This window comes from Prionailurus bengalensis, chromosome E2 (genome assembly GCF_016509475.1).
Source record: "Prionailurus bengalensis isolate Pbe53 chromosome E2, Fcat_Pben_1.1_paternal_pri, whole genome shotgun sequence".
Taxonomy (NCBI): Eukaryota; Metazoa; Chordata; class Mammalia; order Carnivora; family Felidae; genus Prionailurus; species Prionailurus bengalensis.
Window position 1 is genome coordinate 12,891,770 of NC_057352.1, and position 243,793 is coordinate 13,135,562.

The following is a 243,793-nucleotide window of genomic DNA, read 5'->3' on the forward strand; positions in this document are numbered from 1 at the left end:
CCAGGCATCTAGTTCCCCCCACCTGGTCCCTAGCCCCATCCAGGACCCAACACTCAAGGCCTTGGCCTTCACCTCCTCATGAGATATGGCTCCTCCCACACTCAGGGACTCGGGCTGCCAGCCCCCAGCCCTGATGTTGTCCCAGAAAGGACATGCTGCATCTCCAAGCCCTGGGCCCACTGGTGATGGATGGGGTGATAGTTAAGTGTGATCCCCTCCCCAGGGGTGAGTCTTTGGGACCAGCAAAGAGGGGTAGAGGTTCAACCAAGGGAACACTCCCAAAAGGTCAGGAACCCTCAGGGCTGCCTGGGACCTCCTCCCTCATTCGACACAAGGAGAAACCTTGGTCAAGGAGAGACCTAGAAAGATCAGGCAATTTGCACTAGAGCTCACAGCCCAACTCCTGGCTGAGAGGTTCCCCAGCATAATGGAATAATCATAGCCAACTTTACTGAGCACATACTCTGTGCCAGTCTCTGCTCTGAACACTTTCCAGGTGTTAACTTAAGGAATCCACAGGGTCATACTGTGAGGGCGTGCCTATTTCACAGGAAGAAAGTGAGACACTGAGAGATCAAGGAACATGCTCAGAGCTGGGCTTTGAACACAAGCAGTCGGGGAACCGATGTTTGCAACAAGTAAATTGTTCAGAGGTTTTGTGAGCTGAGATACAGCTTGGGGAAGAGGAAGGCTCCAGAAGAAAATTTATTGTAAGGAAGCGCAGCAGGTGCCACTGAGCAGCTGATGGGTCAGAGGCCTTGGGAGAAGGGAGAAGCTTACGGACCAAAGCGGTCAGGCAGCTGAGGCACAATGAGGCCAGGCTGAGTTGTCTGGAGGCAAAGCCTAGAACTTGGAAGGCTCTGAAAGCCAGGCTAAGAAGTTTGGGGCAGGGGGAGCCTAGATTAGGGTAAGGGGGCAGGGTCATAATTGTTAGATCTCCCTGAGGTCAAGGTCAGGAGAGGGGAGGCTGGAGATGGTCCAGGAGGGAAGGGACGTGGCCAGGAGTGGGCAGGAGCTACAGGGGTTGGAGGAGGTTGAGGGATAACCTCAGTGATCTGATTGCCAACTGGGTGAGAGCAATGGGGAGGCAGTGGTGGGGACTGCCCCTCGCCCAGAATCTCTCCTTCTCCAATCACGCCCTTAACGAAAGAGGATGTTCTGGTGGTATGAATGCTACACATGAGTGGGACTCAGACATGTGACTTGTGATCCTAGCTCTATCCCTCACAGCTGTGGAACTGTGGTTCTCCCTGGGCCTGCTCGTCTGTCAACTAGGGGTGGCCTTGCCTGCCTTCTGTGGCTGTTGTGAGGGTTCAAGGAGAGAGTTTGGTGGCACAGGAGCCCCAGAGGCCTCCTGTCATCGCGTCTGCTGTGCCCACAGGGGGTCTGCTGCACAGCCCTGCTGGTGGCCGTGGTGGCCCGGAAGCTGGAGTTTAATAAAGCAGAGAAGCACGTGCACAACTTCATGATGGACATCCAATATGCCAAAGAGGTGAGGATGGGCACATGGCACCCACAGCACACGCCTCCCTCAGACCCAGGAGTCCCCACCCATCCCCTCCTGCCCCAGCCTCCAACCCTCCCTTCCCTCAGACCAGGGAGTCCAGGCCCCAGCCCCTTTCCCAGAGCCCTAGGGGTGTCTCTGCTGACACTGTGCCCACCCTCAGATGAAGGAATCAGCTGCCCGAGTGCTGCAAGAGGCCTGGATGTTCTATAAACACACACGGAGGAAGGAGCGTGGAGCTGCCCGAAGGCACCAGCGCAGGCTGCTGGCTGCCATCAACAGGTGAGGGCCTCTCTGTGCACATCTCCTCCATTCTGCATAGTGTGTGTGAGCGAGCGTGAGTGCGTGCCCGGGTCAGGACACCCATGTGCGGTCTCACCGAACAGATGTCCACCTAGACCTCACAGTGACTCTGATGATTCATCTTGCACGTCTCAGTGTCTGTGGGTCCGTGCCACTCCACGTGTGGGGCAGGATACCTGGGTCTGTACCTGGAAGATGGGCTCACGGGTGCAGCTCTCTGGAAACCCTTCCCCACTGCTCCGTGTCTCTGTGAGTCTCTTCGCCCCTTATCCATCCCTGAGCAAGGGTCACTTCTAACCTCGCACCTCTTCCCACAGGTTCCGCCAGGTGCGGCTGAAACACAGAAAGCTCCGGGAGCAAGTGAACTCCATGGTGGACATCTCCAAGGTACCGGGGCCCGGTGGGAGGGGTCTGGAAGAAAAGGGAGTTCGGGGCCACGGCACTGGTAGGGAAATCTGGTCCCGGCATACAGAACACTGGCAGGGGTCTGGCACACACACGCACTTGACAAAGGTTTGTGGTTGAATGAATGATTCAGTAGTTTCTTAAACTCATGTAGGGGACAGATCCCTTTTAAACTTAAATCGTGTAAGAACTCCAGCATTTAGTTTTAAATCATTTTTATTGTCGTGTTACATGTGGACAGATAACATTCCTTCTAACTCTCTTAGACAACAATAAAACCAAAGCAAACATACGAGCCAAATTCAAACATAAATGGCAAAACCAATAAAATGCAAATTAACACGGACACAGACCGATGCCATCATTCCAAGGAAGTCAGTCTCTGCTGTGATTGTAAAGAGGGGCCCAGGGCCACGGGTGCTTCTGCCCTGGGCACGCTGGCCTGGCCAAGGCAGACTCCACTTGCCATTCTTCTGCTGGGGCCACTTGATTCGGCCAGTGATTGGGGTGGTGATGTCACATCCCTTGGCTTGGCTCACAGCGCCTTTTGCTTATCCGGTGGCCTTTGCTTTTTCTCATTAGCCCGAGACAATTCAAACAGTGACCCTTGGTGCCAATGCCATGGTAAACACAGTCACAGATGCAGGCCCCTAAACTGCATGGCAGGTCTCAGGGAGGAGGTGGTGGCCTAGATCTACCAGAATTGGCAGGTCATAATTTCTGAAGACTATCCAGCCAAAAAACATAGAATTCAAGAATTCTCATAGAAAGTTCACACACCCTCAAGGATGAAGCTGTGAATCCTCATCTGAGAAGGTAATGAAAGGGCTACGTGCATTCTGAAGCCATTCATCAATTCCACAAATGTTTAGTGAGCACCTACCTTCTACGTACTAAGCCTTATTCTAGGTGCTGCCTTGGGCATGTCATTTTAACTACTCTAGGCCTGTTTACATAGCTGTAAAAATGGGAACAGAATTCACACTCCTCGCGTTTTTTTTTTTTTTTTAAACGTTTATTTATTTTTGAGACAGAGAGAGACAGAGCATGAACGGGGGAGGGTCACAGAGAGAGGGAGACACAGAATCTGAAACAGGCTCCAGGCTCTGAGCTGTCAGCACAGAGCCCGATGCGGGGCTCCAACTCACGGACTGCGAGATCATGACCTGAGCTGAAGTCGGATGCTTAACCGACCAAGCCACCCAGGCACCCCTCCTCGCGCTTTTAAGGAGCGTTTTAAACCATGTAGGGAAAGCACTGAGCCAAGCAGCTGGGATAAGGGGAAGTCTACCTCACCCACTGATACCTCTGACCCGCTCTGCCCAGATGCACATGATCCTGTGTGACCTGCAGCTGGGTCTGAGCAGCTCCCATCAGGCCCTGGAGAAGCGGATGGATGCACTGGCCCGGAAGCTGGACACCCTGACCGAGCTGCTTAGCAATGCCCTGGGGCCGCAGCAGCTTCCAGAACCAAGCCAGGAGGCCACGTAGCTGGTGAGAGGGCTGGACTCAGGCAGAACATCCTGGAGAAATGGTGCCTGTGGATAGCGCCCCATGGGGCTAAGGGGCAGGGGATGGTCTTGGGGACAAGGCTACCCTTTCTCTTCTGCTGTTTGGAAGACAGGACTCAAGTTTGGGGCTGGACTAGCAGGAAAGGAAGGAGATAGCCCTTCTCTTTGCTGACCCTCAATATCTTCTCCCTCTTTCTTTGCTTGGTCTGCCTGCCTGTCTCTGGGCATGCTCTCAGTCTCTGTGCAAATGCCCAGTCTCTTGGTGGCAGGTACACCCACCCTCTTCCTTCCTCCTCTGTCCACTGGTTTCTGTCTCCACCTCAGTGTCCCTGCTGTTGCTCTCCCTCTGGCTTCTGGCCTGCCTGTCTAGCCATGTCTCTATTTGTCTCCCCAGGACCCATGGAGGAAGAACCAAGCTACTTTCCCCAGGATTGAGGTCAAGGACATTGTCCCTGCTACTCCTGACCCAGCCCTACGAATAAAGCACCTCAAGTGCAAGGACCGAAGGGGGCTCCACCTTTGGATGGGCTCACTCACAGATGGCTGCTGGAGGAGACACTGGCTCAAGGAGAAGGGCCGTGGCCACACACACACACGCCCACTCCCTGCCCCCGACGGGAAAATGGTCACTACTACCCTACATACCCTCGATAAAACATCCTCACTATGCTGCTACGGGTGACCTCCAGCTTTCAGTTAGAAGGGGAGGTGCCTGGGGGGGTGAGACTTCTGGGTCCCAGAGGAGGAGGGGACCAGGGGTGGGGGGGGGCCCAGAGTCCAGGATCCTGGGATGCCTCAGTTACCGCTGGATAAGGGAGCTGAAGGAACCAGGCCTGAGGCTGAGAAGAAGCAGCGCCCTCTGGCGGGAGAGCAAGGAGAACACAGTTTTCCAGAGCTGCAGAGTATCTGGTGGGGAGAAGGCGGGTGGGGGGCACAACTCACCAGTCTCTGCTCTTAACTTTGTAATAAATGTTAAAGCCAGACGAAGTTGCTGTTTCTTTCTGAACATATGTACATTCCCAACAGGCAGATCATCCAGTGGAAGGCCCGTCTGGCCTGAACCTTAGTTTCCCTGTCTATACAACAGACCCCTCCTCTAAGTGCCCTCCCAGGTCTGTGGGTCCTCAATAACCCCCACCCCCACAGATCTGAGGCTAAGAGCAAAGGCTTCAATTCCAGGATTTGGTTCAGGGTCCAAAGCCTAGCTCTGCCATCCACTACCTGTGTGACTTTGGGCAAGTGGCTTCACCTCTCTGAACATTTTACCTCACTTCTAGAATGGGTCCACCTTCCCACGGAACTGCTGTGAAGATGAAAACAGGGACTGGCACAGACGGGCAGGCATTTAGTAAGAACCAGATACACGAGAGACAGTTCATCATTTTTATTTTCGCTATTGATTTTCAGATGTGGTGCATGGCTGCTCTTTTTCTTTCTCCTGCCGCCCTCCCTCCCCTACTCATCTCGCCAGGACCTAGATGACGACTCACCCGTCAGGAGACTAACAAGAACCCCAAACTATCCCAACATACTCATTTCATTATCTGCTTAAGACTCAGACAGGAAAGGGGGAGGGGCTAGCAGTTCTGGAGGCCCTACTGTGTGCTTCCCTCCTGTAAATCACCTCGACCAAACCCTTCCCACCCCGTTGTAGAGATACAGAAACTGAGGTTGCAGGAAGGGCCACGTCTAGAGGCTGGAGGTCTGGCCGCAGGGCCTAGATTCACACCCAGTTTGCCCTGCCCTGTGGCTGAGCCCTCCCTCTGCCCTGCCTGAGGTGAGTCAGAGGCCGAGTGGCCTTGGACCTCTTGGAGGTTTCACTTCCCATCACTTCCCTCAACGGCTCCATTCCACTTTGAGAGGCTGATTCACCCTCGCTTCCTTCACTCTGCGGGGAAGCCCGGCTGGGAGTCATACTTCTCTGCTGAGCTATCTTCGGATTTCCCTGCAAAGCCATGGTTAGCCTCATCCCTCGGCTCCGGGAGCTAAACTGGGGCTTGCACCACCCACTGCCACGAATTGCCCTTCCTCTGGACGCCAGCCCACTTGGCAGTATAGGAGACAGGAACTGGATGAAGACATCTCCAACACCCTCCCCTGCAGGAAGCCCTCCTTGCAGTGTTACAGCCAGATCCCCTGCCAAACGACCGCACAAAATCTCTAAAAAGGAGGCAAAGTGGGTATTGTGTGGTCCTGTTTTACATAAAAAGTAACTGAGGCAGAGAGAGATTTAAGAAACCTGCCCAAAGCCACAGTAGAGAAGGGGGAGCTGGGCTCTGACCCAGGGAGCCTGGCTCCAGAGCCCCAGCACTTAGCCAACGGGCCCATTGAGAAGCCCAGGGATGATTAATACCGTATTTTCATTTCTGTTCTCTACTGTGTCTTCAATGTCAAGGGCTGGCACATGCAGGGCCTCAGTGAGTATCACTGAATGAAAACCCTGAATGCCTGGGGGGCCCAAATTCCTCACCTCCAGCTAAGGTGGTTTTCACTGTGACAAGGCAGGAACTGGTTAGAAGTGGCTTTTCACTAAGAAACCAAGAGGACACGTGAGCGATCCCGTTCTCAAGTATCTTGGATTTGCCCCGCTACTTTCACCCATTTCCCAATGTGGGGCATGGGTCCTGAGACCCCCCTTCCGGCAGCTTCTGCACTCCCCCTCACAAAATCTGCACTTCTATCAAGGGCTAGTAGGGCCGCAGGCACGAATCAGATGTCTGTCCCCAGAGAGCTCAGTCTCACATGCTCTGGACTTCTCTCCTGTTTTACCTCCACTCCCATGAGAGGCCTGGTTGGGGAAAAGAGGGCCCAGAGAGGGGTGGCAGTTAGAAAGCCAGTCAGGAGCTGAGGCTGAGGCAGATTCTGGCCTCTCTCCTTCCATGCATCCCGGGACCCTGAGGACTCTCCCAACATTCACACATCCCTGGACCTAGCCCTGGCTCAAACTTCTGTGGCTCCCACCTGCCCTTCTGTCAAAGTCTAGCTTTTTGGCTCGGCTCATTTCTTCTTTTATGGAAATCCATTTTACGTAAATCACACATATTTTATTTTATTTTTTTAAAACACACACATTTTAAATGCAGTCTCATTGAATTTTTACCAATTTATTCACCGGAGCAGCCACCACTCAGATCAAGCTAGAAGTTTCCAGCCCTCTAAAGGTTCTCATATTCCTCCCGGCCAATACCCAACTCCATCCCCAGTAACCACTGTCCTGACCTCTTTTGCCCAACTTTGAAAGCAGCCCTGCTCTACATGCTAGTGTGGACCGATTTCTTAGAGTCTGCACGGTGGCTATGAGATCCATCCATGCCGCTCACTCTTTTTCATTGCAGAATAGTGTTCCACTGTGTTAATACACCCACAGGCCTCACCTTGGGGGCTCTTCAGGCTCCACAACCCCCTTCAGCCTCCTCCCACCCCACCCTGGCTGCTAATGACCCCACACCCAATTCCAGTCTGTGGGTTCCCCCCCACCCCCACCAAGCAATTCTCAGACACCAGCTGGATGTCCTATATTTCAACTCAATTCTGACACTGTCTTCCTGGAGACAGCATCAGATTCCAGAGATTAAGAGCTCAGTCCTACAAGACCGCACCCCCCACCCCCGCAAAACCTTCAGAAGCCAGTGGCAAGTCCAGGTTATCATCTGTTCTTCTGGACCAATCAGCTACAGAGCACAGGTTCCAACAAACACCCCCTTGAGTTCAAGTCATCTGCTATAGCAGCTCACAGAACTCCAAGAAAAACATTTTACTTACTGGATTCCCGGTTATTGTAAATCAGTAATTATTATAAACCAGAATAACACTCAGGAACAGGAAGATGGATGAGACACACAGGCAAGGTATGGGGAAGGGTGGGAGCTACCATGCCTTCTCCAGGAGCCCCACTCTCCCCAAATCTTCACATGCCCTAAAACCTGGAAGTTCTCTCAACCCTGTCCTTTTGGGTTTTGGTTTTTGGGTTTTTGGGGTTTTTTTTTTTTTTGGTCCTTTTGGGTTTTGATGGAGGCTTCATTACAAAGTCAGTACTGATTAAATCATTGGCCACTGGCGATTGATTCAAGCTCCAACCACCCCTTCTCCCTTTCCAGAAGGCTAAGGGTCAGACCGACTATTTCAACCTCTACAAGGTTGGGGCCCTGGCAACAAGCCCCCAGCTTTAGGTTACCTAGGTGTTTTCCAAAAGCCACCTCGTTAACATAACAAAAGACACCTCTGCTCTCACCGCACAAAATGCCAAGGGTTTTAGGTGCTATGAGCCAGAAAAGGAGCAAAGACCACATAGATTATTATAAATCGCAGTGTCACAGCTGCTCCTGCCAGGGGGCTCCCCATCCTTCCCCAGCATCCCTTGCTGTAACTGCCCACCACCGTCCTCTCCCTCTGGCCCCAGCCACTTAGAACAAACATCACGACCATCTGTCCAGTTCTTCATTATGGTTCGTAAAGGAAGCCCTACCATTTACATCAATGCCAGACTGCAGTCCAAAGACCTTGTTTGAGCTTTTATGCTGTGCACAGTAACTGCCAACACAGAAGGAACAAGAGCGGTTTTCACAATCCAGAGGGAATGTCAGATGGTATGACTTTCTTTTACCAGGAAGAGCTGGCCCCTCTTTGATTCAAGACCAATCCGTCTCTCCCCTGTACACTGTCAGCACCACCCCCATTACCTGCTTGAGGACAGGTTCCTAAGTCTCCATGTCCATTTTCCCTCTAGCGCTCCTGATGGCAAACAAACCTGCCAGAGTTTCTCCCACCTTAAAAACGCCCGAGGGGCACCTGGGTGACTCAGGCAGTTAAGCGTTTGACTTCCGCTCAGGTCAGATCTCATGGTTCATGAGTTTGAGCCCCACAGAGTCAGGCTCTGTGCTGACAGCTCGGAGCCTCCTCCAGTTTCTGTGTCTCCCTCTCTCTCTGCCCACTCCCCCCACTCACTCTCTCTCTCTCTCTCAAATAATAAAACATTTTAAAAAATTGAAAATAAATAAAATAAAATTTCACAATGAAAAGTCAGGAAAAAATTTTCAGTCTACAACCCTGGCTTCTCTCCTAACTGCCGGCCCTTACTCGATGTCCAGCGAGCATCTCAGAGTCAGCAGGTTCAAAGCTTGTCGATTTCCCACGAAGAGGACTCCTCCACATCTTCGTGAAAAAGCATCACCCTTCATCCAGTTGGTCAAGCCCAAAACCTTTAGGGTAACTTTTTTTTTATAAATTTTTTTTTTTTTAACGTTTATTTATTTTTGAGACAGAGAGAGACAGAGCATGAACGGGGGAGGGTCAGAGAGAGGGAGACACAGAATCGGAAACAGGCTCCAGGATCCGAGCTGTCAGCACAGAGCCCGACGCGGGGCTTGAACTCACGGACCGCTAGATCATGGCCTGAGCCGAAGTCGGCCGCTTAACCGACTGAGCCACCCAGGCGCCCCTAGGATAACTTTTAAGTCATCCCTGATTCATGGTTCCTCTCACACAACCCTCTTTCTGAGTCACCATCATCTCCCATCCAGGCAGGGACATGGGCTTCCTCATCACCTGTGTCCACGCCTGCCCAGCTGCAGGCCATTCTCTTCACAGCAACTGGCGCTGCTTTAATACTTTAACTTTTCTGTGCACAGACAACAGTCACATTGCTCAAAAAAGCAGAAGTCTTCAACACTCGTCCTCACAGCTCTGTTCCGTATCTGTCTAGAACCTTCACCCCCACAAGCAACCACAGTCATAAATTCAGGGTGTTCACCATAGAGATGTTTATAAAACACACATCTCAACATGCCGGTCCTTGCTCACAGCTCTCCAACGGCTTCCGGTTACACCCGGCAAGTAACTTCCAAAGCCCTTCCCGTGGCCTACAAGACCCTACGTAACCTGGCCCCTCTCGATAGCTTCATTCCTAAATAATGCTTTCTCTCTTCCCCTCGCTCTGCTCCAGCCACTCTGGTCACCTTGACAGTCTTCGAACACCAGCTCCACTCCGGTTCTTCCTCAGGTCTTTCCACGGCTTTTCAGCATCTTCATACAGTTCAGTTCCTTAACTTTGTTCAGGCCTCTGCTCAAATGTCATCTCCTCAGAGAGCCTTCCCTGACCACCTCTGACCTCCGTCACTCAAAATCTCCTTATCTTGACTTATCCTTCCACTCATCTTTTACCTGACATCATCTGCTTCACTGGAATATCTGCTCCTAGAGGGCAAGTGCTCTGGCCTATTTCCCTGTAGGATCTCCAGCCTACAGCCATGCCTGGCAGCTGACTAGAGTTCCAGAATTCAGTCAACGTATGAATGAATACAATGAACCCCGAAGCCAACGGAGAAATGAATACATCAAGCGGCCATGGCTCTCAACATTCCCAAGCGTGGACCCTTTGACCCTGCAATTCCACTTCAAACAAGATATCACTGATAATCCAATCACACACATGCAATCAGATGTACAAGGTTAGTAACCGCAGCAAATGCTTGTAAGAGCCAAAGTTCAGTAACAGCCTAAATGTTTATCAATACGGAAATGGTTAGGGCATGGCACATCCACACAATCATGCCACTAAGGAGAAAAGGCAGGTTTCTGGGTGCTTGTCTGCACCACTGACTCACCACCAGGCAGGCTGCCCGCCGCCAGAGGAAAAAAATGTGGGCTTGCTCTAGGGTGAGACAGGCTTGCGTTTCAATCCAGGCCCTGCTGCTTCCTGGCTAGGGGACTTGAGTGAGGACGTTCTCTTTCAGGCTGTTATTTTCTGCATCTGTTAAATGGAGAAGGGGAAAAGTTATGGTGACATATATAAAACAGCCTGGTACACAGTGGGCCCAGTGTCAGTGCCAGGCCCCTTCTTTCCCCTTTTAAAGTCATTTCCACCTGATGGTTGCTCAGAGTTGTAAAACTGGCATGGAGGGGGACCTGGGATTGAAAATTTTAGTTGCGAAAAATGGGTATGACTGGAGATGACGCCGCTAAACAGGAACACGGACAGACACAAAGAGGCATGGTCTATCATGCGTGTCTCTGCTTAACACTCACAGCCTTTGGAGAATCCATCAACAGGACTCTCAACTGAGTCTGTGGACCGGTGTTTTCACTGCGCCTGTGGCAGTCTGTTGAAACAGTTCCACCTGGCACGGGTGCTGAGGAAATGGCAGCAGGGATGAGGCTTGGGGGGGGGGGGGTGAGCGCAGCACAAAATAATGACAACACATAGTGCTACTACGCACCAAGCACTATTCTGGGTACGTTCATCCATTTAACTCTGCCAGGAACATTATAAGGTGCCGCCAATCTCCATTTTAGAAACGGGGGGGGGGGGGGGGGCGGGTAGAGAGGGTTGAGGAACGTGGCCAAGGTCAGCTGACATTTATGTGAACCCAGGCTCAAGCTCTTATCTTCAGTGCTTTGCTTAAACAGTCATTCCAGAAGGAAACTGGGAGCCAGTGCTTCAGGAATAGAATATGAGAACCAGAGTAGACTTTGTGCACCCTAGTGGCTGCCTGAATTTTGTCAGAAAGTACATGTATCCCCTGTTCAGTTATAAATTACAAAGGTTTTTTTTTAGTAATATTGCAAATGAAAAATGGTAAATTCCCCCATTGACCGATATACATATGAATGTACGTTTGTACACACGCCCCTTCTCCCTCCTCCCCGGAGTTATTTCCCTCCCAGTGGTAACCGCGGGCTCTAGCTAAACCGCTGCGCGCATGCGCTCTCCTCGGGCCGGGCATCCCCCCCCCCCCCCCCCCCCCCCCCCCCCCCCCCCCGGTGCGCACAAGGCTGCGCCACTGGCTTCTTGAATTTTCGACCCCTATCCCTGGGTTCCTCCCCCACCGCGGCGGGCGAGAGACTGAACAATCCTATCCCACCAGTCTCCGTCTCCCAGGCCTTCAGGATCTGACCAGCCCGTCTCTGCGGCCTCACCTCCCACCCAGAGGGAATTCTGAGTCCAAAACAGTCTGGACCTTTCCCTCCACCTGGAGTACCCTTTCCCGCCCTTCAAGGTCAAACCGGACCTGGGCCCTTTCCTTCAGTGATTTGCTCTAGTTGTCTCCCTCCACAGAGCGTTATGTCTTACAGCGCACACACTAGGTCTAATTCATTCCCGTGTTCTCAGCACTTACTCGGCCCAGGACCCTGAAATTCCTCCCTGCCGCGCCGCCCCACCCCACCGAATCCCGCCAACGCCACTGAAGAGGCGGGACTCGAACCTGCCATCTCCGGTGCCGCCCTCTCTCCCTCCTCGCTACACTCCCACATGGGCCTCAAAGCAGCGCGCGCACACTAAGGCGGAACCGTAGCGTCCGCCCTCCTCCCCTCCGTCATCCGCATGCGTGCTAAAGCCAACCACCTCCATCAACGCATGCTCAGCCCGGCTCTGACGCTCCGTTCTGGCGCGCCCAGCCCTCGGCGCATGCGCAAGGCCAGCACCCCACGGGTGCTGATCTCCGCTCCGCCCCGTGCTACCTTCTCCTCTTCCTCTTTCGGGCCGGCGTTCTTTGGGTGCCGCTTCCGGGGTGCCTAGACCGGTTCCGGAGTGGCCGGTGCCTGCTTTCTCTCTCTCCCTCCCCAACGCTCCTCGTCCCCTAGACGCCATTTACAGGCCCGTGGCTTAGAGTGGAACCTCCCCCCACCAGCCCCGTCACGGAAAGCGCGCGTAGCGCTGCGCCCCAAGAGCCAATCAGCAGCCGCCTTAGGTAAGGGGCCCGCAAGCCCGCGCGAGGCTCGTGCACCGGCAGGGGGCGGGGCGCTGGGCGCGTTTCGGGGCCCCGCCCCCTTCTCTACCGTTAAACGGTTGCTCGGACGTCCGGCAGGTGTGCGTAACAGACTAGGCGTTCAAGGGCGACCCTTAAAATACCGGGTTGGCGGGCGCGGGGTGGGGAGGAGATAAATAAGGTGTAGATAGGAACTTCAGTTCTGGGAGGGCCTAATAGGGCCTTTAGAACTGGCCGTCAAGTATTGCAAACGTCCTAACGACAGCGTGTAAAGAGAAGTCTTGGGAACACGCTCGCAGAGGGTCTACAGACAGACCCTGTATACCCGGGAGGTCCTCCGAATCCTATGTAAATAGAAACCTAAATCGTAGGGTTCCCCATAGGAGGCTTGTAAGCAGGTGTCTAATTATTGGGGATGTTACCTGAGTAATAGAGACTCATTGGTTTTAGGGGATGCCCCATATACAAACTTGTAAATGTATATTTACAAGTGTTAGAGAGTCCTTAAAAAAATAGTGTAAATAGACTCTGAAGTTCTTGGGGGTGGTGGTGTGTAAATACAGAGTTGGGAATTAGAGAAGTCTCCCCTCAGAGTTTGCAAATAGACACTTAGGTTCTGGAAGAGTCCCCAAAGGGGGCATATGAAGAGATGCTTAAACACTGAAGAAACTCCCCCAAAGAATGACTAGTTAGATTCTTAACATCTGGGAGGTCACTGTAAGAGCCCTGTAAATAAACACAAATAGACTGGCTTTATACATTTTGGGAGACTCCCCAGAGGAGCCTGGAAACATGGGGGGGGGTCCCCAAACTGTATGTAGGTGGACTCATTCTGGGGGGCTCCCCCATAGAGCTGTTCAATAGACCCAAATACTGTGGAAGTTTCCAGAAAAAAAAAAAAACAAACATGCAAACGGACACTTGCTGCATGAGAAGGGGCTTCTCTTGATGTGTAAACGGACTGGAGTGCTGGGGCAGAGTCCCTGTGGAGGAATGAAAAGAGACACTGAAGCACTGGGGGGTGGGGCTGTCTCGAGAATAATGTGCAAAGTGACCCTTAACTGCAAGGAAGGGAGGATTCCCAGTTTCTGAGGGGAATCTCTGCCAGAGACTGTAAACAGTCACTTAAGTGCTGAGTGGATCATTTTCCATGAGCATGTGTAAACAGGCCCTGCCCTCCTGTCTCAGAAGGCAGTCTTCAGCTGGGTTTGTGACGGGGGGGGGGGGGGAAGAGGTCACTTGTAGCAATGGGAGAGACGCTGGACAAGCCCCTACTCCTATATCCTGTTAACAGATACTGCTGTTTCTGGAGAGTGAATCTCTCACAGGGATCTGTGACTGTGTACTTGGGTAGGAGGTGGGGGATTCATAGAACCATTTCACAGGTGGGGGCACCTGGCTGTCTCCGTCGGTGGAGAGTGCAACTCTCGATCTTGGGGTTGTGAGTTCGAGCCCCATATTGGGCACAGAGCTTACCTAAAAATTTTTTAAAAATAAAAATGATTTATTTCATAGGCACTTAAGAGCTAAGCAAGGATCAGCAAACTTTTTCTGTAAAGGGACAGAGAGGAATTGTTTGAGATCCTGCAGGTCGTACTGTCTCTGTCTCAACCACTCAACTCTGCCATTGGATCAAGAAGGCAGCCATAGACAACTTTTAAGTTGATGGAGGTGGCTGTATTCCTATAAAACTTCATTTACAAACACAGAAGGCAGCCCTGATTTGGTCCGTAGCCTACAGTTTGCCAACTTGACCTCTGAGCTATAAAGGAAATGGCCTCTCCTGCAAACAGACTGTTAAGTATTCAGAGATTTCTCTGGAATGAAGTGTAAACAGCTGGGGAAAGTCCCTAGAGGGACCTATAAAGCGAGTCAAATGGTAGGGAGTAGACCATATAGGTGGCAGTTCATTTTATAACATCTTAGATTAACCACGGGGGAGACTTGGGAGTGTGAGGGATGGCGGGCCATCAGAAACCTAAGGTAGACAGACTGAGATGTAGAGGGACACCAGATAAGATAGGGCCTTGAGTGCAGGAGCCCCACCCCCACACATGCCAGTATTAGGTAATCAAAGCAGTAGTTGTCGCACTGAGGATCATGTTACTGGTTTGTAAGGAAATGCTTTGCCACAGTTTGGGAAAGAATAGGTCCCATTTTTATGTGACCCCCTCCCCCTATGAGATACAGGTTGAGGCCAAGTGACTAATAGTTGGGAGTAGTTTTGGCTACAAGTAAGAGAAGTGTAGCTGTTTCCCACTGCATCTAGAAGGAAATAACGCCGGGTGAACAGGAGACCGCCGATTTTTTTTCTGCCACACCAGCCTTCCCTCGTTCCTTCCTTCCAGTCCAGGGTGGCTGCTTGAGCTCCAGCCTGCACACCATATTCCTCCCAGCCAGGAGGAGGAAAGGGCAAAAGGCATGTGCCAGCATCTGTGAAGGAAAGTTTCTGAAAGCTGCTAGAACACACTTCTGGTGTCATACCATTGGCCAGAAAGAACTTAGTCCCATGGCCACCTAACTGCAAATGGTGCTGAGAGGTGTGTTCTGGACAGCCATGTGCCCAGCTCAGAACTGAAGGTTTTTTTTTTTTTTTTTAATTTTTTTTTTCAACGTTTTTTATTTATTTTTGGGACAGAGAGAGACAGAGCATGAACGGGGGAGGGGCAGAGAGAGAGGGAGACACAGAATCGGAAACAGGCTCCAGGCTCCGAGCCATCAGCCCAGAGCCTGACGCGGGGCTCGAACTCACGGACCGCGAGATCGTGACCTGGCTGAAGTCGGACGCTTAACTGACTGCGCCACCCAGGCGCCCCAGAACTGAGGGTTTTATTTTATTTTATTTTTTTTTGGAAGAAGAGAACAGATCTTGAGAGCCAGCTAGCAGTCACTGCCACAGCCACAGAGCTCTCTTGAAAGGAAGTGCCTTCTTACAGTCCAGAGTGAACCAAATAGATTGAAAAGAGTCTGTCCTCACTCTGAAATCCACCTCTCTCTCCCTCTCTCTCTCTGTCTCTCTCTCTCTCTCTCTGTCTCTCTCTCTCTCTCTCTCTCTGTAGGCAACCATGTCTGAGTCTGGCCATAGTCAGCCTGGGCTCTATGGGATAGAGAGGCGGCGACGCTGGAAAGAGCCTGGCCCCGGTGGCCCCCAGAACCTCTCCGGGCCTGGTGGTCGGGAGAGGGACTACATTGCCCCATGGGAGAGAGAGAGACGGGTGAGTGAGCGGGCCCAAGGGCAGCATCCACATATCCACTCGCTCCACAAATGTTTTTAAGCACCTGCCATGTGCCAGGCACTAATCTAGATGCTGGGGATCAATCTGTGAACAAAAGCCTTATGAAGTAAGAGTAGAGAGTGGCAAAGGGGTCTGTCCTAGATGAAGTGGACAGAGAGGGCCTCCCTGAAGGGGTGGGTTTGGAGCAGAGACCTGAAGGAGGTGAGGGAATACGCCATGACAAAATCTGAGTGAAGAGCATTCTAGACAGATCAACAAATGGGAAGGCCCTGAGCCCTATATCTGGTGTATTCAAGGAGTAGCCAGGAGGCCAGTGTGGCTGCAGTGGCCAGAGAAGAAGGGAAGGTAATAGAAGATGATGTCGGAGAGGTAACTCAGGCCAGATCACGTAGGACCTGATAGGCCTGAGAAAGGACTTTGGATTTTGTTGAATGAAATTGGCACTGGAGGGTTTGAGCTGAGAGGCGCCATAAACTCATGTTTCAAAGAGTCCTGTAATAACCGCAGCTGTTCCTAGGTGTTGAGCAGCGTGCACGTGCAAGGTGCTTTAACGTCTTTCGGGTCTTTCTGCACTCTTCTAGCCACCTCATGAAGTAGAACCTAGGACAGATCTGATTTTCACTAATGAAGAGAGTGAGTCTCAGGGGAGAAAGGACTTAACCCAGAGTCACAAAATCAGTGAGCTTTGGGGCCAGAACCCAAACCCAAATCCAGCTGAGCCCAAGCACAGCACTGGTCTGCTGGCCGTAGTGTCCTGGACTGGAAACCAGGAGCCTCGGCGTGGGCCCCGGTCCTGCCTTGTCTTCTCTCCTGTGCTGAGGTGACTCGCTGTCAGAACCTGCCCCCTGCTCCTGTCCTTTCTCTAGGGCCCTGCCCACCTCTGAGAGAGCTCTGGGGGGGAAGAAGAAAGTAACAGCTGGAACTGTTTTCTGAGCCATAAAATGGTAGACATGAATAATAATTGATTTCACAGTGAGCTCGGCTCTTATTCCTTTCCTTGGGTTACAGCATAAGTGAGAACACAGGGTCTCTTTCTTCCTGCCACACGTACCCTGGACAATGTCGCCATCATCGTGCACTTTCAGCTTTAGTCCTGGATCAGCCTCTCCGAAGCCTCTTGTCTTTGCCTCTGACTTTGCCACTGATCCCTGGCAGCCTCCTAAGTGGCCAGTGGACTCCTCACGTCCTCCATGTCCCCTGCCGACTTCGGCATCTTCCTCCCATTTTTCCTAGTATCCATGACAGCCCACTGGGCCTCATCCTGGACACCCCCTTCCCCACGTCAGTCACCCTGTACGTTGTGCCTCCTGAATACATCTCCTGTCCTCTGTCTGTCCTCACAGCCTCGTCCCAGGTATCATCCTCTCCTCCCCCGACCTTCTCCCCGTCTCCCTCCCTGGCCTTCTGAAAGCCCGCAGCCTCTCCTGTGGTTCTGTCACAGCTCTTCTTCCCAAATACTTTCATGCCCTTTGTTTGTTCTTCACCATCGGCCAGTGAAGTGAGCAGAATTGAAGTAAGTATCCCCAGTGTATGGTGAAGAAATAGACCCACTGAAGGGTCATGGCTCTCCTGAGGTTCCTCGGGGAACAAGGCTCAAAAGCTGATCTCTCCCCTTTCTCGAGCAGATTGGGGGTGAGTCAAAATAAGCATGAAGGCAAGGTGTGGGATCAGCCCCCTGGCTACTGGCAAGCGTGAGTGGAGCTGAGGAGTGATGAGGAACGATCAGGGTAGCAGGGCTCTCGGGATAGCAGCTGTCAGATAGTGAGCGCCTGCCATGCGTCAAACGCCACATGGACAGTTTTCAAGTTCCAGCTACGCTCAGCCTGTAGTAGTCCTGTGAAGAAACTCCTATCCCTGCTGGCCAGATGAGGAAACAGGCTGAAGCGAGGCCTTAGCCAAGGCGGGGCCGAGTTTGAACCCAGGGCTAGCTCCAGAGCCCTAGCTCCTTCCACCTGGGTTTGTCTTCTGGCAGAAGCAGCCGAATGCAGTTGTGGAGCCAGGCTGCCAGGGTTCAAAGCCTGGCTCCATTCTTTGTTGGCCACGTGACCTTGGGCAAGCCAGTTAACCTCAGTATCTTCATTTGTAAAATGGGAATGATAGTGTCTATCTCACGGGGTTGCTGGTGGAATTAATACGTGAAGGCATTTAGAATTGTACCTGGCACCCAAAGGCCCTGGGGAGTGTCTCTGAGAGGCGAGGGAGCCATGCCCGAGTAACTGCCCTCCCTCACCACAGGATGGCAGCGAAGAGACCAGCACGGCGGTCATGCAGAAAACCCCCATCATCCTCTCGAAACCTCCAGCAGAGCGGGTGAGCAGGGAAGAATCTTCTGAAGGGGAGGCTGGGAGCAGTTAGGGCAAAGATCTCTCCTGCTGACTGGAACCTTCTCACTCCCATAGTCTAAGCAGCCACCACCCCCAACAGCCCCGGCTGCCCCACCTGCCCCAGCCCCTCTCGAGAAGCCTATCGTCCTCATGAAACCACGGGAAGAGGGGAAAGGGCCTGCGGCTGCGACAACCACCTCCACCCCCGAGGGCGCTGCCCCAGCACCCCCTGCAGCCCCCGCACCGCCCAAGGGAGAGAAGGAGGGACAGAGACCCACGCAGCCTGTGTACCAGATCCAGAACCGAGGCATGGGCACTGCCGCACCCGCAGCCATGGACCGTGAGTTGGGGCCTGGGCGGGAGCCTGTTGAGGACGGTTAGGAGCTGGACCGCCCTCACACAGACCCTCACCACATCCCATCTCCTGCTTTCTCCTGTCTCCAGCTGTCGTGGGCCAGGCCAAACTACTGCCCCCAGAACGCATGAAGCACAGCATCAAGTTGGTAGATGACCAGATGAATTGGTGTGACAGCGCCATTGAGGTACTGAGTGGGGAGCATGGGTCTCCCTGCTTGAGCTTCCCCAGGTCCCACGTCTCACTGCCTCCACCCCACCTCCCCACCGCCACCCTCTTGACAGGTGATACTGGACTAGACAGCTTTCAGGCAACTGCAGCAATGAGAGAGAAGGAATCTGAAAGTTCTCACCTAGCCAGGGCTGAGTTGCAGTGGCTTGCAGTACATGGGCTGTGCTGGTTGTTAAAATACTGAACAACCGTGATACCAGTTGGCAAAGAGGGACTCCCACTACCACCCAGATGCCCTGGGACCTCCTTTACCGTCTCCTGCCCCCTCAGGTCAGCCTCCTAGACCCTGCTCCAGTTCCCCTTCTGATTGATCGAAACAACCCATGCAGTACCAGTGTTAACTGGTTTGAATGTCACTCCCAGAGGCTCCCTTTTCCATCTCAGTGGCCCCTGCTGTAGTTCAGACCTCACATCCCTGGACTGGCATGCCTACCTCCAGATTCTCGGGCTTCATTTCTCCTCTCCTGCTGCTTTTTCCCCCTAGACCCGTCACATCACGTTGCTGCCCAGATTCTCCCAGATGTGTCCCTTCTCCTTCTCCAACAGCTTGGACTTACTAGGACAGCATGCCGGGTCTGTATTTTACCCGGCCTCCTTCCTTTCTATGTCCGCTGTCCTACTGATATCAACTGGAGGGCCTTAAAACAAAACAAAAGCCAGTGTCCAGGCCTACCCTTCACTGTCAGATTAGAACGCCCTGCAGTGGTGACAATGTTCTGTATTTACACTATCTAGTATGGTAGCCACTATCCTTATAAGTGGCTATTGAGCACTTATCCACATATCCCCATATGTGGCTAATATAACTGAGGAACTGAAGTTTTAGTTTTGTTTCATTTTAATGAACTTAAAAAATTTTGCTTTAATGTTTACTTTTGAGAGAGACAAAGCACGAGAATGGGGAAGGGCAGAGAGAGGGAGACACAGAATGTAAAGCAGGCTCCAGGTTCTGAGCTGTCAGCGCAGAGCCCGACATGGGGCTCGAGCTCAACGGACCACAAGATCATAACCTGAGGCAGAGTTGGACACTTAACCAACTGAGCCACCCAGGCGCCCCTAATTTTAATGAACTTAAATTTAAATGGCCACATGTGGTCAGTGTCCAGCTTATTGAACAGGGCTAGCGCTAGGTGTTCTTTCTGCTTTAATGTGTCTAGGGTTAGAGCCAAGATTGGCTTCCTTTTTTAAAAAAAAAGGATTAATTTTTAAGGAGCCTGTTGAGGACGGCTCTCTTTTTTTTTAAAGCGTGTCTCTCGCACCCCCTAGTGGTGAAAGGCATCAGAGCTCGTGGCCCAGAGGTGAAGGTCTCAGGACTCTTAAATCCCAGACAGGATCCAGGACAGACTGACCTCCCCTTCCTCACTCTTGTCCCTTTTTCATGCTGCTGCGTGTTTTCCTGACTTGCCAGAAGCCGAAAGTCCTCCAGGAGTCTGCCGCAGTAGCCCTCGGATACCACATCCTGTCCTTCCACCTGTTCTTCATTCCTGTGCCTTTCTTCTACTCTTCCCCAAAGTCAGGTTTCCCTTTTTGCCCACTGTGTTCCAGCGGCACTGACTTTCCATTAGCTTCTTGACCATGCCAGGCTCTTCTCCACTTGGGAGCCCTCACAAATGTTCTTCTCTGTGCCACCGCATACGTACAGGGGCCCTTTGCCCAACTGAGGGGATCGGAGGCATCAGAGTTTTGCTTCCACATCCGACAAGGCAGGCGGGCCAGTCTCTGCCCCCCCACCCCACCCTAGTCTCACTCCCACTCCAGCAGCTGACAGATTTACGAGGCTCACATTCCTTCATCTTCCCACAGTACCTGTTGGATCAGACCGATGTGTTGGTGGTTGGTGTCCTGGGCCTTCAGGGGACAGGCAAATCCATGGTCATGTCATTGTTGTCAGCGAACACTCCTGAGGAGGACCAGAGGTAAGGGGTGTGGAAGACCAGGAGGGAGGTGGACACCTACCTGGAGGACAGGGAAGGGTGGGCCTGGGTATTGCAAGTGGTATTACCAAAGGACTTTGGGAAAATGTTTCACCTCCCTTGGCCTCAATGTCTTTGTCAGATTAGGGTGATTAGAGCCTGGATTAAATCTTTGTGTGGCTCCAAGATAACCAGTCCTGTTTCTCCCTCCCTTCCTGCCTCACCCCAGGGAATGGTACAGAGCCCGGCTTTGGATTTAGGTTGACTTCAGTCTCAGCCCTGCCATTCACCAGCTAGTTGACCTTGGGAATGTCACTTCACTTCCCAGTATCTCACCTCGTCACGTGTAAAGTGGGTTTTTGGAGGATAAGATGAGGAAGGCAAAGTTAACAAGAACCTGACACAGAGCAAATGCTCATAGGATACTGGTTGCTAAGACCTGGTAAATAGAACAGGGAAAGAGACTCGAATGTAGGGCATGGGTTCTAGACCAGCCTCGGTCCTGCATTCTTGAGTAAGGATGGGGATGATTGTGAAAATAAAAATATGAAGTCACAGGAGAGGATCTGGGGAAAGAGAGAGCTTAGGAACTAGGGACCAGAACTGAGGGCAGGGAAGGAAATGGAGAAAGGCAGGGACTAGGGAGGAGAGACATAACCGGTCTGATTAAGGAAGACTCAAACTGGAGAATGAGAAAGGGATTGTCTAGAAAATGTAGGGGTTTGGTTTTTGGGTGTTTTTTTTTTTCCATAAAGCAGGTGATACTATCTTGCATTGCGTGGATGGATATCAGGGGGTCCATGAACCTCCTCCTAACAGTATATGAGGGATTTTACATCTATCTGCAGTTAGGCTTTCCTTCTAGGAAATGGGTCTGTAGTTTCCCCCAGATCTTAGAGGGTCCGATGGAGACCCAGAGCAGGTTAAGAACCACTATTGTGAGACTGTACATCCACTAGAACCAGAGCTGTGGGGCTGCCCTTCCTCCCAGGTCCATCTCCTCTCTTGTCAACTTGTAACTTAAGCTCACCTTGGCTCCACTTGGGAACAGCTCCAGCTCTCTCAGCATTCTTTCCGTCTCAGCTTCCACCCCCAACTAGCAAATTTCTCCTCCCCTACCCCCGGCTTTGAGTTCAGATTCCTGAGCTAGAGAGAATTCTACTGGCCTGGCATATCTTTTGTGTTTTTTTTATTGTTTAGTTTATTTTGAGAGATAATGTGAGTGGGGGAGGGGCAGAGAGAGAAGGAGACAGAGAATCCAAAGCAGGCTCCACACTGTTAGCGCAGAGCCAAACATGGGGCTCGAACTCCCAAACCATGAGATCACGACCTAAACTGAAGTCAGACACTTAACTGCCTGAACCACCGAGGTGCCCTCTGCTTATTTTTTTGAGCCACGTCAGCCCGTGGTGTGGCGGACTGTGGTGCCAACTCTTGCCATCAGGCCCCCTTTACGTTAAGAATTCATCTGCTTCTCCCTTCCTTCATTCCTGTCTCCTGGCCCAAGCCTCCGACATCTCCCCTACTGAATGTCAAGAATCTCCTCACTGATCTCCCTGCTTTAGTTCAATTCAGCTAACATCTATTGAGTGCTTACAGCGTGCCAGGCACTGTTCCGGGCACTGGGGATACAACAGTCAACAGAACTGGCAAGAACCTTTGTCCTGGTGAGCCTTCATTCTAATCAGGGTGAAGGCAAACAAACTACGTTATTTGACATGTGAGAAGGTGATACCCAAACGGGAAGGGATTATAGGGAAGCTGTGTTGGTGCTGGATTACAGTCCTAAACAGAGTGGTCAGGGAAGGCCTTGCAAAGAGGGACACTGAGCACAAGCAGACTGGGAGGAGGGAGAGCTTTCTAATCAGATGGAATGACAGGAGCCTATGTCTGAGGCAACAGAGTTTGCCTGGTGTGTGTGCAGAATGGCATGAAGGCCCTGGAGCTGGCGCGGAGTGAGCAAGAAGGGAAGGCCTAGGCGGTCAAAGAGGATCAGAGAGGTCAGAGAGGATAAGGGAGGCTACGGCTCACCACATAGCACAAGGGGAGCCTTTCAAAACCCACCTCCAGTCCTGTCACTTCCCTACTTAAATGTCTTCAGGGCTACTCCAGGCTCGTGGGCCAAAGCCCCAGCTCCTTACCAGGCCCCACAGAGGCCTGTGCTCCCTCTTGTTGCTCCCAGTCCCCCTGTTCTCCGCTTTCCCCTCTCCCCACACTGGTCTTTTGATTCCCCACACACGCCACCTGCCGTCCACCTGGGACAGTCTTTGCTTCCATCCTCCACCCCCTGTGCCTCCCCTTTAACTTAATTAAAGTTGCTCAATAAACTCTTCTCTCTCTCACTCTCAGTGTGGTCATCTGTCTCTTGTACGGCAGCCCTTCCCAGCCCTCCCAACTGAGCTATCCCCATCCTGAGCGCCACACACCCCTTCTTCCTACCGCTCACAGTTACTGATCTCTGTTGATCTGTAAGCTAGAGCAGGAGCTGCTTGGAAGCAGAGACGGTCCTTGTTCGCTGTCGCATCCCGGTATCTGGTACATCAGAGGCCTTCAGTACGGTGTTGTTAAGTGGGTGTCGGACAGCGTAACACGCCTCTCAGGGAGGTGGGGATTACCTTTTGAGACAGAAATACCATTACCCTGATTTTACAGATTGAAAGAGAAAATCACTTTGTCCAGGTCGCAGAATGTGACCTAGTTGAGCTCCATGGTCTAGGGCAAGGCTCAGCTGTGCCTGCTTTGGCGTCATCTCCCGGTCCGACGCAGATAGAACCGAGGGAGACTCTCTTCCCAGGGGAAGAACTGGGAACGGAGTTCTACAACCACCCAGCCTCTCACTGTGAGGGTGGAGAGCATTCAGTGCTATATCTCCGGGGCCCGGCCCGTGGCAAGTGCACTGGGTAATTCACAGCTAACGATTACGTATCGCCGCCTAGCGGGCATTTTCCTAAGGGCTTTACGGCAGTTAGCCTCATAGCAGCCCTAAGAGTTTTGAGACTGCTGTTATCCCCATTTACAGACGAGGAGGCCAAGGAGAAAGAAATTAAGGACTTGCCCAAAGCCACAGAGCCAGGAAGAGGCAGAACTGGGATTTGAATCCCAGCGGTCCAACAAAGTCCTGACTCTTAAACACCTCACTCTACTGACTTCATTAGATGGGTTAATAGATCTCCTTATGGGTAAAGGTGAAGTCATGTGGAATAAAATGTGGTTCTCCAGACAACAGGGGCCACAGGTGGAAGGCTTTGTAGGGGGCTTTGAGAGTAGGGAACCACGCTCACTTTACATGGTTACACTCTGGAGGCATCAGAGGCTGAGAAGCGCACCTCTAATGCACCCCACCCGCTTCTCTCCACAGGGCGTACGTTTTCCGGGCCCAGAGTGCCGAGATGAAGGAACGAGGGGGCAACCAGACCAGTGGCATTGACTTCTTTATTACCCAAGAGCGGATTGTTTTCCTGGACACACAGGTGCTGACCTCCACGTGCCCGCCCTCCTGCATGCCACCTTCACATCCATCCCTGAATGTTGTTAAGCCAGAACCCTGCTTGGATTCCATGTGGTCCCAGCCCGCCCATGGGCACGCTAGGTGCTTATGGACAAGTTGTGTCTTTTCTTGGCCTTTAGCACGTTTTCAGATTTTGCCTCCCTCCCCTCCCATCCATCGTATACACAGTAGCCTAGAGAATCTTCTAGCGTAGTGGCTAAATGTGTGGGCCCTCGAGGCCGGTCTGTGTATGTCCAGGTTCTGCCTTTAATTCTTACCATTTGGGTGATGTGAAGCAAGTGTTTACCCCCCCCCCTCAAACCTCAGTGTCTTCGTCTGTAAGTGGGGACGATAATCGTACTCAGCCTCACAGGTTCATTGCAAGGCTTCAGTGGAACGGTCCGGGCAGAGCGGTTGGCACAGGACCTGGCATGTAGTTAGCGTTCAGGCCCATCGCTATCATCAGAACTGACCTGTGTGTTTCTGGCGGCTTTCCTCATCCTCTCTCTTGCCCCCAGGCAGAGTCCCCATTCTTCAGCGTGGTGTTCAGGGCTCGTGGGGCTCACCTCCTTCAGACTCCAGCCTCCCCTCTCTGGTGTAGTCTCTAGCTCCACCAGATGCACCACAGGGCCTCGCCTTGATCCCCCTCCCACCCTGGGCCGTCCACATCCTGTTCCCTTTATCCGAAACTACCCTTTATCTGAAACTGCCTGTTCCTCAGTTTTCCTAAGTGGGAAAAACATCATTGCCTACCTTGTAGGGTTGTTGTGAGGCTTCGGTGAGTTAATACAAGTAGAGCCCTAATGGCAGCGCCTGCCATGAAGTAGGTACTTCATACTTTGCTGTCAGTATCATGAGCATGAGAACACTCTCTCTCCCCTTGCCATTTTGCCTGGCTGATGCCTTCTCCTCCGAGAAGACTCTGCCGGGGCATCGCCTCCTCCCAGAAGCCTTCCCCTGCTCTGAGCCCCCACTGGTGCCGTGTGCGCCTTCCATCGTGGCACTGACGTATCACAGCCTCTTCCCACGGTGTACTGCTCCCACTCCCCACCTGCCTGGAGCGCTTTAGGGAGGAGCTCTGTTGGTCAGGGCCTGGCCCCTACGTGGTTCTCCCTGAATGTTGATGGAGCGGAGTTCTAGTCACCATAGGTGTGGATGGCACGGACAGTGAAAGCCCACAGATGTGATCTGTGAGTCAGGCCCTGTGCAGGGGCCCCTGGGGGACCTGGAGACAAGCTGAACTGCCATGAGCTGGGTCCAAGGCCCATGTGGAGCAGAACGGAAGTTAAAACAGGACAGAATAGAGCATGCAGCTCTATTGGGAGTTTTAGAAAGCCAGCAATTGGGAAACTGTCTTCTTTAAGGAATTCCACTCACTGCAGCAAGAAGGCAGTAAGACCACCAAACTGATTGCGTTCTTGTGGCTTTTAAATGGAATGTTCCTTGAAGAAAAGGTGATGAACTCACCATGGATTCTTTTACACCCACTGATGCAGTTTTTAAATCCTCACCAATTTTCACACTAAACATCGTTTTTTGACCAAAGTAATTATCTTAGCAAAGTTTTGAAAGCATTTGAAACAACTAAGAAAAGGAAAGTGTCTTGAAGGGACATGACTCATGCAAGCCAATATTACATTTATTAGCACTAGGAGAGTTCTCTTTGAGCACGAGGCACTTGAGAGGGGTGATAATTCATAAAGGAGCTGGGGGAAGTGTATCTGCTTTGAAACATTCTTCTTTCACCCCCTCTTGCTGACTAGCTCTTACTCATCAGAAACCGCCTGTGTTTCTGACCTTATTTTGCCCCGAGAGAGGCAAGGTATTGGCCTTCAACTTGAGGAACTTGGGTGGCTGTGACACTTAGGGTTCTGGCCTCCAGCCCCCGTTCCCGACTCCCTCTCTTCCTTGCCGCAGCCCATCCTGAGCCCCTCCATCTTGGACCACCTTATCAACAATGACCGCAAGCTGCCTCCAGAGTACAACCTGCCCCACACCTACGTTGAGATGCAGGTGAGGGGACCAAGCCGGACCTAGGGGCGAGGTCTCCCCCTTCCCCCTCGAGATTCGCGATGGGGAGTTGGATATGGGTTGACCTCGTTTCTGCTTCATAAAGAGCCCTGGGTGCCCCAAGAGCTGTAGGAAAGAATAGCATTGAGAGTCCTGTCAGGCTCACCTCCTGGCTGTGCTCCTCAGAAAAGTCATTTCCTGCCCCCTCCCCCTTCAGGCCTCGTTATCTGCCTGTGTGAGATGGGAGTGATCATTCCCATCTTGCCCAATTTAGGGATGGCCTGTGAAGGAAGTGCCAGCGGAGTCTGGGCACACAGTAGGTGCTTAACGGCTCTGAGGCTCTCACCCTGCTGCCCCTTCAGCTAAGTCCTGGGAGCAGGGACCCCAGTCTGGGTAGGGGGGGACCTCCAGCTCGGTCACCCCTTCCTGCCCTCTCTCAGTCGCTCCAGATCGCGGCCTTCCTCTTCACGGTCTGCCACGTGGTGATCGTTGTCCAAGACTGGTTCACAGACCTCAGTTTATACAGGTGAGCAGGTGGCGGGGAGGGGTGGGGGGGTGGGGGCAGGGAGCGAAGGCAAGAGATGGGGATCAGAGACTCGGCCACTTGCCTGGGTCTCATACGTTCCACACAGTATCCATAGGGACCCCTTTAAAGTCTGAGTTGGGGACGCATGGGTGGCTCAGTCAGTTAAGTGTCCGACTCTTGATATGGGGTCAGGTCACGATCTTGCGGTTGGCGAGATGGAGCCTCGAGTAGGGCTCTGTGCTGACAGCGTGGATCCTGCTTGGGATTTTCTCACTCTTGTTCTTGCTCTCTCTCTTTCTCTCTCTCTGCCTCTCTGCCACTCCCCAGTCGTGCATGCTCACACGTGCATGCATGTTCTCTCTCTCAAAAATAAACTTAAAATAAAATGTGAGTCGGAGTGGGTCACCACCACCTAGCAGACATACACATGCTTACGACTCCCCACTGGCTTTATACATCACTCAGAACAAAATCCAAAGTCCTTCTCATGGCCTACAAGGTCCTCCACGGGACAGTCCTAGTCTCCTCATTGACCTTCTGTCCCACCACTTTCCCTCGCTCCCCGATTAAAGCCCTAGTGGCCCCATGGCTACTCCTCGTGCAGCTTAGGACCTCTGTGCTGCATCCCTCAGCCAGAACACTCTTCCTACAGACCTCAGACTCCCTCCCTCACGTCATCCCACCTCAGGCCTTCCCCGATCTTATAACATAGAACCACCCCCCACCACCACCCCATTCTTACGCTACTGTGTTTTCCTTCATTGCATTTATCACTCCCTAACAGGACATTGCAGGTCTCTTTAGGGTCTGTCTCTCCCAGTCTGAGTCCCTGGCGCCTCACACAGTGCCTGGCACAAGGTGGTTAATACACGTTTGTAGAATGAATAGCATAATCAGGAGCGGGCTTGTCCCTCTTGTCCATCTCCAGGCACATGTACCGTACCCAGGCAGGCAGGAAGGGGGAAGGAGTCAGGATCTGGCCGGAGTCCTGCCTGAAGCAGCTGGAGCTTTTAGAAATGCCCCCTGGACAGAACTGGCTCAGAACCTAAGGCGTAAGGGTTCCTCTTGGCCTCAGGCCCCACGGGATAGCTGTGCGGAGGCCAGCCGCCTTGGGCACAGAGCCCAGCCAGAAGGAAGGAACAGGAGCTCATGGGGAGGGGAGAGCTGAGCCAAGGGAAGCAGATGTCTCCAAAGTAAGGCAGCCCAGGATTTGAACCCCAGCTCTTAGTAGGTGAGTGGCCTCTTTTTCCTTAGCTCCTCATAGGCAAATTGTTTTATGCGGATTAAATGAGTTTAAAGAACTTACAGCATTCGGTGGTAAATGGGAATGTAATGTTTATGTTAGTAACCCTGGGGGTTGGGGTGAACTGTGGGTCTGGTCTGGCCAGCAGTAAAAATGACTTTCTGGGAAAACCAGCCCTTGTGACCAGATCCAAATGTCTTTCTTTTTTTTTTTTTTTTTTTTTTTAATGTATTTTTGAGAGTGAGAGTGAGGGAGGGGCAGAGAGACAGAGGATCTGAAGTGGGCTCTGCGCTGACAGAGAGCCCGATGTGGGGCTCCAGCTCACCAACTCACCAACTCTGATGACCTGAGCCCAAGCCGTACATTTCATCAGCTGAGCCGCTCAGGCGCCCCTAAGTGTCTTATTTCTGAAACACCCGCGCTGTTACCATCACCATAGTCTATTTGAATTCGTTCACGTGAGAGGAGTGTATTGACCATTTATGGATGCCATTCCCCGTTCGGGGCACTGGGGACACAGGTGTGAATTTACCAGACTGCCCTGTGGAGTTTGCATTCTGATTGGGGTATGGACTCAGCCCGGCACGTGGCAGAACCTTGCTTTTAATCCAGAGCCTGAGGTGGGCTTCTCAGCAGGGAAACCCCACGAAACTGTGGACAACACGTTTGTATGTGTGTTCGTGTGAGGAGAATGTCCGTGCTTTTTATCGGATTCCCATGAGCCCTTCCTTCAGATAGCAAGCAGGTTTATTTTATTTACATGTCTGGAAATTTTATTTTAAAATGGCATAAACTGAAACTTAGGTCCATGCAGAAACTTGCACATGGATGTTTATAACGCAGTTTTATTCGTAATTGCCAAAACGAGGAAGTGATCAAGGTATATTTCAGTAGGTAAATTGATAAACTATGGTACATGCGCACAAGGGAATGTTACTGGACATGCGTTATCACGCCGTGAAAAGGAGGAAGGTACACACTCTTGAGTGCGTATTACTAAGTGAGAGAAGCCATTACTAAGTGACGCCGCTCGCTGTGATGCTGTGTGGCGGGCACATGTCCCTTTTGTCAAAACGCGCAGAGTAGACAACACCGGCAGGGAAGCCTAGTGTGTAGCATAGCCTTTGGGTGATGATAACGTGTCACAGGCTCATCGGAATGTTGACAGCGGGGGAGGCTATGTGTGGGAGTGGGGCGGGACATTCATGGGAATCCCTGTACTTTCCACTCGGTTTTGTGGTGATCTTACCAATGCTTTAAAAAATGAAGTATTTTTTTAATAGCATAGACTCATTTAAAAACGCATGCAGTTGACATGGGTCCATGGATTGGTGTCTGAGAGAGTTGTCTCTGAACTCCCTAAAATCCCCTAAAATCGGTGTAGCTGTAGCTTTTATCAGATCCGCAAAGGGGGCCCCCTCCCCAGGCTGTGGGACAGGGGGTGCCCATGCCAGAGCACCAACCTCTCGCCCTGAACCCCAGGTTCCTCCAGACAGCAGAGATGGTGAAGCCCTCTACCCCATCCCCCAGCCACGAGTCCAGCACTTCCTCAGGCTCTGACGAAGGCACTGAGTACTACCCCCACCTGGGTGAGGGACTTGACTGGGGCGGGGGGGGGGGGGGGGGGAAGGGGGGAGGCAGGGGGACGGGGGAGGGGCGAAAACCAGGAGCGCTGGGGAAGTGGGGAGCTGGGAGGAAGCAAGTCAGCAGATTAGCTGCTCCTTCCTCCAAGGTTCCCACCTGGCCACCAAGGGCACGACCCTGAGTCTGGGTCCAGCTCCTTGATCAGAAGGGGAGCCTTTTATATACAGGATCCACATCAGCCCATTTCTCTGTCCCCTGCACCTCCAGCACAGACTGGGGGCGAAGAGAGTGCTGAAGTAACCCGAGTGGCCCCAGGTGCCCTGCTTGCCCTGCGGCCTCACACCATCTGCTCGCTCTGCTCTACTGTCACACTGCCCTTCTGCAAACATCTCGTTCGTTTATGACACCCCAGGCAGGGTCTTCCCTACTTCCTCTGCCTCACCAAGTCCCTGGTGCCTTTCTGTCTTACTCCTGATTGTGTGGCTATTTTCCTCTTCGGTCTTCTCCATCAGACTGGGGGTTCCTTGGGGACAGAAACCAGATCTCACGTCTGGGTCCCCTGCATCACCCAGCACAGGGTCTGGTGCTAAAGCAAAGTAACGTGTAACATGAATATTTACAAGAGCTCTGAGCCCAGGGGTAACGGCAGATCTTTGGTACGAGTGGGGAAGGCCACACAGCCCAGCCCCAGCTGCCTCACGCGACTACATCTCTCTTCCCACCCCTCCAGTCTTCCTGCAGAACAAAGCTCGCCGAGAGGACTTCTGTCCTCGAAAGCTGCGCCAGATGCACCTGATGATTGACCAGCTCATGGCTCACTCCCACTTGCGTTACAAGGGTAAGGGTCCCTGAGTCACCCCCCAGGCTGACCAGTGGCTCTTGACTCCTGCTCTGGCCCGTGGCCCAGACGTCCAGACTGGCCTCCTGATTCTAGCTTGACCATCATATGGGTACCTCCCCTGCCCCTCACCATAGTATCTGTAGGCTGATAGGTTCTCTCCTGCAGGTACTCTGTCCATGTTACAGTGCAACGTCTTCCCTGGGCTCCCACCTGACTTCCTGGACTCTGAGGTCAATTTGTTCCTGGTGCCCTTCATGGACAGCGAAGCAGAGAGTGAAAACCCACCTCGGGCAGGTATGGTTGAGTCTGGTCCACAGGGATACCAGTTCTTCCCTGGTCTGGTGGGAGATACAGGTTTCCCTGGCCTGGGGTGATAGGGACCCACACTGGTCTGAGGGGAGACTCGTGGCTTGTCCTTAAGGTGCTTGGACCCTTTCTTAGGAGTGTGTTTCCAAGATGTTGGAGTACGGGAAGAGCTGGGCCGGGGCTGGACGTGGAGGTACTCCTGGTATTCCAGCCCAGGATACTGGGTGCCTGGGAAAAAGGAAAGGCCCTCTGACAGGCTGTCCCCCCCCCCACCCCCTTATCCTCCCCACCTCAACTCTCCAGGACCCGGTTCCAGCCCGCTCTTCTCCCTGCTCCCTGGGTACCGTGGCCACCCCAGTTTCCAGTCCCTGGTGAGCAAGCTCCGGAGCCAAGTGATGTCCATGGCCCGGCCACAGCTGTCACACACCATCCTCACGGAGAAGAACTGGTAAGAGCTCCAGGCAGGGTGGTCAGTGTGGGGGCCCCCACCCTGGTGCAGACTAGAGGAAGTTCTCAGTGATCTCTCCACATCTCGGTTCCCTTTTCTGGGATGCTGATGACTGCTTCCACTCTGGACAGCATGCTGTCTCTTAAGTCCTCCTGAGTAGCCAGTAGGGTGTAGGTCTTGTCACCAGTTTTACTAGTGGGGAAATTGAGGCTCAGAGAAAGGAATTGTCACATAGTGATGTTACATACCAGTAGCTAGGTGCCATTTGATGGCGAGGAGTAGGACCAGTGAGCCCAGTCAAGCTCAAGCGTTTATTCTGAGGCCCTGAGTGCGGAAAGCGTGGCCTCACAGGAGGGGACGCTGAAATGTCCCCACAGGAGCTGCATTCTCCAGCTCTCACTGGATGGCACTGTCTCCCTGCGCCCCCCCACCTTCCCTCCTCCTGTGCCACCTGGCTCTCCCCACTCTGCTTTCACAGAGCCCCGACCTCCCCCAGCCCCAGCCCCAGCCCCAGCCCCAGCCCCACATGACCCTCTGTGTCTCGAGCCCACAGCAGGTCTGCAACATTGAATTTCCAGGAGACACGGAAGTTGGAGAGAAAGAGCTTGGCTGGGTGCAGCCTCTAGCACGGCTCCCCCGGGGTCTGTGGCTGGCCGTGGCCGGAAGGGGCAGGGAACGCACACAGCAGCAAAGCCAGTGAGCCGTGCGGGCGAGGGGGCTCGGGGCTCTACCCTCCCACGGTCTGTAGCAGGGCCCAGCCGGGTAGAGGGTCATGCAGCTGTCAGACGTTTCTGATCGCCACAAGACTCTGGAGGGAGATAGAGGTAGAATCCTGACCCTCAAGTTGGGGCTTGAGGCCTTCATTCCAGACCAGGCGCCTTCTGCTTTGCTCACCCCAGGGGAGGCGTCAGAACCCGGGCCACTCCCATCAGCACTGTCATCTTCCCCACATCCCGGTCCAGGAGCCTCTGGGGTCAGGTCATGCAGGTCGTACGCAGGACCTGTTTTTGCACCTGGCCCGGGTCAGCGCAAGCCTGGCGGGCCACAGCCAGGGCTGCTGACCACTCACCTCCTCCCCCAGGTTCCACTACGCTGCCCGGATCTGGGACGGCGTAAAGAAGTCCTCTGCCCTGGCGGAGTACAGCCGCCTGCTGGCCTGAGGCCGAGGGAGGAACGTCATGCAGAGAACCCCCCTCTGGGTCCTCACGGATGGTGAGGGAGCACACGCGTCCTACCCCCCTGGTGGGGTGGAAAGTGGCGGCAGGTCTGATGGACGAGGGACCACGACATCCTCGCCCAGAGACGTGAGGCGTCCAGGGCCAGGCCTCCCATCCTCAACGGAGTGTTGTTCAGGGGCAACTCTGAGATCCCACCCCCAACCTGGGCCAGGGCGGCCCATCTCAGTCCCCTGCAGGGACAGGCAGTGGGAGTAGTCTGGTCACGGAGAATCCCAGGTTCCATCTTGACCTCCCTCGGCAGGGACAGGAGCAACAGGGTCCCTCCTCCCTGACTCTGAGCCCTTTCCCATAAGGTGCGGCAGGGTCTGGGGAGCTCTTCGTTGGGGCAGGTCTGGTGGTTCGAATAAAGAGTCATGCAAGCCTGTTCTGGTGCTTCCCTTCTTCCCGTCTCCCCAGCATGCTGTCCTGGGGAGCAGGGCAGATTTGGGTCCTGGCCTTTAGGGGGCAGATTACCTGCAGCCACCATTGGAGCCTGAGTGAACTTGCCATGGGGACACTTTCACTGCAGGTCATAGAATTGTCAGGAGCTGAGGAAGACCAGTCTGCTAAGGAGGAAGCCCCTAGAAAAAGGGGTATTCTGTTTCCTGCGGTGACATCAAGTCCCATCTCTGTGCCATGGATAGGAAAAGACAGTGCCCTCCTTTGGCTAAATGCAGTGACTACCTCCGTGTCGTCTGCTCTCAGTTGAAGACAGTGCCTGCCTTTGGTGAAATGCCTCGTTAAATGCAATGCCTGATTCAGTATATGCTTAAAAAATAGTGTGTGTCTTAGTTAAATACAGTGAAATACAGGGCTTACCCTGAGCTGAAACAAGTTCTACCCTTATCCAAATGCTCGTACGTTACCCTTAACACACAGCACCCACAGTTGGTGAAGTATGGTGGCTTCCTTTGCCTACAGAGCTCGTCTACTCTTGCTTGAAAGTAGTCTCTGCCTTGTAAGTCCAGAACCTACCCTCAGTTAAGTACGCCATTCACTTCAATATGGTACCTACCTCACCTACCCGGTTTAAATTCACTACCTCCTAGCTTAGTGTTTCCCCAAGTGCGTCTCCAAGTGGGTCTGGCCACCGCACCCATCCCAAATTAGTCCCGACATTCGAATCACGCCACCTCACCCTTCCCCAACGCGGTTGGTTCCGTCACCAGCCAAGTCTGGCTGCCCACTACCCCATGCCCCTTTGGCCTCCTTGCCTTCCTCCTGCCCTTGGACGTACCCATACAGTCCTGGCGTCCTTGTTGTGGGAATCCTGGGGGCGGGCCGGGGGGTGGTGAAGAAAACACCCAAGAGGCCAGGAGTGGGGTCCCTGTAGATCTCTAAAGACCGAGGGGCTGAGGTCTGGGAGGCATGACACCCAGGTCTTGCTGACCGAGAAGACCTCAGGCAAGAAACTCCCTTAACGATCTTCAAGGCCGTTCAGAACGGAGACATTCACTTGCCCTCTCTGAACCCCTCGCCCCACTCCCCTGACTACACAAACACCTTCCTAAGTGCCCTCTCAGCTAGGCAACTGAGATCCTCCCCACCTTGTCAGACTTTATGTGTCCCATGTCCCGCCCCCTCCCTCTGCTTCCCAGGGGGACTGCTGGTTGATTTGAGCGTCCAGGGCAGGGAAGGTGGGGGCAACGGCCAGAGAGGGCCTAAGATCCGGGGCTCAAAAGTACAAGACCGCACACAGTGCAGGAGGGTTGGAGCTTGAGTTTCTTTCCATTCCTCAACACCATCCAGCCTGGGGACAGATGGAACCTGTGTCCTCCCACTCTTAACACTGCCACCTCCAGCTGGCCTAAGCTCAGGGCTGGGATTATTGATTGCATTTATCTGGGAGCTCATGGTCAGAGTCGTCGAGGAAGGCCTGGGTCAGCACTCTCTGGGCATCCTTGACCACCTCGTCTAGAGCTGTGCGGAGCATCTGGTAGATGGTGGCGAAGCTGATGCCGCAGGTGGCCAGGGCGCCTAGGATGGGCACGCCGAGGAGCTCCTGGGTGAAAGCAGAGGCGTCCCTGGAGGCCTGGCCCAGTAGTTCCACCACCAGTGCCTCAGTGACCTTGGTCTTCCAGCCCTGTACCGCCTCCAGGATCTTGTGCAGGGGCTGGCCTGTCTGCTCAGCCAGCCTGACGAGGGAGTCCTCGTCGAGGCCGAGGCTGCGGCGGTAGCCCTCCAGGGAGCTGATGAGCACATACAGGTCACATGCCACATCCCGTACGCCTGGCACGGGGCTCGGGTTGACGCCACAGGCCACCGTGGCCACCAGCCAGATATGCTGCCGCAGCGAGGCTGCCTTCTTCTCTAGGATGGGCTTTGAGACGTTGGGCACGGCCAGCAGAAACGCGTGCTGCTTGTGGCTCTCCAGTTCCTTCACCATCAGCTCCTCCAGCAGGTAGAAGTCGTACTTGCCCAACTCAAACATGGAGAGCAGGAAGACCTTGGGGTCCTTCAGGCCCTCCGCTGCAGAAGACAAGAGCACTGCTCTGTTCCTGCGCTGGAGCAGGCCATGGCGTGCTGACCGCCGCGGAGGCACAAGCACTTGCTGTGAGTGCACAGCACGTGGCTCGCGAGAGTTGGCCCTGGAGCCAGGCTGCCTGAGTTCGGACCCCATCCTTGCTACCCACCACCCGTGTGGCCTTGGGCAAGTTACCAAACCAAACAAGGGGATAACTGTACCTGCCTCATAGGGATGTTGTGAAGGGAGCGCATGAAAACGGTGCCTGGCCTGCGATAAGCCCTTAACAAATGTCAGCTGCCCTCGGCCACAGGTGCCAACATCCCGTGGGCGCAGAGCTTTTGCACCGCTCTAACTTGGCAAACACACACGCCAGAACGTGCCCTGTTTCCTTAATGCAGGTGATTGGTCTCTGTCACCTGTGACCGGGAAGAGCCAACTCTCAGGAAGTGAATGGCAGCTGTAAGCATTATTTCACCGCGGGGCCCGGATCAGTCACGCAGCGCGACATTGGATGACCCCTTCTCCCACTGTGGGCCTCAGCTGGGAGAGGAAGGGGAGGGGGCCGGCAAACCCTCCAGAATCCACCCACCTCCAGAGCCTGAACCTCACCCCTCAGCCGCCGCCCACAGTCTTCCCGGATCTGGCGGAGCACTCTCTCCTCGGAGAAGGTGCTGGGGCGCCGGCTCCGCGAGGCGGCAATGTCCACGTCCACCTTGGAGCGGACGAGGTAGAAGCGTTTGCCCCGCTGCAGGATCTCGCAGGCCAGCTGGGCATGGTGGGTGGTGAAGCTGTCTGAGGTGATGATGACGAAGAAGTCGTAACGTTCCAGCAGCACCCGCTGGAGGTATCTACCAGTCCGGAAGCGGGACGTGCCTATGCCCGGCAGGTCCCAGATGACGATGTTGGGGTACTTAGGGTGTGGGTATGGCGTGGGGTCCACCGTCATTTCCACCACGCCCGTGCAGGCTGAGTTGGGGTCCTCGTCTCCCAGCCCCCTGATGGCATTGACAAAGGTCGACTTGCCGGAGCCTGTGCCCCCAGTGATGCCAATGTCCAGCCTGGCATTCTCCAGCGAATGAAGTGTGGCCTGCAGCCTGGCGGCCACTGCGGGCAGACCCCCCGCCTCAAAGGCTCCCATCAGAGCACTGGTGTCCCTCCATAGCTCCAGTATCTTGGACTGGCTGAGGCTTGACTGGAAGACTCTGCCCGCCATGGGCTACCTGACGTCCAGGCCTTCAGGATCGATGACCTTTGGCAGGGCAGGGAAGGGAATATTTTCACTCGGGGCCGCCCTCTCTTCTCTACACCCCCCAGCACGCCCAATATGTCAGGCCCCGTGCTAAGTGCTTTATTTCAGTTAACACGTATTCATCACTGCCAGGTTCTCCTCCTGGAGCATCTCATAAAATCCTCATAACAGCCGGAAGAGGAGATTCCCTTACTATCCACATTTGGCACCCAGTGGAGAAATCGTTTGCCCAAGGCCTCCAGCTAGTGCATGGAGTGTTGGGACTAGGAATCGGTCCCTCTGGTCCTAGAATTTAAATTCTTTTTTTTCTTCAAGGTCGTTATTTTGTTAAGATTTTAGTTTCGAGTAATCTCTACACCCAACGTGGGGCTCGAACTCACAACCCTAAGATCAAGAGCCGCACGCTCCACCGACCTAGCCAGCCAGGTGCTCCTAGAATTCAAATTCTTAAATGACTTTTTGTGGCATTTACCATGCACCGGGCACTACAACCAACCATATAAGGCGGTAATTAAGCGCTGGAACCCTCATCGTCGCTGGTAGCAGTTAGTGTTCATTTAACGTTTGCCCGGGGCCAGCCACTGTCCTAACCACATGCGTAATTTCACTAAGTCCCCATTTTACAGAGAGGGAAACCGAGGCTCAGGGAGGTAAAAGTCACTAGATTGTCCAGCCTGCACCAGAGCCAGGACATGGACCGGCTCCCTCTGATCCTTCTGCCATACAGCCTCCCCACCCTATGCTCACACGGCCAGGGAGTCCCGTGTTCAGGGTGGTGTGTGAGGGTGCCCAGGTACCGGGATGTGGGCTGTGTTTTGAGAATAGGTTTGGAATGGACCATCTATCCTTGTATCTGAGAGTCTGGGATTTCCCTACCGTAACCACTCACACCCTCTTTGGCGCAGAAAAGTCCAGGTGAACCCAAAAGTAGTCCCGGCACAGCCAGTGGGAAGGCGTCCCAGGAAGAGAAGAATCCTTTGGTTAACCCTCCGGGGGAAAGCTGCCCGTCTTAGTCCGGAATGGTTTTCTAGGTTTAAGGTAATTTGAGGCCCCAAATGAGGCTAGAATCATCACCACCAGATCTGGGAATACCCACAGGCAGTATTTGTGAGCACCTAGGGGTGAGGCCACCTCCCCGCAGGACAGTCCCCGCTTCGCCGCCGGCCTTATACACAGCCTCCGGGGTCTTCTTGTGAATTCCTGGAAACTCGCCTTTCTCTGCACCTAAATCCGACCCCATCCGTGACCCTTGTTCGAGCCCACAGAAAGCCTAGGGGCAGCCCTTGTCCTGTCCAAAGCCCCTAACCAGGTAGCGTGCAAATCTTTTAAACACATGTGACCCTTGACTCGGCATGTGAGGTTAGGCTTGTGCGAGGGTGTCAGATTCACTTTTGCATTCCTACCGAAGAGCCAACAGGGAGTAAGGGAGTGCCCGGGGGTTTGGTTTCACAGGGTCCCCTGGGCAGATACAGATGCCCTCACCCCATCCACGTGTTGCACATGCCCTGTGTCACCCGCAGCCCATGCAGCTCTCAGGAATCCTACCGCCATCGCCCCCTCATCAGTTCCATGGCCTTTCAGGACAACCCCAGCATCCGTGCACCCACACACCCACGCGGAGACAGCAGGTAACCCCAGTCAGCAGGCTGTTCACAACCTCGGACCCACAGTGTCACACCCCCGGAGACTTACCAAGGCCCCTCCCAATCACACACACACACACCAGAAAGCTCGTCACCACACACGTTCCCACAAGCCTCGGAAACGACTCGTTCGCGGTGGCGGGATTCGCCCTCTGCCCCCCTCCCTGCTTTGGCGGGCAGAGAAAGAGCCCACCAGCTTTACCACCCCAGGCTCCACGCGGAGGCCAGCCCGAGGCCGTGGGACCTCCCTCCCCCCCGCCACCGACACCCACCATCACTCACTGGCAGCAGGGCTGGCTGGGGATGCTCTGAGCCCCCCACCCTGTTTAGCTGGGTTGCTAGGCACCATTGTACCCAACCTGGGCACTGATTGGCTGCCCCACCACCCCCCCTCCAGAGGCGGCCTTTGGGACACTGGGCTTACTCTGAAAGGGACAGGAATGGCAACAAAAATAAGTACCATAGCCAGTCCCAGTCCCCACTAAGTCACCCGCACAGGCTGACAGTTGACACCGGTCTTGGGTCCAGGCCGGGACGTCCGGTTGCCCCACAGATCTCCCTTGGCTACCAGGGGACCAGGGAGAGAGATCCCAGCAAGGGGCCCTTGGCCCGCCATCCGGATCTTGAAGCTCTCCCCACCCAGCTCCATTCCCCCCCTTCCAGGTCAGCGTATCCCTCTTGGCCTTGGGCGCCCAGGCCTCCTCGGGCCCCTCCAAACCGCCCCTCCCCCGCCCTCCCAAGATGGCAAGCTCTGGCCCCCTCCACGCCCGCCCCTCAGCGACCACAGCGCTCAATTTCACTACAGCAGCTTCGGTTGGTTGGTTGGTTTTTGTCAAGGCTTGGTTTGTGGGTGAGGCGAGGGGACAGGGGCTGCGCGGTCACTTGTCTTCCAACAAGTCTCGCCTCTTCCAGCTGTCGAGGATATACTTGAGGAGCAGGCCGAGCTTCCGGCGGGTGGAGAGCGGGGCCTCCTCGCAGGTTCCCTCCCCGGACACCCGCTTTTCCACGCCGTTGTCACCCGCCGCCTCTAGGCTGACCGAAGGCCGGGGCTCGTCCTCCTCCAGGGCCTTGATGCGGACCCGCTGGGCGTCCTCGGCCATCTCATTGAGGCAGCCCTGGAGCATGGTGTAGACGGCGCCGAAGCTGATGCCCCCGGCCACCAGCGTCCCGAACACGGGGATGCCCCTCTCGAAGGCACGGGCCACCCGCATGGCGCCGTCGGATGACTGCGTGTAGAGCCGCAGGACAGTTTCCTGCGAGACCTCGTTGGCCAGCGGGGACCGGATGACGGAGCGGAGGTCGCCCGCCTGCTTGCCCACCTGCTCGGCCAGCTTGGCCAGAGAGTCGTCATCCAGGCCGAAGCTGCGGTGGTAGCCGCGCAGCGAGCGGAGAAGCAGAGCGTCGTCGTAGGCGGCCGCCAGCCCCGGCACGGGCAGGGCCTGGATGACGCCCGACACCAGGGCCGTCTTGAGCACCTGCTCCTGGAGCATGTCTTTCTTCTTCTGCAGCGCCTCCAGCGAGATGTCCGGCAGCGACAGCAGGCCGGCGTGGCGCCGGTGGGCCGGCAAGTCGTGCTCCCAGGTGGACACGAGCAGCGGGAAGTCGTAGCGGGCCGGCGAGAGGTTGGACACGAGGAAGATGCGGGGGTCGGCGACGCCGGCCGCCCGCAGCCGCTCGGCACAGTGGTCGCGGATCTCCTGCAGGACGGTCGCCTCGCTGAAGCCCGAGGGCCGCTGGGCGCGCGTGGCCGCCAGGTCCTCGTCCACCTTGGTGCGCACGAAGTAGAACTTCTTGCCCTGGCGCAGGATCTCGGAGGCCAGGCGGGTCTCCACGGCCCCGCAGCGGCGGGCGGAGACCAGCAGGAAGAAGTCATAGTGGCAGAAGTCCACCTGCTTCAGGTACCTGTCAGCCGGGCAGCCCGGAGAGCCGGCCCCCGGCAGGTCCCACAGGGTCACGTCGGGCAACTGTGGGTGCGGGTAGGGCGAAGGCTGCACGGTGGTCTCCACGACGCCGGTGAGGGCCGCGCCGGGGTCCTCGGCCCCCAGGCCACGGAGGGCGTTGATGAGGGACGACTTGCCGGCGCCCGACTCGCCCGTGACGCCCACCTCCAGGCGAGTGCTATCGGAGGAGGCCAGCAGCTCCCGGAGGCGAGAGGCCGCCTGGGGGATGTCGCCCGACTCGAAGGCGGTGCGCAGGGCCTCCAGCTCTTCCTTGGCCATGAGGATGGTGGTCTCCTCCTCCCCGGGCACCGCGGGCAACCTCGAAGTCGCCATGGTGACCAGCGGCTCAGAGGGCGCGGGGATGGGGGGAGAGTCACGGGGGCGCGTGGTCCTCGGTGTCTGCGGGGGTACAAGGGAGCACTTGGCTTCTCCTGGGCCTTGGCACAGGGCAGGGAGAGAGAGAGAGAGAGACACGAAGGTATAAGGGAAGTCCCTCTGGCACCTCACAGCCCTCCCCTTCTCAAAAACCTGGGGTACGTTTTTGACACGAGGCAGGGCGGTCTGGAGTCTCACGGGCCCAGGCTCACATCCCATCCCTGCCACTAACTTGCTGTGTGACCTGGGGCAGGATAAGGTGGCTCTCTGAGTCTGCTTCTCCGCGTAAAGGGCACAGTGACTGACCTACCTCCTGAGGTGCTCAGGACCCTTCAAGGATAACCTAAGAGCAGCAACAGTGTGACAGCAGCTCGGGACCCACGCGGCCACATGGGGCCCCAGGCTTAGAAGGCCCAGCCAGCTCTTGGCTTAATACTCTGCTGACACTGACCGAGATTAATGATATTTGAACCAGGGGCCCTGTGTTTTCATTTTGCACCGGGCCCCGCAAATTTTGCGGGGCTGAAACCCAGCACCCGGGCCCGGGCAGGGAGCGCTGTTGGGAGCAGCCGGAAGGGGTGGTGAAGGGGACCCAGACCCTGGAGCCAGACCTGGAGTCAAATCCTGGGTCCCCACATACGCGCTGAGTGACGCGGGGCAGGTGACTTGAAACTGCCTGCCTTACTCCCCTCATCCGTAAGAGGAGGCTGTAACTATGATAATAGCAAACCACCTCCTTGGGTTGTTGAGAATTAAGCGAGTTGATACATATAAAGCCCTTGAAATACTGTCTGGCACAGAGCAGACAGTCTGTTATCAGCAGCAACTCCATGATTATCATGATTAATATTCCTAGCTGTGTGACGTTGAGCAATACCCTGCCCTCTCTGAGCCTCAGGGGGCAGCAACCGCACCATGGAAGATAACCTTGCCACCTCACGGGGCTGCTGTGACGATCGATCGATCGTGAGCCCATGTACCTAGCCCTGGGCCAGCGTTCTTGGGTTCAGCTGGTGGGAGAAGCCTGCCGTGGGCGAATGCCCAGACGCTGGGAGTCCTTCTCGTCGAACACCCCGCCCCGCCCTGGTTGCTAAGCTAAGTTCACGCTAGGGATCGCCGTCCCCATCAGACAGAGAGGGACCGAGGCTCGGACTACACAAGTGATGTCCCCAGCCGGGACTCAAACCCAGGTCCCTGGGCTCCCTCATGCCTCCGAAGGGCCCCTCTGTCTTCAGCCACACGTCTTTGCCTCCCTGCCTGTGTTCTGGGCTGTCCCTGTCCCCCCACACTGTTCCCACCAGGTCCTACCCACCCCCCTGCCACCCGGTGTAGGCATTTCCCCCACGCTATGCCCGCTGCCCCTGCACCCTATCCCCCTCAGTAAGGGACAGGAGAGCAAATGCTGGGGCAGGTCCCAGTGGCCAGGACCAGACAGGAGGGTGGCCCCTGGGGTGGGACTAGGGCTGACAGAGCTGGTGTTGGGCCTGGAAACCCCTTCCTCCCTTCCCCCACAGAGTCCAGCCAGAGAGCCCTGCCCTCAGGGGACTCACCTGCCCTGCAGGCTCTCCCTGTCCCCTCACACTCTCCCCACTGGTGGGGTCTCCTCCCCTGTTAGCCCAAGGTCAGACCTGTTGCTAGGACCCATTATAATAGCAAGCAGCAGCTCATTGGCCAGCCAGCCCTAGTGCAATAATGCGGCGACAGTGATGTCAGAGGGCGGGGTCCCCATCCCCTGGCTGCTGCTGGGGCCCCCTTCTCGGTCACACTGGGCCCTCAGTCCCCCACAAAGGACGCAGAGAGCTCTCTCTAACACCAACAGGTTCACAGCCCATCCGCTGTCTCCATCACCCTCAGCACAAGGTCCAGCTCCGCAGCCTGAGCCCGTTCACCGCCCGCCCTCTGTTTCTTCTCCTTCCGGGGGGCTGTTTCCCAAACGTGTCATTCATCATTCGTGTGCCCTTCTCGGCACCATCTAGTCACCTGCCACCCTGAGATGTGTCGCACACGCTCTGAGGGTGCTGGTTTAGCTTCGCCAGCGCTGGCTGCGGGGAGAGGCCAGGTCTGAAACCACCCACACGGTCACGGTCACGGTCACGGCCACGGCCACGGCCACGGCCACGGTCACGGCACGCCTCTGCCTGGCCCTGGCCGGGTCTGGTGCCCACAAGCTGCGGTGCAGTGCCACACCCCCATTCGGCATCTGGTATTCAGGCCCCTGGGCTCGGCCTCTACCTCCCCAGAGCTTTACTGTCCTCTCCTGTGCCCAGCACAGCCCATCCTTCAAATCCCAGCTCAATGCCAACTCCGTGTGAGGCCGTGGTCCTCTCTGCCCTCTCCCTCCCCTGCTTCCTCACGACCACCCACCGCCCAAGATGGCAGCAGTGTGACAAACCAGGAGGCCAAAGTGGGGAGTGATGTGAATGAGAAGAGAGGCTGAGGCAAAGGCCCCCGAGACGGGGAGAGTTGGGGTGTGGAAGGAGACCCCCCCAGGAAAAAATCGGAGGGAAAGTCGGGCAAGAAGACAGAAGGGAGGAGACACCACGTCAGAGAGAACCAAGGAAAGACAGGTTACAGAGAGGAGGAAACAGACACAGGGAAGGGGCTGAAGGTCTAGAGACCAAGACGCCCTGAACCCCAGCCACCGGGGGACACCCCGCTCCCCCAAACTCCAGCCTCCATCTCCGCAACATCCAAGTGTGTGTGCGCGCGCACACACACACACACACACACACACCCAGCTCTCAAGTCCTTGTAGGACCATGTCCACCCCATCCACCCCCCAAGCCTCTTCTCTGCCCAGGCCTAGTTCCACGGACCCTCCCCTCCCCCATTTCCTGGGGTGTCCCCAGAGGCCCCTCCTACCCAAGGATGGATCTGAAGGTCAGTTCTGGAAAGGAACCTGGGGGAACAACTTCAGGAGGAGACGGATGTCCGGTAAGGGACTAGACCAGCTCAAGGCCACACCAAGAGTCAAGGAGAGAATGGTCTGGAGCACCTGGGGGGCTCAGTCAGTTAAGCTTCCAACTTTAGCTCAGGTCATGATCTCACGGTTCATGAATTCGAGCCCCGCATTGGGCCCTCTGCTGACAGCTTAGCGCCTGGAGCCTGCTTCGGATTCTGTGTTTCCCTCTCTCTCTGCTCCTCACCCGCTCACTCTCTCTCTCTCAAGAATAAATAAACATTGGGGTGCCAGGGTGGCTCAGATGGTTAAATGCCCGACTTCGGCTCAGGTCATGATACCACAGTTTGTGGGTTCAAGCCCCACGTTGGGCTCTGTGCTGACAGCTCGGAGCCTGGAGCCTGCTTCGGATTCTGTGTCTCCCTCTCTCTCTGCCCCTACCCCACCCATGCTCGCTCGCTCTCTCTCTCTCTCTCTCTCAAAAATAAGTAAACATTTAAAAAATTATTTAGAAAAAAGGAAAGAATGGTTTGCCAACCACACGGTCCAGAATTCTTCAGCCACAGAGAGAAAGAGAAACGCAGACCACTGGCTGATGGACTCACTCACACACTCGGTGACTGACAGAAGTACCCAGAGACCCGGAGATTAAAAAGTATTTTCGGACAAGGGAGCCTGGGTGGCTCAGTCAGTTAAGCATCTGACTCTTGACCTCGGCTCAGGTCATGATCTCATAGTTCGTGAGTTCGAGCCCTGCGTCCGGCTCTGTGTTGACAGTGCGGATCCTGCTTGGGATTCTCTCTCTCCTTCTCTCTGCCCACTCCCCCCCCCTCCAGATAAATGAGCAAACTTCAAAAAATATATCTTTTCAGACATTCCCAGACACCAGACACACAGACCTGGACCCCTCCCCTAGAGTCACAGACCTGCACCCCCGGCCTAAGAAGGAAAGCAGAGACACAGACTCTCAAATTACGGAAAAGCTAAACTCCGGCAAATACAAGGTTCAGCCGACTCACGTTCAGGCACATACAGACCCGCAGACCGGGAGAGACTCAACTGCACGCAGACCACGCACACAGGTCGTGTCCCCGAAGCCCACCTCACTATCCATGACCCTCATTCATGCGGCCCCTGCTCCTGATCTGGGGAGCCCAGCCAGAAGTGTGGCAGACCCAGGCTCTACCCTCAGGGGCTCACAGGCCCATGCGGGAGTCACATCCACCCACAGACAGTGAGGACCCAGACCCAGGATGGGGGACCCTGGAGGGCCATGGGAACACAAAGGGGATACCTGACCCAGCCTGGGAGTCAGGGAGGGCTTCCTGGAAGAGAGGGCACCTGAGCTGAGAGGTGGGAGCCTGATAGCCTGCTAGGAAGTTGCATCCCAGGCCACAGGACCGGCCCTGTGCAAGGACCCTGAATTGACAGAGGGCTCTCATTCACCCAGGAATTCACGCAGTCTGTTACTTGGTCATTCCGCGACCATTTGCTTAGACCTGACCCTCGGCCAGTCCCGGGACTGGTCCACAGGTGTGAAGGACACTTCACAGGCTGTTGGAGGAGGCCGACGTGATCACACACAAGGCAGAGGGTTCCCTTAGTGTTTACAAAGTGGCAGGCGCTGTGTGAAACCCGTCGGATGAAGCAGCTCATTTAACTGGGACCAGTATTCTGTTCTCCCACCCCCCCCCACACCCCCCGGCCACATCCTCTGACAGACATAAACCCCAGGAGCTGAGGTTGGAGGAGAGAGGAAGACACACACAAACGAGATGAACACATTCATGCATTCGCTCTTTCCACGGGTCCCCTAGATGATCAGACCTAAGGTGCCCCTGGTTGTCACAGGCACCATTTTCTGTCCCACCGACGAGGGGAAAATTTGCTGCCGATACAAGCATCACACGGGATTTCCGTAGGTCTTAAAATGTTTATTCCACGCTTACTCTTTGTAGGCATACTTAGAAAATACAGATCTTTGTACCGTGTGTCCCTCGCGTGCATCGCTCGTGCGTGAGAAACAGAGTGGCTAAGCTGTCCTCCTAACCGCAGAGTCTGACCCCGGGATGGCTGACAGTGACGGTAAGGTGCCATCCGCGACTCTCCCGGGTGTCAACATTGCTAAAACATGGGGGCGGGGGGGAGTACCTCTGAGAATCAGTGAAGGGGGTTCCTGAGTGTCCATTCTGTGCCTGCCAGGCTGGGAACACAGCAATGACAGACACAGTCCTTTCCTACGGGGAGGCATATGCCTACTGTGTGCCAAGGACCCAGTAGGTTCGATGTTCAGAACGCAGCAGTGACCGAAGACAGCTCCGGCCTTGTCCCCATGGGACTCAGAATCCATGAGGGACACAGACCCCTCTCCTGACGGTGTCGAGTAGGGATGGAGTTGCCCAGACAAGTGTGAGAGCCAAGGGGGTGACTGACCCAGCTCGAGGTGGGGAGGTGTCAGGGAAGGCTTCCTGGGGAAAGTTCACTCACTATGCACACACACTTCCTGAACACCTGAAGCACTTCCCGAGGGATGTCTACACATGTGGCCTTCACCTTCTCTCCATTCGCCACGAACCCGAGGAAACCTGAAGTTAGTCCCTAGGGATTCATTCATTCATTCAAATACACACTGGCTAGATACAGCGGTAGGAACTGACACACAGATGGCCCTTGCCCTCATGGAGCTTATATCTTGTGAGAGATGAAAGATAATAAACGAAAATAAGATCGTGTCAAATAGTATGAAGGAAAAAAAAAATAAAAACAAGAAAGCGAGTTGTAAGGTTGGTGGATTGCCTGTCGCGGTGGCCACCAACAATTTCTCCCGTCCCTGGAGGCACATGCCCCTCTTCCCACCAAGAGCGGGAGTCTCTGTCCTCTCCCCTTGAACCTGGGCTGGCCTCATGACTTGCTCTGATCAATGGTATGTAGCACAAGGGACATTCTAGAACTTCCAAGCTCAGGCCTTAAGAGGGGGCAACTTCTGCTTTCTCCTTCTCAGAGCCCGAGCTACCATGGTGAGGTCCTGCTGGAGAGACCCCCGTGGAGATGAGCCTGAAGCCACCTTAGGACCTTCAAGCCCTAACTGACCTCCAGCTGACTGCAGCCACGACAGCGACCCCAGCTACATGGGAGCGGAAGAAACAGCTGAGCTCAGCCAGCGCACGGACCTGTGGGAAATAATAAAGCATTGTGGTTTTTTTTTTAATATTTTTTAATATTTTGAGAGACAGACGGACGGAGAGCAAGCAGGGGAGGGGCAGAGAGAAGGGGGGAGGCACAGAATCCCAAGCTGAGCAGTCAGCACAGAGTCCGGGGCAGGGCTCGAACTCACAAGCCATGAGAGCCTGACCTGAGCCGAAGGCGGAGGCTTAACCAACTGAGCCACCCAGGCGCCCCGATTAAAGCTTATTTAACATCATCATTTGGTCAAGAGAAACTGTCAAGCATGAAAATTCTCTCAGCTGAAAAGGCGATAGGCCGAGACGCAGGTTTTGAAAATATTGTTCATGGGTTCCTTTCCGTCAAAGCCAGGGGGGCCTGTTTTGCCTTTTGCTTCAGGCACCAACATGGCTCAGCACAGGTGCTGGTCTTTATTTAAAATGTCGGTATCTTGTTCATCGAAATAGCATGGATTTTTTGCTATGTCTTGAAAAAAGTATTACATTACAGTATCGTTTATCTCGCTAATTGAGTTTTTTGACACTCCCTTCAATTTTGCACCCAAGGCCAGTGTCTCACTTGTTGGCTGTAGTCCTGGCCCTAGTTCTGACCAAACTGTGTCACTGAGTGCAGAAGGATGCCTGCCTCATCCCTGGCCTCCTCTCATGACCCTCCCCAGAAGGCCTTTGACGCCCTCCCGGGTAATGGGTGTGTACATCCTCACTGTGGTCTATCATGAGATCTGGGGCCTGACTGCCTCACAGACCTCATCTCCTAGAACTCTCTCCTTGCTCACTCTGCTCCGGCCACACCAGCCACCGTGATTCTCCCTCAGACACATTAGACTCAGTTCTGCCTCAGGACCTTTGCACTTCCATGCCCTCTTCCCCGTGATGTCTCCATGGTTTGTTTCCTTACTTCACTCAGACCTCTGCTCAAATACAATGTCACTTTCTCAGACAGGCCTTACCAGACCACTCTATCAAAAATAGCACACTCCCTCCCCCAAATCACTTGGCCATTTAGTGGCCTAAAACATGGCTTTATGGGGCACCTGGGTGACTCAGTCGGTTAAGCGTCCGACTTCGGCTCAGGTCAGGATCTTGCCGTCTGTGAGTTCAAGCCCTGCATCAGGCTCTGGGCTGACAGCTCAGAGCCTGGAGCCTGCTCCGGATTCTGAGTCTCTCTCTCTCTCTCTCTCTCTTTCCCTCCCCCACTGGTGCTCTGTCTCTCTGTGTCTCGCAAAAATAAATAAATGTTAAAAAAATTTTTTTAATAAATAAGTTTTAATTGACTTACAGTGAAATAAAATTATGTTAAATTCTGTCTTGGTAGAAATACATTAACTAAAAATATCATGAGTTTTAATATACTCCGTTTATATTGTTTCAATATTTTTTTCAACTACTTTAGTGTTCTGGAAAAGTAATGACCATTAAAAAAGAACCCAAAGCAAGTATACAGGGCCTTTTTCATCAGGCTCTGCTATGGCTCAGCACAGCATTGGTCGGAAGCCGAGAGATAGGGAAGGGCTGTTTCTTGAAGGTGGTAGGCAAAGGGGGAGGGCTGGGAAGTCAAGGTCTGGTTGCAGGAGAGAATCAGGTGGCCCTCATGAGGTCAGGCTAAAGAAGAAACACTTGAGGCCAGGCTGGCAACACCCATTAATGAATTAAATACATTCGTTCCCTCCGGCCCACATCCCTTCTCCTGAAAATCTATCTCCTAGACGTTTGAGGGCTGAAGTGATTTAACTGACCGCTTCCTGGAGTCTGTCGGGGAGAAGGGGTGTCCAGGAGACTTCACCTGGGTAAATGTGACACCAAGAAAGGCAGGGGAAGATGCTCCTTGAATTCCCACCCCTCCCCTATTCACTGTGTCTTTTCATTTTTAACTTTCTATTCCATTTCATTATATATTTTAGAATTGTCTTTCAATGCATTGAAGGGATAAATCATGCAAACTTTTAAAATGCATCTGACATTTTTTAGGGGCACCTGGGTGGCTCAATCTGTTAAGTGTCCACCTCTTGGTTTCAGCTGAGGTCATGATCTCATGGTTCATGAGTTCCAGCCCCACATCAGGCTCTCTGCTGTCAGCACAGAACCCGCTTCAGATCCTCTGTCCTCCTCTCTCTCTCTGCCTGCCCCCCCCACCGCCACTCTCTTTCTTTTGTGGAGAGGAAGGGCAGAGACAGAAAATCCCAAGCGGACTCTACACTGCCTGCCAGAGCAGAGCCCAACCCAGGGCTCGAACCCACAAACCATGAGATCATGACCTGAGCCAAAACCAAGAGTCAGACTCAACCAACTGAGCTACCCAGGCGCCCCAAATAATAGCCTTTAACTATTATCACTGGGGAGGGGGAGCGGCCTTTGGGTCACACAGCGCGGATGTGTGTTTGGCCCCAAAAGCTCCTTTCTTCCTGCTACCCAGTACGGTCTCCTGTCTAGAGGATGTCTGCTCTAAGGTGCAGATGCAGAGAAACGTGGGGTGGAGGCGGAGGGGGGGAGGCGAGGAAGGAAGACGATGTTTCTGTGAGATTGGAGGCCCAGGGGATGGGGCCAGGATATGACCCACCTCGGCTGAACTGGGAGCCTGCAGAGGTGCTCAGGAAATGCTTATCTGATGACCATGAGCCTGGAGTCGGTGGGGAGGGTGGGTGGGGGTGGGGGAGGGGTGGCTAGCCAGGCCGAGAGTTTAATTCCATTGTACATTCCTGATTTCCTCTAAATCCTGAGTATATTATTCAAGTTTTTTTTTTAATGTGTTACAAATTACTTAGAACATACAAAAACAAATAGAGTATAAGTAACATCTCAGTGCTCAGTGGACAAAAAGCATCAAAACAGCTACAATCCCCAGCGGCCCCTTCCCTGACCACACGCCTTTCACCCGTCTTTCCTCTCCTGAGACAAGCGCTACCTTGAACGCGGTACTTGCTTTTTCCTTTAAAAAAAAATTTTTTTTTTTAATGTTTATTTATTTTTGAGAGAGACAGAGCATGAGTGGTGGAGGGCAGAGAGAGAGGGAGACACAGACTCCGAAGCGGGCTCCAGGCTCTGTGCCGACAGCTCAGCCCCCGACACAGGGCTCGAACTCACAAGCCGAACTCACAAACCGTGAGATCATGACCTGAGCCGAAGTTAGACACTTACCCGACTGAGCCACCCCGGCGTCCCAGAACATGATACCTGTAATATTCCTACAAATGTCCATGCTTTGAAATTTTTCCCTTTTCCTTTTCTCTGTTCTCCCCCTTTCTTCCCCGTAGACTCTCCCCACAGACCTCCCCCTTCCCTGGGATTTCATGGTAAGAGCCTCACGGAGCTCCTTCTGTTATTCCCCAAAGTCAAATATTCCCATATAGACATTCTATACATAAATACATACAAATACATACATATGCACACGTTGATATCAGATATCAGTGTATGTGTAGATACATACACACACGTCCATGCGTATTGTGGTATACAAGGGGGTTTTTTGACATGGGAGGGAGGGGTGGCTGGAGGGCTCAGTCGGTTAAGCACCTGACTCTTGGTTTTGGCTTCGGTCATGATCTCACAGTTTCGCGAGTTCAAGCCCCAGGCCGGGCTCTGTGCTGACCCTGCAAGCCTGCTTGGGATTCTTTCTCTCTCTCTCTCTCTCTCTCTCTCTCTCTGCCCCTCCCGCCCCCTCTCAAAATAAATACACATTTTTTTTAAAGGCTATTATTTACTTGTATTGAACTCTGACTTCTGTGCACGTATGGTCATCACCCAAGGTCACAAAACTAGTAGCCGGCAAAGCCGGTGTTTGAACCCGGACAGACTGGTACCAGAGTCCACACTCTTGACCGCCGTCCCTCTCTTTGCTGTGACTCTCGTCTGCACATGGAAGGAGGCACTTCTGATATGATTTTTCTGTGAGGACTTGAGAAGAATACCACAGCCCCGCGGGGGCGAGGGGGGATCTCCCCTGGAGGCCGAGGACATTCCGGGGTCCTTTGCTAATGGATGGAGGCAGGTCAGGGAAGCTCTCGGCTGCTCTATTCTAGTCCATTCGCTCTCCCAGGAAGGACACGTAATGCAGAGGTTATGCGTGCAGGCTCTGAGGCCCGCTGAAGTATTTCTGGGTGAAATGTGATGTCTGGGATTTGTTTTAGAACTAGTCAGCACAAAGCAGAAGGAAGGGAGGAGGGGGGAGGAGGAAGGAAGGGGGGGAGGAAGAGAAGACAGATGGAGGGAAGAGGAGGAAAGGAAGATATGGAGGAGAGGAGGGAGGGAGGGAAGGAGGAAGAGGAAGGGAAAGAAGAGATAATTGGCAGAATGTGGATAATTTTTGACACAGGGGCTGTGGAGGCAGGGGGGTAGACACTTGAAGGTTCATTGCACTATTTCCTCTACTTTTGCACGTGTGTTGACATTTCCTCAGTGTTTAACGGGGGAAAAGTTCATCCTCTAGAGTCAGGCAGATGTGGGTTCAAATCCCACAGCTGCCACTTACTAGCCGTCCTTCCTTTCTCCTGCGAGCCTCAGTTTCCTCTTTTACACAATATGGGCAAATAACAGGACAGCTGTCACGATGATTAACACCCTGGGAGACGACTGCTTCCAGCTTTTGAAAGTTTAGGACATGCCAAGCCTTATGCTTTGCACACCTTATGACAATGGGAGGTCAAACTATTTCTTTTCAGTTTATTTATGCATTTTGATTTTTTGTGTGTTTATCTATTTTGGAGAGAGAGAGAGAGAGAGAGAGAGAGAGAGAGGGCACGAGTGGGGGAGGGGCAGAGAGAGAGAAAGACATAGAATCTGAAGCAGGCTCCAGGCTCTGAGCTGTTGGCACAGAGACCGATGTGGGGCTTGAACCCACAAACTGTGAGATCATGACCTGAGCCGAAGTGGGAAGCTTAACCAACTGAGTCACCCAGTTGCACCTATTTATTCATTTAGAGAGAGAGAGAGAGAGAGAATGAATGCGGGAGAGGCAGAGAGAGAGAGAGAGAGAGAGAATCCCAAGCAGGCTGGGAGCCCCATGTGGGGCTCGAACCCACGATTCATGAGATCATGACCTAAGCCGAAACCAAGAGTCAGAAGCTTAAGTGACTTAGCCATCCAGGCACCCCGGAAGGTCAACCTACTAATATCTCCCTGTGCCAAATGGGAACATGAAGCTCAGAGACGTTACGAGACTTTTCCAAGGTCGCACCACAGAGAACTTGCAAAGTCACCCTACGAACCCGGGTCTGAGTCCAGAGATCTTAACCACTGCCCCCTCTAGGGCAGCGGTTTGGGTTCCCTAGACGTGGGAACTCTGGCCCCACGTGGGGCCTTCAGTTCCCTTTGTGATCTCTATACTAATCAGAATGGGCCAGATGATGCCACAGCAACAAACAGCCCGACCTCTTGGTGGCTTGCGACAGCAACACAGTTTACTTCCCGTTCTCGCGGCATGTCACCTGCGCGTAGGGCTGATGGATTCTGTCTGGCACCTTGCAGACATCATGGCGGACAGAACAGACTTCCGCCCAGAACCGACTCATGATGCTGCTTCTGCCCTCACCTTCAGAGTCCCTACAAGGACGTCCCCATCCTGCAACACTGGGCCTGGTGACACTTCAGTCCACGGGAATCATGAGTCAGTAGCCACAGATGAGTCCAGCTTCTTGATGCGGGACCTGGAGGTTGGAGACTCAGAGGTCTCTGTCCCTCATCTGCAGAAGGACCGTCTATAATGCCTACATCATAGGGTATTAAATAAGATAAATGATATGAAACACCCAACATGGTCTCACTACAAACAGTACTTCCTTTTTCCTCCCAACACTGTTAGCCACTGAATGTTTGTGTCCCCGCCCCTCCGCCACCCGAATTCATATGGTGACGCCCTAGCCCCACAACGTGATGGTATTTGGAAGTGGAGCCTCGGAGATAATTAGTGTCCTTGCAGGAAAGGAGGAAAGACCAGAACGGGCTCCCTGTCTCTGCCATGCGAGGACAAAGTGAGAAAAGGGTGGGTCTGGAAACCAGGAGGAGGGGGCCTCACCGAAGCCCAACCACACTGACCCCCTGCCCTCCAGAATTGTGAGCAGATGTGTGTTGTGTAAGCCGCCGAGTCTGTGGTGTTTGGTTACGGCAGCCTAAGCTAAGCTAAGCAGCATTTTAACAACTCCCATTCGCCGAACGCTTATTATCTGCTGAGTACTATCTGTAGACATTCCCTTTTCCAGGAGCATTGACTACTCCCATTTTACAGATGAAGAAACTGGGGCTGAGACAGAGGAAGGGACCTGCCCAACGTCACTGTTATTTGCCTGGGGCCCCTTAGCGTCCCTCAGTGTCCACCCCTCTCTGCCCTGTAATGCTGAGGCTGGGAGTTTGAAAACTACATTTCCCAGGCTCCTTTGCCACCTGACTTCTGCAAACGGGAAGCACTCCAGGTCAGGGGGTAAAACAGGCCTTCCCCCACCCCTGCTTCTGGCAGCATCCATGGATCTGGCTGTGATGCCTCCTGTGTGGCCCCAGCCCTGGCCACACAGCAACCCCCCCCCCCCCCCATCCGTGGTTCCGGGACAAGCCGCCCGCAGTACAGCAGCAAGGGGGCTCCTCACTTGTGCTAAGACCACCTGCTCCCTTTGGCTTCCCCAGCCCTGGACGTGGGAGCTGCTTCCTGCATTTGCTAGTCTCTGGGGCGCTTCCTATGGAAATTGCAATTCTCAAAAAAAAAAAAAAAAAAAAAAAGACCACGCCAGTATCTATATGCTCTTTCAGAACCTTGTGACTGTCACTTGCCGTGGAACCTTGTGACTGTCACTCGCCATCAAGAGTGGACGCTGTCTCCTCTTCCCTTGAACCTGGACGAATACAGCATAGCTGAAGGGGTGCTTTTCGACCTCCGAGCCCAGGTCATAGTGGGCAGCACGGTTTCTCTCTCATGGGATGCTCACCCAGGGGCATCTATGGCTGAGTAACAAATCACCCCAGATTGATCCACTTAAAATAGTGCCTGTTAAGAATCTCACAGTTCTGGAGGTCAAAAGTAGGGGTGGGCTCAGCTGGGTTCTCTGCTTAGGACCTCGCGAGGCTGAAAGCAAGGTCTTGGCTGGGCTGGGCTCTTATCTGGGGCTTGGGATCCTCTTTCGGGCTCACTCGGTTCTTGGCAGAATCCAGTTCCTTGTGTTCGTAGGACCGAGGTCCCCATGTTCTTGCTGGCTCTCGGCTGGGGGTCACTCTTGGCCCCTGGGGGCTGCTGCTCCTGGGTCCTTTCCACATAACCCCCTCCAACTTTAAACCAGCAATGCCACATCATCCTCTTCGTGCTTCAAATCTGACTTCTGCTACCAGCCAGCGAAAACTCTCTGCTTTTCAAGGGCTTATGTGAGTAGATGAAGCACCACCCCCCCATCACCTCTTTGATGATCTCAAAATCAACTCATCTGCAAATCTAATTACATCTGCAAATCCCTTTTGGCATATCACATATTGTCACACGTGTTGAATCTCATCACCTTCACGGTCCCAGGGATTAGGGTGGAAATTGGTGGGGGCGGGGGGGGGGGGCTTAGAATTCTACCTCCCACAAGCCAAGACCGCATGTTGTGAGCAAGTCCAAGCCATGCAGTGAAGCCCCCTGGAGGTGTCCAGCTATATATAGCCCCCCAAAGGTCTCAGGCAGCAGCCCGCATCAACCGTCAAAGTTGTGAGTGGATGCGCCTCCAGACGGCCTCAAACCACCCCAGCTAATGCACATCATGCAGCAGACACAGGCCATCCCCAAACTCCTACTCCTGAGTTGTTTTATGCCGGTTGGTGTTGGAGTGATTTGTGCCTGGAATATCTCCCTTTCTTCCTCACTGCTCTCCAGCTCCCCTTCCTTCCCTCTTTTGCTCTCCTGGTCCTTCCAGCATTATGTACTCAACCCCCCTTATTGAGCCCCTGTTGAAACACCTAGGTTGCTTTTCTTTTCCTCGCTGACCCCTGTTCGTCTATCCCCCGATTCTTCTTTGCTAACAGAACCCTAGTTTGTGCAGAAGCTGGGGGCAGCCATGTACCTAATGAGGGGGCTGGGGGCTCTGTCAACCTCAGAGACTGACTCTGGATTAGACAAAGGCAACTGGGATTGCCATCACCTTGACAGGGATTGGCTGGCTCCATTCTGGACAACGGACACGGGGAAAGTCTGCCAGGGGACGGGGTTTCTGGGAAGACCAGAACGGAGGCCACCTCTTCCAGCTTTGGATATGGTTGCATGAGGGCATGATGCTGCAGCTACAGCCATCATCGTGCAGACACCCACATACTGAGGGCGGCAGGGCAGCAAGATGGGTCTTCAGTGGCTCCTCTGACCTGTGGAATGAATGACCCCTGGGTACCCCTACCTCCATTCTCTCTGTCCAGTTGTCTATTAGGTATTCCTTAGTGCTCCTTCCTCGGGGCCTCCGCCCCTACAGCTCCCTCTGCCTGGGGTGCCCCCATCCACACCCCACACATCCGCATGGCCCTCTGCTCAGATGTCGCCTTCCTGAGACCTCTCAAAAAACAAACAAACAAACAAACAAAACCACACCCCTTCTACAGCCCTCCCATTTCTCTTCCCTGCACTGTGTTTATTATCTGTCTCTGCCACTGAAACATAAGCCCTCCTGAGAGCAGAGAGCTTTCTTTACTATGCACCCTCAGTGTCTAGAACTGGGCTTCATGTGTGTCGCCTGTGATCGGTAAATATTTGTCCAATTCGTGCCATGCGAATGCTTTGAGTTCTTTTTGTTGGACTTTGTATTACGTTCAGCCAAAAGCAAATGGTTCCTGCCCTCCCCCCCACCCCCATCTTCACCTCACAGCTAAATCCTTTGGGTCCAATGCTTGCTCTAAAATGACACTCACGGGGCACCTGGGGGGGCTCAGTCAGTTAAGCCTCCCACTTCTGCTCAGGTCATGACCTTGCAGTTCACAAGTTCAAGCCCCGAGTTGGACTCCGGGCTGACAGCCCAGAGCCTGGAGCCTGCTTCGGATTCTGTGTCTGCTTCTCTCTCTGCTCCTCCTCTACTCACACTCTCTCTCTCAAAAAGAAATAAACATTAAAAAAGAAAGAAATGCAGATTCTCAGGTCCTACTCCAGATTACATTTAGATAAATGTAAAATAAAAAATAAAATAAAATAAAATAAAATAAAAACACTCACTCCAGACTGAGCATTTGCTCTCACGCCCACCTTGGCTGCTAGACACGGTCAACTGCAGGACCCCTCAGGTCCCAGAATCCCCAGAGGAGAGAGAGTAGACCACATCAAGGCCCTGTTTGAGGCTTCGGAAGTCAGAAGAAGGAAACCCAAGCCACTTGGTATTGTGGGATGTGGTTCATTCAGATTTGGTTACAGAGGGGAGGCTGAACCCAGATAGAAGAGGGCCCCTGGTGGGAATAGAATGGGCTGCTCTACAAGCCTGGGAAGGGGGTGTATTTGGTCCTTAAGCCCCATCCTGGCTGCCCAGGACTTTGCTAAACCCTAAAGAGGAAGACAGAAGGGGCTGTTTCCCAATGTTCAGGAAAACAGACACAGCCCTAGTCTAAGGGAATGGCCAGGTGTTGGAGACCCCCTAGTTTGAGGAAAGAGGCTTAGTCCTTGCACCCCCCCCCCCCATATGAAGATTGTGTGTCCGCAGAGGCCTCTCTAGTCTGAGGTCTGAGAAGTACAGCCTAGTAGGAGGGAGGAGCTACATCCTTCGCGACCCTGGTGTTAAGAAAGAGGACTTGCCTTGGGGAAGCCCTTAGTCTGAGGGAGGAGGCTCAGTCCTGACTTTTCTCACCAGAAGCTTCCAGGCCTAGAAACGTGGAAGGGGGCGGGGAGCCAGGGCGCCCTCTAGCGAGGTGGGAAGCAAGCGGGGTTGAGTGGCTGCGGGGCGAGGGTGGTGGAGGGTTAGGGTGGAGGCGGGACTGCTCAGGAGAGGGCCAGGAAGCCCAGGGCCACCAGCAGCACGGACCGGGCGAGGCGGAGGCCAGGCGGCGCGCCAGAGGGGCACTCGGATTCCAGGATGGCACGCCGGGTGGTGCTGCAGTGGGGCTGGTGGGCCAGCCGGTGGCCGGGGAACGTCAGCAGCGCCTTGGCGGTGGCGGCGGAGACCCCGCACAGGTTTTGGGAGCCGCAGCCGCGCAGGGTCACGTTCTGGCTGCCTGCGGGGACGCGGGTGAGGACGCAGGTGAGGATGAGCGGGCAGGTGTCCTTCGTGCCCACGTGCGCCTGCCACCGCGAGCCACCCCGGCCACCCCCCTCCCGTCCCCGTGCCCGGGCTTCCGGGCTCCCAGAATAAGCCCACTTCCCGGCAACTCCCTCCAGCCCCGTGGGATCTGCCTGTGTCGCCAGGGTTTCCTAAAAGACCAGACTGTCACATCCGACAGGACACATGGCAGCGGGCCAGTCCTGAGGGATGACAGACCCTCGGATCCATGTCTTTGGGGAAAACTCACCGGAAATGTTGGGATCCTCAACCTGGGGTCTGGTCACGGCTGTGCCTTTCATTGTTTTTTGCTTTTTGTTTTTTCATTTTTAAAAATTATTTTAAGTTTATTTATTTATTTCGAGAGAGAAAGAGAGAGAGAGCGAGTGGGCATGCAGGCAGAGAGAGAGAGAGGAAGAGAGAGAGTCCCAAGCAGGCTCTGCACTGTCAGCACAGAGCCAGATGCGGGGCTGGAACCCACAAACTGTGAGATCATGACCTGAGCGGAAATCAAGGGTCCGCCGCTCAACTGACTGAGCCCCCCAGGGGCCCCATTAAGTCTTTCTCTTTTATTATTTTTTTTTTAATTTTTTTCAACGTTTTTTATTTATTTTTGGGACAGAGAGAGACAGAGCATGAACGGGGGAGGGGCAGAGAGAGAGGGAGACACAGAATCGGAAACAGGCTCCAGGCTCGAGCCATCAGCCCAGAGCCCGACGCGGGGCTCGAACTCCCGGACCGCGAGATCGTGACCTGGCTGAAGTCGGACGCTTAACCGACTGCGCCACCCAGGCGCCCCAAGTCTTTCTCTTTTAACCAATTTTTTTTTTTTAACGTTTATTTATTTTTGAGACAGAGAGAGACAGAGCATGAACGGGGGAGGGGCAGAGAGAGAGGAAGACACAGAATCAGAAACAGGCTCCAGGCTCTGAGCCATCAGCCCAGAGCCCGACGCGGGGCTCGAACTCACGGACCGCGAGATCGTGACCTGAGCTGAAGTCGGACGCTTAACCGACTGCGCCACCCAGGCGCCCCAGTCTTTCTCTTTTAAAGAAATGTCTGGAGGGGCGCCCGGGTGGCTCGGTGGGTTGAGCATGGGACTTCGGCTCAGGTCATGAGCTCACGGTTCAGTGCGTGAGTGACACGTTAGCCTCCCAGCACAGTCTGTATTTTGTCTCAGGGTGCCCTGAACTGGAGTATATTTCCTCACAGAGAGCCATGATGGTCTTAGATTCACTGAAATGCCGTATATAGCGCTTACTATCTCGAATTTTCAATCCAGTAGCCACTAGCCCCATATGGCTGTTGGGCGCTAGACATGTGGCCGGTTTGAACCGAAACGTGCTGTGAATATAAAATCCACACCAGATTCCAAAGGCTTAGTAGCCAAAAAAAAAAGAATGTAACCTGTCTCATTTATAATTTCTTACATCGATCGCATCGCGTGTTGCAATGACAGCTGTTGCATACGGTGGGGTGCACAAAAAAATATTACCAAATTAATGTCATCTCCGACTCGTTACTTTTTAATGTGGCTACTCGGAAAATTTAAATGCTACACATGGCTTACCCTGTATTCCTTTTGGACAGCACTCATCCAGAAGTCTCATGGATTATCTTATTTAATTCCCCCAACAGTCTTCTTTAAAAGTTTATTTATTTTTGAGAGAGAGAGCTCGTACGTGCGGCCCGGAGGATCCCAAGCAGGCTCCCGCTGACAGCAGCGAGCCCGAGGCGGGGCTCCCACCCACGAGCTGAGCCGTGAGAGCATGAGCCGAGCCACCCAGGCGCCCCTAATTCCCACAGCCGTCCTATAAGTTAGAGACCCCAAACCCAAGCCATGCCCGAATCCAAAACCTGTGCGCTCAGGCTTACTCACGGGCACACGCATGCACGTACACACGTGTATATTACCTTCTATAGACAGCAGGTCCAGCTGGACACATTCAGTCTCCCCAACGGGACACTGCACGTAGAAGGAGGAATTGCAGGGCCCCGGGTGGCCGTTAGGACATGTAGGACACAGGAACCCGCTCAGGGGGTGTGAGGCTGGCACCCCTTCTGTAAAGGGGAGGCTGACAGTCAGGACCTCTCAGGACCTCCAGGACCCTCTGTGCACTTAGGCTCTCCCGCAGGGGAATGACCTTATTGACATTTGCCCAACTAGCTGGGGTCAGGGTGACTTCAGGCAGCCCGGCTGCGGAACTGGGCAGGTGGCGGGGGGGGGGGGGGGGCTCCCGCCTGCCTGCCTTCCTCGACTCAGGACAAACTCTCCTCCAGAGCACCCCACCACTTCCGTGGCCACCCCCTGACTGCTTTCCGGTGGCGGCGGCATACCGGGAGGAGTGAGTGCTTGGCAGTTGCCTTGGCAACAGGTGGAATTGATCTGGAAGCCGAAGTCCACGCTGGAGGTGAAGGCAGAGACAGAGCTGCCAAATAGGCAGTCCCTGAGGGCCACACAGGAGCCGCTTCTCCAGACGACAGAGTCACCTTTCCCTAAGGCTGAGAGATGTGGGGGGCAGGCTTACGGGAAAGGCAACCATAAGCCACCCGCTCACTGGAAGCTCCCAAATCCCTCTGGGTGCCATTGTTGGCATTCACTTCGCCTGACGGTCCGCCCTAATACACTCAAAGCCTGTCACCGGTCATCAAGACACACAGCTCAAAAGCCTTCCTTCCTCCGCCTTGTCCAGTTAGGGCTCCAATGAACAGGACGTCTCTGTACCTGTGATGTCTCCCAACCTGTCTATGAGAACCTCGCAGGCTTAGCCAGAAAGTTCTCAAGGATCCTAGAACTGTTCACATGGTACTCTACCCTTACCAACCCCACTTACGTAGTTAAAAGACAGAGAAAAGCAGGTTTCCAGTTCAACGCCCCTTCCCAATGACCGAAGGGTCTAGTTTTTTCCCTTTATGGGGCAGACGGACAGGGGCCTTCTCAGGCTCCTTGCCCAGAATGTTGACGTAGAAACCAAGATGGCTGCAACGGTCTCTCCCACCCCACATGCATCTCTGTATCTTCACTTCCACTCCCACATCAAGAGGTGGAATCCGTTTCCTCACCCCCTTAACCCGGAGCTGGCCTTGTGACTCGCTCTGATCAATAGACCCGTGGCAGGAGCGACGCTGTGTCAGTTCTGGGCTCCTCTCTTACGAAGCCCGTGGCTTCTACCTCTTCCTTCTCGGAAGCCAGCCACCATATTGGAAAGAGGCTCAGCAAGGCTACTGACTGGTGATAGACCACACGGACAGAGGCCCCGGAAAGCAGGAGGCCGTACTGAACATTCCAGCCCCAGCCGGGTTCCCAGCGGAATGCAGCCACAGGGGGAACCTCACCCCTTGGAGGAGGAGACCTGCCCAGCTGGGCCGTGTCAACCCACAGAATAGTGAGAAGTAATAAATCATGGGGTTTTTTAGCCACAACGCGGTTTTTTTTTTTCATTGCACCCTCCCCACACCCCCCAAAAAAAACCCACATAATAAAAAATGTACCCTCCTAGGCCTTATGAGTGGTATTAACTATATTTACATTGTTAGGTAACAGGTCTCTAGAACGCTTTCATTTTGCAATCCTAAATTACTTAAAAATTTTTATTAATGTGTATGTATTTTTGAGACAGAGAGACAGGGACAGAGCATGAGCAGGGAAGAGACAGAGAGAGACAGAGACACAGAATCCAAAGCAGTCTCCAGGTTCTGAGCTGGAAGCACAGAGCCTGACGCAGGGCTCGAACTCACGGAGCGTGAGATCATGACCTGAGCTGAAGTCGGACGCTTGACCCCCTGAGCCACCCAGGCCCCCCCCGTGTGACATCACATCTTAAATTCACATACTCTGCTGCAACCAGCCTCTGTCCTCCACCGCCGGGAAAAGGCCGCCATGGCCGGAGTCAGGGCGGCGAACACGGAGGGCAAGGAGAGATCTTGGTGAGCCGCGTTTCTGCCACCCCCACCCAATCCTGTCTCCGGGGACACTCACCTAGGATGCCAGCTGTCTGAAGGCAGTAGTTCCGATCTGCTGGGCAGCGGACAGTGTCACAACTATTGAGTCCTGAGCAGGTGACACAGACAGTGACCCTATCCGTGGTCAGAGACGTGTTTGCAGGGGGACCTAGGGAGAAAGGAAGATGAGCAGGCTGGAGAGCAACCTGTGCGTGTGTGTGTGTGCGCGCGCGCGTGTGTGTGTATTTCTGGGCACATCAGCGTATGTGCACCCCTACAGTGATGTAGTTTGTGTGCCCAAGCCTGTTTCCCTGTGTACACACGGGGCTGTGTGTGCCTGTGTTGAACTCTGTTTTGGAACCGTCGGCAGAGGGTGGGGGCGTTTGTGTGTGGCCTCCCTGTGTGAGAAGGTGTCTACATCTCTGCGTGAACAGAGCACATGTTTATGTGTATATATAAAAGGCTGATTTTGTGGGTCTGGGTATGTCTGTGTTCCCAGCAAGGTTTAGGGTGCTTGGATATATATCTGGAGTACAGATGTGAATGTCTGTGAATGTTAGGGTGTTTCGGCACGTCTGTGTATATTTTGTACTTTCGTATACTTGTGTGTTGGTGCCTGTCCACACACACGGATCTGACAACTGACGAGCCCCCCTGCGTGGATCTGTTACACGTCCAGAGGGACTGTATATGCAAAAATTCCATGTCTTGTGTTCCAGTTGTTGGCTAGCCTACTTAGTCCTTTCTCCTTCCATATTGTTTTAAAGTTTATTTATTTTTGAGAGAGAGAGAGAGAGAGATAGAAACAGAGCACAAGCAAGGGAGGGGCAGAGATAGAGGGGGACACAGAATCTGAGGCAGGCTCCAGGCTCTGAGCTGTCAGCACAGAGCCCAACGATGCGGGGCTCGAACTCAGGAACCGTGAGATCATGACCTGAGCTGAAGTCGGATGCTCAACCGACTGAGCCACCCAGGCACCCCTCTCCTTCCATATTGTAAATTTTGAGCTCCTGGGTCTTTTTCTTTTCTCTATTGTGATCATTCATTGAACCCACTGTTTAATTTTTTAAAGTAAAACTCCCCCAGGGGCGCCTGGGTGGCTCAGTCAGTTCAGTGCCCGACTCTCGTTTCGGCTCAGGTCATGATCTCACGGTTGGTGCGAATGAGCCCTTCGTCGAGCTCCACACTGAGCATGGAACCTGCTTAAGATTGAGGCTTCCATATCCCTGGAGCCGAGGGAAGGCCGCTCTACCCACATTTGAAAATTGCCTCTCTCCCCTCTGAAACGTCTGTGATTCTGTTCTGTTGTCTCGCTTAAAAAAAGCTGTTGCCCTGGTCAGTGCTATCTCAATTAGCATCTCTCTTTTCTGGAAGACAAAACTTATTGTCCTTGTTCTTTGTTAGGCCAGAAGAAGACTTTGGGCAAACCTGTCTTCTTACACAAGCAAGGAAGTGAAGGAAAGAAAGAAAGAGACTTCTTATTTCAACAGAGTTTGTATCTCTAATCTCATTTACATGACAGGATGCTTGTGTTTAGAAATGTGTGCTCCTCTGTACGTGTGTTTGGGGTGCTGGGATACAGATGGGGATGGTTGTGGATGTGTGGGTGTGTGCCAGTTGGATTTTCTGCTTCTAGGAGTGTTAACTGATGTGTGGGTGTGCATGCGCGCATGTGCACACACGTGCGTCTGTGAGCTTATAAGGGTAACTGCATTCCCTGAGAGCATATTGGGAGGGGGAGGGGATACCCTGGAAACACATAGGATTGGGAAGGGCATGTGGGATCTAGGAAGGGCAGAGAAAGTAGAATCTCAGGAAGTCAGAGTTCAAAGTACCTGGCAGGGTGGGTGTAACCACATAGTTGCATTCAGGCTGGCTGACGAGACGAAATCCAGACGCTTCTGGGCCCAGGGTGGTGTTCACTTGCAGGTGGCAGACATTTGGGGTAGCACAGCCCTTCAGGATTTGGGGACCCCCTGCAGAAACAGGGGGAAGCGGCAGGGGGAGACTCAAAGCCAGAGGCTTCCCACCTTTCTGACTCTGTCTAGGTCTGAAAGTTCCCTTCTCTGTTGACAGTTCTATATGATTCATTGTCAAATCTGCTTGGTCATTTCGTACAACCTTTTGATGCCTGCTCATTTTTGTGATTCTAATTTTATTCTTTCAGATATACCACATATGGTTACGTTCTGTAGCTGATCATTACAATAGCTCCTCGTGAGTCTAATCTCGTGTTTGTTGCTTTTGCTCTCACTTATGGTAGCTTGTTCCCTTGTGCATTTTGTAAGCTCTGATTGTGAGCTCATATTTGGTTGATGTTGATCTTGGGGGGGGGTATCCTGAGGGCTTTTCGGGTGGAAAGGATTTGCCTTTGCTTGTACTGAAAACTAGGAGGTACTGCCAACCTGGGATCATTTCAGTCTCCTTCCGAGGTTTCCCGCTTATGTGGAGCTCTAAGAGTCAGCTCCCCAGCCGTGCCACGGACCCAAGACCTAGTCACCCAAAGCAGGGTGTCATCAGCATTTGCTCTCAGGGCCACTCTGCCTTTTATGTTTGCTTACTGCTCTTGTTCTGAATTCCGCTCACATTTTGATTTTGTTTGGGGATCCTTGGAAATTTCCCTAACTTCCTATAAGCCCCCCAAAGCATGGAGAAATAATTTTGTACACCTAGTTCGTCTGTAAATAATGGCATACCAAGAGGGATGATAACGGGAACAGGCTATAAGGGGTGTATTGTCCATAGAATATTTATTTATTTATTTATTTATTTATTTATAATTATTGATTTTTGAGAAGGAGAGAGAGAGTGCAAGCAGGAGACAGGCAGAGAGAGAGAGGGAGACACAGAATCCAAAGCAGGCTCCAGGCTCTGAGCTGTCAGCACAGAGCCCGACGCCGGGCTCGAACCCACGAACCGCGAGATCATGACCTGAGCTGAAGTTGGATGCTGGGTTGGATGCAGGAGCCCCTCTGTAGAGCACTTACAAACAATAATAAAACTGACTAGGGGAGCCTGGCCGGCTCAGTCTGTAGAGCATGGGACTCTTGATATTGGGGAGCTGAATTTAACCTCCACGGTAGGCGTAGAGCTTACTTAAAAAAAATGGGGCACCTGGGTGGCTCGGTTGGTTAAGCATCCGACTCGTGATTTCAACTCAGGTCCTGATCTCACAGTTTGTGCGATCAAGCCTTGTGTTGGGCTCTGCACTGACAGTGCAGAGCCTGCTTGGAATTCTCTCTCCCTCTCTTTCTGCCCCTCCCTCGCTCAAGCTCTCTCTCTCTCAAAATAAATAAATAAGCATTTAAAATAATAATAATAATTATTATTATTATTATAAAAAAACCTGACTAAACATCAATCTGTTTCTTTTTATCACCCTATTCCAACATTTCCAAACAATGGCAGTGATAAAGTACCCCTCCCCCCAGGGCGGACCACTCCCACCACTCACGTCCCCCCTCCCTTACCTCACACCTTCCCAGTATGCCACTGTTAGTAGCAGGAAGACCTTTCAGAGGTCCAGTCTACCAGGAGCAGGAGCCCGGACCGTTCCTTCCTGTCGCTTTGTTTGCCTAATAGTTAGACTATGTTCTATTCTAAGCCTTTTGCTCAAAAAGCCTCTGCTCCAACCGTTTGCAAACGCATAGGGGTGATTTTAAAATACACCTGCAAATTCTTTGACACATCAAGAAGTGAGGGTACTAGGCTTCCTCCTCTTGAAACTGATGAGGGAAACAAAGGCAAGAGAAATGTAGCTTAAATTAAATCTCCTCACAGCTTGTAGCCCACTGATAGACACCTGAAACATGCCATGTGACTTTCCTCAAGGAACTCATGGCTGCCTTAGTGCCTTCATGTTTATATTTTATTAAAAGTAACCTTATCTTGGGGCGCCTGGGTTGCTCAGTCGGTTGAGCACTGACTTCGGCTCAGGTCATGATCTCACAGTTCATGAGTTCAAGCCTGGCATCGGGCTGTGTGCTGACAGCTCGGAGCCTGGAGCCTGCCTCAGATTCTGTATCTCCCTCTCTCTCTGCTCCTCCCCTGCTCGTGCTCTGTCTCTCTGTCTCTCTCTGTCTCAAAAATAAATAAACATAAACATAAAAAAAAAAAGTAACCTTAACTTAATAGCAGCTAGCCCCTCAAGGTCCTGGAAGCCATGCTTCCAAATTCCTTAGAGACTTACTTTTCTTCTATACCCCTCCCTTCACAAACATAAAAATATAAAATCAGTCACCCCAGTGCAGCTCTTCCTGCCCACGGGTCCTGTCCCCGTGCTTTAATAAAATCACCTTTTTGCACCAAAGACGTCTTAAGGATTCTTTCTTAGCCGTTTGCTCAAGAACCACATCAAAACCAGATGGACTTTTGTGATCGTTTGAACCAACAAAGCATGGTAAAATGACATCATGTGACCTCCAAGGGTAGCTCATGTAAAAGTGGGCAGCTGCCATTTTGTTTGCTGGAATACTCGCCCTTAAAGTCTTCAGTCACCATGCAAAGGTGGTGGCAGCCATGATGTGGGGAAGCCCAATCTGACCAACGTGAAGCAACAACATAGACAGGCCCTAAGATTACGTGAAGAGAGAGAGAGAGATGCCTAACTAGCCCCGGCCCCTGCCCTGTTTGCTGAGCTAGTCAGTACTGAGATCTTCAGCCAGCATATAATGAGCCCTAAGGCGGCCATGCTGTGAGGAAGCCGAGTCGAACCAAGGTGGAAAACCCACCCTGGAGAGGCCCAGAGTCTACGTGTGTGAGATGCTCAGCAAACCCCCAGTTGCCCGGTTCCAGCTCCGGCCACACTCTGACTGTGATCCCGTGAGAGACTCAGAACCATCCGGGTGGGCCTTCCACAATTCCCAACCCACAGAAACTGTAAGAGTTAACAAAATGGGGCACCTGGGTGGCTCAGTGGGTTAAGCATCTGGCTTCGGCTCAGGTCATGATGATCTCATGGCTCGTGAGTTCAAGCCCCATGTCGGGCTCTATGCTGTCACAGTTGAGCCTGCTTCAAATTCTCTGTCCCCAACCGCCCCCCCCCCCCGCCCCTCCCCTGCTCTCTCTGTCTCTCTCAAAAATAAACATTAAAAAAAAGAGTTAATAAAATGATGGCTATTATTTTAAGCTGCCACATTTGTGAGCGATTTGCTAATAGCAACCAGTGACCAGAACACCACGCAAATGAACCTCAACACTTGTTTGTGCGTGTCGGAGGCAGGCCCACCACACAAGCGCCTCCAGAAGGGAAGGAACCCTTACCTCCATTCCACGTCCCGCTGAGGGTGAGACACATAGTCTGGTCGCCTGTGCAGTTCATGACCGAAAGGGAGTCACAGGAGGCCGACTTGTCCCCAGAACAGTAGGGACATTGCACTCCGTTGAGCTGGGCTTCGGACCCTGCCTCTGGGAGGAGTGGGTGTGGTTGGTGTGGGGTGAAGGCTGAGAAACACGCCCCCCCCCCACCCTCCTTCCCCCACCAGCCCTCTGCATTTCCTCCAAAGTGGGACCAGCCTGGTCTCAGCCACCTCCTTCCAAACCGTGAAGATATACTCTGAAGAGCAGCAGACAGAGCCGAAGGTGGGGCCACCCCACACCGGTGCTTCGTCCTAAAACCTTCGGGCTAGATCCTGTGGGTTCCTTTACCCATTCCACAAACATTTCTTGAGCACCCACTGTGCCAGGCCCCGTTCTGGAGACCCAGTCCTGACCGCACGGAGAAAAGCCCTCCCTTGAACCCATTTAATTCCAAAAGTGATTAAAAAGTAACCCTGAGGGGCGCCTGGGTGGCTCAGTCGGTCAGCTGTCTGACTCTGGCCCAGGTCATGATCTCACAGTTTGTGAGTTCAAGCCCCGCATGGGGTCCTGTGCTGACAGCTCAGAGCCGGGAGCCTGTTTCAGATCCCGTGTCTCCCTCTCTCTCTCTCTTCTTCTCCCCCACTCATTCTCTCTCCCCTTCTCTCTCTCTCTCAAAATTAAAATAAACTTAAAAAAAAACTAATCCTGAAAAAAAGATTAATCCTGTTGTTTTAGGCTTTAAGATACTGTGTTCTAGCCTCCGGGCTCTTTACCATTTGATCAATTTCAGAGCTTTCTTAGAGGTCTGAAACATTTAAGAGGAAGCTGCTTAAGCAGATTTTTTTTTCCTGAGTCAAAGCTAAGCCATGACTCGTTCTAAATGTGATTTATGTTGCACTATTGGCAAATACTGAAAAGTAGACCAAAGAAAACATGACCACAGAACTGTGTTGGCTAATACGTGGCCCCTGTGCACCTGTAGCTGTTGAGCTCTTGAAATGTGGCCAGTTCCCCTCGTCCGCTGTTGGTGGGAACATAAACTGGGGCAGCCACTGTGGAAAACAGTATGGAGGTTCCTCAAAAAAATTAAAAGTAGAAATACCATGTGATCCAGCAATTTGACTACTGGGTATTTACCCAAAGAAAGCAAAAACGCTAATTTGAAAAGATAGTGGTACCCCTATGTTTATTGCAGCATTATTTACAAAGGTCAAGATACGGAGACAAGCCAAGTATCCATCCATAGATGAATGGATAAAGAGGGTGTGGCATATATATATGGTTAACAAAGGGGAAGTGGGGGTGCCTGGGTGGCTCAGTCAGTTGGGCAACCGACTCTTGATCTTGGCTCAGGTCATGATCACAGGGTCATGGGATCAAGGCCCACATTGGGCTGTGTGCTAAGCCCGGAGCCTGCTTGGGATTCTCTCTCTCTCTCTCTCTCTCTCTCCATCTTCCCCTCTCCCCAGCTTGTGCTCTCTCTCTCCCTCTCTAAAACAAAAAATATATAAATAAATAATAAATAAATTTTTAAAAGGGGGGGTGGGTGGAGGGTGGGCAAAATGGGTGAAGGGGAGTGGGAGATTAAAAAAAAAAGAAACGGGGGCTCCTGGGTGGCTCAGTCGGTTGAGCGTCCGGCTTCGGCTCAGGTCATGATCTCTTGGTTTGTGGGTTCATGCCCCGTGTCAGACTCTGTACTGACAGCTCAGAGCCTGCAGCTTGCTTCAGATTCTGTCTCCCTCTCTCGGCCCCTCCCCTATTCGCACTCTGTCTCTCTCTCTCTCGAAAATAAACGTTAAACAAAAATGTGGTAGGTTCCCTTTGAGATGTGCTGTGAGTATAAAATAACCCTAGATTTCAGAAGCTTAGTTTGAAAAAATAAAATACCTCATCAATAATTTTATATTGATTATGTAAAATCAATATGCTTTTTAAATTTTTATTTATTTTTGAGAGAGAGAGCAAGCCGGGAAGAGAGAGAGAGAGAGAGAGAGAGACAGAATCCGAAGCCAGCTCCAGGCTCCGAGCTGTCCGCACAGAGCCCGACGCGGGGCTCGAACTCATGAACCATGAGCTCATGACCTGAGCCAAAGTCAGATGCTTAACTGACTGAGCCACCCAGGCCCCCCATGATTTTTAAAATTCAAAAATCGTTACATGTCGAAATAATATTTTAGACATGTTACCTTAAATGAGATACATGATTAGAATTAATTTCGCCTGGTTCCTTGCACTTTTTCACGTGGCTCCTAGCAAAGCTTTCATTCCATCTGTGGTTCCCATTACATTTCTCCTGGGGCTGCTATAGATTGCCCACCAGCAGACAATTACTCCAAGTATTTCAAGACAGTCCCTTTGATCTTTCTCTACACACAGGAATGTTTGTTTAACACAGTTATAATCATAATTGGCATGTACAGGCTGAATGGCGTGCCCACCTCTCAGCTTGGGACGGGCTGTTTTATTTGGGGAGAAGTAACAATTTTTAGGAGGAGTCAAACCCCAGTGGTTTGAAAGTCTGGCTCGTAGCCCCCGAGGTGGAGCTGTCCGGGGTCTCCCCGTGGCTACACCTGCCAAATACAAATTCCTTCTTTGGAAAAATAACCAAGCAACAAAGTGATCTTTATCACTGCTCAGAGCCAGGTCTGGAGGAAGGCCAGCGAGGAGGCGCTCAGTCTCAAGGGCGCACAAGTGCAGAGTCAGCGCCCGGAAGTAAATGCCTCCTTAAAATTCGCACCCTGGGGCCTCGCTGGCCTCACCCTAGAACCGGGCCCATCACTACCTGTACATTTCTTGCTCTGCTTGGCTAACCCTCAAGGGGAGCTTCTCTCCTAAGGAGAAATAAAATTCTGGGGCTCCTCTCCAGCCGCCCGATAACTCAGTGAATACAACTACAATTTCCGTAGTGCCTGCTATCTGCCAGCCTTGTGCTCCAAAGCACCCCCTGCAAAGCCTCTTTCACACCCATTTTTCCGGAGGAGAATACTGAGGTCAGCCAGGCAGAGCTGGCAAGCAAGGCCAAGTCCCCACAACACCCCACCTGGCGGCCCGACCCCCAAGTGCTGCCAACAAACCTTGTCGGGCGGCCCTGCCGCAGCCGTTTACACAGCAGTCTGTGCTGACCCAGAGGCTCGAGTGGGGGCCGTAGGTCAGGGTGTAGACACCTTCTCGGCATTCCGAGACTACACACGACCCGTTCCTGATGAGGGTCCCATTTTCTAGGGATAGACGTTGAGGAGGGGGAGATTAGGGACTCTCACCGCCCTCCCCGGACCTCTGTCCCCTCTGTAGCAATCCCCAGAGGTCAGGCTGGGACCTCAGCTGGGATTGAAGCCACCCCACCCCTCTTCCCCAGCAGCACCGAGCTGAGCGAGTCAAAACTTTGCGACCTTCAGTCCCAGGGTGGTTCGTCCACGCCCCTCTCCCCCCACCCCGTGCCCACCCGCTTTGTTGGGCCTCCGCCCAGCCCCCGTCTGGTCCCCCACCCAGCTGCATCTGGCCAAACACGCAGGCTTCCTTGGTGGGAGGACAGGTCATCTCGGTGCAGTTTCCCAGCAAAGAGCAGACTGGACACGTCTTGGAGGTCCCTGCGGGGAGAGAGGAGTGATCAGACCCTGTAATTTGAGGAGAGAACACAGGCGTGTGCACACACACAGGGTTCACGAATAGAATTAAGTGGGGGGGTGGGGGCACCTGGGTGGTTCAGCCGGCTAAGCGTCCGACTCTGGATTTCAGCTCAGGTCGTGACCTCGCGGCTCATGCGTTCGAGCCCCATGCCGGGCTCCGTGCTGACCGTGCAAAGCCTGCTTGCAATTCTCTCTCCCCTCTCTCTCTGCCGCTTGCTCACTCTCTCTCTCTCTCTCTCTCTCTCTCTCTTAAAACTAAATAAACTTTCGGGGCGCCTGGGTGGCGCAGTCGATTAAGCGTCCGACTTCAGCCAGGTCACGATCTCGTGGTCCGTGAGTTCAAGCCCCGCGTCGGGCTCTGTGCTGACAGCTCAGAGCCTGGAGCCTGTTCCAGATTCTGTGTCTCCCTCTCTCTCTGCCCTTCCCCTGTTCATGCTCTGTCTCTCTCTGTCTCAAAAATAAATAAACGTTAAAAAAAATTATTAAAAAAAAAACAACTAAATAAACTTTCAAAAAATTGGATTAAGGGCTGGGGGGCGGGGCGCAGGGAACGGCTGTTGGGAGATCAAGGAACATTTTCCCGGAGGGTGTGTAACTGGCGTTCAGGGCGGCAAAACGGCAAAAAGTTTGGAGGCAGAAATCAGCATCTCCAAGCTGAAGATGCTATTGATCCCCATCTGATCTACCAGTTCTCGCCAGGCAAGTCTCTCCAAACACCTCCATCGGGAGCCCACAGTTGAGCGTATAAAAGTAGAATGTCCCATAGGGCGCCTGGGTGGCTCCGTCGGTTAAGCATCCAACTGGTTTCGGCTCAGGTCGTGATCTCACGGTTCGTGGGTTCAAGCCTCGCATCAGGCTCCACACTGATAGTGTGGACTTGGGATTCTCTCTCTCCCTCTCTCTCTCTCTGCCCTTCCCCACTCATTTTCTCTCTCTCTCTCACTCTCAAAATAAATAAATAAACTTTAAAGAAAAAAATTTTTTTTTAATGGAATGTCCCTTCTTAGTGTAGGCTGGGGAGAATTGTATCCGTCCAGGAAGCTGTCGTTGTCTTCTTCTTCTTCTTCTTTTTTAATGTTTATTTATTCTTGAAAGAGAGAGAGACAGAGCACGAGCAGGGGAGGGGCACAGAGAAGGAGACACAGAATCCGAAGCAGGTTCCAGACTCCGAGCTGTCAGCACACAGCCCGACTCGGGGCTCAGACTCAGGAACTTCAAGATCTTGACCTGAGCCGAAGTCGGACACTTAACCGACTGAGTCACCCAGGTGCCCCATGGCAGCCTTCTTCTTCACCTGCAGAGGGGCACCTGGGGCTCTTCCGAGAATCCACAGGCTCGAAGTAGCCCGGTCTGAAGACTGCAAACCGTGCCTCATACCTGCCTCTTATACATGAACAGGAGAGGAGACAGAACACAGATGGGTTTAGAGTCTCACTCGAGGTCACACAGTGCGATCCTGGCTAAGTGCTGGGCCACTTAATCCCCAACCTGAGCCCAAGGCGCAGGTTTAGAACCAAAGAGGAGACAGGCAGGCAAGATAAAGGAATAATAACTGCTCCTGGGGCGCCTGGGCGGCTCAGGAGGTTGAGTATCTGACTCTTGGTTTCCACCCAGGTCATGATCTCACAGTTTGTGGTTTCGAGTCCCACGTCAGGCTCTGCGCTGACAGTGTGGAGCCTGCTTGGGATTCTCTCCCTCTCTCTCTGCCCCTCCCCATTCTCAAAATAAAGAAAAAAAGAAAAAAAAAAAGAAAAAAGAGAATTAAGGTCACAAAGCTAAGAACGGGCAGAGCCAAGATGTGAACCCTGGCAGGCTGGCTCCAGAACTATGTTCTCAAACACAGTTCAGCTGCCTCTGCTAGACAAAAAGCTGAGGGAGAGAGGGAGCCGGACCCCAGATTCTGAAGCTGGATTCCCACCCCGCATGTGAACACGGACTGTCTCTCTCGCTCTTTCTTTCGTTCCTGCTCTCAGGGACCACCCGTAAAGTGCCTACCTGCTGGGGTGGCCAGCGCTCCCAAGAGCGCCAGACTGGTGAGGAGCTGGAGCATGATCCAGGCTGGAGGGGAGGAAGCAGGACACAGGTGACCTGGCCTTTTATGCAAGGGCTAGACTGGCAGACCTAGAAGAGAGAGAGCAAACAGGTGAGGGAGATAGCGGCCCCACCCTCCATCCTGGCCACTGGGACACCTGGCAGTGGGGGGGGGGGGGCAGGCAGGGGCGTTAGGGAGGAGCATGGAGATGGGGAAACTGAGTCCTGAGAGGCAAGAGGGAGAAAGAGTCATGAGGCCAAAGAAAGAAGGGCATGCTGGCATTACCATTGCTCTTATGAACGCGTTCCTGATCATTCCATAGAGACGTAGGCTCACTGAATCCCTACCATAGTCTACAAGCCCTTACCCTTAATCCTAGAAGGGATACAGTATTCCGATATTTGACCGTAAGCCTCTGTGACAGTAACCACGAGGCCTGCTGGCCTCCACAGACCTGGTGTTGCTAGAACATGGGGGTGCGCGGGAGGACCCGGGCATGCCACAGGGGCGCTCGGGGTCTCAGGACAGCTAGCAGATTTCTACCAACCAAATCTGGAAGTATTTCCATAGTTTGACGGCTGGTACAGTTTAAATGAGCCCCGAATTTCCCGCATTTTATAGGGAAAGCAACTAAGTCTCCTTCTCCAGAGCCACCAAGCGAGGACATTGGCACAACCAGGATCTGAACACAGGCCTCTCTGACCTGACTGCTGAGCCTCACGGAGAGGGAAGAGGGAAGACAGCCCCCCACCCTCACCTAGAAAATGGCCTGCCTCAGCCGGATGAGGCCTGCATTTCTCTTCTGCCCCTGCCTCTGACTGGGCAGCCTTGATTTGCACATCTGTTTAATGGGAATAAGGTCGATCTCAAGGACCCCACAAGAGGCCCGCAGCCCCAGTGCTTGGTCTCCGTCAGAGTCACCTCCTCATTGCTTCGCCTCCCCACCTGCCTCTCCTTTGACTTATATCTCTGGGGATATCCCGTCCTTGGTTTCAGTCCTCAGTGCGTCCGTCCACTAAATTGGCACACTCCACCCTCTCCTGCTGACGCTGGGCACATGGTGGCCGTGTTCCCCGTTGGGAGGATTCCGCTAGCGATGTTCCGGCTCTAAGGAAAGCACACACGCTTCCAGAAGAGCATGAGCACTTTGGATCCAGATGGCCTGGGTTCAAGTTCCCGTCCTGCCGCTTCAAGCTCAGTGGCCCCGGGCAAGTCACGTCACCTGCCAGGGCCTCAGTTCCCCTTTTGTCAGATGAGGACAGGAGAGGGGCACTTGGGTGGCTCAGTCCCAACTCTTGATCTCGGCTCAGGTCATGATCTCATTGTTTGTGGGATCGAGCCCCAGGTCAAGCTCTGCGCTGACAGCTCGGAGCCTGTTTGGGATTCTCTCTCTCTCCCTCTCTCTCTGCTCCTCCCCTGCTCACACTCTCTCTCTCTTTCAAAATAAATAAATAAATATTTAAAAAAAAAAAAAAGGAGAGGAGGGGGACCTATGTCAAGGCCTGCCGTGAGGGATTAAATGAGTCAATGTACGCAGAACACTGAGGACAGTAGGCACTGTGTATTGTCATCATCATTTAGCAGTGTGCCCTACAAGGCTGGGGCTGGCCTCTCCCCTTGGCTCAGAGGAGAGATCCCAAACAAGAAAAAGAGCCAGTCCAAGGTCAGCCGCAGGCCTGTTGGGCTCCCCAGAGTCCAGGCGGGGCCCTCAATCAGCGGGTATAATCGAGGAGCTTGAGGGGCACCTGGGTGGCTCAGTCGGTTCAGCGTCCGACTTTGACTCAGGTCATGAAGTCACGGTTCGTGAGTTTGAGCCCCAAGTCGGGCTGTGTGCCGACAGCTCGGAGCCTGGAGCCTGCTTCGGATTCTGTGACTCCCTCTCTCTCTCTGCCCCTCTCCCACTCGCACTCTGTCTCTCCCTCAAAGATAAATAAACATTAAAAAATTAAAAAAAAAAAAAAGCAGCTTGGGCCTAAGGGAGGAGGGAGCCTGACGGGGTGCTGTGGCAGGGAGAAGCTTCTGGAGGAGGTCTACGCTTTCTCAGTGGACCGAGAACCCTTTGGTCCAGGAGAAGTGGGAAGAAGGGAGAACAGGTGCCCCAGTCTGGAGTCTGGAGTCTGGATTCTGGAGTCCGGGGGGGAGGGACTTTTGTCCCTCTGGTGCTTTGTGACTACAAACCTATCTCCTATCTCCTCAAAGGTTAGCTGATAACTCAGGCTCCGCAAACGGGCCTGGAGTTGCACAAACACGAGGTAAAGTGTATGAAGGACAGGCAGGCAGGCAAAGGACATGTTCTTGCCCTCACTTTGAAACCTGGAGGTGAGAGGCACCTGGGGGGCTCAGTCAGTTGAGCACCCGACTCTTGATTTCGGCTCAGGCCATGATCTCACGGTTCGTGGGGTGGACCCCCACATCGGGCTCTGCGTTGGCAATGCGGAGCCTGCTTAGGATTCTCTCTCTCTCCCCCCCTCGCTCTCTGCCCCTCCCCCACTCACACACGCACTCTCTCTCTATATATATAAATAAATAAACTTTAAAAATATATATATATATATATATATTCAAAAAAAATGAAACCCAGAGGCGAGGGGACATAGGAGGAATTATGTAATGTCCACACAAGCCTGTGGACCCACGCACACCCCCCTTCAATGCTCAAACCACAGAGTAAACTGAAGCACCGTCCCGTCCCTAAAATTCTCCACCTGGAAATAATGTAACCAGAGTTACAGCTTCTTCTTTCCTTCTTTTCTTCCATTCGATAAGTGGACCTTCCTACAGGTCTGTATTTTCCCTCAGTTTGGGATTACAAACTCTGTTGCAGCAAAGAACTTTGCACCACGATCGTTTCACACACGCGCCAAGTTCCCCCAAGCGGTAAGTGGTTTGTGTCAAAAGGTTTATCTCCATTTGTCATTTTGAGAACAATTGCAAAATCACCCTTCCTGGGATTGTACCAATTTATGCTCACACCAGCTGCGTCAGGGAGTGTCGGCTTCCACACAGATTCACCGACTCTGTGTATCATCACTCAGTTTTATTTTTGCCAGCGTGTAGGGGAAAGGGCCGTGGCAGGAGGGAAATGGCCATGAACTCTGAGTCTACCTGGGCGGCTCCGTCGGTTAAGCGTCTGACGTCGGCTCAGGTCACGATCTCGCAGTTTGTGAGTTCGAGCCCTACGTCGGGCTCTGTGGTGACAGTTCAGAGCCCGGAGCCTGCTTCGGAGTCTGTGTCTCCCTCTTCGTCTCTCTCTCAAAAATAAATAAACATTAAAAAAAAGAGAGAGAGAGAGAGAGATGGAGTCTATCTCCCTCTCGTCCACTCTGAGCCAATCTCGGAACTTGCTTTGACCATAGAAGGTGGCGGAAGCCATGTTGCATGAGTTGAGTCTTGGCCTCGGGAGAGTTTGCAGCTTCTGTTGTCAGCGTCTTGCTGCTGCGACCCCTTTGCCACTGTACCAAAGAGCTCCCCTCCTGCAAGGGCGGAGACCACTCAGAGGAAGGCTCCGGGCCTCCCAGCCCGCCCAGCGAGGACCTACGAGTGAGGCCATCCAAGACCAGTCAGGCCCGGCCGAGCCAGCCCAGACCAGCTGGGCCCCGCCAACCCGCAGAACTTTCGAGTATAATATGTGCTGTTTTAAGCCGCCACATTTTGGGGTGGTGCAACCCAGCAAAAGCAAACAGATGCTAATTGCATCATAGTATCGCTTTCATGCTTCCTCTCCGGTCCTCTGCTAATTTTCTGTCGGTTCTTGGGAGCCCTGTTAGTTTCCTGAGGCTGCCGCAACCAGGAGCCTCGGACAGGAGGACTCAGAATCACAGAAGTGCCCTGCCGACCCTGCATCGGGCTCCGCACGGAGCCTGCTTGGGATTCTCTCTCCTTCTGTCTCTCTACCCCTCCCCCACTCGCTCTCTATCTCTCTTCCCCCCGCCAAAAAAAGAATTAAAAAAAAAAAAAAAGTGCCAGGGCTAGCTGCTGTAGCCCTAGAGGGCATTACTCTTAATTCAGGAAAACAAAAACAAAAACAAAAAAAACAACAAAAAAAACCAAATGCACAAAAGAACAACAGAAATGTGCTGTCTCACAATTCTGGAGGCTGGAAACTGAAATTGGAAACCCAAAAGCAAGGTGTCAGCAGGCCTGCTTACTCTGAAACCCTCTTGGGTGAGTCCTTCCTGCCTCTTGCCAGCTTCTATTGGTTTGCTGGCAATCTTTGGTATTCCTTGGTTTGCAGCTCCCTGACTCCAGTCTCTGCTCCCTTTATCCCATGGCCTTCTCCCTGTGTCTCTGTCTTCTTGCGACGATCTTCCCATGAAGACACCAGCCGCTTTGGATTAGGGGCCCCGCCTCCTCCCCTATGACACCATCTTCACAAATTACATCAACAACAGCCCTATTTCCAAATAAGGTCACATTCTGAGTACTAGAAGTTAGGATTTCAATAGATCTCTTTCTTTCTTTATGGGGGGAGGGGGACTGGAGAGGCCAAGGAAGGAAGACACAGCCAACCCTCAATCAGGGCTCTTTATCTATTAGCAACATTAGCCCTTGAAGTACAATGCTTATTTCTGCGGTTGCAACTTAGTGGTGTTACTTGAGCTGCAAGGTGCTAGACAAGGGGAAATTGTCTTTGTTGCACTAACTCAGCAGATCTTTTCTCCCCTCCCCAAGTCAGCCCTGCCCCAGAAGCCAGGGGAAGGCGCGGCCAAGAACACCAGTGGAGGACCGATGGAAAGAGGCTGGGGGCTTCTGGCTCCTGGTTCTTGTCCCCTCCCAGAGCGGCAACGTTCACCGTGATGGTTTTGCACGTGGGCCCTGGAGCCAGGCAGCTTGGGTCCAAATCCTGACTCTGTGCCCACAGGCCGTTACAGGCAAGTGACAGCCTCTGGTATTAGTTTCCTGTGGGCTCTGTGACAAATTAGCATCAATTTAGCAGCTTAAAACAACAGAAATGTACTCTCTTACAGCCCTGGAGATCTGAAATCTAAAACCAGTCTTAAAGGGACAAAATCAAGCCCGTTGAGTGTCTGACTCTTGATTTCAGCTCAGGTCATGATCTTGTGGGTTCGTGAGATCGATCCCCGTGTGGGGCTCTGTGTTGATGGTGCAGGGCCTGCTTGGGATTCTCTCTCTCCCTCTCCCTCTGCCTCTCCCCTGCTCATGCTCTCTAAATAAATGAATGAATGAATGAATGAATGAATAAATAAATACCAGCAGCAAAGTGTCTTTTCTCTCTGACCCTGCTTTCCTCCCCCTCTGTGTATAGTCAAATGTCCATGTGCCTCCCTCTGTAAGGACACTTGTGATTACATCAAGGGCCACGAGGGTCATCTAGATAATGTTTCCATCTTGAGATCCTTAACTTAATCACGTCTGCAAAGACCCCTTTTACGCAGACGGTAACACTCACAGATTCCAGGGTTTAGGACCTGGAGATTTGTGGCTGCCATTATTCAGCCAATCACACCTTTTTATTTATTTATTTATTTATTTATTTATTTATTTATTAAAAATAATTTTTTTAACATGTATTTATTTTTTAGAGACAGAGAGAGACAGAGCATGAGCAGGGGAGGGGCAGGGAGAGAGGGAGACACACAGAATCCGAAGCTCGAGGCTCCAGGCTCCGAGGCATCAGCACAGAGCCTGACGCAGGGCTCGAACTCTCGAACCACGAGATCGTGACTTGAGCCGAAGTCGGACGCTTAAGGGACTGAGCCACCCAGGCGCCCCCAATCATGCCTTTTTAAACTTTAGTTCCCCCAACTACAAAACAGGATCCTGTGAGGATTCACCAAGTTATAAAGATAAAGCCCTCAGTGGGGCTCCTGGGTGGCTCGGTCGGTTAAGCGTCCAACTTCGGCTCACGTCATGATCTTGCAGTTTGTGGGTTCGAGCCCGCATCGGGCTCTGTGCTGGAAGCTCGGAGCCTGGAGCCTGCTTCGGATTCTGTGTCTCCCTCCTTCTCTCTGTCCCTCCCCTGCTCACACTCTGTCTCTCTCTCAAAAATAAACATTAAAATTTCTTTTAAATAAATAAAAAATAAATAAACATTAGAACGATTTTTTAAATTTTTTTTTCAACGTTTTTTTATTTATTTTTGGGACAGAGAGAGACAGAGCATGAACGGGGGAGGGGCAGAGAGAGAGGGAGACACAGAATCGGAAACAGGCTCCAGGCTCCGAGCCATCAGCCCAGAGCCCGACGCGGGGCTCGAACCCACGGACCGCGAGATCGTGACCTGGCTGAAGTCGGACGCTTAACCGACTGCGCCACCCAGGCGCCCCTAGAACGATTTTTTAAATAAATAAAGTCTCTCCTTTATGCCTCAGTTTCTCTGCCTGGAAAATGGGGAAAGAGGGGTGTGGAGTTCAGGAGTTTCCCAGCTCTTTCACTTCCTGGGGTAGGTGGGTGGGTGGGTGGGGTTCCTCTCTCATTCCCCATTTTTGCAGAGGGAGGCCCTGACAGGTGATGTCACCACATCTGGGAGGTGGCCAGGCCGGGATGGGAAAGCCACATTAGTGTCCCCTGGAGCCACAGCCGTGCCCCCACTGACAGCCAGGTCAGGGGCTTCGGGCTGGTGGCAAGAAGTGAGGGGGTCGTGGGTGTGCACTCACACATGCGGTCTCTGTGTCTCCCCTTGCTCTGTCTGAAGGAACTGGGTGTCGTTCTCTCCAACTCCCTCTGCTTCTGCCTCTGTGTCTGCCTCTCTCTGTCTCCGTGCGTCCATTTCTCTCCGTCTCTGTCCTCTCAGGTGAAGAGATCTCTCTCCCTGTCTGGCCGCCCCTGAATCAGTCTGTCCACGGCGCCTCTCCTCTCCTCCCCGCCATCTGTCCCTCTGTCTCTCTCACCGTCTCTCCCTCTCTGTGTCTCTGTCTCTCACGGTCTTTCTCCCTGACTCTGCATGAGAGTCTCCTCTCCTCAGCTGGGGGAAGCCCCCGAAACCTGCAGGCCCCCCTCAGGGCCCAGCAGTCAGGGAGGAGAGGGGCGAGGCCCCGGTGAGTCAGGAGGAGGAAGGAGCTGACATTCCTGGAGCTCCTCTGGGATTGTACGTGGACCCAGCCTCCCGCCCGCCCCCTCTCATGACACGTCACTGGACCTCACAGGTGTGTGTCACTTGAGAACGAGTCACAGAGAGAAAGAGGCCGAGAGATAGAAAGAAAGGCAGGCATGGAGGGGCGCCTGGGTGGCTCAGCAGGACCAGTCCCTGACTTCGGCTCAGGTCACGATCTCGCGGTTTGTGAGTTCAAGCCCCGCGTCGGGCTCTGTGCTGACAGCTCAGAGCCTGGAGCCTCCTTCGGATTCTGTGCCCCCCCTCTCTCTCTGCCCCTCCCCCACGTGTACTCTGTCTCACCCCGTCTCTCAAAAATAAATAAATGTGAAAAAAACAAACACTAGGCTCTACTGCCTCTTAGAAGATAGGATTTTGGGGTGACTCTTCTTACTTTACCTTAAAATTATTACCTTAAGGCTTCAATGAATTAGTAAGAATAACAATGCGATACCTGTTATTAGAGCGGTAGAGGGAGTCCTACTTACCCATTGCCTACTCCTCTTCCCCTCCCTTATTCTGTTCCAGCCACACTGGCCACTCTCCTGTTCTTGATCCCACCAGGACACTCCCACCTCAGGACCTTTGCACTGCCTGCGGCCCCTCCCTGGAACTCTTCCCGGACCATCTACCCAGCTTCTGCCTTCACCCCATTCAGCCTCTGCTCACAGGCCACCTGCTCAGGGAAGCTCTTCCGCATCACCCCACTTGAACTAACCATGCCTCACTTGTACCCTTGCACTTCCTTCACCAAGGTTCGCTTTCCACCTTCCTTATCACTGCCCGACAACCGTAGATTAAACAACCCATGTTTACTCCCCATTGGCAAGGGTAGGGACTTTGCTTTGTTTCCTGCTGTGTCCCCAGTTCCCAGACCAGTGCCTGGTACAAAGCAGGTCCTTGGTAAATGTTGAAGGAATTTGTTGAGCCTTCCTTGGGGACCAGCAACTACTTCAGACATTCCACCTGCATTAAATTGCTCTGATTGGTCGGTCAGAAGGACCCCCAGATGGAGACACTAGACTGTTTCATCTTTTACATGTGATTTTATTAAAAAAACATTTTTTTTAACATTTAATTATTATTGAGAGAGAGAGAGAGAGAGAGACAGCATGAGCATGGGAGAGGCAGAGAGGAGACCCAGAATCCAAAGCAAGCTCCAGGCTCTGAGCTGTCAGCACAGAGTCCGACGTGGGGCTCGAACCCACGAACTGGGAGATCATGACCTGAGCCGAAGTCGGACGCCCAACCAACTGAGCCACCCAGGCACCCCTATTTTGCTCTTTAAAAAATCTATTAGGGACCATTACAAACACACAGAAAAGGAGACAGAATGGCAAGTCAGTTACCCTGGTTACCCTGATATAATTGATACAAGTATTCTGCCTTTCTTGTTTCCTACAGCATTTTAAAGTAAACTCAGACATCAATGACATTCACCTCTAAATATTTAAGTCAGCGTCTCTAAAAACTAAGAACGATTTCTCGCATAACCGCAAACCCATTTTCATAACAGCAAGATCTACTTTTTTGGATCAAGTGCTTTAAGGCGAATTAGAGACATTACATTATTCCACCTCCAAATATTCCCGCGTGCATCTCTAATGATAACGACATTGCCCCACATAACCACAACACCATTATCCCTTCTCACAAAACGAACAGAAATCGTTAACGATAACTGATGATCAAATGTCCCATCAGGAGTTTTAAGCGGCCCGCTGAGGTCCTTCGCCCGAGGCCCCATAGCAGGAAGCAGGAGAATTGGAATTTGCACCTCGGCTGACTGGAGACGGCCCGTGACCACTACACATGAGTCAGAGCAGAGCCAGCCCCCCTACTCCTGGCCGGCCGCGCCCTGGCAAAGGAAGTTTTTGAGGAGGAGGGGTGTGGGGGGAGGAGAGGGAGTCACCCACGCATCTGCGGCTGACTCGCTCTTTCGCAAAATCTCTGGGAGGAGCCCCGGGGCCACAAAACTGTCTCCTTCCCCAGGCCAGACTGAGAGGTGCAGGGAGGCCGCCGACAGGACCTGCTGCCACCAGACATGGGCCGCCCGCTGCTGCTGTCACTGCTGCTGCTGCTGTTTCAGACCTGCATTCCAGGTAGGGACTGGATGCCGGAACCTCTGAGCGGGGAGCTGGGTCTTGAACTTAGAGGAGAGGGTGGGGGAGGGGGGTGGGCTCAGAGTTCGACGGGTTGGAGGGCGAGGGCTCAGTCTCCAGCACCCCCCCCCCCGACACACACACACTCAAATAATAATCCTTCTGCTGTCTGCAGCCGCACACAGCACCGTACCTGGCCCACAGTAGGTGCTCAGGCAATTATTAGTCGAGCGAAGGCGTGTAGTTAACCACAGCCACCGTCGAGTGAGTGCGTTCTTTATTCCGGCCGCTCTTCTAAGCGCTTTCCTTGCAATTTCAAACTGGACGGGCTGGACGAGTCTTAGCCCTGCTTCAGAGAAGGCAACCGGCACAAAGAGGTTAAGTAACCGGTCCGAGGTCACACAGCCAGCCCTTGAGTAAGTGGGATTCTGACCCCGCAGCAGGAACGTTGCGCAGACTTCTCCACGCTGTCGGATCTCCCCCCACCGACCAGCCGCTTGAAAGACAGGGAGGACGGCGCTTCATTTTACAAGAGGTCTAGAGAGGCCGAACGTCGCGGAGGCAGGGGCTTGGGATCCAGGGCTTGTCCCTCGAGCCTCGAGGACCTTTGCTTTCACTGTCCCCTGGCCGACGCTAACCTCTCTACTCTTTTCCCCCGGAAATGTACCGGAGAGGGTTGAAAAACGAGAGGAAATTGAGAAGGAACTGAGTCAAGGCGGGGCGGGAACGCGGGTTGCGGGGTGGTTCGACACTGAATAACCCGAAAAGCTCTCCGGGATCATTCGTGGCCAAGAATGAGTAATGACTCCAGGCGAGTGCGAATTTGGGGTGGGGAAGGGACCCCCTGCAGGGGAGGCCTGGTAGGCGGGGATAGGAACTGGGGCGGAGCTAGTGGGCGGAGTTATAACCACAGGACGTGCCAGCGGGCTGGGGCTAGAACCTCGGGAGGAACTGGAGGGCGGGGAGAGAGCTTCGTAGGAGGAGCCTGTGGGCGGGGAGAGAGTTTTGGGGGAGGAGCCTGTGGGCGGGGAGAGAGCTTCGGGGAAGGAGCCGGTGGGCGGGGAGAGAGCTTTGGGGGAGGAGCCTGTGGGCGGGGAGAGAGCTTCGGGGAAGGGGCCGGTGGGCGGGGAGAGAACTTCGGGGAAGGGGCCGGTGGGCAGGGAGAGAGCTTCGTGGGAGGAGCCGGTGGGCGGGGAGAGAGTTTCGGGGGAGGAGCCTGTGGGCGGGGAGAGAGCTTCGGGGAAGGGGCCGGTGGGCAGGGAGAGAGCTTCGTGGGAGGAGCCGGTGGGCGGGGAGAGAGCTTTGGGGGAGGAGCCGGTGGGCGGGGAGAGAGCTTTGGGGGAGGAGCCTGTGGGCGGGGAGAGAGCTTCGGGGAAGGGGCCGGTGGGCGGGGAGAGAACTTCGGGGAAGGGGCCGGCGGGCAGGGAGAGAGCATCGTGGGAGGAGCCGGTGGGCGGGGAGAGAGTTTCGGGGAAGGGGAGAGAGCTTTGGGGGAGGAGCCTGTGGGCGGGGAGAGCGCTTCCGGGGAGGAGCTCACGGTGAGCCCGGAGAGAACTTAGACCGAGGCTACAGTAGTGGGGGTTAGAACCTCCAGAGGTCTGGTGGGCGGAGTTAGAACTTAGGCTTGGGCTGATGGTCGGGGAGAGAACTTTGGGAAAAGAGTAGAGTTTGGGGTCGTTAACGGGGGGATAGTTGGTGGAAGGCACGGGGAAGTGGGGTAGAACAAAGATCAGCTGCAGTAGGGTGAGCGTAGACCGCCCCTCGGAGGGCTTGAGAGGCAGAATAGACAGAGGCCCGGTGTGGTGGGGGAAAGCACCTAAACTGCAGTTAGGCTAGACGGTCCAGATGGACAGAGGGTGAGGACTGGACTTTCAGGATTGGCCCCGCGTGGGTACCGAATTCAAGGGAAAATGAGCCAGGGCGGGACTTTAGAGAGGTATTGTGGGCGGGGATAGAACTTTAGGGTAGGGGGACGTAGGTACCACGTGGGGCTAGAGATAGACTGGAAGCAGCTGGCCTGAACCCAGGGTTGGAACTAAAGGTCGGGCCGAACGCGGAGCATAAACTTGAGTGCACAGGGCCTGGAGACTTGGTCCCGGTATTGGGGCATGAAGGGGCAAGGGGGGACCCTGGCACGGAGCTATAACAACCTTTCCTCTCCTCTTTCTTCCCCCAGCCTCCTGGGGCCTGCAGTGCATGCTGTGTGGGAGGACCGGGAAGTGCCAGGTGGAAGAGTGTGCCCCGGGCCAGGACCTCTGCAGGACCACCTTCATGCGCATGTGGGAAGGTGAGATTCCCGCACTTGGTTCCTGCAGGGAACTTGAGTGGCCACGAACCCTCATTTCACCAGTAATCAGGGATAGTGCAAAGGAAAAAGACAAGGAGACCCCATTTCACACCCACCAGATTGACAAGCATTCGAAACACTGACAAAGCAAAGAATGGATGAGAATGTGAGGCTGCAGACCCTGTTAATAGCGGGGGTAAATTGGCGCATCCCCCGCAAAGACCAATTTGGCAATATCTCGTACAGGTGAAGATTAGCATACCCCACAGCCAGCAGTTCAACTCCTAGGAATATAGAAAGCCCGAAGAACCTTGGACACACGTGCCCAGAGACACGTGTATAAGAAGGTTCTCAGCAGTGACGTCTGTGATACAGATTAGTCATCAGCAGAGGAGAAACATAGCATAAGCACACAATGGAATGCTGCAGGCAGTTTAAATGAAGGAACTAGAGCTATAGGCATTAAAGTGGATACATCTCAAAAACATAAGGTTGAGAGAGAAAAAGCACATTGCAGAGTATGATACCTTTTAATATAAATAGTATGTAACAATATACAATAAACACTATCCAAATAAACAACAGTATGTTAGGCACACCTAGTGTGAGAATTGTCTGTATCAGTAGTTGCTTCTGGGCAGGGCATAAGGGCAGTGGATGTGGGGGAGTGATCAGGAGACTTTAAATGTATCTTTAAAAAAATTTTTTTTAATGTTTTTATTTATTTTGGAAACAGAGAGAGACAGAGCATGAGCAGGGGCGGGGCAGAGAGAGAGGGAGACACAGAGTCCAAAGCAGGCTCCAGGCTCTGAGCTGTCAGCACAGAGCCCGACGCGGGGTTCGAACTCACAGGCTGAGACCATGACCTGAGCTGAAGTCGGACGCTTAACCGACTGAGCCACCCAGGCGCCCCTAAATGTATCTTTTAAATTTAAGTTCCTTTTCAAAAATATCTGAAACAAAATACAGCAAAATGCTAATACTTTATAAAGTTTGGTGACAGATACACAATATTTATTATATCACTGTCTTATACTATTTGGCAAGCTTGTAACATTTTCCTTTAAAAATTCCTATTAGAGAGGAGCCTGGGTGGCTCAGTTGGTGGAGCATTTGACTCTTGATCTCAGCATCGTGAGTTCAAGCCCAGCGCTGGGCATGCAGCCTGCTTAAAAAAAAAAAAAAAAAAAAAAATCCTATTAGAGGCATCTCACTGCTAAGCTGGGCAGGAGGGGTAGATGGATCCAGAAGTTCTCCACAACAGTGTTGTCCCTAAGACAGAGTAGGTTCTCTGTGCTGGGAGGGGGAGAGGGGAGACGGCTGGCCCCAAGAGAAGAGGTCAGCCCCAGAAGTGGGTGACCATATGACCAGGAGTATCAGAGGCCGGTTGGGCCCAGTGGAGCCTTTGGGGTGACAGAGACGCATTCCTCACAGTAGGTGACGAGCTGGAGGTGGTGGAGAGAGGCTGTGCTCACCCAGAGAAAAGCAACAGGACCATGAGCTATCGGACAGGCATGAAGATCATCACTCTTACGGAGGCCGTGTGTGGGTCTGACTTGTGCAACCGACCCAGAGCTGGTGAGTTAGGCAGCCCTTGCCATCCCCGACCCCCGCACCGTCTCTCTGACTCAAACTTGTCGTTCTCCTGATCCTGTCCCCACCAGCCCCCACGCAAATGCCCGTCTAACAAAAAGGCTTAGAAAGGCTCAGGTTCCCACAGGAGAGGGTAGAAAGCAACGGATCCATGTTGCTTGGTCATGCATGCCGATTCCTCTTTCTGGACCCGGTGAGGAAGGAAATTGGCTAAGTCCAGACCAGTCACAATGACGTCAGTTAAGCAGAGCACCTGCGTTTGCACTGTTTCTTGTTCATCCATCCTGACCTCAAACTTCCATCTGTTGGCGGGGACTGAATCAGATGTTTATTTTCAGGGAAGGGACACTAGCATCATCTTGCTGTTAGATTTGCACAAGGAAAGCACTAATAATGGAGTAGACTCAATTAATTCTAATTGCAGATAATATTCAAAATATTTAACAATATCAGTCGATGGCACTGACCAGTCAGAACAGCCTCCTGGAGCACCCCCCTCCCACCTTAGCTGATGAATCTTGGGAACATAGGGTTCTAAAGAGAGAGTTGGGGGGGGGTGCCTGGGTGGTTCAGTCAGTTAAGCATCTGAGCATTCAGCTCAGGTCATGATCTCACGGTTCGTGGGTTCAAGCCCCACGTCAGGCTCTGTGCTGACAATTCAGAGCCTAGAGCCTGCTTCGGATTCTGTGTCTCCCTCTGTCTCTGCTCCTTCCCCATTCATGCTCTCTCTCTCTCGCTCTCTCTCTCTCTCTCTCTCCCTCTCTCAAAAATAAATAAACATTACAAAAAAGATTTTTTTTTTAAATTTTTTTTTTCAACGTTTATTTATTTTGGGGACAGAGAGAGACAGAGCATGAACAGGGGAGGGGCAGAGAGAGAGGGAGACACAGAATCGGAAACAGGCTCCAGGCTCTGAGCCATCAGCCCAGAGCCTGACGCGGGGCTCGAACTCACGGACCACGAGATCGTGACCTGGCTGAAGTTGGACGCTTAACCGACTGCGCCACCCAGGCGCCCTACAAAAAAGATTTTTTAAGGAAATAAATAAAGAGAGAGTTGGGAGTGGCCAGGGGTCCACCAGCAAGCTTGGGGCAGCAGCTGTCAATTCAGTAATTTAGTAAGTAGTCAAACTATACCAGCCCCATTTCTAAGGCCATTTTATCCTGCGGGTGGTGAATGGAATAGTTGGTTAAACCCCATCCTGTACTTATGTGATACTGGGGATACAGAGGTGACCGGGATAGCTTTGGGCCTTACCACTGGGCTTACAGTCCGGTGGGGTGGGAGTGGGGGTGACAGACCCATCACCAGACAGTGACTGCTAAGATTAGTCAGCGCCAGGATGGGGAAACAGATCAGAGGGGTCAGAGCTGTAATGGGGAAGCATAGTCCAGAACTTTCAGGGCTGAGATAAAGGAAACAGACACCAGAGTGATCGGGGCTGGGAGGAATGAAGCGTTGGGGCTGTGGGACCTTTGGGGGAGATACTGGACTCAGGTCAGGGAAGTCTTCCTACAGGAAGCAATGACTAGTCTGGATCTTGAGGGATGAGTAGGAGTCAGATTATTAAAAAGACAGTGGGGGGGCGCCTGGGTGGCTCAGTCGGTTAAGCGGCCAACTTCAGCTCAGGTCATGATCTCACGTCCGTGAGTTCGAGCCCCGCGTCGGGCTCTGTGCTGACAGCTCAGAGCCTGGAGCCTGTTTCAGATTCTGTGTCTCCCTCTCTCTGACCCTCCCCTGTTCATGCTCTGTCTCTCCCTGTCTCAAAAATAAATAAAACGTTAAAAAAAAAAATTAAAAAAAAAAAAAAGACAGTGGGAAGGGTTTTCTGGGGAGAGCGACAGACACAAAGGTGGATGAAAGTAGCATGGCTTCGGGGGGGAAAAAACCGGCAAGAGGAGCTTGTGCACCTGACAGGGTCATATTACACAGGGCCTTCTAGGCTGTGGTGAGGAACATAGACCATCTGGGGAACAGTGGGAGGTCATGGAAGGGTTTTAAGCAGAGAGTGTCACCATCAGATTTGGATTGTTAAACAAATTATTCTGACCTCAGAGGGAAGCAACGATGGAGGGAGGGTAGATGAGGAGAGTCCAACTTGGAGTTGGCTGAGGCTGTCCAGATGAGGAAGAGGGCGACTGGATTAGAATGTCAGCCATGCAGCTGGAGAGAAGGGGGGTGGATTTAAGAACTGTTTAGCAGAGTGGGCGCCCAGGTGACTCCATCGGTTGAGTATCTGACTCTTGGTTTCAGCTCAGGTCATGATCTCGAGGTTTGTGAGTTCGAGCCCCACATCAGGGTCTGTGCTGACAGCGTGGAGCCTGCTTGGGATTCTCTCTCTCCCTCTGTCTCTCTGTTCCTTCCTCACTCATGCTGTCTGTCTCTAAATAAATTAATTAATAAATAATAAATAAACATTAAAACGTTTTTTTAATTTTTATTCATTTTTGAGAGAAAGAGAGACAGAGCATGAATGAGGAAGGGAGAGAGAGAGGGAGGGAGACACAGAATCCGAAGCAGGCTCCAGGCTCTGAGCTGTCAGCACGGAGCCTGACTCAGGGCCCGAACTCACGAACCGAGAGATCATGACCCGAGCTGAAGTCGGCTGCTCAACCAACTGAGGCACCCAGGTGCTCCATAAATAAATATCCTTTAAAAAAGAACTATTTAGCAGGTAGATGAGCAGGACTTAGTGATGGATTAGACATGGAGGTTGGTTTGCAGTTCTGGTCATGATGGGATCACATGTATTGGACTAATCTGCCAGTCACAGCCAGAAAAGCTGGGCAAATTATAAATAATTATTTGAGGTCACTGGAGAGCAGCAAATGAAGAGAGGAAGTTGAGATGCTACGATCCTTGAAATAAGGGAAGCACAGAAGTTGAGTTATGCAGACGAGCTGGGTGTTTCCTTGGGTGCACTTTCCAACTCACTGTTGAGGAGAGGAAATAGAACCCAAATAAGGGAGATCATCACTAGGCTGAGAAGACAAGGGTCAGAGTCTAGGGCTGCCAGAGTGTCTAGAAAATGAGAGGTAAAATCCTGGAACACATGGAACCACAGAAAAGGGAGTCCCCAGATTTGCAAACTTCTTTTAAGTCATTGGCAGGCTGTATGTGCATAGGGTGAAACTCCAAGAAACTCAGCAGAAAATAGTATCTGGGAAGTTACAGAACTGAGCAAAGATTCCAGCAGGCATATGATGCTGGAAAGACCAAAGTTGCCAAGTTGGAGAGAGAGAGGCCTTGGTAACCACCCCACGCTTTCCTCTCAGTCCACACCCGAGGCGTAAGGGCAAAACTGAAATAGACCAGCCCTAAAAATGCCTCCATCTGATCGTCAGCAGGAAGAAACCCTACCCCCCTTGGGAAGAAAATAACATTATTTAGAGCCTTTACAAATTTGCATTGTGATGTCTGGCATCTAATCAAAACTTACAAGGTACCCCGAAGAAAATAAAAAGGACCAATTAACAGGAAACCAAGAGAAAAATCCAACAGTAGAAACAGACCCGTAACGAGTCAGATAGTAGAGTTATTAGACAGGGAAATTTTTTTTTTTAATTTTTTTTTTATGTTTATTTATTTTTGAGACAGAGAGAGACAGAGCATGAATGGGGGACGGTCAGAGAGGGAGACACAGAATCTGAAACAGGCTCCAGGCTCTGAGCGGTCAGCACAGAGCCCGACGCAGGGCTCGAACTCATGGACCGCGAGATCATGACCTGAGCCGAAGTCGGACGCTTAACCGACTGAGCCACCCAGGGGCCCCGACAGGGAAATTTAAAATAGCCATAATCAGGGCCCCTGGGTGGCTCAGTCAGTTAAGCGTCCAACTTCGGCTCAGGTCTGATCTCGCCGTTTGTGAGTTCGAGCCCCCGTGTCGGGCTCTGTGCTGACAGCTCGGACCCTGGAGCCTGCTCCGGGTTCTATGTCTCCCTCTCTCTCTGACCCTCCCCCACTCGCACTCTGTGTGTCTCTCTCTCAAAAACAAACATTAAAAAAATTTTTTTAATAAATGAATAAGCCATGCCCAACAGAGTCCAAAAAATAGAGAATCGGATAAATTTTAGCAGAAAGGTGGTGTCCGTTTTTTAAGAGTCAAACAGGAAATACAGAATAGTGACCGAAATTAACAGCTCAATAGATGTGCTTAAAAGATGTGTGCAGTGCGGCAAAAGGATTAAAGAACCAGAAGACAGGGCAACTAGAGGTATCCAAATTGATGCTAGATGCAGAGGATCAAGGAACCTGCCGGATTTCTGCCCTGGGGGACTGAAGAACTGGGCCACCTCAGAGATGTGGAATTCAGGAGCGAAGGACCAGTTTAGAGAAGATGGAGAGCTTCCCTTGGGGCACGTAGCGATTCAGGTGTTTGAGGGATGGTCAGGGGGCCTCCAGGAAGCAGTTGGGTGTACAGATGTGGAGCTCAGAGAGAAGTCCTGCCTGGAGTGAGTTCCCAGCAGACACATGGAAATGAAGTCAGGTCGATGGATAGCATCCCCATGGGAGAGTGCGTACCGTGAGAAATGAAAACTGCCCAAGACAGAGCCCTTGGGGATCACCCACATTTAGAAGAACGAGATAGAAAAGGTCACCAGGGGACCCTAGAGTGGTATGGGCGTGGTGACGGCAGCCAAACCCAGTGGTGTTTGTTGTTGTTGTTGTTTTCATGGAAGTTCATGTTGGAATTTTAGTTATTTAGGGTTGGGGACGATTTGGCTTTGGATGTAAATGATTCACCTGATTCCAGCAGCTGGCCTGCCAGTTGAGAGAGGGGCCGAGACCATCCTCTCTCTTATGTAAGACTTGGCCCCAACTCAACTTGGATATTTGGGGTCAGGAAGGGGAGGGCATGCCAGGCTCAGGAATGGTGTGGGCCAAGGCCTGGGCAGAGGAAATGGCTATGGTGTTTCCAGGGAAAAATAATTCATCCTCTTGGCCTGGACCAGAAGGGGTGAGAGGCCGAGTTTTCACAGATCGATCAAGTGAGGCTTGGATCCCTGACACAACTGGGGAGTGTACTAATTATCTGTGGCCGCATTGCAGATTGTCCCAAAACTCGAAACAAAATTAAGCGTGTATTCTTTCACAAAGTTTCTGAAGGTCAAGAATCTGGAAGTAACGTACACAGATGATTCTAGATCTTTCATGCAGGTGTAGTCAAGGTGACTGCTGGCTCCAAAGGGAGCTTCACTCTCACGGACGATGTGATCCCGTGACTTGGGCAAGGCCTCAGTTCCTCGCCATGTAGACGAGTACGCGGAGTATTTGAGTGTCCTAACAACGTGATAGCTGGATCCCCTCCAGACCAAGGAATCCAAGAGAGAGCCAGGGAGGAGTTGCAGTGCCTTTTACGATCTTGCACAAGAGTTATACACCATCATTTCTGCAATATTCCTCTTAGTTATACAGGTCAGCCCCTCTAAGGGCACGCATGCCAGGAGCGAGGGGTCATGGGGGCTCGGACACTGGCTACCACAGGGAACGATAGCAGAGTTTTGATCAATTGTTGATTCATTCATTTAGCAAATATTTATTGAATATCCTCTCTGGCCCTGGCCCTGTGCTGGGTGGTGTTGGGACAAGATAGTGATGGAGACAGCCCCCCCCCACCCCCGGACCTAGCCGCTGGGGCTCCCAGGGAGGACCTAAAGTGGGCGTGGCTGGAAGGGGAGCCCAGAGGGGCACCTGATCCGGCCTGGGAGGTGGGGGAGGACTTCTTAGAGGAGGTGAAATTTGAGATGATGCCTGAAAAATGAGTAGGAGGAGACAGGGAGAGTAGGGAACAAGGAAGCGTGTTCTGCCTGTACACTCAGGGGCTGTGGGAAGTTGTGGAGGGGTAGAGCCTGAGGGGCTAGTGGAGGGCAATGAGGCAGGAGAGGTGGCCAGGACCCAGACTTTGATGGGCCTTGAATGCCGTGCTGAGTAGCTTGGATTTTATTCTGAGGGCACCGGGGAGCCATGGAGGGGTTTTGCGCAGAGCAGAGGCAGGGTCGGATTCAAGTATTAGAGGCATCCTTCCAAGCTCTGTGCTGAGAGCTCAGATTCTGTGTCTCCTTCTCTCTCTGCCCCTACCCTGCTCGTGCTCTGTCTCTCTCTGTCTCTCAAAATTGAATAAATGTTAAAAAAAAAAAAATTAGAAGCATCCTTCTAGGGCTGTGTGGGGATGCACTTGGTGGGGTTGGGGGGCAAGGATGGAAACCAGAAGGCCAAAGACAAACCTGGTGTTGAAGGCGGTCTGACCTGGTCATGGGGCTGGAAAGGAGGGGATGGATGCTAGAAAGATTCAGGAGGTGGGATGGGCAGGGCTTTGATGATTGGCTGAAGGGTGAGATGAAGAGGAATTGACACTAAAGCGAGTCTTCAAGGGAACTAGATCTCCGGGACTCTCCCAGGGGGTCTCACCCTCCCGCCCCTCCCCAAACAGGTCGGCCTCCCACCTTTCCCCGAACCCGAAGCCGTTACCTTGAATGTGTTTCCTGCGCCTCATCAGACCTGAGCTGTGAGAGAGGCTGGGTCCAGAGCCTGCAATGCCGCAGCCCTGGAGAACAGTGCCTGGAGGTGGTGACCCACCGGACCCTGGAAGGTGAGCCCCAACCTACCAGCAGCTCCTCCTCCCTGCTTTGTCCCGTCCCAAGGCTGCACTGAACAACCACCCCAGAATAACAAGCGTTTAAGCAAGGCAGAAAGTTAATTCTGTCACACAAAAGTCTAGTGATCCGAAGTCCTAGGCCACTAGGACAGTTCTACAGTCACCAGGAACCCAGATGCCTTCTCTTCTCTGCTTCCATTCTCAAGATTGCCTCATAGTCCAAGATGGCTGCCAGAGCTCCAGACCTCATGTCCAAGTTCTAGGAAGAAGAATGAGAAAAAGGGACCAAAAAATAGGCACTTTTCCTTTCGTGAGGGTTCTCCTTTCTGGAAGTCCCATAAAATCTTTCTATTTATATCACATTGGCCAGAACTCAGTCACATGACTACACCTGTGGCGGGTGGAAAATGTGTCTTTTGGCTAGATAATGGCTGCCCCAAATAAAATGAGGGTCCTGTAATGAACCACGAAGCAGGAACCCGGCAGATGACTGCTGCCGTGGGCAAACCCAGTCTCAGCCCCGGGCCAGTAGCCTGATCTCTCTCCTCTGCCCCCTACAGGCAGTCCAAGGGATGAGCACCACACCCGCGGCTGTGGCAACCTTCCTGGCTGCCCGGGCCCCACCGGCTTCCACAACAACCACACCTTCCATTTCCTGCAGTGCTGTAACACCACCAAATGCAACGGGGGTCCAGGTGAGGGGCAAGGGACGCGCGCCACGCGAGGCCTGGGGTCGGGGCAGGGAGGTGTACCCAGGCTGCTGCCACTCACTCGCAGGCCACCCCTCCTCTCTAGGTCTCTCCGTCCTCAAAGATGGGTTGTGTGGGAATTCGATGAGCCCGTCAAACCTTTGCCAAGACCCATGCTTTATGCTTCCTAGAATCTTTCCACTGCTCACCTCCCTGGTCTGAGCCACCTGGAGCCCTTGCCTACATTGTTACAGTAACCTTGCTGGCCCCCCTGCTTCCACTCCTGCACCCTACAGTCAGTGCCCAGCACAGCAGCAAGAGTGATTTCTTAAAAATGTAAACCAGAGCAAGCATGGGCCCCTCCTTCCTCAAGTCGCTGCGGCGACTTCCCCTTGCTCTCAGAATAAAATCCAAAGGCCGTCCTATGCCCTATGTGATCAGCACCTGTCTGCCTCACAGTCTGCACTGATCCAAACTCCATCCTGCCTCATGGCCTTTGCACATGCAGTGCCCTCTCCTCCAGGAACACGTCTCGCCCACGGGAGTTTGCCTAGCTGGCTACTTCTCATTTGTTAGGTCTCTGCTTTGAAGTATGGTCCTCGGGGAAACGTGTCCCTGTCCCTCCCCTCCAGTGTAATCCAGCTCCTTCGTGTTATAAACCAGTACTGTCCAACAGAACTTCTCACAGTGGTGGAAATGTTCTATATCCGTGCCTTCCAATATGGTAGCCACTGCCTCATCTGGCCATTGAGCACTTGAAACGTGAACTGAACTTTGAATTGTAGTTAATACGAGCTAACTTCAGTGCCCATGTAAACAACCACACTTGGCTAGTGGCCACCATACTGGACAGGGTAGCTGGACTCTTTGGTCTTCCACAGCTGCTTGCCCAGTGCCTGGCCAGATGGGGGCTCAGGAGGAGCCGGGAGGTGGGATTTCTCTCAAAGGTTCTATAAAGAACCCGCCAGAAGAGAGTGCCGTTCAAATGCCTGACCACAAGGTGGCTCCAAGACATCTCAGGCTGCGAGGTGACAGTTCTAGGGAGGTAATACGTGGAGGGACACCCCTCCACCCCACCTGCCCAGACCCCCATGCTAATTTCCTTGGTTTCTGTGTCCTTGTCTGCTTCCAAGTTGTGGAGCTTCAAAACCTGCCTCTGAATGGCCTCCAGTGTTACAGCTGTGAGGGGAACAGCACCCATGGATGTTCCTCCGAAGAGACTTCCCTGACTGCCTGCCGTGGCCCCATGAGTCAATGTCTGGAAGCCACTGGCAGTAATGGTGAGCCCCTCTAGGAGGCTGGGAAAGGAGAGTTGTGGGTGGGAGGCTGTGGGCTAGAGGTCGCCTTGACAGAGATGGGTCTTCCTGTGGAAAAGGTAGGAGTTCCTTTGGGAGGGTGCAAAGTGTAGTCGGGAATTAGGGCTTCCATCAGGAAATGGGTGTTTCAGCAACAGAAATGTGGGCTTCTCTGGGGGCGGGGCTTCCTACGGACATCACGGGCTCCTGTCCTGTGCCATCCTGGACCAGTCTCTCTATTCCAATGGTTCTCCACGTTTTTCATCTCAAAATTCCCTCATTCTCTTAAGAACTATTACTCGTGTCCATGATCTCTATAGATATTTACGGCATTAGAAGTGAGAAGTGAGATGTATTTATTAATTTATTGTATTATTATTTTTTTAAATTTTTTTTCAACGTTTTTTATTTATTTTTGGGACAGAGAGAGACAGAGCATGAACGGGGGAGGGGCAGAGAGAGAGGGAGACACAGAATCGGAAACTGGCTCCAGGCTCCGAGCCATCAGCCCAGAGCCCGCCGTGGGGCTCGAACTCACGGACCGCAAGATCGTGACCTGGCTGAAGTCGGACGCTTAACCGACTGCGCCACCCAGGCGCCCCTATTAATTTATTTTAAAATAAAACTTCATCCCATCTGAACATATTTTTTATTTAAAAAAAAAATTTTAATGCCACTCTCCACAACGAAAACATTTAATGAGAAGACCGGCATTGGCCTACCGTTTTGCAAATATCTTTAATGCCTGGCTTAACAGAAGACAGCTGGATCCTCCTATGTTTTTTTTTTTTTTCACGTTTTTTTTAACTTTTATTTATTTTTGAGAGACAGAGAGAGACAGAGCACGAGCGGGGGAGGGGGAGGGGCAGAGAGAGAAGAAAACACAGAATCCAAAGCAGGCTCCAGGCTCCGAGCTGTCAGCACAGAGCCCGACGTGGAGCTGGAACTCACGAACGGTGAGATCATGACCTGAGCCAAAGTCGGACGCTTAACCGACTGAGCCACCCAGGCGCCCCAGGAGCCTCCTATCTGCTTCTGTATTCGGTCGGCTGCAAGATCACATATCCCAGGGTTTCTGGAAGACCCCACTGCACGCATAAAAGAGCGGAAGAGCCAAATGCTGTTTTAGCATTATTATGAGAATAATTTTGACTTCACACTTCCCCTGGAAGGGCCCGAAGGACCACATTTAAAACTGCCGCTTTAGGGGCGCCTGGGTGGCGCAGTCGGTTAAGCGTCTGACTTCAGCCAGGTCACGATCTCGCGGTCCGTGAGTTCAAGCCCCGCGTCAGGCTCAGGGCTGATGGCTCAGAGCCTGGAGCCTGTTTCTGATCCTGTGTCTCCCTCTCTCTCTGCCCCTCCCCCGTTCATGCTCTGTCTCTCTCTGTCCCAAAAATAAATAAACGTTGAAAAAAAAAATTTATAAAACTGCCGCTTTCGGGGCGCCTGGGTGGCGCAGTCGGTTGAGCGTCCGACTTCAGCCGGGTCACGATCTCGCAGTCCGTGAGTTCGAGCCCTGCGTCAGGCTCTGGGCTGATGGCTCGGAGCCTGGAGCCTGTTTCCGATTCTGTGTCTCCCTCTCTCTCTGCCCCTCCCCGGTTCATGCTCTGTCTCTCTCTGTCCCAAAAATAAATAAATGTTGAAAAAAAATTTTTTTTTTTTAATAAAAAAAAAATAATAAAACTGCCGCTTTCTTCGGGTGGCGCCCACCACAAGGTGGCATGTCACCTGGGGAGAATTCCAGGCCTAGCCCCAGGAGCTCACACAGCCTTCTCTCTCCTCAGGCCTGGGCAACCCAAGCTACACAGTGAGAGGCTGTGCAACCCCCTCATGGTGCCAAAGTCTCCACGTGGCTGAAGCCTTCAGCCTGACCCATCTCAACGTCTCCTGCTGTTCTGGAAACGGCTGTAACCATCCAGTCCTGGATCGCCAGCCACGCACGGGGGGTGCCCCCCGGCGTGGTCCCGCCCACCTCAGCCTCACAGTCACCCTGCTTATAAGTGCCAGACTGTGGGGGGGCACTCTCCTCTGGACCTGAAGCCCACGCTCCCCCTGCCCTGGCTGGATCCAGGGGAACCCTTTGCCCTTCCCTCGGCTTCCAGCGCTGCAGATTTGCTGTGTGACCTCAGGCCAGTGTGCCGCCCTCTGTGGGTCTCAGCCATCCCAGCTGTCAAGACACCTGTCTCACAGAGTCGCAGAACCAGAGGAGAAAAGCTGGAGATAGGCTGCAGGCCAGCAGGAGAGGTCTTGTCATAGTAGTATCGTTGCACCATCGTTGTTATTATTAATTAATATTTGTTTTATTTAATATTTTATACTGAAATAAAGATTTTTATACCAGTGAACAAGGCCCGATCTTCCCGTCTCTGTAGCATCTATCTTTGGGAGGAGGAAGGCGGGGCGGGGGCACCTTTCCTGGAATCGGGGGTCACACTGCAGGACCGAGGCATTTGAGGCCCTAGCCTTGGGAACGATCCCATGTAGACTCCCACCCAAAGCCACCTCCACATCGATTTGTGGGCTCCAACTCGCTCACCCAAGCACTCACCTTCCAGTCTCTTCTCCCGAGCTCCAAAAGGTCAAGACTACTTTGTTGTTCTAAGGAGCAGCATCTGCCTCTCCCAGGGGGCTCTGAGACAGGAGATGAATGGGAGGGTTACTCTGATGGCCGGAGCTCCCTGGAGGCACTGCAGTGAGGAATAAGGACAGGATTACATCTCCACTGATGCCCTGGTGGCAGGAGATAGAGGCTGGGCTATATTTCCTAGGATGCCTTCGGACTGACCGAGAAAAAGACAACAACTCTCATCTCAATGGCACTCTGGGGGCACAACACTGAAGAATCCCATGTTTGCTGAGGCAAACCCGTAGAGACAAAATTACATTCCCCAGCACCCTATGGCTAACGAACAAAAGGAGAAGACATCTTCCAAGGTATCTGGGGCAGGTAAGGGACAGGGTTTCCTTTTAGGACCTCCTCTAATCACACATCACTGATGGTCATTGTGGTGGCTTAACGAGGTGGGGTGGCATCTCCAGCTCTTGAACGTGAGTGGCTCTGTGACTGCTTCGGCCAACAGAAGGTGGTCTGGAAGCTATGTCATGTCGTGTTCTGGGCCCAGGCTTAAGAAACTGGCTCTGGGGAAGCCAGCTGCCATGTGAAAGTCCTCCTACACCGAGACTGCCATGCTCCGGGGACACCCACGCTATTCATAACATGGATGCCATATGGGGAGAGAGCCCCAGATGTTCCAGCCAGCTCAGCCCAGACACCAGACAAGTGGGCAAGGGAGCGACCCCGGACATCGCGACCCCAGCTGACGGCATGTGCAGGAGAATCAGGACGCCCAGCTGTTTTCATTTCCTAGGACTGCCGGACTAACTACAAACTTTCGAAGCAGGTGGCTTCCAGCAACAGAAATGTAGTCTCTGAGAGTTCTGGATACTAGAAGTTGGAAATCAAGGTATTGGCAGCAGATGTGCTCCTTCTAAAGTCGCTGGTGAAGAATCCTTCCTGGCCTCATCCTAGCTTCTGGGGGTTGCTGACAATCCTGGGCGTTCCTGGGCTTGGAGCCACACTACTCCAGTCCCTGCCTCTGTCATCACATGGCCTTCCTCTCAGTGAATGTGGCCGTGTGGCTCCAAATCCCTCTCGCTCCCTATAAGGACACCGGGTCATTGGATTTAGGGGCCCACCCTAATCCAGTGTGACCTCATCTTAATCACATCTGCAAAGTCCCTATTGGGGCGCCTGGGTGGCGCAGTCGGTTAAGCGTCCGACTTCAGCCAGGTCACGATCTCGCGGTCCGTGAGTTCGAGCCCCGCGTCAGGCTCTGGGCTGATGGCTCAGAGCCTGGAGCCTGTTTCCGATTCTGTGTCTCCCTCTCTCTCTGCCCCTTCCCCGTTCATGCTCTGTCTCTCTCTGTCCCAAAAATAAAGTAAACGTTGAAAGTCCCTATTTCCAAACAAGGTCACATTCGTACCTCGTAGGGGTTAGAACTTCAACGTATTTCTCAGTGGGGACGGGGACACGATTCGATCCACACCACCAGCCAGCAGCGAGAGCCAAGGTTTGAGATATACGGCCCCAAATGAACCATCCCACCCCCCTACAGCTGTTTAAGCCAGCCCATTTGGGCCCCAGTTCATTGTGGGGCAAGACATGCACTGATCCTGCTGTGCCTTGCTCAAATTCCTGCCCCGCAGAATCATAAAATAAAAAGGTGAGGGTTTTCCACCACTGAGTTTTAGGGCATTTTGTTATGCTGCAGTGGTTCACAGGAACAGTCACTGGTTTGGGTTTTTGCTAACTCTCCCCACTATAACCTCCAAAACGGGCAAGACCTTTATCGGCTCACTGCTGCTGTCTTCGCAGTATCTAGAAGAATAATGCCTGGAACGTGGCAGGTAATTAAGAAAGAAAGTAGGGAAGGAAGGAAGGAAGGAAAGATCACATCTTCTAGGGTATCGTGCAACAAAAACTGAGCTAGGGCTAGGTCCTCTCCTGATTCCCAATAGCAGAGACAAGGCCAAGGTAACATTTTCTGAGACGCTCTAGAATGAAAACTGAGGGTAGTTTCACCTTTCCCATGATTCCCTACCACAGAGGTGGGAGGCAAGAAATACACCCACCATGATGCCCTACAGCAGAGATTGGAGGGGAAGGAATACATTTCCCATGATGCCTTACAGCAGGAATGGAGGCTAGGACTGCATCTCCCATGAGACCGTGGGGCAGAGGTTGGAGGCTAGGATTACACCTCCTGGCATGCCCTCCAGTAAGGATCAGAGGTTTGAAATACTCGTCCCACAATGACCAACAGCAGATATTGAGGCTCGGGGATACATTTCTCATAATGTTCTACACCGGAGCCTGTGATCAGGACCTCATCGTTAATGGCTCCCAGGTTTTTGTGGAGGGATTTCGGTTGCAAGAAATAAAACCTGTTTCAGCTGACTTAAGCAAAACGACAACGTTATTGGAAGTTCAGAATCCAAGCAAGAGCTAGTCTCTGGGCCTCACCAGGGACAAGAAACAGAATTGAAACGCTGCGCGAAATCACAAGGCTGTCTCCCTTTTGCAGAATCTCTCTGTCTCTCTGTCTCTCTCCGACTGTGTGGTTTCCCTCGTGGGCTTCCGCTTTATTTTTCTGTCTCTCCACAGACCACCTTCTTCTGCTTCACACAGAGGAGCCAAATATGCCGTTGAAATGTCAAGCACCAAGAACTCCTCGTGTGCCGGTTCCAAACTGTTAGCTAGCAGACAGGTTCTGATGGGGTCTAGTTTGGGCCAGGCCTCTGCCTCTGACCCTCTCTGCTACACCCAGGGAAGTTCCTATCTAAGTCACTGCGTACAGTTGTTCAGGCTGTGAACAGGCATCCACTGCTCCTATGGTCCTACTATGCAGCCCACTCGGCCAGAGTGGGGAAAGTGACCCCTAGGAGAGAGATCCGACCACCAGGTTGGGGGAACAACTGAAAAAGAAAACTATCACTTTAATCGTTAAGCTTTAATGCTTTAATCTGTAAGCAGGGCTGCCTCCATACATTCTGTACGAATCAGAGGCAACATGGAGGCCAGGGATGTGTGTGATAGGGCACCCAACTCAGAATGGTTGAAACAAAGACGAAATTGATTATCTTACATAACAAGCGATCATGAGTCAGGGCAGTGCCTGAGTTGACTAATTCTGCCATGTCCTGAAAGATCTATTCAGGCTTGTCCACCTCATGGCCTCAAGATGGCCGCGGCAATTCCAGACATCACACCCACATTCAGAGGCAACAACAAAAGGCCATCTCTTCGTAGGCCTCTTTTTTGAAACAAAGAAAGCTTAACCCAAAACTCCCCAGCCGACTTGCCCTCACATTGTGCTTGCCTGACTTGTTTCATACACCTATGCCTACAACAACCACTGGAAGAGGCCGTGGAACCACAATATCAGGCAAAAGTATATTTAGACCGCACTCCTGAGGCTTCCCTCACATCATCTGGCTATTAAAGAAAGGTGGATGCCTGAACAAAATCAGGATTCTCTTAAAAAGGAAAAAGAGGGGGCGCCTGGGTGGCTCAGTCGGTTGAGCGTCCGACTTCGGCTCAGGTCACGATCTCACGGTCCGTGAGTTCGAGCCCCGCATCAGGCTCTGGGCTGATGGCTCGGAGCCCGGAGCCTGCTTCCGATTCCGTGTCTCCCTCTCTCTCTGCCCCTCCCCCGTTCATGCTCATGCTCTGTCTCTCTCTGTCCCAAAAATAAATAAACGTTAAAAAAAATTTTTTTTAAAAAAAAAGAGGAAAAAGAGGGAGGGAATGTGTAAGGAAAAAAAAAAAAAAAAACCACCCAGTTCTTCCTACTGTGTCTTTCTCCTGTGTGCCTCCTGTCCCTTCACTGCCACACTGCCGCTGCCACGCTCACAACACTTCTGTTCACCAAATGTGGGGGAGTTTTCCCCGCAGCAAGCGGTTCTCTGTGACCTGGGCCGGGTGTCCTACAACGTCACCCAACGTTGACACAATCGGCCTGGAGATCGCGTCAGATCCCACAGGTTAAGGGCTCAGTCCCACAAACACACTCTCCACCTCAGATGCCAGTCACAAGGGCAGGTGGTCACCTGTGCTTCCGACCTACCGGTTAAAACCCAGAGGTTCCCATGACCCCCTCTTAGGGGTGGGTTAATTTGCTACAGCGGCTCATAGAATTGAGGGAAATAGTTTACTTACATTTACCAGTAGGTTGTAAAAGGATATGACAAAGGATACGGATGAACATCCTGATGGAAGTGACTCATAGGACAAGGTTTATGGGAAGGGGCACGAAGCTTCTCCAGGAGCACCACTAGCCCAGCACCTTCTGGTGCTCGCCAACCTGGAGGACCCCCCCATCACATAGGCGTGATCGTTCTCTAACTCCATTTTTCACTCTCTCCCTTCTTGGGGGGGTGGGGGGGTGGGGCAGGACGGAAAATTCCAAGCTTCCCATCTCATCATGGCTTGCTTGCTCTATCCCAGGAACCAACTCTCACCTGGGAGCCATCCAGAAACCCACCCAGAGTCACCTCATTAAAACAAAAGACATTCCGGGGCGCCTGGGTGGCTCAGTCGGTTAAGCATCCGACTTTGGTTCAGGTCACGCTATCACGGTCGGTGGGTTCGAGCCCCGCTTCGGGCTGTGTGCTGACAGCTCAGAGCTTTGGATTCTGTCTCCCTCTCTCTGCCCCTCCCCCACTCACACTCTGTGTCTCTCACAAATAAATAAACATTAAAAAAATTGGAAAAAAAAAAAAAAAGACATTCCTATCGCCCAGGAAATTACAAGGCTTTCGGGAGCTCTGCATCAGGAGCCAGGGGCAAAGACGATATACATACATATATTTCTATTATCTCACAGAATGATATCGAGTAAACAATTAACATCCAGTCTGCACCATCCCAACATTTCCAAAAATTTACAATGAAACCCAGTGAAAGGTTTTCTAGGAGCTTCTGGGGAAAAGTATTTCCCCACTCTGCTGAAGAAGCTTAAACCTCTTCTCCCCCCCTCTCTCTCTCTTCCCCTCCCCTCAGTCTCTTTCAGTCTGGCTCTCTCCATCTCCTTGTGTCTTGCTTTTTCCTCTCTCCAGATGAGAAGGAAAGGTGTGGTTGCCAGTCATCTTGCAACATGAGGGGAGCCACTTACCCTTAGGACAGAGAGACAGACGGGCCATGCTGAAGCCAGCTGTACCCGACACTTTTTTCTATGTGGCCCAGTTCTCTTTCTCTGAAGCCACTTGGGTCGGATTTGCTGTCACCTGAATGAAAACCCTAATGGATAAAGTACCCTGATGTGCCGCAGGGTGTGGACAGGACCACCACTCTCCTGATATCCTTGGAAGGGAAGAATGGCGGGGCCCAAAGAAGAGAGACGAGAACCAAACCGACATCTACTGGGGTGTCCTTCAGCTGAAGCAGGAGACGTTGGTCATGGAGCAGGAGCCATGGGCAAGGGGACCTTTCTCGGGGCAAAGACAACAGTTAGCGACCTACCTCCCAACCCAGATTCCCACCTCCAGGTCAGACATCTCTCTTCCACCCGTCCTAAGACGGAGAATGCGAGGCCTCTTCCCCCAGTTTATAGAAAGGTGAACTGAGAATGGAAAAGGAGAGGGGTTGCTTAGAAGGGTGATCCTGCGGACGCAGAGCTTGATGGGAGTCTGGGTCCCGAAGACAGAGAGGATGCTGGGAGCTGGACACCGAGGACAGAAAGGGTATCTGGAGCTGAAGTCCCCTGGTGGGCCTGAATGTAGAACACTCCGGTAGCGATGGAGGTAAAGAGCAAGGGTTTTCAAAGTTGGGATGTCTCCGTTTATCTGACTGTCACACGGGCCTGGGAGAGGTCGCGGTCTCCTACCTTCCGTCGTTTCTCACTCTTCCCGGGTTCTAAGGGTGATAAACTTGCACCGGGTCTACAAGGTCCCACAGAAGTGGGCTCAGGGAGACCACTCCCCAGGAGGGAGAAGGGACCCGAATCTGGAGGGGTGAGTCAGCAACAATGATGGGAGAGAGTGGGAAGCGCGGGTGGAAAGTCAGGGACACAAAAGAGACTGGGGCAGGAAGAGCGGGGGGAAGCAGGGGTGGGGAAGCTAGACGCTAGGGCGTGGGAGCCTCTCCCTCTCTGGGGCTCAGGACTTAGGCTTCCTTCCAGCTGGTTCCCTTTCAGGGGCCCCTTTCAGGAGAGTGATGCATGATGTGGAAACACTGGATTCCGGAGTCTGGACGGTAGGAAGGGTGGGACCTGACCCCCGCCCCGCCCAGCCCTGCCTGGGAGATCCAGGACCTGCCCAGACACCCCTGTGCCGCCCTCCCGGAGCTCGGGGTGGCTAAGGTCACAATCCGTCATGTGACACCTTCACCTGCACTCACTTGTCCACAGAACACCTCTCACACTCACCTTTCCCACAGAACACTCCTCCCTCCCTCGATGCTCACACGCTCACGCAACACTCCCCTCCACACACACCCAAGCCTTCACACACACCACTCACCTCCTTCCCCTCACGCAACACCTGCACCCTCGCACACGCTTCCACCAACACACTCACACTCACCCCTTCGCACAGCACCCGCAACCTCTGCCCTCACGCAGCACCCTCCCGTTCTCCCGCATCCCCCGCACGCCCCCGCCCGCAACTGCCCGGCTCTTGGGGGGCCCGCACCCCCACCATCCCCCCACCCCCACCGTCTCTCGGCCCCCTGGGTCTCCCACCCCCTACCCCCGGTCCCGGCCTGGGCCCCGCCCCGGCCCCGGCCCCGCCCCGGCCACAGCGCCCCGCCCCCGGGCGGGCAGGGGGCGGGGCTCGGGGGCGGGGCGGGCGGCGCGGGCGGTGCAGGTGCGGGGCCGGGAGCGAGCGGCGGCGGCGGCGGCGGCGGCGGCGGCGGCGGCGGCACCATGGGCCGGGCCCGGCGCTTCCAGTGGCCGCTGCTGCTGCTGTGGGCGGCCGCGGCGGGGCCAGGTAGGGTCGGGGGCCGGGGTCGGCCGGCCGGGCCGGGGCGGGGGGCGCGCTGCGGTGACAGCCCGGCTGCCGCGGGGCCGCAGAGGCCGAACAATGCGCGCGGGGCCGGGCCGGGCCCCCTCCCCGGGACAAAGCGCAGCGCGGGCCGGGAGCCGGGAGCTGAGAGCCGCGAGCGGGGGGAGGGGGACGCGGGCCCCGGCCGCTGTGCCGCAGCCCCCCCCCCCCACCCCGCACAGGCCCGGATCCCGGCGGGGACAAAGGGACCGAGACCACCATTACCCCCCCCCCCCACCCCTTCCGCAAGCCCGCCTTCTCTGGGCCGGTCCCGCTGTCCTTCTGTTCGGTCTCTGCGTCCCTCTGTCCGCCTGTCTGTGAGTCCCTCAGTCTCTCTCCTTGTCCCCCTACCCTTGTCCTCTGTCCCTCGGTCTGGAAGTCCTGTCCCCCCTGTCTGTCCCCCTTTCTCCTTGCCGCCCTGTCCCCCTCCTCTCCATCCTGTCTTTGTCCCCCACCTCTGTCCCTTGGTCTCTGCCCCTTTTTACTGGGTCACTCTGTCCCCCCATCATCCTCTCTATTCTCCTTCTCTGTCCCTCTATATTTCTGCTGTCCCTCTCTGCCCCCATTCTCCCTCTCTGTCCCTGTCTCACTGTCACCCTTGTTTCTCTGTCCCTTTCCCTCTGTCCCCCATCTGTCCCATCCCCTTGTCTCTATCCCCTATCTTTCCTGCCCGTTTCTCTAGCCCCCTCTGTCACCTCTCTTCTTCATTCCCCCCACTATCCATCCCCGCCTCTCTGTCCCAGTGTCCCCCTGTCCCCCATCTCTCTGCTCCCCCCTTTACCCTTACAACCTCCCTGACCCCATCCTTAATTCCTGCACCCCTTCATCCCTCTGTGCCCTGGAGAGGAATTGAGTCAGACAGGGCATCCTGAAGGGCCTTGGAGGGAAGTGTGTGTGTGTGTGTGTGTGCGCGCGTGTGTGCGTGTTGGGAAGTGTGTGAGGAACCTTGGCATGTGGGCACACACGTGGATTCAGCGAATGCCTCGCAAATGCTGCCCCCCCCCCATTCACACACCCAGACCATAACTTACAGAGAAGCCCCCCTCCAGGACATCTAGGGAGCCATCCACATAGCCACATCACACACTGTGAAAAGCCGGACACCTCCACGATAGGGTGACCCTGAGGCTGGGGACAAGGTCAGGAAACGTCACCTACACACTCACACTCTCACACTGCGTGTGCCTCAAACCTGCCACAGGTCACCCCCTCCCCAGCGGGTGAGGCCGCTCTTAGGAGGAATGGATGGCTGGGAGGTGGCTGGGCAGAAGTGGAGGGAGAGATTGGGGAGAGGTGTGTAGCCAGATGGCACAGGGCTGGGGGCCAGGGTTTATTTACATCCTGCCTCCTGCCACTTGCCCCAGCAGCCGACCTCAAGCCCCCTCCTCTCTCTGGGCCTCAGTTCCCCTTTCTGTAAAGTGTTGAACCCAGTGACCTGAAAGGGAACTCCAGCTCGGACCTCCCAAGGGGTTTCTGGCGAACCGGGTGTGGTTACACATCCCGCACCGCAGGGTTTGGGGCACAGCCTCCCTCTCCTCAGGACAAGGCCAGAGGGGCAAAGCCGACCTCTCACGCTGCACCTTGCTTTCTTCTAAAGTCTTCTGCCATTGCTTGGAACTTTTACCATCTCCTTCTTTCTTTGCAGCAGACAAGCCACAATCCCCCCCCCCCCCGCCCTGCTCCCCATGAGCGCTTTGGTACCTTAGCTACGTGCCCTCCAGTTTTATTATTCTGTCTTCTTTTAGGCTCCTGAACCAGGTTCATAGAATCCTAGAACCAATGAATCCAGTAAACAAAGAACCTGAGGGTGTTTGAAAACACCGGCGTCTTTAGGACTCTAGAATCCCCGAGTCTTTAGAATCTTGCCACCTTTCAAATTCTAGAACCTTGACAGCGTTAGGATTCTAGCCTCTTGACAGCTTTACAATTCTGAGATCTTGACCTCCGGGAGATCCTGAGTGTTGACACCTCTGACATCTGGAATCTTGACAGCTTAGAATCATGGGATGGATTCTCTCAGAATCAGAACCTAAGATGACGGCTTTGCCCAGTTCAGGAGTCTTTTCTCCAGCGCTCCTGGGAGGTAGCTCTAGAGGCTTGTTTCTTGTTTCATGTTCAAGTCGCTGCTTCCTGGCACCTGCATCTTACTTCTCTAAACTTTCGCTAAATTAAATGGCATGGGGCGTTCCAAGTTGGGAGAGAGCTGGGTGTCACGGGGAGCACTCTGGACTGGGAGCTGAGGAACCAGCCTCTCTGGTGTGATTTTATGTCAGTCCCCGCCCTTCTCTGAGCCTCACTTTCCCCCTTCCGTACGGCATGGGCTAGGGGGCTGGGGTACCTGGTATCAGAGGGCCCTGTCTGCTTTCCTTTTCACTGGATATTTCTGAATGACCTTGGCTGCCAGATTTCAGGCGTTGCTCACGGTCCCTCCATCATCTTCCTCTCAGTCACCCCTTTCCTCTCTCACTTTGGCCAGCCAGCACGAAGGAAGATGGGGGTCCCTGTGTGCCCTTCCAAAACCGAATTCTCTTTCCTGGCTCCCACATCTGCCAAGAATACCAGAGAAGGAGGAGGAGGTTGATGCCAAAGGAAAGAAGGGCCCAGGGTGGGCAGGCGAGAGGAAGCGAGAGAGAGAGATGCGTTGCCTGACCAGATGCACGCAGGCAGAACCAGAGATCCACAGGCCGGGAATTGGATAGAGCAGAGAGGGGCAGAGGGAACGGATACCAGATACAGAGAAAAGACAGAGCGACCGTTTTAGAGTTAGGGGGCTTTGTAGAGGGGGAGTTTGTTGTTGCCCAAATGTTTTCCTCCCCAGTGACTCACTTTTCCCTGCTAGAGTTCTGACAGGTCACTCTGAGAGCAGGGGGACCTTGCCCCCAACATGAGTCACCCCAGGGTGCAGGCCTTGGGTGGTTTCTGTCACTGACCCCCACCCACCCATGAGCTGGATGCCTGAGTCTCCAGAGCTGGGGGTCAGGTTCAGCAATGGATTCCAAGACCTTAGACACAGCAGGGTTGGGGCCCGGGGTGGGTTAATGTCGTGCGAGCCTGGCCTGTCCCCGTCTTGGGGAACACAAAGGCAGCTTTCTCTCTCTGGGTGGGGGAGGTGGGGGGGGATGCTTGGAGACAGTCAGACTCGCCAGCGCCCAATGGCCTGTGGCACCAAGACCCAAGCACCCACTGGTTCCTGCCAGTGCAGTCCCCAGGCCCATAGTCCTCCGAGAACCAGGCACTAAGGCTCCTCTGCAGTAACTCAGTGGGGCAAGAGGGCAGCGACAGAGCCTGGGCTCTCCTGGGAGCGGGTGACTAGAGGGTACTGGGGGTGGAGGGTAGGACAGTGAGGGCTCAGTGCAGGCCTGCACCCTTCCTGAAGCAGGAATTCCCCCATGACCCCACGCCCAGGGGAAACCTCCCACCCCCTGGCTGGGCCTGAGGCCCAGAATCTAGGGAGTTCTGAATATCCCAGGAACGTGGGGGCCATAGGGGGCACTTTGTGTGTGAGGCTGCTGACTCACCCCTACGCCCCCACCTGATGCTTGGTCCCCAGATAGGAGGGGGACGGAAGGCTGGGGGACGGCAGGACTGTGATTCTGAGGGTTGAGGACTGTGGACCTGCAGTCAAGTTTCCAGGAGAGAAGGGGGCTGGGGGCCAGGACTCCTGGGTCTGAGGGAGGAGGGGTCAGGGTTTTAGACTCTGGGATCTGAGGTAGAAGGCTAAGTGTCTCAGAGGGAGGAGGGGGCTGGGGGCTTGGACTCCTGGGTCTAAGGGGAGAAGAGGGCTGGGGATCCATACTCCTAGGTCTTGTGGGAGGAATGGAGGTACAGACTACTGAGTCCTGGGAGAGGAAGGGACCGGGGGTCCCACTCCAGGTTTCCGAGGGAGGAGGGGCTGGGACCCTGACGCCTAGGTCCTGCGAATACAGGCGCCTTCACAAGGCTGAGCTGGGGAAGAATTGATGCTTTGTGCGAGGATGTTCGGACTCCGCCATTGATGGGGGGCTGAGGGGGGGTTCATTCAGGACGAAGGGATGTACCACCTCCCTAGGGGAGGAAGTGGGGGAAGGAGGCATGAAGCCATGAGCCCCCTGGGGAGCGGATACGGAGGGGGTGGCTGTGACCTTCCCGGAACCGTGACCTTGAGACTCCCTTGGGTATTCGCTGACTCAGGACCCAGGAAGTGCTCCCCCCACCCTGTTTAGTCTCCGTGGAAACATCCACCAGCTGTGTACTCTGGACCCCTGGCTCCTGGGTCCTGAAGGAGGAGGGGGCTGGAAGCCCAGACTCCTGGGTTTGAAGGGGGAGAAGGCTGGGGCTCAGGACTTCTGGGGATGAAGGAGGAGGAGGCTGAGAACCCAGACTCCTGGATCCTGATTGGAGGAGGGGGCTAGGAGTCTGGACTCCTGGATCCTGGGAAAAGAGGCAGTTGGGAGCTGGACTTCTGGGTCTAAAGGAGAAGAGGGCTGGATTCTGGGTCTCTACCTATCACCTGCTCAGCCACTCTTTCCCAAGCCCTCCCCAGTCCCTTTTTCCAGGCACCATCCCCATGACGACTCCAGGCTGTCAACACCGTTTAAAGGGCCAGTGCCCAAGTCCCAAAAGCTTAGCCCTCTCGGACTAACAAGTCCCGCCTCACCACCCCCCAACTCCCCAACCCTGAAACAAAAGCTCCTGGGACATTAATATTCCAGGCACAGACACTGTTGGTTACTGACTCCTCAGGAGGGGGAGGGAACAAGACAAAAGCCCCCCACCCTCACCCCATGTGCACCCTCAAGCAGACAGCAGAGGAATAATTTGCATGGTAGGGGCGGGGGCAGATGCAGAGGTCCTGATGGCTCCCAGGAGATGTTGAGTTTCTGCCACTGACTTGGCCTGGGACCCCTGAGCCTCATTCTCCACATCTGTAAAATGGGGGGCTAGCACTGGGTTAGCCCTGAGGTCCAGGATCAATGGCTAGGCTTCAGGATGTTTTTGTTCTGTTTTGTTTTGCTTTGCTTTGCTTTGTTTTGTTTTTTAAGCACCAGGATGTGCAGGCAGGCCAGTTTTCATGTGCACAGGCATGTTTCCGGAGTTGTAATAACAGTAGCTTTGCAGGAAGGGCTCCCTGAGCTTTGGGCACTGGGCTGATCCCTAGGAGACAAGGCACTGGCATCATCCCCATGTTACAGACAGGGCATCTGAGGCTCAGAAAAGTCATGCCGCTTGCCCAAGGTCACAAAGATGGCCAGTGGTCCAGCTGGGATCAACCCAGGTGTCTACCATGAGGATAATGATGTCACAGAGTCGTTGTGAGGTTGAAATGAAATCGTGCCCAGCACACGCTATTCATCCGTCAATCTCCCAGACACTTATCTAGCTTCAGGGACACTTCTAGGGAGGAGGGGTACAGCAGTGAAACCGATGGATTACATTCCTGCTTGCATGGGGCGTGTATTCTGGTGGCAGGGGACAAACACAGTAAATGAGTACGCGCATTACCAAGATAATTTCAGTGACATTTCTGTAGAGGAAATAAAACCAGTGGGGACAGAACAGAAAGTGTTCTGGAGGTAAGGGGACGTGTGAGGTGTGAGGGAGGGCTCCCTGAGGAGGTGTGGATGTGAGCAGAGACCTGAACGACAACAGGAGGCAGTGAAGAACATTCCAGGCAGAGGGGAGAGCAAGTGCAAGGGCCATGGGGTGGAAACGAGTTCAGTGAATTTGAGGAAGATCAAGGCCAATGCACCTGGAGGAAAGGGAGGAGCAGGAGGGTGGTTGGAACTGTGGTCAGAGGGGTCCAGGCCACATAGCACCTTCAAGGTCCAGGGAAGGAATATAGATTTTACTTTATTTCCTAAGTGTCATGGGCAGCCTTCCAGGGTTTTTTTTGTTTCTCTTTTGTTTTTGTTTGTTGAGAGAGAGAGGGTGCAGGTGAGTGAGGGGCAGAGAGACAGAGAGAGAGAGAGGGAGAGAGAGAGAATCCCAGGAGGGGCAGAGAGAGAGAGAGAGGGAGAGACAGAGAATCCCAGGAGGGGCAGAGAGAGAGAGAGAAGCGGAGCTCACCCTATGCAGGGCTCATGTTCACCCAATACGGGGCTCGAACTCACGAACCATGAGATCATGACCTGAGCTGAAGTCAGATGCTTAACAACTGAGCCATCCAGGCACCAGCCTTCAGAGGGTTTCAAGCAGAGAGGTGACTTGATCTGATTTACCTTCTGGAAAACTCCATCTGGCTGCTGTGTGGAGAATGGCCTGAGGGGAGGCAGGCGTAGAAGCCGGGAGACCCCTGAGTAGCTCTTAAAGGTCAAGGTAAGAGACCGTGTCATTGGACTAGGGTGGCGGTAAAAAGATGAACTGATTTGGGATATGTCTTAGAGGTAGATGGATAGATCTTGCTGATGGAATGGATGTTAGAGAGAGGGAAAGGTTTTTGGCTTGAGCAACTGGGTGGATGGTCGTGGTATTTACCGAGATTGAAAAAGACATGGGGAGGAAAAAATATGTGGGGCCAGGATTGGACATGTTGATATTCCAAGAAGTGCCAAATCAACCCATAAGAGTGGCTTAAGTGCACAAAGCATTATATTCAAACCTAAGCGAAGTCCAGAAGCAGGCATCCAGGGCTTTGGAGGCAGCTCCACATCATCACCAGAGACTCAGGTACCTTCCAGCTCTTAGTTCCACTACCTTTCGTGCCCTTGTCCTCTTGGTCAAGTGGCTGCCAGAACTCCAGGCATCACATCCCAGTTCCGGGCAGCATAAAGGCAACCTGGAAGAAAAAGGACTTGTCCCTTTTCTTTAGGAAGTCCTCCTGAAATTACCATATGAATTACCAGGGAAGTCACTTATCCTTATATCGAGTTTGTACAAAACTTTTTATCACATGGCCTCATTTAGCTGCAAGGGAGTCTGGGAATATCTTTTTCTGCTGGACATAGGGCAACCATAAATATAATCAGGGTTCTTTTACTAAGAAGAATTATGGATGCTGGATTATGGATGCTGGGTAGGAAGCTAGCTGTCTCTGCCTCCGTTCTCCAGAATTAATCTTTTCTACCCCTCAGCATCCAAATTGGGTTACCGAGCCCTCTTACAGGGAATATAACACTTCTGATGGTCAATTATAGTGATTTGCATCTACCTCCCTGTAAATCCTGAAGGCCTTCCAGGGCAGGAACCTCATGTGACTCATCTCTGGGCACCCAGCCCCTAAGCACCTACCTACTGCTCAGGAAATACTCGAATGAATGGGACAGAATGCAAGAGACACGAAGCCAGAGTTAGCCCACATTTAAAGGTAAATAACCAGATCTGATCATGGCACTTTCCTGCTTCAAAACCTCCACTGGCCTTCAGGGTAAAAGCTAATCTCCAGGCTTGGCCTTTGTGGCCCTCCACTAGCACATCCCACACCCCCTCCCCAGGGCTGCACAATTTCACCCAGACAACCAGGAGGTGGATGTGGATGTAAAATGTGGCATCAGAGAGCTCTGCATGCAGATCCCGGCCCTTCCACTGCCACTCTAAGACCTTGAGCAAGTCATTTTCTCTCTCTGGACCAACTTTCTCACCCATGAAATGGGAATTTTAAAAAGCTGGGGATCGGGGTGCCTGGGTGGCTCAGTCGGTTAAGCGTCCGACTTCAGCTCAGGTCATGATCTCACGGGTTGAGAGTTCGCGCCCCACATGGGGCTCTGTGCTGACAGCTCGGAGCCTGGAGCCTGCTTTGAATTCTGTGTCTCCCTCTCTCCTGTCCCTCCCCTACTCACGGTTTTTTCTCTCTCCGTCTCAAAAATCAAAAGCAGCATTAAAAAAATTTTAAGCTGGGGATTGCTAATAGTGCCTAACTATTTGGGTACTCTGATGATTAAATGGAAATTATAGAGGTAACACCCTTAGCACAGAGCCTGGCACAGGCATAGCAAGTGCCTAATAAACAGTAGCTATTGTGGTTATTTTATTTTGACGATGACCATGACAATGGTGATGGTGATGGTGATGCTGATTAATCCCAGCTTCGAGCTGTACTCTAGGCTGCTGCCTCTGCTGAAAATACCCCCTTACTAATCCCCTACCTTCCTCCTCTGATGGATTAATCGGGGTAGGTTAGCCGCAATAACAACAGCCCCGAAATCCCAACGGCTTAACAAAAAAGTGAATTTCTCATTCACGTTGCAGTCCTGTGCAGGCAGGTCACAGCGGGCAGTCAGGGCCCTGGGCTCCTTCCAGCTTGTGATCCTGTTCTCCTACAGGCTCCTTGGGGTCCTCTCCATTCAGCCAGCAAAAACGACTGTGATTGACATGAGCCAGCCTGGAAGAGGTGTTTCTCTGTTCCACCTACATCCCACTGGCCAGAAACCAGCCACGTGGTCCCAACTAAGTACAAGGGATCTGAGGAAATGTAGTCCAATCGTGTGTCCTACCAGTTAACTTTGGTGGTATAAGGGACCCTCCAAAATGTAGTGGCTTTAAACAACAATCATGGTTCTTTGCTCTGGGAAATAACTCTGGGAGTCAGCGATCTGGACTGAGTTGGTTGGGCAGTTCATCTCTGGGTCTCAGCTGGAGTCACTCATGTGGCTGCAGTCACTTGGGGCTGGATGGGCCAGGATGGCCTCACTCACATGACCGGCAGTTGGTGCTGGCTACTGGCTGGATTTCTCTCTCCATGTGGTCCCTTACCCTCAGGGAAGCTAGTCCAGGCATCTTTACCTGATGGTCTCAGGGCAGCAAGAGGGCACGAATAGAAACGCTAGGCTCGAGAACCCATACAGTATCACTTTTAGGAAATGTGATCAAAACAAGTCAAAGCAAGTGGTTGGTCAAAGCAAGTCACAGGGCCTGCCCAGGTCAACAGGATCAGAACGCCTGCTTTATGACAGAGGAGGGCCAAAGTCAACTTACAAAGGGCATATGCAGGGATGGGAAGAATATTGTGGCCATCACTGCAGACAAATTACAACGGGTGCCCAGGTGTGAAAGGTGGGATTTGGTGAACACATAGCAGTTTCCCACACCTGCTGAACTGCTCACTCTAAAATCTGGATCCAATGGAGCTTTCTTCCAGAACCTTCTCTGATCACCCATCTCCCTAGGCAGCCTTAGTCTCCCCTTCCTCTGGGCTCCCCGTGTGCTCTGTGCTGTCCCCATTAGAGCACATACCACTGGATCGTGACTGTAGCTTCTCTGGAGCAGCTTGTCTTTACCTCCCAGAATCCAGCCCTTGGGAAATGTTGGCTGCAAGGAACTGAATGAGAGGGGAAAGAGAGAGATTGGTGATTTGGATGGGGGAGGAACGGGGGAGAGAGAAAAGACTGAATCGCAGCCCTCAACGAGTCTCCTATCCTGTCTCTCTGTCTGCTGGTCCAGGGGCTGGACAGGAAGTACAGACAGAGAATGTGACCGTGGCTGAGGGAGGGGTGGCCGAGATAACCTGCCGGCTGCACCAGTACGATGGATCCATAGTTGTCATTCAGAACCCAGCCCGGCAGACCCTCTTCTTCAACGGCACCCGCGGTGAGTGCTGGGGTAGGAAATCCTGAGTCTTGAAGGAGAAGGACTGGGGCCTGACCCCTGTGTCCTGAAAAAGGACAGAGGGGAGAGTGTGGACTCGGGTCCCGACAGAGCATGGAGCTAGGGGCCTGGACAACTGGTCCTGTGGGCATGAGGGCCTGGATCATTCTGGGTCCCCAAGGGAGTCACAGGTGGGGGTCCCTGAGATGCACGGGTATGGCTGGATGGGGAAAAGGGGCAGAGCGCAGGACTGTAAGCTTCTGGAGGAAGGGCAGGTCCGCGGAGCCAGAATTCCCTAGGTTCACTCCTTCCTGTTCCTTCTGTCTAGCCCTGAAGGATGAGCGTTTCCAGCTTGAGGAGTTCTCTCCGCGCCGCGTGCGGATCCGGCTCTCAGATGCCCGCCTGGAGGACGAGGGGGGCTATTTCTGCCAGCTCTACACGGAGGATACCCACCACCAGATTGCCACGCTTACTGTATTGGGTAACGCCTCTCCCTCCTCAAACTCATCCCCTCCTCCTTTCTCCTCCGCTTGTCCCTTATCCTGAGACCTGATTTTTAAATCTGGTTGTTTTTAACCTCCTCGACACCTGCCCCCAGGAAACACGGCCGGTCTTCCTGACCTCCAGCCTGTGTTTGACCCCTGCCACCTGGGACCCTTGTGGCACCTAGTTTCTTTGAGTCCACCTCAGTGCCACCGCTGACCGCCCCCCTAACCCCTTTCTCCCTGCAGTGGCCCCAGAGAATCCCGTGGTGGAGGTCCGGGAGCAGGCGGTGGAGGGAGGCGAGGTGGAGCTCAGCTGCCTGGTTCCTCGGTCCCGCCCCGCCGCTGTCCTGCGCTGGTACCGGGACCGCAAGGAGCTGAAAGGTACTACCTGGGGTGGGGTCACCGGGGAAGTGCCGGCGAGGGGTGGGACTGAGAGGAAGCGGGTCTTGGGACCTGCTGGCTTATAAGTGCGCGGGGCTTGGAGAAGAGCGCACAGGTTTCGCTGACCCTGGCCACCCAATATGCTGCTACGGAAGGAATTGACAGATGAGAGGGCTTGGGAGTGAAAGAGGGAGGGGCTTTGGGAAGAGGCACCTGGGGCTGGGGGCTACGTTCGGGGAGGGCGTGGCTTGGGGGACTGGAGGCGAGGCCTGTGGATAAGAGGCGGAGCTTGGCAAATAGTCTGCTTTGGTTTGGGCTGTGGGGGTGGGCGGGGCCGAAATCCCGGCCTGACCGAGTCCCGGCCCGGCCTGGCAGGAGTGAGCAGCGGCCAGGAAAATGGCAAAGTCTGGAGCGTGGCGAGCACAGTGCGGTTTCGTGTGGACCGCAAGGACGACGGCGGTATCGTCATCTGCGAGGCGCAGAACCAGGCGCTGCCCTCCGGACACAGCAAGCAGACGCAGTACGTGCTGGACGTGCAGTGTAAGTGCCCGGCGGGCCGGGACGCGGGGGGCCGGAGGGTCCCAACGCCAGCCGCTTGCCCCCGGGAGGGTTTCTAGCCCCGCGAGATGACCCAGACCACCACTCTCCCATCTCACTTCCGCCCACAGACTCCCCCACGGCCCGGATCCATGCCTCCCAAGCTGTAGTGAGGGAGGGAGACACGCTGGTGCTAACGTGTGCTGTAACAGGGAACCCCAGGTGAGCTCTTGGACCCGAGACTCCTGGGTCCTGAGGAGAAGGGACCGGGGACCTGGACACCTGTGTCTCGGGAAAGAGGGGACTGGGCGAACAGAGGGGCTGGGGCTCGGACTTCTGCGTCCTGAAGGGGGGAGGCTGTGGGGCCCTGGACTCCTGAATTCTGATAGTGGAACGGGCGGGGGACAGGAGGCTAGGATTCTTGAGACTCCGGTGATGGGTGGAAGCTGTGCCCGGGACTGTTGGTTTTATTGGTTAGGATGGGGAGAGTAAGGAGCCTCTTACTGGCAGATACTACATATCTAGATTACCGAGAAGTCAGAATTGGATGCTGGCACCTGTGTCCCTAAGTCTGACTATACTTCCCTCACGCCCAGGCCAAACCAGATCCGCTGGAACCGCGGGAATGAGTCTTTGCCAGAGCGCGCCGAGGCGGTCGGGGAGACGCTTACGCTGCCTGGCTTGGTATCCGCAGATAATGGCACCTACACTTGCGAGGCGTCGAACAAGCACGGCCACGCGAGGGCGCTCTATGTACTCGTGGTCTACGGTGAGGGCACGCAGCCGCAGGCCTGGGGGCGGGGCTCAAGGCGGGGGCGGGGCCTCGGAGGAGGTCTCTGCTCGTCCTGGGAGGCGGGGGGTCTTGGGAATGGGCGAGCTGGGTTGGATGGTTCAAGGCCTGCAGGGGTGTTTGAGGGGCCTGTTGGCAAAGGGTGATTCTTTGGGGTCCACAGCCAACTGAATTCCGGGAGTTCTGCGACCAGACCGACCGCCTGGGTTCAGACTGGGCTCTGCAGCGTCCTATTGCGCGTAACTCTGCGCCTTAGTTCCCTCATTGGTTAAGCGGAAATAAACAATAGCACCTACCTCATAGGGGTGTGAAGATTATATATGAGCTAAATATATAAAGCGGTTGGAATGGGCCCTAGCACAAAATAAGTGCTATGTGTTTAGCTCTTATGACAGTGGAGCACGAATTTTGGAAGTTGCTGGGCCCTAGCTCAGCATTTTTAAATACCTGGAGCGTTTTAGACAAGATGGGAAGGGACTTGGACCTCAGGTTCTGTGGGTCAAAGGAATCGAACGAAAAGAGATGTGCTGTTTCTGCTCTTTGGGGAGTGGTGGGGGGAGGGAGTGGGGTAGTACTGGCAAAATGATTCAGGGGCTGGTTCGGGCCAGTGTACAAACCAACACACGCGTTCTTTGTGGAAGTGGAGCATCAGGAAAGAGTGGAACCAGGACAAGGGGCCAGGCGTGGCAGTAGTTTGAGGGGCGTGACACGTAAAAGCGCGGTTAGTTGTGTGGATTGGTTTGCAAGAGCAGCAGCGATGGGGCCAGGCTGGGACTGTGCTCTGATGACCTGGTCCTGCGCCCTGTCCCTCTGGCAGACCCGGGTGCGGTGGTAGAGGCTCAGACGTCGGTGCCCTACGCCATTGTGGGCGGCATCCTGGCGCTACTGGTGTTTCTGATCATATGTGTGCTGGTGGGCATGGTCTGGTGCTCTGTACGGCAGAAGGGTGAGTGGGGGCGGGGACTGAATTCTGCAGGGGGTGTGGTTGGTTGTGGGATTCGGGAAGGGCGGGGCCCTAGAGCCCGGGTTGCAAAGCGGGAGGGCGTACCGCCCAGAGGATAAGAGGGCGGAACCTAGAGCCGGGATTCGAAACCTGGCGGGACCTGAGGCCAAGATTCCCGGCTGACTTTTCGGCCTTGACTCTGAAAGGGGTGAAACACTGAAGGTGAAATTAAGGCCAAGAGTTTGAATAAAACAATTCATCTCCCTAAATTGTTGGATTCGTTGGGAGCAGAGTAAGGGGACACCACCAGGAGAACAGATAAGGGTTGGTCTTTCTTTGAACTTTCGGAGTCTTCCTAATTCTGCTTTTACCTCTTTCTCTGCCCCTGTTTTGCAATCCCCTGCACTTGATTCCCTCCCTGAATGTTCCGTTTCTCCCTCTTCCTTCGCCTGGTATGTCTTGTCTGTCTCCCCTTCCCGTATATTTCTGTCCAACTCCTGGGTCCACATATATGTCACCTCTGTCTGGGGGTCTGTCACCCCTCAGGCTCCTATCTGACCCACGAGGCCAGTGGCCTGGATGAGCAGGGAGAAGCAAGAGAAGCCTTTCTCAATGGCAGCGACGGACACAAGAGGAAAGAAGAATTCTTCATCTGACCCCACCTCCACCCGGGCCTGGGCCTGGGCCTGGGCCTGGGCTGGGGTCCACCCCACTGCCAGCTGCAAAGACATTTACCAGAGTCTGGGATGGTGGGCTTCTCCCCCCACCACTAACACCTCAGACGCTTGGGCAGGGATGGGGGGTGTCGGATCCCAGGTCTCTGCAAGGGCCAGAAGCAAGGGCCTAGAGGCCTGGGCCCCCCAGGGGGCAGGGGCCAAAGGTCCGGACCCCCCAAGTCCAGGGAGGGCGGTAGGGATTGGGTTGGGGGAAGATAACTGGGGGAAGGCCAGGGCCCCTAGGCTGCAGAACCAGGTCTTGTGGGGAGGGGATCAGATTCTGGGAAGGGTGGGGTGGGCAGGGAAGGGGAACACAGATTTCTTTGGGGGTCCCAGACCCCATGCCAGCCATTGTAGGAGTTCCACAGAGCTCTGGGCACCTCTTTGCAAAGCCATGTTTGCACGGTGGGGGTAAGGGTGGGGGGGGAGGGCATGGAAACAGGGATTCTGTGTCTTTGTGTCATAACTTTGATGGGGGCGGTGAGGGAGACAGCCCCAACCCTTTTCTCCAATCCCCAGGTTCCTGGGCTCCCCTTCCCCACCTCCTCCCCCCATATCTGTCCTATCCATATTTGTCTCTCTGTCCACCCACTCCTGGGGGGGCCTTCCCCATCTCTCCTCCAGGCCCTCCAGGGAGAGGGAAAGGAGTCTGGGGGGTGCGTTGGTCTCTATGGTTTTATATATAATATATTAAAAAAAAATTAAAAATCTGTATGAAAATATCAGATTGCACCCCCCTCCCCTCATTCCTGGCTTTTGCCCCCTTTTTCTTGTTTAAAAAAGAAACACACACATTTTGTACGGGGCGGGGAGGGGAACGGGGAGGGGGTTTGGCAATCCCACTAACCACCATTAAACTGAGGAGAGAACAAGTGTCTGGGGTGGCTGTGTGTCTGTCCCTCTGCCCAGAGCTGCACTATGTTGGGAGGGGAACTGAATTAAAGGAGGGAGGAGGGGGAGAAGTAAGATGGTTGTTGGTGGATAGTACAAGCCAGGAGAAGTTCCTTACCTCTTCAGGGGCACCTCCACCCTTCCAAGAAATCTGGTTTTTTCCCTGGCCACTCCTTCGGCCAAAAGCCACTGAGTCTTGAGTCATCAGCCACTGAGCTACCCTGTCCTCGGCCAAAGGCCCAGATCCTTCCCCTGGTTTACCTCTAACCCGGAAATCAATCTCCAAAGGACCTTTCAATTAACTCACATCTCGCCCTGTCAAAACCTGTGCCTGCTCTGCTCAAAATCTTTCCCCAGCTCCCCATCACCTCTAGGTCAAGTCAAGCCCCCTTAGCCTGGCACTCCTGGCCCCTCATTCATTCGACTAAATTTTAAATGAGTGATCCTAAATTTAGATTAAAAAATACACTGACCTGTTTCTTTGTGCCAGGTGCTGCCCAAAGATCTGGAGATGCCATGATGAATAAAATAGGCAAATGTTGGGTGTTCTAGATGGCTTCGTACTAATCTGAAACTTGATCCTGTTTCTAGGCACTAAGGACTGAAGGAAAAAGGGTGACTCCTTTCTTACCCTCACAAAGCTTCCATGAGGAAAACAGGAAGCAAAAAACCTTTAATTTCAGCTTGCCATAAGTACTCTTAAGATAAAATGCAGAGTGAGGGGATGGAGTACTATTAATTTATTATAGAAAACTTCAAATACAGAAGTAGACAGCACAGGACTATGAAGTCCCATGCACCCTTCACCCCAGCTCCCACAACCATCAACTCGTGGCCAATCCTGCTTTATCCACAAGCCTGCTCATTTCTCTAATGCAAATTCGACGTGCCATCTTTGAAAGATCGGGAAGAGCCTGTTTGACACCTGTGCCAAGATATGAATGATGAGTCAAAGATCAGAGGGAAAAGCATTTTCAGGCAAAGGGAACAGCAATGGCAAAGGCCTGAGGTGGTAGGCACTGGTGTTTGAGGGGAAGTAGAGGTACACAGGGGTGGATAAAGAGGTGAGTGAAGTCAGAGACAAGTAGGAACAGACCACATGTATAGCCCCTGGGCCATGATAACGTTTGATTTAAGTATAATGGGAGCTCTTGAGAGTTTTGAGCTAAAATATAAGTCAATTATAAAAGCCTGGAATACTGCAGTGGCTTCCTATGCCGTCAAACTGTATAGTCAGAGCTCTTAACTCTACCTTTAGGAGCCTTTCTCCTCTCTTAATTCTGTTTCAGGCATACGTAGCTGCTATCGCTTTCTCAATCAAACCATGCACTACTTTTTGCCTGTAGGCTTCTGCCCTTGCTGTTCCCTGTGCCAGGACTCCTATTCTATAGTTGGCTTCTATTCATCCTTGGCTTAAAGATCACCACCTCTTGGAAGCCTTTCCAGGCTGGGGCAGGCACTTCCTCTGGCTCCCACAGCTTCCTATGCTTCACTCATCCCAAATCTGACCACTCTGGGTTGTGGTTCTGATTTTGTGTGGATCTCCTTCCTTTGATTGGGGTGCCAGGATAGGGGCCAGGTATGTCTCGTTCACTGCGGAAACCACGGTGCCCACCAACACAGGGCTTGACACAGACGACGGCAAGAAATATTTCTGATGGTGGTGGGGGAAGGGGTTTGTGAGAGTTAGTAAGTGTCTTGGCCATTGCGCCCCCTCTCCGGATGCAAACTGACGCCAACTAAAACAAGGCCACTCGCTAGTCCGCAATCCGTCAGCGCATGCGCTTTGCTCAGGCGCGCCCCCCGCCACCCCTCTCCCCCTATATGCTAATCACGACGTTCGGGAGTACAGCCTCTCCGGGGAATATGCAAATCACCCCTTCAGCGCCGTAGGGCTCCCATTGTCCCGCGCTAAGGTTATGCAAATAAGCCTCAAATGCAAGATCCTAGCCTAGTTGGCGCCCCCAACCCCTAGCTCATCTCATTTTCTGTAAGGCGCGTTCCTGCTTGCTCACGCACGCGCAAGCCTCGCAGTTTCTAGTTCCGTCTAGCTGCGGACTGTACCAAGTAAACCTGGACAGCAAGGGGCAAAGTCCGGAAGCCCCTGCGCGGGCCTAGTCGATGGCCCGACTCGGAGAGCCCCTCTCCCCACTGTGCAATGGGAATGGTCCACCTCGCCGCGCAAGCGCCCTAGGCGCTTCACGCCGCTTGTACACCCTCCTACCCGACTTGCAGCGCACGCGCAGAGCTCGGGCGTGCAGCCGCCGCCGCCGAGCCAGAGCGGGGGCAGCTAGTGCCGGTGAGTGTCCGGGATAGGGATAGGGGTGCGCGGGGCATGCTGGGAAGCGGGCGCTACGGCACCGCTGCATGATGGGAGTTACGGCTCCCATCACCGGGGCGAGCTGGCAGCGGTCTTGGCCCATCATGGCCGGAGGGCGAGACCCAGGCTCCCCTTTCTCCCCCAACACGGCTCCGTGCAGCCCTGGGGCATCCTGGGGAAACGGGACGCCCCGCCCTAAGGCATTGTGGGAGTCGGTCTGCTAGTCGTTATGGGCCTGGTGCATTCTGGGAAGGATTATTGTAGCTCCTTTTGGGAAACCGGCCCGTTTTGTCACACACCTTCCGCTCAGCATCTTGGACGCTTGGAGTGCTTCGACGCAGAGCACCTTGAAAGGCGGTCATTATAGGCCCAAGGCATCCTGGGAAGAATTGCCGCAGGGCATTGTGGGGACTGGTCCTTATTGTCTGTTGTAAGGTTTTGCTCTGGCCTCCTTGCCCTCCCATTGTGGGAACGGGTTCCTTTTATGTTCTCACAGGGCATCTTGGGAGTTGGTTGCTGTAGGTTCAGAATGTAGTGGGGTCTTGGCACTGTGTTTTCCCTGTGGTAGCGAGGGAGTGTCATTTATAACCCTTTAAAATTGTGGAAGCCAGTATGGCCACCATAGTCCTTATAGGAATGGGACTGCACCAAAGAATGCTTCCACCTAACATCTGGAGTACGCTGGAAGGGTCCTTGTGTGATGTGGGCTTGGGGGAGGGTAGGCTGGACTGGTGAGCAGGGTCTCCAGGTAATCTCCTGGGTAGTCCTGATTGTAGTGTGTGGTTGCCAGGTAACATAGAACATCCACTTAAAATTTGAATTTCAGATAAATAATCTTTTAGAAATGTTTATCCCAAATACTGCTTGGAACCTATGTATATTAAATAATTTTCTGTTGTTTATCTGAAATTCACATTTAACCTAGCATTGTCTGCTTTTATTTACTTAATTTGGCAAATTATCCTGGCTTAAAGTAGAACTCCTCAGTTGAATGGGACCCTACAGGCAATAGGGTATTAGAAGAACTCTCCTCTGCCAGTTATGAATCTTCTGTCCTTAAAGCCCAGATTCAGGGATGTCTTTAGAAAGCTCCTTTACCACTGATACCAGCCCTCCCATGCCTCAGCCTCCTCCAGGCTTCACTTTTAACTTTTTTTTTTTTTTTTCCGGTCCCCAGCATTAAACTTGACTTCCAGACTTTGAAGGGATTGTGTATTTCCCATCACTGTATACCCAGTACCCAGCACGGGCCTTGGCATAAAGAGGCGTAGCTGAGGTTGCCAGTCCTTTCCCTGACCTGCTCTTCCTAGCTCTTTACTGCCAAAGATTACAGTGGAAGACAAAAGAACTGCTGTGTGTGTGTGTGTGTGTGTGTGTGTGTGTGCGTGTGTGTGTGGCGAGGTACTGGTGAAGAGGGATAGGAAGGAAAGGACTCAGAAGGCTTGGAAGAGGTGTTTGGGCTGGGAGGAAGTACAGAGGTTCTTGTGTTTGAGGTGGCCTTTGGAAAACGAGTAGGAGTTCTCTAGGTAGACGGTGGGGAAGGAGGACATTCTAGGCAGCAGTAGCAGGATTTGCTGAGACCCACAGATGTGAAAAGTCCTGGTGTGCACAGGGAGAGATGATAAGTCTGGAATGGTTGGGCTGTATAGAAAGGGTTATGAGTGGGAGTACTGACAGCCACTGTTACTGCAGTAACTGCCACATACCAGTGGTTTGTATCGAATGAGCCCTACTGAATCTTCAAAAAAAAAAATTGCAGCTGAGGGGCCATTTATGAGAGGTAGAATCACATGGCTTCAAATCCTAGTCCACCCATCAACCAGTTGGTGTGACCTTAAGCTACTTGTTAACCCTCTCTGTGCCTCAGTTTCCTCATCTGTACCAAGGAGACGGTCTGTGTCAGCATAGTTATAAGGACTGCACGAGTCAAGCCCTGGAAGCTCCTTTTGTACTGAGAAGGAAACAGGCTAGAGAGATTAGGTCCTTCCTTGCTTGAAACTACACAGCTAGGTGGCGGCAGACTTGGGCTTCAGACCTGGACACCATCTTGCCAAGGGATAGGACTAGGGCTGACGCGAACTAGGGCGGCCATACCGCTTGTTTAAATATTGAAATACCTCTAGCCTGATTAGTGTATCACCACTACGTCAAATAATCCCTACCCCCAACCGCCACTTTGGACCCTCGCCCAGCCCCCAGACTTTCCCACAGTCCAGCAACCAAAGCCTTAATTCCTGGATAGGCCCCTGTTCCACTCTCAGTTCTGATTGGTGCCCCTGCTGGTACCCGCTGCTAAATATTTGGAATGTTGCCTTTCCCCATTCCGCTGAACAAGAACCACAGACGGCTTCGTTGCCCAGATGGGGAAATTAAGAGCTACAGAGGAGCTGGGGCTGGCTTTTCCTTTCCCCCAGCACTGAGCACACAGTTGGGCCCCGAGAGGCAGGTGCTATGTAAAAATTTATTGAGTCACCACAAGCCTTTCCTTCCCCTGTCCAGCATCCCGCTCTCTTTGCTGACATCCTGCATTGGAGAACTTGTGGCTGAGGTGTGGCTGTGGAGAGCTGGCCGGGGAGGGACACTGCCTAGCTGCTCCTCTGCTCCTGTCTCCTGTCTCCTCCCCTGGCCATGACAGAGACCCGTGAGCCAGCTGAGACTGGGGGCTATGCCAGCTTGGAAGAAGACGATGAGGACCTCTCTCCAGGTGAGGCAGCCTTAGAGATGGCGGCGTTACCTTGAATATCATCCTGGTTTGGAATTGGGGCTCCACTGAGAAATCTGGAGGGGGAAGGGCACCTTGTCTTGCTAGGTGTTCTGTTCTGACTGGGACTATGTGCCCTGCTAGTGGAATCCTTCTGGCTGAGACTTTTGGGGGTTGTAGATTGGCTAGGATTGCTCTTCTTATTAGGGGTTCTAGATCGGCTGTGGTCTCTTTCCTTGCTGGGGGTTCTAGATCGGCTATGGTCTTTCTCCTTGCTGGGGGTTCTAGATTGGCTGTGACCTCTCTTGCTAGAGGTTCTAGATAGGCTGTGATCTCTCTCCTCTCTGGATTGGCTGCAATCTCTTTCTTTTCTGAAGGTTCTGAATTGGCTGTGATCTCTCTCATTTCTAGGGGTTCTGAGTTGGCTGCGGTTTCTCTCTTTTCTGGGGGTTCTGGTTTGGCTGTGCTCTCTTTCACTGCTGGAAGTTCTAGATCGGCTGTGATCTCTTTCTTTGTGGGAGGTTCCAGATGGGCTATGACTTCTCTCCTGGCTGAGTGTTCTCGATCGTCTGTGATCTGTCTCCTGGCTGGGGCTTCTTTCCCTTCTGGGCATTCTATATTGGTTATAGTTTCCCCCCTTGCTGTGGATTCTAGATTGGCTGTGTCTTCTCATCTGACTGGGAGTTCCTTTCCGGGTACGACTTCGTGCTCTACTGTGACTTCTCTTCCAACTGTGACTTCTCACCATACTATGACTTCTTGCCCTTCTGGGCATTCTGGACCCGCTCTCGCTTCGGGTCCTGCTGGGGGTGCTAGACGGGCTCTCACTTCGGGTCCTGCTGGGGGTGCTAGACTGGCTCTGACTCTGGGTCCTGCCGGGGGTGCTAGACCGGTTGTGACCCTGGGTCCTGCTGGGTGCAGTATCCTGGTTGTAACTCTTGAGCCTGCTAGATACTTCACTTGGGCCGTAACTCCATTCCCTGCCAGGGGTGACCATCTCACTATAACTCTTTACCCTCCTTGATGTTGATGGAGACTGGCTGGAACCTCTCTCCTTGAAGGGAGTTCCAGTGGGGCTGTAACTCTTTGCCCTACTTGGGGTTATAACCAGCCCAGAACTCTTCCCCATGCCTGAGGCTCCTGGTGGGCTGTAACTCTTCTCTCTGCTCACACTTCTAAGCTGGCTCTTATTTCTTTCTCGGTTGTTGTTTCTAGGCCGGCTGCAACTCTTGCCCCCACTCTGTTTTTTTCTGGGAAGTAGGAGTTCTCATCCTGTTGGGCACACTTGGGGTGGCACCATGAGTTCTCATCCTGCTGGTAGTGCTGGCTCTGCTGGGTGACCTCTTGGAGCTGCGGCTTCCCCTTCTTCTGGGAGTTCTGCCCCGGCTGTGTGTGCCCCTCTGCTGGTGGAGTCTTACCCCACTGACCTTGCTGGCCTTGGTGTCGGTGCTGGCCTTCCTCGCCCTGGTGTCGGTGCTGGCCTTGCTGGCCCTGGTGTCAGTGCTGGCCTTGCTGGCCCTGGTGTCGGTGCTGGCCTTCCTCGCCCTGGTGTCGGTGCTGGCCTTCCTCGCCCTGGTGTCGGTGCTGGCCTTCCTCGCCTTGGTGTCGGTGCTGGCCTTCCTCGCCCTGGTGTCGGTGCTGGCTTTGCTGGGTGTTCTTGTCCCATTGCGGGCTCGGGACTTGTTGCTGGACTGTTTAGAAGCAGCTGTCTTCGTATTTGCCCACTTGGGAGACCTAGAACTGCTTGGGCTTGTGACCGAGTTAGGGGCTGTTGATGGCTTGGTGGACACTGAAGCACTGTTGGGCTTTGCCGATTTGGTGGTCTTCAAGGAGGCGGGAGGCTTGGGAGGCACGGGGCACATCGAGGGTCCGGTGGATGCTGGAGACGTGCTGGGCTTTGAGGGTCTCGTAGGTGGAGAAGGCATGGTAGTTACAAAAGGGCTTGTGATCCTGAAAGTCACAGTGGACATGAAAGACCGGTAGCCGTGGACAACCACCTGACCGCCTCTCACAGGCCAGCTGCATGAAGTCATAGTGGGCATTGAAGCCCCTGGAGGGTGGGTGGTGTGAAGTCAGTGGTAGGAGGAGAAAGAGGGGTGAAGGCCAGAGGGGTTGCCTCCATGTTTGGCCGCCATTCGGCGAGTATCTTCTGAGGCTGACTGGGGATGCAGCGTTGCTGGGGACATGGAGATGGGTCAGACCCAGGTCCTGCCTTCCCGGAGTCTCCAGGTCACTATCCAGGTGGTCAGGATATGTTGGGGTTTGGAGGGGGGGCAGGGGCAGAAGTTCCCAGACAAGAGACACTAACCACCTGAGGAGGCATGGAGGACCTCACAGAGGAGGTGACGTGTGAGCTGGGCCCTTAAAGAGGAGCAGGGGTTTGCTCTTAGAGAAGAAAAGGTCACCAGGTGGGGGAAGAGCAGAGCCAAAAGCCTGGAGTGATGGGGGAGATCAGGGCCTCGGGCCCCCCTTGTTCACTCGACCCGCACGTCCTGGACTGGGCAGTGTTGGGGACCCCAAGATGAGTCAGACCTGCCCTCAAGGGGTTCCCAGTCTGATGGGGGAGACCTGTTGGGGCCCAGATGGCTACAGCCTCTAGGACAGTCACAAGGGGGAGACGCTGGGCCAGCAGGAGCCAGGGTGGAGGGAGCCACCGCCATAGACGACAGAACCTGTTCAGGGTCCTGAAGGATGAATAGGAAGTCGCCAGGTGGCCAGAGTGGGGAACAGCCTTCCAGGCAGAGGGACAGCAGGACAGAGGCAGAAACAAGAGAGAGAGCTGCAGGGAGGGACATTAGGCCAACACTTACAACCCATTCTTCTAAGCTGGGTGATGCCGGGGACCCAGCAGTGAGTCAGACCCGGCCTGCCCGCCCTCTGGTCTGGTGGGAAAGGACTTTGTACCGGCACAGCCCTCAGGGCCGGGTGAGGACAGCCAGAGGGCAAAAGAAAGTGACTGGCTGCCTAGGAGACCTGGGACAGTCTCACTGAGGAGGGAGGCTTCCTACGGGGTCCTAAAGAATGATGTGGAAAACCTGGCTGGGCCACTCCCAGCAGAGGGAACAGCGCATGTGAAAAGCCTCAGAAAAGGTTTGACAAATTGAATGAACGCCAGGCACAGAGAAGGTGTCCTGGATGCTCAGGATGCAGCAATGAACCAAAGTCCCTGCTTTGGGGGACAGGCAGTAAACACATGAGTAGATGTCACCTACAGTAAGTGGAGGAGAAGAACAAAGCGGTTAAGAGCGTAGGGGGAAGGATTGCTGTTTAGACAGTGTGACCAGGGTGAAACTGAGAAGGTGACACTTGAGCAGACCTGGCGAGGGGAGGGAGCAAGCCTTGTCTATCTGTAAAAAAGGTAGCAAAGGCCCTGAGGCAGGTGTGTGCCTGCAGGGCTGAGGAGCCCCGAAGAGCCCAGTGTGGCTGACTCAGTTCTCACAGGACTCTTCTGGGCTGCTGGAGGAAAGTGAGGAAGAGGGGCCAGGATGGACACAGGGCAAGGCTGTTGCAGTCCTAGGGGATGCTTTTGGCAGACCGGTGCCGCTGTGGTGGGGACTCCCTCCTCCCAGACCCAGGCTCTGCATGCACTGGTGTCACCCTTTCCTGTATGGCGGCTTCAAATCTTTTTCCTTTTTTAACCTAAACTTGTCCTAGACATGTTCTGCATGCTCATGAAATCACAGCAATATATCTGTACTTGCAAATCAATTTTCAATTTTCAAATTTTCATTCACTCAACTGCATACACACACACACACACACACATACATTTATCACACATATCATATATGTATGTGTTTTAATTTGCTTGAATCCTGTTCAGGTGTTTGTCTTCCTAAAATGATCTGGCGTAGGCTACCGCCCGTATTTAGCTTTCCCTGTTAGAGCTGTGTGATTGGAGGCGAGTGAGTCGCCTAACCGCCCTGTAGCTCAGTTTCCCATTTATCACTTAGGGATGACAACAGTACGTCCCTCAAAGGGTTGTGGTAAGGATTCGGTAGGTTAATATAGAAGAACAGGGCTCTTAAAGTAGCAGTGGATGCTGTTACTGGTACTGTTTTTATTACTGTTACTTTGTCCTTCTTAAACCCTGGAGATGCAGTTCTTGCAAGACATTCATCTGCTTAATACACAGACACTGAGTGTCTGCTGTGTGCCAGGCCGTGTTCCATGTGACAGGGATTCTTCCATGGGGAAGGGCAGGGTTGTGTCCTGGCTGTCCCCTCCCTACTGTGGTGAGTCTGAATGGGGCCCCGGGAGGGGCACAGCCCTGTCCTCAGATGCCTCTGACTCTCCCTGTCCATCCCCCTACAGGCCCTGAGCATTCCTCTGACTCTGAATACACTCTCTCAGAGCCAGACTCCGAAGAGGAAGAAGATGAGGAGGAGGAGGAGGAGGAGGCCACTGACGATCCTGAATATGACCCTGGCTACAAGGTGAAGCAACGCCTGGGGGGGGGCCGGGGGGGCCCGTCCCGCCGGGCCCCCCGTGCAGCCCAGCCCCCGGGCCCCCCAGCCCAGCCCTGCCAGCTCTGTGGCCGCTCACCCCTTGGGGAGGCCCCACCAGGCACCCCACCTTGCCGGCTCTGCTGCCCTGCTACAGCCCCCCAGGAAGCTCCAGCCCCTGAAGGCAGGGCCCTCGGGGAGGAAGAGGAGGAGCCGCCTCGGGCTGGGGAGGGTCGACCAGCTGGGAGGGAGGAGGAGGAGGAAGATGAGGAGGAGGAGGGCACCTATCACTGTACGGAGTGTGAGGATTCCTTCGACAACCTCGGGGAGCTGCATGGGCACTTCATGCTGCATGCCCGGGGCGAGGTGTAGGCAGAGCCCCCCACCCAGGGAGCTTGGCTAAAGGGGTGGGGTGGGAGGAGGGGGCTGAGGAAATTGGGGTGGTCGCAATGGTCATGTGGGACGGGGTACCGCCGATCTGTGTCGTCTTAGCAGTAGATGTGTGAAGGCCAGAATAAAAGCCAAATTCTGTGTGTGTCGGTCCAGCGTGTTTGGTGTGTGTGCGTGCATGCATGTGTGTAAACGCTTGAGTGTGCGAGGCACCGGGGCCTGGGGCATTTATCCCTCCCCCTCCCCCCTCCCCTGGCTCCTCCCTGGGGGAAGCTTAAGATCACTGTTGCCAAGACTATTAACATTTACTAAGGGCTTATGTTCAGGTGGCTTCCGTATATTTAACTCATAGACCCGATGACGTACAACACAACGGTTTTGCACTCATGTAATAGAGTCCAGGGTGGGTGTTTCCAGTAGGTGGGCAACCCTTCTCCATATAGTGATTTGGGGACCCAGGCCATTCCTTAAGCCTGCTGTCGTCCACATGGTCATGGCTGAGTGGCCGTGGCCTGGGTCCTGCCGGTGGAAGAGGAAGGTGAGCCTGGAGAGGTACACGTGATTTCGGACAGGCCCCCTGCCTGCAAGTAGCACAGCCTGTTCCTAGTTACGTTCCTTTGCTGAGAAATTCGTCACATGACCACAGCTCCCTGCAAGGGAGTCTGGGAAAGGCAGGTCTAGCCAGTGCCCAGAAAGCAGAAAACGGTTTGTGGAGGACAGTCGATGTTCTCTGCCACTGCCTGAGAACCTTTACAAAGAGGACTTTAATTACAATCAGAGCTGTGCTTCCCGGGTGCCAAGTGCCAGTCCAAGAGCTTTATATATATTGACTCATAGAAGTTGTGTATCTAGGAACTTACAAAAATAGAACCTTAATTATAATTACAGCTGCCATTTCCCCAGCACTTCCAGAGTGCTGCATTTTATTTGCATGAGATCATCAGGTCCTTAGAATAACTCTGTGAGGAAGGGATTGTGATCCATTAATTCATTTAAGCAGTATCTTCTGGGTCCCTGCTGTATGCCGAGCATTGGGAATTTAGCAGTGAGTAACATAAAATCCTTGTTCTCCTGGAGCTTACACGGGGCCGAGGCGGGGGGTGGTGGGGTGCAGTGGGCAGGGCCACTGGTAGAGACAGATAGTAATCAAGCTGGAGGGAATGCTGGGTGGTGGTAGATGCCGTGGAGAAGAATAAAGCAGAGAAGGGAGAACACTTCTGGAAGGCGGTTGCCATTTTAAATAGTATAGCCCTCCCTGAGGAGGTGACAGAGACCAGAGAGAGCGAGGGGGCTGTGCACTTGGGTGGGAGGAGGCAGGAGCCTGCCACCTGTCAGGGCAGAGCTGGAAGGATGAGGGCAGAGGGGAGCAGAGGGCCAGCTCCTTACAGCTCTGTTGAAACCTTGGCTCTCGCTCTGAGAAGGGATGTGCTAATTCATAGACATTTGGCACCAAAGCTCCTTTGAAAATAGAAGCCTAATTATAATGATAGCTGCCATTTATTGAGCATTTACTGTGTGCCAAGCCCCGTTCTAAGGCGCTTTACGTGTGTTAACTCATAGAAGCTTGGCAACTAAGAACCTTCAAGAATAGAACCTGAATGACCATAATGGCCATCATTAAATCAGCACTCACGGTGGACCAGGCCCTGTAAGCGCTTTGTATGGACAATCGCATCGGATCCTTATGAGGTAGGGGCTGTTATTTATTCATTCATTCATTCAACAATGACGTATTGAATACCTGCCAGACGCAGGCACTATTCTGGGAGCTGAGAGTAGAGCAGTAAACATGATGAACAAGAATCCCTGCCTTTGTGGAGGTTCTATTATAGAGAAGACAGAGACTTAGATATTTAAGTAAAATATATAAAAAATATAGAATGTTAGAAGGTAGTAAGTGCTGTGGAGAGAAACAGAGTGGGTGGGGAGGCTTGTGTGTGTGTGTGCGGCAGTTCCAAAGAGGGTGGTCGTGGAGGCTTCAGGGAAAGGGGGACTTCAGGCAGAGATGGGGAGTAGGGAAGAGTGGGGCCCCTGCACTGTCTACAGGAGCAGTGAGTGCAAAGGCTCTGAAGTGGGGCCCTACTTGGGATGTTGGCGGAAGAACACTTAGGGCATGAGACCCGTTGCTGAGGAAGGCAGGGGAAGACTAGGGGAAGGACAAGGTCAGGGAGAGGCAGAGGGCCGGGCCCTGTCGGCTCTTCTACCAGTTTGGGCTCTGCGTCCCATGTCTGAGTCCTCGTCGTAGCCCTTAGAGGCACAGGGGCTATTATCGTGACCATTTCACAGCTGCTCCAGCTAGGGCACAGGGAACTTGACTTAGCTGCTACAGGTCGGTCACACGGCTAATAAGCAGAACGCAGCTGTGATTCCAGACGACTGGATGCGGTGCGTACCTTCTTAACCATGAAGCCACATACCAGAAATGGCAGCCTGGCTCTCCACAGCCACCGTCTGACTGGCCAGGAGCGTGTTTGGTCTCCATAGAGTTGCTGGGGTCTTCTAATCATGTGGGTTACCAACATTTAAAACTGGGCAGATTTCACCTCAAAAGGGAGGTTTTTTGGCTTCCCTTGAAAATCGTGAGATCTCGATCGCTGAGCCCACAGTCCCAAGGAGCAGTAGCTTTCTGGAGCTGAGGAAGGCTTACCTCCTGCTAATGGGCGTTCCCTCCCACGTGCCCATTCCTCAGCATGTGGCATCTGGACCCCTCACACCTTGCCTGCTTCACTGCTTATGGTACCCTGCTTGGCCACAAAGAGCGTTTGCATCCTGATGCCTGTTACAGGATCTCATACCAAAGCATCTGTCAAAGCCCACACTTTTCATCCTAGAAGTTCAGAATCTGGGAACCTGACATTTATCCACTCTTTGAATTGAGACTTTCATAACCATCACAGCTTAACATCAATGAATCTCCGAATCAAGGCAGAAACTCACAGCTCGTTAAAACACCACGGATGGATTTTAGTTCCTGGAGCAGCATGCTTAAGCCCTCTTCTGCCCTGAGACAGGGCTTTGTTTGTTTGTTTGTTTTTTAAACCAGACTTTATTTTTTTAATGCAGTTTTAGGTTCATAGCAAAATTGAGGGAAAGATAGAGACATTTCCTATGTACTTCCTCGCCCCCACACACGCATACCTTCCCCTGGCATCCACGTTCCCCACCACAGTGGTCCGTTTGTTACAACTGATGAGCCTATATTGACACAGCATAATCACTCAATGTGCATAGTTTACACTGGGAGTCACTCTTGGTGTTTGTTGCACCTTCTGTGGGTTTGGACAAAGCGTAATGACCTGAGTTCATCATTATAATATCATAGACTGTTTTCACTATCCTAAAATTCCTCTTGTGTTCATCCCCCGACACAATCCTTGGAAACCAATGATTTTTTTTTTTTTTTAACTTTCTCCATAGTATTGCCTTTTCCAGATTGTCATATAGTTGGAATCATAAGACAGGGCTTTCTAAGCATAGATGTAGAGAATTATCTGTTCATTAGGAAAAATTCCTAAGGATATGAGAGGACTAGGAATCAAGAGACACAGTCTGCTGCCAGGGTCGGCGGGGCAGGGGGGTCATTCAGTTCCCCAGGGCCTGGTTGAGCTATGGAAACCAAGCTAGGAATTCCAAAGAGAGGATTGAACACAGGGGATTGGGTGTGCAGCTGGTTGAAGGCTGAAAGCACAAATGTGGACAGTTGAGGCCCCCAAGATATTCGTGTCTGCACAAAGCTCCCACCTCTAGGACTGGGCACAGAAAGAGAAGGGACATTACCAGAACCCAACAGGAGTTTGGAGGGACAGGCCATGTGCGGCTGTACCTACACCACAAGAGAGGCACAGTACCTTGTGCTGAGGGTGTAGAAATGCACTGGAGCCTGAGCCGCTGCTGTTAGAGGGGTTCCAGCAGCCCAAAGTGAGGGGAGTTCCTTCCCCCTCTTTCTGTCTACCTTCTGCCCAGACCTCTCTTGGGCAGAACTTGAGGAAGCCAGCTCTGGAGGGAATCTGGGAAATACAGTTGCAGAAAGCCCAGCATTACAGAGCATCATCGGGAGGGCTGCAGGCCGAGAGACTCTAGTGGGAACAGTCGAGCATTTTTTTTGAGCCTCTGCAGTGAACATTGTCCTAGGTACTGGGGAAGTGAGGAAGACACACCGCCTGCCCTCAGGAGTTTGGATTCCAGAGTATGGACACAGATAATGACACGCACAAGCGGGATAGTCCCAGGTGTTGAAGGGTGCTAGGAAGAAATAAAGCCAGGGTGAGGTTCAATGGTGCTACTTTGGCCAGGCAGGTCAAGGAGGACCTGTCTGAGGAAGTGGCATGTGTAGAGTCCTGAATGATGTAGAGACAGCCTTGTAAAGTTCTGGGTTAGAGCACTCCGGGCAGAGGGAACAGCAAGTGCAAAGGCCCTGAGGCAGAAGCCAGCCTGGCATGTGTGGCTGGAGTGTAGTAAAGGTAGAGCAGAGAGGGGGTTGAGACTGCTTAGCGGGTGGGGGCCCCATCATTGTTGGATTTTCTGGGCCTGGGTAAGGTGTCTCTGGATGTTATTTATGGAATCTCTTCGGAGGATTTTAAATGAGGAGCGATACGAATTGACTTATACAGGGGGTGGTCTGTAGTCCACTGGAGGGGGCAGCAGTGGTGGCAGGTGCAGGGGGAGCAGGTAGGAGAGCAGCTGCGGGAAAGGCCGGTCAGACTCGGGAATCTAGTAGTATACAGTTGACCAATCTGACGGTAGTGGTGTAGGTGGGGGCCGTAGGAGTCACGCTGGCCTGTTTTAAGGTTTGGAGACTCCTATTTGTCACCATCCAAGTGATTGTCTCATGGTTGGGGGGGCGTCTGGGGTTTGAGCTGAAGATAAAGATTTGGAAGTCACCAGTGATGCTATTTAAAGTCGTGGGAATCTATGACATCTGGAGAGTGGAGAGAACAGGAAGAACACAGGCAGGGCGGCTGTCTGTCTCAGGGGAGCATGTGTGATTAGAGCCTTAGGTTTGGACATCTGGTTTGGAAACTTCTGGGCTGTCACCAGGTGCAGAGGAAATATTTGGCTTTGGTGAAGCTGACATTTTTGGGAAAAGTGATGGCCAACTGACTCCAACCCAGTTTCCCCACAAGTCACCCCAGCAAAGAGATCCAGGCTAGCTAGCCCTGCACGAATCTTGTACAAACACACACACACACACACACACACACACACACACACAGAGCCCCCTACTAGAGGTAGTATTTCCCAGGGTGGGAATCCCGGTTTCCAGGCTCAGAGTAGATTGTATGTCTTATCACTTAGACAAGAGGTCAGCAAGCTTCTATTATAAAGGGCCAGATGGCCCTTTACTATTTTAGGCTTTGTGGGCCATACGGCCTCTGTTGCCACGACTCAGATCTGCTGTTCTATGCTGCAAACAGCCTGTAAGTTACGCTGCCTGTGACGGAGACCAAAAATAATGGTGACTTAAACAAGATAGAGGTTTATTTCTCTCTCCCATGGTAGTATGGAAGTGGATCTTCTAGCGCTAGGATGAGGACTCCGTTCTGTGGAGTCAACAAGCGATGCAGGCTTCTGCTGTCTTGTTGCTCTACCATGGTCCTAGGTGGTTGGGTGCCGTGTCCACACTCCGGGCGGAAAGGTACAGGAAAGGCGTGTCCCTCTCTGAAGCTTGAGCACTCTACCCAGGAAAGAACCTGGGTCACAGGGCCACACCCAGCTGCAAGGGACTTTGGGAAATTGTGTTTGTAGCTACCACGTACGTAGCTAAAAATTGGGGGACAGCTATCAGTCTCTACCGTGTCCCCGCTGTGGGTTTTAAAAACATCCATCAGTTCGAATAGGATCTATAATTATTGCATGCAGGGCACCGGCCATTGACTCTAAGGGCAGGGCAGGTCACCCAAAGTCCTGACCACATTCAGCAGTGCCCTGGAGGGACACTCCACGGGGTTAGGCCTTTCAAGAGCTGAAAATAGGATCTTAATGGGAACTCTCCCAATGTTGGCCAAATACAACAGGAAACAGAAGGTATCTCTGTTTGATTCCAAACCAGATTCCCTGCAGGGCCAGGCCAGCTCTGACCTGAGCTCCCCCCTCCCTGTGCCCTTATATTTTCTGGGAATATCTGCTCAAAGGCCAGAGTTCCTTGTTTAGATATTTCAATACAGACCTTTTCTGTTTTTAGATACTATTTGTTATTTTATTCATGTCATCTCACCTACACCCAGAAAAAAATACTCTAAGACCAGAATGGTACATAAAATTACTTAAGTGGGCAATAAATTTTCGGGGTGTGTGTGTGTGTGTGTGTGCGCACCCGAATCCACCCAATACCATGGCCCCTCTGTGAGTGGAAAAGATTGATGGGGGGTGGAGTGGGAGGAGATAAGAACTTGATTGCAACCCCTACATGACTCAGAATACAGCTCCCAACTTGGCTGCCCCATCCCCAAAGGCCCACGTTGCTGCACATCTGGGATCCTTCCAGTGACATTACAGTCCCACAACACCTCGCCTTCCCCTCCCCCATTCAGGCACAAATCTGGGGGAACTTGTTCCTACGGCCCATGGCATCCATCTGGGAAGAATTAAAGGTGATTACACAATCTGTAGCTAGTTGTGATTTCAAACTATTTAATTGGGAATGAGGGAGATACAACACTTTTCCCTTTTGCTTGCTTTTTTTTTTTCAAACAAAAGATTTCACTATTGTCTAATTTCACTGTATCCCTGAAGGCCTTTGTGTCCTCCAAAGACTGAAGCTCTAGATGAGAATCTTCTGGGTCCTATTTATCAGAAGTCCTTTGCCTGTCCTGGGAGGGAAGCAAATCCTTCCAAGGCCCCCATCCTATACCAGAGGTGGGTTCCAGCAGCCACAGAACCCCCGCTGCCCTAGGGAGGGCTTAACCTTCACTCAGAGCTCCCCCCGGGCATGCCGGATGTAGTGTTGATGCAGCCCAGCCTCCTGGGCAAAGTCCTGACCACACTCAGTGCAGGCGAAGGGGCCAGGAGGGGTGCGGGTCTCATGCGCCTGGCGGTGCCGCCTCAGAGAAGCAGCCTGCCCAAAGGTCTTGCCACAGTCAGGACAGGGGAAGGTAGGCGGGGCAGCGGCGGGTGCAACTGGCACGGAGGGCCTGGTGGCTGGACCGTGGCCACGCTGATGGGCGATCAGGGCCTTGGAGGAGGGGAAGGAGCGGGCACAGGTGAAGCAGATGAAGAGAGCCCCCTGCAGCTTCTGGGCCACGAAGTCCGCTGGGTGCTCCCGCTTCATGTGACGCTCCTGGAACTTGGAATCGGCGAAGGTGATGAGGCAGCGGGTGCACTGCGGGGCCCCCAGGTGGCCTGAGGGACGTGGGGAGAGGTCGGGGGAAGCCAGCAAGAGTCACCAGGACCTCTCCCAAGCCCCAGAGTCATGCCAACAATTCACATTCAGTGCTTACCACGTGCCAGGCTCTATGCCAGGGCTGGACAGTGGTCCAGACAAACTATTACTGGGCCTGTTTTATGGATGAGCAGACTGAGGCTCAAAAAGGTGAGGCAACCTGCCTACAGTCATGAGGCTAGGTATGAAATGAACCCATGGAGTCAGAACTGGAACCCCGGGGGTCTGCCCTTCCAACAGAGCCGTGAGCACAGCCCCTGGAGCGAAACTGCCTGGAATCGAATCCCGGATCTACCTCTTCCTAGACAAATACAATAGTTTCCTCATCCGGAAAATGGGGTAATGACCCTATCAGAATCTACCTCACTGGGTGGTCGGGAGGAGTAAATGAATTACTTTATATAAAGTGCTTAGAACAGTGCTACACAGTGGTTTGCAGTTACTGGTGCTGAGAAAGGGAAGAGCAGCCGGGGCCTTCGTACCTCCCTCCCAGAGAAGATTTAAGATTGCCAACCTATCTTTTGCCTCTGCTTACTGGCAACATCCAACCCACCGCAAAACCCTTCCTTGAACCCTTCCCCAAATCACCTACCACAAAGCCCCAATCCTAGGATAAGTCCTAACTCTTACTGAGAAGCCTTCACAGTGCCCCAGGGTGCGTGTGCTTCCTTAGCGCTATTAGCAATAAACCAACTTGTTCAACTGTAGGCGTGTTCCTGGTGGTCTTTGGCTGGAGGGCCTTGACAGGGTGGCGGGCTCATTGTTACAGATAATCTCTTTGCCTCAATTCCCTCACCCGAAAGTAATACTTAACCAAGTTCAAAGGGTCTGTCCGGAGGACTGAGATTATGACGGTTTAACTCATAGAACACGCCTAGCATGTAATAAGCATTCAGCAGAAGCTGTTGCCACCATTCTGTCGAACTGGCTACCTTGGTTAACATCAAACCTTCCCTTTCTCTGCCGCTAATCCCCATAACAACAGCCGAGTCACCGGAGTAGCCGCAGCCTCTTGTGACAGACTGGGAAACCCAGGCCCAAGTCACACTGAAAGTCTGGGGGCCAGTTGGGACTGGAACCTTGGGCTTCCTCTCAGTCTCTGCCCTTTCTCAGTCACATCTCCCACCCCAAGCCCCTCTGGATGCTACTCTGTCCCTCTGAACTGTGGCCCCTTGAAGCTAACGTGGACAGATCAGAGTGGGTACATCTGAGCAGAATAAGAGTAAGGGTGGAGTGTGGCGGTTCCCGGTAGGGCAGCTCAGAAACCATTTGTTACAGCCCCTCCCCAGCAGGCAAGTCCTTGTAACGCCTTGGACATTGAGATGCTACGCAAATCCTTTTAGGAGCCTCAGCCCCTGCACCCCACCCTCCTCTGGCCAGCAGCACTCACACACGTCGCCTCCTGGACTGCGGGGACTCCTCTCCTTGGACGAATCCTGCTGCTCCATGGTCTCTTCAGGATGCGGGTCCTCCATAGTGGCTGGGATCCCTCTGGTCAAGAGTAGCACGCATGACAACAGTAAATCAAGTGAAGTCGCTCATCTGTCTACAGCGTTAAAGGGCCGCTAATCCTATGACCTCTGACGGGCTCTCTTGCCCCCGTAAGACACCATCTTCTTGAACTGTAACCTAATGGAGCTCTGCCCTAGAGAAGTTTCAACCCTCCCAAAAGATTCGACTCCCTAGGTTTGTGACACCCCTTAGAGCCTTCTCACCTGTGTGCGACCTATGACCTACATCAAACTAATTCCCTGAACTCAGGGCACGGAACCCTGGATCTTTGACACCAGCCTCGCCCCCGTCTCCCACGTGTCTTGAGGCAGGTAGTGGCATCCAGGCTTTAGCTCGCCTCTTCCCCGGAGGCATCTTTCTCTGACATCCTGTAACTCTCCTTCCACCCTGAGCCCCCGCCGCCCACGCGCGCCTTCAACCGCGGCGTCCCGCTGCCCCCGAGCACTGCCCTCGGGTCCCTCCTCCCGAGGCGGGTAGCCCCGGCCTCTGCTTTTCTCCAGGCAGCAGAGGGCTGCCTTTCGTTGCGCCGGTCCGTCGCTCGTCACAGCGCCGCCACCCGGAGGGAAGCGGGGTAGGGCCCACCGAGGCTCAAGGTCCCAGTGGCTTCCATGCCCTTTCGCCTGAGGAGCCTCTCCAAGCCGAGATGCCGGATGCCATCCGGCAGTGATGCAGTCGCGCCAACCGGGTCCTCAGAGTAACGGGAGGGGTCCTTCTCTGCACTGGAGTGCGTTATGATGACGTGACATGACACCCTTGCCGTACAGACCTCAGCTTCTGGCGCACGTGTGGCTAGGTGCTCATGGAGCGCAGGCGCTCTGGTTCCCTCATTGTTCCGAGCCCCGCGGGCTGCAGGAGCTGAGGAGCGGGCGTACGTCTGTTGCTTTGCGCAGGCGCCGCGAAAGGCCGTATCCCCGAGGTCGCGCTTCCAAGACACACCCCCTCCTTAAAGGACTGACGTCAGGTAAGAGCCCCTGGAACGTGTCTGGACGTTCCCAAATCCGGGCTCTCTCACCTCTTCGGCCTCCGTCCGCCGGACCCTAGGGGCGGGGCTTCTCAGCGGCTGATCAGCCGCCGCCAGCTGTGCTCTCGGGTGTGCCGGCTTTTTGCCCGGTTAGTGATTTGGAAGGGAGGAGCGGGGGATAAAAACATCTTTGTGTCTGAGGGAGAAGGGGCTGGAGGCCGGATCTTTGAAACAGAAAGATAAAATGTATCCAGAAAAAGGGCGGACAAGACGCCCGGATCTCTGGGGAATAGATAGGGGCCTGGGCGCCGGATTTCTCCCTGGGAGTGACACCCAAGAATGGAAGGGGACAGGGTGAAGGACTGAAGTCTGACACCAGAGTGGGATGACTGGGAAAGGAAAAAGCTGGGTACTCCCTGACCCGTGTCCGCCCCACCCTTTTGCTTTCCAGTTATGCCACCGCCGCGGGGCGACGTGACCGCCTTGTTCCTGGGGCCTCCGGGCTCTGGAAAGTCCGCTCTGATTGCAGCGCTGTGCGACAGAAATGTGGAGACGATAGAGATCCCCGAGGGACGGCCGTACTCAGGGATCCCCAGCCTGCGAGCGGCGGGCCCCGGCCTCTTCCTGGGCGAGCTGAGCTGCCCACCCGCAGCGCCGGGGCCCTGGGCGGCGGAGGCCAATGTGCTGGTACTGGTCCTGCCCGACCCCGAGGGGAATGGGGAGCCCTTGGCCCCAGCGCTGGGAGAGGCGGCGCGGGCCGCCCTGGCCCGTGGGACCCCGCTGTTGGCTGTGCGGAACCTCCGTCCTGGGGATTCACAAAATGAAGACCAGGCCCGGGATCAGACAGCGGCCCTGCTGAACAGCGCGGGGCTGGGGACCGCGGCTCTCTTCGTGCTGCCGGCGGACTGCGGCAGCCGAGATGACTGTAAGGAATTGGAGCGCCTGCGGGTGGCGCTGCAGAGCCAGGCGGAGGTGTTGCAGAGGTAAGCGAGGAGTTTCCTGGTGGGTTGGAGACCGGGTCCTTTTAGACCCAGAAGACGTTCTTTGAGATCCGCGACATCCCACCCCCAGCGAGTTTGGGGCAGGCCTTGATCGGATAGCTGCGGGAGGGCCAGTTCTCTCGTCCAGGTTCCGCCCCTCATTGCAGGTTTTGCGGTCACCGAGGCTCTACCCCAAGCCAGTGCTGAGTGCTGGACCCTTTCCTGTCTTCTAGGCCCCGCCCCATCCAAGGGTCAGCTAGAGGTTCAGACCTGTTCTCCAGGTTCAGCCTCCTGTGAGCGTTCTGAGGTCACAAGCCCTGCCCCAGTGAGAATTTTCGGAGAGGAACTAACACCCAAATAGCAACGCCCCCCCCCCCAACCCCCGCCCCGGGCAAAAGTTTGAAGGAGGGCTCATTCAGCACACAAGCTTGCGATCCCCGCGAACATTTTACCCAAGGGTTCACTCTTTCCAGCACTCCTCACCCTCCACACCATCAGCTTGGTCGTCAAGCTATATCAGTCCACACCTTCAGTGAGCTTTGTTATTTCTGGGTTAGCTCTCCCACTTCCTTTCAATAACCCCATCTTGTTTCTGTGCCCACTTGCTGCCTACCTCCTGATTTTTTTCCCCCAACCCCTGGCCACCACCTATTTCATAGTCAAACTGAGGCTCGGTGCTCTTTTTTTTTTTTTTTTTTTTTTTTAACCTTAGCCACATCTCGTTGATGAGCACTAGTAGGTGAGGCTTTCCCCGTCATTGGCTGTTACTCCCCTCCCTACACCTAGTCTCAGCAAAGAGTGCCCTGGTGACCTTGCTCCTGTCGACAAGTGCTCCGCTTTCCTTTAGTCCACAATACAGTTGCAGGTCTTGTCTTGGCCCGAGCTCGACCTTCTGTGAGTTTTGCTTGGCCTTTCTTAATCCTGCAGATCCCTTGGAAAAGGCCCCCTTACCCCGCCCCCAGCCTCAAGACTGAAATCCAGGGGATGATTTAGCAGGTTCCCCTTCTTAGGCTCTTTTGGAAACCTGATCTCAACCAACCCGCCCCATCCCTGCTTTAAGCCCTGGTTTCTTTGTGCTGTACCATCAGTCTGGCCCCTCCCTTTCCTGCTCCCTCTTCTTTCAGAGATTATTCGGGGAAAACTCCACCCCTCCTCATCGTAGCCTAGTCCTGTCCCCAGAACTCAGCTCTCTTGCGTTTAGATCCTCTTCTGCCCTTTATCCTCTGTCTTCCTGTCCCCTCAGGCTCCTGCCACCGGCTCAGGATGGCTTCGAGGTCCTGGGTGCAGCAGAGCTGGAGGCTGTGCGGGAGGCCTTTGAGACCGGTGGCCTGGAGGCGGCACTGTCGTGGGTTCGCGCTGGCCTAGAGCGGCTGGGCAGCGCGCGGCTGGACCTGGCCGTGGCCGGCACGGCTAATGTGAGCCTTGTGCTGAACACGCTCCTCGGGTTGGATCCCGGCGATCCAGATGCGGAGCCTGTTTTCATGCCCGCGGGGCCCACACCCTACCCGGCCCCGGAGCGTCCCAATGTGGTGCTCTGGAATGTGCCTCTGGGCTCCGCGGGCATTGCTGCCGCCCCCCATCCCACCCACTACGACGCCCTCATCCTCGTCACCCCGGGAGCGCCCACTGAGAAGGACTGGGCTCAGGTTCGGCCCTTGGTGCTGCCCGATGCACCGCTGGTCTGCGTGCGAACAGACGGCGAGGGCGAGGATCCAGAGTATCCCGAGGAAGAGGGAAAGGCAGAGAAGCCCAGCAGCGAGAGCTTAGAGAACGCTGGCGGAGGGGAGTTGAAGAATGCACGCGGTGAGGGAAGGGAGAAACGTGGCGCTGGATTGCAGAAAGGTAGCGGGGAAGGTTCAGAGAAAGCAGGCAGCGGGGAAGGTTCAGAGAAAGCAGGCAGCGAGAGTTTGCCACGTGTTGGCGGCGGCGCGAAGAAATCGGGCAGTGGGGACTCAGAGCGTGCGGCCGCACTGAGTCCCGAGGATGAGACGTGGGAGGTGCTGGAGGAGGCACCGCCACCTGTGTTCCCCCTGCGGCCCGGCGGACTCCCCGGGCTCTGCGAGTGGCTGCGGCGCGCGCTGCCGCCCGCCCAGGCGGGGGCGCTGCTGCTGGCGCTGCCGCCCGCGTCTCCCCACGGGGCCCGGATGAAGGCCGCGGCGCTGCGGGCCGGGGCGTGGCGTCCGGCCCTGCTGGCTAGCCTGGCGGCGGCGGCGGCGCCCATACCGGGGCTAGGCTGGGCGTGCGACGTGGCGCTTCTGCGGGGTCAGCTCGCGGAGTGGCGGCGGGCGCTGGGGCTCGAACCCGCAGCGCTGGCTCGACGCGAGCGCGCGCTAGGCCTGGCCCCTGGGGAGCTGGCGGAGCTGACGCGTTTCCCGGGCCCGGTGACGCGCGCCGAAGTGGAGGCGAGGCTGGGCGCGTGGGCCGGCGAGGGCACCGCCGGGGGCGCGGCGCTGGGCGCGCTCTCCTTCCTGTGGCCCGCGGGCGGGGCGGCGGCCACCGGCGGCCTGGGTTACCGCGCGGCGCACGGCGTCCTGCTGCAGGCCCTCAACGAGATGCAGGCCGATGCCGAGGCGGTGCTGGCACCCCATGTGCCCGCGCAGTGAGGGGTGGGATGAGGGCCGGGGCTTCCGGGCTCCCAGCGTCCCAGCTGCTTGGCCCCGCCAGGAGCTGAGGACTCCCAAGTCCCGGTTAGAGGGAGGGGGGTTAGGGGGGTACAGGCTCTGGCCTGGGATGTCTCGGTCACTGGGGTAAGGGAGCTGGAGGTCACCGCTCAGAGTCCCGGATGCTTGAAGGGGATGGGGGCTCTGACTACTGATTGGGATGTGTGGCTTGTAGCCACCCGAATTCCTGGGTCCTGAAGGGGAATAGAGTCTGGGGGACAGAGCCCTTGGTTTCCCTGGAGACCACAGGGCATGACCCCAGACTGTGGCCTGAAGGAAACTGAGGGGTCGGCCTCCTAGAAGGGGTTATATCGTGGTCTTCAAGGGAAAGGAAACCGGGTCTGTTGGTCATCTAGCCCCCAGGGGAGAGAAGAGGTGAAAGCCTGGTCTCTACGCCAATAGAGATTCCAGTATGGAGGATGGGGTCCGGGTACCCCCGGGAGCTGGAATCTTTGGATCCTCTAGGCTTCCTGGAGGAAATGGGTCTGCATCCAGCCTCCCAGCTCCTCAAGAGGCAGTGGTGTGGAATCTTCATTGGGGGTCTCACACTCCTGGCTCCCAAGAGGGCGGTAGACCTTGGTTTCTAATTCCTTGGTGGTGGGAGGTCTCCATCTACAGAGGGGAACAGGGCCGGGGCGGGGGAGGGGGGTGTGTGTGCGAAAGAGCCGGAGAACAGCTCTTGGGGAATAGATATCTAATATTTGTTGTTCTAGGGGCCTGGCGACCCAGATTCCTTTCCCAGCTGTTGTGGGGAGGATGGTCCCACAAAAATGAAGAGGGGGAGGCAGAAGGTCCGGGCATGGTGGGGCCTGCGGGTAGCCAGAGACCGGGAATGAGGCCTTCTGGGTGTGGAAGGGCAGAGACCTCAGAGGTCTCTCCCACAAATCCCTTAGGGATTTGGATCCCAGCAGTTGCCTTTCTCTGTGTGAGTTTGACTGGGAAAGGGAAATGACTGCCCCCATTTTATAGGTGTAGAGTGATTCAGGGGGTCTTTGGGGAGTCTCTAACTTTGTCCCTCTCTCCTCTAGCGGTTTCTATCTCTTTTTGGTCTTGATTTCTTCTGTCACCAAACCTAACTCTTTCTGGCCTTGGTATTTTGTACTCCTGCCTTTTTGGGCTAAAGCAGCCATAGTGCTGCACTAACCCAGACACTTCTGTGTTGGCTACCTCAGGTGTCCACAAGAGGTTCTGCCTTCTGGAGTACACAGAGTGCCACAGAGAACAAGAGGCCCACAGAACAGCTAGGTCGTGTTCCAGACCGCGGGAGTGCGCCGTGAGTGAAGCAAAGGCAGAAACCACAGTGCCTGGCTATGTTCTAGACTGCCAACCATGGGTAGAAAAGATGCCACAGGTCACAATTCTTCAGTGTCAAAAAGCAGAAGGGGGGGACCTGAGAGTCCTTTCGATAGAATCTCTTTTATGAGAATGGGGGAGAACAGAGCCCAGGGAGAGCAACTCTAGGCCCAACAGCACACAGGAAGGTCCCATGTGGTCTGGCCCCTGCCTATTCGAACTCCCTGCCCCTCCCCCGTCTCCCAACCAGCGTGATCTTCCTTGCAGTGCCTGGGTGGGCCACATTGGGTCCTACCCCAGGACCTTTGCATTTGCTGTTCTTTCTGCCTAGAATGCTCTGCCCCCAGATCTTCCCATGACTGGTTCTTCTTTGTCTAGCGAGTCTCAGCTCAGATGTCCCCTCAGAGAGGCCTTCCCTGACCACTGTAACTGAAGTAGCCCACACTCCCCCATTACTCATCTCGGCCAGTTGATATTTCCCTTGTAGCAATTATTACTGTAACAAAATTACCTTATTTATTTATTTATTTATTTATTTACCTATTTAATGGCTATTATCCTCTTGCCTGTCCTGTTCTCTTCTGTAACCCCAGCACCTAGAAGAGTGCTTGACACACAGCAGGTGCTTGTAAATATTTATTTTAATTCATTAATCCATGGCAGACCTGGGTGTAGATTGTCAGCCTCTTGCCACAGGACAGGGACAATGCACCGGGTGGGGAGAAAGAGAAAGAAGCATCTGATGGGAGAGAAAGCTCCTGTCTGAGATCAGGGGACCTGGAATGCAGGCCCGGCTTTGCCACTGTCGCTCTGGGTGACTTGGACCGGTGCTTTATTTTCCCATCTGTGAAATGAAAGGGCCTGATGAGAACCATAAATGCTTCCAAGATCTTATCTCCTTTGACAGCGGGAGACAAGGGTGACCACTCCGAGGGGTAGACACTTGGGAGATGGTATCCCCATGTCCAGCTTGAACCCCTCCCGGTGACACGGTTTATCCCATCAACGTTGAGATGGCCGTGGGGCGCCTGGCTGGCTCAGTCAGTTGAGCGTCCGACTCTTGATTTCGGCTCAGGTCATGATCTCATGGTTCGTGAGTTCAGCCCCCGCATCAGGCTCTGCACTGATAGCGGGAGACCGTGTGGGATTCTCTCTCTCTGCCCCTCTCCTGCTCGCGCTGTCTGTCTCAAAAAGAAACATTAAAAAAAAAAAAAAGTTGACATGGCCTGGCCGAGATGAGATACTGAATGGCTTCCGGTCTGTAATCTCCGATACCACACTGTCTCTCAGTCTCACGTGCCAGCCGTGGGAACGCAGGAGAGGAAAGCAGTGCTGTCCAATAGACACAGTGTGAGCCACATCGATCATTTGAAATTGTCTGGCAGCCACATTAGAAAGGTAAAAGGAGGGATGCCTGAGTGGCTTAGTCGGTTAAGTATCTGACTTCAGCTCAGGTCATGATCTCCCAGTTTGTGAGTTCAAGCCCCCCATGGGGCTCTGTGCTGACAGCTCAGAGCCTGGAGCCTGCTTCGGATTCTGGGTCTCTCTCTCTCTCTCTCTCTCTCTCTCTCTCTCTCTCTCAAAAATAAATGTTAAAAAAATTTAAAAAAAAGTAAAAAGACAGGGTCAAACTACTGAGAATATGTTTTACTTAACCCAGTATATCCAAAATATGATTTCAACATGTAGTCCATATAGAAAAGAAAGACACATTTTACATCCTTTTATTCTGCCTTTGAAATCTGCTATTTTACACTTCCAGCACATCTCGTTCAGAAACTTTCATCAGAAATAGTTCTGTTTAGCTTTCCTAAAACGTGTTGTTGGAGAAATGGATCCATGTCCCCAAGTTGTCCCACTGATATTGAACGGTCTTCCAGCAACGGAGACGTGTATCAATTTTTAATGAAAAGTAAATGAAATCTAAAACTCCCTTTCTCAGTGCCACGAACCCCGTTTCCAGTGTTCAGTAGCCACATGACCTGGAACACTTGCATTATCCCAGGAAATCCCATTAGCATAGCTCCAGGGTCAGACAGCCCTGCTGACATTGGGGTGACCTTGGGCAAGTCCCTGAGCAAGTGGCATCTACCTCACGGGGTAACTAAGAATAGTGTGTGTACAGATGTGCAGCCCTCTGGAGAAGCCTGGCCCACTGGGAGCTCAAATGTGAGTCTGGTCCATGCCTCCAGCCCCAGGCTGAGCCGACTCTAGTCTAGGCGCCTGTCTCACACCCAGAATGCCTTTGCTCACAGAGTGCCCTCTTTCTGCCACTCTCACCTGTCTGACACCTCTGCCCTGTGCCTCGCTACTCCAAACTCCCTCTGCCCCCATGCCAATGGGGATCGTGCCAGAGATCCTATCTGAGGAAGCGAGACCCGATTCCGTTTGCCTGTGTCTCTGTCGGGGAGTGCTGATTGTGTCTGTATCATCGTGTATCGCCACGGGTTGGGCGTCGTGACTAATCTGGAGGGTGGTTGTCTTTTAAATTATGACTTTGGGTGGGAGGCCTAAGGTGGCCAGTGAGGCATGTGTCCCGGGTAGCATCCAAGCAGAAAAGACTAAGACTCCCTTGAGAACTGATTGCTGGCTCCCCGTGGGGCGTGTCTACATCCTACTTCTGGCTGGAAGACCCTCGAAGGCAAGAATTCAAGGAAATGTATGCTGAGTCTTGGCGTTGCCGTTGCCAGAAGCAGAATAGGCACAAAACAAAAAACTCGAAGAGACAATCTCATCACCTTAGCTGAGTTTCAGATATTTCTGGGTTATGATGAAGACACTTGTATCCATTGGGGTGGGGAACCGTGGAGGGCTAATCAAGGGTGTGGTTGGCCTGTGGTGCTTTCTTGCAGGAGTGAATAAAGACGAGTAGAAATCCCACTGTGTTGTCTCTCCTTTGAGGGTTTGAAGGGGTAGGAAGATGCTTGGGATTTTGCTTGGGTCTGAGGAAGGGGCTGGAGATAGCACTGGGTCTGAGGGAGAAGGGGACCAAGGGTGGGGACTCCTGGGCCCTGGGAGAGGAGGGATGGTGAAGGTCTGTATGGGAAAGAACCCCTTGAGCTGGAACCCAAAGACTCCTGTGCCTGAGTTTTGCCACCCTGGGAGTGGGGAGAGGAGAATGGAGGTGGAAAAATGACATTTAGACCTTAGGAGCTTGTGACGGTAAAGCATCCTAGCTCTGGAAGCAGCTTGGCCCATTAATGCCTCCAATTTGTTCAGCTTCTCTGTAGCTGTGTCCTTGCAGAGTCCGTTCTCCTGACTCAAAACCTGGCCGTGTGATTTGCCTGACCACAGGAACAACAGCGAACACGATAAAGTAGAGGCTTAGGGCTCACAGGGGTTCCTCTCTCCCTTCCACCACTGGGACACCAAGTCCAGGCTAACCTGCTGGGTGAGTAGAGGCCAGGTGACCCAGTCAGCCTTGACACCCCCACCGCCAGCCAGCCAACCCTCCGAAACCGAGCTGCCAAGCCGACAAGAGCCGCACCCAGCAGAAGAACCACCCAGCTGATCCCAGACCAAATTGCGGAATCATGAGCTAAATAAAAGACGATTGATTGTTCAAAGCAACAAAGTTTTGGAGTGGTTCGATGTATAAAGATACAGCCAAAGATGACCGATGCGGGCCTGTTCCCTCTGTGCTGTGGTCCCTTCTCCCCCTCAACACGACCCGATGATCAGATCTTAAGCTCTGCCACTTTGTAGTTGCGTGTAACATCCCACGTCTGAGCCTCAGATTCTTCTGAAAACAGGGCCGAGAATAACAGTCCCTATATCACAGGGAGTCTTTATGAAGAGAAAATGAGAAACACCTGCTAGGGGGCCGTGGCAGCTTCCTGCCTTTTACAAAATATGGCCACACTGGGGAGCGACTTCCTAGCCCCCCATGGGGTTTGGGGGCCGTGTGATTAGCTCCATCCCATGAGTTGTGTCAAGTCATTTCTGGGTCACGGCATTTAATCACCCGTGTGAGACTTTTCCGGTGCACAGAAATCAGCAACGCTGGAGCTGGAGGCTGCTCTATGATTACCACGAGCAGAACACCCCGTGGACAGTGCTAGACACGGAGGGTCAGGGGGAAGCGACTATTTGTGAGTGGGGACTTGTTCGACAAATCCTACTCTTCTCCCTCCCACCGGAAGGGTAGTACACCTCCTTGCCTGGTTGATGTTGGCTTTGACCACAGGATTGCCTTCAATCAGTGGAACGTTAGCACACCTGACCTCAGCAGGGGCTCTTAATGCACTTGGTTACTGTGCTCCTGTGCCTGCTGTCAGAGCGTTAGCCAGGGAGCCACCGATCCCAGAATTTGAATCCTCCCCAACTGGAGCCAAACCAGCTAATACAAGGCCAGAAGCAGAGCTACCCCAGCCACCCACAAACCCTCAGCAAAAAGCATGCTTGTTGTTTATGGCTCGGTTTGAGGATGGTTTGTTACACAGCGTTACTCCAGCATTAGTCGACTAATACAACTTGGTTGCTTTAAACCACTGAAATTAGGGACTTGCGTGTTACTGCAGCATACTGATTGATGACAATGCTTTAGCACCTTCCAGATAATGGGCACTCATTAAGAAGCAGCTGTTCGGATGATTATTATTTATAGATGTATTGTTTCCAGAACCGACATTGTCATAAAGGTGCCAGGCACTGCACTAAGTGCCTTTTTTGCTTTCCTTTCATTTGATGCAACAACCCAATGAGGTTATTGCTATTAATACCCACGTTTTGCAGATGTGAAAACAGGCAAAAAGAGGGAGAGGGTTAATCAGGAGAGGTGATCATGGACTCGGGTCTGACCCTCCCTAGAGGTTTGCCCCAAAACAAATGGCCACACAACCCGTGCCTCAGTTTGTTCATCTGTAAAATGGGGATAGTAATATCAAGTTCACACAGTCGTTGGGGTTATGAAATGAGGTACAGCACGGAGAACACTGCACAGGGGCCCAGCGGGGAGGAATCCTGTAACAAATGGTGGGATCTTCTCTCCCTTCCTTGCAAAGAGAGGGTTCGCAAGGGTTAGGACCCTTGCTTTCTGCACCCTCGCTTCCTGAGATGCATCACATCACAAGAACTCGGGCTTGCTTTGTTAACCTGTTTAATTTATAGGCACATGGACAGGTGTAGACTGAGGACAAAGGGAGACTTCAAGCCACATGATCCTCAGCGCTTTACTCCGCCCTGCTAGGGGCCTGGCGGGCTGGAAGGCAGTCTGCTCGGCGGAGGAAGTACAGATAAGAGGCTGAAGGCACCTGCGCCCCGGCCTTGGCGAAGCAGGCACTCTCCGTAGCGCAGCCCCGAGTGGCAAATTTGGGGGTGATGAGACCTGGGAAGGGGGTTTCAAAATGGAGTCGGCCCCTAACTCCTCCTTCCTCATGACCCCGTCCCCCCTCCCCCACCCCTGTCCTCACCCAGTAACCTGGAGCCACCATCTCCCCTAGAGCCTGGAAGCATGGGCCTCCAGTTCTGGGGCCCCTGCCCCCTCTAGAGATCCGGGTTCCCCTCACCGGCCTGCACGTTGCCAGCGAAGTAGACGCAGTGGGTTTCCTGGCCAACGCAGCGGGCTGCCTGGGTCCCGGGGCATGTCTCCTGAAAGGGCGCGATGCAGGCCGGGCACTGGAGGCCGTTCTCGGTACGATTGTTCTGGGGAGCTGGGGATGAGTGGCGCGTGAGAAGCAGGGGGACGATTCAACCCTTCCCTCACCTCACAACACCCCTGGGGAACACGGGTTGCCAACGGATGACGGACCCTGCATTTGGCCGTAAGGAAATGGGGTCGCAGCAAGCAAGTTGCCCCGATGCGGGGCAGAGCACACTCCGCGGGCTCTTGGGGCGAGCTGGAAGCGACTCCCGATGCGGGGCTGGCACTTACGGGGCACCGAGCCCTGGTTGCAGCCGTCGCTCTGGCAGCAGCGCGTGTTGGACACCATGTAGTCCTTGGGGCCCATCGTGGTGGACACGAATCCCGAGTAGCAGTCGCTGTACTTCATGCAGGCCTTGTAGGTGTTCACCGCGTGGCGGCCCTCTGAAGGACGCGGGGCAGGAAGGGAGGGCTCCGGCAGCGCCCGCTGACCCCACTCTGCCGTGGACCCCGGCCTCGGGGTCTCTCCCAACCCCCGCCACCTTTAGCTACCCGGGATCCGGTCCGGAGTCGTTTATTAGGTGACGCCCTCCCCCGCCCCCCGCCCCCCGCCGCCCCATTATCCTAGCCCCCAGCCTGGATGGTCTCTTTCAGCTCCCCACTGCCAAGCCTGACTTGGGCCCTTCCGCCCAGCCCCGCGGCTCTGCCATCCTCCAAGGGTCCCTGCCCCAAAGCGTCTTTGGCTACCCCCATGCTTGTGTGAAACGGTCTCTTCCAGTCCTCTTCACCTTCGCCCTCCCTCCCACCTTCCAGATCCCTTCCAACAAACCCTGGGAGGCCGCCCCAACCCCTACCCTGCAACACCCATAGCCTCTAAAGTGGTCTCTTGCCTCCCTCCCTGGCTACCCCCAGCCTTGCCTGCAGTGGTCTCTTCCAGTCTTCGTGGCCTTCCCCCTCCCCACCGTGTGGTGGTCTCTTCCATTCCAATCCAAGGATTTTCCTCTTCACCCCCGAAGGGCTTTTCCCACCTTCGTCTCCCTCCAACCTCAGGGTCTGATCTCCCTCGTGTATGCCTGGGGTGGTCTCTTCAAGCCCTTCGGGTCCTTTGGCCCACCCGCCAACGCCACCACCCTCTGTCTCACCCTCCTTACACGCACACCCCCACCGGTCCGGGTGGCTTCTTCCTACCCTCCTGGCGGCCTTCATCTCCTGGCCCAGCCCCATCCTCTCTCCTCAGCTTTGAATCAACACTCCATCGCTCCCCTTCTCCCCAACCTTCCTCAGGTCTGGGACGGTCGCTTCCATTAAAGTCATGCCTTCTCCCATGTCACCCATCGGCCTCCGGCTCTCTACCTCTACCTTTCTTCCTGATGATTTGCTCCATACTTCAGGGTTATCTTTCCTCTCCTGCCTGGCACGGTCCCTTTTATGTCTCTTCCTCTACCTTGGTGTCATAGCACCTCCTCCCGTCAGGAATGGTCCCTTTCCCGGGTGCCTGGGTGGCTCAGTCGGTTAAGCTTCCCACTTCGGCTCAGGTCATGATCTCACGGTTGGTGAGTTCGAGCCCCTGTCGGGCTCTGTGCTGACAGCTCAGAGCCTGGAGCCTGCTTCGGATTCTGTGTCTCCCTCTCTCTCTGTCCCTCCCCTGCTCGTGCTCTGTCTCTTTCTCTCTCAAAGGTAGATAGACATTAAAAGAAGAAGAAGGAAGAGGAGGAGGAGGAGGAGGAAAGAAAGAAAAAAAAAGGAATGGTCCCTTCCAGCCCGCACCACCCCAACCATCCCCTGGTATTTTGGACGGTTCCTCCCTCTCACCCAAAGCGGTCAACCTGATCACATTCTTCCAGACCCACCCCAGCCTCTTCTCTTCGATTCCTCCTCCCCTTCCATTTTACCTCCTGCCTATTAGATACTTACCCCTCACCAGTTCTGTTCCCCTGTGTCCTTTCCTTTCCTCACCCCCTCCTGCCTAAGAAAGTCTCTATATCTGCCCCCCACCCACCATCTAATATTTTGGGGAGTCCCATTTTCAGAAATCCCTGACAACAATGGCTCCCATCATCCCATTGACTTCGCTTTTTTCCACCCACCACCTCAAGACAGTCTTTCCCTCTTCCCTGACCTCCCACCACCAGAACCGTGACCGTGACAGTCCCTCCCTGATGTGGCGTTATCTTCTACCCTTGAAGGCACCACCCCCTCCCCAGGGTGGGACGCCAGGCTGTCATACTTGTGCAGGACTCCCCCACGACGACCACGCATGCGTCCTTGCCGGCCTCGCAAGTCTTCATTTTTCCGCTGCACGTGGGCCCGGAGCCCCTGCACACTTCACAGCTCAGTGGGCACCCTGCGGTGTAGAGAGCCAGGCTGTAGTCATGAGGGGTGTGGTCAGCGGAGCACGGGTTTGACTTCAGAGTCCAGAGGGAGATGGAGGCACAGGGGACCGGGTTTGGAGTCCTGAGGGAGGAGGGACAGGTGTCTCTCTAATTGCTCATGGGTGGGGCACTGACCGCTGTCCAGGGAAATGTCCACTGCTCTGGCTGGGACGCGGTGGTGATGCCAGCAAAGCTGCTTCCACGGGCGGGAAGCGACTCCACCAGGGAGCCTGTTTACCTAATTATAAGGCTGGGGACTTGGGATGCTAGGGACTCCTGAGAAAGCTCGGGGACAGGGAGGGATCCTGGCGAAGGTTTCCATGGGCTTTGGGAAGCTTCAGGTCCAGCTGTTTCTTGGACGCAAGACCAGATGTAGGTCTTGGAGGTGGCAGGAGCTCAGGCAGGGGAACCCGAGGCTGGGGTCTTCATGCCAGATCAAGAAGGGAGAGTCAGGACCAGGAGGGCTGAGGGCATGGACTCCTTGGTCCTAAAAGAAGACACAACTCGGGGCCCAGACACCTACCTGGGTCCTGGGAAAGGTGGGGCTAGATTCATATGTCTTATTTTGAGACCCTGCCTGGGGGGGGGGAGGGGATAGAGGATTCGGAGCCCCCCCAAGCTCCCCCAGGGAGTCGACCACATGAGCTTCTCCTTTGGGGCCCCAGGCTTTCTCTTCCTTTAGCCTCTGCCTTCACCATGAATCTGCATTCCCAGGACACCTCCACTTTCCCCCTCAAGGACCGTGCTGAGTGCTCTCTCTCATGGGCCTCATGGTCCACACCCCTTCTCACTTACCCAGACCTAGGAGGGTGCAGAGCAGAGTGAAGGCCAGCAAGAAGGTCCCCGGTTTCATGGAAGCCCTCATGATGAGTGAACCTGCAGTCCTGGGTCCTCAGCCCTTATAGGGAACTGAGGAGGGGCGGGTCTGATCCACCTTCACCCTGGGGTGAGAAATAGCTGAGGTAAGATCTCAGGGCGGGCCTTTGTGGCTCTGGGTTGGGGATATGGAACCAGAATTCAAAAGGGACATGGGCATTTCATGCTCAGCCCCCTGCTCCACAGGGACCCCAGGAGTCTGGGCTTCTAGCCCCCTCTTCCATCAGGACCCAGAAGGTCACTTTCCTGTTTTCTCACATTCTCATGGCCCTTCTCCCCACCCCCCACCCCCTGCCTTTTTTTTTTTTTTTTTTTTTTTCTGGCCTGAAGCCCAAGGTCAGAGTTGGGTCACTTGATTTCCTGTAGGTGTAGAGTGGCTGCTAGGAGGACTGAGATCCCCTCTCTTCTCTCTCTTTCCAAGGAGTTACCCAGCGTGGGTGAGGCCCTACCTGGGAGCGCCCAGCATGTCCCGGCTCGTTCTGCGGGGGCCTGGGCGCCCTGTTTCTCTTCCTTCTTCGTGTGCTTGGCTCATATTCCCTGTCTTGTGTTTGGGCTGTCCCCAGCTCTGATCCTGCCTGGGGCTGCACCCCTAGGTCTCATAGGGACCAAACAGAGGGATGCCTGTCAACGGTCAGGGGCGGGTGTGGTAGGAGACAGATGCCCACAGGCCACATATTGGAAAACTGATGCATGGGTGGAAGCACTCTAGGCTCCGTGTGTGGATCTGGTTTGAATGCGTGCTTTGTGTCTTATGTAGGTCCTTGACGCACTCTCTCTTGGCCTCGGGCATAACCCTGGAGAGATCGGAGATTTTGTTCGTGTGTGTGTGTGTGTGTGTGTGTGTGCGCGCGCGCATGGTGTGAGGGTAGCAGGGAAGAGCGTAACCGGGAAGAGCGTAACCGCAGGAACTGGTGGAGAGGATCCCGCTGAGGTAGGCTCCAGACTCCCTAAGAAAATCGACTAGGTTTGCGCCCTCTCGATTTCTAAGGCTTCGGTTTGGGCGGTGACTGCATTGTCCAATGAGAATGGCGAATTTCTTCTAGGGGCCAATCCCGGAGGCCGCTCCTGTTGCCAGGCGCCCAGAAAGCAAGGAGTGAACGTCACCGGGAGGAGGGGCTAGAGAGTGGTGAGGCCGGGGAGAGGCGGGGCTTAGAGGAAAGCCGGTTGCTAGGGGACTAAGCGCCTCGTTCCCGAGAGGCGCGACTGGGCTTGCGCAGTGTTTACGCGAGCGCCGGCGCGCCGCGGTTTGAAAGGCCCGAGCCCTGTGCGCTTGCGCACTTTAGCCCGCGCAGGGAGCACCCCCTCTTCGCTTCCCCCCAAACTCGGACTTCTTTCATCCTTCGCGCCTGGCGAAGCCCAAGACGTTGACATGCCGGAGATCCGTCTCCGCCATGTGGTGTCCTGCAGTAGCCAGGACTCGGTGAGGAACTGACATGGGGGGAGGCTGGAAGACGTAAGGGAATCCCTGCGGGGGCACTGCGAGAACTTTGGGAGTGTAAAAGGGAACTTCACGGAAGTCCACGGCGGGTCAAGGGGAAATTCCAGGAGGCTATAAGGGAACTCTGGCAGAGGTGTGGAATGGGGGAACTTGCGGAGAGGACAGGAGGAAGTGGGGAGCTTCCAGGGGAAAATGTTATACGGGACTCAAGCAGAGTGTGGTGGGATTAACGGGGAATTTTAAATCTGGGGGATAGCAGAGGGCTCTGGAGAGCTGGGGACCGAGCTCTCATCCCTGTACCCTTACTTTCCTTTTTCTCCTCTTCTCTGCAGACCCACTGTGCAGAAAACCTTCTCAAGGCGGACACTTACCGAAAATGGCGGGCAGCCAAGGCAGGCGAGAAGACCATCTCTGTGGTGCTCCAGGTGATCCTGCCCTCCCCCTGTCTCCTTCCTAGTAGGAGTCTGGAGACTCAGGGTCCAGACACTGCTCTTCAGTCAACTGGCAGTGGGTTAAGCCTTCTGGACTTCAGCTTCCCTACCTGGAAAATGGGCAGTGTGATGGCTGTGCCCCTTGGCAGAGAACAAAGGTGGTCCAAGGACTAGGCCTAGGGTGACTATAGGAATCAGTGTGTGGCCTGGGTAGGTTGCTTCTGCTTTCTGAGCCTCAGTTTCCTCACCTGGAACAGAGTGAATAGTTTTCATGTATCTTGCCTTCTGAAGTCCTTGGGCTCCAGGTTGCAAGGTGTTCTGGAAGATCATGTAAGCCAATCAACCCCATTTTAGAGATGGGAAAACTGAAGCACAGAGAGGGGAGAAGTGAAATGGCCGGTCTGCGCCCCATTTCTGGAATGCTTGCCAGGTTCTTCTGAGTGCTTTTGTACGTGCTCTCACCCAACCTTCAGCCCAGACTCTGAAGTTGGAGGAAGGCTCAGAGGAAAAAGGGTGGTTTGACCCCAGGTGGTGACAGAATTCTAAACGGGCTAGTGGAAGGAGAGAGCTGAGTGTGTTTGAAGCATCTGCTCTGTGCTGGATCCTGGGCTGGGTGTTTTACCTGCGTGATCTCACAGGGGCCGTTAGCACCATCAATAAATAGCTTGCTAAGACTCGAAACCAAGTGGGCGCTCTGAGCCACCTTGTCACACTTGCTGTGTGTTCATACGCTGGCTTTCTTGATTTTGGCCATATTCCTTCTGAATGAGGGGTGTTTGGGGAGGGATGTTGGGGAGCAAGGCTTTCGTGATTGTGTTGGACATATTCTCAGTCTCTCTCTTGCCCAGTGGTTCCAAAAAAGTTTTGGGTCACAGACCCTTTTAAGAATTAGAGAGAAGCGGGGCGCCTGGGTGGCGCAGTCGATTAAGCGTCCGACTTCAGCCAGGTCACGATCTCGCGGTCCGTGAGTTCGAGCCCCGCGTCAGGCTCTGGGCCGATGGCTCAGAGCCTGGAGCCTGTTTCCGATTCTGTGTCTCCCTCTCTCTCTGCCCCTCCCCCGTTCATGCTCTGTCTCTCTCTGTCCCAAAAATAAATAAATGTTGAAAAAAAAAAAAAAAGAATTAGAGAGAAGCTGAGGATTCTCTCCCCAGGAAAAGTAAGACTCTAAGACTTTCTGATTTTAGTTGAAACATCTAAGTGTCTAACATAGTAATAATAATAATAATGAGAGCTAATATTTATTCAACATTACAACTGCCAGTTACTGTTCTGAACTCCACACATGGCTTAAGTCATTGAATCCATAAAAACCCCATGACCTAGAGTCTGTTATTACCTCCATTTTACAGATGAGGAAACTGAGGCCCAGGGAGGTTATGCCACTGGCCTAGAGCCAATGCTTTAAACTGAGAGAGGTACAGGTTGCTCACGATCCAGTCTTGGGATCTGGGTTCAAGTCCCCAGCTCTCCCTCTTACTCATTCTGTGACCTCAGGCAAATGTTTGCCTTTCTCTGAACATCTTTTCTCATCTGTCCATTGGGAATAATGAGATCTAAGCCCAGGGTTATTGTGAAAACTCGGTGACATAATGTCTGGACAAGTGCTCCATCAACATGTAGATGTTTGTGTAAAGGGAGGGATTCATGTTTTTATTACTGGGTGACGATTCTGCTGGGCCCTCTGAGGATCAGGTGACCCCAGGAGAATCACATTCCAGTCTATACCCCAGTTGCAGTGGGAGCAGAGAGACCAGAGGCAGAAGAGACACGATGTGGGGAGGGGCCAGAGCAAAGCACAGGATTCTCTGGTCCAGGAGACAGGGAGGTATTGCAGCTGTCACCGAAATGGGAAACCCAGAGAAGGGGCAGCTTGGGAACCTGTAGGTGGAATGTCTGGTGTGCTGTGACTTTGGGACATCCAAGGGGAGGTACTCAGGAGACACTTAGGAATCGGAACTGAACCCGGAGACAGAGGTGTGGAAGTTGTCAGCACAGGGGCAGGACCTATAGACTCAGGAGTGAATGGATTCTTTTTTTTTAAGTTTATTTGGAGAGAGAGGGAGCGGGGGAGGGGCCGAGAGAGAATCCCAAGCCGGCTCCGCACTGTCAGCATCGGGCTGCCACTGGCAGTGTGGAGCCCGACACAGGGCTCGATCTCACAAAACCGTGAGATCATGACCCGAGGTGAAATTAAGAGTCAGATGCCCAATCGACTGAGCCACCCAGGCGCCCCAGGAGTGAATGGATTCTTATGTTCATTCATTCATTGAGTAATTTTTTATGAAGCACCTCCTGTAGGCCAAGCACTGTTTTAGGTCCTGGGGACAGGACAAGACACAAATATGTCAGTCCTGTGGAGCTGTCATGTTAGTGGGAAAAGTGACCTAACTTTTCTAACATGTCAGATGGTGGAAGAAAATTCACCCATCAAGAGGAACGGAGAATCCTGCAGCTGGGGGAGAAGGCAGTGGCAGGAGGTTTTTATTTTAACAGGGATCCAGGAGGGCCTCCCTGAGAGGGTGACATTGAGCAGAGTGAGCTGTAAATATCCAGGGAGGAAACACAGACTGTGAGGCGGCCTGGCGCCTGGCGTGCCGGAGGAGCCGCAGGGGGGCTGGTGCGGGTGCAGTGGATTTAGCCTGGTGGGGGGGGGGCAGGTGGGACATGAGCTAATGGGGTGGGGGTGGAGGGCCCCCAACACACCGAAGGCCTGAAAGCCACCGTTAAGTACTTCAGCTTTTACTCTGGACGAGACAGGAGCCACTGAAGGGCTCTGAGCAGAGGAGGAGCAGAGTCGGACTTCGGTTCCTACAGAACCCTGGTGTCCGTGTTGAGAATTAAAGCACGGGGGGCGAGTACAGGAGCAAGCTGCACAGCACCAGCCACGTTAGAGACACTTCGGGAAATCTGACCGCATTCGGCGACTGCCAGGATGCAGGGCGAGTCCAGATTCATGGTAACTTTGGGTCTTTTCAAGCAAGTGAACAAGGCAGAACTTTCTGGACACCGATGCCCGTAGACTGATCTGTGGCACGTTCTTCTCCCCTGTTTTTTTTCCTCCAAACAATATGATGCAACATCTGGGTATTGCCACACAGGGTTCAACCCTCTGCTCGTGATGGCCACACACACCTTTTTTGTTTGCGGCAGCTGAAGGAGGCTCCGTGGATAACTTGCTCCCGGGAGGGGAGTTCCAACTTCTTGGCTAACCGCTCCTGGGCCGGAGGGGATGGCTGGGACCAGGTCCAGATTGCTCCGGTGCCCCACTGACATGCGCTCTTTGAGAGAAATGCTCAACAGGGGCACCGGTTAAGTGTCAGACTTCACTCGGGTCACGATCTCACGGTTTTTGCGAGCTCGAGCCCCACGTCGGGCTCTGTGCTGACGGCTCAGAGCCTGGAGCCTGCTTTGGAGTCTGTGTCTCCCTCTCTCTCCCCCCCTCCCCCGACTCACACTCTGTCTCTCTCTCTCTCTGTCAAAAATAAATAAACATTAAAACCAGAGAGATGCTCAACAACAGGGTGGCACACGTTTGGATTTTGTTGCTCAGTGGTTTTCCAACCACTCACTTGGCCCCCATGGTGTTTCAAATTGGTTTTTATTTGTGTAACGTGTACAGCAAAGCACACGGTTCAGTGAACCCTCACACATGACAACCTACGTGCTCCCCCCCCCACATGGGTAACAGAACGTGCCCAGCCCCCCATCGCCCCCTGCACTCCTTCCTGTCACCGCCCCCCACAGGGTAACCACCATCCCTGACTTTGAACCGCACAGGTTCGTGTGGCCTGGTTTGGGATTTTACATAGATGGAAGCACGCAGTATAGACGTCTGTGTCTGGCTGCTGTCACTCAGCATCCTGTTTGTTACTTTGATCCCTGTGGGTGGGTGTAGCCGTGGATGGTTCGTCCTCATTTCTGTATGGTGCTCCATGGTTGGTGATAACCCTTGGACTTTATTTCTTTTAAAAATTTTTTTCGTTTATTTATTTTTGAGAGACACAGCCCAAGTGTGAGTGGGGACGGGGCAGAGAGAGAAGGAGACACAGAAGCCGAAGCAGGCTCCAGGCTCTGAGCTGTCAGCACAGAGCCCGATGCGGGGCTCGAACTCACAAACCGTGAGATCATGACCTGAGCCGAAGTCGGCCGCTTAATTGACCGAGCCACCCAGGCGCCACTGAGGCTTATTTGACTTACAATACAGCAAATGTCAGCATATATAGTTCACACGCACCAACTCTTGAGTCTTCAATGATTTTACAAGATCAAAAAGTCTGAGAACTGTGGCTCTCAGGAGGAAGAAAAGTCTTGCAGGTACACACATACCCACGCAGGGGGTGTGCATCTGTGCATGTGTGTCTAACACAGGAAGGAACCCTGAATCAAACAGTCCAAACTGGTGGCCAGCCACCAAGTTTTATAAGCGGTCCATGCTGTCTTTGAATACCGATTAAATTCACTGTCACCATTTATTTATTTAAAAAAAAATTTTTTTTAACGTTTATTTATTTTGGGGACAGAGAGAGACAGAGCATGAATGGGGGAGGGGCAGAGAGAGAGAGGGAGACACAGAATCGGAAACAGGCTCCAGGCTCTGAGCCATCAGCCCAGAGCCCGACCCGGGGCTCGAACTCACGGACCGCGAGATCGTGACCTGAGGCGAAGTCCGACGCTTAACCACTGAGCCACCCAGGAGGCCCCGTCCATTGCCCTTTTATTAGCTGAATTTTTTGAATGAGTATCATGTGTATACAGTGCGAAATTTAAAGGGCACAAAAGGGTTTACACCTCCCTCTCCTGGCTTCCACCCCCTCCCACTCTGTCCACCGGCAACCACTGTTAGGAGTTTCTCACGTGGCCCTCCTGGGTCACTGTGTACATACAAGCACGTTAATATCCACCTCTTCCACCAAGTGCCTAGTATGGACACTATTATTCCCCATGCTTTCTTTCAAATGACAATGTATTTTGGAGACCTGCTGCCACTGGGCAAAGTTCTACCTTATTCCTTTAATTTTTTTTTTTAATGTTTATTTTTGAGACAGAGAGAGACAGAGCGTGAGCAGGGAAGGGGCAGAGAAAGAGGGAGACACCGAATCTGAAGCAGGCTTCAGGCTCTGAGCTGTCAGCCCAGAGCCCGACTCGGGGCTAGAACCCAGGAACCTAGGGATCATGACCTGAGCCAAAGTCGGATGCTTAACCCACGGAGCCACCAGGTGCCTCTACCTTATTCCTTTAAATGGTGCATAACACTACCTTTCTTGGACATGGAACCTGTTTGTTTGATGTTTTGTTTTGTTTTGTTTTGCAAAGGAACAGGGAGGGGCAGAGGGAGAGAGAGAGAATCTTAAGCAGGCCTCGTGCTCAACACAGAGGCCGACTCGAGGCTTGATCCCATGACCTGCGATCATGACCTGAGCTGAAATCAAGAGTCAGATGCTCAACCCGCTGAGCCACCCAGGCGCCCTGGAACATTTTTCTTTCTTTTTTTTTTTTTTTTTTTTTTTTTTTTAACACAGTGTCTCTCAGGAACTCTGTGAACCTTCCCAGCTGCATTTGTTTTACTGTCATGAGTTAGGTCTTCTTCCTGAGAAAGGTGCACATGAACCTGGCCTCAGAGGACAGACAGTTAATGCTTAAGCCCTTCTCCTAACCACTGACCCTAAACAGTCTTTTTTTTTTTTTTTTTTGAGATAAAATCCACGTAACATGAAATTCACCATTTAATCATTTCCAGTATACAGTTCAGTGGTTTTGGCATTTTGACAGCGTCCTGCCATCACTGCCGTTAATTGAGGACATTTTCAGTGCCCACAAGAAACCCCATAACCGTTCCATATTTACTCCCAGTTCCCCTCTCCCCAAGCTGCCCCCAGCAGCCGCTGGTCTACGTTTTGTCTCTGTAGATTTCCGGACGTTTCACATAAATAGGATCACACGCTATGGCCTTTGTGTCCGGTTTCTTTCACTGAACCACGTTTTTGAGGTTCCTCCGTGTCGCGTGCATCATTACTCCCATGTCTTTCTACAAGAACACTGTTCCATTACGTGGACATACCCTACAATGTACATCCATTCAGAAATTGATGGACATTTGGGTTGTCTCCATGTGTAAACACTAGGGTCTGGAATTCTTTATCAAAAAGAAATACTGGGCACCTGGGTGGCTCGGTCGGTTAAGCATCCGACCTCAGCTCAGGTCATGATCTCACGGTTCGTGAGTTTGAGCCCCATCTGGGGCTGCGTACTGACAGCTCGGGGCCTGGAGCCTGCTTTGGTTTGTGTGTGTGTGTGTGTCTCTGCCCTTCCCCTTGTGCTCTGTCTCTCTCAAAAATATTTTTAGAAAAAGAAGAAGACATATGGGGGAGTACGTGTGCATGTTTAAAGTAGAGGTAGTTGATGTATGCAACTAACATCACTCAGGGTATAGATAGGGGCTTGTGCTTTGTCATGTGGGAGAGGTAAAGATGTTGAGTTTTTACCTCAAGGGTTAAAATAGGGGAGTTGAGAAGGAGTGTTGGTTTACAGTCAGGCAGGTGGGTTCCAAATTTCTCTCTGGTTTCCAAATTTCTGATAGACAGAATAATGGCCCCAGAAAGATTTCCCATCCTGATCCCTGGGACCCGTGAATATGTCACTGAACACGGCAAAGGGGATGTTATAGATCTGATCAAGTTAGGGATCTTGAGACGGTGAGATTGGCTTGGATTATTTGAGGGGCAAGGAGACCCAATATCATCACAAGGGTCCTTATAAGGGCAAGAGGGGGGCAGGAGAGCCAGAGAACGAGATGTGGAGATAGAAACAGAGGCCGGCGTGATGCTGTTGCTGGCTTCGAGGGTGGAGGAGGGGCCACAAGCTGAGGGATACTTGTGGCTTCTAGAAGCTGGAAATAAGGCAAGGAAACAGATTCTCCCGTAGAACCTACGGAAGGAACGCAGCCCCGCTGACACCTGGATTTCAGCCCACGTAAGACCAAATTTCAGACCTCTGACCTCCAGATCTGTAAGAGGTATTGCTTTCTGCCAGTAAGTTTGTGGTAATTTGTTACAGCAGCAGCAGGAGACTAATACACCGAGCCCCTGGCACGCAGTGAGAATCTGAAAGTGTTGGCCGTGATGACCCCTTTGTGACAGATGGGGACACTGAGGCAAATGCCTCACCAAAGCCACCTGGTCAGGAAGGGCAGAGCCCGAGTTACGATTCAGGGGGCATCTGTTCCTTCAGCAGGTGGTTAGTAGGGGCTTCCCGTCCATCTGTCCATCTGTCCACCAGGCGCGTATCGAGGTAACAGTAGCAGCTGATATTTATGGAGCACTTGCTCTGTGGCAGGCACTGTTCAAAGGGCTTTGTGTGTGTTCCTCACTGGAACCTTCACACGACTCTGAGTTAGAAGTTGCTACCGTCCCCATTTCACGGGTTAGGAAACTGAGGCACAAGGGGTGAAATGAAACTATTTGCTCCGGGCTCACACAGCACTAAGTAAGCAGAGCTGGGAAGGGCCAGACCCTGTCCTTGGTGTTCAGGACACAGTGGGGGGTGGCTTAGATCTCGTGTCTGCCCTCGTGGAGCTTAAAAGTCTGGTGGGGGGAAACAGATGGGCGACAAATGGAACTAAAAAGTGTAGTTACGTACATAATATTGAGTGGGGATACTGAAGAAAAATAAAGCAGGGCTAGGGGTAGAGCATAGCACCTGGTTAGGAGGTGAGGGGCCAGCCTACTTAGGTTGGCCTGAAGAGGTGACATCTAAGCAGAGACCTGAATGACGGAAAGAGCCGGCCGTGGGAAGGTTTGAGGGGAGAGTGGTCTGGGCAGGGGGCATGGCACGTGCAAAGGCCCCGCGGTGGGAAGGAGCTGGCCTCTTCTTGGCACAGAAGGAAGGCCCGCGTGGCCAGAGGAGAGCCACCCGGTGTGTCAGGAGGCTGAGAAGTCAGACTAGGACTTCCTGGGCAGCGCCACACACTGTCCCAGGACTCAGAGCTGGAAAGGCAAGAGGCCAGCTTGGCTCAGCCTTGGGAAGCCCCTTCCCGCAGCACCGCCTCTTTCTCCGACACACCTGTGATGTGGTGGAGGCGCACGTGTGGGACGCCAGCCAGCCTGCCTGGGCTCCAGGCCCCGCTCTGCCACTCGCCAGCTGTGTGACCTGGGGGGCGTTACGTAACCGCTTCCTGCCTCCGTTTGCTCACGTGTTAAATGGAGATAATAATAGCCCCTGCCTGGCAGAGCCGTTGTGAGGAGAGAAGACAGACACATGCGTGACGTGTCTGGTGCAACGTGAGCACTTAGATGTTTGCTGCCAGTGTTACTGTGGTTGTTATTCTGAGTCATCTGAGCCCCCTTCAGGAGGAGGGTTATTATGACGGCCCGCCCATCCCCCACAAAAGGAAACTGCCGCTCAGAGAGGTTGCGCGTCACCCAGGGTTGCACAGCTTAGAAACAGCAGGGCTGGATTTGCACCCAGGCTTGCCTCCCCCAAGGCCAGGCTCCTTCCTCCCATGTAGTGATGTCCCTGTTTCTAGCAGTGTGTAGGTGAAGTCTGGGCGACCTCCTGACTGGGGGTGATAGAGCCGACTAGAGCGTCAGACGATCCTGGGGGTGGTGGCCTAGGTACCTTTGAGTGTTGTTAATAACTTGCCACTCTCTTGAAAAAAAAAAATAATAATAACTTGTCACTCTAGGAGCCAAATAAAAGAGCCCCAAACTGGAAAGAAGACTTGCCTCAGCCGTTCCTAACTGCCTTCCACCCCCACATGGCTTTGTGTGCTTTAACTGTCAGCGGGGAATAGCGGAACGTTTGCAGGAAGCCCTCCTACGGGTAGCTCTTTTCCTCTTTCAGCACGTAATTAAATTGTCCAGCGTTGACTAATAATGCCTCCTGATTGACAAGGGTAGAGCGCCTACTACCTGCTGTGCAGTGTGGCCTTAGTCTTCATGTGTATGACCTTGGGTCTGGTGATTATCCCCATTTGACAGATGAGCAAACCGAGGCTCCAAGAGGTTGGTTATATGACAAGGTCGTATAGCTAGTGTGTGGCAGAGCTGGGATGCAAACCCAGGAGTCAGTGGTGAGCAAAACCACACTGGGCTCCTACCCTGAGGGAGCATCCATGGAGTCCTGTGTGACTGGGGGTAAGAGTGACACACGTGCCATTTGTGTGCATGATTAAAAAGAAAAAAATTTCAGGGGTGCCTGGGTGGCTTGGTCGGTTAAGCGTCCGGCTTCGGCCCAGGTCGTGGTCTCGCAGTTCGTGAGTTCGAGCCCCGCGTTGGGCTCCGTGCTGACAGCTCGGAGCCTGGAGCCTGCTTCGGATTCTATGTCTCCCTCTCTCTGCCCCTCCCCCACTTGAACACACACACACACACACACACACACACACACACACACACGTGCTCTCTCTCTCTCAAAGATAAACATTAAAAAATATTTTAAAAATAAAATAGAAATTGTTTAGTCTGAGAGAGAGAGGGAGCATGAGTGGGGGAGGGGCAGAGAGAGAATGGGAGAGAGAGAATCCCAAGCAGGCTCCACGCTGCCAGCGCAGGGCCCGATGTGGGGCTCGAACTCACAGAACCATGACATCATGACCTGAGCCGAAGCCAAGAGTCGGATGTTTAATCCACTGAACCACCCAGGCGCCCAGTGTGTGTGACTATTCGAATGACGTTGTAACTCTGGCAGGTGCTACCAAGGAGGGCTCCGTGGTGGCGCGTTATACACCCATCTGGCAGAGTCTGGAGGAGTTGGGAGAACAAGTATAGGGGCTTACGCCTTCATTCAGTGAATATTTTCTGAACTCCGACCCTGGGCCATGCCCTGTGCCGCGTGCGGGGGACACGGTGGCCCCACTCACCCTGGCCTCCGCGGTGTCACAGAGTTGACATTGCAAGGAGCCCAGAAGGGGGTCGTCCCTCTCCCGAAGTGCCACAGTGAGCCCAGAGGCAGAGCAGGCACTGACGGCGGGCTCTCCCCCTCCCACAGCTGGAGAAGGAGGAACAGATACACAGCGTGGACATCGGCAATGACGGCTCGGCCTTCGTGGAGGTGCTGGTGGGCAGCTCGGCCGGAGGGGCTGGGGAGCAAGACTACGAGGTAAGCAGGGCCTTGAGATGGGCCCCACGCTGTTCCCTGCCCCAAGCACCCCCGTCACTGCTCCCCGCGCCCGGGTGGAGATGAGTCACACTGCCCTCCGCCTCTGGAGGAGCAGACCCAGGTGATCCACTGCGCACCAGCACAGACACCCAAGTGCGCATCGGGGTGGTGTGAACAGCCAGAGGCGCTGGTTTGTTCTAAGAGGCCGTCGCTGCTTGAGAGCAGAATTGCTTTTCTCTGGTCCCAGAGGTTCTCACAGATGTCCTGGCAAATTGAGATTCCGTGCTGTTTGGGATGCCTCTGTTAGTCACTTTATATGCGCAAACGTTTACAAGGAGGAATGCCTTTTGCTCTATTACAAGTATTTTAAGAGTTGGCACGATCTTTTGTTACTGGTTGAATTCATTAGCGCTGGGCTGGGGAGATCATAGTTAGCCAGCTGGCTAATTCACAGAATGTCTTGGGGTAGAAATAAACCTACTTGAAAAAGCAAGTTTATAATTGTAAGTAAACAAACCAGTTTTCTACAAGGTGAGGATTTTTCTTACAGTGACTAATGGTTTTTAATGGAAGGATATTTTGCATCCGATAAAATGAACAGATCTTTTTTTTTTTAATGTTTATTTTTGAGAGAGAGAGAGAGAGAGATTGAGAGAGAGAGAGAGAGAGAGAGAGAGAAGGAGAGCACACATGAGCGAGGGAGGAGCAGAGGGAGAGGGAGACACAGAATCAGAAGCGGACTCCAGGCTCTGAGCTGTCCACACAGAGTCCGACGCGGGGCTCGAACTCACAAACCGTGAGTTCACAACCTGAGCTGAAGTTGGATGCTTAACCGACTGAGCCACCCAGGTGCCCCTAAAATGCACAGATCTTAATGTACAGGTCAATGTGTTTTGACAGCTGTGTACATCTGTGTAACTGGCCCCAAATGAGGACACAGGGCAACAGCCCTGGAAGGTCCCTCACACCCCTTTGCATTCACTCCCCAAACCCACACCCTCACCAGCTCAGGCAGCCTCTGGTCTCTTCTCTGTCACGACAGGCTAGCTTTGCCTGTCCTAGAATTTCCTACAAATGGAATTTCACAGTTTATACTCTTTTCTCGTGGCTGGCCTTTTTCACTCATCGTCCCGTTTTTTGAGATTCTTCCCTATGGCATGTCAGCTAAGTAGTGTTCAGCGTAGGCAGAGACCATGATTTCTTCCTCCATTCTCTTGTTGATGGGCATCTGGGCTGTGGCCACTTTTTGATTATTATGAATAAAGCTGCCGTGAACATTTTCGTACAAGCCTCTGCATGGTGATCTCTTTAGGGTAAATACCCAAGAGTGGGATTGCGTGGTCTTAGGGTAGATGTAGGTTTTAACCTTCTTAGATATCGACAGTTTTCCAAAGTGGTTGTACCATTTTATATTCCCTTCAGCAGTAGATGAGAGAGTTCTAGTTCCTCCACATCCTTACCTATATTGATGTTGCCAGAGTTTTTAATTTGTTAAATTTCAGCCATTCATATGGCAGGTGGTGGTACTTTAATATGGATTTAATTTGTATTTTCCTGGCAAGTAATGACATCGTATAACCCTTCGTGTACTTTTTAGCCCTTCATTTATCTTATTCTGTTTAGTGTCCATTCAAGTCTTTTTCTTGTTTTTTATTGGGCTGTCTTGCTGTCATGGATGTTAATGATGGGTTTGTTTATTTTTTTCCGTCTTTTTTTTTCAGATACGTATGTTGCAGACTCCCCCCTTCTCATTATCTTTAAATTTCTTGTATTAAAGTATAATTAACATACAGTTTAATATTGGTTTCAGGTGTGCAGTGTAATGATTCAGCAATTCTGTACATCACTCAGTGCTCATCATGATCATTATCTAACAGTGCCTTTTGATGAGCAGAAGCTGATGAAGTCCAGTCGATCAAGGTTTTTTGTTCTTTTTCTTTTTTTTTTCTTACTGCATAGTGCCTTTTGTGTCCTATAAAAAACATTCACCTGTCCCAAAGTAATGATGATAGTCCCTGTATTAATTTCTCATTGCTGCTACAACAAATGACCACAAACTCGGTGGCTTAAAACTGTAACACAGACTTACTGTCTCACAGTTCTAGGCGTCAGAAGTCCAAAATCAGGTTCAGGGGGCTGAACTCTTGGTGTTAGCAGGACGGCTCCTTCTGAAGGCTCTAGGGGAGAATCCATTTCCTTACCTACTACAGCTTCTAGAAGCCACATGCATATCTGTTTCTTGGCCTGTGGCCCCTTCCATCTTCAAAGGTAGCAACCACAATACTGTAATATGTTTCCATCCTCACTTTGACTCTGACTTTCCGGCCTTGCCCTTTATTTATTTTTTTTAATTTTTTTTTTTAACGTTTATTTATTTATTTTTGAGAGAGGGAGAGAGAACACAAGCAGGGAGGGGCAGAGAGAGGGAGACACAGGCTCTGAGCTGTTAACATAGAGCCTGACGTGGGGCTCAAACCCACGAACTGACGTTGGGTGCTTAACCCACTGAGCCACCCAGGTGCCCCTCACCCTTTCATATAAAGACCCTTGTGAAGACACTGGGCCCACCTGGATAACCCAGGCTTATCTCACCATCTCAAGGTACTTAATCACATCTGCAAAGTCCCTTTTGCCATATTCACAGGTGCCAGAGATTAGCACATGGCCCTCTTTGGGGTGCTGTTATTCTGCCTACTGCCATCTTCCGTGTTTTTTTCTAGAAGCTTTATAATTTTAGATTTTACGTTTATTTATTTGTTTGTTTTATTTTGAGAGAGAGATAAAGAGCTAGAGGGGAAGGGGCAGAGAGAAAGGGAGAGAGAGAATCCCAAGCAGGCTCTGCACTATGAATGCACTCATAGTGCAGAGCCTGATGCAGGGCTCAAACTCATGAACTGTGAGCCGAAGTCAAGAGTTGGATGCTTAACCGATTAAGCCAGCCAGGGCTCCCTAGATTTTACATTTAGATCTCTGATCCATCTCAAATGAATTTTCCTATATTGTATGAAGTAGAGGACAAGGTCCTTTTTTCCTTTTTTTTTTTTTTTTTTTTTTATGTTTGTTGAAAATACTAAAAAAAAAAAAAGATTTTCCAGGCACCCATCCTTGGGTCAGCGCATTCCTCTGTCTCTGGAGTGTACTGTCACTTTTTGCTAAACAAAAACAAAAACAAAAAACTTTGGGGCGCCTGGGTGGCGCAGTCGGTTAAGCGTCCGACTTCAGCCAGGTCCTGATCTCGCGGTCCGTGAGTTCGAGCCCCGCGTCAGGCTCTGGGCTGATGGCTCGGAGCCTGGAGCCTGCTTCCGATTCTGTGTCTCCCTCTCTCTCTGCCCCTCCCCCGTTCATGCTGTCTCTCTCTGTCTTAAAAATAAATAAACGTTGAAAAAACAAAAACAAAAACAAAAACAAAAAACTTTGCTGCTTTAACTCTAAAGAAAGGAGAAAAAAAAAAAAAAAGATTTTCCTGGGGCACCTGGCTGACTCTGTCAGTGGAGCATGTGACTCTTGATCTCAGTTGTAAGTTTGAGCCCCACGTTGGGTGTAGAGATTACTTAGAAATAAAATCTTTAGGGGCATCTGGGTGGTTTAGTCAGTTAAGCCTCAGACTTTTGATCTCGGCTCAGGTCACGATCTCACCATTTGGAGTCTGAGCCCCACATCGGGCTCTGCACTGACAGCATGGAACCTGCTTGGGATTCTGTCTCTCCCTCTCTCTGCTTCTCCCTCCCTCTTTCACCCTCTGGCTCTCTCAAAATAAATGAACTCCAATAAATAAATAAAGTAAAATCTTTAAAAAAAGGATTTTTCTTTTCCTACCGAATTGTTTTGGCTCTTTTATTGAAAATTAATTGATCATAGATATGTAGGTTTATTTCTGTGCTCTCTATTCTGTTTCATTGATATGTATGTTTATCTTTAGGTCAGTACCCCACTGTCTTCATGATAAATATTGAAATCAGATTGTGTTGGACTTCCAACTTTGGTTTTCAAGAGTCCCTTGATTATTCTAGATCTTTAACATTTATTTCCATGTACATTATTAAACCAGCTTGTCAATAAGTTTATTTCTGACTTACAGAAAACTTACAAAAGTAGTACAAAGGATTCCCCTATAATCTTCACTCCGATTTCTCAAATGTTAACACATATGTACGTATTTTTTACTGAACTGAAAGTCATTTGCCCATGTTATTCCTGTTAACAACAGCAGATATTTCCGAAAAAGAGGGATATTCTCTTAACCTCAGTACATTTATTAACGGTAGGAAATTAATGTTGATCTGGTCCTCTGCCATCTGATCTCAGACCTTATTCAGATTTTCTTCGTTATCCCAGTAACATTCTTAATAGCAGAAGAAAATTCAGGATCGTGCATTGCATTGATTTGTCATGTCTGCTCGGTTTCGTTTCCCTGGGAGCGGTTCTTGTGACTTTCTTGGTATTTTATGCCGTTGACGTTTTGGAAGGGTAGAGGTCAGTGACTTTGTAAAATATCACTCATTGTACAGACTGTGTGACGTTTCCTCATGACGAAATTTAGGTCATACAGCTTTGGCCCGAACACCACAGAGGGGATGTTGTGCTCTCAGCGCGTCGGATCACAGAGCACACGCTGTTGAGCTGCTCTAACACTGATGGTGTTAACTTGGGTCATTTTATTAAGGACCAGGTTTGGCCACTGTGAAATTATTGTCTTGCCCTTTGGAAATGAATAAGTATCGTTTAGGGAAATACTTTGAGGCTGTATAAATACCTTGTTTCTGCACAAACGTGCAGTCACGAGTTTTCGCATCTGTTACTGGTTCTTGCCTAATTATTGCTGCTGTTTGAATTATATTCTAAAAAAAATTTTTTTTTAACATTTATTTATTTTTGAGATAGAGAGAGAGCATGAACGGGGGAGGGTCAGAGAGAGGGAGACACAGAATCTGAAACAGGCTCCAGGCTCCGAGCTGTCAGCACAGAGCCCGACGCGGGGCTCGAACTCACGGGCCGCGAGATCATGACCTGAGCCGAAGTCGGCTGCTCAACCGACTGAGCCACCCAGGCGCCCCTGAATTATATTTTTTAAAAAAATGTCATTTCCCAGTTGTTGATAGTATAATAACAACACAGTTGATATTTGTGTATCGACCTTGTATCTTGTGACCTTGCTAAATTGAGTTACTAATTCTTGTAGGAGAATCCTGTGGAATTTGTGTAGATCCCTGGGGATTTTTTTTTTTTTAACAAAGATAGTGACACTGTATGTGAATAAAGATAGCTTTCTTTCTAACATTTATGCTTTTGTTTTTCCTTTTTCTCATTTTCTCACCCTGGCTAGTATCTCTAGTACAATGTCAAATAGAGCTGGTAAGGGCACACATCCTTGTGTTGCCCCTGATCGTACAGGGAAAGTGTTGAGTCTTTACCACGAAATACGATGTCCGCTGGAGATTTGGCTTACCCGTGTCCATTGTCAAGTTGAGGACGTTCTTTTCCAGACTTGCTTTCATGAGAGCTTTTTCGTGAACATGTGTGGACTTTAATCAAGCGCTTTTTCTGATCTGTGAGGTACATTTTCACAAACGAGGGTGTCCTTTAGCAAACATTCTCGTTCTCAAGGTTATATTAAGTTGTAAAAAGGTAAACTGAAGCACGTTGAATTTTGGCCAGTTTATTTGAGCAAACCATGCAAATCAGGGGCCCAAACTGAAAATGATTAGGAGTGCTGTGTGGGCAGGCTAGGGCAGAGTTTTTTGTTGTTGTTGTTGTTTATAATTAAGCTAGCGCCTGCTGCCACAACTTTGTTTTTAAATGTTTATTTATTTTTGAGAGACAGAGAGCAAGCAGGGGACGGGCAGAGCGAGAGGGAGACACAGAATCTGAAACAGGCTCCGGGCTCTGAGCTGTCAGCACAGAGCCTGACACAGGGCTCGAACTCACAGACCACGAGATCATGACCTGAGCCAAAGTCGGATGCTTTACCAACTGAGCCACCCGGGCGCCCCAAGCAGAGGTTTTTGTAGAGAAGATGCCAAAGCAAACCGAAGAAATGACTTAACTGGCTATAGCTTTAAACGATTGCCTCGTTTGGAAAAATCTAGTTACTTGGTAGCTGTTAGAATAGTTGTTCTTGAATTTCATTCTCTCAGACTTGAGAAATTTAGTCCGCTGTTTATGATTCGTTGTGTATGCATTTAATTTTCTGACTCTGGCTTAGGTTTGGGTTTATTCACAGAGGTTCCCTCATCACTAGAGTCACCCACTTGGGTCTAAAACCCCCACTTGGTAACTGTTTTAACAAAGTCAGCGGTCCTTGGAACTATTAAGAAAAGTTCTCTGTTCTTCCTGGCATAGAGATTTGGATCAACATTCTATTTATAACGATGACAACTGAGGAAGTGTGTTTTTAGCTAAAATTCTATCGTATCTGTGTAGGTGAACGTCTATTATTCGCCTTCTATCTAGCAAGATGAAATGGCTACTCAGGGCTTTATCTTTTCAAAGTCTGAAAATGCCTATGCCCAAGAGTAACTTCTAACCAGGACTGAATTAAAGACTCCAGGACTTGTGATGTTTGGCTTCCACCCAGAGACCAAGTAGGGCTGGAAGAGTCAAGGAAGAAAAGGAAATTCAAGGGCAGAGCAGGGCTGGTCCACTTTGGTGTCGCCTGTCCAAATCAGGCGTAAGGCCCCGACTGTCATAACCGATACCACTTTCTACAAAATAAATGTGTTCTTTTCTTCCCTCTCCAAATTCTACAAGGGAGATACATAAGCTTTCGAGGTTAAAACAGTCTAGAGAATAAAGGTTTAACCCCAGAGCCTCAAACACAGTGTTGGATAATAAAACAGTCTGGACAGCTAGAGTTGTTTTCTCCTTACAGTGAATGACAGGAGCCTGTACTGAGGAAATGAACCTGTGAGTGTGGACCACAGCTGCCCACCACAGTCTACCTTGCCCCTTCACCGTAGTTACTCGATGGTAAATTCAGCTCCCCTGTCAGCTCAAAATCGGGCCCTTTGCTAAACAAGTCAAGGCCAGGGAGATGGCTTTCCTTCTGTATAACCGGCCTTGTCTTTGTTGTTTCCTTTTCATAATCAGAGCTGAGCACAAAGAGACCGATAGATTCCATGCTTTCCTCAGCGAAAGGCTTTGTTTTCTGATTTCACAAATCTCACGGCATGCCCGTGAGAAGACACTAAGTAAAACAGAATATACCCACCTCAAGTTGGATCACTGTGTAAGAAAATTTATCGTTTCCTGAGGAGGGGAGTGCAGCATTAGGCAGACCCACAGTTGATCTGGCAGTCGGAGGTGGAGGGGGCTCGGTTGGCATCTGTTGTTTCTTTTGGACTTGCCTGCGGGATTACAAAATGATTGCTGCTGCTCCATCCATCACGTAGTAGCACCCAAAGCAGGAAGTGGAGGAAGTAGAATGGCAGAAATTCAGTGGCTCTCTTCCGTCCTGTTTCTCCGTGTTGAGGAAAGAAGATCTATCCCAGCAGCCCCCAGCACCCTTCCTCTTACCATCCCATTGGCCGACTGGTTCATGTGCCCGTCCCCAAGCAGCCATTGGCAGAGGGAATTGGATTGCTTGGACCAATCCTGGTTCACCCCTTAGTGTTGGGCACAGAGCTCTCCCACTCTTTTTCAAAACTGCCTGGACCGTTTGATTCTCTTTTGTCCCTTCATCACGCTGTCATGATGGAGCTCCCTTTGTTTCTTTTTTTTTTTTTTTTTTAATTTTTTTTTTTCAAAATTTATTTATTTTTGGGACAGAGAGAGACAGAGCATGAACGGGGAGGGGCAGAGAGAGAGGGAGACACAGAATCGGAAACAAGCTCCAGGCTCTGAGCCATCAGCCCAGAGCCCGACGCGGGGCTCGAACTCACGGACCGCGAGATCGTGACCTGGCTGAAGTCGGACGCTTAACCGACTGCGCCACCCAGGAGCCCCCCCTTTGTTTCTTTACACTATTAAATATATTTTCTTTGTGGCGCCTGCGTGGCTCAGGTGGTTAAGCTTCTGACTCTTGGTTTCGGCTCAGGTCATGATCTCACAATCTCATGAGTTCAAACCTCATGTCCGGCTCTGTGCTGGCAGCACGGAGCCTGCTTGGGATTCTCTCTCTCCCTCTCTGCCCCTCCCCAACTCGCACTTGTCTCTGTCTCTCTCAAAATAAATAAACTTAAAAAAAGTAAAAATGTATGTATATACACTTTCTTTTATATTGTGCGTTTGATCATTTCAGTGTATGCAGCCTTTGTGAGTCTGAGTCTGTACTTTGTGGTTTCTGTTGCTTGTTTCCACGTGCCTCACAGCAGTGTGTGTGTGTGTGTGTGTGTGTGTGTGTGTCTGTACTCTGAGAAGGCGTCTGTGGGAAATCTCTGAGGACTGGTTTGAAGTACATTCCTCCAAAGAGGATTTGCCATGGTGTCAGGTGACCCTGTCTGTGTACGTGGGACCACTCAGAGCCTTCAGCTTGGGTTTTTCCATGCAGATAGCTAATACGAATCTTTTACTCCAAATGCTCAAGAGCACAGACTTGTGCTTAGGAATCCTCCAGAGAAACTGTTCATCTTTTCTCTGCTGTCCTCCAGAACTAAGGCCTCCCACTGAGTCACTCCACAAGGCACATTTTCCCCTAATTTGTTCATGGAGGGTATTGCCCTTCGAGGTGACTCAGCTCTGTGTGATTTGGTGGTGGTAGCCTCTGAGCTACTCTTCTTCCTGGCTTGGAGCCCAGGCTTTGTCCTCTGTCCCCCTTCTGCCCCTGCCACCCATTAACATTAAATTCTCAGGGCTCCCGGGTGGCTCAGTTGAGTGTCGGACTTTTGATCTCAGCTCAGATCGTGATCTCACGGTTCCTGGAGCCGAGCCCCGTGTCGGGCTCTGCACTGACGGTGTGAAGCCTGCTTGGGATTCTCTCCCTCTGTCTCTGCCCCTTCCCCGCTCTTGCTCACTCTCTCCCCAAATAAATAAACATTAAAAAAAAAAATTAAATTCCCTGGCACCCAGAGTCAGCACTCAGTGCCACCCGCCCTATCAGTCAGGGTCCTGCCAAGACACTGAGAGTCACCAGTTATTTTAACAGAGAATTTAACATAAAGAATTAGCAACTAGGTATTGGACCAGAGAGGCAGGAAGAGTAAGGTGTGGTGAGGTAATGCAGGGAGCAGCTACCTCCCCTAGGGCTGGGGGACCGGAAGGACAAGGTTGGAATTACTGAAACTTAGATGCTCAGAAGCTTCGAAGTGGGGTTCCTCAGAGCTGAAACTCGGACCCTGAGGGGCGGGCGCTGGAAACCCTGGGAGAGGCTGCGGGATGCCGGTTCTGCTGGTGTTAAGAAGCTGAAACCAGATTCATCTGCTGCCCTGGAGCAGCTGCAGAAGCAGGAGCACGCGAGGGGTGACACTCACTGGAGCTGCTAGAAGGAGGGAGCTCGTCCCTCCACCCACCTCCCTCCTCTTGCCTCTCAGCCTCTCTCTCTCTCTCTAGCTCCCCCTGTTGGCAGTGCCCTAGAAGGAGCGGCAGGAGAAGCAGAAATGTCCCCGAGCGAATCACTTAATAACTGGTGCAGCTCCCCTACCCCATTGGATTCTGCTCTCTCCTTTTTTTAAATTGTTTGTTTGTTTGTTTGTTTGTTTGTTTGTTTGTTTGTTTAGAGAGAGAGTGAGAGCCCGAGCAGGGGAAAGGCAGAGAGAGACAGAGAGAGAGAGAGAGAGAGAGAACCCCACAAACCGTGAGATGGTGACCTGAGCCAAAATCAAGGGTTGAACGCTTAACTGACAGAGCCATCCAGGTGCCTCACTTCTCTCTCATTTCTGGCCGCTGATCATTCCTCTGCCTTTCCATTGACTCAGCCGTGCATTTCCAAAAGGCGTTTGAAAATTAGGCCAGTCGTTGGGATTATTCTGTGCGGGAGGTTCCTTAGGTGGTGTAGCTGGCTCTGTGGCCGGATATAGAAGACTCCATGAAAGAATTTAGAGGAGGTTCATTCAGACTTGGCAGTGGAGGGCTCTCACTGGAGCCTGTGTCAGGGAGGAAGTGACTGGAGGCCCAGAAGCAAGGGAGGGGACAGCCGTTGAGGTGCAGGCTGGATCTGGCCTCCCTAGCCCCTACTTGGGCCCCTGTTCTTTTTCCAGCCACTAGGAGGCGTCATTGAAATCAGTCAGCCCTAGTTCTCCTTCGATGTGCCTTCTTCCAGGTCCTGCTGGTCACTTCGTCTTTCATGTCCCCTTCTGAGAGCCGCAGTGGCTCAAACCCCAACCGCGTTCGCATTTTTGGGCCCGACAAGTTGGTCCGGGCAGCAGCTGAGAAGCGCTGGGACCGCGTCAAAGTCGTTTGCAGCCAGCCCTACAGCAAGGTACCTCGGGTGGGAGCTGAGGGTGCAGGGTCCTCGGTCCTGGGCAAGGAGGGGGGTGAGGGGCCAACACCGAATCCCAGAGGACTGAGCTGGGAGGACGGGGCATCTTGTCTCCCTGGGGGATTATGAGGCAGCTGGGTCCCAGAGGTTTCTGAAGTGGGTTTGCCATCCTTCTCACAGGTAAGGCTTCATTTCCTAGAGGATGTCTGAGAAAGGCAGACTGCAGGACCTCAGGGGAGGAGAAGGGGGGCTGCTGACTTGTTAGAGGAGGAGTCTAATAGTTACCATCATGGGATCCGGGGTCTGACGCTGGGCCCACCACTTCTTAGCTGTGTGACCTTAGGCGAGTGACTTAACCTTTCTGGCCTCAGTTTCCTGATCCTAATAGGGTTGCTGTGGGTTAGGGATGCTAAGCTGTGCTACCCAAGAGACTCAAGTATATCATGACACCACACCGTAGAGGTAGACTTCTTACCCATGGACCTGTCTTTGGGAGTGTCTGGCCGGTCATCCAGGCTCCCCTAGCCGGTAGAGCGGGAAAGAGCCTGGAGCAGTTCTGTGCTCCCGAAGCGGTGCACAGTGCTCCCTCCCATTCTGTAGTCAGGAATTTGAGCATGTGGGAGAGGATTCGCTTGGACACCGGCAGCCTTTGTCACTCGCTTTGAGGCTGACGGAGCTGATGCACGTAAAGGGCTTGTCGCCGCACCTGGCCCAGAGTCAGGGCTCACTGCCAGCTTGATGCCGTATTGTTGCCATTGTCCTCTGGGCACCTCCCTAGACATGTGTGTCCATAGGAGGGAAAGAGCCAGAAGGGGGTTTCCCCAAGGGGCTCTGCCTTGGCCGCACTTCTTGACTCGCACCCTCCTTTCCCAGGACTCCCCCTATGGCCTGAGTTTTGTACGGTTTCACAGCCCCCCAGACAAAGAGGAGGTGGAGGCCTCACCCCAGGTAAGCTCTCCCCACCACCTCCCGGAGCCCTCTCCCTACCTCTTCACCCCCACCTGCCGACAGCCACTCACCGTACTGACCTTGCGAGACCTTAGAAGGTGACCAAGCTTGGCCAGTTCCGCGTGAAGGAGGAGGATGAGGGTGCTAACTCCCTGAGACCCGGGGCCCTCTTCTTCAGCCGGATCAATAAGACATCCCCCGGTGAGTGCGGAAACGCGAGTCCCCATTGAGTCCAGGGTTGGAACCTGGACTTGGGTCTGAGGGAGGAGGAGGCTAGAGGCTCCCAGGTCTGAGGGAGGAGGGAGCTGGGGGCCTGGATCGCTACCGCGTTACGAGAACAACGCTCTGCCCCATGGGTAGGAGGTGAAGGGTCTTAGGGCCCAGCCCCCTCACCCTGGATCCACTTTCTCCCTCTGTAGCCACAGCCACCGACCCAGCAGGACCCAGCTACGCAGCTGCTACGCTGCAGGCCTCTAGTGCCGCCTCTTCGGCCTCTCCAGTCTCCAGGGCAGTGGGCGGCGCCTCCAAGGTGAGATTATCAGAGCCTGGTGGGGTGGAGAAGGAGGGCAGAAGCCACAGGCCTCGACTCATCCCAATCCCTCAGCCTCAGGAGTCCCCCAAAGGGAAGAGAAAATTGGATTTGAACCAAGAAGAAAGGAAGATGCCCGGCAAAGCATCAGCCCAGCCCTCACCACCTGCCCTCAAGAGACCCAAATGTGAGCCCTGGATTCCTTGTTGTCACAGGGGCCTGTGTTCCTGCCTCCTGGGAGAGGAGGGCTGGGGGCCTGGAATCCTGGGGTCTGCGGGAGGAGGGGCTGGGGGCCCTAGACTCCTGGGTCTGCGGGAGGAGGGGCCGGGGCCCCTGGCCCCTGGGTCTGAGGGAGGAGGGGCTGGGGTTTAGTCCCAGCAGTACTAAATGAACCTACTCTTTGGCTTCCCCAGTGCCAGCTCCCACCCGTACCCCAGCCAGCAGCACCCCAGTCCCCGCTTCAGCACGAGGCACAGTGCCAGGGAAGACCCGAGAAGCCACGGAGCCCAGGGGGCCCCGAGCTGGCCCACAGGAGCTGGGGAAGATCCTTCAAGGTGTGGTGGTGGTGCTGAGTGGCTTCCAGAACCCCTTCCGCTCAGAGCTCCGGGACAAGGCCCTGGAGCTGGGGGCCAAGTATCGGCCAGACTGGACTCCAGACAGCACCCACCTCATGTAGGCCGGCGCCCTCCTCCCCGCCGTGCTCCCCGCCACCCCTCTGTCTCCTCCGTCTTACTTTCTGTTTCTTCCTGTCTGCCCGTCTCTGCCTGTGTCTCTTCAGTTCTCTGTATCTTCTGCCTCTTTTCTGATTCCTACATCTGTCCCTTGGTCTCCTAATGTCTTTTTCTGTTTCTCTCATGGCCTTCGCTTTCTCTTTTATTCAGGTCTTTCTTCCCCTCTGTCCTCGACCCTCTTTCCCGTTTGCCCCTCAGACCACACCTGGCTGACCACACCTTCCTTCTTCCCCCACCAGCTGTGCCTTTGCCAACACCCCCAAGTACAGCCAGGTCCTAGGCCTTGGAGGCCGCATCGTGCGGAAAGAGTGGGTGCTGGACTGTCACCGAATGCGGCGGCGGCTGCCCTCCCGGAGGTGAGGCCTCGCCGGATTCATGGCTACATACACGCATGCGCGCGCACACGCCATTCCTGCCCCGCATCCCGTGGCCCGTGCCGGGCAGAGCTGGGGATCTGGAAGGAAATCAGACCGGGGCCTCCGTACGCGGAGAACACAGGGCGGACTCGCCCAGCGTCAGCAGGCTTCTGAGAGGAGGGGCGGGGGCTGTGAGGCTGCGGAGGAGAGAGGACTCGCCTGGCGCCCCGAGGCTCCGTGAAGTCTGCTTCAGGAGCATGAGAAGCATGGCAGGCTGGAGAAACAGCATTCGAAAGGCTCATGCGCCTGGCATGTAGGAAATGCCGCGTGAGCAGGAGCTGTTAGGGTCCAGCTAGGGGAGTCCCTTTCCTGGAGTGTCAGCCACGTAAGGAACCGTGAATGTGGCCTCAAGGTCTTTGAAACAGGTTCAGCGGGGCCCTTCCAAAGGTGGAAGGTGAGGCATCCTGAGTGCTTCACAAATGCCAGTCCCCGTGGCTTCCTGAGCACCCCTCCGCAAGACAGGATGTGCTGTTTATCTGAGGCCTGATTCCTCCCCTAGGTACCTCATGGCAGGGCCAAGCTCCAGCAGTGAGGATGAAGGGGGCTCTCACAGCGGCAGCAGCGGGGATGAAGCCCCCAAGCTCCCCCAAAAGGTCCTATGCCCCCTGTCTTGGTGGGGGAGGTGCGGTGGGAGGAGGACGTGGGTCTGTGGTGGTACCCCAAACTCTCCACTCCTGCCTTCTGTGAGAACACACGCTCACGCCCGTGCTGTCCCCTCCCTCCTCAGCGCCCTCAGACCAAAACCAAGCCCCCTCAGGCAGCAGGACCCAGCTCACCCCAGAGACCCACAACCCCAGAAGAGACCAAACCAGCCTCACCAGGGCCTCGGGAAGATACTGACACTGAGGGGGAACAGTCAGGTCAGAGCCTGAGAGGGGAGGGCCCTGGACTCCTGGGTCTAGGGAGGAGAAGGGGCTGGGGGCCTGGAGACTCCTGGGTCTGAAGGAGAATAAAGCTGGAAACCCAGATTCCTATATCTAAGGAAGGTGGGGCTGGATTCCAGACAGTGGATCTGGGGGAGAGGAGGCTGAGGGTCCCAGGTAACTGGATCTGGAGGGCCCTTGAGCTTGGGGGTTGGCATGCCTGCATCTGTGTTTGGGCAAAAGACTGGAAGGGAGGATTACCAAGCACGTGCCTTGCATTGACTAAGCTTCCACCTGCAGAAGAACTGGGCAATGGGGCAGAAGATTCTGGGGATACTGAGGATGAGCTGAGAAGGTAAGGCAGGGCTGGGGGTCAGGGTGGCCCCAGGCTCGGGTGGAGGGGATCTGATCTGCACGCTCTTCCCCCACCCCTGTTGGCTCTCTCAGGGTGGCCGAGCAGAGAGAGCAAAAGCAGCCCCCTGACCAGGGGGAGAATGGCGAGGACCCGTATGCAGGATCCACAGATGAGAACACAGACAATGAGGGTCCCCCAGAGTCTCCCGACCTGCCAGTTCCGGAGCTCCCAGGTAGGAAATCCCTCCCTGCCTCCCGAAGTGGGATTGGTCTTTCTCACTTCTCCGCCAGCCCTGGGATCGCCGCTGCTTCCCCTGCTCCTCGTGACTTGTGACTTGCCCCCCCCACCTCCTTCCCCCGCAGTTCCTGCCTCTGCTACCTTCTTGTTGCCTTGGGCCTGTTCCCTTCTGTCTAGCATCCTCCCACGACTTCTCTCTCGGTTCCCCCTCCTGACTTCCTGCTGTGACCACCTCCATCATAGCCCAGGGCTTTCCACCCAAGTGCGAACGGCACCTCCCTCACCTGCCCCCCCCGGGTTCGGTTCTGTTGGTGTGGGATGTCACCCAGGCACACAGACGATGTGGGCACCGATCTCTGTTGGGACCCGGGTGATGTTGGCATTGCTGTTTGTCACCCCAACATGAATGCGGGGGGAGCAGGCTGGGGGGCAAGGGTCAGAGCCTCAGCCAGTGGAGAATGGAGGGAGAAGATGGGCAGCCAGCGCCTGAACAGAGGTGAGGGTCGGTGGCCACTGGAAGAGGCCGTTTCCACCTGGCTCCTTGTGGGTGATGGGCACGTAAGTGCTTTGATCCTCCATGGCCCCAGAAGTGGCATCAGCAAATTGATGGTCTGGAAAGCCCTACTAAAATGGAACAAAGGAAAGAGGCATCCAGAAGGTCAGAGCCAGAGAAGGCACTGGCTGAAAAGGGGCGAGGCAGCCAAGGTGAAGAAGTGACAGGCTACAAAGCTTTTAACCGCACGGAGCTAGCTAAGTGCCACCTGCCCATCTGGGATTTACCTCATGTAAGAAACACATTGCAGTAATAGTAATTCGTCTTTCACCATTAAAGAAAAAAAAAGCTCCAGAAAGGTTCTGATGGGCCTGCCCAACTGGGAACCGTCTGTGAGCGACATCTCTGCCAGGGTGTTCACAAACACCCCTCTCCGTCCACTCCACTGGCCTTCCAGTCCTGCCTCCAAGTGTTCTGCGGCTCCCGGCTGGTGCTTTGAAACTCCAGTGGCCTCACACTTGGCTCTCCCACCATCTCCCCTGCAGACTTCTTCCAGGGCAAACACTTCTTCCTGTACGGGGAGTTCCCTGGGGACGAGCGGCGGAAGCTCAGCCGATATGTCACAGCCTTCAATGGGTCAGTCTCCAGGGGGTGGGGGCAAGGGTAGGGAGGAGGGGTTGTGGGAAGGAAAGCGATCGGGCCCGTGGAGTTGGTGAAGGGCTGCAGGGTGGGCACAGGCCTTGCTCGCTCTGCTGGGCATCCCTGGATAGATAGCTTCCCCTCCCATCCCCTTCTCTAAAATGAGGCTCCCCCGACCTGCCTTCTGAAAGGATTAGCAACAGTGGGAGGCCTCGGTTTTAGGGCTGTGGCAAGGTTGGCACGTGGGAGAACGGAAGGGGGTGCCCAGGTAGCCCTTGGGAGATGTAGGTGAGGAGGGAGGGAGGACGGCCTTGGAGGACAGTTGGGGGCTAAGATGTCCAGAGAGGGGACACCAATCCTCTGCTTCCCTCCTTCTCCCGCCAGGGAACTTGAGGACTATATGAGCGACCGGGTCCAGTTCGTGATCACGGCACAGGAGTGGGACCCCAGTTTTGAGGAGGTGAGTTCCAGCAGGGCAGGGAAAGGGCCACCCAGCCCGCCCTTGCGTCCCCTCCGTCCCCTCCTCACTCACATGTTCCCATGTGCACCCCACTCCACCCTGCAGGCCCTGATGGACAACCCCTCCTTGGTGTTTGTCCGCCCCCGATGGATCTACAGTTGCAACGAGAAGCAGAAGTTACTTCCCCACCAGCTTTACGGGGTGGTGCCCCAGGCCTAAAGTATGAGCCTGCGTGTGTGTGCATGTGTGTACTCAGGCGCACACACACCCATGTGCGCACACACACAAGATGAGCTTAATAAAGGTGACCTGTTTGGAACAGCTGGCCCTCTGTCTTACTTGGAAGTCTCCCAGAGGCTCCCAGCTTTCTGTCTTATGTTTGGTTTCTCCTTCCCTCTGAGGGCCAGGTGTCTCAGCCACCTTGAGACTCCTGTCCTGGGGTCCTGGAGAGAACGAGTAGCTCTCCATCAGGGGGTTGGTCAGGAAGAAGCTCTTTGTGACTTCTCCCTGGCCGTTTACCCCTGTGGTGGCAGGGAACTGAAGTTCTGAACCTCTGAGCCCATTCCTGGGTCTTGTTTGTCCCTCGTGGGCCCTGGGCTGGAGGCCTGGGTGCTCATGAGGTATGCCTTTCTCTTGGAGTCCGTCTCAGCCCCCCTGCGCCAGGGACATCTCCCTTTCTCAGGGCTTTCAGAAGTGGCCGTATAACTGTCACCAGGATGTTTTACATTACCTCATTTGGGAAGTAAAATAGGGGAAGGGGCATTTTAATCAACCCACCCAAATCCTGGACCCCCTTCAAGCCTGCACCACACTTAAGTTGGGAACTGAGAGTGTGTGTGTTAGAGAATCTGGGCGGAAGCTGGGATGGCATTCTGGGCAGAGGCCATGGCGTGGGCCAAGGCCAGGACATGGGAACGAGCCTGGCTCCCCAGGGGCAGTTGCTTAAGAGACTTTAAGGGCAGATCTGTCTGGAAGGGTGGACGTAGCCCTTGCAGCTGTGCTGTCCAACGCGGACACAGGTCACTATTTAAACGAACTGCACTGAAAGGAAAGGAAGAATTTACTTCCTCGGCCACACTGGCCACACTTCAAGTGCTCAGTGGCTGCTGTAGTAGAGCGTACAGATAGAGAACAGTGACATCCCTGCAGAAAGCAAGAGGACGGGGCTGTCCCGAAGGTCTGTGAACGCCAGGTCGAAAAGCTTGGACTTTATCCTGTGGCCAGGGAGGTCAGGAAGGGGTCTGAGCAGAGCAAAGGGCAGTCAGAGGTAACAAATTAGCCCAAACCCGGTGTCTTAAAACAACAGAAATGTAGAACCTTCCAGGTCTGGAGGTCTGAAGTCCAAAACGGGTCTTACTGGGCTAAAACTCAGGATGTAGGCAGGGCCGTGTTCCTTCTGGAAGCTCTGGGGAAAATCTGCTTCCTTGTCTTTTCCCCAAATCCCCGATTCCCCTTCTGTATTCAAAGCCAGCAGTGGCAAGGGGAGTCTTTCACATCACCCTGACGTTGACTCTTCTGACTCCTGCCACCTTTAAAAGATTCTCGTGTTTACCTCGAGACCACCTGGATACTCTGGGATGATCTCCATGTTTTAAAGTCAGCCAATTAGCAACTTTGATTTCTTCAACCGTAATTCCCCTTTGCCACATAGCATATTGGCGGGTTCCAGGGATTAGGATGTGGATGTCTTTGGGAGGCCATTGTTCTGCCCACCGCGCCCGCTATGGGTGAGGCCGTGGAACTGCAGTGTGAAAAACAGCTGAGGCCCCACTCACGGGGTGACATTCCTCTGGGAGAGAGACTGCAGCATTGAGCAGTGATAAACGTGTGAGGCAGATAACGCAGGGCAGTGTTACAGTGATGGGCGGGGCGGCGTGGTTTAGATAAGGTCAGCGGGGGAGGCATCTCAAGGGACTGATTCCTCTGCAGGAAGAATTCCTCTGCAGTGAGAAGTAGGGGAGGTCTGGAAAACAAGTGCAAAGGCCCTCAGGCAGGAGCTGGCCTGAGCTATACACGCGATCCACCCTGGCTCATCAGGTCCCGGCCTGCTGGCCTTGTTTGGGTACAAGCAAATCCCATCTCTCCTGGCCTGTTTCCCCACCTGTACAATGACGTTTAGACCAGAGATCAACACCCCTCAAGTGCGTTTGCGTTCCTGAAACTTGGATGTTGGTGTGGTTGCTGCAGAGGGCATCTTCCAGAACAGCTCTGTGTGTAAACATTGATACAAACCGCACTTCCGGGTGTGGAAGGACTTGAATCCTCACCCTCGCCCACCCCTCCCCCAAGGCTTTGCTGAGTGGACTGTGGTCTGGCGGCCTGCTAATTTGCACTTGCCTGCTCGGTCCTACCCCTTATGCTGGATACTTCCACAAAGCATCTCTCATTCCATCCACACATTTTGGATCTGAACTCAAACACTCCCTCCTCAAACATATCTTTTCTAACCCTCTATATAATAGTATGTGCTAGGGGCGTCTGGGTGGCTCAGTCGGTTGAGCGTCTGACTTCGGCTCAGGTCATGATCTCACAGTCCGTGAGTTCGAGCCCCACATCGGGCTCTGTACTGACAGAGACTGGAGCCTGCTTCAGATTCTGTGTCTCCCTCTCTCTCTGACCCTCCCTCGTTCATGCTCTGTCTCTCTCTGTCTCAAAAATAAATAAACATTAAAAAAAATTAAAAAAAATAGTATGTGCTAGGTATATATACACTCTTCTTGTATCTCTTGTCATAGTTGTCACTTGATTTATGGTCAAATTTACCAGTCTTTTCCTCTACGATGTGCATTTCTCGTGTCGTACGGATTCCTTCTGTACCTCTGAGGTTACTAAGATATTCTCCTTTATTATTTCCATCTGTTTTGCTTTCCCAACTTAAATCTTAACTCACCAGAAACTTATTTTTGTGTATGGTATGAGACCAGGATCTGTAAGATTCCTATTGCTGCTGTAGCAAACTATCCCAAGCTTAGGGGCCTCAAACTACACAAATTTATTTTCTTACAGTTCTGCAGGTCAGTGGTAGTCCAATGTCAGTCTCAGTGGGCTAAAATCATGGTGTGCAAGGCTGTGTGCCTTCCGGGGAGGATCCATTTCCTTACTTTTTCTGGTGTCTAGAGGCTGCCTGAATTCCTTGCCCCATGGCCCTGCATCCCTCCAGTCTCTGCTCCCATTGTCACATGGCCTCTGACTCTTCTGCTTCCCTCTTTCCCATATAAGGACCCCTCTGGTTATGTTGGTGGGGGGGGGGGCTGGAATAATCAGGATAATCTCCCCATCTCAAGGGGATAATCTCCCTCCTTTAAAGTCAGCAGATTAGCAACTTTGATTCCTTCATCCATAATTCTCCTTCGCCCCATAGCATATTTGTGGGTTTCAGGGATTAGGGACTGAACATCTTTGGGGGGCCAGTATTCTGCCTAACCACGCCCAAGATCCTTAATCACATCTGCAAAGTCCCGTCGGCCATGTGTAAACTAACATGCTCCCGTCCTGGGGATTAGGACGTGGACCTCTTTGGGGGACCATTATTCTGCCTCCACAGGGTCCCACTTGGTTTTTTTTCCATACCTCTCAGCTGGTTCACAGATTAGCCTGTCCTTTCCCCACTCACCGACAGCAGAGATCTGCAAACGACATCCCATGGGCAACACCCAGCCCACCTACTATTTCTGCAGAGTTTTACTGGACCACAGCCACACTCATTCACCCATGTATCATAACGTGTACAGCTGCTTTTGTACCACAGCGTCAGAGTGGGGGTAGTTGTAGCAGACACCGTGGCCTACAAAACCTACAAACATATACTGTCAGGCCCTCATGGACATGTGGGGATTGTCACTAGTCAGGACCCCCGGTAAGCACAGGTCTGTTTCTGAGCTCCTGGTTCTCTTTCACTGGCCTGTTCCCAAGCCCATGCCACGGATGTCATCCATTGAATGGCGTCTTTGGCCATGTCAACATTGAAATAATTCTTGGTGGTGGCTGCCTCCCCTACCCCACCCCCTCCCGCCCCGCTTTAGGTTTTTTTTTTTTTTCTTCTTTTCTTTTCTTGGTCCCTACTTGATTAGTGCCCGCTTCCCTCACTAGACCAGGCTTGTCTTGTTCACTGGTGTGTTCCTACCACCCTGGGCAGGGGCCAGCACACTGTGGGCACTTAATACACATCTGAAGAGTGAAGGGCAGCTCCAGGTTATCTCAGTCATTCTTACTTTATAGCAGGAGAAACAGGCTTCAGGAGGGAAGTGACTGCCAGAGATGATGCCTGCGTCCTTATAAAGGCCTTATAACACTCCCATGTTCTAGATAAGGCATCTGACTCCAGAGAAGGGTCAAAGCTTGTCCAAGGTCCCCCAGTGGTGGGTCAGGGCTGGCTCTAAAGCTTGAGCTTTAAAAAAAAATTATACTGGGGTACCTGGGTGGCTCAGTCGGTTGAGTGTGTCCGACTTCGGCTCAGCTCAGGTCGTGATCTCGAGGTTCAGGAGTTCGGGCCCTGCATCAGGCTCGCTGATGTCAGCCTGTCAGCACAGAGCCTGCTTCAGATCCCGTGTCTCCCTCTCTGTGCCCCTCCCCTGCTTGTGACCTCCCCAAAAATAAATATTTAATTTTTTTTTTTTTTTTACTCTTGGTAGTATACCCTTTGTTCTTGCTTTCACTATTTAGTATATTTAGGGACTCTTTCCCCATCTATACAAGTAGACTTTTTTTTTTTCTCCTACAGCAACATAGTCCATTCTGTGGCCCTACAGGAATTTATTAGCTGGTCCCCTACCAATGGGCACTTGGATTGTTTCCTGTCTTTGGCCACAACCATCCCACTGTGGACATCCTCACCCTTACGCCTATTTCAACGTGCTGAGTTTATCTACAGGATAAGTTCCTAGAAGTGGAATAGTTGACACGACCATGTGTGCATTTAAAATTTTTTATAGATACAGTCAAAACGGCCAAAATGCAGGCACCAATTTAACTCACAATAAGGAGAGACCCTGTTTCCCCACATTCCTCACCAACCCCCGGTGCTAGCAGACTTTTTACTTTCGCCTTATGAATAGGAGGGAAGAAACCGGAGCCAGGACTTGCTTTCAACCCACAGCTCCAAACCCATAGTTCGGGGCCCAGTGCTAACTATGGGTGACACCTTTCCCTTCCCCAAACAGGTGAGCAGAAGTCCTCAGCCCGGTAAGTTTGAGCCCAGCGTGGAGCAGAGGCAAGTCCATACAGCCCAGCTTAGAAATGCCACCTCTTCATTGACCGGGGCTGGCGGCAGGGGGGCGCTGTGAGCCAAGGGGAGGGCTCACTCGCGCTCCCCCTGGCTCTCAGCCTGGTGGTGGCTGCGTTGGTGAAGGAGCAGGAGGCGTCTTTGGCCAAAGGCCTGATCGCAGCTGGAGCAGCGATGCCGGGCCGTGGCCTGGCTGCCCGGCGCCGTGGGGGGTCATGACACAGGCGATGGGCGGCCAGTTTGGAGGGGAAGGAAAAAGCCTTGGGGCAGTGCGGGCAAGGATAAGGGCGGGCGTCGGTGGCGTGGTGGGTGTGGCGGTGGGCGGCGAGCTTGGAGGGGTAGCAGAAGGACTTGGGGCAGTCCGGGCACGGGTAGGGGCGGGCAGGCGCATGGGTCCAGAGGTGGGCGGCCAGCTTGGAGCGGTGGCCAAAGGCTTTGGGGCAGTGTGGGCACGGGTGTGGGCGGGCACCACTGTGGGTGAGGCGGTGAGCTGCCAGCTTGGAGGGGTAGGAGAAGGCCTTGGGGCAATCGGGGCACGGATGCGGGCGGGCGCCGCCATGTGCCAGCCGGTGCGTGGCCAGCTTGGACGGGTACGAGAAGGCCTTGTCACAGTCGGGGCAGCGGTGCGGGCGCTGGGGCGGGGGCCGCCGGCGGGGTCGAGAAGGCGCCCCCGCGGACGTGGCAGGCCCGGGAACCGACTGGCTGGGCTTCTGCGGCGAGCCCTGGCGGGGAGCTACAGGACAGGAGGGCGGGTGGGCTCCAGGCATCAGCCAACAACCTGAATTTAGGCCAGGCTTCCCTCCCCCGCCCCCCACCCCGTCCCAGCCTTGATACTTGGAGTGTATCTGGACACTCAAGGGTCATACTGAGATTCCTCAAATGATCATCCTAAGGGGCTCCAAAGGGTTACGGAGCTGGAACCCCAAAGCGACTAAGATGTTCGTTTCCAGTACATTCCCAAGTGATCACCCTGAAATTCCACATATCAAACCCCCTGACCCTCCTTGAATTTTCTGAGCCCCAAAAATGATCACTGAATTTCCCCAACGCCAAATAGTACGATTCCCCAGAACGCGATTCGGAGCAACCCAAATGGCCATCACCCTAGGCCTTCAAACTTTCGCCCTGAGATTCCCTCAAAATGTGATTCTCTTGGCCCCAATTCCTGTAGAATGCCCCCTACTCACAGGCGGGACTGCTCTCACCTCCTCCTTTGGTTATAGGTTCCTTGCCGGTGGGACTAGGATCCGTGTCCCCGGCCGCGGACTCCGCATCTCGTTCCAGCATCTTGCTGGCCCAGGAACCCAGAGGGAGCTAGGCCACGCCGGTGATGATCAGGCTGATGGGGATAGGCTATCGGGCCTAAAATCACGGACCAGTGTTTTAGGAGCGAGGTCTTAAGTCTGGAATCCAAAGGCAGGGCAGGTGTTGCTTGTGGGCCGGCGGAGCCTAAAAGCACAACTAGCGGGGGTTTATGCAAACGTGACCCTTTGCAACTTAGACCCAGGCTTGGAGCCCTTGAACGGAGTGGGCGAGGCCTCTACAACTTAAACTCTGGGGCGGTCCTGAGCGCGGAGCTGCCGAAGCCTGGATCCACAGTGGGCGGGACCTCCCCCCATTAGAACCTCCCAGCAGTGGAAACTAAGACGGGAATGGGCGGGGCCATATAAATAGGCTCCAAAGCCACTCAGACCCAGGGGAGGGGCCTTCCAGCGGGGTGGGCGGGTCTTTTACAACTCTGTCCCAGGGGAGGGGCCTGAGCTCAGTGGGCGGGATTCACCTCCAATAGGTAGCTTTACCGGAGTCGCGGTTTAGTCTCAGTCCATGGACGCCGCGTGAACTGCTTCCTTCTTGTTGCTAAATTTCATCCCCAGCGTGGAGGGTAGAGGGGAGACCTGGAGGGAGATGCAGAAAGAATGTGGCCTGTCTTGCGATTAAGAGACGCCTAACGGATTTCTCCTTCGGGGTCTCAGGCGTCCGGGCCTCAGTGCACCCCTCGGAATCATGGCATTCGGGCACCAATGCACCCTACCAAGGCTCAGGCACCAATGCAGTCCCTCCGGAACCTATGCATCAGGACTCCAATCGATTCTTTTCCGGGAGATCCTGGCGTCCAGCCCCCAATCCACTTCCCGAAGACCCAGGCATCCAGGCCCGGACCCGAGCCCGGCTCACCTGCGGAAGGCCCCTCCCCGGGGGCGGGGCTCCGGGCCCCTCCCGCAGCGGCCGCTGCAGCTGCTGCGCTGCCCTCGGACGCGGCGGAGCTGCACCTCCCGGCGCGCGCCCAGCGACGGGAGGGGAGGGAGGGTGCGCGAGTTGCTCTGCCCAGCCTCATTTCCATCCACTCCTCCCACGCGGGGCCCGGTGGGGGCGTCAGTACGCATGCGCAGTCGCGGCCAGCTGAGGCTGCCGCGGGAGAAGAAATCGAAGGGGTGGGTGCGCGAGGCAGGCAAGTTGGTGAGCAAGCGCGGAGCTAGTCTAAGGGCTATAGGAAAGTGTACTGCGGCTTGCGGGGCCTACGGTGGCTGAGTGGAGTCAAGCACGTGCAGGACCTAACTCGGGGAAACTGGGTTTAGAGATCACTGAGACACTGCCCAGCATAGGCACCTTCCCTCTCTGTGTCCCCCTTCCTTTCGAGAATTCGTTGGGAGCCTGAGTTCACTCTCCGGAGGGAATTGCAAGGAACGTCTGCCCAAGGCTTTTGCAAAGAAGTCAGGCCAATTTTTCGTGAGTGGGCGGGGTGAGACTCCAGGTTCAGAGAGAGCTGAGGTCCAATAAAAAATGTGTTATTTGCATAGGCCCCCGGCACCCTTCGCCATTGGGTGATTCAAGAATCTCAGCCCCTCCTACCCCAATGCCCCGGCCCCGATGTGGTAAGGGGAGGGGGACGGCGGTTCCCGAAATATCCCAGCGGGAGTTCTTGGGAGGGTTGGATCTCCTGGTGCCAGGCCCTGGGTGCCACGCTTGGCACCCTTCCCCGGGCCGTGACGGTGCACTTTCCCGCCCAGCACGGGAATGACCGTGAAGTGCCCATAAAAATGCCCTGCATGGGTGGGTCTTCAGTGTGATAAGGTCTGGCGAGTCCTGGGAGCCCTGGGTGTTAGGTGTAGGGTTATTCGAACTCTGGAGCCGGATTGCCTGGGTAACCAGTTTGGAATCTTGACTTGGCCACTTTCTATCTGTGTAACCTTGGCCAAGTCCCTTCATCTTTCTGGGATGTTAGGATTAAATTCAGTAATCAATGGAAAGTTTAGACCAGTGCCTACAGTGCTCAATGCATGTTACCAATATTACGTTTTGTTTTTATTGTGCATTGAAATAGGCCGTGATAGAATCAAATAGGCCAGAATAGCAAGTTCAGAGAGCTCAAGGTGGGAAGGAACATGCTGCGTTCAGGGGATCTTTCCTACCTCCATCCTCCAAACTCACCTTCTTTCCAGGGCTGGTCCATCCCATGGTCCATCCTACTTCAGGGCTTCTGCACTAGCGGTTCTCTATGTCCTCCCCCAAGGTCATTCCTCCATCAACATATTTGTCTGACTCCCCACTCTGATCTCATTTCAAATATTACCACTGCAGAAGGCCTCCCCTGTCCACCGTAGCTCATGATGCTCCCTTCCCTTCATTATTCTGTTGTCACATCTCCCTGGTAGGCACTTAATACAGTATTCCTGTCCTCTAGAATGTATTCCCTGTTAAGACGAACAACTTGTCTGCCTTGTTCACCCTCTGTCCAGAACAGGGTAGGTGTCCAATAAATCTGTATCAAATAAACGCTGGAAAGGATTAACAGCCAGAAGTTCTCTGTGACGAGTAGATAGACGTTGGGGGCAATACAGAACTTGAGGTCAAGGAATTAGAGAGAGGTCTAGCTGAGTGGGAAACCAAGGAAGGGGTTTAAATATGGGAAGTGGCATGAACTAGTTTAGGTCTTCATATACTCTCTCTCTCTCTCTCTTTTTTTTAAAGTAGGTTCCATGCCCAGTGTGGACTCCAACATGGGGCTTGAACTCATGACCCTGAGATCAGGACCTGAACTGAGATCAACAGTCAAGCGCTTAACCAACTGAGCCACCCAGGGGCCTCAATATACTCTTTTTTAGAAAATTGTTTTAGTTTATGGAAAATTTCAAACATGACCAAAAGAAAGGAAGAGTATAACCAGCCCCATCACCCACATGACCAATTTTGTTCCATCATCCCCTCCCCCATTAAGTCCCTTGAGTTATTTTGAAGTAAATTCCACACATTTCATCCAGAAACACTTAAACCTGTGTTCCTAAAAAATAAGGACTCTCTTTCTCTCTTTGAAACACAACTAAAATATCATTATCACAACTTTCAAACTTTAGAGTCATTTCTTTTTATTTTATTATTTTTTTTAATGTTCATTTATTTTTGAGAGATGGAGAGCGACAGAGAACGAGCAGGGGAGGAGCAGAGAGAGAGGGAGACACAGAATCCGAAGCAGGCTCCAGGCTCTGAGCTGTCAGTACAGAGCCTCACGTGGGGCTTGAACCCATGAACTGTGAGATCATGCCCTGAGCCAAAGTCAGACCCTTAACCGACTGGGTCACCCAGGCGCCCCAAGAGTCATTTCTTCACATTATCACATTTCTGCCATTGTCCCCTGCATATCTTGCTTTTCATTTTTAAGAACAATGTTTTATTTCAAACATACAGAAAGCGTGAGAATATAATTGTTTTTTTAAATTTTTTTTAATGTTTTTATTTATTTTTGAGACAGAGAGAGACAGAGCATGAGCAGGGGAGAGGCAGAGAAAGAGAGGGAGACACAGAATCTGAAGCAGGCTCCAGGCTCCGAGCTGTGAGCACAGAGCCTGACGCGGGGCTCGAACTCACGGAGTGTGAGATCATGACCTGAGCTGAAGTCGGACGCTCAACCAACTGAGCCACCCAGGCGCCCCTAGAATTGTTAACAATAGAAGTGGCTGGCATCAGCAATTATCTATTGATGGCCAATGTTTCATTCCCCCACCCACTCCTCCCAGATGATTTTGAAGCTATATGCCGGACATTATATCCCATAAATATCTTTTTATTACACTTGTTGCGTCTGCATCAGAATTTAAACAAGATCCACACATTGTGTTTGTTTTCTGTGATTCTTTAATCTGTCGTTGGCATTTTATTTTATTTTTTTTATTTTATTTTTTTTTTAATTTTTTGATGTTTACTTATTTTTGACAGAGCGGGGCAGGGGCAGAGAGAGGGGGAGACACAGAATCTGAAGCAGGCTCCAGGCTCTGGGCTGTCAAGGCACAGCCTGATGCGGAGCTCAGGAGCTATAGCATGACCTGAGCGGAAGTCAGGCGCCTAACTGACTGAGCCACCCAGGCGCCTCTTTTGACTTTTTAAAAAAAATTTTTTTTTAACATTTATTTACTTTTGAGACAGAGACTGAGCATGAACGGGGGAGGGGCAGAGAGAGAGGGAGACACAGAATCGGAAGCAGGCTCCAGGCTCTGAGCCATCAGCCCAGAGCCCGACACGGGGCTCGAACTCACGGACCGCGAGATCGTGACCTGAGCTGAAGTCGGACGCTTAACCGACTGAGCCACCCAGGCGCCCCTGACATTAAAAAAAATTTTTTTTATGTATTTATTTTGAGACAGAAAGCTCAAGTGGGGGAGGGGCAGGGAGAGAAGAATCCCAAGCAGGCACTGTCACTGCAGAGCCCGAAGAGCTGGATATGGGGCTCGAGTTCACAAACTATGAGATCCCGACCTGAGCCAAAATCCAATGCTTAACTGACTGAGCCACCCAGGCGCTGCTGTGATTGATATTTTAAAAGGCTCACTCTGGGGGCGCCCGGGTGGCGCAGTCGGTTAAGCGTCCGACTTCAGCCAGGTCACGATCTCGCGGTCCGTGAGTTCGAGCCCCGCGTCGGGCTCTGGGCTGATGGCTCGGAGCCTGGAGCCAGTTTCCGATTCTGTGTCTCCCTCTCTCTCTGCCCCTCCCCCGTTCATGCTCTGTCTCTCTCTGTCCCAAAAATAAATAAACGTTGAAAAAAAAAATTAAAAAAAAAAAAATAAAAGGCTCACTCTGGTTGCTGCATGGAAAACAGACTGTAGGGAGGCAGAGCAGAAGCCAGAAGCCCAGCGAGGTGGCTGCTATATATTAATTATAATATTAACTACCAGCATTTAGTTAGCACTTCTTGTATACCTGAAACTATCATGAGTGTTTGGTATACGTTCTTTCATTTCATCCTGACAGCAAGTTTTTAAGAGGAGGCATTACTATTATCTCCACTGTACAGAAAAAGGAAAATGAGGCACAAGGAGGGAGGTCACTTATTCAAGGTCACACAGGGTCAGGGTCAGGATTTAAACTCCTGCAGCCAGGCCCTGGAACCCACGTAATTTGCATTTATGCTTTGCTGCCTCTTGACTGGGGCTGAGGGCGTGATGGTGGAGAAGTGGCCTGATTGGAGAGGTTAACTTAACAGAGCCTAGATAGGGGTACCTGGGTGGCTCAGTTGGTTAAGCGTCCGACTTAGGCTCAGATCACATGATCTGACGGTTCATGGGTTCATGCGTTTGAGCCCCGCATCAGGCTCTATGCTGACAGCTCAGAGCCTGGAGCTGCTTCAGATTCTGTCTCCCTCTCTCTCTGCCCCTCCCCCCACTTGCACTCTGTCTTGTCTCTCTCTCTCTCTCAAAAATAAACATAAAAAATTTTAAAACAGGGCCTAGTGATGAATTGGAAGGAGTTGAGGATGGTGATGAAATCACAATAATAGTTTTGTTCTGTGCCAGGCGCTCCCCCAGACTCTTTACATGTCTGAACTTATTAGATCTTCACAATGAGGGAGGAGCTCTTTTCAACCTCATTTTATAGATGAGTATACTCATACTGAATGAAGCCCAGAAGATGGTAAGTTTTGAGCCCAAGGTCGCACAGCTGGGAAGGGGTATGCCCAGGTTTCTACCTCTTAGAAACCTCTTCTAAACCTCTTCTGCCGCCTTAGGGCGGCATCTCACAGCTGACCCAGAAGGTGTGCATGCCTTCAAGGGACTGGTGAACAGTCTAGCAATCCTACAGAAACAGCAAGAATGGGCCCCAGAGTGAAGAGGTCTTATTTGGGGGGAACCTCACAGTAAAGAGTGCTTGAGGATCCCTGCTTTCCTGTTTCCTCCTTCCCCTGAGCTCCTGGCAATCCCTGAACCTTCTTTTGTTTCAGCCCTGATGTGTGCACCCATTCTCCTCACCGACCCGACAGGGCTCACCTCCAGGTCCCCAGCTTCTCCCAGCTCGGGCCAGGCACACAGGAGACCCCAAGTGAGGAATAAATCTGCAAAATTCTCTCCTTGACTTTGAGCTTTTCTGTCTGCCTGTTTCTCTCCTAAGAAAAACCACCGGAAATACACAAGGAGTCCCGCTATCAGTGTATTGGGGCCTCCTGTTGGGTTTTCATTTCTCTCTCTGTCCGTGTTCTCCCAACGTCTCTCCCTCGCCTTTTGAGTGTCTCCCCGTTCGCCGTTTCTCTGTCTCACCGTCTTCTCGGTCTCTGAAGTCTCTTCGCCAGACTGGATCCCCACCCCCACCCCAGCGGCCGCGGCCGCGGCCCCTTTAAGACGGCCCCGCCCCCGCCCCGCCCCGCCCGCGCCGCGCCCCGCCCCTCCCCGCCCAGGTCAGCCAGTGGGCACCCGGCTTCCGCCAGCGCTGCGCCTCAGCTCGGTCCCACCCGGCCGCGGGCGCGATGGCGGGGGCTACACTGAGGTTCGCCGGGCGGCAGCTCAGCCAGCGCAGCGGGTCTGGAGTCCCCATCCTCCTACGGCAGGTGCGAGGACGCTGGACCCGCAACGGGACTACTGGGCGCTGGGCGGCGGCAGGGGCGGGACTCCGGGTTCCTTGAAAGGGAGGAGATCTGGGATCCCCAGGGCTTGGGGCCGGACTCCTGAGTCCTAGACGGAAGGGGCTGCTGGAGACCCTGATTTGGCCGGGGGGTGGGGGCGGGGGGTATTGGAAAGTTGGGACTCATTGGTTCAGATGGAGTAAGGTGCAGGGGCCCCAGACTCCCGACGCCGAGGGGAAAGAAGGGGCTGGGGTTTCTGCTTCTGGATCTTAGGAAGAGAATCGAATCGAGGCTCGGAGTCCTGGGTCCCCAGTGAGTGGAAGTCTGGTTCTGCGTTCTCACCTGTCCCACGCCCCCTTCCCAGATGTTTGAGCCCAAGAGCTGCACCTACACGTACCTGTTGGGTGACAGAGAGTCCCGTGAGGCCATTCTGATCGACCCGGTTCTGGAGACAGCGCCTCGGGATGCCCAGCTGGTCAAGGAACTGGGGCTGCGGCTGCTGTATGCAGGTCGGTCTGGAGACCGAACTCCTGGGTCTGAGGGAGGACGGGGTTGGGGGCTGGGAAGCCTGCGTCCTCCTCTGTGCCCTCCTGGACCTGGCCCTCCTTTCTCCCCCAGTGAATACCCACTGCCACGCGGATCACATTACGGGCTCAGGGCTGCTCCGGTCCCTACTCCCCGGCTGCCAGTCTGTCATCTCCCGCCTTAGCGGGGCCCAGGCTGACTTGCACATTGAGGATGGGGACTCCATCCGCTTCGGGCGCTTCGTGAGTTGGATCCTGGGTCCCGAGAGGGTGGTGGCCTGGACTTCTTGGACCTAAGGGAAGAGGGGGCTGGGGGCTTGGGCTCCTGAATCCTGGGGTAGGAGGGGCCTCTGGCCTGGATTTCTGATCCCTGAGTTTGTCTCTGGGAGGAGGGCGCCATAAACCCAGGTGGGGCACTGGGGCAAGAGGCTGGGCAGGTGTGTCTTTGGCCAGGCCCCTTAAGTCAACAACATTTGTGGCGTTTCCTACCACCTTGGAGCAGCTCTTTTGGCCTGGCATCTCCATAAAAGTTGATCGAGGGCTAAAATTCTGAAGCCAGGGCTGAGGGAGAGACCCAGCGCTGTCTTCTAGAGCCGCTGTTGGAGGAAGGAGCCTCCTGTTGCCCAGAGCCAGGATCAGGGTGAGGCCATCGAGGCGCCTAGGGCACAACATTTAAGGAGGTGTCCGCTCTCAGGGCCAGGCAAGGGCAGGGTGGGCACCTTCAAGCCACCACCTCCTTAAATGTCTCCCCCCACCCCCCCACCCTCCCATCCTCCCACCCCCCGCCACGTGCAGGCTTGTCTCACCCTTGGCATGGCTGTTGCTTCACACAGGAAGGGTCTGAAGGTTCCTACCTCTTTTTCGCTGTCACAGGCCTAGTCAGCAGATTTCCAGCCAGAATTTCAACCCAGAGCAATAGATAGAGGTGAAGGGGGTGCTGGGGGGAGGAGAAACACCTAACAAAGCTTTTGTTTTTCTGATCAGACTGGCTAAAGATACGGAGAGTCTGGCTGACTTTGGGGACAGAATGGTCAAGGGATAGGATGGAGTCTTGGCCTCCAGGTTAGAGGGTTTTGCTAAATGGGGATAGTTTATATGAGTCAGAGCATTTAGAGGAGATGAGGGCTGTGTGTGGGATCAGAGGGCTTAGCTACATGGATGTGGCCTCTTCATTTCAAGTCCTCTTCTGGAAGCGGGTAAAAAAAAAATGCACTGTACTTTTACATACACTGCACGTAATTGTCAGGTATTAGCAAGCACTTCTTGAGTTGAGAAGGCTTAGAAGAGTGAAAAACTGTTGGGATTTTGTGTCAAGATGAGCCCTTTGTTAGACTGACTGACTGAATGAATGCATGCATGCATGTTGAAGGGTTTAGCTGTGGCGAATTTAGCTTCAGGGTCTTTTTTTTTTTTTTTTAAGTTTATTTATTTATTTATTTTAAGAGAGGGGAGGGGCAGAGAGAGAGAGAGAGAGAGGGAGAGAGAGAGAATCCCAAGCAGGAGCCACACCATCTGCGCAGAGCCCGATGTAGGGCTCGGACCCAGGATCGGTGAGATCATGACCTGAGCTCAAGTCAAGAGTTGGATGCTTAACTGAAATAGCCACCCAGGCGCCCCTTCTGTGTCTGTTTTTTTAAACAACTTAATTGGTATAATTCACAAGCCGTCCAATTCATCCACTGGAACTTTACACTTCTTAGTATATTCAGAGTTGAGTCCATCCGTCACCACAATTAATTTTAGAATATTTTTGTCACTTCCGAAAGAAATCCCACTCCCCCTGATTGTCACCCCAGCCCCCTCCCCTCTTGCCCCTACAGCCTTAGGCAACCACTAATCTCCTTTGTGTTTCTACAGGCTTGCCTATTCTGGGTATTTCATAGAGATGGAATCATGTATCATATGGCCTTTTTTGACGCGCTTCTGTTGCTGACCCTACATTTTCAAGGTTCACCTGTGTTGTAGCATCTATCAGCATTTCATTCTTTTTTATGGCTGAGTACTCTTCCATTCTGTGAATATACCTCATTCATTCATCCATCAGCCAATAGACATTTTAGCTCTTTCCACTTTTTGGCTATTATAAAGGATGCTGCTAAAATACTCATGTACGAGTTTTTGTGTGTCCCTCCATTTTCATTTCTTTTTGCGTATATATATGTATATATATATATATACATATACATATATATATACATATACCTAGGATGGAATTGCTAAATCAATAATCACTCTATATATTTAATACTTTGAGGACCCGACTGACCAATATCCAAAGTGGCTGCACCATTTTATGTTCCCACCAGCAGCGAATGAAAGTGCCAGTTTCTGGGCATCCTTGCCAACCCTTGCCAGTACCTGTCTTTATGATTATCCAGTGTTCTGTGTGGTTTTCATTTGTGTTCTTTAGATACCTTTAGCGATGGCCACATTTTTTTCCTCCCTCATTTTCTTCCCCCCATTTATTTATTTATTTATTTATTTAAAAAATTTTTTTAAATATTTATTTATTTCTGAGACAGAGAGAGACAGAGCATGAGAGGGGGAGGGGCAGAGAGAGAGGGAGACACAGAATCGGAAGCAGGCTCCAGGCTCTGAGCCATCAGCCCAGAGCCCGACACTGGGCTCGAACTCGCGGAGTATGAGATCATGACCTGAGCCGAAGTCGGTCGCTCAACCGACTGAACCACCCAGGCGCCCCTTCTTCCCCCCATTTTAAAAGAATTGTAGCGTGCATATTGTATGGTAGAAATTGCACATATTGTACATGTGCAGCTTGGTAATTTAAAAAAAATTAATGTTTATTTATTTTGAGAGAGAGAGAGTGCACATGCGAGTGGGGGGGAGGGGCGGGCAGAGAGAGAGGGAGACAGAGGATATGAAGCAGGTTCTGTGCTGACAGCAGAGAGACCAATGCAGGGCTCGAACTCATGAACCATGAAATCAAGACCTGAGCCAAAGTCTGATGCTTAACCGACTGAGCCACCCGGGCACCCTGTAAATTCTTACATATGTTTATACTTGAGCATCCATTGCTAAGATCCAGATACAGAACATACCTATCACCCCAGAAGTTTTCCTTGTCTTTCTCCCTGGCCATTGACACCCCATCAAAACACCATTCTTCTTACTTATTTTTTATTTCTAATTTTTTTTTCCCTTATGGGGACTTTTTTTTTGATGAATTTTTTTTTTTAAATTTTTTTTTCAACGTTTATTTATTTTTGGGACAGAGAGAGACAGAGCATGAACGGGGGAGGGGCAAAGAGAGAGGGAGACACAGAATCTGAAACAGCCTCCAGGCTCTGAGTGCTCAGCACAGAGCCCGATGCGGGGCTCGAACTCACGGACTGCGAGATCGTGACCTGGCTGAAGTCGGACACTTAACCGACTGCGCCACCCAGGCGCCCCGAATTTTTTTAATTTTATTTTTTATTTTTTAAAATTTACATCCAAATTAATTAGCATATAGTGAAACAATGATTTCGGGAGTAGATTCCTTAGTGCCTCTTACCCATTTAGCCCATCCCCCTTCCCACAACCCCTCCCGTAACCCTCAATTTGTTCTCCATATTTAGGAGTCTTTTCTATTTGGTCCCCCTCCCTGTTTTTATATTATTTTTGTTTCCCTTCCCTGTGTTCATCTGTTTTGTCTCTTAAAGCCCTCATATGAATGAAGTCATATGATTTGTGTTTTTCTCTGACTAATTTCACTTAGCATAATACCTTCCAGTTCCATCCACGTAGTTGCAAATGGCAAGATTTCATTCTTTTTGATTGCCGAGTAATACTCCATTGTGTATATATATATGTGTGTGTATATATATATACCACATCTTCTTTATCTGTTCATCCATTCATCCATCGATGGACATTTGGGCTCTTTCCATACTTTGGCTATTGTCGATAGTGCTGCTATAAACATGGGGGTGCACGTGCCCCTTCGAAACAGCACACCTGTATCCCGGGGATAAATGCCTAGTCGTGCAATTGCTGGGTCGTAGGGTAGTTCTATTTTTAGTTTTTTGAGGAACCTCCATACTGTTTTCCAGAGTGGCTGCACCAGCTTGCATTCCCAGAGAAGGACTTTTAAGATTTACAATATTAGCTCCTTCCTTCCTTCCTTCCTCCCTTCCTCCCTCCCTCCCTCCCTCCTTTCTTCTTCCTTCCTTCCTTCCTTCCTTCCTTCCTTCCTTCCTTGGCTGCATGCCTAACGTGGGACTTGAACTCGCTACCCTGAAATCAAGAATCACATGCTTTACTGACTGAGCCAGCAGGCGCCCCTCTTCTGACTTATTTAATCACAGATTAGTTCTACGTGTTCTGGACCTTGTCAACAGGAGTCATACAATGTGTGTTCTTTTGTGCCTGGCTTCTTTTACTCCACACAATGTTGTATATAGTTGTAGTCCTTTCCTTCTGTTGCTATATAGCAGAGATTGGCAAACTTCTTCTGTAAAGGACCAGACAGTAACTGTTTTCGGTTCTGCAGGCCATATGGTCTCTGTTGTAACCACTCAGTTGTGTTGGTGTGAAAGCAGTCGTAGACAATGCATCAATGAATAAGCATGGCTGTGCTCCAATAAAACTTTATTTACGGCCTCTGAAATTTTCATTTCGGCCTTCTCATGTGTTATGAAATACCACTCCCATTTTTATTTATTTTTCCAACCATGAAAAAAGTGTAAACACCATTCTTAGCCCTCAGGCCATACAAAAACAGGTGACAGGCCAAATTTGGTGCAGCGGCCATAGTTTGCCAACCCCTGATGTAGAGCATTTCACTGTATGAATTTATGGCCGTCTATCCATTTTCCTTTTGCCGGTTGATTCCAGTTTTTGGCTATTATGAACTAATGTGACTGTGAGGGTCCTTATACAGATCTCTTGGTGGACACTATTCTCAATTCCAAGGAATGGAGTTTCTGGGTCATAGGACTGACATACGCTTAACTTGAGTAGAAATTGCCAGGTTTTTTTTTGAGCTGGTTGTATATTTTGCATTCACAGTGGGCCAGATTTGGATGGTTTCACTGCAGAAATAAATTTCTGTTTTAGTGAGCAATGAGATGTGAACATTTCGGCTCCCACGAGGAGTGGCAGATTCAGAAAGTTAGTCTTGTTTGTTTAATATGCTAATTCAGATCCTGATCCCCCAGATCCCACTTTAGAGATTCTGATTTAATTGTTAGGGGTGAACACAGGGGGGAACCAGTGTATTTTAAAAGCTCACAGGTGGGGTGCCTGGCTGGCTCAGTCAGCAGAGCTTGTGACTCTTGATCTCGAGGTTAAGTCCAAGCCCCACGTTGGGTGTAGAGGTGACTTAAAAATAAAATATTAAGAAAAATAAAATAAAAGCTCCCAGGTGGTCCTCTTGTAGTCCAAATGAGGATTTCAGTGCTTCCTTCTATTTGGAACTATTTGAATTGGGGAACCCTCCCAACATTTTATGAAAAATGGCAAACATACAGAAAAGTTGAAAGAAAAATTGACAGTGTGTGTCGGGTCCATCCATCACCTGTCTTAATTTTTGACTCATCGTCAAGTTGTAGATATCGGTACACTGTCCTCTGAACATCACAACTAATGTCGTTTTCTCTCACAAAGGAAAGGAAGGCTGATGGAGGTTCAGAGTATTTAGCTGCAGTGGGAAAAGACATTTTGGGTTTTTGAGTTCAGAGTGCACAGAAATAGTGGTTGGTTATGTCAACATTAAGTGTTTTGTTTTGCTTTAAGTTTACTTATTTATTTTGAGAGAGAATCCCAAGCAGGGTCTGCGCTGACAGATGCGGGACTCGAACTCACAAACCATGAGATCATGGCCTGAACCAAAATCAGGAGTCAGATGCCTAACCCACTGAGCCACCCAGGAGCCCCCAAGATTAAGTGCTTTTGAATAAAGGAGTGGTGGCACGAACCTGGGGACCAAATGGAATAGGAGGCAAGAGTTCGCCTGCCACCAGGGGGCAGTGTGGGCCGTGGGAACTGCGAGGCGAGTGAGCTTGCGGGGCGGGTCCCTTTCCTGTTGGTTCAGCGGATGGGACCGAGTTTGAGAAGCTACCCCTGCAGCGGGAAGCTAGGGAAGGAGCACCTGCTGAAAGGTGTCACGTATTTGCAGCACCGTGGATGGGAAGAAGAAATGTGAAAGAATGTGCGGTTAGGCAGGCCTATGGAATCCCTGCAGAATATTCTGCCGCTGAGATTATCCAGTTTCAAGAACAGGTGACCTGTGTGAGGTCAAGATATTAGGTGCTTACCCCCACAACTTTTTTTTTTAATTTTTTTTTTTTTTGAGAGAGGGAGGCAGAGGGTCTGAATGGCGCCCCTGAATAAAAAATAAATAAAACATACCTATTCAGAGATCCAACAAAATTTACTGCATTAGAAGTTAAAACTGAGACTTTTTTTTTTTTAATTTTTTTTTTTCAACGTTTATTTATTTTGGGGACAGAGAGAGACAGAGCATGAATGGGGGAGGGGCAGAGAGAGGGAGACACAGAATCGGAAACAGGCTCCAGGCTCTGAGCCATCAGCCCAGAGCCCGACACGGGGCTCGAACTCACAGACCGTGAGATGGTGACCTGGCTGAAGTCGGACGCTTAACCGACTGCGCCACCCAGGCGCCCCTGAGACTTTTTTTTTAACACAAGAATATCCAAGTACTCCCATCAGCCATCAGAGCAGTGACGTCATCACCAGCCACAGAGCTTCTAGAAAACACCACCGAACTCTGATGGGAGAATGACAGTAAGAAGGGTGGAAGAAGACTTCCTACTCTCGTGAAAATAGTTCACCTTGCAGACCCTCAAGGTTCCCTTGACCACACTTTGAGAACAATTCTTTTACAAAATCTTTGTCACAGAAAATATACAATAATTCTGAAATCATTCTTAAATCCAGGCCATGTTCAAATTTCTCCAGGTGCCCAGGAATCATTTTTAAGGCTGTTTTTAGGAACCAGGACCCAACGAGGTTCATGTAAATCTAGAACACTCTACGGCCACCTGGGTGGCTCAGTTGGTTAAGCGCTGACTCTTGAGTTCTGCCCAGGTCATGATCTCATGGTTGTGGGATTAAGTCCCATGTTGGGCTCTGTGATGAGCGTGGGGCCCGCTTGGTCTTTCTCCCTCTCTCTGCCCCTTCCCCTCTCACTCTCTCTCTAAATAAGTAAACGTTTTTTTAAAGCTACAACAAATAATTCTACAATAGTTTCATACCCTTTCTGCACCATGACATTGACTTCTGAAGTTTCCGGCCTGTTGTCTTGTAGAACGTTCCACATGCTGGGTGCGTCCGGTTGTTTGCTCGTGGTGTCACTCAACTTCTTCTTTGCTGGCAACTGGAATAGATGGTATATATTTTGATATCGGTTAGTGGTAATAATGAGAATTTAACAATAGTTAACAAGCATTGTGGGTTGGCTTCTTGCCACACACTGTGCTGAGGTCTGTAAGTGCATTTCCTCAGCTTTTGTCTGGAAGGATTTTCATAATCAAACATTGCTGCAGGCAGCAGGGAGTGGTGGGGCCTGTGGCAAATGTTAGGGTGTGTGTTCTGTGTATGAGGCGGGACACCCACTGCACAATTCGAGTTGATTATGCATGTTTAGGAATGTAGTCTGTCTACTGCCAAGCCTTCTCTCTCTTTTTTTAATAGAAGCTGCAAATATACGTTCTTCAGAAATCTTCCACTTTTTTTTTTTTTTTTTTTTTGAGAGAGAGAGAGCACGCAAGTGTGTGTGAGCTGGGGAGGGGCAGAGAGAGAGGGAGACACAGAATCCGAAGCAGGCCCCGGGCTCCGAGCTGTCAGCACAGACATGGGGCTTGAACTCACCACCCATGAGATCATGACTTGAGCCAAAGTTGATGCTTAACCCGCTGAGCCACCCAGGCGCCCCAAGAGAGAATGTTAAGCAGGTTCCGTGCTGTCAGCGTGGAGCTCGACAGAGCCCAATGCAGGGCTCCATCTCATGACCTTGAGATCATGACCTGAGCCGAAATCAAGAGTGGGATGCTCAACTAACTGGGCCAGCAGACACCCCCGAAATGTTCTACTCCTTAAGGATAGACTACAAATGCAGACTTCTCATAACTCCCGAGCAGTCCGAACAAAACACTTCTATGGCTGAATCTGGCCCTTGGGCCTTTGCTGTTTCTTCTCGGACAAACAGATCTCGACCTTCATAACCACATAGTGAGATCAGAAATATTTTCCCCCTTTTAAAGAGGGGAAGTGACTTGCCCCAAAATTACACTGAGAAAGTGGCCAAGCGGGGATTTGAACCCAGGAGGCCTTGTGGTTCCAGTAGATCAGTGTTTTTTACAAATTTTAAACCGTCATCATGATTATGTTACTTTTATTATACAGCGAATATTGTGTGCTGGGCATTTTTCTAAGTGCTTTACAGACACGAAATAATTTGATCCTTGTAATAGCCCTGTGGGGTGGGGACAATTATTATGCCCATTTTACAAACGAGTAGAGAAGCCCAGAGAGGTGAAGTGACTCGTGCAAGGGCACACAGCTAGTAACAGCTGAGCCAAATTTAGAACCCATGTCACCTGGCTTAGGAAACTGTTCTTGACCACTGGTCCATGCACCTTCGCCATGAGATGGGATGTTTCTCTTCCGGATTCGTCAATGAAACCTCCACTTCATGAAATACCACTTCCCTGTACTGTGTAGTGGGCACCCTGAGATTTCTCACTTTATCCTATCCCCCTCCTTGCCCCATCCATCCTATTCCATTCCACACCTTTCTGCTCTTCTGTGTCTAGTGCATTTTATTTGCTTTTGTCTTATCCGTGAGATTCGTTCATATTCTAGTATATGGTTATAGTTGGCACGTTCTTATTCTCATCCTGTGCCTCAGTTTCCTCATCTGCAGAATGGGCACAGGAGCGGTACCTACCTCATAAGGGTGTGTGTGGACTGAATGAGTTCAGTCGAGTTGAACACTCAGAAGAGAGCCCGGCACAGGAGAAGGGGTCAGTCAATGTCAGGGCTCTTGGAAATGAGTCGATCTGACTAATGGGTGAAGAGGGAAGGGTGTACCTAGCAGAGAGAATTGCATGGGCAAGAGGTGTGGAAAAACCTGGTGCTTTCTGGAAATGGCCCTGGGTTTCAGAGTAGCTGGGCGTGTTGAGAAATGGAGGATGTTATAGGACATTGGGCTGTGAAGGTGGACAGGCACCAGAACAGGGGCATTTCAAAAGTTAGGCCGAGGACCCAGAACGCTGCCCTGGGGACAGTGGGAGCCAAGGAAGAGTCTTGAGCAGAGAGGAGCAGGTTTGAATCTGGGCAATAGAAACCCCCTTCAGGGTCGTGCGGGAGATGGATGGAGGCTGGCGGGCCAGGGAGCATGCTGGTGGTTGTTCCAAGCAAGAGAGGATGAGGCCCAAGATGGGTGGGACGGTGGGAGGTACATGGTGGTGGAGGACAGATTCTAGATATTCCAGAGAAGGGAATGGCCAGGGATACCGCTCACTAGCCAAGCCACTTGCCACACAGATTCCATCACCAAGGGCCTAAGGAATCTTGATCTACGTGGCAAGCAGGATTTTGCTCAATTGATATTAAAATTTTGTCCAATTTATATACATACACAATTACATATACCATATATATACTTTTACCATACCATATAGACCATATAGATACTTTCTAACTATACTGGTTGTTCATGGCTGATGTCCTTCTGATTGGTCAATACCCATTGCTACAACTGTGATTAACTACTTTGAACACCACTCCTGATCATCCATCACAATATTTAGTTTAAAATACACCCATGCCTTTTGTTTTAAAAAAAATTCAGAGAGGGGCGCCTGGGTGGCGCAGTCGGTTAAGCGTCCGACTTCAGCCAGGTCACGATCTCGCAGTCCGTGAGTTCGAGCCCCGCGTCGGGCTCTGGGCTGATGGCTCAGAGCCTGGAGCCTGCTTTCGATTCTGTGTCTCCCTCTCTCTCTGCCCCTCCCCTGTTCATGCTCTGTCTCTCTCTGTCCCAAAAATAAATAAGCGTTGAAAAAAAATTAAAAAAAAAATTCAGAGATACAGGGTTAGTATCCAAAATCTATAAAGAACTTATCAAACTCAATACCCAAAAAACACATAATCGGTGAAGAAATGGGCAAAAGACATGAATAGACACTTCTCCAAAGAAGACATCCAGCTGGCCACATGAGAAGATGCTCCACGTCACTCATCGTCAGGGAAATACAAATCAAAACCACAATGAGATACCTCCTTACACCTGTCAGAATGGCTAACATTAACAACTCAGGCAACAACAGATGTTGGCGAGGATGTGGAGAAAGGGGAACACTTTTGCACTGCTGGTGGGAATGCAAGCTGGTGCAGCCACTCTGGAAAACAGTATGGAGGTTCCTCAAAAAACTAAAAATAGAACTACCCTACGACCCAGCAATTGTACTACTAGGCATTTATCCGCGGGATCCAGGGATGCTGTTTTGAAGGGGCACATGCACCCCCATGTTTATAGCAGCACTATCGAATAGTCAAAGTATGGAAAGAGCCCAAATGTCCATCGATGGATGAATGGATAAAGAAGATGTGGTCTATATATACAATGGAGTATTACTCAGCAATCAAAAAGAAGGAAATCTTGCCATTTGCAACACTGATAGAACTGGAGGGTATTATGCTAAGTAAAATTAGTCAGAGAAAGGCAAAAATCATATGACTTCTTCACTTATGTGAGGACTTTAAGACACAAAACAGATGAACACAAAGGAAGGGAAGGAAAAATTACATAAAAACAGACAGGGAGACAGGTGATAAGAGACCCTTAAACACAGAGAACAAACTGAGGGTTGCTGGCGGGGTGTTGGGTGGGGGGTGGGCTAAATGGGCAAGGGGCATTAAGGAGGACACTTGTTGGGATGAGCACTGGGTGTTCTATGTAAGTGATAAATCAGTAAATTCTATTCCTGAAACCACTGTCACACTGTATGTTAACTAACTTGGATTTAAATAAAAATAAAATGAAATAAAGGCTCCTGAGAAAGAAAAATTCAGAGAGTACAGAAACAGACCAAATAAAAAGTGAAAGATCATCCCTTTGCTGCCACCCAAAGGTGTTAATTTGGTGCAGGATGCCTGTGATTTTTCCCACAAGCTTTTGCAAGGTCTGTGATTTTGCTTTGCATTTGTTTGGCATTGTACATCTATCCTATTATATATGAGCTAGGAAGGTGTTTGGCTGAAAAACCAATACATGACTTAAAAAACCATACAGTGGCCTAAATAACTGGGTGTTCAATGTTCTCCTGTAATAGAGTCTGGAAGAAGGCAGTCATGGTCCGATTAAGCAGCGCTATCATTTTGGGGATTCTTTTTCATGGTTGCAAGGTGGTTGCTGCAGCTGCAGCCATCACACCTTTGTCCAGAACCAGATGAAGTGGGAAGGAGAGGTGCCAAACTCTTGTATCAGGAAGGGAAAAGCTTTCTCAGACATTCTCAGACATTTACGGAGATCTTGGTGGCCAGAGAACCGTGTCAGAAGCCACCCAAGCTACCATGGAGGCTAAGGAAGTGCTTGGCTGGGCACACGGATGCCCCGAGCCAAACTGGAGACCTGTGAGTGGGGAAGGGCAGAATGGGTGCTGGGTGTGGACACAGGGTCTGCACATGGTGCCCTTCTATAATCTGCTGATTAGACTGACCTGGACCAGGATGCTAATTGGTGGGAGGGGTGCTATGTGAACGGGTACTAATCTTCTAAGTGGTTGTTAGATCATTAGGGTAACAATTGTTTTCTGACAGTTGCTTCCCTGAACTGAGTGTGGGAATTTAGATAATGAGGATTTTCCTGAGTGGGTGTTTTTTGCACATGTGTCGGAAGTTCTTAACAGCAGCGTCTTAGCAGTAACTTTGAGGGGTCAGAAAGAGTGCACATTTGAGATGCTGGTAAACACTACAAACTTGCCCTCTGAAATGGCTACATGGAGTCATACCCTCCTCCCAGGAAACAAAAGGGCTTGCCTCAAACACCCTGAGCAATACCCTAACAGTTGCCAATCTGGTACATGAAAAGTGAGGGGTTTTAACATTTAAATCTCCCTCCTTTTCTCCCAAAAAAGGGAGATCAAATATTGTTTCAGATGGTTTTTGACTATTTGTTTCCTCTTCCATAATTGTCTCTTTTTTTTTTCTTTTGTGCATTTTTCTTTTGGGAGTTTTTATTGATGCTTAGGAGCTGTTTATATATGATGGCTATTCACACTTTATAATACTTTCTTATACATGCTGCGACTATTGTCTGAGTTTTTTGTCTTTTAACTCTTATTTTGTTCTTTTCTATGATGAAGTTAAACTATGTGGTCGTCCTTGTCACTGTTTTTCCTTATATGTGTGTGTGTGTATGTGTGTGTATAATCTCCTTATGTATTTATAAGATTATATATATCTTTGGGGCGCCTGGCTGGCTCACTTGGTTGAGCATCTGACTTCAGGTCAGGTCATGATCTCGTGGTTCATGAGTTCCAGCCCTGCGTCGGGCTCTCTGCTGACAGCTCAGAGCCTGGAGCCTGCTTCTCATTCTGTATCTGCCCCTCTCTCTGCCCCTCCCCGCTCATACTCTGTCTCTCTCTGTTTCTCAATAATAAATAAACGTTAAAAAAAAGTCATGTTTAAAAAAAAAGATTATATATATCTTTATATGATTTCATATATATTCTTATATACTCATAATATCCTTATATATTTTCCTCTAGAATTCTTTTTTCTCTCTCTAGAATTCTTATGGTTCTTTTAATGTTTACATCTTTAGTTTATCCTGAATTTTGTGTTTTACTTTTAATTATAAAATGACATGTTTTCTGTTTAAAAATTGTTAATGTAGGAAAAGCCTAAAGAAAAAAATATATTTTGAGTGAATGAATAAATTTTTTTTAAAAGATGACACTGTACAAGTTTTTTTTTTCAGTCTGCTTTTAGCACTTACCAGATATTTAACATATTTTCATGTCATTAAATATTTGTGTATAGCATCTTTAATTTCATTTCAATAACATAATTTTATTATTTAATTTTTTTAATGTGTATTTATTTATTTTGAGAGAGAGAGAGAGAGAGCGAGCATGTGCGTGGGGGAGGGGCAGAGAGAGAGGGAGAGAGAGAACACCCAACAGGCTCCATGCTGTCAGTGCAGAGGCAGACGATGCCTGGCTCGATCCCATGAACAGCAAGATCATGACCTGAGCTGAAATCAAGAGTCAGGCGCTTAACTGACTGAGCCACCCAGGCACACCTAATCTTTTTGCAAAAAACTATGCTAGCTAGATGTGATCCTGAGGTGGGATGGGTGCTTCTGGGGTCAGTTTTGCCATCAGACCAGAGTCCTTGGCTTATTGATAACTGTCTGTACTCTCCTTCCCCACCAGGCCTTGGAGACCCGGGCCAGCCCCGGCCACACCCCAGGCTGTGTCACCTTCGTCCTGAATGACCACAGCATGGCCTTCACTGGAGATGCCCTGCTCATCCGAGGGTGTGGGCGGACGGACTTCCAGCAAGGTCACAGGCCCCCTTCTCCAGCCTGAGATCGTAGGATGGTTATGCGTGGGCCAGAGTTTTAAGTACCTGTTGTAAGAATGAATGAATGGGTGTTAGAATGACACCAGAGTTTTAAGGACCTGTTGTAAGAATGAATGAATGGGGGTTTTAGGGGGTCAGGATTAGATTCAAGAAGTTTAGATGCTGGAGTCGGGGAGAGTTAGAGTCATGACCCTTGGGGGGGCAGATGCAGTGGTTTACTGTATTGAGGGACAGTTAGATTCAAGGGGGGGCGTTAGTTATCTATCGCTGTGAAACAAATGACCCCAGAGTGTAATGACTTAAAACAATGATTAATATTATCTCGCATAACTTCTGAGAGTCAGGACTCTGGGAGTAGCTTAGCTGGGTGGTTCTGGCTCAGCATCTTTCATGGCGGGCACAGTCAAGCTAGGGCCTGGGCTGCAGTCATCTGAAGGTGTGACTGGGGCTGGAGGGTCCACTTCCAAAGGCGCCTCACTCACATGGCTGGCAAGCTGGCTCCCACTGTTGGCAGGAGGCCTCAGTTTCTCACCATGTGACCTCTCCATGGGGGTACTTTGTCTTCATGACCTGGCAGCGGGGTTCCTCCAGAGGGCATGATCAGAGAGATGCAACGGGCAAGCAGTCTGAAGCCCTAACTTTTTCTTAATGACCTAGCCTCAGAAGTTAACCTCTGTCATTTCTGCAATATCCTATTTATTCATTGCAAGTCACTTAGTGGAGACCACTAAGTCAAGGTGAGGGGAAGGATCACATTTTGAACGGAAAAGTGTCAGTGAGTTTGTGGACATATATTTATTATTTATTTTAATAATATTTTAATATTCATGCTTCACGGAATTTGTATGTCACCCTAGCATAGGGGCCACGCTAACCTTTTCTGTATCATTCCAATTGTAGTATATGCACCGCCCAAGGGAGCCCTTTTTTATTTATTTATTTTTTTAAGTAATCTCTACATCCAACGTGGGACCTGAACCCACAACCCCAAGCTCAAGAGTCACATGCTCTACTGACTGAGCCAGCCAGGCGCCCCTGTGGACATCTTTTTAAACCCCATAAGGAGTTTGGCTGCTGGAGGTGTCGCAGTGGGGAGGGGTGTGAGTTTGATTCAGGAGTTCGGCTGCTAGGGGGGCAGTTAGATTCAGGAGTTTCACTGTGGGAAGGGAGTTTAGTTTCAGAATCTCTGGGTGTGCCTGCCCTTGAGCGTGTGCATGCGCGCATGGGAATACGGGGCTGACACTAGATTGGGAGGATTTAGCTGCCCTGATAAAGACAGAGGAAAGATAGGACAACCATGAGCTGGAAGTGTGTAACCAGAGCCCCAGGCTGCCTCTTGCTTCCTCTTCCTCTCCTTATGTCTCCGTCTGTGTCTGTCTGTCTCTTTCCGAGGTGCCTCATCTCCCATTTATCCACTCCCGGCACAGTTAGGAAATTGAAGGATTGGGCTGACATGAATGGCGGGAATGATGGTCTAGAGAGGTTTGCCCCCGCCCCAGTTGAGGACTCAGAGGTTGTTGTCGGAACCATTCTCTTTGGCCTCATGTCTTCAGTTTCTTACCTTCTAGTCCAGCCTCCCTGCCCTGAAGCTTTTCTTGGCATCCCCAGGCTGAGGGCACAACTCCCTGGTGCTTCAGGATCTCATCCCAACCTTATTTACCACCATGGCGAATTTCTCACCATTCCTCAATTCTTTGCCGATGCTGTTCCATCTGTCTAGAACGCCCTTTCCTCTCTTTCTGTGCCTAGGCAGGGGGGTACTGGCAGGAAATGAGGGGGGCAGTTTAGCTATGTGATTTTATCCTCCCACCCTTTTCTTGAAGGAAGGGATTAGAGGGCTCCTGTCCTGTTGATTCACTCCTCCGAACTTTCCCTCCCCAGGCTGTGCTAAGACCTTGTACCACTCAGTCCATGAAAAGATCTTCACGCTTCCAGGAGACTGTCTGGTCTACCCTGCTCATGATTACCATGGTGAGGGCTTCCTGGGGGAGGTATGGGACTTCTATAACTTTCCATTTGAGAGGGCGTACCAAACTGCTGTAGTCCTTGTGGGGCATGGAGACTACAATTCCTAGAAATTTCTCTGGCCAAAAAAGATTAAGTGCTTAGGTGTGCCGAGTGTGGATGGAGAAACTACAACTAGAATTCCGGAGGGCAAGAGTTTTCCCGGGACTTCCTTATAGAGCTTAGGGAAGGTGGGAAACTACATTTCCCATAGTGCCCTTTGAGGAGAGCCAGCGATCTCAGGAACATTCTGGGACGAGCCTATTAGTCCCAGGCCCGAGATGCACCCTAAGCCTCCTGGGAAGTGTAGTCCTAGGAAGCCCCAGGCACTTGCCAGGTTGACATTCTTCCCCTCCCTTGGCCACTAGGGCTCACAGTGTCCACTGTGGAGGAGGAGAGGACTTTGAACCCTCGGCTCACTCTCAGCTGTGAGGAATTTGTCAAGGTCATGGACAACCTGAACTTGCCCAAGCCTCAGCAGATAGGTGAGCATTTGGGGGCCGGGACTGCTGGGTCTGAGGGAGGGTGGGGCTCAGGGCCAGAACTCTAGTTTCCCAAAGAAGAGGGGCTCCTAGGATTTCTGGGTCCCCGGTGGGACATGAGGGGGTCTGCTGGAGCCCTTTGTTTTAACCTTGGTTTCTTTCTTTCAGACATTGCTGTTCCAGCTAATATGGTCTGTGGGATCCAGACTCCCCCTTCCTGACCTGGCTTTGTCAGGTGCTCATATCCGTTAAGAGTGCACTAGGTGGGGTACAGAGAGGGGCGCCATCACCGAACCCTCTCTTCTTCCCCTCCCTCACCAGCCCTTGAGCTTCTTAAATAAAATTTAAAAAATTTCTTTTTGTTTTGTTTTGTTGTTGCTCTGAATCTTATTTCTGTCCATTTTCTGGGGGAACCAATTGGTTTTCTGGGCTGAGGTGTCTGGTCTAGAGAGGCCAAGGGGGTGAGCAAGGTCACTGAAGATCCAGGGTGCCTGGAAGGAGGAAATTTTCCAACTCACAAGATCAGAAACTCGTAGCTGGGGCAGGGCTTCTCACCTCCTTGGATTAGAACACGGTCTTGAGTTTGAACCACTTCTACCTGTAAGACCCAGGATAAGGTGCTCCACTTCTCCGGGCCTCAGTTTCAATCTGTAAGATGGAAATAATACTAACAATAGGGTGTCATGATGACCCAAGGAATTCACATGTATGAGGTGCTTGGCACCCTCCCCGCATGGCCGGGTTCCTATCAGTGGTGACAATTATTGTAACTATCATTTGGAATGATCTTCCAGGCACTTCCTGGCTACGCCAGAGTGACAGCATGTCTAATGGTTAAGAACACAGACTTTCCAGAGAACAACTCCAGCTTTAAGATTAACAACATGTATAGACTTTGCGCACATTTGTCCCTCTCAGCCTCAGTTTCCCCAGCTATAAAATGGAGATGGCAACCCCTTTCTCATTAGGCTACTGTAAGGATGAAATTAACGTGTATAAAGTGTTTAGCACAGCTCCTGACATCCAATAATCCTTTCTCACGTGCCAGTTATTTTCCTGTTTTTGCCCAGAGAGGAAAGGGTCTGGCTGAGACCTTTAACCTCTGCCCTCCACCCCATAACAGATGGGGGGGGGGGCACACTTTCCCGGTCTGTGGGCGGGTCTCTGACTCAGCTCAGGGCACCCCCTCCCCTTGCCCAGCTCCCCAAACCGGTCGGAGCCCTTCTAAAGGGCTCATTAGAGGGGAGAGGCCCCTATCTCCCTTCCCCCCCTTTTCTTTCAGGATTCCCGGGGTCTGGGCCTTAGGGAGGCATTTATACATAGGTGATCAAGACGACTAGCCCTTTAGGGGACAGGAACGGGGGGTGCTGGAGGCAGAGTGGGGGGTCGCGATGCTGGGTTTTCCAAGGGTGGGGCCGGTGGGGCCGGGATGGCCGGATGCCGCGGCCGCGGGCGGGGCAAGCTGGTCTCTCCCTCCTCCCTCGGGAGCTGTTGGACCTGTTGTCCCCCCCCCTCCACTTCCGGGCTGCTGGGGAGGGGGACAGAACAGCTTCTCTCCTCCCTCTTCCCCAGCCACCTGTCCTCTAGACAGAAAAGGCAGCGCCCGGAGCGCAGAGGGAAGCGCGCCGAAGCCTGAGCTGGTGAGGGGGCCGGGGCTGCGGGGGAAGACGGGGCTGGAAGCTCGGCCTTCTGGGCGCCCGGGGGAGGAGGGAGGCTGCAGTTTGGGAATCTCGCCCCGGGGAGGAGCAGAGGACGCAGACTCTCGGTTTGTGTAGAGAGGGAAACTGGGAGCCCCGACTCCCGGATCCCTGAGTGAGAAGGCAGGGGCGCTACTCCTCCTTCAGGTAGAGTCGGAGCCAAGTCTACCAGGCTCGGGAAAGGAGGATACGGGAGTCCGGACGCCGGAGTCCCGGAGGGAGAAGGAGATGGGGTCGCTCTTGGGTGGTCTAAGGCATTGTGAGGGGCTGCCGGGAGGGTCCGAGGCTAGACCCTTGGGTAGGAGGGAGAGGCCAGTAGGGGGCGTGCTAAGACCCCGACTCAAATTCCGGTCTGGCCTTCGGGGGTGTGGCGCCCTGGGAGCCATCGAACCCCGCCCCCAGAAACTCCAGGCCACGCCTCCGAGTGCTCAGTTCCAGTCTTTGATCTCCTAGACCCGCCTCCTGGAGCTCTTTTCCACGCGCCCGAGCAGTCGGGAGCTGCTCTGGCCTCGTGGGCCACACCCCCACGCTGCCGGACCACGCCCCCGGAACGCAAGGGCCAGCCCACTCCGCCGGAGCCCGAAGCGGCCATGGGGACGCCGAGCGGCCCGGGGGAGGGGTGCCAGCCGCCTCCGGTACCGGAGTGTGACGCGGAGGACCGGCCCCATGGGGCTACGCAGCCCCAGGTGCACGCGGGGGACGCCCACAAGCCGGAGGCGCCCGAGGTCCCCGAGGCCCCCGAGGAGCCCCAGAGAGTGAAGGAGCTTCCCAGCGGCCGAGGAGCTGAGCAGCAGGCTGAGGAAGAGGAAGAAGTGGGAGAAGGCAGCAGCACGGAGAGCAGCCGCGACGCGGTGAGGGACCTGGAGGGCGAAGGAGGGGTCACGGGGGGACCCAGAGAGAGGCACTGGCGGGTGACAGAGGGACAGGTATAGAGAGACCCGGAGACAGGGAGACAAGGACCAGGACCCAAAAGAGACAGAGACACACACCAGAGACAGAGGCTCAGAGAGATGAGGATAGAGACACAGACAGAAACCCAGAAACAAAGGACAGAGATGCTCAGAGAAACAGAAATTTTGAGAAAGGAAAATACTCTGAGAGGGACAGACATAGCGATTCAGAGATAGAGACTAAGTCGGAGAGACAAAGCCCAGAGAAACAGAGGGAAAGACTCAGACCCGAGGCGGGGGGGGGGGGGGGGGGGGGGGTGGAGAGGGAGGGAGAGGGAGAGAGGCAGAGAGACAGAGAGACAGAGAGACAGAGAGAGAGAGATCTGGGCCTATGAAAACGCAGCGCCGGGAATGGGACCTGGGTATGGAAAAAGGCACCTTCTTTGAGTCGGCCACATACCCCCTCCCCTATTGCCAGACCCTGGGCCTCCTCCCAGGCGGGGGGGACACCGCACCTACACCCTCCCCCACTTGAATCACCGGGCGTGGCGACTGACTGGGGCTGATCAGGACCCCCAGTCCGGGGAATGCGGTGGGGAACGGACCTACCCGGTGGCTGAGGGGTGAGACCTCCCCTCTTGACCACGCACCCTTCAACCTCAGGGGGAGGCTCCGCCCCCAGCACAGATCCGGGCCACGGCCCCCGCATCCACCCAGCCTGGAGAGAAGGTGCGAGGGGCCGCGCGGCGGCTTCGAGAGCAGCAGCTGGAGGCACTGACCCGCGTGGCCCTGATGGAGCAGCGAGTGAAGGAGCTGCAGCGCCAGAGGAAGGAGCTGAGGATCGAGGTGAGGCCGCGGACCTCCTGGGAAGTCTGGCCCCAGCTCCAGGGAAGCCCTCAGGGCCAGGCTCCCAGGCCTTTCCTCCTGCGGAATCCGCTTCTTAGGCCTCCGGCCCTATCCTCCCTCCGAATCCAAGAGCTCAGATTCCCAGGCGTCCGAGTGCCCCGCCTCCACACCGTCCTCGGACCCAGGCCTCTGGGCCCCAGTCCTTGCATTCTCTCCACAGATGGAGGTGGAGGTAGCCCTTCTGCGGGGTGAGCTGGCTGGGGAGCGAGTGGCTGCCCGGCGCGAGGAGGAGCACCTCCGGGAGCTGCTTGGACAGCAGGTGGAAACGGAGCAGGGCAGCCGGGAACAGCGGGAACAGGTCTGGTCCTGCTGGACCTTCACCACCAGTTTCCTTCCTGTGGGACGGATATTCCTGGTGGTGCTCCTGGGACCCGAGCCCCAGGGTTATCCCCGTTCCCCAAGTGGGGATGCTTGGTCTGGGTGGGGTGGGGAATGGGCAGATGTACTTGTTTTCCTTCTCCCTCCCTGACCGTGATTCTAGAACCTGACTCACGGCGGGGGGGGGGGGGGGGGGGGGGGGGGGTTGCGGGAGTGGGGTCTTCCTTCGCCCCGCCTCTTTGGTCTTTAAATGTCATACTGGGAAAAATGTCAAACCAACAAACAGAATAGTCAGATGGTGGCCGTGTAGTTGTGCCCACCGGCTTCAGCAGTGATTAATCGTCCCGTTTTGTTTTCTGTCCCCCAATTTGCTTCCCTATCCCCAGTTTCAAACACAGATCCCAGCTATGATATTGTATGTAAATTCTTTAAGAACCTATTCATTCTCTTTTTTTAAATTAAATTAAAAAAATTTTTTATTTATTTTTAAGAGAGAGCATGAGCAGGGGAGGGGCAGAGGGAGAGGGAGACACAGAATCCCAAGCAGGCTCCAGGCTCTGAGCCGTCAGCACAGAGTCTGATGCTGGGCTCGAACTCACAAACCCTGAGATCATGACCTGAGCTGAAGTCAGTCACCCAGGCGCCCCTCATTCTTTTTTTTTTTTTTAAGTTTATTTATTTACTTTAAAGTTTCTTTATTTATTTTGAGAAAGAGAGAGCTCAGGGGAGGGACAGAGAGAAAGAAGGAGACAGAGAAACCCAAGTGGGCTCCACGCTGTCAGCACAGAACCCGATGCAGGGCTTGAACCCACAAACTGTGAGATCATGACCTGAGCCAAAATCAAAAGTTGGATGCTCGGGGCGCCTGGGTGGCGCAGTCGGTTAAGCGTCCGACTTCAGCCAGGTCACGATCTCGCGGTCCGTGAGTTCGAGCCCCGGGTCAGGCTCTGGGCTGATGGCTCAGAGCCTGGAGCCTGTTTCCGATTCTGTGTCTCCCTCTCTCTCTGCCCCTCCCCCGTTCATGCTCTGTCTCTCTCTGTCCCAAAAATACATAAACGTTGAAAAAAAAATTTAAAAAGTTGGATGCTCAACCAACTGAGCTACTCAGGCGCCCCCTAAGTTGATTTATTTTGAGAGAGAGAGAGTGCGGGGGAGGGGCAGAGAGAGATTTCCAAGGAGGCTCTGCACTGTCAGCACAGAGCCCAACGTGGGGCTCGATCCCACAAACCATCAGATCATGACCTGAGCCGAAATCAAGAGCCGGAGGCTTAACTGACTGAGCCACCCAGGCGCCCCTAAATGTTCCCTGATTTTTGAGGCTTACCTTAAACTCCTCCCACCCAGGAAGTCTTGGATCACCCCTGTAGAAATTGCTCCCGACTCTAGATTCCCGGTCTCTGTGCCCCACTGCCCTGATTGTCTCAGTCTGTTCTGAGTGTAATGGACCCAGCCGTTACAGATAGACAGAACCAGACAGATAGGGTCCCTGCACTCTTGGCCCTGGCACCCAGGCAGGCTTCTGAGTTCTGGCTGGGCTGGCCTCTGTTTCACTTCCTGTGTCCAGACTGTGGCTCAGAGCCCGGCTGTTCTTTCAGGAACAGAAGCAACTGAGCCAGGAGCGGGATCGGGTGGAGGCTCTTCGCCAGCGACTCCAGGAGGCCCAGGGACAACTCGACTCACAGCCAGAGGACCAGCGTGAGCGACTTCTGCAGGGGGTGCAGGAGGTGAGGCTCCTCCAGATACACTCGGGGACCTGGGGTCTGAACCGTTCTTTCCTTTGGACCCAGACGTCCAGGCCCTCAGTCCCCTCCTCCCTCCCTTAGGAGTTCAGGCTCCAGCCCTGTAAGCCGCAGGACTCTGGAGGCTAGACCCCCAGGTCCCTCTTACCTCCTTGACCGGGACTCCTGGCCCCGGCCCACTACCCCCTGGGCCCCAGTCTTTTTTTGCATTCCCACCCGCAGATGAGGGAACAGCTGGATGTGGCCCAGCATGCCTACGAGGACCTAGAGTTCCAGCAGCTGGAGCAGGAGAGCCGGCGGGAGGACGAGGACCGGGACAGCCCCGGGGCCCGGGCACTGGACCCCAAGGTCCGGGAACTTCAGGCCAGCGTGGCGCAGCACAGGGTAAGTCGGGCCGGGCTGGCCCTGCCTCCCTCGCTGCTGCCCTCTGTCTCCTCCATTCCACGACTGGCCCTTTCTCTGTCCTCCTTTCCCGCCTGGGTCCCGTTCTTTGGAGCAGGGACAAGCGTTGATGTTTATGGAGCATTTACTATGTTCCAGGCACGGTCCTAAATGTTTCATGAGTCTTTGCTCATTGAATCATTCAAGAATCCTAGGAGGCAAACCTTACCTTCTTTCCACTTTATAAGTACAGGAACTGAAGGTCAAGGTGCTCGAGTAATCTTTTCCAAAGGTCACTCAGTCTGTAGAGGATAGAGCTGGGATCTGAACCTACTCGGTCTTGGCCACTGCGTTCTCTGCCTCTCAAACCCAAGTCCAAAAAGAGAACCCTGCCGGCCCTCTCGGGGAGTTTCGTATTCAAGGGTCGGACAGGTCCTACTGGAAAAAGTGACATGTTTTGACTATATTTAACACAAAGTTTTCTAAAGTTTTCAATTAGAAGGGTCTGACATGGGTCTCCTTTGCCCACCTCCACTTCTGGATCTTCATCCTGTCACTGTCTCTTCTCCCTTCCTGTCTCACACAGCTTCTGTCTGTCTCTGTTATGTCGCATCTTGTCTCTTTTCTCTGCATCTTTCTCTTGGGGGTCTGTCTCGGTCCCGGGCTCTCGAGGAGGACTTGGCTCTGTGGGAGCCAGCCGGGAGCCCTGGGGCAGCTGAGTGACCAGGTCACTTGGGTGTGCCCTGCAGCGCCGGATCCAGGTCTTAGAGGAGCAGCTCAAGGCGCTGGGGGAGCAGATGGCAGCTGAGAGCAGGGGGCTGAGCCAGAAGAAGGAGGAGGCCCTTGAGGCCCTGACGCAGGTAAGTCCTCCTGGAGGCCTGTGCAGCTGTCCTCACGTCCCTCTGGGGGCATCCCATCGCCACGCGGCCCCCCAGGATGTCTCCTGGCGTCAGGGAAGGCTGCTGGGACATCCCATTTCGACTGCGATATGGGAAGTGGTGATCACTTTGCTCTCCCTTAGGAACGGAGCCGACTGCTCCAGCTTAACTGCCTTCAGGGAACCCCTGGAGGGGACTTCTCTGAGTCCAGCCAGGCCCTCACTAAGGTAAGGGGATGTCCTGCACCTGTCAGCCCCTCCCCCCTCAGACCCAGGAGTCCAGGCCCCCAGACCCCTTCTCCCTTGGGATCTGCATTTCTCAGCCCCCTAAATGTGTTTACCTTTGGGACCCAGGAGTTCAGGCCCCGGAGCCCCCCCTCTGCCCCCCCCAGGGAACAAATAAACAGTCTCTGCCCAGAGCCCTTGTTCCCTAAGACCAGGGTCTAGCTCTCTTGTCACCTTGAGCCTTTGTTTCTCCGTCTGAGAGATGGGCTGACGCTGGAGCCATGAGCCAGAGCATCTGGGAACTGGTGGGTCATCTGTGATCTTTGTGGCTCCCATTAACCTTCAGCCCCTCTCCTGAAGCTCCTGTTCACCCAGAAGACAGACCGCCAGCTGCTGGTGCTGCAGGACCCCGCCGCCCACACCGCCACCGCCACTTCTTCCTGCCTCTTCTCTGTTCACAGCTCTCTGCAGGTACCTTCCCCCCCCATGTCTTCCTGTCACTGCGTCTCCAGAACTTTCATGGTGGCTCTCTCTGCCACGGGGGCATGGGGGACAGGGAGGCGTGATCGAGGGATATTTTAATTTAATTTTTATGAGGCTCAAGCTTCCTGTATCGATTTTCTTTCTTCTGCCTGATATCCCCCCCTCCCCCCGCTCCCCTGGCAAAATGGAACTGGGTGCCCCCAGGAGGACATTTTATTTTTATTATTATTTTAAAAAATTAATTAATTACTTTATTAATAGAATTTTTTTTCTTTTTTTCTTTTTTTTGAGACAGAGAGAGACAGAGCATGAACGAGGGAGGGTCAGAGAGAGGTTTTTTTTTTTTTTTCATTTAAATCCACATTAGTTAACATATAGTGCAGTAATCATTTCAGGAATAGAATTTAGTGGCTCATCATTTACATTGAACACCCAGTGCTCATCCCAACAAGTGTCCTGCTTAATGCCCCTCACCCATTTAGCCCATCGCCCTCCCTCCAGCACCCCACCAGCAACCCTCAGTTTGTTCTCTGTATTTGTTCTCTGTATTGTTCAAACCATCTCTTACAGTTTGTCTCCCTCTCTGTTTTCTTATTATTTTTGCTTCCTTTCCCTTATGTTCATCTGTTTTGTATCTTAAATTCCACGTATGAGTGAAATCGTGTATTTGTCTTTCTCTGACTAATTTCGCTCAGCATAACACACTCTAGTTCCCTCCACGTAGTTGCAAATGGCAAGACTTCATTCTTTTTGATTGCCGAGTAATAATTCCATTGTATATAGATACCACATCCTCTTTATCCATTCATCCGTCAGTGGACATTTGGGCTCTTTCCATAACTTGACTATTGTTGCTAGTGCTGCTATAAACATGGGAGTGCGTGTGCCCCTTTGAAACAGCACACCTGTAGCCTTTGCATAAATGCCTCGTCGTGCAATTGCTGGGTCGTAGGGTAGTTCTATTTTTCAGTTTTTGAGGAACCCCCACACTGTTTTCCAGAGTGGCTGCACCAGTTTGCATTTCCACCAGCAGTGCAGAAGTGTTCCCCCTTTCACCCAGGAGTGCATTTTAAAAGCAGCATTTTAAAAGATTGATAAAAAGGCCTCCTCTCTCCACCCCACTGGCCCCAGCCCCCCTCCCTGGCACAGCTACTTGTTTCTTGGGTACCCCTCCTTCCAGCTCTCCCTAACACTGGGGGTCCCCACTTATTAACAGGTTACAACATTCGTTGAAGGGGTTGTTGCTAACTCTTCAAAATGAAACAGAGTAGAGAGTGTCAGAGGTGGGCACGAGGTAGGGGTGAATATTAGGTGAAAAGCTTTGTTTCAGGGGCACGGTCGCGTCGTAAGCGCTTAGACTTTGGCATATCACGTAAGCGTTTTTTTTTTTTTTTTTTTTTAAGTGTGTGGGGCGCCTGGGTGGCTCAGTCGGTTGAGCGGCCGACTTCGGCTCAGGTCATGATCTCATGGTCCGTGGGTTCGAGCCCCGCGTCGGGCTCTGCTGACAGCTCAGAGCCTGGAGCCTGTTTCAGATTCTGTGTCTCCCTCTCTCTGACCCTCCCCCGATCATGCTCTGTCTCTCTTTGACTCAAAAATAAATAAACGTTAAAAAAAAAAAAATTAAAAAAAAAAAGTGTATATATCAGCCACTCGTTGGCTAACTTTTTTTTTCCTAACTTCACACTCTACCATGGAGATTGTTTTTCACTGATACGTTTAGAGCTGCTCATCATTTTTAATGACTCTAACGACAACAGTATAAGCAATAGTAATGGTGACAGCTGACATTTGTTGAGTCCTTGGAGTGTGCCAGGCACCGTTTTATTTTATTTTTATTTTTATTTTATTTTATTTTTTTTAATGTTCGTTTATTTTGAGAGAGAGGGTGCGCGTGAGCTGGGGAGGGCCAGAGAGAGAGGGAGACAGAGGATTCAAAGCGGGCTCTGAGCTGAGAGGGGAGAGCCCGATGCCGGGCTTGAACTCGGGAACCATGAGATCATGACCTGAGCTGAAGTCCGATGCTTACCCGGCGCCCCCCAGGCACTGTTTCAAATGCTTCGCATGGATTCACTCATTTGATCTTTGCAGTGATACTACCCGGTGGGTTCTTGCCTCCTTTTTTTTTTTTATAGGTGAAAAAATGGAGGCAGGGAGGTGAAGGTAGTTAACTCACTGGAATGCAGCAGGGATGGGATTTGAACCCAGGCACTGTTTTCAGTGCACTAACCGTTCCAGGCTCTGGTGGGGTACAGAGGTCTACACGGGGGGCATTGAGCCTGACCTCAATGGGGCTTTGGGGATTTGAGGCTTTTGTAGTTTACGCAATGCTGTTGTGAATACCCGTGTGTGTATGTGTCCTTTTTTGTACACACAATGATACCATTAGTTAATATTAATTATTATTAACGTTATTGTATTGTCTGATATAATTATATGCAGCGTGTAATATGTAATATATAGTATTTATTAATTAGTAACAATCATGATTTTTCAAAAAAAAAGTTAAGGTTTATTTTTGAGAGAGAAGGAGAGAGTGTGAGTGGGGGAGGGGCAGAGAGAGAGGGAGACACACAATCCGAAGCAGGCTCCGGGCTCTGAGCTGTCAGCACAGAACCCGATGCGGGGCTCAAACTCACAAACAGTGAGATCATGACCTGAGCCAAAGTCAGATGCTCAACCGACTGAGCCACCCAGGCGCCCCAGCAATCATGATTTTTGAAGGCTTAAGGTAGGCCAGGGTCTGCTCTAAGCCATTTTATCTTATTTATTTATTTATACACTCATTCATTCATTCATTCATTCTTTTTAAGTAGCTCCATGCCCAATATGGGGTTTGAACTCACCACACTGAGAGCAGGAGTCACATGCTCTACCCAACTGAGTCAGCCAGGTGCCCTCTAAGCCATTTTATCATTTTGAAGCTATTATTTGGGAGTGAGAAGCAGTCATATATTGGCAGTGTGACATGGTACCATCTAATACATATGTCATGACATAAATCTATCTATAAAAAATATTTCCTTCTTTGCTCAGAAGAACCCCCAGAAGTAGGTCCCATTATTATCTGGGTGAAGGGTTTGCAGCTCTTCCGTATGGGAAATGAACTCTCCAGCTGGTTCCCCTGGCAGCCTGATAAAGGTGAAGTGACAACTGGGTTGCCAGGCAACACGACGTCGGGTAATTATGATCCTTAGAAGTAAATTGCATATCTATAAATACTTGCTGGGAGGCCCTGTCCATTCCTGTGGAGTTATTACCTGAGCTGTTGGCTCCCGTGGGTCCTGTACCCACCGCGTGGATCTCATACCCACCTTGCGCCTGGATGTCACCTGGGGGAACGTTCCAGGCCCTCTACTGGGTGTTCTGCACGAGGTCACTCACATCATCCTTGCACCGACCGCAGCAGCAGGATGGTGGGACGGCGCTCACTTTGTAGAGAGGAAAGCAAGGTCACATCCCCAGGAAGTGGCCGAGATAGCTTTGACCCAGGTCTGCCTGTTTCCACGGCCCATGCCTTTCAGGAGGCAAGGGTGTCTCAGGAATCCTTCAGAATCCAAGTGGGCAACGTGGCTAATACTAGCTCGGAGGGAGCAGCTGGAGACTGCCGGGCGCAATTTGAGCCCGGGGAGTATTTATTTACTCAGCCAGGTAAACAGACAAATGAAGAGTATTAACAAACAATATTCTTCCTTGCTCCTTCCTCTCTGTGCCTCCAGGTCCTGTTAAGTCCCTCCCAAATCCAACCCTCCCCCCACCTTTCCAGGCTCACGTGATAGCTGAGAGTCCTGACCCTGCTTGGGTCCAGCTGTTCTCCCACCTCCTAGGTGGTTGAACTGAGACATGCCTCTTTGCCTCAGTTTACTTAGCGGCCGAATGGGAATCACAGAAGCCACTGGTTAGTGGCTAAAGTGCTCAGCATGATGCCTGGCACGCAGTAGGTGTTCGGTGAATGTGCTGCTGTTACTATGATTATAATTACAATTATTAGTAGTATTATAATTATTAGCGCCCTTCTTCCACCTACTCCCACCCTCATCTTTGGTTTGGGGACCCTAGACCAGCCTCTTCATTGATAGCTCTCTCCACCTTACTTTTTGTCTCCCGGCAATCTGTTTCCCACACAACAGCCAGTGATCGCGACCCCTCCTCCTTCAGTCCTCCCCACCAAAAGCTGTCAGCGGCCCTCTGGGCCTCCTCACCTCAGCCTATGAGTCCTTCCATGATGTGGCCCCTGCCCGCTTCTCACCACTGTCCCCCATACACGCTCTGCTGAGCTGCAGGAGCGCTGACCTGCCAACATCCCATACTTGCTCCTGCCTCAGGACCTTTGTATTTGCTGCTGCTTCTACCTGAAACACTGTTCCCCTCAGTCTTCCCTGGCCAACTGTCATTCTTTGGGCCTTAGAGTCAGCATCCAGACCCACCCTTCCAGTTGGAAGGTGATCCTCCTTTCTGACACCTTGTTATCTTTACTCACAGCAATTTATTTTTTATTTTTTATTTTTTAACGTTTATTCATTTTCGAGAGACAGAGCATGAGTGGGGAAGGGGCAGAGAGAGGGAGACACAGAATCGGAAACAGGCTCCAGGCTCTGAGCTGTCAGCACAGAGGCCGATGTGGGGCTTGAACTCACAAACTGTGAGATCCTGACCTGAGCCGAAGTCGGACGCTCAACCGACTTAGCCACCCAGGTGCCCCATCTCACAGCAATTTCTGATGATGCACTTACTTGTATGATGGTTTATTTAGTTCCTACAACATAAGTGCCATGCAGACAAGGCTTGAGTCTACCTTGCTGACTCACTTCCTCAGTGCCAGGTGTCTAAGGTCTCAGCGAGGGTGTGCTGGGAACATCTTTCGAAGCAAGGAAAGAATGAACAGACATGGGCTCAGTTTCCTCCCTGTGAAGGGGAACGAAACTTTCCCAGCTCCTTGGGCTTTTCCTTTTTTTTTTTTTTTTTTTGATGTTTATTTATTTATTTTTGAGAGAGATAGCGTGAGCAGGGAGGGGCAGAGAGAGAGGGAGAGAATCTCAAGCAGGCTCCCTGCTGTCAGCACAGGGCCCGATGAGGGGATCGAACTCACGAAGCCGTGAGATCGTGACCTGAGCCAAAGTCAGATGCTTAACCGACTGAGCCACCCAGGAGCCCCCCTGTGGGCTTTTAGAAGTTTAGGTAACTCTGCAGAGTGCCAGGTACGTCGTTAGGCATATAATGAGCACTTGATAAATACTTGAAGTTCTTATTTTTTCAAAGTTAAAAAAAATTTTTTTAAATGTTTATTTTTGAGAGAAAGAAGAGAGGGAGTGAGAGCGTGAGCCAAGGAGGGGCAGAGAGAGAGAGAGAGAGAGGGTCCGAAGCGGGCTCTGTGCTGACAGCGGACAGCCCAATGCGGGGCTCGAGTTCGCAATCCTCAAGGTCATGACCTGAGCCACCCAGGCGCCCTGGAACTTTTTTTTTTTTTTTGGTTAGAGATAACATGAGTGTAGAAAATCACGTGGAACACTTGCACAGCTTAATGATTACATGGGAACACTCTGGAACTGCCAGCTATGTCAGGAGGTAGACCCAACAGCTGCTCCGGAAACCCGCCGCATGCCCCTGAATGATGACCCCCTCTGCCTCCTAGAGAGTGGCCACCAACCTGACCTTTACAGTATCTATAGTCTCTCTCTTTGCTTTCAAGTTCCATCAGTTAAGTGTGTGTCCCTACACACTATAGTTTAGTCTTCCTTTTTCTTTTTCTTTCTTTCTGTCTTTTCTTTCTCTCTTTTTTTTTTAAGTGGCTGTATGCTTTAAGTCTTTATAGACTTCCCCCTCTGGTTCTTTTTTCTGTCCCCTTGGCAATTTACTTGGGGAGGAAACCAGCTGGGCGTTTCGTGGAGTTTCCCAGGCAGGGTTTGCTGATTGCCTCGTGGGGGTCATTGTCACCTCTCTGCCTCTTTGTATTTCCTGTAAAGTTGACTGTGGGGCCCTGAGCAGATGCAGGCTCAGCTTTGTGCTGGGCGCTGTGCACCTGTCTCTTTTTCTGGAGTGGGTGCCTCCATCTTTATGAGGGGTCTCAAGTGCTAAAATTCTAGTCTGTTGTTCCTCTTCACCAATTCATTGCAATACTTCTGTCGAGAGACTTGCCTTCCTTTACTGTTACTAACTCACGGATTAAATATCTTTTTTTTTTTAATGTTTATTTTTGAAGGAGAGAGAGAGTGTGAGTGGGGGAGGGGCAGAGAGAGAGAGAGACAGACAGACAGACAGACAGACAGACAGAATCCGAAGCAGGCTCCAGGCTCCCAGCTGTCAGCACAGAGCCCGACGCAGGGCTCGAACTCATGAACCAAACTGCGAGATCATGACCTGAGCCGAAGTCGGACGCTTAACCGACTGAGCCACCCAGGCGCCCCACAGATTAAATATCTTGATGAGTTGTGATCTACAGCAGTGAGTACCCTTGCTGGTGCTCAAATTATGCAGCGTATTGTTTTTATTATTCTTTTAAAAAATATTTTATTTTGGGGGCACCTGGGTGACTCAGTGGGTCAAGCGGCCGACTCTTGATTTTGGCTCAGGTCGTGATCTCACGGTCGGGAATTTGAGCCCTGCATGGGGCTCTGCGCTGATGATGCGGAGCCCGCTTGGGATTCTTTCTCTCCCTCTCTCTCTCTCTCTGCCCCTCCCCTGCTCAGGCTCTCTCCATCTCTCAAAACTAAAAAAAATAAACATTAAAAAAACCCACACATCATTGTTTAAGGAAAGGTTTTATTTTGGGGGCGCCTGGGTGGCTCAGTTGGTTGAGCGTCCTACTCTTTAGTCTTAGCTCAGGTCATGAACTTGTGGTTTGTGGGAGCTGCTTGGGATTCTCCCTCCCTCTCTCTCTGCCCCTACCTCACTTGTGCACATGTGCATGCTCTCTCTGTCTCAAAATAAATAAACTTAAAAAATAAATACAAATTTTTATTTTTAAGTAATCTCTATACCCCACATGGGGCTCAAACTTACAACCCCGAGATCAAGAGTCACCTGCTCCACTGGCTGAGCCAGCCAGGAGCTTTTATGATTATTTTTTTTTAATGTCTGTTTGTTTTTGAGAGAGAGACAGAGAGAGAGTGCAAGCAGGGGAGGGACAGAGAGAGAGGGAGACACAGAATCTGAATGGGGCTCCAGGCTCAGCTGTCAGCACAGAGCCTGACACAGGGCTCAAACCCACAAACTGTGAGATCATGACCTGAGCTGAAGTTGGATGCTTAACTGACTGATCCCCCCAGGCGCCCCAAGGCGCTCCTATTTTTATCATTCCTTATTATCTATGCAGAGTTGCTGTTTTTTCTTTCTTCTTCTTCTTTTTTTTTTTTTTAAGTTTATTTATCTTGAGAGAGAAAGCAGCAGCAGCATGGGGCGGGGTGGGGGGGGGGGCAGAGAGAGAGAAGGAGAGAGAATTCCAAGCAGGCTCCGCACCCTGAGTGCAGAGCCCAATGCAGGGTTCTATCTCTCCAACCGCAGGACCATGACCTGAGCCAAAATCAAGAGTCAGACACTTAACAGACTGAGCCACCCAGGCAACCCTGTTTTTTCTTTTTAGAATGATTTCATTGTTCTTTGTTTTTCTTTCTTTCTTTCTTTCTTTCTTTCTTTCTTTCTTTCTTTCTTTCTTTCTCTTTCTTTCTTTCTCTCTCTCTCTCACTGTCAAATAAGTTTGTCTTCATTTTTTTGTTTTCAACGTTTATTTATTTTTTTTGGGGACAGAGAGAGACAGAGCATGAACGGGGGAGGGGCAGAGAGAGAGGGAGACACAGAATCGGAAACAGGCTCCAGGCTCCGAGCCATCAGCCCAGAGCCCGACGCGGGGCTCGAACCCACGGACCGCGAGATCGTGACCTGGCGGAAGTCGGACGCTTAACCGACTGCGCCACCCAGGCGCCCCTGTCTTCATTTCTTAGTAACTTTTTATTTTGAAGTAATGTAAGACTTACAGAAAAACTTCAGAAATAGTAGAAGGAATTCCTGTACACCTGGCATTCAGATTCTGTAATTAACATTTTACCACATTTGACATTTGCTTTCTTATCCTTTCTCTCCATACACACACACACACACACACACACACACACGCGCACACCCACACACTTTACTATCTTTCTCTGCAGCATGATTCCCCTTTACCCCTAAACCCTTCCTACATTTATTACCTAGGGTCAAGGTCACTCTCTTATAAAACCACAGTGCAGTGATCAAATTCAGGAAACTAACACTGAGATAATACTAGTAAAATAACCAGATCCTATTCGTATTTTGTCAGCTGTTCCACCGTTGTTTTTTTCTAGCAAAAACCAAAGTTTTTTCTGGTCCAGGAGCACAGGTTACATTGGGTTGTTATGTTTATTTTTTTTTTTTAAAGCCAAAATTCCCCTTGTTCAGCGTTTGAAGGGTATGGCAGGATATTCAGGGAGATGACTCTCCCACCCTTGTTTCCATCCATCAGTCCACCTCCTGGGCACAGCCTGGGTTACCAGTTTATTTATTTAGAGAGAGAAAGAGATAGAGCGAGCAGGGGAGGGGCAGAGGGAGGAAGACAGAATCCCAAGCAGGCTCTGTGTTGTCAGCGCAGAGCCCGACACCGGGCTCGAACCCACAAACCGTGAGATCGTGACCGGAGCCAAAATCAAGAGTCAGCCGCTTAACCACCTGAGCCACCCAGGTGCCCCTAGAGTTCATCCGTTTAAAGTGTACAATCCAGGGGCGCCTGGGTGGCTCAGTCGGTTGGGCGTCCGACTTCGGCTCAGGTCACGATCTCACGGTCCGTGAGTTCGAGCCCCGCGTCGGGCTCTGGGCTGACAGCTCAGAGCCTGGAGCCTGCTTCAGATTCTGTGTCTCCCTCTCTCTCTGACCTTCCCCCGTTCATGCTCTGTCTCTCTCTGTCTCAAAAATGAATAAACGTTAAAAAAAATTTTTTTTAATAAAAATAAAGTGTGCAATCCAGTGGTTTTTAGTATATTCACACACAGAGTGGTGCAGCCATCCCCACGATCCGTTTTACAGCATATTCATCACCCCCAGAAGAAACCCTGCATCCTATAGCTGTCACCCCTCAATGTCCTCTTCCCCCATCCCCTGGCAACCACGAATCTACTTCCTGTCTCTAAATCTGCCATTCCGTGCCTTGCCCTGCATGGTCCTTGGTGACTAGCTTCTTTTCCCCAGCATCACATGTACAGTGGCTTTCTGATAGGAGCCGAGTAGCTACTGGTTTTCCTTGGCGGTCCTCCGGCTTAACAGTTGAGACTGAGTGCCTCTTCCTGTGTGCATGGGCCTTGTGTGTTTGTTTGTAGGGCTCCATCGGCCTCCAGAGGACTGGAAGCCTGCCCCGGAAGAGGGGAGAGAGAGCGAGCCAGAGGGGATCCCCCCGACCTCTATCCCTCCACTGTACTGGTGAGGGTCTCCCCGCACCTCCCCCCCCCCATTATTCCCACCTACCTCCTTCCCCCCACCACCCTTCCCCTGGCAACGATGGAGGAATCTGGATGCCTGTAAGGGGTGGGGGGTGCTTAGACAAGGGAGCATCCTGGTCCCCTAGCCCCAGCCCTTCTTTTCCAGGACCCCTGCAGGCCTCGGCCCTCCCAGCAACATCGGAAGACTCTGGAAGACACCCACTCTATCAGCTGCTGAACTGTGGCCCTGGGAACAGGTGAGACGTCAGGGAGAAGGTGGGGAAACGGGAAGAGGCCAGGCCACTGGAGCCTGCCCTGGTCTCTGTTCCCTCCTCCCAGCTGTGGGGCCCTCCACCCAGACATCGCCCGCATGGAGCGGCTCCTGCAGCAAGCTGTGGCGGAAAGGGAGCGACTGCTCAAGGCCAGGGTGAGACCCCAGCCCCTCCTGCTTAGGGTCAGGAGATCCTACTCCAGCCCCTCCTCCCTCAGACCCAGGAGTCCAGGCCCCAGCCCCTCCCCTTTCAGACCCAGGGATCCAGCCCCCCCAGCCCATCCCCCCTCAGACCCAGGGGTTCAGGCCCCCCAGTCCCCTCCTCCCTCAGACCCAGGAGTCCAGGCCCCCAGCCCCTCCCCTGTCAGACCCAGGGATCCAGGCCCCCCCCCCCCCAGCCCATCCCCCCTCAGACCCAGGGATCCAGTAAGTTTTCCCCCACTTCTTATTGGTTAGCATCCTCATTGGGTCCTTCCTCCTGAACCCACAGGAAGGGATGAGAAGAAGCACAGAAGGTTCCTCAGGCCCTGTTGTACCTGCCATCATGGTCAGTCCACCCCTGCCCTCAGCCTCACCTCCCTGCTCTGTTTCTGCCCTGGCCTCTGCCCTTTATCTCACCCTCTCCTCTCCTCGAAAGGCATAGAAAAGTGACCTTGGCAAGGGGAGGGGAACTAAAAAGGCCTGGTTTCTGTTCCCACTATGTCCATGACATGTCCTCGGGTAACATGCTCTACTTCTCTGTGCCTCAGTTTCCTCTTCTGTAAGTAGGTGACAATGTCAGCAGTTACTGTAGAATGAGGGCAACTATATGCTGAGGCTTTTCAAAACTTTTTTTATTTATTTTTTTATTAAAAAAAAATTTTTTTTTCCAGCGTTTATTTATTTTTGGGACAGAGAGAGACAGAGCATGAACGGGGGAGGGGCAGAGAGAGAGGGAGACACAGAATCGGAAACAGGCTCCAGGCTCTGAGCCATCAGACCAAAGCGGGGCTCGAACTCATGGACCGCGAGATCGTGACCTGGCTGAAGTCGGACGCTTAACCGACTGCGCCACCCAGGCGCCCCAAAATAAAAAAAAAATTTTTTTTAACGTTTATTTATTTTTGAGACAGAGAGAGACAGAGCATGAATGGGGGAGGGGCAGAGAGAGGGAGACACAGAATCTGAAACAGGCTCCAAGCTCTGAGCTGTCAGCACAGAGCCCGACGCGGGGCTCGAACTCACGGACCACGAGATCGTGACCTGAGCCGAAGTCAGCCGCTCAACCGACTGAGCCACCCAGGCGCCCCTCAAAACTTTTAAAAATGTGTTTGAGTTTTTAAAAAACTTCACTATACAAATATTCAAGCATATGCAGAGGTAGAATAGATTGATAAGCCCCTGTATACCCAACATGCAGCTTTGGTGATTATCAGTCTTTTTTTTTTTTTTTTCTTTTTTAAAGATTTTTTTTTCTTAAGTAATCTCCACACCCAACGTGGGGCTTGAACTTACAACCGCAAGATCGAGAGTTGCACGCTCCACCAACTGAGCCAGCCAGGCGCCCCAGTGATAATCAGTTTTGAATCTTGTTTGACTTGCCAGCTTTGTTTTACTGATCCCTCACCTACTTCCCATCTTGCACTGGAATATTTTAAAGCATTTTTTTTTTTAATGTTTATTTATTTTTGAGAGAGAGAGACAGAGACAGAGCATGAGCAAGGGAGGAACAGAGACAGAGGGAAACACAGAATACAAGCAGGCTCCAGGCTCTGAGCTGTTAGCACAGACCCCAATGCAGGGTTCGAACCCACAAACCATGAGATCGTGACCTGAGCTGAAGTCCCTCGCTTAACTAACTGAGCCACCCAGGTACCCCATGCACTGGAATATTTTAAAGCAAATTCAGACATTGTATCATTTCGTCCGTACCTCACTGTGTATCTCCAATAGATAAGTTCTCTTTTCAACATAACAAAAATCCCATTGTCACACTTTATGAGATGATTAATAATTCTGTAAGATTCTAATGTGTGATCCATATTCACATCTTCCTAATTGTCGCCGAAATGTCTTTTTATGGTTGGTTATTCAAATCTGGATCCAAACAAAGTACACACAATGCGTTTAAAATGTCTCCTAAATCTCTAATACTAAGAACCCTCTTGGGGCGCCTGGGTGGCTCAATCCGTGAAGCATCGACTTCGGCTCAGGTCATGAGGATCTCCAGGTTCACCGGTTGAGGCCCCGCCTCAGTCTCTGTGCTGACAGCCTGGAGCCTGCTTTGGATTCCTTGTCTCTTTCTCTCTCTCTCTCTCTCTCTCTCTCTCTCTCTCTGCCCCTTCCCCATTCTTGCTCTGTATCTCTCTCAAAAATAAATAAAAACATTAAAAAAAAAAAGAATCCTCCCTCCCTACTTTTTAAAAAATGCCATTTATTGGTGGGGAAAAAAAAAATTGAGTCATGTATCCTGTAGAGTTTTGCATATTCTGGATTTAGCTGACTGTTCCTCATTAAAATTGTATTTTTATCTATGCTAATAGCATGAATACAAATGCTTTGCATTGGGGGAAGTGAGGGTCGCCCATTGTACCTCTGGAGGCCCAAGCGTTTTCTCTTGCTGAGAAGACTTCGAATCTTATTCTATACTTCACGTGCACCGATCGAACCATATTTTGTGAATTTATTTTTCCCGTAAATGATCACTTTGTTCCCAACCTGCTTTTGTGTTTTCTCAACCATCTGTCCTTTCCTTATTATTATTACTTTTTTTTCAACCAATATTTGAGTGCCTACTGTGTGGTAGACCCTGGGGTAAGGCAGTGACCCAAATGACAGTCCCTGCCCTGGGGGAAGCTGGCGTTTAGGGAGGCACGTGGAAAAAAACACCAGCATCAATAAGTAAAATAAACAGTGTGTCAGGGGCTGATAAGAGCCAAGGAGTAAAATATACCGGGAAGGGCAGTGGAGCCTTTGGGCTGTCAGGCATGAGCTCTGCCTCATTAAAAATGAAGCACTCCTGCTTTGGAGCATCATCATTTATTCATCAGCCCCCTGCTTTGTGCCTGGTCGCGCCTCCCCCACCCCCACCCCAGTTTCACCCCAGGCCGCCTTCTTGTGCGCATGCCCGATCGCGGGGCTGGGACCCTGAACAAGAGCTGGAGAGCTTGTCCTTGAAACACCCTCGTGAGGAGGGTGCTGTGATAGCTCCGAATGTCAGCACAGGGGAACCGAGGCTCCTAGAGGGGCAGGGGTTCCGTGGGGGTGACATGGAGGGGCAGCGGTGGAGTCGCGAGCCCCGAGCCCGTCTATTCTCCTGGATTGGGGCCCCGCTCTGCCACGTCCTACCTGGGTAACCTTGGTGAGTCACTGCCTGTCTAGAAGCCTCAGTTGCCTTATCTGGGAAATGGGGACAATAGACGGTGTTTTGGTTTTGTTTTTTCTGTTTTGTTTTTGAGAGGAAGGAAGGTGATCACCACTGTGATCACTTCCCACAGTGCTGAACACGGAGTGAGACCTTTCATACACGTTGGTGACCGTTAGTGTAACTGTCTGGATTTGGCGACAGGACCCATAGAAGATTCCAGGCCCCGCTGGCTGACCTTGTAACTGCTTCTTCCCCTCCTATGCATTCCTCCAGCTCCTCTGCACCTGCCCTCCACCTTCCCCATCTCCATGCAGTGAGTCTCCTCTGTTTCTCAACCGTCTTTGCTCTGGCCTCACTTCTGTTTCCTCAACTCGTTTTCTCAGCCCTTGATACCCAAGGCGTGGCCCATGGGCCAGCAGCACTGACCCCTGGGAGCTTGTTAGACATGCAGAACCTCACACCCACCCCTGACCGAACCCGAGGCAGCATTTAAAAAATTTTTTAATTTAATTGTATTGTTTTTATTTTAGAGAAAGAGAGAGCAAGCATGTGATCGGGGGAGAAGGCAGAGGGAGAGAGAGAAAGAGAATCTCAAGCAGGCTTCACGCTTGAGAAGGGACTCCATTCCACGACCCTGGGATCATCACTCCAGCTGAAATCAACCGACTGATTTCAGTTGGGACGATCAACCTACTGAGCCATCCAGCCACCCTCCCCCCTCCTCCCCTGTGGCTGCATTTTTAACGAAATTCCTAGGGGGTCTGCCTGTGCGCTCAAGTCTGAGACAGTGCTCTGAGCCTCAGCGTGACTGTGGGGGATTATACCATTCTTTGCAGGGAAAAGAATAGGCGCGATCAGGCTGGGCCTTACGAACAGTAGACACTTTCATTGCCTTAATTTTTTTCCCTTCTATGGCCGCCAGAGATGATCGCTGTGCTTGGTGAATCCTGGCTCTGTCGGCTCTAGCTGTGTGACTTGGGCCTAGTGACTTAACCTCTCTTGGGTCTTGGTTTCCACAGCTATAAAATGGGGGTAATAATGTACTTGCGTCCCAAGAGAGTTTGAGGGGGCCGAGGGATTGTCCCTATAAAGCGCTTAGCACAGGTAAGAATTGCTGATTTCATCACAAGAATAACCACAATAGTAGTAGAAACTGCTCTCAAGTATTGATCACTGACTTGGTCCCTGTTGCACAGGATATGAGGGTCCCACTGGGCTCCCTCACTTCTCTGACATAGCTCTTGTGTTTCAGAGTGAACTCTAGGGGCGGGAAGACCTGGATTTGTGTTTCAGCTCTACCACCTAGAAGCCCTGTGTTATTTTATATTTTTGTACCTCAATTTGCTCATCTGTAAAATGGGGCTCCTAGTAGCCCGGTTCCCGAGGGCAGTCCTGGGGAGTCAAGTTGTTGCTGCTACAAAGCCCTGGGCAAGGTGCCATGGTCCAGAAACGTAGCTGCCAGATCACGATCATTCTCAGGATGGACACTCTGGATATTGCTGTTGAAAGGCTGTGGCGGGCCTCACAGGTGAGCTGCAGGACCAACCCCTCCCTGACCCTTTGATGTCAGCCGCCCCCTTCTCTTTCTTCCTCAGGCCCCGCCCACGCCCCCGCCCCGCCCCCCAGGCCCCCGGGTCTTGGATCTCAGGCAGCACCTGGAACGCTGGGGCCACAACCCGGAGAACTGCCCGCACGTGAGGGTGTCGGGGGGCTGCTGCCGCGGATCCCTGGTGAAGATGGGCGGCCGCATTAAGACCTGGAAGAAACGGTGGTTCTGCTTTGACCGCCAGGCGCGCCGCCTGGCCTACTACGCCGGTAAGCCCCGCCTGGCCGCCTGGGACCCGGGACCCCAAGACCCTGGAAGTGGCCACAGCGGAGGCCTTCCCCACCGGACGCCTAAGAGACAACCCCCCCCCCCCCCCCTCCGCCCCTTTCTATCTTAAGGCCACGAGTCTGGCTCCCCAGCCCTAGGAGCAACCTGGAATCCAACCCCCCAGCCCTCCTCAGTAACACGGGTGACAGTTTCATACAGTTCTGGCCCCCCAGACCCCATTTTCCTAAGACACCCGGGAAGAGTCTGAACCGACATTGTCCGGGTCCTCTCCCACCCTCAACACCCAGGGGTCCAGGCCCCTCACCCTCCCTCTCCAGGAGAGCCCATGATTCTGAACCTCTCCTTGAGTCTCTTTTCTTCTCCAAGACCAAGGCACTCAGGGACCTAAGACTCCAGCTCCCCAGACCCCATTCCCCAGTCCTGTCAGTCTCCCTTCCAACCTCAACATTCACCCACCTCCCAGCCAGGGTATTTTAGGGACCTTCAGACTCTGTCACCAGTCCCTCACCCCAGCACCAGTCTCTGGACTTGGGTCCGGCCATCCCCGCTCTGACTCACAGATGCAAACCTCTCACTGGCTGTTTCTCCCTCACCTCCCTCCATCAGACAAGGAAGAGACCAAGCTCAAAGGCGTCATCTACTTCCAGGCCATAGAGGAAGTCTATTACGACCACTTACGCTGTGCCTTCAAGGTGAAGCCCTCGTGTGGGACCCCCCTGCCCTCCTGGTCAGAGGCCCTGCAGTCAAACCTTAGCTTGTCCCTGGGAAAGGCCACCCAGAGATTGCACCATCAGGGTACTCCACCCAGCACAAGAGCCCACCGGTCATCTCACTGTAGCAACCAAAAATTAACAGCCCAGTCTCTGGCTCTCTGCCACTGTTACTTGTCTTGGGGCAAAAAAAAAGATCTAGAGCAAAAATTTGGCAGGCTCTGATGCCAAGCTGGGAATAAATGACTGAAGACGGCAGGGTGAGGACCCAGGCGGCCTGGGACCATCTTAAGGAGATGATCGTTTCTCAGCCTCTGCCCATAGTTGCCAAATGGGAATGGGCCACATGGTGTCACTTCATACTCTATTACCCTGGAGGACACAGGAATTCGAAACTTGTACAAGTGCAGTGCCAGAAATGTAAATGTTGGCAACTGGTATAGTATTTAGAGAGCTCTGGAGAGCAACCGACTATGGCCTTTTATTTTTTAGGAATGTTTATTTTTAAGGGAAGGGAGAGAGAGAGGCAGATAGAGAGAGAGTGGGAGGCACAGAATCTGAAGCAGACTCCAGCTCTGAGCTGTCAGCACAGAGCCCGACGCGGGGCTCGAACTCACGAACCTCGAGATCATGACCTGAGCCGAAGGTGGACGCTTAACCGACTGAGCCACCCAGGCGCCCTGACTATGGCCTTTTAGAGCTTAGATTGGAACCCCAGCTGTGGGACCTCAGGAAAGTGACTTCCCTTAGCCAGCTTTATTTTTCTCCCCTCCAAAATGGGCATAGTTCAATCCCGTTTCCTCAGAGTTGAGAAGGTTAACAGCAGGCAATGGGCGTAAGGGATTTACTCAGTTCGGGGCCGGCAAGTAGGTACTTAATAAATGGAGTGTAGATACTAGCTTTCCCCAGTGACAAACCAGGAGAACCTAGATTCTGGAAAGGGGAAATTTGAAAGCTTGTATTTCTAATATATAAGGTAGACTACAAAGGGGACATGAGTCCTCCATCTAAATTCCTCCTGCTCCCCAAATTCGAAGACTCCAAATGTTAATTCGTTTGGTTTTCATAACCCAGTGAGGTAGGTAGCATTATTTACGAAGACAGATGGGGGACTTGGTTCAGAGAGCCTAAGTAACGTGTCCAGTGCCACACAGCACATAAGTAGCAAGGCTGGGATTCGAACACAAATGCCCCCTTAACCACCTTCACTCTGCTTACTCCAGAGCCCCAACCCTCGCCTGACGTTCTGCGTGAAAACCTACGAACGCCTCTTCTACATGGTGGCACCGAGCCCCGAGGCCATGCGCATTTGGATGGATGTCATCGTGACCGCCGCGGACGAGAATCACGCCCCTGAGGGGCCCCGCCCTCCCGGGGGCCGTACTGGCGAGGCTCCGCCCCCGCCCCGCCCGCGGCCTCGCCTGCTGTGGAAAAGCCCCGGGCCCGCCCCTTCGGAACTTCCGGGAATCCTGCAGGTGCCGCGGCTCGGCGGGCCCGAGCCGCGGCGTTTGGGGCTGCAGGTGCCTTCCCGCTACGGGAAGCCAGCCTCAGGGGCCCTGCCCCGGGCAGGAGGAAGATTGCAGGGGCGGGAAGGAACTATTTATTGGTGCTCCTGTGATACCGAATTAAACACGGAGGAAAACAGTGATTGCTGCCGTGGTTTCTAGCACAGGCGTCCCGGGCCCCTTCCTAGGCAGGATGTCCAAGTTATAGGTATCTCTGAGCGCGAAGCGTCCCACTGCCGGTTCTCTCCTTAGGAATGGAGGCCTTCATCATTAAGGTCAAGGCGGGGAGAAGGAGGTGGGGAGGCATGCGTCTTTAGTCTTTGGTAATTTTGCTATTTTCAGTTTGTGGGACCCCCCCCCCCCGCTTCCACCCTTTATGACTTGACTGAGCTCTTGGCAATTTCTAGGAACTTCTAGGCTCCTGTCCTCCAGGCCCTGGCACATAATTATTCCCTGTACCCTGCCCTTGACCAGCTAGCTCCTCCTTCCTCAGGTCTTCTTTGGGATGTCCCCTCCTTCAGGAAGCCCTTCGTGGCTCCCTCAGCTGGGCCAGGCATCCCACTTTGAGCTCCCCTCTCCCATTCCTGAACACCCTAGGTCATCACTGGTAATGGGTCTGCGTCCCTTATGGACTGGGAGTCCCATGAGGTCAGAACCAGAGGTGTCCTGGTTACTGCCATGTCCTCAGCACCATAGGACACGTTTCATTCCATGAAAGCGGAGGAAAAATGCTTCCCTTTCACCTCTTGGTCTTTGTTCATACTGTTCCTTTTGCTTAGGCACTTTTCCTCAGTCCACCCTACTACTCATCACTTAGGTCATAGCTCAGGTGGTTCCTTCTCCAGGAGGCCTTCCCTGACTTTCCGGGCTGAGACAGGTGCTTCCTCCGGGCTTCCTCTGTGCCAGCCCTGATCACTCGGCCTGTGCTTCTCCCATCACAGCCTTGAAGACACTGGGTCCTCACTGCTGATGAGGGTGTCTTCCTGTGCTGAATGGGAGTCCCAGGAGGCAGGGATTGGGACTGTTTGGGTCACTACTGAGTCCTTGGCACAAGCTCTCAGTGCAAACAAGGTGTTGAAGGAATGTCTGCTAGCTGAATAAACTGACGAGAAAGAGCTGCTGAGGACTGAGGGACAGTGGAGAACAGGCAGACAAAGGGCTCTTCTTTCTTTAGATCTTCCTCAAGGTGCTCCTCCTTCAGGAAGCCCTCCTTGATCCACAGTCCCCTGGGATCACTCACTTTGGCGTGGACCACTCACCAGAGTGTAGAGACAGGTCTTCACCCACTGGGAAGACCTCTCTGGAAGTAGGTACTCAGTCCCTCTGGTCCCCATTTCCCCAGGACCTAGGTGTCCCGTTGCAGGATTTTTTGAGGATCCAGATGTGGTGCTCCTGAGTCCTGGGAATGCAAACACCCCAATCCTCAGGCCCTCAGGGATCCCCGGTGTCCCTTGGCCTTCACCTCCAGGTGCGAGACATCTGGATTCTTGGATCAATCCATTCCCAGCCCCTCTACAAACTGAATGCTCACAAGAGCAGGAATTGTTAATTTTCTCTCTCTCTCTCTCTCTCTCTCTCTCACTCTCTTTGTGTGTGTGTGTGTGTGTGTGTGTGTGTGTGTGTGTGTATGTGTGTGTTTTGGAAAGAGAGAGAGCACATGAGTCGGGGAGAGGGACAGAGGGAGAGAGAGGATCCAAAGCAGGCTCTACACCGAGTGATGAACATAGAGCCCGAAGCGGAACTCGATCTTACAACTCTGGGGTCATGACCTAAACTGAAATCAAGAGTCAGACGCTCAACCAACTGAACCACCCAGGCGCCCCCTTAATTTTCTTTTTGGATTTGTGTTTTGTAGGTGAGGTAGGAAGGGATATCGTGCATTGAGTTGGAGGGATTGGAACCTTGGCTCACACAAGGTTCCACCTCCTGCCACCTCCCGCCTCCCTGGGACAGGTTCTGTCTGCCCTTCCCTCCCTGCCCCTGCTCTGTGATCATTGCCACCCTCCAGCTTCCGCAGGGCCTGGGTGCACCTGGGACAATCAGGGCCATGCGCTTGTGCCTCACGGCATCTCAGGGTGGGGCATGGCAGCGGGCAGCTGCGCACTAGGAGGGGAGCCCAGCAATCCAATCGCTCTGGTTGCGGGACAGGGTCTGTAGGTACCTGTGAAGGTCTGGGCTCTCAAGCGCCCAAGATGTTTATCTTTGGGAACATGACATTGAACACCAGGAGGGGTGGAGAAAGATGGCAGAAGAAAGGAAAAATGCAATTCTGTTTTAGTACCTTTAATGGCACTCTTTCCTGCCTTTTGAACCGGGTCCCCCTATTTACATTTCGCACCAAGCCTCACAAATTAGGTAGCCAGCCCTGCCCCTTGACCCCACCCCTTCCCAAATTGTGTGTCCCAGAGGCAGTGGGTCTGAGACAGGCTGGGAATACCACTGGCCTCCGAGCCTGCCTTGGCCCAGGGGACAGGAAAACATAGTAAATTGGGCCCCAGGGTTGTCTGAGGCCCAGGCATGACCTCCACGGCCGGAGAGCTGCCTCCACGTTGACCCCTGCATCCACCTCTCTGGGGAACCAGATTCTAAATCACTTTGCAGTGACCTCCGTGAACAGGAGCAGGGAAGAGTAAGTGGAGGCCCCACATTCACACCTCCCTCAGCTCTCTGGTCTTGGGCCAGGTGGGGGTCAGCGCCCGGGATCCAGGCAGGCCTGAGCAAGAGGAGGCTCCCCACCCTTGGGTACCACTCCCTCCCAAGATGCTAGTTCTTCTGGTCTGGCCAGCTGGGGTTCCTCCCTGAAACTCTCCCACGCGGCTGGGGCCTACAGGGCCTCCTGCTCCTGAACGCACAATAGTTACAGTATTATTACCCTGCCTCATTCTATGTCTCAGGAGATGGGGGTTTTCGGACCCTTTTGGCAAAGGAAGCAGCTGAAGTTCAGAGAGGGAGTCCCAGTTGCTCAAGGTTACACAGCAAGAGGGCGCAGGCAGAATTCAGTTTTCAGGTTGTCTGATGCCAGAGTTGATACTTTGCCCACTGCCTCATTCCACCATGAAAGACACTCCTTCCTTTATTATAAAACAGATATCTCAGAGCCTCAGAGAGGTGAAGACACTTTCTCAGGGTCACACAGCAAACCATAAGTGGGGCTGGGATTTCAAGGCTGAGAGGCAGGGGCCCATGCTGGATGACTTCACAAGTAGTCATTCACTTTCTCTCTGTGAGCCTCAGCATGATCCCAAGTGACCCCACCTATATGACCGAGGTGCTAGTCATTATTGGGAATGGGGGTGCTGAACAGGGTCTGGGGAACAGGTAATATTTTTATGAACACAGCCGCTCGTTTTCCCGGCAGAGATAAATCATCTATGAGCTGGGAGAAACAAAGGAAGGTGAGAGATGTAACTTATATAATGATGTAATATAGTATATAACATAAATAATACATAATCTATATAAATACTATAACATAACAGTATAATATACCATAACATAGCAGTCACTTATATTGGCCTGGATATGGGGACGCTTAGTCATTTTGTGGTTTGCACAATGTTCTTGTTTGTTTCTGAATTCAGACACGGTAATGCAGCGGTCTTGAGTGTCTCGCTCCCCCAGGTCACAGTGTGGCCCCGTCTGTGTTAGGGTATAACAGAACACCATGGCCTCGCTGTGGGTGCCTGGCCAGCTCCCTGCTGTCTGGGGATGCTTTTCTTCCTTACCTGGAAGACTGTCCAGCATCCTCACTGGTCTCCTGCATTTCTCTCTCCTTCCAGAATCTTGTCCTGCTTTACACAGAGGCCACAGTGACATTTCTTCTTTCTCCCCACCCCCTACTTCCTTTTTAAATAATGTACACTTAGTGAAATATGTAAGTACACAGCTGGGTAATTCTTTTTTTTTTTTTAAGTTTATTTATTTATTTTGAGAGAAAGAGAGCACGATCAGGGGAGGGGCAGAGAGAGAGAGAGAGAGAGAGAGAAAGAGAGAGAGAGAGAGAGAGAGAATCCCTATCTGCATTGTCAGCCCCGCCAAGGGGCTCGAACTCACGAACTGTGAGATCATGACCTCAGCCAAAATCAATAGTAGGATGCTTAACCGACTGAGCCACCAAGGCACCTCTATAGCTGGATAATTCTTCACATATTTGTACACACATGTAACTATTGCCTGTGTGAAGATAGTGGGGGCTCATCACTATTGCCCCTTTGGGACAAGGTAACCCCTGTTCTAGAACCTCATGTTTTATTTGGGTAAGTCCTCTTCTTCTTCTTCTTCTTATTATTATTATTATTATTATTATTTTACTATTCTCTACACCCAACATGGGGCTGGAACTCACAACCCCAAGATCAAGAGTTGCATGCTGCACCCACTGAGCCAGCCAGGTGCCCCTGCATAAGGTTTCTTGAGCTCCACATAAAGTTTTTGAGATTCATCCACGCGGCTGCAGATGCCAATAGTTGGCTTGTTCTCACTGCTGTGTAATATTCCATGGGGTGAGTGAACCACTCATTTTTTTCCTGCTCTCTTCTTTGTGGATATTCGCATTAATTCCCAGATTTTGATCATATTAAAAAGCAAGTCTGATTGTGTCCTTCCCTGCCGCCGATTTAGACCCTCTCAAAGCTCATCCACCTTTCTCAGAATTAATTCAAATCTCTTCGCTGGGCCTGTAATGTCCTGATCCGTCTAGCCCCTGCCTGGCTCTTCGGCCTCAATTTCCACCTTCCTCCTCTTTGTTTCCTGAGCTCCAGGCACACAATGGTCCAGGCTACTCCTACCCCTAGATCTTTGCACTGCCCCCCTCTGCTTTGTAATCTGCTCTGCCCCCGGGGTCTTCGAGAGCACAACTTGAATGACATCCTCAGGGAAGCTTCACTGACCAACCAGCCCCCACTTCCAGACTCCATACCTCCTTGGAACTACCTACACTTCTTCCTTCATTGTTCTAGTTGTATACAACAATTTGTGTGATTACTTAATATCTGTCCCCTCCCCCCCCCCCCATCAGACAGTGAGCTCTGTGAGGGCAGGCACCGGTTCTGTCTTAACCTCCAACAGCAGTCCCGATCAAAGCTGGCACATAGTAGGTACTCATTAAATATACCAAGGGCCCCGTGTTGAGTAGACCCTTTCCCCATTCTGAGCCTCCGTACTTTCCCCTCTACCCCCCAAACACACAGACTTTCTCCGGGGAGCTGTTGGGGAACCTTGACTCCCACCCTTTCCCTCCTTGGCAGCTGCTGGGTGACGCACCCAGGGGCGGGTGCTCCGCCCCACAGCGGACGCTGATTTAGCCCGGTTGGGCAAGGCCAGGGTTGCCTGGGGGGAGGTTACTCATCCCGGGCTCAGGTAAGAGGGCCCAGGTTGGGAGGCGGCACACCCAGGGGGGACGCCGAGGGAGCAGGACCTAGCCATGGACCCTGCCAGGAAAGCAGGCGCCCAGGCAGTGATCTGGACCACGGGCTGGCTGCTGCTGTTGTCGCTGCTGCTTGGAGGAGGTGGGTCTGCTGCGGGAGGGGATGGAGGAGGTCGAGTAGGGGCTCTAGGAAGGAGGTCTCTCCTATAGGGAGATCTGTGGGGACGATCTCCCATTCTGAGCAGAGGGGGCCTGTGGGAAAGGTCGTCTGCCCGGGTCGAGGGGGCTGTGAGAGAGGTCCCCCAATCTGGCCAGAGGGGACTGTGGGAAGGATCCCCCGCCCTGGTCCGAAGGAGCAGTGGGAAACGATCCCTCACTGAGCTAACTGGACTGCGGGAAAAGTTCTCCCATTCTGAGCGGAGAACGGGCGGGGGGTGGGGGGGAAGGTGTCCCTCCCATCCACAGCAAGGATCCCCCCATCTTGGGCAGAAGGGGCTGTGGGGAGGATGCTCCCACTGTAGGCATAGGCGGCTGGAAGGAAAGCGGCACCAGATTTGTGGCGAGATTTTTACTCCTGTCCCCAATAGCATTGTCACGTCCCGGGGACAGAGGGCGTGGGAAGGACTATTTCTCCTTTCGGGGACGAGGCTTCAGTAGGAATCGCTTAGTTCTGCTCGGCTCTGCGCCCCCAGGAGCGCGGGCCCTGGAGTGCTACAGCTGCGTGCAGAAAGCAGATGACGGATGCTCTCGGCAGAAGACCAAGACCGTGAAGTGCGCGCCGGGCGTGGACGTCTGCACAGAGGCCGTGGGGGCGGTGGAGACCAGTGAGTGGGGCCCTCGGGTCCATTCGTACCCCTTCGAAGCTCCTCCAGCCAGGCCCCGCCTCCTTTTGCCCCGCCCCTTCTTTTGAATTTGTCCGCACCCATTCAACGCCCTCCAGGACTCCCTTTCATCCTGGCTGGAGCCCTTTAACACCACTACCGTTAGGGCTTAGACGGGTGAGGGGCTGCCGAGTAACTGCCTGGGGTGAACTGGGAGATCCGGGATCGGGGACTTGGTCCCCTTCGAGGGCACACCCTATCCATTTCTGCTCCACCCCTGAGACCTCCCTACCCACTCTGTCCCTGCCAGAATCCTCTATCCAGGCGGGCCCGTGGTGATGCAGGCCTTTCTAGGGCTCTCCTCCTAGGTTCCCTAGACTGAGGCTCCGCCCCGCTGGCCCACCCCCGGGGGAAGCCCGCCCTTCTCTGAGGCTACAGTTCCCGGAGACCCCACCTCGGTCTGACCCGGTGCCCTTTCGGTCAGTCTCCCGGTTCCTTTATAGGATGCTTTCTGCGGTTCCGCCCCTCTGCCGCCGAGCCCCGTCCTAGCTCCACTCTTGGCCCTCCTCCTCGATTTTGTCCAGAGTCTGTCAGCCTGTCTGTTCCCTCGGACTCAGCTCTTTGAGGTTCTGCCCCTCTGTCTGTCGTCCTTCCCCCGGCGATCGGCTTTCTGAGGCCCCTGCCCTTCGACTCTGGCCTGGCTACCGTCTGGCCGTGGCGGGGGGAGGGGGGAGGAGGAGGAGTCCACTCGAGGCCCCGCCCCCCCGCCTCCGCTCACCCCGCCCCTTCCTCCCCGCAGTCCACGGGCAGTTCTCAGTGGCAGTGCGGGGCTGCGGGTCCGGACTCCCGGGCAAGAATGACCGCGGACTGGATCTTCACGGGCTTCTGGCCTTTATGCAGCTGCAGCAATGCGCCCAGGACCGCTGCAACGCCAAACTCAACCTCACGTCGCGAGCGCTCAACCCCGCAGGTCGGTGGAGGCGGGGCCTAGGCCCGAGGGCGGAGCCACACCGCGGCTGAGCCACTGGGGTGATTCCCAGCTGGAGGCGGGAGAACTCCGCACGGGCCGGGGGCGGGGCCACGCGGCGGCAGGCGGGGCCTCGTCGCTGTAGGCAACGTAGCGGGGACGCTAAGCGCGGGGCCAGGCGCTGGGGCCCGGCTGGAGGCCGAGCTCGGTGTACTAGGCTGGAGGGACTTTGGGCGAAGCCGTGCTGCCTGAACCTTCTCGACCCCTTCCTTCCGTCGCGCTCCCCTCGCAGGCAATGAGAGTGCGTACCCGTCCAACGGTGCCGAGTGTTACAGCTGCGTGGGGCTGAGCCACGAGGCGTGCCGGGGCACGGCTCCACCTGTCGTGAGCTGCTACAACGCCAGTGAGCGCGTCTACAAGGGCTGTTTCGACGGTAACGTCACCTTGACGGCAGGTGAGCGAGCCGGGAGTAGGGGGCCTACAGGATTTGTAGTGGCCTCTCTGGCCTCATGGGCGGTGGGTAGTCCCTTTACCCAGAGGCACCCATCTCCAACGCATTCTGGAAAATTGTAGGCCAAAGTTCTCGTCTCACCCTAGAGCGTCGTGAGAAATGCAGGCCTATCCCCAACGCAGCGTGGGGCTACGGTTGCTTTTGTCCTAGAGGGTTTTTTGGGAAATACATTTCCATAGAGGTCTGCCTGGTGCAGAGTGGGACGACGTGCTTTGGGAAATGGAAGCCTCCAAGCTTCTAGAATCCAGGGAGTCTAGTTGTGACTCCTCAAATCTCAAGGGGTCAGGGTCCCCACCCAGCCACCTAGGAGAGAGGTCACCTCCTGGCCTCTGTCTCAGGGAACCCTGGGAGACGTCCTTCAAACGCCTCTCCTGCCAGGTGTATTATGGGAGATGTAGTTCTGATTCTTAAGACTAAATTTTGGCAGGTGCAGGAGAGAGGGAGATGGGAAATACGATGAGAGGGATGTTTGTTTTGCTGTTTGGTCTCATGAGAGGTGTATCTCTGTCCAGACTCTCCAGACTTTCTTCCAAGGCATTGTGGGACTTGTAGTTCGTCCTACACACCTTTCCTCTCCAAAATGGAAAACGTGGTCCACCAAGTGCCAAAGACAGTGGGACAGTGTTTCTCAAAGTGGCGCTTTTTGGATTAATGGATGTAGAGCCCCCTGTCCCCTGTTTTGGGGGTTCTTGCCCTGGTCTTGCCTTTAAGTTTCCTTCTGGCTCTGTAACCCTCCAACCACCGACCTCCCTGTGTCTCCCTCCTGCAGCTAATGTGACTGTATCCTTGCCTGTGCGGGGTTGTGTCCAGGACGAGTTCTGCACGCGGGATGCAGTGACAGGCCCAGGGTTCACACTCAGTGGCTCCTGCTGCCAGGGGTCCCGCTGTAACTCGGACCTCCACAACAAGACCTTTTTCTCCCCTCGGATCCCACCCCTTGTCCTGCTGCCCCCTCCTAAGCCCACCACTCAGGCCCCAACCACCTCTGTCACAACCTCTACTCCAGCCCCAACCACTCTTGTCTCTGCCACTAAACCCACCACGGCCAGCCAGACTTCCCCACGGGAAGTACATCCTGAGACCTCTCAGAAAGAGGAATCTAGCTTGGCTGGAGGTGCCGCTGGCCACCAGGACCGCAGGAATATGGGACAGCACCCTACAGGAGGGGGGGCCCATAATAAAGGCTCTTCAACTTCCTCGGCTGGGTTGGCAGCTCTAGTGTTGGCCTTGGCTGCTGGCACCCTACCATGAATTTTGCCATCTAGAAACTTCCGTCTTGCCTTATTCCCCAGCCCTGGGTACCCTCTCTTCCCATGACTTCCCTTTCTCCTCACTGGACTGGGCTGGCCCAGCCCCTCTTCTTCCAATCTCCCCCCCCCCCCCCCCCACTATCCCCAACTTCTGCTGCACTGGTTTGCGGCTTTGGGAAATAAATTTACCGTTGTATATATATCCTGCCAGGGTGTTGTAGCTTCTGGAAGGCAACAGGTGTATCTCCCTCTTCTTTGTCTCTCCCTGGTCTCCTCATGGTGTCTCTGGGCAGAGAAAAGTCAGGGCTGTCACAGGGAAGATGGGAGAAACACTGATAAGCTTTCTATTCACCTTCTTATAGCCAGTCCGGAATTTGGGGGGGGGGTGCGGAGCAGGATAAGGGTTCCCTCCTCTGCTGGCTGGTGTCCCTGCTCCCTGTCCCCTCTCTGTGGGAATCGGTTCAGCATCTGACTTCCTTATTAGACTGTGAGCTCCTCAAGGGCAGGGACCGCGCCTCAGGCCTCCGTGTGGTCAGTTTCTGGCACATGAAGGTCTCAATAAACGTTTAATTCCTTTGTATAAGCGTTTCGAAGGACTCATTTCTTACACTGACCTCTTAGTGTCGCCTCTTAGCCGAGCTAGGGCGGGAGTGTCAAGACCCGTTCGCAGAGAAGCTGAGACCTGGAGCCACAGCCCAGGGGGGAGGTTGGGGTTGGAACTCCTGTGCTCTCCTGGGGTTTAGCCAGCTTGTGGGCGATCCCACCACTGGTGAAGGGGATGCCAGGTGAAAGCGTTAGGCAGTGGCGAGGGTGCCTGGGGCTTTTAGCAAGGTTTGGGCTCAGAGGGGAACTCTGCTTAATGGGTTGTCCCCCATTGCCAGGCCCCACCCACCTTGTCATCTGTTTGGTTTCCCAAGGATTGCGTGGTGGGCTTAACCACTGCATCGCACCTGTCCAGAGGTCTCACGGGTGCCGCTGTCAGTCTGTGTTCGTCTAAGCTCCACCTCCTTCTCCTCCAATCAGATGAAGGTGTAGGGGCCCCAGGGAGGAAGAGCCTGGCTTGAGCCTGAGGCCCCGGCAGGCTTTGCAACTGCTTGATGGAAGGGGGACCAGATGTGGGCAAGAGCGAGATAGTAACAGTGATATTTCCGACATCACTATTAATGGGGAGTAGTAGTATGACAAAACAAGAGTAAATAATGATTACAGGGACAAAATGGAAAATTAATAAGAGCACGAGCAACAGCAATAATAACTAGTTATGGAATGTTAATCATTTACTTTTTAAAAAGATTTTTAACGATTATTTTATTTATTTTTGAGAGACAAGAGCATGAGCGGGGGAGGGACAGGGAGAGAGGGAGACCCAGAATCCGAAGCAGGCTCCAGGCTCCGAGCTGACCGCACAGAGCCCGATGCGGGGCTCGAACCCATACACCGTGAGATCATGACCTGACCTGAGCCGAAGTCGGACGCTTAACCGACGGAGCCACCCAGGCGCCCCAATTTTTTTTAAAAAGTCTTACCACGTGCCAGGCCTGTACCAAGGATGTTTGCGTCCACAGTCTTATTTTCCATTTACATTCTCAGAAGGGATGGCTGGGGAGACCAAAGCTCACAATTGGTAAAGTGATTTAGCACCACAGCAGACCATCCATGTATCCGGTACTGTGTTAAGTGCTGTATTTGCATTAACACACTTAATTTGTACAACCATTCTGTGAGGTAAGTATTAATCATCTGCATTTTATAAGATGAAGAGACGAGACCCAGAGAGGTTGAGACACTTGCCCCAGGTCACCCAGCTAAAAGTCACTGGAACCCAGATGTGAACCCAAGAGGCATGGTTTGGCTTTACTGAGCGTGACCAAGATAGCTGTGACTTTTCCCTCAGCTCGACTAAACTTTAGATAGTCTTCTCTCTGTTTTTATTTTATTTAAAAGTTTTTTTTTTATGTTTATTATTTTTGAGACAGAGAGAGACAGAGCATGAATGGGGGAGGGTCAGAGAGAGAAAGACACAGAATCTGAAGCAGCCTCCAGGCTCCGAGCTGTCAGCCCAGAGCCCGACGCGGGGCTCGAACTCACGGACTGTGAGATCATGACCTGAGCCGAAATTGGATGCTCGACCAACTGAGCCACCCAGTCAGCCCAGAGCCCGACGCGGGGCTCGAACTCACGGACTGTGAGATCATGACCTGAGCCGAAATTGGATGCTCGACCAACTGAGCCACCCAGGCACCCCTACTTCTCTCTGTTTTTAAACCGCTGACCTCCCTCTCACCCAGGCCCTTCCCGAATCCAGATGGCCTAACCACAGGGGTCCCAGACCTCGCTTTTCTTAGAGCATTGACTTTAGAAAACTTGTCATTATAAATTCTTGCTCCGTGCCTTTGAGAGATATGTAAATATCTTTAAAAGCCGCTTGCCAGTTTTACAATCCAGGAAATGTCGGTCTCAGGGGAACTGGGAACCATCTCTTTGGAATGTAAACATCTAAGGAGATTGCCCCCCTGTCTCCCAGTTTCCCTAAGGGGGTGAGAGCCTAACTTCTGTGGGCACCTTTTCCCCAGTTGTAAAACTGCCTCCTGTTACAGAGACACAAGCACGTTTCCTTTTCCTTTGGGGAAAGCCAGTTAGCAAACGCAGATGATCTAAGATCTCCCCTTAACTCCAGCTCTTAAAAACCCACCTTCTCTTTGTTTCAGTTGAGTTCAGACTGAGCGCTGGCTTCTTTTCCTTCCTGCAGTAACCACCCCCCCCCCCCCCGCAATAAAGTCCTCCTTCCCTGTTTAACGCAGTCAGGTGCACTTTTGTTGGGCAGAAATCATTTACATCCAAAATCA

At 52.7% G+C, this 243,793-nt stretch overlaps 16 protein-coding genes, 2 long non-coding RNA genes and 1 pseudogene across 31 annotated transcripts in view; 11 read left to right on the top strand and 8 right to left on the bottom strand.

Annotated features, from left to right (window-relative positions):
• The window catches only part of KCNN4 (potassium calcium-activated channel subfamily N member 4), a 15,871-nt gene extending 11,165 nt beyond the window's left edge, over positions 1-4,706 (top strand). Inside the window, exons 5-9 of the mRNA XM_043598692.1 lie at positions 1,382-1,492; positions 1,668-1,786; positions 2,125-2,194; positions 3,539-3,706; positions 4,118-4,706. Of these exons, the coding sequence (XP_043454627.1) occupies positions 1,382-1,492; positions 1,668-1,786; positions 2,125-2,194; positions 3,539-3,703 (465 nt within the window). The 3' untranslated portion in view covers positions 3,704-3,706; positions 4,118-4,706. The remainder of the gene's footprint in view (positions 1-1,381; positions 1,493-1,667; positions 1,787-2,124; positions 2,195-3,538; positions 3,707-4,117) is intronic.
• A 5,499-nt stretch (positions 4,707-10,205) lies between these two features.
• Positions 10,206-12,291, bottom strand: LOC122493938. The gene is made up of 2 exons (XR_006300069.1): positions 12,181-12,291; positions 10,206-10,471 (listed from the first exon to the last, which is right to left on the bottom strand). It is a non-coding gene; the product is annotated as an uncharacterized LOC122493938 (long non-coding RNA).
• On the top strand, positions 12,093-32,534 carry SMG9 (SMG9 nonsense mediated mRNA decay factor). 4 transcript variants are annotated; one of them, XM_043598693.1, is made up of 14 exons: positions 12,093-12,410; positions 15,488-15,643; positions 17,900-17,974; positions 18,064-18,328; positions 18,433-18,530; positions 20,378-20,490; positions 23,846-23,957; positions 25,892-25,987; positions 26,425-26,510; positions 29,236-29,342; positions 30,068-30,175; positions 30,344-30,472; positions 30,788-30,932; positions 32,014-32,534. In XM_043598693.1, the coding sequence occupies exons 2-14, from the start codon at positions 15,494-15,496 to the stop codon at positions 32,090-32,092; spliced, it is 1,563 nt and encodes a 520-aa protein (XP_043454628.1). In that variant the 5' UTR covers positions 12,093-12,410; positions 15,488-15,493; the 3' UTR covers positions 32,093-32,534. The 4 variants fall into 4 exon arrangements, with proteins under 4 accessions (XP_043454628.1, XP_043454632.1, XP_043454629.1 ...); XM_043598694.1 differs by lacking the exon at positions 12,093-12,410 and adding an exon at positions 12,601-12,776; XM_043598697.1 differs by lacking the exon at positions 15,488-15,643 and having other exon boundaries at positions 12,115-12,410.
• A 1,319-nt stretch (positions 32,535-33,853) lies between these two features.
• On the bottom strand, positions 33,854-35,874 carry LOC122495165 (interferon-inducible GTPase 5-like). Its single transcript, XM_043600944.1, has 2 exons — positions 35,226-35,874; positions 33,854-34,618 (listed from the first exon to the last, which is right to left on the bottom strand). The coding sequence occupies exons 1-2, from the start codon at positions 35,827-35,829 to the stop codon at positions 33,975-33,977; spliced, it is 1,248 nt and encodes a 415-aa protein (XP_043456879.1). The 5' UTR covers positions 35,830-35,874; the 3' UTR covers positions 33,854-33,974.
• Positions 35,875-38,318: 2,444 nt separating this feature from the next.
• LOC122493939 (interferon-inducible GTPase 5) lies at positions 38,319-41,471 on the bottom strand. The gene is made up of 2 exons (XM_043598698.1): positions 41,374-41,471; positions 38,319-39,885 (listed from the first exon to the last, which is right to left on the bottom strand). The coding sequence occupies exon 2, from the start codon at positions 39,779-39,781 to the stop codon at positions 38,387-38,389; it is 1,395 nt and encodes a 464-aa protein (XP_043454633.1). The 5' UTR covers positions 39,782-39,885; positions 41,374-41,471; the 3' UTR covers positions 38,319-38,386.
• A 38,270-nt stretch (positions 41,472-79,741) lies between these two features.
• PLAUR (plasminogen activator, urokinase receptor) lies at positions 79,742-94,934 on the top strand. 2 transcript variants are annotated; one of them, XM_043598699.1, is made up of 7 exons: positions 79,742-80,130; positions 82,307-82,417; positions 83,852-83,995; positions 90,441-90,599; positions 91,166-91,300; positions 92,428-92,574; positions 94,374-94,934. In XM_043598699.1, exons 1-7 carry the CDS (start codon positions 80,073-80,075, stop codon positions 94,625-94,627), a joined length of 1,008 nt encoding a protein of 335 aa, XP_043454634.1. In that variant the 5' UTR covers positions 79,742-80,072; the 3' UTR covers positions 94,628-94,934. The 2 variants fall into 2 exon arrangements, with proteins under 2 accessions (XP_043454634.1, XP_043454635.1); XM_043598700.1 differs by having other exon boundaries at positions 79,865-80,130; positions 83,855-83,995.
• Positions 94,935-101,962: 7,028 nt separating this feature from the next.
• On the top strand, positions 101,963-116,352 carry CADM4 (cell adhesion molecule 4). Of its 2 annotated transcripts, XM_043598701.1 has the most exons (9): positions 101,963-102,075; positions 111,484-111,630; positions 111,956-112,108; positions 112,359-112,493; positions 112,869-113,033; positions 113,162-113,252; positions 113,627-113,799; positions 114,638-114,766; positions 115,310-116,352. In XM_043598701.1, exons 1-9 carry the CDS (start codon positions 102,012-102,014, stop codon positions 115,417-115,419), a joined length of 1,167 nt encoding a protein of 388 aa, XP_043454636.1. In that variant the 5' UTR covers positions 101,963-102,011; the 3' UTR covers positions 115,420-116,352. The 2 variants fall into 2 exon arrangements, with proteins under 2 accessions (XP_043454636.1, XP_043454637.1); XM_043598702.1 differs by lacking the exons at positions 114,638-114,766; positions 115,310-116,352 and adding an exon at positions 113,984-114,120 and having other exon boundaries at positions 101,968-102,075.
• Positions 116,353-121,287: 4,935 nt separating this feature from the next.
• Positions 121,288-126,375, top strand: ZNF428 (zinc finger protein 428). Its single transcript, XM_043598704.1, has 2 exons — positions 121,288-121,394; positions 125,706-126,375. Exons 1-2 carry the CDS (start codon positions 121,319-121,321, stop codon positions 126,206-126,208), a joined length of 579 nt encoding a protein of 192 aa, XP_043454639.1. The 5' UTR covers positions 121,288-121,318; the 3' UTR covers positions 126,209-126,375.
• Positions 121,354-123,798, bottom strand: SRRM5 (serine/arginine repetitive matrix 5). Its single transcript, XM_043598703.1, is given in 2 exon segments — positions 121,354-122,640; positions 122,642-123,798. Coding segments are annotated over 2 exon segments (2,079 nt in total). The 5' UTR covers positions 123,434-123,798.
• Positions 126,376-127,350: 975 nt separating the features above from the next.
• Positions 127,351-134,311, top strand: LOC122493949. Its single transcript, XR_006300070.1, has 2 exons — positions 127,351-127,915; positions 128,916-134,311. It is a non-coding gene; the product is annotated as an uncharacterized LOC122493949 (long non-coding RNA).
• ZNF576 (zinc finger protein 576) lies at positions 132,837-135,997 on the bottom strand. Of its 3 annotated transcripts, none has more exons than XM_043598713.1 (3): positions 135,883-135,997; positions 134,995-135,095; positions 132,837-133,564 (listed from the first exon to the last, which is right to left on the bottom strand). In XM_043598713.1, the coding sequence occupies exons 2-3, from the start codon at positions 135,077-135,079 to the stop codon at positions 133,137-133,139; spliced, it is 513 nt and encodes a 170-aa protein (XP_043454648.1). In that variant the 5' UTR covers positions 135,080-135,095; positions 135,883-135,997; the 3' UTR covers positions 132,837-133,136. The 3 variants fall into 3 exon arrangements, with proteins under 3 accessions (XP_043454648.1, XP_043454649.1, XP_043454647.1); XM_043598714.1 differs by lacking the exon at positions 135,883-135,997 and adding an exon at positions 135,565-135,837; XM_043598712.1 differs by lacking the exon at positions 135,883-135,997 and adding an exon at positions 135,320-135,761.
• Positions 135,975-143,890, top strand: IRGQ (immunity related GTPase Q). 2 transcript variants are annotated; one of them, XM_043598705.1, is made up of 3 exons: positions 135,975-136,077; positions 136,529-137,060; positions 138,301-143,890. In XM_043598705.1, the coding sequence occupies exons 2-3, from the start codon at positions 136,531-136,533 to the stop codon at positions 139,658-139,660; spliced, it is 1,890 nt and encodes a 629-aa protein (XP_043454640.1). In that variant the 5' UTR covers positions 135,975-136,077; positions 136,529-136,530; the 3' UTR covers positions 139,661-143,890. The 2 variants fall into 2 exon arrangements, with proteins under 2 accessions (XP_043454640.1, XP_043454641.1); XM_043598706.1 differs by lacking the exon at positions 135,975-136,077 and adding an exon at positions 136,114-136,226.
• Positions 143,891-146,091: 2,201 nt separating this feature from the next.
• Positions 146,092-150,065, bottom strand: LOC122493947 (phospholipase A2 inhibitor and LY6/PLAUR domain containing). Its single transcript, XM_043598711.1, has 5 exons — positions 149,759-150,065; positions 148,819-148,935; positions 146,883-147,035; positions 146,518-146,661; positions 146,092-146,336 (listed from the first exon to the last, which is right to left on the bottom strand). Exons 1-5 carry the CDS (start codon positions 149,826-149,828, stop codon positions 146,182-146,184), a joined length of 639 nt encoding a protein of 212 aa, XP_043454646.1. The 5' UTR covers positions 149,829-150,065; the 3' UTR covers positions 146,092-146,181.
• A 965-nt stretch (positions 150,066-151,030) lies between these two features.
• XRCC1 (X-ray repair cross complementing 1) lies at positions 151,031-178,141 on the top strand. Of its 3 annotated transcripts, XM_043598707.1 has the most exons (17): positions 151,031-151,259; positions 151,610-151,702; positions 161,690-161,800; positions 171,993-172,151; positions 173,025-173,099; positions 173,195-173,300; positions 173,519-173,628; positions 173,704-173,815; positions 174,042-174,300; positions 174,599-174,715; positions 175,275-175,368; positions 175,503-175,635; positions 175,939-175,993; positions 176,086-176,225; positions 177,269-177,359; positions 177,747-177,822; positions 177,928-178,141. In XM_043598707.1, exons 1-17 carry the CDS (start codon positions 151,209-151,211, stop codon positions 178,039-178,041), a joined length of 1,896 nt encoding a protein of 631 aa, XP_043454642.1. In that variant the 5' UTR covers positions 151,031-151,208; the 3' UTR covers positions 178,042-178,141. The 3 variants fall into 3 exon arrangements, with proteins under 3 accessions (XP_043454642.1, XP_043454644.1, XP_043454645.1); XM_043598709.1 differs by lacking the exon at positions 161,690-161,800 and having other exon boundaries at positions 151,051-151,259; XM_043598710.1 differs by lacking the exons at positions 151,031-151,259; positions 151,610-151,702; positions 161,690-161,800 and adding an exon at positions 167,086-167,353.
• Positions 178,142-182,733: 4,592 nt separating this feature from the next.
• Positions 182,734-185,357, bottom strand: ZNF575 (zinc finger protein 575). The gene is given in 5 exon segments (XM_043598715.1): positions 182,734-183,249; positions 183,252-183,776; positions 184,249-184,446; positions 184,824-184,938; positions 185,219-185,357. Coding segments are annotated over 3 exon segments (738 nt in total). The 5' UTR covers positions 184,331-184,446; positions 184,824-184,938; positions 185,219-185,357; the 3' UTR covers positions 182,734-183,118.
• Positions 185,358-190,693: 5,336 nt separating this feature from the next.
• On the top strand, positions 190,694-207,785 carry ETHE1 (ETHE1 persulfide dioxygenase). 3 transcript variants are annotated; one of them, XM_043598716.1, is made up of 7 exons: positions 190,694-190,850; positions 191,230-191,374; positions 191,484-191,632; positions 204,793-204,922; positions 206,825-206,914; positions 207,316-207,432; positions 207,598-207,785. In XM_043598716.1, exons 1-7 carry the CDS (start codon positions 190,770-190,772, stop codon positions 207,648-207,650), a joined length of 765 nt encoding a protein of 254 aa, XP_043454651.1. In that variant the 5' UTR covers positions 190,694-190,769; the 3' UTR covers positions 207,651-207,785. The 3 variants fall into 3 exon arrangements, with proteins under 3 accessions (XP_043454651.1, XP_043454652.1, XP_043454653.1); XM_043598717.1 differs by lacking the exon at positions 207,316-207,432; XM_043598718.1 differs by lacking the exon at positions 191,484-191,632 and having other exon boundaries at positions 190,734-190,850.
• Positions 205,753-205,865, bottom strand: LOC122495333 (annotated as a pseudogene).
• A 1,159-nt stretch (positions 207,786-208,944) lies between the features above and the next one.
• PHLDB3 (pleckstrin homology like domain family B member 3) lies at positions 208,945-232,205 on the top strand. 2 transcript variants are annotated; one of them, XM_043598721.1, is made up of 16 exons: positions 208,945-209,069; positions 209,580-209,977; positions 210,680-210,862; positions 211,083-211,181; positions 212,836-212,964; positions 213,202-213,363; positions 214,110-214,220; positions 214,382-214,465; positions 214,823-214,933; positions 224,269-224,368; positions 224,534-224,624; positions 224,707-224,794; positions 225,129-225,185; positions 229,580-229,799; positions 230,425-230,510; positions 231,752-232,205. In XM_043598721.1, exons 2-16 carry the CDS (start codon positions 209,717-209,719, stop codon positions 232,193-232,195), a joined length of 2,226 nt encoding a protein of 741 aa, XP_043454656.1. In that variant the 5' UTR covers positions 208,945-209,069; positions 209,580-209,716; the 3' UTR covers positions 232,196-232,205. The 2 variants fall into 2 exon arrangements, with proteins under 2 accessions (XP_043454656.1, XP_043454654.1); XM_043598719.1 differs by having other exon boundaries at positions 208,946-209,069; positions 211,083-211,220.
• A 5,174-nt stretch (positions 232,206-237,379) lies between these two features.
• On the top strand, positions 237,380-241,527 carry LYPD3 (LY6/PLAUR domain containing 3). Its single transcript, XM_043598728.1, has 5 exons — positions 237,380-237,540; positions 238,091-238,222; positions 239,019-239,189; positions 239,479-239,640; positions 240,467-241,527. The coding sequence occupies exons 1-5, from the start codon at positions 237,456-237,458 to the stop codon at positions 240,946-240,948; spliced, it is 1,032 nt and encodes a 343-aa protein (XP_043454663.1). The 5' UTR covers positions 237,380-237,455; the 3' UTR covers positions 240,949-241,527.
• The last annotated feature ends 2,266 nt before the right edge of the window (positions 241,528-243,793 follow it).

Excerpts from the sequence above, each read along its gene's own strand:
- SMG9 (XM_043598693.1), top strand. The coding sequence starts at position 15,494 with ATGTCTGAGTCTGGCCATAGTCAGCCTGGGCTCTATGGGATAGAGAGG. Across the intron at positions 23,958-25,891 it reads TTGTTTTCCTGGACACACAG|CCCATCCTGAGCCCCTCCAT; the intron begins GTGCTGACCTCC and ends TCCTTGCCGCAG. Across the intron at positions 30,933-32,013 it reads ATCCTCACGGAGAAGAACTG|GTTCCACTACGCTGCCCGGA; the intron begins GTAAGAGCTCCA and ends CTCCTCCCCCAG.
- LOC122495165 (XM_043600944.1), bottom strand. The coding sequence starts at position 35,829 with ATGGCGGGCAGAGTCTTCCAGTCAAGCCTCAGCCAGTCCAAGATACTG. Across the intron at positions 34,619-35,225 it reads CTGTGGGCGGCGGCTGAGGG|CGGAGGGCCTGAAGGACCCC; the intron begins GTGAGGTTCAGG and ends TGTCTTCTGCAG.
- LOC122493939 (XM_043598698.1), bottom strand. The coding sequence starts at position 39,781 with ATGGCGACTTCGAGGTTGCCCGCGGTGCCCGGGGAGGAGGAGACCACC.
- PLAUR (XM_043598699.1), top strand. The coding sequence starts at position 80,073 with ATGGGCCGCCCGCTGCTGCTGTCACTGCTGCTGCTGCTGTTTCAGACC. Across the intron at positions 83,996-90,440 it reads GTGCAACCGACCCAGAGCTG|GTCGGCCTCCCACCTTTCCC; the intron begins GTGAGTTAGGCA and ends CTCCCCAAACAG. Across the intron at positions 90,600-91,165 it reads GACCCACCGGACCCTGGAAG|GCAGTCCAAGGGATGAGCAC; the intron begins GTGAGCCCCAAC and ends TGCCCCCTACAG.
- CADM4 (XM_043598701.1), top strand. The coding sequence starts at position 102,012 with ATGGGCCGGGCCCGGCGCTTCCAGTGGCCGCTGCTGCTGCTGTGGGCG. Across the intron at positions 111,631-111,955 it reads CTTCTTCAACGGCACCCGCG|CCCTGAAGGATGAGCGTTTC; the intron begins GTGAGTGCTGGG and ends CCTTCTGTCTAG. Across the intron at positions 112,109-112,358 it reads TGCCACGCTTACTGTATTGG|TGGCCCCAGAGAATCCCGTG; the intron begins GTAACGCCTCTC and ends TTCTCCCTGCAG.
- ZNF428 (XM_043598704.1), top strand. The coding sequence starts at position 121,319 with ATGACAGAGACCCGTGAGCCAGCTGAGACTGGGGGCTATGCCAGCTTG. Across the intron at positions 121,395-125,705 it reads CGATGAGGACCTCTCTCCAG|GCCCTGAGCATTCCTCTGAC; the intron begins GTGAGGCAGCCT and ends ATCCCCCTACAG.
- ZNF576 (XM_043598713.1), bottom strand. The coding sequence starts at position 135,079 with ATGGAGGACCCGCATCCTGAAGAGACCATGGAGCAGCAGGATTCGTCC. Across the intron at positions 133,565-134,994 it reads CAGTCCAGGAGGCGACGTGT|GCCACCTGGGGGCCCCGCAG; the intron begins GTGAGTGCTGCT and ends CACGTCCCTCAG.
- IRGQ (XM_043598705.1), top strand. The coding sequence starts at position 136,531 with ATGCCACCGCCGCGGGGCGACGTGACCGCCTTGTTCCTGGGGCCTCCG. Across the intron at positions 137,061-138,300 it reads CAGGCGGAGGTGTTGCAGAG|GCTCCTGCCACCGGCTCAGG; the intron begins GTAAGCGAGGAG and ends CTGTCCCCTCAG.
- LOC122493947 (XM_043598711.1), bottom strand. The coding sequence starts at position 149,828 with ATGAGGGCTTCCATGAAACCGGGGACCTTCTTGCTGGCCTTCACTCTG. Across the intron at positions 148,936-149,758 it reads CTGCACCCTCCTAGGTCTGG|GGTGCCCACTGAGCTGTGAA; the intron begins GTAAGTGAGAAG and ends TCTACACCGCAG. Across the intron at positions 147,036-148,818 it reads CGTGGGGGAGTCCTGCACAA|AGGGCCGCCACGCGGTGAAC; the intron begins GTATGACAGCCT and ends CGCGTCCTTCAG.
- XRCC1 (XM_043598707.1), top strand. The coding sequence starts at position 151,209 with ATGCCGGAGATCCGTCTCCGCCATGTGGTGTCCTGCAGTAGCCAGGAC. Across the intron at positions 172,152-173,024 it reads GCAGCCAGCCCTACAGCAAG|GACTCCCCCTATGGCCTGAG; the intron begins GTACCTCGGGTG and ends CTCCTTTCCCAG. Across the intron at positions 175,994-176,085 it reads ACTGAGGATGAGCTGAGAAG|GGTGGCCGAGCAGAGAGAGC; the intron begins GTAAGGCAGGGC and ends TGGCTCTCTCAG.
- ETHE1 (XM_043598716.1), top strand. The coding sequence starts at position 190,770 with ATGGCGGGGGCTACACTGAGGTTCGCCGGGCGGCAGCTCAGCCAGCGC. Across the intron at positions 191,633-204,792 it reads CCATCCGCTTCGGGCGCTTC|GCCTTGGAGACCCGGGCCAG; the intron begins GTGAGTTGGATC and ends CTTCCCCACCAG. Across the intron at positions 204,923-206,824 it reads GCGGACGGACTTCCAGCAAG|GCTGTGCTAAGACCTTGTAC; the intron begins GTCACAGGCCCC and ends TTCCCTCCCCAG.
- PHLDB3 (XM_043598719.1), top strand. The coding sequence starts at position 209,717 with ATGGGGACGCCGAGCGGCCCGGGGGAGGGGTGCCAGCCGCCTCCGGTA. Across the intron at positions 224,369-224,533 it reads TCTATCCCTCCACTGTACTG|GACCCCTGCAGGCCTCGGCC; the intron begins GTGAGGGTCTCC and ends CTTCTTTTCCAG. Across the intron at positions 229,800-230,424 it reads CCGCCTGGCCTACTACGCCG|ACAAGGAAGAGACCAAGCTC; the intron begins GTAAGCCCCGCC and ends TCCCTCCATCAG.
- LYPD3 (XM_043598728.1), top strand. The coding sequence starts at position 237,456 with ATGGACCCTGCCAGGAAAGCAGGCGCCCAGGCAGTGATCTGGACCACG. Across the intron at positions 239,190-239,478 it reads GCGAGCGCTCAACCCCGCAG|GCAATGAGAGTGCGTACCCG; the intron begins GTCGGTGGAGGC and ends CTCCCCTCGCAG. Across the intron at positions 239,641-240,466 it reads TAACGTCACCTTGACGGCAG|CTAATGTGACTGTATCCTTG; the intron begins GTGAGCGAGCCG and ends TCCCTCCTGCAG.